Source organism: Tubulanus polymorphus, chromosome 5, assembly GCF_964204645.1.
Source record: "Tubulanus polymorphus chromosome 5, tnTubPoly1.2, whole genome shotgun sequence".
In the NCBI taxonomy this organism is placed as follows: Eukaryota; Metazoa; Nemertea; class Palaeonemertea; order Tubulaniformes; family Tubulanidae; genus Tubulanus; species Tubulanus polymorphus.
In genome coordinates this window covers 13,510,086-13,798,443 of record NC_134029.1, presented here as the reverse complement: position 1 = coordinate 13,798,443, position 288,358 = coordinate 13,510,086, and the positions used below count along the sequence as shown (strand labels likewise).

The 288,358-nt window shown below is 32.6% G+C and overlaps 4 protein-coding genes and 5 pseudogenes across 4 annotated transcripts; 5 read left to right on the top strand and 4 right to left on the bottom strand.

The window, feature by feature from the left end:
• Positions 1-61,856: 61,856 nt before the first annotated feature.
• Positions 61,857-62,315, top strand: LOC141906257 (uncharacterized). The gene has a single exon (XM_074795502.1). It carries the CDS (start codon positions 61,857-61,859, stop codon positions 62,313-62,315), a length of 459 nt encoding a protein of 152 aa, XP_074651603.1.
• A 30,258-nt stretch (positions 62,316-92,573) lies between these two features.
• LOC141906011 (uncharacterized) lies at positions 92,574-95,606 on the top strand. Its single transcript, XM_074795151.1, has 2 exons — positions 92,574-92,607; positions 93,436-95,606. Exon 2 carries the CDS (start codon positions 93,438-93,440, stop codon positions 95,541-95,543), a length of 2,106 nt encoding a protein of 701 aa, XP_074651252.1. The 5' UTR covers positions 92,574-92,607; positions 93,436-93,437; the 3' UTR covers positions 95,544-95,606.
• A 1,444-nt stretch (positions 95,607-97,050) lies between these two features.
• LOC141904981 (ATP-dependent DNA helicase Q5-like) lies at positions 97,051-205,430 on the top strand. The gene is made up of 13 exons (XM_074793648.1): positions 97,051-97,285; positions 100,731-101,383; positions 125,514-125,731; positions 127,354-127,516; positions 141,835-141,917; positions 142,002-142,232; positions 147,826-147,955; positions 173,326-173,427; positions 173,507-174,405; positions 178,479-178,572; positions 178,649-178,819; positions 205,084-205,156; positions 205,232-205,430. Exons 1-13 carry the CDS (start codon positions 97,174-97,176, stop codon positions 205,318-205,320), a joined length of 3,018 nt encoding a protein of 1,005 aa, XP_074649749.1. The 5' UTR covers positions 97,051-97,173; the 3' UTR covers positions 205,321-205,430.
• On the bottom strand, positions 101,957-102,497 carry LOC141905238 (uncharacterized; annotated as a pseudogene).
• LOC141905237 (uncharacterized) lies at positions 103,254-104,727 on the bottom strand (annotated as a pseudogene).
• LOC141904982 (uncharacterized) lies at positions 133,240-135,736 on the top strand. Its single transcript, XM_074793649.1, has 3 exons — positions 133,240-135,191; positions 135,305-135,509; positions 135,611-135,736. The coding sequence occupies exons 1-2, from the start codon at positions 134,843-134,845 to the stop codon at positions 135,394-135,396; spliced, it is 441 nt and encodes a 146-aa protein (XP_074649750.1). The 5' UTR covers positions 133,240-134,842; the 3' UTR covers positions 135,397-135,509; positions 135,611-135,736.
• LOC141905236 (uncharacterized) lies at positions 138,363-139,106 on the top strand (annotated as a pseudogene).
• LOC141905234 (uncharacterized) lies at positions 139,244-140,870 on the bottom strand (annotated as a pseudogene).
• Positions 205,431-227,359: 21,929 nt separating the features above from the next.
• LOC141906256 (uncharacterized) lies at positions 227,360-232,641 on the bottom strand (annotated as a pseudogene).
• Between the last annotated feature and the right edge of the window lie 55,717 nt (positions 232,642-288,358).

Here is a 288,358-nt window from a genome sequence, read left to right as displayed (position 1 = left end):
CACACACACACACTGCAAATCGGGCCCTAGTAGGAGGGCATGTTTTTAAGCTACCAATGAAAGTCAAATTGGTATAAAACCACCTGAAGAGACGATGTATCACTTCAGTTAGTCGATGTTTCCCTTCATGAAAATGACTTTTCCTTTCAGAGCGATTTTTTGGGCCTGTCCCCGTAATCCCTTTGGGTCTTTAACCCTTTCACACCTAAAATTTTGTACTACAAAAAAAATATTAAATTTCCGTTAAATCATCATCAAGCTAACCATAACAGACCCGGTAGCTATAGAAATGAAAAGATTACATATTTTATTGCAGTTTACAAAATTACTCGGCCAATTTAAAAGGAAAGATGGTATCATTATCTTAGCCTTAGGGGCCGTGCATAAAGTACGTACGCTTGACTTCCGGGTATTTTTAACCCCCCCTCCCCCCTTGTACGCTCATTGTACGTTTTTTTATAACCCCCCCCCCTTGCGTACATACTTTTAGGGGTAACCCCCCCCCCCCCAGTAAAACAGAATTTTCAGGAATAATGGTTTAAAGAAGGCAAAATCCACTCTGATTCAACAGAGTTCCCGCTGACGTTGATCAACGATCTTCCATGGCGACGAAATGAAAGACTGAAAGTGGGGAATTCCCGAGATCCAAATAAAATATATTGAATGCAACAAACCCAGGGAGACCGGTTTCGCAATTAAGGCAGTGTTTGCTGTACATTAAAGGAAGACAGGTTACCCACAGACATAGATGTTTATATTAAAATAATGATCACAATAAAAATAAACTATCAACATTGGTACTCTTTATTAAAAAAAGAGTACCAATGTTGAAACAATAGTGGATGTTTAAATGAGCAATTAGCGACAGCTACGGCTTATGATCGAACCCCAAACAGTCCAATGTGAAAAAATAATCCAACAAACTTCAAGTAATATATTCATTTTATTTTCACTAGACACACTTAAGATCGTCGGCAAACGGGGATATTTGTGAAATTCACATTATGTTTAGTGCACAAAGTACGTACTATTAATATTAACCCTCCCCCTTGGAAAGTATGTACGTTTTTAGCTGACCCCTCCCCTCCCCCTGTACGCTTTTGTACGGATTTTAAGAACCTCCCACCCCCCTACGGACGTACGTACTTTATGCACGGCCCCTTAGAGATCCTTAGACCAACGAAATGATTATTGATGAACTAGTTAATTTTGGGCTTGGGTAATCTAAATAAAATGCCGCTGACACATAATGCAAGATTGCTGAGAATTCACAAATTGTTAGTACAGGCTAAATTTGTCACGTAAGAAAAATCATATCGTGACGTTGGCATACAATGGTGCGCGCCGATTGGCCGTTCCATCACGCAAATGCTTTAAAGATGCGGCCGGAACTGCATCCGAAAATCTGCATCCCAATTGTATCTCATTTTGGAGGTGTGTCATGCAGATATATGTAGCCTATATACTTTAGTGTTACCCCTTCATCCTGATGCTGTTTCATTGTTTGAGGCCATATTTTATACGGAAATATTATTTTGCAATTAAATGGAGTGATAATTATTTAGATCGTAACTTTTCTGCTTTCTTTTTCTTCTATTTCGTTTTTCATTGGTCATCGTTAGTAGTCAAAGCTTGCTCAATTCGAATCGGTCTATCCCAGCTTGAAGCCAAAATAGATGCTGGTTCAGTCGGATTAATTAGTTTTTTCACCCGCTTTAAGAAAATTTGACTATATCGAACGTGCAGGTATCTGGATCCAGGAAATCTGGGTAGCCGCTCTATTTTTGTGACGGTACCGAATTGGCTGCAACGTGATTCCATTGCAGTTTTGATTCATTCATCGCTGATTTTTTAATACAATCTGGAACAATTCTAGAGGCCAAATGCTCGCAGTACTAACAGTGCTCACAGTTGATACTTTTTTTGATTCAAGAGGACCACAGACTTGTCAGTTTAAAACCAGTAACCATGGCTAGAGTATAAACATATAATGATTAAACATTATTTTTTTCCAACAAATTTACAAAATTTTACTGTGTGCAATGGAGAAATGCAACAATTATTGTGAGTACATTATTGCCTTCTTTCATTTTTCGTTAAATTCTAACATCTGGATAAGTGCAAAAAGTGCAAATATTGAAGTAATGCTCTCTAATAATATGATTTGTTGATAGGATCATGTATCCGTAGTCGCGATAGCTTTAAATTAGATGAAAGTAGCAGAAATCCCTTGAAATAAGTGCAATATCATCAATATCAATATAATATCGATATCATCGAGCCAGATTCATCTTACGAAGTATCCTACCAGGCCTTCGTTATGCGACCGGTTGACAATTTCGTTATACAAATATGTCGATAATAAGTCGACGCTTTCATAACAAATATATACTCCACACTAATCTGATACAGTATTAGTGGGTCATGTTTTTATACGAAACTGATCCATAGGACCATTACACACACACACACACATACACACACAGTCCGTCGAATATTGGGTTTTCAATGTGTTATAGCCCATTGCATGCCATTCCACATGATAGATAGAACGACCATTTGAGACCTGGGACTCAAGCACCAGCAGAGAATTCGGGGGCACGACAGTCCTTATTGGGTCTTGTATAAAACTTAAATAGCATACCGGTATATCGGGTACCCGGTATATGATTTCGAGACCAACAGAACGGTGTGTTTCCTTTGTAATAGTCATCTCCATACACCCCCGATACACCACCAGCCTCGCACCCTCCGATACACTACCGGCCTCGCAAACCGCCGACGCTTTTCAAAAATACCGAACGCGAACGCCTAGCTACTCGATCAGGGACGTGCCACCTGCGACCGTAAAGCGACATGCCGCACCAATAATTGAATAACCCAAGACGCCATAGTAAATGTTATTCTGCATTTAAGGGGGGAGTATCAAATTAGTCCGTATTGCAAACAGCAGCATTTTGTTCTGAGGCACAAATACGGTGACATTTAAAGCAGTTGGGATTTTCTGTGTACGGGCCACATGCAACAAAAACAAGTTTGAGTTTGGTCATATATGAGCTGTCCAATTTAAGTTGTTGTAAGCATAGCCCTTTGACAGTGAAATGCCACAATAATAACCAATGAGATAGTCTTAGCTAAAGGATTGCTTAATAGATGTCGAATAAACACTATAATCCGTGTATACTGTAGATAAATGAAGAAATCCCACACTTCAAATTTAAAATTATACGATCAAATTTATTACTGTGAAACCACAGCCATCATCAGGTGGAATGACCAGAAAAACGAGTGTTTACGGTAGGCGGCCGCACTGAACCAGGCAGGTTTTTTTCATGAAAGTTGCCCAGTAAACGGATTTAAACAAATCTAAATCTTCGATCCAATTGAACCATTTGTTTTCGATTTTGATGAAGTTTTGACTCAATAGTATCAATCGTATACCCGGTACCTAAGATGACATTTTCATTACCAGGCGGATCTAGGAAATTTGGAAGAAAAGAAAATGTATTTTAAAAAAAATTAGCTCATGGCCTCTAGAAAATTGGTCAAAGTGGTCAAAATTAGCTCTTATGGCCTCTAAAATTCATCTAAGATGTGAATATTTAATCACGAATCCCCGATGTCCGCTGTGTATCCTGATATTACTGTACGGTACATAATTTTATATATATTCATATGGTAGACTTTACTTACCTATTGGGACCTATATGGTTTCATACTAAAAATTATATATTCCATAGATTTAACAGACTTATTGGGTGCCTCAAACTGCGGAAACATTATGTAAGGTCATCACCTATGAGTCCCAAGTTTGAACTGCTTATTCAAATTAGTAAATTAAAGTAATTAGAAAAGTGGGGTTTCAGGCCAGAGGGCGTGAGGGCGAGACACACCACTCATCACCACAAGTAATTTTTTTCCCTAATAAATGGGGGAGAATGAACACCAACTAGAAAACAATAATGTCAATAAAAATCAATATTATTGTCAATATTGTAAAAAATACATCGATAAACCTTACATGGAAAATGTTAGAAATTATATTGATTCACTAGAAATAAAAGATACAATTGAAATTTTAGAAATATTACGTAGTAAAATTGTGACACACATAAACAGTGAGTGCGCGTAACAACAGCTGTGTGTGGATAGATCGTTACAGTGAGTCTCTACTGAGAACGGTTATTAATGTGTGTGCTATTACTGTAGTACAGTGATTGCGTGTCAACTGTACCCGGATAAATAGATGCTGTGAGGCTTGGGTGAGAACGGTTAATAGCGTGCTTGTTATATAGGGGGAAGTAATCCCCACTCATCACCACAAGTAATTTGTTTTCCTTATAAATGGGAGATAGAAAAGCATTCTTAGCAACAATAAATAACAGAATAAAACCAGCAAAAAAACAATTTGAAATAAAAAAGTTAGTTGATGTTACAAAAGAAATTGAACATAAAATATTGAAATTAGAAAAGATAAAAACTAAATATGGAGAGAAAGTATCAGCTAATTTAAGCTACTGTAATGTTAGTACATCGCGAGAATTTAAAGTATTTTTACCTGATAAATGGGTTTCATTGAGTACAGAGGAATTAAAAGATTTAGAAGGATTTAAAATAATCTATCATGGAAAAAATGAAGATGGCCATCATGATTTAGAAATTGTTGATTAAATTTTAAAAAAAATAAATTAATAAAAATAATGAATATCTAGAATTCGAAATGACTTATCTGGACAATTTAATTGCTCCACATAGATAGACAAAAGTAGTGAGATATTCAATTATTTTTTTTTCATACTCATCACCACAAGTAATTTTTCCCCCTAATAAATGGAACCAGAACAACCACAAACTATCAATATTACAAATAACACTGTTGTTATAAACATATACTACAAGAAGTGTTCTAAATGTGAATTAGATAAATCATTTACAGAATTTAGTAAGCGTAAGATTAGCAAAGATGGTTTTCAAAATTGCTGTAAAACTTGTTTTAAACTATATACCAAACAATATCGAGAAGATAATAGAGAATCTTATAATGATTATATGACAAAATATATGAGAGAAAGATATCAAACAGATCTTAATTTTAGATTGAAACAATGTTTACGGTCTAGATTAACACAATTATTCAACAAAGAAACACATTCAGAAACATTAACTAATTTGTTGGGTTGTTCAGATGAATTTCTCAAATCATGGATAATATATCAATTCGACGATAAAATGAATATAGATAATTATGGTGAATACTTTCATATTGATCATGTGTTGCCGATTTCTAAATTTGATATGAATGATGAATATGATAAGAAGCTAATCTGGAACTGGAGAAATTTAAGACCTTTAGAAAAGAAAGAAAATATAATTAAATCTAACAAACTAGATATGAAATTATATTTAGATCAACTGGAAAAAACAAAAAAATTTATTGAATTATGGAACAATAATCCAAATAATGAACGATACGTTGAGGAATTTGATATCAAGGATCCGAAATGACTTATCTGGATAATTTAATTGCCCCACAGTGAGATATTTAATTATTTTTTTGTTTTTTTTTCTAAAATATTAATCCATTTTTTTTATTATAAATTTTGGAATTTCAGAAGTACTTTCATTTTTGATAGCAGTTGGTTCAGAATTACTAATATCATGAATTTTATTTGATTTCTTATACCAATTACACCCAATCAAAATGAATACAATTACAAATCCAACTGTAAAATATAGATATTTATCAAATATTCTACTATCAGAAGGAGTAGAAATAACAATATTTTCACCATTTTTATTAACATTTTTATTACTTATTTTTTCTTTTCCAGCTTTTTTATATTCTTGTGATTTAATTCCTAATTGTCGAGACCATTCAATTTGTTTCTGAGTTCTCGGTTTTTTCTTCACAGGTAATTCCTTCACTTCTTTCACCTCGCTCATTTATTATAGAAATATTTTTACTTTCAATATTTGAAAATGTTATAACTCCAGTTGATAATAATGTCATAAATCCACCTAATTGAAATGATAAATATCCAATCCATTTATTTAATTCAGTCATAACTAAATAATCATTTTTTAAATCAGAATATAATCTATTTTCATCTTCAATTGGTAGTATATAATTACATAATTTACTATAACCTTTTACTACATTTTCTGATATCGCGTCATTAATTCTAGCTGTTCTCGCGGATTCATAAATCTTAAATAATCTAATAATTTCATCTGATTTCATTGTATCTAATTCATTATAAGTTAAATTTTTACCGACAAAATTTTTACATTTTCCAGATGCTATTAATATTTCTAATTGATGTTTACAATAAAGATAATATTCATAATTATTATTTGTTGTAACATTATTTAAAGCACCATCATCTGGAGTTAATTTTGTTTCTGTTATTCCTAAATCATCTAAAATTTTTTCAATTGGAACATCACCATTTTTAGATTTTATTTTCTTTTCACCTCCCATTTATATAACAAACAAATTAGTTGTGTTGTTGCAACTAGAATTCAACTAGAATGTAACTAGAATTCAACTAGATTAACAAGCTAGTTGAAATATTGTTGTTTTTGTTTATTTCTAGTTACATTCTAGTTGATTTTTGTTTCAACTACTAACAACTAGAATTCAACTAGATTAACAAGCTAGTTGAAATATTGTTAAATCTAGTTGATTTTTGTTTCAACTACTAACAACTAGAATTCAACTAGAATGTAACTAGAATTCAATTAGATTAACAAGCTAGTTGAATTTAAATAAATTCATATTTAAATGGGTGTTGTAATCTAAATAGTAATTTTGATCTTTTAATATTTTTCAACTTATCCATATATTCATTATGTAAATCATGTGGAATAATATCATTTTCCTCAAGTGCATTTTTCATCGATTTTCTATCTTTATTGTAGAATAAAACTAGAAATCTAATGTTTTCTCTAAAGTCTTTAACAATTGAATTATATTTTTGATTTAAAACCCAAGTTGTTATCCCAAAATGTCTACCAGAGAAAGCTAAATAACATAACTCACTTTCTCTAACTTTTGAATCATGTAGATTAGCACAATCATCTATGATAAATAATGTATTTGATCCTTTATAAATATCAATTGCTATTTTTATACAATTATCTAAATTTTCTTTTACTGTTTTAGGATCTAATATAATAAATTTATTATTCCTAGTAATATTTCTATCATAAGTTTGATTAAATTCATAGGTTGGGCAAAATAATACTATATTATCAAAATAGTTTTCATAAACAGTTTCTAATAAATTTAATATAAAATAAGTTTTTCCACAATTTGTTACGCCAGAAATTAACATATTATGAGGCTCAAATATAAATAATTCCTTATTCATTTATATATTTTTAATTTTACTTGATAATATCCATTCATTGAATTTATCTGGCCATCCAACCCATTTTACTAAAGAATATTTTTTTCTTTTAACAGTTTTTGTTTTTAGTACTTTTTCAATTTTATATTCTTGTTCTAGATTTTCAGTAGTTAAACTTAATTCTTCTTCGTAAAAGTAACCATCAACTTCTTCACCATCTAAATCTTCTAATTTATAGACATATGGTTTTGTTGTTATTACCTTTTTTATTTTATATATTTCTCTAGTAAAATTTCGATCGTATCCTTTGTCAAATATCTTTTTATACTTAGAAATTCTAACATTTTGACCAACTTTAAATTTAGGTTCACCAAAATCATCTACAAGAAATGCTCCATATAAATTATTCCAAACAATTTCAGCATTTTCAGGTTTTCTAGCATCAATAGGTTTCATTCCAATAGAAGAATGATAAGAATTATTATATCCTTCTATCAATTTTGGTAAAACATCAATCCATTTAAAAGTATTATTTGCTGTAAAATATTTCCACATTCTTGTTCTTAATGTTCTATTAAATCGTTCAACAACTGCTGCTTTTTTATCCGATTTTGTTGAAAAATATTTAATATTATGAAAATCTAAAAGTCCATGAACTAATGAATTATCAAATTCTTTTCCATCATCAAATTGAATTTTTTCTCGTTTTAGTTTACCACCTGAAAGAAATTTTCTTAAAACATTTGATGTTTGTACAGCATCTTTTCTATAAAGTGGGAAGCTCCATACATAACGACTAAAAATATCAATTATATTCAATAACCACCAATAATCATCATTATCTTTCTTAACATTTTTCATATCAATTAAATCTCCTTGCCACTGTTGATCTACATAACTTACCATAGTTTTACGAGTTTTATATTTTCTAACAATTTTTTTATGTGTTGTATATGTTGGTTGTTCTAACATAAATTCATTTATATCTTTATATTTAACTAAATTTTGTGGGATTATCTTATCTAATTTATCTTGTTTTACTTGACGCCATATATGTTTGGTAGAAGAATAAGCAACCGAACTCTCAGGGTTGTAATATAAATTTCTTAAATATTGTTCTTTAGTATTAGGAGATTTTTTACCACCCATTTATATACGCTTAATTTTAACTTTATATTTCTAATATTGAATACTATCTAATTGTGAATTTACAATATTTAATTGCGCATCAGATATAATATAAATGTGCATTTTAAAATTTTTGATTCCTTTATTCTTTTTCATGAATAATTGTATTCCATCTTTAGTGTTCTGTAGTTTTTTTCCAGAACCATGTAATGAATTATCTTCTGTTGTTCTAAAATCTACCCATAATGCAAATTTATTACCGGTATAATAATCAATTTGATTAATGTTACAATTTTCAAATGATTTTACTTTTTCATTCATAAAATGTTTTTTAATTTCTACCCATTGATCAATCATTCTCATTCCTTGACAAAATATTTTATTTGCTATTCCTTCGATAGTTATTTCTACTTTTGTTATTTCAGGATTATAATAATTGTCAACATTTATTGCACCATTAGTATACGTTCCAATAGTAAAAAATATTAATATACCTTTAATAGATCTTCTTGGGAAGTTAATATTCTCATTTATTATTTCATCATTTGCATTAATAGTTACAGTTTTAAATTTATCAATATAATCATATAATAATGAAAATCCTTGATTGTATTGAGTTTGAATTGTTCTAGCAATATTTTCATCAGTTACTGTATCATATTCTAAACATATATTCGATAATTTATAATTCATATCTTTATTAACGCTAGATATTACAATTTCATTTACAGGAGCAAATGTTATCTCAAATATAATATCTTCTTGAATTGCGTATTTATATAAAGGTGCATTATTATTTATCAATTCAAAGTCTAATGGAATTTTATATTTGCTTCCATATATACTTTTTATCAATTTATCTACATCATTAGTTAATATTGCGCTATTAGCTTCTGATCTTAATTTATTTTGGTTTTCTGATTGAATACCCTGAAATATCATATTATTTCTATTTTCTTTTGTTAACCATAAATCTTTATAATGCATAAATAAATTATAATCATCTAATGAGAAAACTGTTTCCGGACCAATCTTTATTGTTAACTTTTTAATCAAATATCTTCCAACATTATCAACGACATAATTATTATTATTACCAGATACTTTTATATCAGCTGATAAATAAATACTGTTTGGAACATAAAAAGTATTTTGTGTTAATCTCGGAATTCTAACATATAAAGTTTCATCGGGATTAATATTTGAAGGGTTATGAGTAATTATATGATGTGATCTTTCTGCTTTAATAGCATTAGATATTCTAGAAATCTTAGAAGGACTTATATAACTCCCACTCATTTATTAAACAAAAAAATTAATCATTTATTTTTTATCATGGTTTACTTGATATTTTTTTGATATCATATTCACTAACCCAAAAATAATAGCACTTACAACTGTGATTAAAAATAAAATAATATATTCAGCAGCAAAGTTAATAATGTTTCCTGCAGATTTTAAAACAAAACCAACAATTGAAGCAATAACTCCTGGTAGTGCTGCAGCAGATTTTTTAGATAGTTCCCATAAATATTTTGCTAATTTCTTTAAACCATCTTTAACTTTATCTTGTATAGAATTATTTTCCGGAGGTTTATCTGGTTTATTGGGAGTAGGAGTAGATTTCAAAGCATTTGATATTGCTAAACCAATTGTTGTAAATAACATAGTTACAGCTGTTAGAATTGAAAGAATTGTTATTCCTTCTAATTTAAATAATAATCTTATTCTATCTTTTAATTATATTTCAGAATTTGGTTTAATCAACAAATCTTTAAAAATAACTTTTAATCTATTAATATTATAATCATATGATTTTAATAATAATTTAATTTCTTCTTTCTGAAATTCTATGTTATATTCTAAATCATCTTTTTCTTTTTCTAAACGTAATTCTTTTTGCCTATATTCTATTTCATCAATTACTTGATGATCTAAATCAGACTTTAGTTGTTCTATTTCTTTATTTTTATCAGTTAATTCTTTTTCTAAAGTTCTAATTTTAAAATCTCTTATACTTTTATTATGTGCAATTTTATCAGATGCAAGTCTTATACTAATAATTTCTCTAATTGCTTTATCAGAAAATATATCTAAATCTTCTAATTCTTGATCTGTTGCATCAAGTAATCCATTCGGTAAAAGTTTTTCAATTGGAACTTTATTTGATCTATGTTTACTATTTTTGGAAGTTATATTCTGTTCAGAAGTTGTTTCTGTTTCTGATTTCTTTTTGATTATTTCAAATAATTCATTAATTCTTTGTTTAAATACATCTATATTATCATCTATTTCTTTTTGTGTAACATCAGTTATTTCATTACTATTACTTATTATTTTAATTCTATCTGGTTTTAATTTTTCTAAAGTTGATTCTGATAATATTTTATTTTTATTATTTTTATAAGTGATATCAATATAATAATCACCTTTCAAACGATAATAACATTTACCATTATCTAAAAATTTTAATTGATCTGCTAAAAGTCCAACGTCTTCATCATTTATGTTAAAATTAGATTTTTCAATTAAATCTTCTAATTTAGGTATTTTGTTTAAATTATCTAAATCTTGTTTTACTAAATCTGGGTCTAAATTTTCAGGATTTAATTGTGATTCAGCATTTTTAATATAATCAGGCATATTTAAATTATTGTTTTATACTGGTTCATTACCATCATTAAAACTTGTTTCAACAAAATCAGGTGGTTGTTCATCAGTTATGTTAGGTTCATCAAAAGGATCCATTCCAATATCTTCTCCACCTTCTACATCCATTTATATAATAAAAAAATTAAAATTTGAAATATAATATTCCTCCTATAACAATTCCTATACAAGTTATAGCTAATTTAGTATTTTCATGGAATTTATTATCATCATTTAGTTTAATTACATCATGTTGAATATCACCGTGTGGGTGCCATATGACACCATTATCAGTTCTAATATTTTCTGATGTATTATAATCTTTTATTTTAGAATCATTATTTAATTTAATATTCTTAGTTTTAGTTTCAGTTGATTGAATGTGTTTTTTATTTTTTTCACCTTCCATTAATTTTGGAGCAGTAATAATCTTTTTATTTATATCATTTAACCCAAATGAATTATTTATTGTTGCAGTTTTAATTAGATTATTATAACCAATTATGTTTCCCATCTTTAATACTAAATCATTAGAAATAATTAATAGATTAGGGCCTATACAATAATTAAGTCTTACATGAGATTTATCTAAATAATTTTGATATCTTATAATGTTTTCTGGAATCGATCTATTTTTATCATTATGAATTGAATCTTCAAATAAAACTTTAAACTGTTTCTGCGCATCAAATGAAGTGTTATCATTTCCAATTATTGGGGATCTTGTTTCAACTTGAGCGCCTAAAATACATATCAAATAAATTCTAATAGATTGATTTATTCTTTGTATACCTGATTTTGTAAAACCTTCACCATTTTCTAAAATGAAATTAACCCAACCATTATTATTATCAATTTTATAATTATGATAAGCTGAAATTCTATGAATATAATCAATTCTTTTTATTTCAAACTCTTCACCAACACCTTGCAATTTACCATGCGCTCTGAAATCGGAATTAATATTTATATTAAATTCATTACATATTTTATAAAACTTGGATATATTAATATTATTATCCAATTCTTTAAAATATTTAGACCCGGGTAAAGGACATTCTAATTCATTTAATATTATTCTGATTTGAAAATATGTGTGAAATCTAAATATTGTGTGAATTAATTTTAAATCAGAATACTTCAAATTTTTATCTAAGTTATTTAAATGATCATTCCAACTTATTCCACATCCTGTTGTTGCACAATAAACAGCAAAATTTAATTGGTTCTGCCAATACTTCATATTAGATTTTACTTTATATTTATGATATTCATCTCGAGTAAAAGTAACTTCATATGTATTAAATATATTTTCCATTTTAGAAATAAAAAACTGTGATTCATTAACATAAATTTCTAAATTAGTTAATGAATTTAAAACTATATTTTTATATGTAATATTTTTCTTAAAATCTATTGCCGGAATATTATATTTAATTGATTTATTATATTGGAAAGCTTTTGGAAACCCCATTTATATAACTAAAAAATTAATAATTTATTAATTCTTTTAATAATTTATCTTGTTCTTCAACCGTTATATGACCATTTAAACTTATTATATAATCTAGTGTGTTCTTTAATTTATTTATTTCTTTTATATTAGTTTTGATTTTTTCTTTATTACTTTTTATATTTAATTTTGAACTTATACCAGTTAAAACACTTGAACTTAATCCTAATACACCAATTGATATAGCTAAAGGTGTTAATGGACTGAATATTGCTAGAAATGTTATTACAGAACTAATTGTAACCGAACCACTGATAATCAAATAATATATAATTTTACTTTTTAAATATTTTTTCTTTTTTATCTTTAAGTCACTTTCGAATTCTAATATTTGTTTTTCTAAATATGTTTTTAATTTAGTTTTATTTATATCATGAGGAATAATATCAATACTATCAACTTTATCTTCCATTTATTTAGAATAAAAATTACTAATTAGTAAACTTATAAGCAACAAATATAACAATAACTGTTCCACCTAAAATCCAAATTATTTCATATTTCTGTTGTTCTTTACTTGGGGTATAATAATCTGATAATTTAGGTTTGTATAGATGTAATTTTTCTTTATTGGTTACTGCGTTATATAAACTCATTGCATCATCAACTGATTGAAAATCTCTGTGTGAAATCTTCTGATCATATAATTCTTTATTGATGTAATCCATATAGTTTTGTCTTTTTTCTCTATATTCTTCTGCTGCTTTATTGTATTTCTCTAACGCTAAATTATGTCTTCTTTGTTCTCCTAATGAACTATTTTTATCAATATGTTTAAATAAATATCCACCACCAGTAAATGCTAAAGCGTTAACTATTGCTGATCCTATAATAGTTATAATTGCAGAAGCCATTTATTTAGCAAAAAAATTATGCATTTATATGGGAGGAATATATTTTTGTTTTTCCAAATAATCAATAGTTAAATTAGATAAAGTAACTGCTAATGTTAATTTCAAAATATCATTTATATCAAATCTATCAACATTAACACTTCCCATTTTGAATACTTTTTTTAATACCATTGAATAACCAACAGTTCCAACTGATAGTAATGCGCCATTATATAATCCAGTTATTATCCACTTATTATCACTCATTTATTTATCAAAAAAATTACTATCATCAAAATATTTATTTAACTTAGTGATGATTAATTCAACATTTATTTTATTACTAGTTTCATTTGTATATATTTCAATTATTATTTTCTTAATATCATCGATTATAAAATCTTCATCTAATTCATAAAATCTTAAAGATTCTCTAATTAAATTAGTAATCTTTTCTACATTTAAAGTTTCTTTATCTATTGTTGTTTCATACTCAAATGTTGTTTCATTAGAAAATACAACATTTTTGATATGTGTTATTACATCATTAATGTTAAATTTCATTTCTTTACCATGTTTAAAATCAAATCCAAAACATATACTCGGTCCAACAGTTATATTCATTTATATAATGAAAAAATTACTCTCTACATCTTATAACTAATTCATATATCACAGGAAAGTTATTTAAATCAATTAAGTATCCATTATGATTTCTAATTTCTAATCTAAAATTATTAAAATGAGGAATGCAAGGTTTAAAATCACATTCAGCTAAATTATAATTTATTTGCGTTCCAAATTGTTTAACATTCTTCAATGGTAAAATGTTTAATATACTAGAATTACATGTTGTATCTTTAGTTGCTTCGAATGTTTTTGTAGGATCGATTAAATTGCAATAAATATAAAAGTGTGTAAAAGGTATTATATTTGAGTTACCGTGTTTGTTTCCACCAAATTGATTTGGAGTAATTCCTAATAGTTTAGCTATAGGTTTTTTTGCTGTGTAAGTATGTCTTCTTGTCATCAATGGATTAGATTTATCAAGTTTAATAAGTTCATCATCAAGCTTTATTTTAATTTATTAGAGCTCTCACTTTTTATGAATTTAATATTAAATTTAGAATTACCATTACCTAATCTAATCCGAGCTTTTCTATTAATTTCTTGCTCTAATGTTTCTAAATCATATAATCCTGGTGTAAGCATAAGTTGAATCCATTTTTTTTCAAGTTTATCAAAAATAAGAAGGCTTCTATGTTCATCAGTTTTATCCGATATATTATAAAAAGAATTACATAAACTTATATTTACTAATTTTAAATCTACACAATTCTTAAATTCTCTATCTAATTGTACTAATAAATTATGAGATTTATAATTTATAAGTTTTCTAGAATCAACAAATATTCTGTATTCTTTTAATTCTACCATTATTTATAACATAAAAAAATTACACTCATCACCACAAGTAATTTTTTCCCCTAATAAATGGACGAGAAGATAGCATGTGAAATTTGTGGTGAACTTCTAAGAAAAAGTAATAAGGCTCGACATATGAAAAAACATGATGAAAATTATAAACCCCCTAAAATAAACTGCCCAAAATGTAATCAATTATTCTCAAGAAATTATGTTAAAAAACATTCAGAGAAGTGTAGAATTAATGGCGCAATGGCTAATGTTGATAGTAATTCTGCTGAAGTTGAACCTGAAGTTATTTGGAAAAGACCTTTCTTATTTTATAACAAGAATAATGTAAAGAATAATTTCTGTGAGCCTTGTCAAGTAAAATATAGCCCTGACAATATAGAAGATTGGGAGAATCATCAATTTAGTAAAGCACATATAGATAAAATTTCTAATAAATTTGAAACTGAATTCAATGAAAGAAAAAATAATTTATTAGAAAAAATAAAATATGAGAAAACGTTACCAGATAATGAAGAAACAGTTGAAAAGTTAGAAAAACAATATAATGAATTAACAAGAAAAACATATTATTGTAAATATTGTAAATTGATTATTACAACAAGTAATTCAAATCTACATAATAGAACAATAAAACATAAAGAAAACGTAAGAAAATACCAAGAGCTTAATGAAGATCTATTACCAATAAATTATAAACAAAAATGCCCACAATGTATTTATGCGACCTTAAGACAAGAAGGTACTGTGTTATTTTGTGTTGATTGTGGATGGCAAAAGAATTTATGGGATGAAGAAAAAACTAGAAATTTTCTTATAGATCCAAAATTAAATTATCTTGATGAAATTTTTAAAATATTTTCTATAGAAGATCATACACCAGAATATATGCAATGGCTTGAAAAAATGAAAATAATAGAAAATAAAAATGGCGAAATAACTAAAAAAGATATTATAAAAACAATTATTCCACCAACATGTAACACAAAACAAAAGAAAATGTATTTATATTTATTATCAAACGATTATTATGAAAAACCTAAATTAACAGAAGAAGATATGGAAAATATAAAAAAAATATTTAAACAAATATTAATGTATCATTTGGAAAATAGAATAACAGATTCAATAAATTATGAATTTTTTTTAAATAAGATTGTAAATTATTTAAACCTAGATATTATAATTCCATTTGATGAATTAACAAACAAAAAGAAACAAAGAGAGCGAGATGAAATGTGGAACAAGATAGAACTTTATTTAAATGAGAAAAATGGAATGGAAGAAGAACCTGAAAATGAAGAAGCTAATAATGATTTCGAGTTTGATGATATTGATTTTATGTTTTAATGGCCATAAGGTAATGTTTTTATACCATCATCTAAAATATGCCTTTTATCATCAAATGGATTTAAACTAGTTTTTTCAACTTCATTAATGTACATCTCATGATCTTCTGATCTTAAACAATTCATTTTGTGTTTCATTACAATTGATTTATATAAACACTTTATATAATCTTGAAATTCTATATGTTTATCAACCACATGTTTTGTTATTCCTTTTAACTTTTTAGCTTCATGATCTTTTGTTCTATAACTATACATTTTACTTCTTATCCCAACAAATTCAATCATTTCATCACCTCCTAATTCATCTTTAAACTTACCAGGAATCTTTTTATTATCATTACTAAACAATTCATGATCTTTAGGGTAATTACTAAAATCAAAATAATGTTTCAATGTTTTTAAGTCTTTTGTTATGTTATCAGTTTTTATCTTTAATATGTACGCATCAGTATCAAAATATAAGATTTCTATATGTTTTTCTCCAAAATGAGGTTGTAATACATTGTAATAGAATTCATACATCAATAGCTTTGAAATTTCTAAAACAGTCGAACCAATAAATATTGGTTTATTAAATTTCATTGACGTTCTTTTTAATTTTACCGCGGTCAAATAATCCTCAAATCTTTTATTTCCTAGATGTCTAGGACTTGATTGTAAATGCCTTAATCTTTCATAATTATTCACTAATTCAATATCATTTCTATTTCTAATATTTTCGCATGTTTTTCCATAAAATGCATTGTTCATTAACTTAAAAAAATCCTTCTCAAAATCATTTTTTGATATTGTTCTCTGTTGAGTATTGAAATCTATATATTTTTCTAACCACTTCGATTGATTAAATTCAATATATCTATGTACTTTCTTTAATTTCATTCCTTGTTTTAGATAAAATTTTAACATTCTATAATGAACAATATAATTGTATTTATTATTTTGAGTAAGTATTAATTTTTCTGTAAAAACATGATCTTTCGGTTTTATTTTCTTCTGGTATTCACTTAAATAACTATCATCTACAGTTAAATGTTCTGGGCAATAAGGTAAGTTTCTTGTTTTAAACTTTATATTTTCAGGATATTCTAAATCAACTACAAAGAAATAACCAATTGGTGCTTCATCTTTTAAACTCGCAATTGCGCTTTCCCAATCAGTTTTATCATCATTTTCAACTTCTGTTAATATAAAATTTTTATATGGTTGAGGTTGCATCATTGCCCAACCATATAAATTATTGGCGTCAATATATAATAATTTATATTCATCATTTGCTTTAAAATACCTATCTCCCATAACACCACTAATTCCACCTCTAATTGATTTTTCAAATAATAAAACTATATCTGGTTCTTTTAATAAATCTAATTCTACATTTGTATATTTTAAACCACATTGCCAGGTTAAACCAGGACTAGAGTAGCAATAACAAGGATCAACATTAAAATGGTTTAGATTAACTTCTCTAAACTTTTCAAATATGTCATCTTAAAATGGTTCCAAATATTTAATGTTCTATCAAAAACTTCGTCTTTCACATACTCCTCTTTTAATTTATCATAAAATTGATCTTTTAATAATTCTGTTACATTAAAATCATCATGTGTTTTATAAAATGAATAAGGAATTGCAACCTTTATATCTCAATAATTTAAAATCTTGGTCATTTGGATAATAATATCGAGTTATAATAAAATCATTATCAACTAAACTTTTTGATAAATTATCTAATGAACTTGCTAGAAATCTATAAGAATCTAAAAATCTAATGCAACCAAATTGAAATGAAATATAATTTTCAGATGTTTTAGCTAATAGTTTAAAATCATATTTTCTTACATTTGCTTCGTTCATAGCATTATATTCTTCTATTTCTTGATTAATTGCGCCCAATTTTCCCGATAATTGTTTTATAAATAGATGGGTATCATATCCTGATAAATTATGAAATAATATTGGTACGAAATTTACTTTTTTAGCTTGTAAATTGCAATCTTCATGAGCAGCTCCACGATATTTTGAATTCAAATGATCATGATCTCTAACTCTTTTATCAAATGAATAAAAACGTTTTTCACAATAACAACAATGAGTTGCATAATTAAAATCAATTTCATCTTCTTTTGTCATAACTATTCTTTTATTTTTGTTTAATAATTTTGCAAAATCACTTTCTAATTCAATAATTTTATCACAAAAATAATTAACTACATTTTCACCTATAAAAGAAATATATTGACTTTCATATAATTCGGGATAATTTGATTTTATATAAATTCCATAAGCAGCAGCTCTTTGATGAACTTTTTTAATTGTATTTATAATTGGTGGGTCTTGTATTATGTCTTCATTTAAATCATTTCCTTTATCCATTGATTTTAATAATTGCTTTTTGTTATATATTTCTTTTCTATCTTGATCAGTTAATTCTTTATTCAACGATTCAAAATCCCCATAAATTACAAATGGAACAATATTTTTAAATTTATGATTAGTAAATTTCAATTTATAATCTTTTTCTGTTGGCATTATTAATTTACAAAAATCTTTATTATCACATAATTCTTTATGTTTTAGTAATGTATTCTCAGTCATAAATTTAGATAAACATTTTCTACATAGATAAATTTTACGATGATGATCACTTTCTGTTGTTCTAAAGAATAAATCAATTTGTTTTAACCACATATAATGTTCATTTTCATCTTTTTTGTAATATAACAAATCTATAGCATTTTCATCATCATAATATTCTGTTAAATATAAAGCTTCCAATGTATAATCTTTAATATTTTCACCTTTTGTCTTTGGTAATTGCATTAATTTGAATACATTTATTTTTAAATTATTAACTTTTTCTATTTTAGGAATCATTTTTATAGTTACTGGATATTGATCAATTTTATATAATGTTTCATATTTCCGGTAATCTGTTATTCTATAAACATGTTCTTCTGTTGGATGTAAGCAACTAATAATTGACCATAGAAAACATTTATTATCTTCATTTTGAATATTTATTACTGCTTTTGTTGTAAATGGTAATTTGATATAAGATGATGCTTTAATATCCTTTTCTGTTGTAAAGTTTGAATCATTTTTAAACATTTTATTACTTTTTGATGTTTTATTCCTTTTTGTATTATAAACATTTAAATCTAAATATATAATTTCATTCAATGTTAAGCCAGAACCCTCAAAATATCTTTCTTCAATATGACGTTTAAATTCATTTAATATTTTTTCTAACTTCTCTTTTATTTGTGTTTTTGAAATTATTTCTTCAGAGTGTGTTTGAATATTATAATCCATTTTTTCTTCTGACTTTATAAAACTTACTTTCCCAGAGATACTAATTTTTGGATATTCAACATCTGTTATCAAATCTAGTATTTTTTCTATTATTTCATTAAATTTATTATAATCTTCTATTGTTGTACCTTTAAAAAATCTAAATATAATAGCTGCAGGACCAATTTTACTATGTAATGTTTCTAAGATTTCAATTGTATCTTTTATTTCTAGTGAATCAATATAATTTCTAACATTTTCCATGTAAGGTTTATTTGAAATGGATTTTGTTTTTGAAGTTGATTCTTTTACTTGTTGAGGTTTATTATCAAAATATTCTAATCCTAAAACATTATTACTCAAATTTTTATAATGTTTTTGTGATTCGAGATGTCTATTATAATTCCTTTTTACTATAAATTCATTACAAACTTCACATTTTATTTCATCCACATTCATATTTTCTAATCTTTCTTTTCTTTCATTGGAATTTTCTGGAGTTTCAAAATCTATTACATTTTTTATATGATTTGCAGTTTTTTCATGTCGTGTTTTATGAGATGTATCGATGTATTTTTTACAATATTGACAATAATATTGATTTTTATTGACATTATTGTTTTCTAGTTGGAACTCACTCTCTCCCATTTATTAGGGAAAAAAATTACTTGTGGTGATGAGTGGGGTGTCTCGCCCTCACGCCCTCTGGCCTGAAACCCCACTTTTCTAATTACTAATTAATCATTATTTCGAGTCAAAGTTTAATTGTAGTGACGACCCAGAAGTGGTTCTAATCTCTTAAGAATTACAGTGATGGAGCTGTCGTCATAATGACGATCACCTAATCGGATTTTACAATCTTAAAATTTCGTCTTGTACGTTTTCTGTATCGCAGGTGATCAAGTCTTAGGATCAACTTCATTGTAACAAATGATTTCAAATATCAGGAGCCCAATGCGTTAGATTCAATTAAATGGTATCGTGCTGATTGGATGAAAGTGGGGGTAAATCATTGTATTGTGATCTTATTCTTTTTGAATTGGTCATTGGTGGTCAATGGTCAATTCATGAATCTTCAATGGCGAATCTTTTCTAGTTTCACACCAAACGCGGTATATCGTTCTCATGTTCGTGAAATTGTAATTCGTCAGTAGTGGTCAGTGTTGGTCAGCTTATAAATTTGCAATGATGAATATTTGTAAACAAACATGGCTTGAGAAATTTCCGATATTCGAAGTCTGAATCGTTCAGACTGAGGGATCATATCTCTATGGTCAGTTTCTGACCATCACGGTGTCAGCTTTGTGGTCGATAGCTTATATGAAACATTTGTAGATAACCAACGAAGGGGCCCAAAAGCACAAGCCAATTTCCAGTGATGTGATCCAAAAAATGCCCTACTGAAAAAAGCAGTCTCTCAATTGGACGAAACCAAATCGCACAGGAAAATTAATTTAGAAATTGTCGACTAGTAGCCACAGGCACTGGTTTTTTCTACGTAGTCTCTCATTTCATATCATAAGATTTCCCCCGTTTCAAACTGTTGAGTTTATGAGATGGTATTAAACAGACATATTGGGGCCCTCAGTAATAACTAATATATTTCTTTTGATATTTGTACCTATCTGTTGGGTCCATCAAACAGTTGGTTTTCTGTAGTATTTTGGTTTTATCGCCCGCGACAATTCATTATTACGGTTTTATCGCCCGCGACAATTCATTATTTTCTCCAAAATGAGGTTGTAATACATTATAATAGAATTCATACATTAGTAATTTTGATATTTCTAAAACTGATGCTCCAACATAAATTGGTTTATTAAATTTCATAGATGTTCTTCTCATTTTAACTGCAGCTAAATTTTCATCAAATATTCTGTTGCCAATAAATTTAGGATATGTTTGTAAATGCCTTATCCTTTTGCCATTACTTACTAACTCAATATCATTTCTATTTGTAATATTTTCACAAGTCTTACCATAGAATGCATTGTTCATTAACTTGAAGAAATCTTTCTCAAAATCAGTTTTAGCTTCAGTTCTCTGTTTGGTGTTAAAATCTATATATTTTTCTAACCACTTAGATTGACTGAATGAAATATATCTATGTACTTTTTTTAGGATCATTCCTTGATTCAAATAAAACTTTAACATTCTATAATGTACTACATAATTATATTTATCTTCCTGAGTTACCATTAACTTTTCTGTATGAATATGATTATCGGGTTTAATTCTTTTTTGATAATTTGATAATTCTTCATGAGTTACAGTTTTATGTTCTGGACAGTATGCTAGATTTCTAGATTTAAATTTAATATATTCAGGATATTCTAAATCTACAACAAAGAAGTAACCAGTATCAGAATCATCTGCAATATCTAGGATTCTTTTCTTTCACTCAAATTTATCATTATTTTCATGTTGTAAAACTTCACTTATTTCAAATACTCCATAAGGTTGTGGTTCCATCATTGCCCAACCATACAAATTATTTGCATCTATATATAATAACTTATATCCAGGGTTATCATTTACATTGAAATATCTATCGCCTAATACACCTGAAACTCCTCCTCTTATAGATTTTTCAAATAATAATAATTGATCTATTTTTGTTAACAAATCCATTTTTATATCTGTAAATTTTAATCCACAATCCCATGTTAAACCTGGACTAGAATAACAATGACAAGGATCAATATTGATTTTAAATATAAATCTACTAATTGCCCATGATTTTTCATTCCAAAATGATTCCAAATATTCAATGTTCTAATATATACTTCATCTTTAACATATTCATTTTTTAATTCATCATAAAATTGTTCTTTTAATAATTCAGTTATGTTAAAATCATTGTGATTTTTATAGAAAGAATATGGAATTGCTCCTTTATATCTCATTAATTGGAAATCATCATTATTTGGAAAGTGTTGTTTTAATATTTTTAATTCATCATCAACTAATGATTTTGATAAGTTATCTAATGAACTATTTAAAAATCTATATGAATCTATAAACCTTAGGCAACCAAATTGGAATGATATATAATTCTCAGATGTTTTAGCTAACATTTTAAATTTATAAGTTGGTATTTTATCTTTTGATCTATTTGAATTTAATCTTTCTATTTCATTATTAATTTCTTCTATTTTATGGCATAACTGTTTGATAAATAAATGTGCATCACCTCCTGATAGATTATGAAATATAACTGGCACAAAGTTAATTTTCTTAGCTTGTAAGTTACAATTCTCATGTGCAGCGCCTCTAAACTTTCCATTCAAATGATCATGGTCTCTTACTTATAATTAAATATGTTTTCACAATAATAACATTTACCTGCAAACACAAATTCTTCTTTATCTTCTTCTGTCATAATTATTTCTTTATTTTTATTCAACAATTTATTAAATTTTATTTCATATTCAATTAATAAGGCACAAAAATGATTAATAACATTTTAATTTCGATAATGATAATATTCACTTTTGATTAGTTCTGGATAACTGGATAATCAGATTTAATATATAACCCGAAAGCTGCAGCACTTTGATGAATATTTTTAATTGTATTTGTTATTAGAGGATCTGAATAATCAATAACATCATTTTCATTCTTTGTTGAGTGACTCGAAATCTCCATATATTACAAATGGAACTTTATTCTTGTAATCATATTTTTTGAATTCTAAAATCTTATCTTTTTCATTTGGTAAAACTTTTTTACAATAATCATGATTTTCACATAATTGTTTATGATTCAATACTGCACTTTCATTACTGAAACATTTTACGAGTATAATCATTTTCTGATTTGAAAAATAAATCAATTCTTTTAATCCACGTATAATGTTTCTCGTAATATAATATATCTATAACATCATTTGAATCATAATCTTTTTGATAAGTATAGAGGTTCTAATGTATAATGTTTTATATTGTTACCTTTTGTTTTTGGTAATTTGACTAAATCAAACACATTTATCTTTATATAATTATCTCTTTCTATTTTCGGGATATTTTTAATTCTAACTGGATAATTATCTATCTTATGATTATTTTCAAATTGTTTATAATGTGTTAATCTATAAATATGTTGATTATAATCTTCAACTGGATGTAAGCAACTTATAATTGTCCATAGAAAACATTTATCATCTTCATTTTGTACATTTATAACAGCATTAGTTTTAAATGGTAATTTGATATAACTTGATCCATTTATATTATCATCTTTATAATATGATAAATTATTTTCATCTATTGGTTTTGATTTAGTTAACTTATTATATTTTGTATTGTATACATGTAAAGTCATAAGTATAATTTCATCAAATATTAAACCTGATCCTTCAAAATATTTCTCTTCTATTTTAGTTCTTACTTCATTATAATATTTATCTAATTTTTCATCTATATGTTGTTTTGAAATAATATGTTGTGAATGAGAATTTATATTATATATTGATTTATCTTCAGATTTAAAAAATTTAACTTTAGAAGATGTACTAATTTTAGGATATTCTACGTCAGTAATTATTCTTATAATATTTTTCATATTTTCTAAATGTTTTTTTTATTTTCTTCTAAATCTTATTTCATATTCAATTAATAAGTCACAAAAATGATTGATAACATTTTCATTTCTGTAATGATAATATTCACTTTCAATTAGTTCTGGATAATCAGATTTAATATATAACCCGAAAGCTGCAGCTGATTGATGAATCTTTTTAATAGTATTTGTTTTTGGTGGTTCATCTGAAAAATCATTTTCATTAGAATTTAATTTCTTTCTTTTATAATATATTTCTTTTCTATCTTGATCAGTTAAATCTTTATTTTATGATTCAAAATCTCCATATATTACAAATGGAACTTTATTTTTGTAATCATATTTTTTGAATTCTAATATTTTATCTTTTTCATTTGGTAAAACTAATTTACAATAATCATGATTATCACATAATTGTTTATGATTTAATAATGTACTTTCATCACTGAATCTATGTAAACATTTTCTACATAGATATATTTTATTATGGTGATCACTTTCTGTTCTAAAGAATAAATCTATTTGTTTAATCCACATATAATGATTCTCAAAATATAATATATCTATAACACCATTTGAATCATAATCTTTTGATAGGTATAAAGGTTCTAATGTATAATGTTTTATATTGTTACCTTTTGTATTTGGCAATTTGATTAAATCAAATACATTTATTCTTAAATTATTATCTCTTTCTATTTTTGGGATATTTTTAATTCTAACAGGATAATTATATATCTTATAATTATTTTCAAATGGTTTATAATGAGTTAATCTACAAATATTATATATGGATGCAGGATGTAAACAACTAATTATTCGCCATAGAAAACATTCATCATCTTCATTTTGTACATTTATAACAGCATTAGTTTTAAATGGTAGTTTAACATAACTCGATGCTTCAATATCTGGTTCTTTATAATATGATACATTATTTTCATCAATTGGTTTTGATTTAGTTAACATATTATATTTTGTGTTATAAACATGTAAAGCCATAAATATTATTTCATCAAATATTAAACCTGATCCTTCAAAATATTTCTCTTCTATTTTAGTTTTTACTTCATTATAACATTTATCTAATTTATCATCCATATGTTGTTTTGAAATAATATGTTGTGAATGAGAATTTATATTATATTTTGGTTTATCTTCAGATTTTATAAACTTTACTTTAGAAGATATACTAATTTTAGGGTATTCAACATCAGTAATTATTTTTATTATATCTTTCATATTTTCTAAATGTTTTTTATTTTCTTCTAATGTTTTTCCTTTATGAAATTTAAACTCAATAGCTGCTGGACCAATATCACTTTTAAATGCTTCGGTTATTTCTATATCCTTTTTATTATCTAATGAATTGATATAATTTCTTACATCTTCCATGTATGGTCTTTTATTGTTTAATTTATTTCTTATTCTTTTAATTGTCTTATGTTTCTTATCGTTATCTTCATCAAAATAATCCTCACCTAAAATATCATTATTCTTATTTCTAATATGACTTTTAGATTTTAAATGTTCATGATAATATCTTTTATCACTGAATGATTGATTACATGTATCACATGTGTATGTTTCTTTTTCATTCTTTAATTCATCTTATTTAGTTTCTAATATATCATCTTCATATTCTAGTTTCAATTTATTCTCTAAATGTGTTTTAGTTTTATTGTGTCTTGCTTTTTGGGATTTATCTATATTGATATTACATGTTGAACAGTAGTACTTATTTGCTTCCATTTTAATACTAATTTTTTTTTTAATTGATATTAGAAGTTCAATGATTTAAATATGAATTATTTCAATCACACTTTACTAATACTTTTTATGTTTAAAAATCTAACCCATACAAATATAAATATTGAAATATGTTTAGAATATATCTATATATCTATTCTATAAGAGCTCGTACTCTCGTACTCTGATCTGAAAGCCTACTTTTCTAATTACTTATATATGTTATTCATTTATATTTTATTCATGTAAATGAATATTTTAAGAGTAATAGGGATAATAGGCTTTCATATTAAAGGTTGAGAGGTTGAGAAATTTTCCAAATGTTAAAATAATAATAATTCCTACTTGAATTAGGAGTGTACGCGACTAATTCAAGTAGAAATTATTGTTATTTTCACATTTGGAAAATTTCTCGACCTTTCGACCTTTGGTATGAAAGCCTATTATCCCTATTACCTGTTCCCATTCAAAAGTGAATTTCAAAGATGGATATTGGGAGTTGATGAAGTCGATAAAAGAGGTAAGATCAAAATTATCAGAAACTAAGCTTAGCATGTCATCTACATATCTAATCCAAAAGTTAGGTTTAGAGCCAGCGTTTTTAGGGAGAATTTCGGATTCAAAGTGTTCAAGGAAAAGATTAGCCAAAATCGGGGATAATGGGTTACCCATAGCGAAACCGAAAATTTGTTCATAGAATTTGTCTTGGAATTGGAAATATAAATTGGTAGTACAGAGTTCCAAAAGTTCAAGTAAACATTCTACAGGAATTGGGAGATCAAGATTGGAGTCCGGGAGTTTTCTTCTTAAGAAATTGAGAGTTGGTTCCAATGGTATATTAATGAATAAGGAAACAGCGTCAATATAAATTTTTGTCCATTAGGTTTGAGATTTATGAGTTTGTCTAAAAGATCCATATTGTGCCGAATGTGAGAATCAGAAAATGTACCCAAAGCCGGGGAGAGTACTTTAGCCAGATATTTGGAGAGCCGATATGATGGAGAATTGATATTAGAAATGATCGGTCTTAACGGTGAATTGGGTTTATGAATTTTTGGAAGACCATAAGCATTAGGAAGATTTGGAAGCCAAGAGTTAAATTTGGAGATGAAGTCCGAATGGTCAGGAGTAATAGGGGAATGTGGCTTTCATACCAAAGGTCGAAAGGTCGAGCTCGTAAAAAATGAAAATAACAATAATTTCCAGTTGAATTAGTCGCGCACACTCCTAATTCAACTAGAAATTATTGTTATTTTCATTTTTTACTCACTCACCCTTTCAACCTTTGATATGAAAGCCACATTCCCCTATTACTCTTAAAATATTCATTTACATGGATAAAATATATATGAACAACATATAAAAGTAATTAGAAAAGTGGGGTTTCAAGCCAGAGGTCGGAGGTCGAGCTCTAATAGATAGATAAATAGATATATTTTAAACATATTTCAATATTCATATTTGTATGAGTTAGATTTTTAAACATTAAAAGTGTTAGTAAAGTGTGATTGAAATAATTCATATATATTCATTCATATATATACACACATGAATAACATATAAATGAATAACTTCTAAAATCAATTAGGTAAAAAAAATATGTATAATAAATGGAATCAGAACAACCACAAACTATCAATATTACAAATAACACTGGTGTTATAAACATATACTACAAGAAGTGTTCTAAATGTGAATTAGATAAATTAGCTATAACAGAATTTAATAAGCGTAAGATTAGCAAAGATGGTTTTCAATATTGCTGTAAAACTCGTATTAAACTATATGCCAAACAATACCGAAGAAGATAATAGAGAAGCTTATAATGATTATATGACAGAATATATGAGAGAAAGATATCAAACAGATTTTAATTTTAAAGTGAAACAATGCTTAAGATCTAGATTAACACAATTATTCAACGAAGAAACACATTCAGAAACACTATCTAATTTGTTGGGTTGTACAAATGAATTTCTCAAATCATGGATAATATATCAATTCGACGATAAAATGAATATAGATAATTATGGTGAATACTTTCATATTGATCATGTGTTGCCGATTTCTAAATTTGACATGAGTGATGATTATAATAAGAAGCTAATATGGAGCTGGAGAAATTTAAGGCCTTTAGAAAAGAAGGAAAACATAATTAAATCTAATAAACTAGATTTACAGTTATATTTAGATCAACTGGTTAAAGCAAAGACATTTGTTGAATTATGGAATAGTGATCTAAATAATGAAAAATACGTTGCATCTTAAGCGTTTATAATAATAACTCAGTACATACACACAGGATACATTCTCTCTCGTGATTAGAAGGAATTCACTTTTCAAGGTGAGTTTTAGCAAAATTGCCCTATCCTCGACCTACAGAGTTTTCAGGGGATAGGCATCCCTTTATTGAAAGGCGCCACGGGACGCTTTTCCCCAGTCATTTCTACTTACACCCCCGGCGACCCACGTCAACCGGGATCTCCTTCAATGATTGGTAGAAATCACATTATATTAAAGGCGCCTAATGTAATTTCTACCAATCTCGAAATTCGAAACCGAAGGAGAAACCCGAAGAGTGGACGAAGGTGCATTTTCAAAATGCCTCTGCTGGCCAGAGCTTCTCCAGCGGTGGAATGAATTGCCTTATATACTTAGCTAAAACACCGAAGTAAATATAAACGGTGTTTACGTTATTTGAAATTATAAATTATTCCGAACGAAAAGAATATAGGAATGAAAACTGATAAATGAATTATGGATTTTTAACTTAATTATGATCTAATCTTGTATCAAATTAATCAAATTTAATCAATTATCCATGTTAATTGAATATTAAATTCAAATTCCAGTTCAAATTTTCATTTCAGTATCTATCTCACTCAGTGCTGCCATCTTTCAACGTAATAATTAGAAACGACTGTAAAAATTAAAGCAAAGAATTTTGAATAATGAATAATTAGAAACGGTTGTAAAACAATAATTAAACTAACTATTCTAATATTTCTAATTATTAACTAGATTTGATATCAAGGATCCGAAATGACTTATCTGGACAGTTATAGTTACCGCTCCCATAGATAGACAATAGTAGTGAGATATTAAATCCTAATATTAAATAAAAAATATTAAAAAAACAATAACTTTAACTAGCTAGTGAATTCTATTATATTTTTCAAAAATCTATTATTTCTTTTCAAAAAGGGAATACTTTATATCACAAATAAAAAATACTAAAAAAACAATAACTAATACTAAAATTCTTTAACTGAACTAAGCTAGTATTAACCCAAAGAGATACTCATATCATTTGAAGAATACTTATAATATTTTTTTCGCTTTTTTCTCTAATATAAATGTCAAAGAAATCTAGTAAGAATAGTATTGATATTGAAAAAACATTAGATGATTATGGCATTAGTGATAATAAGGATATTCCGACCAAAATTGAAAATAATATTCAAGTTAATAACAATATTGATTATGAATACTACTTATATTGTAAACACCATCTTGAATTACTAATTGCTGGCGGGAAATCTAAGGAGTTTTTAACTAAGACCATTACTTTTCAAGAACTAGACTCTATGAAACCAGATAAAGTAATAAAATATTTTAAGATTTATGAAGAAGCTAGATTAGCTAGAATAAATGATTCTATTTCCGATGGTATTATCAAATGTTACTCTAAGTTATGTAACCAGTAAATACCAATTGATGATGAAAATAAATTATATAATGATTTGAAAAATGACTACTTAGTTATGACTCTAATTACAAAAATGGGTTGGTTACGCATCATTTCAATTAGGATCGGTTATGACATTAATTTCTACTGGAGTCATAACATTTACGAACATCAAACCTATGGAATATAAATCAGGTAAGAACGAAACAGATGTACTACAAGCAAACAGCGAAACAGAAAATGAATCAGAACAAAAATTAACTAAAATAAATGAGTGATGGCGTTAAGAAAAAGGTTAGATCTGAAAAACAAATTAAATGGGCAAGAGAATAGGTAAAAGATCTGCAGAATTAAAAAAAGCTAAGAAAAAGAAATTAACTGATATAAATGAATCACAGAAATATCTGATATTGATTCAAATAACAATCCATCTAATTCTTATAATGCTGGAAGAAATAATTACTTATATATTACAATTGGGTTAATCACAATTATTATATTATCCGGTGTAATATATAAATCAAAATTCAAATCTGATGATAAAGATGATTCCAATGATAAACCTATTATACCAGAAAATAAGTCAAATCATAAAGTCATTGAAACTAAATCTAAATTATTATTAATGGATTAAAATAAGATGAAAGAAGAACAATATTTAAGAGAGTTATATTATAACCCAGAAAGTGAAGTATCATATTCTAACGTTTCAGAATTATGGGGTAAAATTAAATCTGATAAAGAAAATGGTAATATAAAATATAGTGAATTAAGATCATGGTTATAAAATCAACCAACATATCAAATCCACAAGAAAATGGATAAAACTTATTTAACAAGAAAAGTTATGGTTTCATATATCGATCAACAATGGCAAGCAGATTTAATTGACATGAAGAACTTCGAAGAATACAACAAAGGATATTTCTGGATACTGAATGTTATAGACATATTCAGTAGATACGCATGGTCAATTCCAATCAAAAATGAAACTGGAATAGAAGTGACAAATGCTTTTAAGAATATATTTAAAGAAGCTATTCCAGGTAAGATACAATTTGATGAAGGTAAGGAATTCTATAACAAACATTTTTAAAAACTATTATCTGTTAACGATGTAGAGTATTTTTCAACACATTCAGATAAAAAAGCATATATTATAGAAAGATTTAATAAAACATTGAAAACTAGAATGTGGAAATACTTTACTGCTAATGAAACATATATCGATGTGTTAGATGATTTAGTGAGAGGTTATAATAATTCTAAACATAGTTCTATAAATATGAAACCTATACAAGCTAGAAAAGAAAATAATTCAGAAATAGTTTGGAATAATTTATATGGCGCGTTTGTAACACATGATTTTGGAGAACCCAAATTTTAAAATTGGACAACACGTTAGAATATCTAAATATAGAAAAACCTTTTATAAAGGTTATACCCCTAATTTTACTGAAGAAATATTTAAGATTAAAAAGATAATATTAACTAAACCATTTGTTTATAAATTAGATCTAAAAGATGAAGAAATATTAGGTTATTTCTATGAACAAGAATTATCACTTGTACCAAACCCAGATGAAATAGAATACAAAATAGAAAAAGTATTAAAAACAAAAACTCTTAAAGGAAAAAAGTATTCTTTGGTGAAATATAAAGGGTACGATGATAAATTTAAATGAATGGATTTTATCTAGTAAAATTAAAAGAATAAATGAATAAAGATTTATTTATATTTGAACCGCATAATATGTTAGTTACTGGGGTAACATACTGTGGTAAAACACATTTCATATTAAACTTGTTAGAAACTATTTATAAGAATCATTTTGATAATATAATATTATTCTGCCCCACTTATGAAATGAATAAAACATATAATAGAGATATAGTTAAGATAAAAAAGTTTATTATATTAGATCCTAAAACAGTATAAGAAAATTTAGATAATTGTTTAAAAATAGCATTAGATATTTATAAAGGATCAAATACATTATTCATTATAGATGATGGCGCAAATTTACATGATTCAAAAGTTAGAGAAAGTGAGTTATGTTATCTAGCTTTCTCTGGAAGACATTTTGGGATAACAACATGGGTTTTAAATCAAAAATATAATTCAATTGTTAAAGACTTTAGGGAGAAAATCTATGCAACAATCATTGGAAGAAAATCAAATTATACCTACTGATTTACATGATGAATATATGAATAAATTAAAGAATAATAAAGGTTCAAAATTATTACTGAGGCTTCAATTTCCCTATGAATATAAATTTATAAAATAAAATCCTAATTTGGAATATTATAGAAACTAATTTATATTTCTATATACTAGACGTACATAAGAATCCAAGATTCTTGCTAAGAAAGTAAGAAAGTAAGAATTCTTGGATTCTTACTCGTACGTCTAGTACATAGATATATAAATTATTAAATGAATTATATAAAAATGAATAAATTATATGTTTTCTCTTAATAAAAATAAAAATAGATTATATTATAACTATTTCTATACTTAGATTAATAATTTTATGTTTTTAATTTTTATGAAAACTATTATATATATATATCTATGTACTAGACGTACGAGTAAGAAAGTAAGATTTCTTGGATTCTTGGATTCTTACCAAGATTCTTACGTACGTCTAGTACATAGATATAAAAATAGTTTTATAATAATTATTCTAATTTTGTTTCTAATACATTTATAAAATCATCTCTGTTTATATCCAATTCATCAAAAGTCTTAGGTAGCTTTTTCTCATCAGTATTCATCAAAATCATCATTATCAAAATCAAATTGATATCCAAAATGTTTTATTAGAACTTAAATCTATTTTTCTAAAATATAATAAAAAATAAATGTGGTCAGGATTATCTTCTGCATAAGCTAATAATTTATCAAATAACAACTTATAGAATATATAATATTGGTTAGTTTTAGGATTAAAATATTTGATTTATTTCTCTGGGTTATTTAACAATGGTATCATACCCATTATTTTATAAACATTTATTAGATGTAATTCTGATTTATAATGAGTATTTTCATCAACAGGTTCAATTTTTTTATTACAATATTGGCACATTTTATTTCTTTCTATTTCTTCTAATTTCTTTTCATGTTCTTCTAACTTCCTTTCATTTTCGATATGCGCTTGAGATTTTTTTATGTTTGGACAAATTACTTTTAGAAATATCTAAATCACAAATGTTACAATGTTTTTTAGAATCATCAATTGTTTCATTATCATTAGTTTCAATTATATCAACATTATCTGTTATATTATCTATGGTATCATTCGTTTCAATTGTATTAACATTATCTATGATATTATCTATTGTATTATTACCAGATATATTATTATCATTATTATTCTTTTCTTTTTCTATATGTTTCTTTGATTTCTTATGTGATGCCCAATTTTTATATGATATATATTTCTTACATACATCACAATATTTTTGATTATAATTATCTTTTTTTGATTCAATATTATATGTAGAGGGTATATTATAAGATGTAGATGCTGTTACATCTTTTATTTTAGTTTTAATATTATTACTATATTCTATTTTAGTTTCAATATTATCTTCTATTTTATATTCAATATCATTCTTATCTTCTATTTTAGGTTCAATATTATTTTCTTTTTTTGTTTCAATATTCTTATCTATTTTACTTATTCTATATTTGAATTGATTAAATTATTCTCCAAAATACTTACTATATTCATCATAAGGTAATATATAATATAAATCTGATATCATTTCACTTGGAGTTTGTATTTCATATATTCCACCTTCCATTTAATATAAGATTTTTTATTAAAGTTAAAATTTTAATATTTCATAACACTTAAAACATAATACTATCTAATTGTGAATTTACAATATTTAATTGCGCGTCGGATATAATATAAATGCACATTTTGAAATTGTTGCCTCCTTTTTTCTTTTTCATGAATAATTGTATTCCATCTTTAGTATTTTGTAGTTTTTTCCCAGAACCATGTAATGAATTATCCTCTGTTGTTCTAAAATCTAACCATAATGCATATTTATTACCGGTATAATAATCAATTTGATTAATATTACAATTTTCAAATGATTTTACTTTTTCATTCATAAAATGTTTTCTAATTTCTGGCCATTGATCTATCATTCTCATTCCTTGACGAAATATTTTATTTGCTATGCCTTCAATTGTTATTTCTACTTTTGATATTTCTGGATTATAATAATTATCAACATTTATTGCACCATTAGTATATGTTGCAATAGTAAAAAATATTAATATACCTTTAATAGATCTTCTTGGGAAGTTAATATTCTCATTAATTATTTCATCATTTGCATTAATAGTTACAGTTTTAAATTTTTCAATATAATCATATAATAATGAAAATTCTTGGTTGTATTGAGTTTGAATTATGCTAGCAATATTTTCATCAGTTACTGTATCATATTCCAAACATATATTCGATAATTCATAACCCATATCTTTATTAACGCTAGATAATACAATTTCATTAACAGGAGCAAATGTAATTTCGAATATAAAATCTTCTTGAATTGCGTATTTATACAAAGGCGCATTATTATTTATCAATTCAAAGTCTAATGGAATTTTATATTTGCTTCCATAAATCTTTTTTATCAAATTATCTGTAGCATTAGTTACTACTGCATTATTAGCTTCAGATCTTAATTTATTTTGGTTTTCTGATTGGATGCCTTGAAATATCATATCATTTCTATTTTCTTTTGTTAACCATAAATCTTTATAATGCATAAATAAATTATAATTATCTAATGAGAAAACTGTTTCTGGTCCAATCTTTACAGCTAATTTTTTAACAAATATCTCCCCACATTATCAACAACATAATTATTATTATTACCAATTACTTTTATATCAGCTGATAAATAAATACTATTTGGAACATAAAAAGTATTTTGTGTTAATCTAGGGATTCTAACATATAAAGTTTCATCGGGATTAATATTAGAAGGGTTATGAGTAATTATATGATGTGATCTTTCTGCTTTAATAGCATTAGATATTCTAGAATTCTTCGAAGGACTTATATAACTCCCACTCATTTATTTAACAAAAAAATTAATTATTTATTTTTTATCATATTCACTAACGCAAAAATAATTGCACTTCACAACTGTAATTGAAAATAAAATAATATGTTAAGCAGCAAAGTTAAGAATATTCCCAGCAGATTTCAATATAAAACCAACAATTGATGCAATAACTCGGGGTAATGCTGCAGCAGATTTTTTAAATAGTTCCAATAAATATTTTGCTAATTTCTTTAAACCATCCTTAACTTTATCTTGTATAGAATTATTATCATTCGGGGGTTAATCCGGTTTATTAGGATTTGGTGTAGATTTTAATGAATTTGATATTGCTAAACCTATTGTTGTGAATACCATAGTTACAGCTATTAGAATTGAAAGAATTGTTATTCATTCTAATTTGAATAATAATCTTATTCTATCTTTTAATGATACTTAGAATTTGGTTTTATTAGATATCTTTTTAAAACATCTTTTAACCTTTTAGAATTATAACCATATTGTTTTAATAATATATCTCTTTCTTCTTTCTGTAATTCTAAATTATATTTTAAATTATCAATTTTTTTTTCTAAATATGCATTTCTTTTTTTAACTTCAATTTCTTCAATGATTTTATTATCTCTATCTAATTTTAATTGTTCTGATTCTTTTCTTGATTTAAATAATTCATCTTCTAAAGTTCTAACTTTAGAAAATCTCATCCTTATATCAGTAATTTTATCAGTTTCATGTAATATACCAGGGAAGTGTGATGATCTCATCACACTTCCCTGAATATACTAATAATTTCTCTACGTGTTTGTTTGGGTAATATTTTTAATTCTTCATCAGTTAAATCAATAATTCCTTTTTCTAATAAAAGTTGCAATTGATTTGTTCCAGTTTCAGTACCAGGTGTATCTAAAGTATTATTTATCTGTTCTTCTGCCGCATTAACTGAATATATTGAGTCCAATAAATGTTTTACTTCTTGATGTTGACTTAAATCAATATCAATCGGTTGAGTGTCTCTTCTCGATGTTTCTGGTGTTGAAGATCTTAATCTATTCCCATACTCTTCATCATTTTCTGGGTCAAAATCAGTAGGATTTGGATTTGGATTTTTAAATGGTGAATATTTTTTTATATCAATATTAGGAATTCGTTCTTCTTCATTTATTCTATTGAGCGCATTCCATATAATTCTGAGAAATTCTGTACCACCTTTTGAATGTTCAATTGTAGATAATGCTAACATTCCAGGTTCAAACATATTTTCTTGTCCCATTTTAGATAATTGAATTGACACAATTTTGTTATTTAAATTAACATTATAATGCCATGAATCATTTATAAATTCTAAATTATTCGTGAAATATGGGTCATCTTTTAAAATTTGCGACACAACATTTTCTGAATCATCTATTACAACTTTCGGTAATAATTCGTTAACAATTGTATCTGTTACTCTAAATTTCATTTTATATAATTCCATTAATATTCTGCCAATATTTCATATTAGATTTTACTTTATATATATGATATTCATCTCGAGTAAAAGTAACTTCATATGTATTAAATATATTTTCCATTTTAGAAATAAAAACTGTGATTCAGTAACATAAATTTCTAAATTAGTTAATGAATTCAAACTACATTTTTATATGTAATATTTTTGTTAAAATCTATCGCAGTAATAATATATTTAATTGATTTATTATATTGGAAAGCTTTGGAAACCCCATTTATATAATAAAAAAATTAATAATTTATTAATTATTTTAATAATTTATCTTGTTCTTCAACTGTAATATTACCATTTAAACTTATTATATAATCTAATGTATTTTTTTTATTTATTAATTTCTTTTATATTAGTTTAAATTTTTTCTTTATTACTTTTTATATTTAATTTTGAACTTAACCAGTGAATACACTTGAACTTAATCCTTGAAAATTATTACAGAACTAATTGTAACCGAACCCCTGATAATAAGATAATATATAATTTTACTTTTGAAATATGTTTTCTTTTTTATCTTTAAGTCACTTTCAAATTCTAATATTTGTTTTTCTAAATATATTTTTAATTTAGTTTTATTTATATCATGAGGAATAATATTAACACCATCAACTTTATCATCCATTTATTTAGCAAAAAATTACTAATTAGTAAATAAATTTATAAGCAACAAATATAACAATAACTGTTCCCCCTTAAATCCAAATTATTTCATATTTCTTCTGTTCATTACTTGGGGTATAATAATTTGATATTGTAGGTTTATGTAGATATAATTTTTCTTTATTGGTTACCGCGTTATATAAACTCATTGCATCATTAACTGATTGAAAATCTCTATGTGAAATCTTCTGATTATATAATTCCTTGTTAATATAATCCATATAGTTTTGTCTTTTTTCTCTGTATTCTTCTGCAGCTTTATTATATTTTTCTAATGCTAAGTTATGTCTTTTTTGTTCTGTTAATGAACCATTTTTATCAATATGTTTAAATAAATAACCACCACCAGTAAATGCTAAAGCGTTAACAATTGCTGATCCTAAAATAGTTATAATTGCAGAAGCCATTTATTTAGCAAAAAAAATTATGCATTTATATGGGAGGAATATATTTTTGTTTTTCCAAATAATCAATAGTTAAATTAGATAAAGTAACTGCTAACGTTAATTTTAAAATATCATTTATATCAAATCTATCAACATTAAATTAACACTTCCCATTTTAAATACTTTTTTAATACCATTGTATAACCAACAGTTCCAACTGATAATAATGCTCCATTATATAAACCAGTTATTATCCACTTATTATCACTCATTTATTTATAAAAAAATTACTATCTTCGAAATATTTAGTTATCTTATTTATGATTATTTCAACATTTATAGTATTATTTGGTTCATTTTCATATATTTCAGTTATTATTCTTTTAATATCATCAATTATAAAATCTTCATCTAATTCATAAAATCTTAAAGACTCGGTAATCTTTTCTACATTTAAAGTTTCTTTATCTATTGTTTTTTCATACTCAAATGTTGTTTCATTAGAAAATGCAATATTTTTAATATGTGTTATTACATCATTAATGTTAAATTTCATTTCTTTCTCATGTTTAAAATCAAATCCAAAACATATACTCGATCCAACAGTTATATTCATTTATATGGTGAAAAAATTACTCTTTACATCTTATAATTAATTCATAAATTACAGGAAAGTTATTCAAATCAATTGAATAACCATTATGATTTCTAATTTCTAATTTAAAATTGTTAAATCGTGAAATACAAGGTAAAAAATCACATTCTGTTAAATTATAATTTATTTGCGTTCCAAATTGTTTAACATTTTGTAATGGTATAATATTCAATATGCTAGAATTACAAGTTATATCTTTAGTTGCTTCGAAATTTTTTGTAGCATCAATTAAATTGGAATAAATATAAAAATGTGTGTAAGGTATTAAGTTTGGCGTAGCATCAATATTTGTAAAAGACCTGTCTGGAGGAATTCCTAACAGTTTAGCTAAAGGTTTTTTACCATAAATTTATGTTTTTCACTATTAGACAACCTTATCTTTATTCTATCAGAATTCTCACTTTTTAAAAATCTAATACTAAACCCGGAATTACTACCTAATTTGTGCAAGGCTTTTCTATTAATTTCTTGTGCTAATGTATCTAAATTATATAACCCTGGTTTTAAATATATATAGGACCATTCATTTTTACCTTTATCAAAAATTAAAAAGGCTCTATGTGCAATAGTTTTATTCGATACATTGTAAAAAGAATTGAATAAACTTATATTAACTAATTTTAAATCTACACAATTTTTATATTCCCTATCTAATCGAACTAGTAAATTATGAGATTTATAATTTGTAAGTTTTCTAGAATCAACAAATATTCTGTATTCTTTTAATTCTACCATTTATTTTACATATTTTATTCAAAATCTATTTCACGGTGCCCTTTCTCATTCTTACCCTTATATATGAAATAGAAATCACCTGAACATAATTCTTCTAAATCGTCACTTGATAATCTATGAAATCTATCTGGTAAATATGTTCTGAATTTATATGTATTTCCTTTTAATCCTTCATATTCTAAGTGTATCACTAATTTATCTCCATATTTGTTAGTAACTGTAACAATATCTGTAATTAGATATTTCTTATGGATTGTTAATTCTTTTAACTTCTTAAACTTATAATCTACTGATTTGACATTTGAAGTATTTTTTATTCTATCTAGAAATAATTTGTTGTTCTCGCTGTTTGCTTGTTTACTCTCCATTTTAATGACATATTTTTATTAAAATTGATTAACACGTTAGAATCCTTTTCATAATCTCATTTTCATTTGTTTCTTCTCTTTTAAATTTTAGATATTCATCTAAATTACAACCATAAGCAACTGTATGAATTCCATCATCTAAAATATATCTTTTATCATCAAATGGATTCAAACTTATCTTCTCTATTTCTTCAATAAACATTTCATGATCTTCAGATCTTAAACATCTCATCTTATGTTTTCTAACTTCTTCATTGAATATACAATTGATGTAATCTTTGAAATGAATATTCTTTTCTACTACACTTTTAGTAATTCCTTTTAACTTTTTAGCTTCATGTTCTTTAGTTTTATATGAATACATTTTAGATCTAATACCAATGAATTCAATCATTTCTTCACCGCCTAATTCATCCTTAAACTTCCCGGGAAGCTTTTTATTATCATTGCTAAACAATTCATGATTTTTAGGATAGTTACTGAAATCAAAAGGATGTTTTAATGTTTTTAAATCATCAGTTATGTTATTAGTTTTTATCTTTAATATGTAACTGTCAGTATCAAAGTATAGAATTTCTATATGCTTTTCTCCAAAATGAGGTTGTAATACATTTAATAGAATTCATACATCAATAGCTTTGATATTTCTAAAACTGAAGCTCCAACATAAATTGGTTCATTAAATTTCATAGATGTTCTTCTAATTTAATTGCAGCTAAATTTTCATCAAATATTCTGTTACCTAAGAACTTAGGATATGATTGTAAATGCCTTATCCTTTTACCATTACTAACTAACTCAATATCATTTCTATTTCTAATATTTTCACAAGTCTTACCATAGAATGCATTATTCATTAACTTGAAGAAATCTTTCTCAAAATCAGTTTTAGCTTCAGTTCTCTGTTTGGTGTTAAAATCTATATATTTTTCTAACCATTTAGATTGACTGAATGAAATATATCTATGTACTTTTTTTAGAACCATTCCTTGTTTTAGATAAAACTTCAACATTCTATAATGTACTACATAATCATATTTATCTTCTTGAGTTACCATTAACTTTTCTGTATGAATATGATTTTCGGGTTTAATTCTTTTTTGATAATTTGATAATTCTTTATGCGTTACAGTTTTATGTTCTGGGCAGTATGCTAGATTTCTAGATTTAAATTTTTTTTTGGTTTTGTTGCCCGCGACAATTCATTATTTTGGTTTTGTCGCCCGAGACAATTCATTATTTTGGTTTTGTCGCACGAGACAATTCATTATTTTGGTTTTATTGCCCGCAACAATTCATTATTTTGGTTTTGTCGCCCGCGACAATTCATTATTTTGGTTTTGTCGCACGTGACAATTCAATATTTTGTTTTTTTCGCCCGAGACAATTCATTATTTTGGTTTTATCGCCCACGACAATTCATTACTTTGATTTTATCGCCAGCGACAATTCATTATTTTGGTTTTATATTTTGTTTTTGTCGCCCGCGACAATTTTTGTTTTTGTTTTGTCGCCCGCTACAATTCAATATTTTGGTTTTGTCGCCCGAGACAATTCATTATTTTGGTTTTATCGCCTGCGACAATTCATTATTTTGGTTTTGTCGCCCGCGACAATTCATTATTTTGGTTTTATATTTCGTTTTTGTCGCACGCGACAATTCAATATTTTGGTTTTGTCGCCCGAGACAATTCATTATTTTGGTTTTATCGCCTGCGACAATTCATTATTTTGGTTTTATCGCCCGCGATAATTCATTATTTTAGTTTTGTCGCCCGAGACAATTCATTATTTTGGTTTTTTCGCCCGCCAAAATTCATTATTACGGTTTTATCGCCCGCGACAATTCATTATTTTGGTTTTGTCGACCGCGACAATTCATTATTTTGGTTTTGTCGCCCGACAATTTTTTTTTGGTTTTGTCGCCCGCAACAATTCATTAGTTTGGTTTTGTGGCCCGCGACAATTCAATATTTTGGTTTTGTCGCCCGCGACAATTCAATATTTTGGTTTTATCGCCCACGACAATTCATTACTTTGGTTTTATCTCCAGCGACAATTCATTATTTTGGTTTTGTCGCCCGCGACAATTTTTTTGTGGTTTTGTTGCCTGCCACAATTCATTATTTTGGTTTAATCGCCCGCGACAATTCAATATTTTGGTTTTATCGCCCGCGATAATTCATTATTTTGGTTTTATCGCCCGCGACAATTCTTCTTTTTGGTTTTGTCGCCCGCGACAATTTTTTTTTTGGTTTTGTTGCCTGCCACAATTCTTTATTTTGGTTTAATCGCCCGCGCACAATTCAATATTTTGGTTTTATCGCCAGCGACAATTCATTATTTTAGTTTTATAGCCCGCGACAATTCATTATTTTGGTTTTGTCGCCCGCGACAATCCACCATTTTGATTTTGTCCCCTGGACAATTCACCATTTTGGTTTTGTCGCCCGCGACAATTCATTATTTTGGTTTTGTTGCCCCGACAATTCTTTTTTTGGTTTTGTCGCCCGCGACAATTCATTAGTTTGGTTTTGTCTCCCGCGACAATTCAATATTTCGGTTTTGTCGCCCCGACAATTCTTTTTTTGGTTTTGTCGCCCGCGACAATTCATTAGTTTGGTTTTGTCTCCCGCGACAATTCAATATTTCGGTTTTATCGCCCGCGACAATTCATTACTTTGGTTTTATCTCCAGCGACAATTCATTATTTTGGTTTTGTCGCCCGCGACAATTCATTATTTTGGTTTTATATTTTGTTTTTGTCGCCCGCGACAATTCATTATTTTGGTTTTATATGTTGTTTTTGTCGCCCGCGACAATTCATTATTTTGGTTTTATATTTTGTTTTTGTCGCCCGCGACAATTCATTATTTTGGTTTTACATTTTGTTTTTGTCGCCCGCGACAATTTTTTTTTGGTTTTGTCGCCCGCGACAATTCAATATTTTGGTTTTGTCGCCCGCGACAATTCATTATTTTGGTTTTATCGCCCGCGACAATTCATTATTTTGGTTTTATCGCCCGCGACAATTCAATATTTTGGTTTTATCGCCCGCGATAATTCATTATTTTGGTTTTGTCGCCCGCGACAATTCATAGTTTGGTTTTATCGCCCGCGACAATTCATTAGTTTGGTTTTGTCGCCCGCGACAATTCAATATTTTGGTTTTATCGCCCGCGATAATTCATTTTTTTGGTTTTATCGCCCGCGACAATTATTTATTTTGGTTTCGTCGCCCGAGACAATTCTTTATTTTGGTTTTGTCGCCCGAGACAATTCATTATTTTGGTTTTATCGCCAGCGACAATTCATTATTTTGGTTTTTTAGCCCGTGACAATTCATTATTTTGGTTTTGTCGCCCACGACAATCCACCATTTTGATTTTGTCCCCTGGACAATTCACCATTTTGGTTTTGTCGCCCGCGACAATTCATTATTTTGGTTTTGTCGCCCCGACAATTCTTTTTTTGGTTTTGTCGTCCGCGACAATTCACTAGTTTGGTTTTGTCTCCCGCGACAATTCAATATTTTGGTTTTATCGCCCGCGACAATTCATTACTTTGGTTTTATCTCCAGCGACAATTCATTATTTTGGTTTTGTCGCACGAGACAATTCAATATTTTGTTTTTGTCGCCCGAGACAATTCGTTATTTTGGTTTTATCGCCCGCGACAATTCATAGTTTGGTTTTATCGCCCGCGACAATTCATTACTTTGGTTCTGTCGCCCGCGACAATTCAATATTTTGGTTTTATCACCCGCGACAATTCAATATTTTTGTTTTATCGCCCGCAACAATTCATAGTTTGGTTTTATCACCCGCGACAATTCATTAGTTTGGTTTTGTCGCCCGCGACAATTCTTTTTCAGTCCACTTGGGACTTTAGTCCCAGCGGGCTATTGCGTTCACTTTTCGTCCGTCCGTCCGTCCGTCCATAGACGGAATCCAGTTATTTCGGGAAGTTTTGAAGACGCTTCAAGGTAATGTCTTGATATTTGGTTTGTACATGTATCTACCCTAGACACATCGTCAGCCCAAAAACTGGCCCTGTCAGATTCAAGATGGTCGACTGGCAGCCATTGTTGTTTGCCATAATCAGCACTTTTTGAACATTTTCGAAGTTTTCGTGGGAAATTTTGAAGACGCTTTGATCAATTACCTTGATCTTTCGTTTATATTTGAATCTACCAAAGGCCCATCAGCATAAGAAAATTGGGTCGATCTGACTCAAGATGGCCGTCCTATGACCTTTTTAGTGCCCAAAAATGTCAATTTTGGCCAGAATTCTAGGTCCTGTAGCTTCCTACTGGTTTGACATTTCTCATTGCAATTGCTGTTGGGTATTCTTTAGAGAGGGATGTTTTATACCTGGGACAGGTATTTTGATCAGCCAATTATGACGCAATTGGAGGCCATTAAATTGATACCTAAGCATATTGTGTTACTATATTCAATTGGAAAGTTGTAGCCCATAACGTGTTCTATGATTTTGGTGAGATTCAAGGTCATTGGTTTTTGTATGTGGCCATCAGGGGGCGTTGAATAATACAATAACTTAGTATCGCTATATTATATTTGTACCAAGGCATATTTTGTTACCATGATCAATTGCAAAGTTGTAGTTCATGACATCGTCTATGATTGTAGTGAGTTTTTAAGGACATTAGTTATTCCATATAGTCACCAGGGGGCGATGAATAGTAGAAAAGCTTAGTTTTTCCTTATTAGATTGGTACCTAGGCATAGTTTGTTACCATGATCCATTGCAAAGTTGTAGTTCATGACATCGTCTATGATTGTGGTAAGTTTTTAAGGACATTAGTTATTCCATATAGTCACCAGGGGGCGCTGAATAGTAGAATGGCTTAGTATTTCCTTATTAGATTGGTACCTAGGCATATTTTGTTACTATGATCAATTGCAAAGTTGTATTTCATGACATGTACTACGATTGTGGTGAGTTTTAAGGTCATTGGGTTTTGCATATGGTCACCAGGGGGCGTTGAATAGTAGAATAACTTAGTATTTCTATATTAAATTGGTAACGAGGCATATTTTGTTATCACAATCAATTACAAAATCATAGCTGCTCACATGTTCTATGATTGTGGTGGGTTTCAAGGTCATTGGTTTTTGTATATGGTCACTAGAGGGCGTTATGTATTGAAATTGTTAGATTGTTGAGCATTTGAAACCACTTCCCAAGTGAGCATGGTGTCCCTGGACCCCTAGTTTGGTTTTGTCGCCCGCGACAATTCATTATTTTGGTTTTGTCGCACGCAACAATTCAATATTTTGTTTTTGCCGTCCGCGACAATTCATTATTTTGGTTTTATCGCCCGCGACAATTCAATATTTTGGTTTTAACGCCCGCGACAATTCATTATTGTGGTTTTATCGCCCGCGACAATTCATTATTTTGGTTTTATCGCCCACGACAATTCATTATTTTTGTTTTGTCACCCGTGACAATTCAATATTTTGGTTTTGTCACCCGCGACAATTCATAATTTTGGTTTTGTCGCCCGTGGTTTTGTCGGAACATTAAGTTTTTTGGTCGAACAGTGTGTAAAGGTCGTTTTGGAAATTTACTCGGTCTGGTATATTTTGGATTACTGTGTATGTCATTTGTCAGGACATTAAACAGAAGACGACTTAGGATACTACCTTGCGTGACTCCACTAGTTAGACCGTCTCATTCCAAGATGAGGCGTTACGTTGATTTCGGTTACAAGTTTCCGTTCAGAGATAACTGCTGAGCCATTTGGGCGACCTATCATTGATACTGTTTCCTAATAGCCTGTTTAGTAAAGGCTGATGTTGAGCCTTATCAAATGCTTTGTTGAAATCCACCGTTGAACAGGATTCTAAGACTGTGCAGAAAACCCGTTATCGCTGCTTTGCAGCTATATTTTATCTTTATAATTAAATATCTTTTCACAATAATAACATTTACCTGTAAACACAAATTCTTCTTTATCTTCTTCTGTCATAATTATTTCTTTATTTATATTCAATAATTTACTAAATCTTATTTCATATTCAATTAATAAGTCACAAAAATGATTGATTACATTTTCATTTCTATAATGATAATATTCACTTTCAATTAGTTCAGGATAATCAGATTTTTTATATAACCCGAAAGCAGCAGCTGATTGATGAATTTTTTAAATTGTATTTGTTTTTGGTGGTTCATCTGAAAAATCATTTTCATTAGAATTTAATTTCTTTCTTTTATAATATATTTCTTTTCTATCTTGATCAGTTAATTCTTTATTTAATGATTCAAAATCTCCATATATAACAAATGGTACTTTATTTTTGTAATCATAATTTTTGAATTCTAATATTTTATCCTTTTCATTTGGTAAAACTAATTTACAATAATCATGATTATCACATAATTGTTTATGATTTAATAATGTACTTTCATTACTGAATCTATGTAAACATTTTCTACATAGATAAATTTTACGATGATGATCACTTTCTGTTCGAAAGAATAAATCGATTTGTGTAATCCACATATAATGATTTTCATAATATAATATATCTATAACATCATTTGAATCATAATCTTTTGATAGGTATAAAGGTTCTAATGTAAAATGTTTTATATTGTTGCCTTTTGTTTTTGGTAATTTTATTAAATCAAATACATTTATTCTTAAATTATTATCTCTTTCTATTTTTTGGATGTTTTTAATTCTAACTGGATACTTATCTATCTTATAATTATTTTCAAATTGTTTATAATTTGTTAATCTAAAACTATGTGTAATATATTCTGTTTGATGTAAGCAACTTATAATTGTCCATAGAAAACATTTATCATCAAAATTTTGTACATTTATAACAGCATTAGTTTTAAATGGTAGTCTAATATAACTCGATGCTTCAATATCTGGTTCTTTGTAATATGTACATTATTTTCATCTATTGGTTTTGATTTAGTTAACTTATTATATTTTGTGTTATACACATGTAAAGTCATAAATATTATTTCATCAAATATTAAACCAGATCCTTCAAAATATTTCTCTTCTATTTTAGTTTTTACTTCATTATAACATAATAATTCAAATTTATCATCTATATGTTGTTTAGATATAATATGTTGTGAATGAGAATTTATATTATATATTGGTTTATCCTCAGATTTTATAAACTTTACTTTAACTGATATACTAATTTTAGGGTATTCAACATCAGTGATTATTTTCATAATATTTTTCATATTTTCTAAATGTTTTTTATTTTCTTCTAATGTTTTTCCTTTATAAGATTTAAACTCAATAGCTGCTGGACCAATATCACCTTTAAATGCTTCGGTTATCTCTATATCTTTTTTATTATCTAATGAATTAATATAATTTCTTACATCTTCCATGTATGGTCTTTTATTGTTTAATTTATTTCTTATTCTTTTAATTGTCTTATGTTTCTTATCGTTATCATTATCAAAATAATCTTCACCTAAAATATCATTATTCTTATTTGTAATATGACTTAAGATTTTAAATGTTCTTTATAATATCTTTTATCACTGAATGATTGATTACATGTATCACATTTATATATTTCTTTTTCATTCTTTAATTCATCTAATTTAGATTCTAATATATCATCTTCATATTCTAGTTTTAATTTATTCTCTAAATGTGTTTTAGTTTTATCGTGTCTTGATTTTTGGGATTTATCTATATTGATTTTACATGTTGAACAGTAGTACTTATTTGTTTCCATTTTAATACTAAATTTTTTTTTTAAATTGATTTTACACATTTTATTCATTTATATGTTATTCATGTATATATATATATATATATATATATATATATATATATATATATATATATATATATATATATATATATATATATATATATATATATATATATATATATATATATATGAATTATTTCAATCACACTTTACTAACACTTTTAATGTTTAGAAATCTAACTTATACAAATATAAATGTTGAAATATGTTTAAAATATATCTATTTACCTATCTATAAGAGCTCGACCTCCGACCTCTGGCTTGAAACCCCACTTTTCTAATTACTTTTATATGTTATTCATATATATTTTATCCATATAAATGAATATTTTAAGAGTAATAGGGGAATGTGGCTTTCATATCAAAGGTTGAAAGGGTGAGTGAGTAAAAAATGAAAATAACAATAATTTCTAGTTGAATTAGGAGTGTGCGCGACTAATTCAACTGGAAATTATTGTTATTTTCATTTTTTTACGAGCTCGACCTTTCGACCTTTGGTATGAAAGCCACATTCCCCTATTACTGTCAGGAAATTTCTTAGAGATGTTTTTTAAACCTAAATTAAAAGCTGATTGCATCTTTTTCAAAGGGTTGTTTTTGATGGATTTGTAGAAATTGGAATCATCGAGAATAGCAAACAATTTAGAATTGCAATTGATCAAATCTTGAATAACAATTTTGCCGCCTTTATCAGCCTTGGAGATGCGGATGGTTTTGATGAATTTAAGTTCCTGGAGAGCAATCGAAAATCTCCGAGGAAAGAACTGATTAGATTGACCTTGAAGGGTATTCCAAATGGTGTCCAAATTCATGAATATAAAATTGTAATGAAAACTAGCCGGAGGAGATCTTTCCATACGTTCAACGAAATCCAGAATGTGTTGGTTTATATGCGGGAGAGAGAAATTTAATCCTAAACCGAGAACTTGAATTTGTGTTTTGGTTAATTTAGCCGAAGATAGATTGACAACATTATCAGTAGCGCAAAATTTGGTCCAAGGGCTGTTGTCGATTAATTTAATCAGAATGGAAGAGAAATGCGAATTTTTCTTTAGACGATGTACCACGCAAAGATTCTTGATGCCTGAATGAAGAGAGTGCCAAAGGAAACCATCAGGTATATGGTGTCTGAGAAAACGTTCTGCTTGTCGCATTTTATAGAAATTGGAGTTGGTAGTTTCTTTTGCTTCCAAAATGCAATGTCTTAGATGAGATGCTGCTTCATTGGAAAATGGTTGATCTGATTTGAATTCATTCAACCAATTCAGAGATTTAGGAATAACCTGTTATTGGAGACATTTTTGAAGAAATATGACGTTTTCTTTGGATTTGTGAGCTTTATAAGCAGCAGATTCGTATTTTCGAAAAGCAAAGATCAAATGAGGAAAGGTTATGAATAAGAATTTCAAAGCCAAATTAAAATCCAAGGGTAACATAATAGAACGATGACCACACTCAAACGTGGTGAACGGATAATAAGATAAAATCCCACTATTTACAGATTAAAAGAATTAAAAACCAGAACTTATTTATTAAATCTAAAATATTTAAAAGACACGAAATTTATATCTTTCGACGCTGTTTCCCTGTTCACTAATATACCATTGGAACCAACTTTCAATTTCTTAACAAGAAAACTCCCGGACTCCAATCTTGATCTCCCAATTCCTGTAGAATGTTTACTTGAACTTTTGGAACTCTGTACTACCAATTTATATTTCCAATTCCAAGACAAATTCTATGAACAAATTTTCGGTTTCGCTATGGGTAACCCATTATCCCCGATTTTGGCTAATCTTTTCCTTGAACACTTTGAATCCGAAATTCTCCCTAAGTACGCTGGCTCTAAACCTAACTTTTGGATTAGATATGTAGATGACATTCTATGCTTAGTTTCTGATAATTTTGATCTTACCTCTTTTATCGACTTCATCAACTCCCAATATCCATCTTTGAAATTCACTTTTGAATGGGACCAAAATGACCAAATTCCGTTTTTAGATGTTCTAATTCACAATAAATTTTCTCATTTGATTTTCTCAATCTACCGTAAACCTATTAATGCCGAGGCATACCTTCACTTCTTTTCGTTTACTGCCAAATCAATCAAAATCGGTCTCGCTCAAGGCCTCTTTCTCCGTGCACTGCGGATCTGCGATGAAACCTTCCTTTCGGCTGAATTTGACCATATATCCAACTCTCTTAGAAAATTGGCTTACCCTGATCACATTTTGAAAATCGCTATTTCTAAGGCTAAACGTACCTTCTTCAATTCTAAACCTCCAGAAAATAAAAAAACACATTTCCGAGTTCATTGTAGTTCCGTATGTACCTGTTTTGGAAAAGTTTCGTCACTCTCTCCCTTTATTGGATAAACAAATCATTTTCACGTATGAAAACAAAATTAGTAAGACTTTGGTTAAAAACAATCAATCTAAACCTTTGGACTGCGGAGTTTACAAAATTCCTTGTTTTGGCTGCGATAAAATTTATTTTGGAGAAACTGGTCGTGATTTAAAAACTCGAATTTCGGAACACAAAAAGGATATAATAAATCAAAAAGTGGCTAGTGGCGTAGCCAATCACGTTTGGAACACTGGTCATCGTTTTAATTTTGATAAAGCCGAAATTATTTATACTTCCAGCAATTACACTAAACGCCACATAGTTGAGTCTGCCCTAATTACTCGTCACTCAGATATTAGTACCAATTTAAATAATGGCTTTTCTCTGCATAATTCCCTTCTTTCTAAGTATATTACTTCATGCCTTGCCAAACACTAATTATTTACTCACTCACCAATTTACTCAATTAACCTGTCCTCCTCTGTATATATACCCCTGTTTTTAGTCTATTTCTCACACCTGACGATGATCTCTAGGGTGAGATCGAAACGTCGTGTCTTTTAAATATTTGAGATTTAATAAATAAATTCTGGTTTTTAATTCTTTTAATCTGTAAATAGTGGGATTTTATCTTATTATCCGTTCACCACGTTTGAGTGTGGTCATCGTTCAACTATTGATTATTTGGAAAAACAAAAATATATTCCTCCTATTAACGCGTAATTTCTTAATAAATAAATGGCATCTGCAATTATAACTATTATAGGATCGGCAATTGTTAACGCTTTGGCATTTACTGGTGGTGGATATTTATTTAAATATATTGATAAAAATAGTTCGTTAGGAGAACAAAGATGACATAATTTAGCGTTAGAGAAATATAATAAAGCTGCAGAAGAATATAGAGATCAATAAAGAATTATATAATCAGAAAATTACACATAGAGATTTTCAATCAGTCGATGAAGCTATGAGTTTATATAAAGCAGTAACAAATAAAGAAAAATTACATCTATATAAACCTAAATTATCAGATTATTATACACCAAGTAATGAACAGAAGAGATATGAAATAATTTGGATTTTAGGTGGAACAGTTATTGTATTATTTGTTGCTTATAAATTTACTAATAAGTAATTTCTTTTCTAAATAAATGGTTGATAAAGTTGATTATATTGATATTATTCCTCATGATATAAATAAAACTAAATTAAAATTATATTTGGAAAACCAAATATTAGAATTTGAAAGTGACTTAAAGATAGAAAAGAAAAAATATTTAAAATATAAAATGATATGTTATTTTATTATTAGTGGTTCAGTTACAATTAGTTCTGTAATTACATTTCTAGCATTATTCTCACCATTAACACCTTTAGCTATCTCAATTGGAGCTTTAGGATTAAGTTCAAGTGTTTTAACTGGCATAAGTTCAAAATTAAATATAAAAAGTAATAAAGAAAAGAAAAATCTAATATAAAAGAAATTGATAAATTAAAAAATACATTAGATTATATAATGAGTTTAAATGATAATATAACACTTGTAGAACAAGATAAATGAAGTTTTAAATTCATTAATCAATTTAGATATTTGTGTTACTGAAACTAATAATTTTAATGTTAAGATGGAAAATATATTTCATGTATATTTGATTGATTTTAGAAAATTGAAAGATGAAAAAAAATGGTTATTAAAATCTGATATGAAGTATTCGCAGAACCAATTAAATTTTGCTGTTTATTGTGCTACAACGGGATGTGGAATAAGTTGGAATGATCATTTGAATAATTCTAAATATAAATCAATTCAAAGTTTATTTAGATTCCATACTTATTTTCAAATAAGATTAATATTAAATGAATTAGAGACTCCTTTGCTAGGATCTAAATATTTTAAAGAATTAGATAATAATATTGATTTATCAAAGTTTTATAAAATTTGTAATGAATTTAATATAGATATAGATCATTCTGATTTTGGAACAAAAATTGGAACAATAAGATCACTTCCTTGCCCTGAAAATGTTGCAGCATATTGTACACTTCCCATACCATCTAATACTTTTTATAATATCTATAATAATAAATTAGGTTATGGTAAAATAGAAACTAAGGATTTAGAAACATGAAATTTCAATAAATTACCGAAATTCTATGATAATTTAAAACAAGCAAACAGTAATGGTTGGGTTTATTTCATTTTAGAAAATAGCGAAGGATTTAGTAAAGCTGGTATACAAAGAATAAATCAATCAATTAGAACTTATCTAATTTGCATACTAGGCGCGCAAGTTGAAACAAGATCCCCAATAATTAGAAACTTAAATACATCATTTGATACACACAAAAAAAATTAAAGTTTTATTTGAAGATTCCATTCATAATGATAAAAATAGATCGATTCCAGAAAACATAGTTAGGTATCAAAATTATTTAGATAAATCTCATGTTAGATTAAATCATTGTATAGGACCCAAATTATTAATCACTTCTGATGATTTAATATTAAAGATGGGCAATATAATTGGTTATAATAATTTAATTAAGACTGCAACAATGAAAAATTCATTTGGATTAAATGACATAAATAAAAAGATTATTACTGCTCCAAAACTAATGGAAGGTGAAAAAATTAAAAAACATATTCAATCAACTAAAACTAAAACTAAGAATATCAAATTAAATAATGATTCTAAAATAAAAGATTACAATACATCAGAAAATATAAAAACTGATATTATTCAACATGAAATAATTAAAACTAATAATGGTAATAAATCACATGCAAATACTAAATTAGCCTACTAAATTAACTTTTATAGGAATTGTAATAGGAGGAATATTATATTTTAAATTTTAATTTTTATAGGATATAAATGGAAGTAGAAAGTGGAGAAGCTTATGAAATGGGAGAAATGGGGAATAATAATGAAGGATTTATACCTGATGAACCACAACCCGATTTTTATGAAACTAATATGGATAATGATGATGGATCAGCATATAATTCTAATTTAGCAGATAGTGGTTCTAAAGCCCCTTCAACAGACGAGTTTGATGGAAGAACTAAAACTAAATCGAGAATAAATCCTGAAAATGAAAATTCAGATTTAGTAAAACAAAATTTAGAATATAATGAATACATTTATCATTTCAAACCTATATTTGAAAGATCTGGATATAATATAAATGATAGAGGTGCTAGATATTTAGTAAGAGAATTAAAATCTTTAGATGGTGAATATTATTATCATTTGAAAGATAATTATTATATTGATATCTCTTATAAAAAACAAAACGAAATATTAGCAGAATCAACATTGAGTAATTTAGAACCATCTAGAATTAAAAGAATAAGTAATAGTAATAAAATAGAAAAAGTTACACAAGAAGAAATAAATCAAAAATAAAAGTATATTTAAACAAAGAATTAATGACTTATTTGAAACAATCAATAATAATTTAGAAACAGAAACAACTTCTGGTAAACTTAAATCAAATAAAGCTCCAATTGAAGAACTTTTACCAAATGGATTACTTGATGCAACAAATCAAGAATTAGAAGATTTAAATATATTTTCTGATGAAGCGATTAGAGAAATTATTAGTAAAAGACTTGCATCTGATAAAATTGCGCATGATACAAGTATAAGAGATTTTAAAATTAGAACTTTAGAAAAAAGATAGAACTGATAAAATTAGATAAGAAATAGAACAATTAAAATAAGATAGAGATAAAAAAGTTGTTGAAGAAATTGAATTTAAAAAAAGAAATGCATATTTAGAAAAAGAAAAAGATGATTTAGAATATAACATAGAATTACAGAAAGAAGAAATTAAATTATTTAAAAAAAATCATATGATTATAATATTAATAGATTAAAAGTAATTTTTAAAGATTTGTTGATAAAACCAAATTCTGAAATATCATTAAAAGATAGAATAAAATTATTATTTAAGTTAGAAGGTATAACAATTCTTTCAATTCTAACAGCTGTAACTAAGTTATTTACAACAATATATGATAAAAGATATTATAAAGAACATTTAAAATCTAAAAGTCATATTAGAAATAAGAATAATGGAAATTTAAGACTTTTAGAAAAGAAGGAAAACATAATTAAATCTAATAAACTAGATTTACAGTTATATTTAGGTCAACTGGTTAAAGCAAAGACATTTGTTGAATTATGGAATAGTATTTCACAGAATCAACCACATTCTGAGCTTTTAATCAGTGGTTAGAAAACCGGCAACTCTATTTTGGCCTTGTATGTATATAATACATAGCTTTTGCTTACACTAGAACACCTGTTACATTTCATGTAAAGAACTATTTCATTAAGCCTATTAATTCACAGCTGTCGTCATGCGTTTCCATGACGACCGCCAGACATAATGAGTCATAATAAGCCGCAGACACATTAGATCATTCTGGAAGGCGCGCCCGAACTGAATAGATGGTGCATATAGGACGTATAGGATATTCTCTCTCGAAACGCGATTAGGAGTTTATAGTTTAAAAGTTTATAGTTTATAGTTCTAAATCTAAATGTAAGTACCGTTTTTTGTAGTTATTATGAAGTAGGGAAAGGGGGGCTACTAAATATGAAACCTTTAAATATATTTAAGTGTATTTAGTATATCTTTTAGATAGTTAGAGTTACCACTAATATCTTTTAGATTAATAAAATGTCATACACATCAAGAAGCGATAGAGAAACTCAAGATACTCTTTCTGAGGAATCGACAGCAATGGATATCGAACCAATATAAATTGGCGTAGAAGCACAAGAATCACAAAAGATCGACGAAGAAACTATATAAGAATTTCAAAAACATTAAGACTATTCCAAAAATTCCAATGATTAAGTTTAACATTTGTTGATGTAGTTAAATATTTACCGGTAAGTGAAAAAATGTTTGTAATTATAGATTTTATATTTAATGTTTTTGAAAAAACATTAAATGATTTGGGCATTAGTGATAATAAAGATATTCCGACCAAAATTGAAAATAATATTAATTGTAATATTGATTATGAATACTACTTATATTGTAAGCACCATCTAGAATTATTAATTGCTAGTGGTAAATGTAAAGAGTTTTTAACTAAGATCATTACTTTTCAAGAATTAGACTCTATGAAGCCAGATAAAGTAATAAAATATTCTAAGATTTATGAAAAGGCAAGATTAGCTAGAATAAATGATTCTATTTCAGATGGTATTATAAAATGTTATTCAAAATTATGTAACCGGTTAATGTCAATTGATGATGAAAATAAATTATATAATGATTTGAAAAATGACTACTTAGTTATGACAGAATTACAAAAATGGGTTGGATACGCTTCATTTCAATTAGGTGGAATAATGACATTAATTTCTACTGGCGTCATAACATTTTCGAATATCAAGCCTATAGAATATAAATCAGGTAAGAACGAAACAGATGGCGCCGTACGGCAACCAAACGGTGAAACAGAAAATGAATCAGAACAAAAATTAACTAAAATAAATGAGTGATAGCGTTAAGAAAAGCCTAGATCCGAGAAACAAATTAAATGGGCAAGAGAATTAGGTAAAAGATCTGCAGAATTAAAAAAGCTAAGAAAAAGAAATTAACTGATATAAATGAGTCACAGACTTTATCTAAAATTGATTCAAATAATAATCCATCTAATGCTTCTAATGCTGGAAGTAATAATAAATTATATATTAAAATTGGATTAGTAACAGTTATTATATTCTCTAGTGTAATATATAAATCAAAATTCAAATCTGATGATAAAGATGATTCCAATGATAATAAACCTATCATACCAGAAAATAAATTAAATCATAAAGTCATTGAAACTAAATCTAAATTATTATTAATGGATTAAAATAAGATGAAAAAAGAACAATATTTAAGAGAGTTATATTACAACCCAGAGAGTGAAGTACCATATTCTAGCGTTACAGAATTATGGGATAGAATTAAATCTAATAAAGAAAATAGTGATATAAAATATAGTGAATTAAAATTATGGTTACAAAATCAACCAACATGTCAAATCCACAAGAAAATGGATAAAAATTATTTAACAAGAAAAGTTATGGTTTCATATATCGATCAACAATGGCAAGCAGATTTAATTGATATGAAGAACTTATAAGAATACAATAAAGGATATTTTTGGATATTAAATGTTATAGACATATTCGGTAGATACGCATGGTCAATTCCAATCAAAAATAAAACTGGTATAGAAGTAACAAATGCTTTTAAATCAATATTTAAAGAAGCTATTCCAGATAAGATACAATTTGATGAAGGTAAGGAATTTCATAACAAACATTTTAAAAAACTATTATCTGATAACGAAGTAGAATATTTTTCAACACACTCAGATAAAAGAGCATCTATTATAGAAAGATTTAATAAAACATTGAAACCTAGAATGTGGAAATATTTTACTGCTAATGAAACATATTAAAATTATCGATATCTTAGATGATTTAGTGAAAGGTTATAATAATTCTAAACATAGTTCTATAAATATGAAACCTATACAAGCTAGAAAAGAAGATAATTCAGAAATAGTTTGGAATAATTTATATGGTGAATTTGTTACATATGATTTTGGTGAACCTAAATTTAAGATAGGACAACATGTAAGAATATCTAAATATAGAAAAAACTTTTTATAAAGGTTATACTCCAAATTTTACAGAAGAAATATTCGAGATTAAAAAGATAATATTAACTAAACCATTTGTTTATAAATTAGAAGATATAAAAGATGAAGAAATATTAGGTTATTTCTATGAACAAGAATTATCACTAGTACCAAATCCAGATGAAATAGAATACAAAATAGAAAAAGTATTGAAAACAAAAACTCTTAAAGGAAAAAAGTATTCTTTGGTGAAATATAAAGGTTATGATGATAAATTTAATGAATGGATTTTATCTAGTAAAATTAAAAGAATAAATGAATAAAGATTTATTTATATTTGAACCGCTTAATATGATAGTTACTGGAGTAACCAACTGTGGTAAAACACATTTCATATTAGACTTGTTAGAAACTATTTATAAGAATCATTTTGATAATATAATATTATTTTGTTCTACTTATGAAATGAATAAAACGTATATAGTTAAGATAAAAAAGTTTATTATATTAGATCCTAAAACAGTAAAAGAAAATCTAGATAATTATATAAAAATAGCAATTGATAATTATAAAGGATTAAATACATTATTCATTATAGATGATTGTGCTAATTTACATGATGCAAAAGTGAGCTCTATTACATTAGTAATATGTGAAGCTGTATTCATATGATTATTCCAATTTGATTGACTGTTTGAAAATTCACTTTTACAGTAGCCACAATAATTTCTATTTTCACTAATATTTAATATTATTTCATTATTTGATGTAGAAGGTAAAACGTTATTTGATGTAGAAGGTAAAACATTATTATCAATTTCATTACTTAAATTATCAGCAACTTCACTTTTATTATTATCGATTTCTATTAGTTTAGTTTTATAATTTTTGAAAATAGGATCAAATATCAAAGATATATTACAAGGTATTACATAATATAAACCATCATTATTTTCATGTGTATCGATGTATGGAATATGTTTATATACTTTACCTGCGTCCATTTATTATATAAATTTTTATTAAAATTAAAATTCTAATACATAACACTATTTAATTGAGAATTCATAATATTTAATTATGCGTCAGATAAAATATAAATGTGCATTTTGAAATTTTTGATTCCTTTTTTCTTTTTCACGAATAATTGTATTCCATCTTTTGTATTTTGTAGTTTTTTTCCAGAACCATGTAATGAATTATCCTCTGTTGTTCTAAAATCTAACCATAGTGCATATTTATTACCGGTATAATAATCAATTTGACTAATATTACAATTTTCAGATGATTTTACTTTTTCATTCATAAAATGTTTTCTAATTTCTGGCCATTGATCTATCATTCTTATTCCTTGACAAAATATTTTATTTGCTATTCCTTCGATAGTTAATTCTACTTTTGTTATTTCAGGATTATAATACTTATCAACCTGTATTGCGCCATAAGAATATGTTGCAATGGTAAAAAATATTAATATACCTTTAATAGATCTTCTTGGGAGTTAATATTCTCATTAATTATTTCATCACTTGCATTAATAGTTACAGTTTTAAATTTATCAATATAATCATATAATAATGAAAATCCTTGATTGTATTGAGTTTGAATTGTGTTAGCAATATTTTCATTAGTTACTGTATCATATTCTAAACATATATTCCATAATTTATAACCCATATCTTTAACAACGCTAGATAATACACTTTCATTTACAGGAGCAAATGTTATCTCGAATATAACATCTTCTTGAATTGCGTATTTATATAAAGCTGCATAATTATTTATCAATTCAAAGTCTAATGGAATTTTATATTTGCTTCCATATATCACCTCTGCCGTCGGTTAGAATCCGTGGCGCATTGGAATAGCGTTGTCTTGTCAGGCGCAAGGTCGCGGGTTCGAGGATAACTATATCCGTATTTTCCGTAAGGAAAATCTCCGTTTTTATAAGTTGAAAGTCATTTGATGCAATCATAATATTTCATTACTAACATAAATTAAAACCCAAAGCGCCTATAAGTCGTTAAAACCTACTACTAAATAAGTCGCTTTAATATTTTCGCCAACTATGCGCCGCCTATCGTAATAAACGGTTGTTGTTTGCGAGTACGAGTGCGTTTCCGTTTTTGAGACAATGAAAAAAGGGTGGCTCCGAGAACACCCAACTTTGCAGCGCCACGCTCTCTTCTAAAATAGATCTTTCACTTCGGTACTCATATCAGTACGCTAAGAATATAGTTCCTTCCGTTTCCAATTGGTGGTCATCATCTTCTACGATATTTAACATCACGTCATAATTATTCTGTCTTCTTACACCTGATATCTTCTTTCATCCTTTATCATCCCAACTAGAGTTTTTCAATCGTCAGAGTACCAACTACGCAAGCGATGCCGGATCTCCTCTCGCAATACTTCTTTGTATTCCTACTCTCATTAATAATCTTAATCTAATTACATTTATACCATCGACCTTCCTAATAACTTTTAATCTATTAATATTATAATCAAATGATTTTAATAATAATTTAATTTCTTCTTTCTGTACTTCTAAATTATCTTTTAAATTATCAATTTCTTTTCCTAAACGTAATTCTTTTTGTCTATATTCTATTTCATCAATTACTTGTCGTTCTAAATCAGACTTTAATTGTTCTATTTCTTTAATTTTATCAGTTCTATCTTTTTCTAAAGTTCTAATTTTAAAATCTCTTATACTTTTATCATGCGGAATTTTATCAGATGCAAGTCTTATACTAATGATTTCTCTAATTGCCTTATCAGAAAATATATCTAATTCTTCTAATTCTTGATCTGTTGCATCAATTAATCCATTTGGTAAAAGTTTTTCAATTGGAACTTTATTTGATTTAAGTTTACCAGAAGTTGTTTCTGGTTCTAAATTATTATTGATTGTTTCAAATAATTCATTAATTCTTTGTTTAAATCCTCTTTTATTTTGATTTATTTCTTCTTGTGTTACATCTCCTAGTTAATTACTATTATAACTTATTCTTTTAATTCTAGATGATTCTAAATTACTCAAAGGTGATTCTGCTAGTATTTTGTTTTCACGTTTATAAGTGATATTAATATAATAATCATCTTTCAAATGATAATAATATTCACCATTATCTTACACCTCTATCATTGATATTATATCTAGAATTTTCAAATACAGGTTGTAATTTATAAATAATTTCATTATATTCTAAATCTTGTCTTACTAAATCTGAATTTTCATTTTCAGGATCTATTCTCGATCTAATTCTTCTTTCATATTCATCTGTTGATGGGGCTTTAGAACCACTCTCTGCTAAATTAGAATTACGCGCTGATGAATTATCATCATCAATATCAGTTTCATTTAAATTGGGTTGTGGTTCATCAGGTATAAATCCTTCATTATTATTTCCCATGTCTTTCATTTCATAAGCTTCTCCACCTTCTGTCATTTGCATAATAAAAAAATTAAAATTTAAAATATAATATTCCTCCGATTAAAATTCCTATACAAGTTATAGCTAATTTAGCATTTTCATGGGATTTATTATCATTATCAGTTTTAATTATTTCATGTTGAATATCGTGCTGTACGGCACCATTATCAGTTTTAATATCACCGTGTGAAGTATTGTAATCTTTTATTTTAGAATCATTATTTAATTTACTATTCTTCGTTTTAGTTTCTGTTGATTGAATATGTTTTTTATTTTCTCACCTTCCATTAATCTTGGAGCAGCAAAAATCTTTTTATTTATATCATTTAATCCAAATGAATTATTTATTGTTGCAGTTTTAATTAGATTATTATAACCAATTATGTTTCCCATCTTTAATACTAAATCATTAGAAATAATCAATAGATTAGGGCCTATACAATAATTTAATCTAATATGTGATTTATCCAAATAATTTTGATATCTTACAATGTTTTCTGGAATCGATCTATTTTTATCATTATGAATGGAATCTTCAAATAATACTTTGAATTGTTTCTGCGCATCGAATGAAGTGTTATCATTTCAACTATTGGTGATCTTGTTTCAACTTGCGCACCTAAAATACAAATTAAATAAGTTATACTTGATTGATTTATTCTTTGTATACCTGATTTTGTAAAACCTTCACTATTTTCTAAAATAAAATTAATCCAACCATTATTATTATCAATTCTATAATTATGATAAGCACAAATTCTATGCATATAATCAATTCTTTTTATTTCATACCAATACCTTGCAATTTACCATGCGCTCTAAAATCGGATTTAATATTTATATTAAATTCATTACATATTTTATAAAACCTAGATAGATTAATCTTATTATCCAATTCTTTAAAATATTTAGATCCGGGTAAAGGACATTCTAATTCATTTAATATTATTCTGATTTGAAAATATGTGTGAAATCTAAATATTGTGTGAATTAATTTTAAGTCAGAATAATTCAAATTTTCATCTAAGTTATTTAAATGATCATTCCAACTTATACCACAACCAGTTGTTGCACAATAAACAGCAAAATTTAATTGATTCTGCCAATATTTCATATTAGATTTTACTTTATATATATGATATTCATCTCAAGTAAAAGTAACTCCATATGTATTAAATATATTTTCCATTTTAGAAATAAAAAACTGTGATTCAGTAACATAAATTTCTAAATTAGGTAATGAATTTAAAACGAAATTTTTATATGTAATATTTTTTTAAAATCTATTGCAGGAATATTATATTTAATTGATTTATTATATTGGAAAGCTTTTGGAAACCCCATCTATATAATAAAAAAATTAATAATTTATTAATTCTTATTAATTCTTAATTCATCTTGTTCTTCAACTGTTATATTGCCATTTAAACTTATTATATAATCTAGTTTATTCTTCAATTTATTAATTTCTTTTATATTAGTTTTAATTTTTTCTTTATTACTTTTTATATTTAATTTTGAACTTATACCAGTTAAAACACTTGTACCTTATCCTAGCACGTCAATTGATATAGCTAAAGGTGTTAATGGACTGAATATTGCTAGAAATGTTATTTCAGAACTAATTGTAACCGAACCACTGATAATAAAATAATATATAATTTTACTTTTAAAATATTTTTTCTTTTTTATCTTTAAGTCACTTTCAAATTTTAATATTTGTTTTTCTAAATATATTTTTAATTTAGTTTTGTTTATATCATGAGGAATAATATCAATATTATCAACTTTATCATCCATTTATTTAGCAAAAAGAAATTACTAATTAGTAAATTTATAAGCAACAAATAATACAATAACTGTTCCACCTAAAATCCATATTATTTCATATTTCTGTTGTTCTTTACTTGGGGTATAATAATCTGATAATTTAGGTTTATACAGATGTAATTTTTCTTTATTGGTTACCGCGTTATATAAACTCATTGCATCATCAACTGATTGAAAATCTCTATGTGAAATCTTCTGATCATATAATTCCTTGTTAATATAATCCATATAGTTTTGTCTTTTTTGTCTAATAGTTTACTAAATTTGATTTCATACTCAATTAATAAGTCACAAAAATGATTGATAACATTTTCATTTCTATAATGATAATATTCACTTTTAATTAGTTCTGGGATTCTAGCGTGTCAATCAATTTTAATAAAAATATGAATTATAAATGGAGAGTAAACAACCACACAGTGAGAACAACAAATCATTTCTAGATAGAATATAAGATACTTCAAATGTCAAATCAGTAGAATATAAGTCCAGATGAAGGATTTGCGTACACCAAAAGAAAGGTTTTATCAAAGATAACTCGGATTTCTCACTCCATTTATCTTACGGTCTAAGATAATCATGCAAGAGATGTGGGTGGACGGTGTAGAATGGGACGAAGAGCTGAATCCAGATCTTGAGAAGAAGATAAAGAAATGGTTTGCAGAACTAGACGATCTGCACAAGATAAGAATACCTAGGTGCATACGAGTCGCATCGGAGGCAACACCAACTACACGCATTTGTAGACGCATCACAAGATGTTAACGGTGCAGTTGTATACGTGGTGTGCACGTACAAGGGTGCAGACGAAGTTTCAAGCCGAATGATCGCAGCTAAGTCTAGAGTCGCTCCTTTAATGTCTGGTAGCATACCAAGACTTGAAATGATGGGAGCTATTCTAGGATTGCGTCTGGTTGAAAGAATTGCTGAGGTATACGAGATGAATATGAAAGAAGTCATCTTCTGGTCAGATAGTTTGAATGTGTTATGGTGGATTAGAAACCGAAGTAGAACTCTGAAGACGTTTATAGCACACAGAGTCGGTGAAATTCAAAGTAAGACCAGACCAACACAATGGAGATACGTACCTACGAAAGCTAATCCTGCCGATTTAGCATCGAAGGGTATGACCGCAGATGAACTGGCGGATGAAAATAGTATATGGTGGACTGGTCCAAGATTTCTCGTGAAGAATGAAGACGAGTGGTCAGTGAATCGAGTCGAGACAAGCCAGGTAGCCAAACAAGAACTGAAGCAAGAATTCATCTCCAGGGAGACATAATTCACGATGCTTATCAAACTTAAAGAAACTGACGAAGATTGGCGTTTGAATCCAGAACGATATTCACAATGGAATCGTCTATTGCGCGTTCATGCGTGGGTACACAGATTCATCGACAATTGTAGAGTACCGAAAACTGAGAGGAGTGAAGGCGAGCTGTCTGCAGATGAGTTACTAAACATCGAAGAATAGATAATTCGAGGATATCAGATCGAAGGATTCAAAGAAGAATACTCCAGTAATAGGGAAAGTAGGCTTTCAGATCAGAGTACGAGAGTACGAGACACCACTCATCACCACAAGTAATTTTTTTTCCTTATAAATGGGAGAGAGTGAGTACCAGACAGAAAACAATAATGTTAATAAAAATCAATATTATTGCCCATATTGTAAAAAATACATCGATAAATCTAATAAATCTAAATATGAAAAATCTTCAAATCATATAAAAAATGTTATAGATTTTGAAACTCCAGAAAATTCCAATGTGAAAGAAAAGAACGATTAGAAAATATGAATGTGGATGAAATAAAATGTGAAGTTTGTAAGGAAAAGATTATTTTGATGATAAACCTCAACAAGTAAAAAAACCAACTTCAAAAACTAAATCCTTTTCAAATAAACCTTACATGGAAAATGTTAGAAATTATATTGATTCACTAGAAATAAAAGATACAATTGAAATATTAGAAAGATTACGTAGTAAAATTGGTCCTGCAGCTATTATATTTAGATTTTTTAAAGGTACAACAATAGAAGATTATAGTAAATTTAATGAAATAATAGAAAAAATACTAGATTTGATAACAGATGTTGAATATCCAAAAATTAGTATCTCTGGGAAAAGTAAGTTTTTTAAAGTCAGAAGATAAAATGGATTATAATATTCAAACACTTTCTGAAGAAATAATTTCAAAAATACAAATAAAAGAGAAGTTAGAAAAAATATTTAATGAATTTAAACGTCATATTGAAGAAAGATATTTTGAGGGTTCTGGCTTAACATTGAATGAAATTATATACTTAGATTTAAATGTTTATAATACAAAAAGAAATAAAACATCAAAAAGTAATAAAATGTTTAAAAATGATTCAAACTTTACAACAGAAAAGGATATTAAAGCATCATCTTATATTAAATTACCATTTACAACAAAAGCAGTAATAAATATTCAAAATGAAGATAATAAATGTTTTCAATGGTCAATTATTAGTTGCTTACATCCAACACTGGAAAATGTTTGTAGAATAACATATTACCGGAAATATGAAACATTATATAAAATTGATCAATATCCAGTAACTATAAAAATGATACCCAAAATAGAAAAAGTTAATAATTTAAAAATAAATGTATTTGAATTAATGCAATTACCAAATACAAAAGGTGAAAATATTAAAGATTATACATTGGAAGCTTTATATTTAACAGAATATTATGATGATGAAACAAATTGATTTATTCTTTAGAACAGAAAGTGATCACCATAATAAAATTTATTTATGTAGAAAATGTTTATCTAAATTTATGACTGAGAATACATTATTAAAACATAAAGAATTATGTGATAATAAAGATTTTTGTAAATTAATAATGCCAACGGAAAAAGATTATAAATTGAAATTTACTAATCAAAAATTTAAGAATATTGTTCCATTTGTAATTTATGGGGATTTTGAATCGTTGAATAAAGAATTAACCGATCAAGATAGAAAAGAAATATATAACAAAAAGCAATTATTAAAATCAATGGATAAAGGAAATGAATTAAATGAAGACACAACACAAGACCCATCCATTATAAATACAATTAAAAAAGTTCACCAAAGAGCTGCTGCTTATGGAATTTACATCAAATCAAATTATCCTGAATTATATGAAAGTGTAGTTAATGATTTTTGTGACAAAATGATTGAATTAGAAAGTGATTTTGCAAAATTATTTAACAAAAATAAAAGAATAGTTATGACAAAAGAAGATGAAATTGATTTTAATTATGCAACTCATTGTTGTTATTGTGAAAAACGTTTTTATTCATTTGATAAAAAAGTTAGAGATCACGATCATTTAAATTCAAAATATCGTGGAGCTGCTCATGAAGATTGCAATTTACAAGCTAAGAAAGTTAATTTCGTACCAATATTATTTCATAATTTATCAGGCTATGATACCCATCTATTATTTATAAAACAATTATCGGGAAAATTGGGCGCAATTAATCAAGAAATAGAAGAATATAATGCTATGAATGGTGTAAATGTAAGAAAATATGATTTTAAACTATTAGCTAAAACATCTGAAAATTTTATTTCATTTCAATTTGGTTGCATTAGATTTTTAGATTCTTATAGATTTCTAGCAAGTTCATTAGATAATTTATCAAAAAGTTTAGTTGATAATGATTTTATAATAACTCGATATTATTATCCAAATGAACAAGATTTTAAATTATTGAGATATAAAGGTGCAATTCCTTATTCATTTTATAAAACACACAATGATTTTAATGTAACAGAATTATTAAAAGATCAATTTTATGATCAATTAAAAGAGGAGTATGTGAAAGACGAAGTGTTTAATAGAACATTAAATATTTGGAACCATTTTAAGATCAAAAATCATGGTGAATTAGTTGATTTATATTTAAAATCAGATGTTATGATATTGGCTGACATATTTGAAAAATTTAGAGAGGTAAATTTGAATCATTTTAATGTTGATCCTTGTTATTGCTACTCTAGTCCTGGTTTAACCTGGCAATGTGGTTTAAAATACACAAATGTAGAATTAGATTTATTAAAAGAACCAGACATGGTTTTATTATTTGAAAAATCAATTAGAGGTGGAATTAGTGGTGTTATGGGAGATAGGTATTTTAAAGCAAATGATGAATATAAATTATTATATATTGACGCCAATAATTTATATGGTTGGGCAATGATGCAACCTCAACCATATAAAAATTTTATATTAACAGAAGTTGAAAATGGTGATAAAACTGATATGGAAAGCGAAATTGCGAGTTTAAAAGATGAAGCACCAATTGGTTATTTCTTTGTAGTTGATTTAGAATATCCTGAAAATATAAAGTTTAAAACAAGAAACTTACCTTATTGCCCAGAACATTTAACTGTAGATGATAGTTATTTAAGTAAATACCAGAAGAAAATAAAACCGAAAGATCATGTTTTTACAGAAAAATTAATACTTACTCAAAATAATAAATATAATTATATTGTTCATTATAGAGTGTTAAAATTTTATCTAAAACAAGGAATGAAATTAAAGAAAGTACATAGATATATTGAATTTAATCAATCGAAGTGGTTAGAAAAATATATAGATTTCAATACTCAACAGAGAACCATATCAAAAACAGATTTTGAAAAAGATTTATTCAAATTAATGAATAATAGTTTTTATGGTAAAACATGTGAAAATATTAGAAATAGAAATGATATTGAATTAGTAAATAATTCTGAACGATTAAGACATTTACAATCAAGTCCTAGACATTTAGGAAATAAAAGATTTGAAGATTATTTAACAGCAGTTAAATTAAAAAGAACGTCAATGAAATTTAATAAACCTATATTCATTGGTTCAACTGTTTTAGAAGTATCAAAATTATTAATGTATGATTTTTATTATAATGTTTTACAACCACTTTTTGGGGAAAAGCATATTGAAATATCATATTTTGATTCTGTAACAGCTGACACCCTAATATTATTAAAATGTAACGATAAAATATTGATAAGAAGAATTTCAGAAATAATTCCAAAACAAAATGAATGTTATATTTCATATGGTGAAAAAGAATTAATACAAATAAATGAATTAATGGATGTTTGGACAAGAAATGGATGGAAAAAATTAAAGAATATTATTAGACTTAAAACAAATAAGAAAATCTATAGAGTTAGAACTAAATTAGGGTTTGTAGATGTTACAGAAAATCATAGTTTGATTAAACGAAATGGTTATGAAATAAAACCAACTGATATAAAAATTGGAGATGAATAATTACATAAAAGATTTTTCCAAAGAATGAATCATATGTCATTTGATGAAATTATTGATAATATTTATAATATAGAACCTGAAACATTAGAAGAAAAAGAATATTTTATCAAAGGATTTGTCATGGGTGATGGTTCAGCAGGTGTGTATAAATATGTTTGGGGTAATAGATAATGTTGGTATTTATGCAATCAAGATTTGAAATTATTAGAAAGAATTAAGAAATTCTGTGAAGAAGTTTATTCTCATAAAACATTTAAAATCATAGATGTTATGAAATCATCAGCAGTTTATAGAATACTTGTAAATAATCCTAAAGATTTTGCTATAAAATATAATGATGAATTCTATATTCATGCAATAGTGAAAAGTGATACTTCAACAAAAGAAAAGATAGTACCAGATTATGTATTAAATGCAAAAAATAATTTAAGAAAGTGGTTCTTCATTGGATTCTATGCCGCAGATGGCACTAAAAAATTTACAAAGGATAAAAAGATAACCTTTGCATAGAAAGGAAAAGTTGCTATATCAGGATTAAATATATTATGCAGTTCATTAGAATTTAATATGAATATAGAATTAATTAAATCTAAACCAAATTGTTTTAATTTAAGGCATGTAGAAAAAGAATTAACAGAAGAAGTTAAAGATTTATTTGAAATATATAACCCATCAGATTATGTTTATGATTTATCAACTGAAGATGGTACATTTAACTGTGGATTTCCATTAATTGCCAAAAATACTGACAGTTACATACTAAAAATCAAGTCAAATGACAAAACAAAAGACTTAAAAACATTAAAACATCATTTTGATTTTAGCAATTATCCCAAAGATCATGAACTATTTAGCAATGATAATAAAAAGATTCCTGGTAAATTTAAAGATGAATTAGGGGGTGATGAAATGATTGAATTTGTTGGGATAAGAAGTAAAATGTATAGTTACAGAACAAAAGATCATGAAGCTAAAAAGTTAAAAGGAATAACAAAACATGTGGTTGATAAACATATAGAATTTCAAGATTATATAAAGTGTTTATATAACTCAATTGTAATGAAACATAAAATGAATTGTTTAAGATCAGAAAATCACGAGATGTACAATAATGAAGTTGAAAAAACTAGTTTGAATCCATTTGATGATAAAAGGCATATTTTAGATGATGGTATAAAAACATTACCTTATGGCCATTAAAACAGAAAATCAATATCATCATACTCGAAATCACTTTTGGCTTCTTCATTTTCATTTAATTGTTCTTGTATAATTTGTTTAGGTTCTTCCATTTCATTTTTCTCATTTAAATCACGTGTTATATTGTGCCACATTTCATCTCGCTCTCTTTGTTTCTTTTTGTTTGTTAATTCATCAAAATTATATGGAATTATAATATCGATGTTTAAATAATTTACAATCTTATTTAAAAAGAATTCATAATTAATTGAATCTGTTATTCTATTTTCCAAATGATACATAATATTTGATAATATTTTGATAATATTTGTTTGAATGTTTTTTTTATATTTTCCATATCTTTTTCTGTTAATTTAGGTTTTTCATAATAATCATTAAATAATAAATATAAATACATTTTCTTTTGTTTTGTGTTAAATGTTGATGGAATAATTGTTTTTATAATATCTTTTTTAGTTATTTCACCATTTTTATTTTCTATCATTTTCATTTTTTCAAGCCATTGCATATATTCTGGTGTATGATCTTCTATAGAAAATATTTTAAAAATTTCATCTAGATAATTTAATTTTGGTTCTATGAGAAAATCTCTAGTTTTTTCATCACCCCATAAATTCTTTTGCCATCCACATTCATTACAAAATAACACAGTACCTTCTTGTCTTAAGGTCGCATAATTACATTGTGGGCATTTTTGTTTATAATTTATTGGTAATAGATCTTCATTAAGCTCCTTGTATTTTCTTACGTTTTCTTTATGTTTTATTGTTCTATTATGTAGATTTGAATTACTTGTTGTAATAATCAATTTACAATATTTACAATAATATGTTTTTCTTGTTAATTCATTATATTGTTTTTCTAACTTTTCAACTGTTTCTTTATTATCTGGTAACGTTTTCTCATATTTTATTTTTTCTAATAAATTATTTTTTCTTTCATTGAATTCAGTTTCAAATTTATTAGAAATTTTATCTATATGTACTTTACGAAATTGATGATTCTCCAATCTTCTATATTTTCAGGGCTATATTTTATTCGACAAGGCTCACAGAAATGATCTTTTATATTATCCTTATCATAGAATAAAAAAGGTCTTTTCCAAATAATTTCAGGTTCAACTTCAACAGAATTACTATTACTTTCGTTACTATCAACATTAACCGTTGTGTCATTAATTCTACACTTCTCTGAATTTTTTTAAACATAATTTCTTGAGAATAATTTATTACATTTTGGACAGTTTAGTTTAGGGGGTTTATAATTTTCATCATGTTTTTTCATATGTCTAGCCATATTAGTTATATTCATTTATATAATGAAAAAATTACTCTCTACATCTTATAACTAATTCATAAATTACAGGAAAGTTATTCAAATCAATTAAATATCCATTGTGATTTCTTATTTCTAATTTAAAATTATTAAATTGAGGAATGCAAGGTTTAAAATCACATTCTGTTAAATTATCATTTATTTGAGTTCCAAATTGTTTAAAATTTTTTAGCGGTAAAATATTTAGTATACTAGAACTACAAATTGTTTCTTTAGTTGCTTCGAAAGTTTTTGTAGGCTCGATTAAATTGCAATAAATATAAAAGTGTGTAAAAGGTATTATATTTGAATTACCATCTATGTTTCCTGTAACAGTATCTGGTGCAATTCCTAGCAATTTAGCTAATGGTTTTTTTACCATAAATGCATGTTGACTTTCATCATATACCTTTATTTTAATTTTATTTGTGCTATCACTTTTTATAAATCTAATTAAAAATTTATCATCTCTTCTAATTTTCAACCGTGCTCTTCGATTAATTTCTTGAGCTAATGTTTCTAAATTATATAATCCTGGTTTTAAAATTATATGAAACCATTTATCTACATTTCCACTATGAATTAAAAAAGTATTATCTTCAATAGTTTTATCCGTTATATCATAAAAAGAATTACATAAACTTATATTAACTAATTTTAAATCTACACAATTCTTAAATTCTCTATCTAATTGAACTAGTAAATTATGAGATTTAATTATTCTTTTAATTCCGCAATTTATTTTACATATTTTCTTATTCGAAATCTATTTCATGGTGCCCCTTTTCATTCTTACCTTTGTATACGAAATAGAAATCACCAGAACATAATTCTTCTAGATCTTCACTTGATAATCTATGAAATCTATCCGGTAAATATATTCTGAATTTATATGTATTTCCTTTTAATCCTTCATATTCTAAGTGTATAACTAATTTATCTCCATATTTGTTAGTAACTCTATCAATATTTGTAATTAGATATTTCTTATGGATTATTAATTCTTTTAACTTCTTAAATTCATAATCTACTGATTTGACATTTGAAGTATCTTTTATTCTATCTAGAAATAATTTGTTATTCTCACTGTGTGCTTGTTTACTCTCCATTTTAATAACATATTTTTATTAAAATTTGATTAACACGTTAGAATTCTTTTCATTATCTCGTTCTCTTTTGTTTCTTCTCTTTTAAATTTTAAGTATTCATCTAAATTACAACCATAAGCAACTGTATGAATTACATCATCCAGAATATATCTTTTATCATCAAATGGGTTTAGACTTATCTTTTCAATTTCTTCAATAAACATTTCATGATCTACAGATCTTAAACATCTCATCTTATGTTTTCTAACTTCTTCATTGAATATACAATTGATGTAATCTTTGAAATGAATATTCTTTTCTACTACACTTTTGGTTATTCCTTTTAACTTTTTAGCTTCATGTTCTTAAGTTTTATATGAATACATTTTAGATCTAAAACCAATTAATTAAATCATTTCTTTACCACCTAATTCATCTTTGAATTTACCGGGAACTTTTTTATTATCATTGCTAAACAATTCATGATCTTTAGGATAGTTACTAAAATCAAAACGATGTTTTAATGTTTTTAAATCATCAGTTATGTTATCAGTTTTTATCTTTAATATGTAACTGTCAGTATCAAAATATAATATTTCTATATGTTTTTCTCCAAAAAATGGTTGTAATACATTATAATAGAATTCATACATTAGTAATTTTGATAATTCTAAAACTGAAGCGCCAACATAGATTGGTTTATTAAATTTCATTGATGTTCTTCTCATTTTAACTGCGGCTAAATTTTCATCAAATATTCTGTTACCAATGAACTTAGGATATGATTGTAAATGTCTAATTCTTTTACCATTATTAACTAACTCAATATCATTTCTATTTCTAATATTTTCACAAGTTTTTCCATAGAATGCATTATTCATTAACTTGAAGAAATCTTTTTCGAAATCAGTTTTAGCTTTAGTTCTCTGTTTGGTGTTAAAATCTATATATTTTTCTAACCACTTAGATTGACTAAATGCAATATATCTATGTACTTTTTTTAGAATCATTCCTTGATTCAAATAAAACTTTAACATTCTATAATGTACTACATAATTATATTTATCTTCTTGAGTTACCATTAACTTTTCTGTATGAATATGATTTTCGGGTTTAATTCTTTTTTGGTAATTTGATAATTCTTCATGTGTTACAGTTTTATGTTCGGGGCAGTATGCTAGATTTCTAGATTTAAATTTTTTATCTTCAGGATATTCTAAATCTAAAATAATTTACTTAATCTTATTTCATATTCAATTAATAAGTCACAAAAATGATTGATAACATTTTCATTTCTATAATGATAATATTCACTTTCAATTAGTTCTGGATAATCAGATTTTATATATAACCCGAAAGCAGCAGCTGATTGATGAATCTTTTTAATAGTATTTGTTTTTGGTCGTTCTTCAGAATAATCATTTTCATTAGAATTTAATTTCTTTCTCTTATAATATATTTCTTTTCTATCTTGATCAGTTAGTTCTTTATTTAATGATTCAAAATCTCCATATATTACAAATGGTACTTATTTTTGTAATCATATTTTTTGAATTCTAATATTTTATCCATTTCATTTGGTAAAACTAATTTACAATAATCATGATTTTCACATAGTTGTTTATGATTTAATAATGTACTTTCATAACTGAATCTATGTAAACATTTTCTACATAGATATATTTTATTATGGTGATCACTTTCTGTTCTAAAGAATAAATCTATTTGTTTAATCCACATATAATGATTCTCATAATATAATATATCTTTAACATCGTTTGAATCATAATCTTTTGATAGGTATAAAGGTTCTAATGTATAATGTTTTATGTTGTTACCTTTTGTATTTGGTAATTTGATTAAATCAAATACATTTATTCTTAAATTATTATCTCTTTCTATCTTTGGGATGTTTTTAATTATAACAGGATACTTATCTATCTTATAATTATTTTCAAATGGTTTATAATGAGTTAATCTACAAATATTATAAGTTGCAGGATGTAAACAACTAATTATTGCCCATAGAAAACATTTATCATCTTCATTTTGTACATTTATAACAGCATTAGTTTTAAATGGTAGTTTAACATAACTCGATGCTTCAATATCTGGTTCTTTATAATATGATACATTATTTTCATCAATTGGTTTTGATTTAGTTAACTTATTATATTTTGTGTTATAAACATGTAAAGTCATAAATATTATTTCATCAAATATTAAACCAGATCCTTCAAAATATTTCTCTTCTATTTTAGTTTTTACTTCATTATAACATTTATCTAATATATCATCTATATGTTGTTTATATATAATATGTTGTGAATGAGAATTTATATTATATATTGGTTTATCTTCAGATTTTATGAATTTAACTTTAACTGATATACTAATTTTAGGATATTCAACATCAGTTATTATTTTTATTATTTCTTTCATATTTTCTAAATGTTTTTTAGTTTCTTCTAATGTTTTTCCTTTATGAAATTTAAACTCGATAGCTGCTGGGCCAATATCACTTTTAAATGCTTCGGTTATCTCTATATCTTTTTTATTATCCAATAAATTAATATATTTTCTTACATCTTCCATGTATGGTCTTTTATTGTTTAATTTATTTTTCATGCTTTTAATTGTCTTCTGTTTCTTATCATTATCTTTATCAAAATAATCTTCACCTAAAATATCATTATTCTTATTTCTAATATGACTTTTTAGTGTTACACTAGTGAACCAGGTTCGAATTGTAAGTTTCATGCCGATTGCGCGGCGGTTTGTTTATGTTGGTACTATAGAGCCTCGTATACAACGATTACATGTACTATAGAACCCTGACAATTAGTATCCATTGATAGCATGTGATTGATAACAAAAATGAAGCATCTCATGATCTGTAACATATAATTATACGTTTTAAGATATGCGAAACCATAATTCTATTTGACGGTAGGCACTAAGGATATAGGGTATAGCAAGGTTTTTATTAGCATTATTATTAGCACGAAGATATTAAAGAAATCAACCAGTTATGGATTTCAGTTAAAGGTATTTTAAGTATGATTAGTTGTGGGGTATTCATTTATTATGTACGCATTGTTGGGTGGGAGGGTATCTTATTAAATTGCATGCAATTGTAAACAAAAGGGGATGGGGTGAAATAGTGTTGCGTATTGTATGCACCTTAATGTATTTTAAAATGTAATTCTGCTCAGGGTGTAACATATGAGCGTGTGGATGTGGGCTAGGGGGGTTGGTCCGCGAAATGTTGGTGGAGTACGTGCGCCGCATGGTCGGTAGTAAACTTACATACAAATAGGTACTAGGAAAGGAGGTGGGTCTAAGTTTTTGCGTACGTTATAAATGGATAGTCCCTTGGTAAAAAGTCTCTGCCCAGGCCGGTTGTGCTCCATAATCTGTGCAAACCTGAGTAAATACTGTTTGTGATTGTCAAAGTCAGCATTAGCCCACGTCAAACTGTATTGTTTTTCTTTAAAAAAAATTACGCGAGAAGTTCATTTTTTATTGTCAGGTTTGTTTTTAAGGACATTGAATCTTTTTGTCAAAGAGCTGATGCCCTTTGGAGGAGTGGTTGGCCTCATTTTCCGATACGCTGAATCGTCTGTCATACTGGACAACTGAATTTTTTAGGTGTCTTTTAACTTCCACGTTCTGGACAGCGGACAGCTGTTGACAGCGTTTGGTGCACGTATGCATCCTCACTTGCCAAGGTTTGATGGCCACCCGCTGGAGCTCACGCCAACACAAACCTGTGCTGCAAACCCTTTACTGGTCTACTACATCGCCCACGATTTTTCGTGCGGACAGGTTCCCACTCAGTATACATATCAGATGCGTGGTATTTATAGAGCAAACGTTGTGCCAGGAAAAACGCATCGGATTGGCTAGAATATAGACTGGTAGGCGCTGAGCGGGAACCTTTCCACCCGAGAAATCGTGGGCGATGTAATAAGAACAATAGAGGGTTTGCGGCAAGGGTATGTGATGGCGTGAACTTCCGCGGGCGGCAATTAAAACCTGCCAAGCGAGGATGCCACGTTTGGTGCAAATGTCTTCATTTTAGTCGTACAAATGTAGATAGTTGTAGTTCCCATTGCGTGGGCTTGACTAACGAAGATCTATCCACGTCAGTTTATTCGCCAAAATAAGGTGTGGTGACAATTTTAAGGTGAATCGATGAGTGCATAAGTGATACACAGCAGAAAACGGACACCCAGTGTCACGTACAGCGATAAACAACTTGACCCCAGACACCCAATCTTAAAACTGGCTTCAATTTTCGCAAAATGAATTGGAGCGCGATGTCAGAGTGGAACGTTTTTAAGGGCCATACATTCTTTTAGACAGGACCAACCACTTTACCCTCTACTACCATCCCCGTACACCACAGTAATTCATAATGAAACACTCAGACACTCCATTGGTTTCATAGGTCTTTGAAATGGTTACATAACTAATTCCCCAAGGTTGAATTAGACTAAAACTATGCACTACTAAACGAAAACTTCTCGATACGTTCATAGAGAAATAATAAAATGATAAAAAGATGACGATATGGTTAGTATATCAATGCGGGTGGGGGGATTTTAATTCTTATTAAAAAAACACATTTATCTTCGAGCTATGATGCGGGAGGATGGACATTATTTTCATCTAATTTTCCGATGATTTTTCCGATGCGGGCGGGATTTCAAAATCATGAGAAAAAAATGCATTTTTGGCCTAATAGAAATCGCACATTTATAGATGAAAAGTTCGTTTTATTCGTCGTAAATACGTACATTTGTCGGCATAGTCGTAACTGGAGCTTCCCCGAAGTGGTTGCGAGAAGAATTCCATGTTTGAAGTAAGTTTTGTAAAAGTGCATAGGTCTTCGTTTTAGTTTTGCGTGTGTGGGTGTTACTAAAACTATGCACTACTAAAACGAAGACCTATGCACCCAGTTCAATTTTGGTTAATGGCGAATAATTAATCAGTCACAATAACGCGTACTCCTACAACAGTGGACGGGATCCGATCAACCCGGATAACCGTTCGATTCTAAGATGTTTTTTGAAAAATTTTGGACAACTTTATAAAATACATGATATCCTACTCGGATATCACTCGAGTCAGTCATACCATTACGGTCCCGAGATGAGATCCGGCTCGAGCGGAGTGTAGAATATTAATAGAAGAATAGAATCCTAAACATTTATTTGTGAAAATGATGTATAAGCCACGACAACGCAGCGAATCGAATATAATAGAAATCGCACATTTTTAGAGGAAAACTTCGTTTCATTGTTCGTAAATACGTACATTTGTCGGCATAGTCGTAACTGGAGCTTCTACGAAGTGGTTGCGTGAATAATCCCATGTTTGAAGTAAGTTTTGTAAAAGTGCATAGGTCTTCGTTTTAGTCATGCATTGCCCATACGTCAACTTTTAACAATGGGAATTCGCGAAAATTCGCATGCGTTGGGCATCGCATGCGAATCGCGCGTGCAGTGTGAACAGGGCTGATAGCTATGTCAGTTGACGGCCATCAGCGGGCGGAGCGATCCCCACACCGTGGCCTCAAAACTGTATGCAGTCCGTGATGGGTAGACCTACTAAGTATAACCGTCGACTCGATTGTGACAATTGGGAATTTTGAGGTGTGGGTGTGACTAGGCTACTGTCTGGGTTCCAGACCAGAGAATTATGAAAAATAATTTGAACAGAGACGCGTTAAGGGCCATTCTCACGCATGAATCAAGAAAATATAGGTGTTTAAAAGGTGTTTTTTTTTTTGGGGGGGGGGGGGGTGGCTAGCAACCTCGTACACCCCCCTGTACCCGCCCCTGGTTGGGTTAATAAGATTATTATTTCAGTATAATCTCCAGGGCCCAGTTCCACAGTTGTGAGTTAGAGTTAGTTAACTCAGAGTTAAAATCAGTTTGTTTTCAATGTTTTAACTCCAAAGTCAAATTTAACTCACAACTGTGAGACTGGATCCAGATGTTTTCAGGATACAGTGTTAAAGCTACGACTTCTTAAAAAGGGAAAAATGATGAGAATTTTTCATCAACTTTCGATTTATAAAATTATGCAAATCAAAGTAATATCAAAACCCATAAGCTATTATAGTCAAAATATTGTGATCAATTCAAATTATTTCGCAGTATTTGGAGTTACTTTTAAGGGTCAATGTATTATATAGATATATTGAATATATGTACAGTTCATATCAACCAGTTTCTTTTAAACTGCATTGTTGTCTTTCAGAGGGTGGTGCATGTGAAGCTGCAAATAAAAAGAAAGAAGAAATGCCTGAGGGGGCTGTCCGTTTATTAAGTAAACTTCACAAAAAGTATAGCAGCAAAATGAATGACAAGAAAACTCCAAAAAACATGTGTGGGGATTAATAGCTTCGGATATGCAGAAACTAAATTATAAAATATTGTTACACATGGATTCAACTCAAAATGAAGTGGAACAATATTCTAACGCCGTACAAGAATTGCGTAAAACACAACGGAAAGACAGGAGTTGATCCTAAATACTGCGAGTACTATGATGATCTTGATGAATATATTGGGTGTCGGCCATTCGTAAGACCAAGTGTAGTTCTGTCGTCATCGTTGTCGTCGTCTTCCAATATTCATAAGTCCCAGACTCATGAAGAGGTTGATGTGCTGCCTACGCCTGATAATGATGAGTCCACCGACGAGTCTTCATCTGCAACTCCGCCAGTTGTAGAAACACAAAAACGCAAAAGGCTGACGAAGCGAAATACCGTACCGGAATATTGGAGGTATTGGAAGCCCACGAGTCAAAAAAGCAAGAAGACACTACCAAAATTTTGGAGTTGACGAACAAGGAGCACGAGGAGGTAATAGCATTGGAGCATAGACGATTAGCGATGGAACAGTCAAAAATTGATATTTTTAAACAAATTCTTGACAAGTTTTAGGATGTTGCTCAATTTAGATACAGAAAATCTTTGAATATCAAATCAAGGGCTTGGAGCAAGAAAGTGCTTAGTGCATTGATATGGTCAAAATTTAGTTATACCCATCACAGGATCCATTTACGGGTATATAGGTTGCTTCATATGATAAATCTGGCCTGTTCCAATGTTAGACTCCGGAAATATGTTGGAAAAACTTTCATGATTCATTAATAGCCCCTTTTTGCACCAAGCCCTTGAACTATCTACTACCCTCAATAATAACCAAATTTTCATAAAATTACAGTAAATTCTACCTAATTTGGATTGGTCTCAGTAGTCAGAAGTAAATCACAGGTCCCGTTTTTTGGTTTTAAATAGTAGACCTTGAGTTTACTGTAAGTCAATTCTCGAGCTGTCAATGTCCGCAGCTGTATGATTGAGTTCATCGTTAATTCTTGTAGTTGCTGACAATCGAGAAATTTATTTTATAAGCTATATTTTTCTTGTTTATCTTTTAACAAAACAATTTAGCAATTTATCATCTCTCAAAGACTTAAAAAGATGAATGTCTCTTAATGTAATTTTATCACTGTAATTTTTAAGCTTTTGTTTTTAATTGGTGTTTTAATAGGAAGTTTATTACCGTTATTAAAGCTTTTATACATTTAGATATAGAGTTGTTGACTTATTGACTGTAGCAGTGTGCAACTTATGTATATGGCATAGATAAAACCTTCCACCGGTATAAGTAGTAAGGAACTATGGCTAGTGCATTCGGACTCATCCACAAACTTGATAGTTGGTGACTTGAAAGGTCGTTGTCGGCGTACTCATGTGTTTAAGTGAACTTCGTTACAGATGTTTTACTTAAACTTTATAAGAAGTGGTTTCAATAGAATTGCCAATTTGGGACCAGAGAAATTTCTACAATTTGGACGATACTGACTGAGGAAATCTGAGTTATAGAGCAAAGTTTATTTGAAAACAAGAAGGAAAAAATGGGACTGATGATTTTTCTCCGACATGAGCGACTATACGACTTACACCGATCTGACTTATGCGCGTTTACTATACTCGTCACCAATGCAATTTTCATTAACTTTTGGACAGCAAGTTACCATGATGAACTGTGGTCTAGTCCTAATCAATAGAGAAGTACAGATAGAGAACAATTCTTTTTCTTCTGACAATTATAGACGGACACTTTATTGAAGTTTTCAAATCAATGGTTTTATCAGATCATTGTTCACAAATATATATACTGGCTGGTCTAATGGGTGCTGAACTTGTCAATCATAGCCAACATCTGAAAATTTCCACTTTCTTTGAACTATATATGTACATTTATTTGATGAGCATTTTCTTCATAGACAAAATAAAAAGATGGAACTACGTACACGTAGTTGGTAGTACCGGTACTGGACAAGTTTGATTTATAAAACTTTTAGACAAACATGCATAAACTTTTAAACAAACATGCATGAAGATAATTTAGCCAGAGGAGGGTGAAAACTGTATAAACATTTGGAATTTACAAAGAAAGTAGCAAGCTGATGACATTACGCTTTTGTTCACCATTAGGTTGAGGATAATCTCCAAAATATTCGTTTTCATCGCCAGCCACTTCTTCACCTAAACCATCACGCAGATATTCGTCAAGTGATGTCTCGTGCTGTAGACAGATGTTTTGTAAAACAAAACAGCTGGTTAAAAAGTTAATTAGCCGATTATGGTCATGCATGTCAATATATTTCAATCGTCTGAACCGCCCCTTCAGAATACCGAAAGCATGCTCGATGCCTATTCGCGTCGAACTATGTTTGAAATTGTAATTTCTCTGATTGTTTGACAAATTACCGAAATCTTTATAAGGTACTAAAACATGCTCTTCGAGGGCATAAGCCGAGTCAGCTACAAGGTGAGAATTATCTGGGAATAATTTCCGTCGAACTGCGACATCCTCTGAATCTATGTATAGAGGTGAGTTTTGAAAAACTCTGGAATCGTGTGCTGAACCAGGCCACCCCGAATGAACAGATGTGAAAAAGCCTTCATGGTCACACACAGCCATCACATTGATACTGTGAAATTTTTTCCTGTTAATATAGTTCTCTGGATATTCTTTCGGTGCTTTTATCGGAATGTGGGTGCCATCTAACGCTCCTATAACACCCGGAAAACCTTGCAATTCTTTGAACCCTTCAATGATTTCACGCTGTCTGTCCCCAGATGACCATCTAATAACTTTGGGTAGCACATGATTCACCAATATCTTTGACATCTGACCTAAAAAGAAATAAAAATAATGATTAACATCCATTTGCCTATTATGTAATGTCACGACACACACAGCCCCAACAAAAATTAACTGTACCGTACCGGTAAAAACTCAGCCACTTACCAACAATTTTGAAAACAGTAGCTTCACACACACCAAACACAACTCCTATACGTATCAATGGAAGTTGGCATGAAGCATAATATAGAAATATCAGTACCGGTAACTGTTTTTCAGCGCTTATTTCGACATAATTCATATACAACTCGTCGATAAATGGTTGAATATATTCCATCATTACAGCAAACGTTGTCTTCTCACAGCGGAACCTTCGTCTGAATTCTTCTTCGTTATATTGTTCAACAGTTTTTTCAACATAATCATTTATCCGCGTTTTTTTATAGATACTTTTTGTATGTTTCATTACTTCTGTTTCAAGAAATATACTGGAACTCGTAGGGCATAACAGATTATTTCTGACGGCTTTAATCTTCCCATTTTTATTTTGGTCTGGGTATTTGTCAGTTTTCAGCAGCTCATTGATAATAAGAAGCGCTGAACTCTTTTTCTTGTTGTCCATGGAGGCAGCCATGTTACCGTACTACCTAATCGTAATAACTAAACTGCTCATTTGTGGACAAAAGCTAATCAAATCAAAATTGCACCTAATCGCACTAGCTTATCAAAACCTAATCTATTCAGCTCACAAAAACGCCTATAGGCTAATGAACCGTTTAGGTTTCATTATGAGTTTTCCGGTTTGCTCGGCTACCCGTACTGGCGGGGTAGTCTAGAGAGGCCAATGAAAACTCCGGTTTGCTGAACCACCCCTCTTTGCGGGGATGCGGTATGATGTTTGATCTGACAGTTTCAAGTGGTTAATGGCTGTTTCAAGTGCTTACAACGATGCTTATTACTTTCGTGGTACATGGTGTATTAAAAAAAGATTTCATAATAATACGCTCACCGCGTGGGCTTCGTAGAAAGACCACTACCTGTGACCTTTCCAAATTTTAATAGTCCTGTCCGATTTGGTTTCATCCAATTGAGAGACTGCCTTTTCCAGTTAGGGCATTTTTGGATCACGTCACTCCAGGAAATGACTTAACGCTTTTGGGCCCCTTCGTCGGTTCCACATGTAACGCGTTCTCAAATGTTTTGATACTTTCTCAGTTTGTATCAAAAATATTGCCGATATTTGGTCCTTAAGTCCTAAAAAATGATAAATTTACAGTGTAAAATCGTACAAACGTGTCATCTATACCACAAAACACTTTATTTCCTGACCAATTTATGATGTTATGTGTGGGCCATAGACCTCAATATCTGCCTGTGATCTCAACTTTCAATTAAGATTACGTGAGCTACTCGTGCCCAAAACGCGGCAGGCGCACAATAGAAAGTTACGCGCATGGTACTTTTATTGTCGCCGACATAGAGGACCGATATTTTGCTAATTGGATTCGGGAGGTTTAAACCTCCCAAGGTCAATTTACTAAAATTGTGACCTTCAGGGAGATTCTACGAAAGGCCGATCGTTATCAATTTTGGTTGAACTTGATACCATAATGCTCACTGGTTTTAATGTCAAACCATGTAGTCCATATTTGGTAAGTTGTAAATTACGTAAAACCGAAAGAAAAACCCATTATTGGATCCTAATTACACGAATTACTTGAAATATCTAATAAATGAAATGTATACACAATACCAATAAGAACAACCTGATTTGATTCTGTTCGGAATTTATTCCTATATTTTCGTCATAAAAATCGGAGGCAGTATTTCTCATTGATTTTTTCAACAGCGTCATTTCAGCCATGGACTGTGAAAATACGTTACTGATTCCATGGTTAAGCTCGTTTTCGAGTAAAATATTGCATGTGATTAATTTCTCGTTGTGGTTTTGTCAAAGCTATATTTTCACAGTCCGATCAGTGATACAAATAGCTAGTCAGTTACCAACGGTATAGCCAATAATCTACAGAACCACCCGAATAGCGAAAATTAGCAAATTGAACCAGTGATACCAGTTTTTGTCATGATTTTATCGAACATGTCATTCAATAATCGATGTGATCGGGTAAAAACTCGCCCCGTAAAGGTCCCTTTCAGTAAAAATCCCCTAGTTAAATATACCCCAAGGTAAAGGCTCCCGGTAAAAAACCCGAATAAAGATTTTCCAGTGTCTAGTTGGATGTTCTTTTCTTGTTCCTCTGTATACCTCTATACCTTCTCTATCAGATAGAAATGTTGTTAACTGCAACTATCCGTTAATCAAACTGTTGAATTATTTTTGATAATCGGGAGTGATGAAAATTAGGAATGAAAATTAACGGTTTAGCTACTTATATTTAGTTTAAAATCATGTGTTCTGCTTTAACAAATGCACTTTTTTATCTAAAAATATTATCTGACCCGAGTGCCTCAATCAAGGCTACATCAACAGTCCATCTCACTGATTACTTTATCACAAATAATCACCAGCCATTGAAATGTTTAATCCTCATACAATACAATACAATTATCTCAAATCTAAATTTCATGAGATAAATGCCCCTAGATTTCATAGGTTTTATTCCAACTGTTGGCACAGTCATATCAAAACTGGACTATTCATATCAATAGACGTTAAACTGGACTGTTAATATATGAAAAGTCTTTAAGACCATATCATATATCTGAAGTGCGCTATGTTTTGCCTTGCAGTAATAATTTGATTTGTCACATGATTACTCCATTTCTTCATATAATTTCCAAATAAACGAATACATTTCCATTGTTATGTTAAATGACATCAGCAAAAGCAAATAGACACAAACTACTACACTACTGTGTTTAGGATGGTTTAAGAGATTGGACGCCGATTGATACGAAAAGTAGATTTCATGCAATCATTTTCTTTCTTTAAAATCGTTGCGAATTAACGCGCGAACAGTGTTCGACTCTGGACTAACGGTTAATGGAATTTTATCGGGTTAGTCTTTCTATAGCCGACTAGCTATTGAATACCAGTGATTAAGCCATAAGTAAATAAAGAAGTTACTTGGGATGTTTAATCAATTGATGACAATGTACAAGTAAAACCAGGCCTATGAGACACCCGTAATGTAAAATGATATCATGCAAGATATCCATATAAGCGTATTTTAGTCCTGATTTGAATGAATGTACCCACGTTTTAGGCAATGAATCGAGACTTGGTTTTATCCCATAGCGTCATCGCTAGTACATGCTTGAGATGAGATTGTTGGTTTATATTTTGAACTCTGTAAAGAAGTTTTGTTATTATTTCATTTTATTTGTTACAATTTATTATGTCTAAAAAAACTCAACTCATAGATTCTAGATTTAATTGCACTTCTGTTAACTAAAGATGATAGTAATGATGTATAGATGTATAATATGATGACCGAACGTTTGATGAGGAATAACTACTGTGGTTAGATACAATTCTCATTCTTAGGATACGAATCGGTTGATTGAATTCGGTCATTTAAACTACTGGCTAATTTACAGTGGTCACTATTGAAACGATTAATTGAAGTGCCCTTGAAATCAAGATAGATTCCTGTTGCGTAAATTAACTAATTTTTAAGCGACCACCTTCTATTGTCGGTATTCGGTTAGCTCTTGGTTAGCCAGAAGTTTTACCATACATACTCGGACTAGATGATTGAATTAAATCTTAGAATCAAAATATTGTCACTGGAGTAAATATATATTCCTTATTACACTTTCAGCAGTGATCATATTTTACATGTAAATTGAAGGTATTACTGTCATCTAAAGTTAATAAGGTATTAGAATCGCAAAATTTAAGTTGTTCAAAACCAACATGAAAATGAGAAGTAAATACACAATATCCGTGTATGGTGAATAACGAGGCAAATCCCACAATGAATTCAGCAAAAAATCTTCTACGAGCAATGTTTCGGCTAATGCTATTAGCCATCATCAGGCCCCCGTCAACATGAAAATATTGATACGTAAATCGAATCCATATCATAAGCATACTATACCACAAGTTAACAAGAGTTATTTAGTTCGAATTAAAAGATAGTATGAATAAAATTATGAAAAGATAGTATGAATAAAAAGTTCATTAATTTCATTTATTCTATGAATTTATTTAAAGATTTATTTCAACAAAAGAGATCAATGCACAGTTAAATATATTGCAGTTGTATTGTGGATGAATATGTTTGAATAAATATCGTGCTTTCAAATGTTCTTGAAAAATCGCCAAGTGAGGATTTTACCTAGGGGATTTTTACCTACAACCATCTAAAATGCCCCAGGCCCTAAATCCAGTAGGTTTATGGCGAAAGGTTAAGATTAGGAATGTATTAGCAATATAATTTTTTGAAACAGTATTTGGTCTCCCGATGATTTGATTTGCAGGTCAGACTTATTGTTGACCAAAGTTCTTAAAGTGAATTGCTTTAAAGTAATAAATATCAATGAAACAATATCATAAATTTTGAAGTGAGTTATTTTGTAATAATCCAATTTAAGTGCACTCCGATGCATGCTAAATTCTTATAAATTCATTTATAAATTTAATTTATACATTTTCCCTCCTCACTTATTCATTCTATATTAGTTTTACTAATGAACATAACAGTGGCTTGTGCCTAATGTCAATAAGCAGCGATTGTGTGCCGCCTCTCTGTGTTAATCTATCACGAAAGATTTAACTCGATTAGAGCCGCTGAAAACGTATTTCTTTGCAGCCTAGAGTTTATGCATACATGTTCTAAATCAAGACAATATGCTCTATATCAGAGCCTATACTAAAGCATGCACTCATAATTCGTTTAAGAGTCCGAGGCTTAATTGTGAGAGTTGTTATACAATGAGTAATTAAATGGTGGGATTACAATGGGAGAGATCATTTCATCAGCCACATCGTTGCCCCAGGGAGTTAGTTATATTCGTTATAGCCAAAATACCTTGACCATGGACTCTAAAACGCTTTAATGTCTAAATCGTTTTAGAGTCCATGACTTGACAGAATATAGAAATTTGCCCAGAAAAAGTTATGCATATTCCAACAAAAAAGAATCAATAAAGACTTATATTTTGAATTTAAATGAAGAGACAAGTAGTACTTTAAAGGTTAACTATTTATTTCGACGCACGAGCTTTCGCTTCTAATGTATAGAAGCTTCAATGAGTGAATTATTAGAATTGGTACATTTAGTAAATTCCGGAAACAAAACCTAGTCTTAAGAACTACCATTAACCAAGTTTCAAAGAATTTTGTTCCCTTATGATATTGAATGGTGTGAAATTGAAGTGTCCCTAATGATATATCTTTATGTAAGTTCAACTAACTTACCCAGTTAGTGATGATAGTTGAATAATTAACAAAATAATAGTTGGAATATCGTTTAGGACAAATTAGGATTTTACCGGGTAAGTTTTTTCCTAATAGGCTACCTTTTTGAAGAGCATGCATCCTGAGATACGTATACAAAAATTCGTTTGATGCTAAATGCAGAGTTTTCACGGTAGAACATATTTGGACATCAATTAATCACGTGAAGGGTAGAAATGACAATTTGTCACTGCTGAGCTTATTTCCCTTCACTCAACTTTTTTTAAAGTTTTTTCAATATTCTCTAATCCGACATTATATACGCTGCGTACTAACTGTACACAATTTCGGGTTTGGGTTGTTTTTGAAAAAAAAACAGATTCCCAGCAAATTGTAATTTTTGGGTTCTTGAAAACGGTCAATATGTTATAGCAGGTTAATGTAAAACCGCATAGAATAGCTACAATGAACAACATGTATCCAGGAAAATTTATATTTCAGAACACGATCGATTTCACTGAATTTAGCCTCATCATGTAGGATAAAATGAACTTCTGTTGATATTGCGATTGTGCTGTCGTTAGCTGTCCCATAGCTTATTCGACTCGCTATCGAAAGTAACAAAACAATGGTCACATGTGTCAATGAACTTATCGCTATTCGAAGTAATGTGCGTATTGAAAAATTTCTCAAGCACTTCGAATTTCCGATTGCTTAAACGCCAAATTTGCATTCGAAATATTAAGCCGATCTATTCTAATTCATACCTGGTCGTGTTATAAGCAATTCAAGCGTTTAGTTTGTACTTTAAAATAAAATGAAATAGATTGATTGATGAAATACAAATCAAGTCAAACAAACTCAACTAACTGACTACTACTGAGTTATTTGTATTCGATGAAAGAACATATTCTAGTTAGTTGAAAGAACATATTCTAGTTCATTGGCTCGAACCTTGATTATTGTCTAAGTTGTACTATAACTAACATGCCAATGGATGTGTACATGCGCCTCTCTGATTGGCTAGAATCCTTGCATTCGATGGCGGCATCAGTGAACTAACGGGGAAATTAGAATTGTATGTTTGACCACGGATTCTTTGTTTTTGAGTCCATGGTTTTGGATCTGGTTTTATCGTGAGTTTGATTAACGTACATTGTAGAGAACAATGGTGGGGATTCGAATAACGTGCATCCTTTATTCAGAAAGAGTATCATTACGTATATACATATAGAAATTATTACAATAACTTTAATCAGAATTATCTCATCACGCAGAACCAGTGAAATAGCCGTTGTAAAGCCGCAAAGTAAATTGAATGAATGAGTAGGTGCTCACGCATTTGTTTCCATTTCATAAGAATCAATTCCAAACAGATGAATCAGATTCGAATTTTTGCTTCTTCGTTATGCGAAGTTTTTTTTATATCAGAGACTCTTATACGATTTAGGTTTTAGAGTCCATGGTTATATGAATATCTTATGATTTCTCAACTTTCATCAAATACTTAGGAATGCCATTGAACGTTTGGGTAAAAAGTTATGCTAAATTTGATTACCATCGGCTTTTTAGATAATCTCCACGAAGGTCACAATTTTAGTGATTTGACCTTGGGAGGTTTAAACCTCCCGAATCCAATTTGCGAAATATCGGTCCTCTTTGTCGGCGGTAATGAAAGAATAAATAGAGCGAAGTTTCTATTGTGCGCCGACCGCATTTTGTTCACGAATAGCTTACGTAATAAATTGAAAGTTGAGATCATAGGCGGATATAGCGCTCTATGGCCCACGTTCAATTCATAAACTGGTCCGCAAATAAAGTGTTTAGAAGTATAATTGACACGTTTGTACGATTTTGCGCTGTAAATTTATCATTTTTCAGGACTCAAGGACCAGAAATTGGCAATATTTTTGATACAAACTGAGAAAGTATCAAAACATTTGGGAACGTGTTATGTTTCATTTGAGCTATAGACCACAATGGTGACACCATGATGGTCAGTAACTGACCAATTGAGATATCCCCGAGTCTGAACACTTGACTTCAAATTTTGGAAATTTATCATGTAATGTTTGTTTTCAAACTACTAAGGAATCGTCATTGCAAATTCATCACTGACCATCACTGACCACCAATGACCAATTCAAACTTCTCGAATATGAAAACGATATACCGCGTTATGGTGTCAAACTAGAAAGGATTCGCCATTGAAAATTAATAAATTGACCATCACTGACCACCACTGACCAATTGAAACTTCTTGAAAGAACGATATACCGGTACCGCATTAGATGTGAAACTAGAAAGGATTCGCCATTGAAAATTAATAAAATGACCATCACTGACCACCACTGACCAATTGAAACTTCTTGAAAGAACGATATACCGGTACCGCATTTGATGTGAAACTAGAAAGGATTCGCCATTGAAAATTCATAAATTGACCATCACTGACCACCACTGACCAATTGAAACTTCTTGAAAGAACGATATACCGGTACCGCATTTGATGTGAAACTAGAAAGGATTCGCCATTGAAAATTAATAAATTGACCGTCACTGACCACCACTGACCAATTGCAACTTCTTGAAAGAACGATATACCGGTACCGCATTTGGTGTGAAACTAGAAAGGATTCGCCATTAAAATTCATAAATTGACCATCACTGACCACCACTGCCCAAGTGAAACTTCTCAAATATCGTGGTCGAATTCGAAAGTGCTTGTCGTCGTATTGCTATTTCTAGAAACCAGCAGAATGTTTTGCTACTGTTTTTGAATGGCGTTGACATGATGGAAATTTATTACCCTTAAATGGGTTACACATCTGGATCACAGCACCTCACTTGCCGCGGTGCGTTATTTTCACTGCATAGTAATGCTAATACATAAACTTTTTTACTACTTAACTCGAATCATCTGAACAGTACTGCGTTTGAAAACTCAACGAATAGAAAATGTTTGCGGGAAGCGCCTACAAATAAGTTATAATAAGATTAATTAATCGATGCATGAAAAACAATTAAATCACAAGGTGACTAACACCCGTCTTTCAACCAATCTGCGCGATACCAATTAATTAAATCATTAAACGCATTTGGGTTCCTAATATTTTAAATCATGTGATACAATAGTTGTTCTTTAGACTTGGCCACTTTCATTTCAGAAAACCGCGTACTAGACCAGTGATCACCGAGGCATTAACCATTCCTTCAAGTTATGAAAATTCGATGGTAACGCGGATTCTTCGCCTCTAAAAACTGTTTCGTTAATAGTTTTCTTTATATGAAAAGTGTTCATGAATTGAAATTTGGAGTGATATCAGTCACAGCTGTAACCCTTTTTCATTGTCAGTTCTTTTTTGGAATTCAAGTAGATTAGTGAAAATATCAATGATGAAGTTCACTTATTATATCAAGTACCGTTTTTACTGTCGCATGCGAGTCGAAACAAAAAGATCTATCCAACTATACATATCTTCGGGTATAAACTGTGATATCCTTCAGTATGTTATGAATATCTTTGAAAATTTGTGTTCTAGTATAATACCCGAAGGTTTAACTATCGGACACATAAAAGATTCGCCATAATCAAAGTTTTTAAGAAAATCTTTCTTCGAGAAAGAAAGATCTTTAAAAGAACGATTGGCGTCAAACTAATCCATAATGGACTGTTGTGAATTTATTGAATAATCCACCTGAGAAATTTAAAGATTTCGAAGCGAAATTTATTCATATAAATCAAAAATGCATGAATAACTTGACGTTATTTGCGGGTCTCATGAAACACTTTCGTGCGCTCTTTTTAAATCTAAAATAGCATAAATACATGCGTGTTTCGTTATAAACAAGGTTAAATTCCAAACGCACATGAAATATGGAGCCTGTATCACACGATATACACATCTTGAATTTTCTCTAACTACGTAGGCCCTTTCCAAATGGGAATTGTTCAGTTTTTTAACGGCCGACATTCAGAGGCACCTAAAAAACCGGTTGTATAGCACTTGAGATTTTCAGTGTAGGGCACATCTCAAATCGACTCGGCTCGCGGTCGGTGGTTTAATGGGAACACATCTGGTTGTTACTAGTTTAACAGTTGACGAATTCAGAAAACTTTTTTCAAATGTCTATGATAACTTTTTAAACATGGTATTCTTCTTAGTTACATTTCGCTGATTCCATAGATATTTTTTCATGAAAATTGCTCCAGTTATAACGGATTTAAACATACATGTAAAATGATTATTTTCAAAATATTCTATTTTCTCCGATTTTGAAGAAATTCTGACACAATATCATCTCCACTCGACACATGATTTTACTTCGGCGCCTTTGAAGGGAGTGTCACTTGTTGTTGAGTTCATATTTAGTCAAACAAGAAGATATGCCTGATTCCTTTTTAGAATTTAGATTTCGACGGATATCATCAAATTACTAGAAAGGGACAGCAGCTTTCGGTCATCCGCAAAAAAATACCTAAAATGCTCTCCTAGGGTTATGGAAAAACATGTCACGAAACATACGGAAAATCCTTTGTTTGGTAGACTGAAATTATTGAACTCTTAAATAGCAACATTCAGAGAAACAAAAACATAAGAATATATTCTCGCCCACCCTTTAAAAAAACAACGTGATTTCAATTGAAGATGACACGTAGCCTCATATCAAATGATATGAACGCAACAGAGCCTATTCATTCTCTTTACGAGGATGGGTCTCCACATTCATAGGATACGATACGAGATTCGTGTGTACGAATGATGAGTACAACTGATAAAGCGCCAATTTCACTGATTCTTGCACATAAAGGTGTTTTAGAGTAATCTAGTTAACAGGTGTGTTTTAGGAGTATTTCGAATTTAAATTCAAATCGGGGTTCATGACGAACATTGAGCATTCTAGAGGCGTTTTTACGAGCATCCGATTTTTGCGATCGATTTCGTGAACGATTTGCTTCGATCGTACGATCGAATCGAACGTTCGTAAAAATGACGATGGATTTGGCTAATCACATGACATAAATATGGCGACGTTGAGGAAAAAAATGTATGGTTTTGAACTACCCGGTGCCGCCATCTTGGAAATCAAATCGCCAAATCGCTCGCCGAGCGAGTTGGTCGATTTCAAAAATCGATCGGAAAATCGTGTTCGTAAAAACGCCGATCGTGAAATCGATCGCAAAAATCGGTGCTCGTAAATGCGTTCCTACGATCGATCGCAAAAATCGGATGCTCGTAAAAACGCCTTAGGGCTGGAGCAAGAAACGTGTGGGATCGTCCGCCAATGGTATCGCCAAAGAAATAATAAGGAGCCAGTCCGTGGTGGCTATTGAAAGCAACGACCGCATGTGAATGCATCGATTGAATGACATCTCAAAAATCAGATTTTATAAAATTGAACATGATATATGGATAGGTTATTCCATATATACTGGTAAAAATGATGCCCAATATGTGATATAAATGTTCAATTAAAAAGTAGAAACCGAATCCATAATTCAGACTGGTATTGTTATAACATCAAACACTCAAATTTAACCCTTTGTTAGATTGGTAGCCAGTGTAGATGAGCAAGAATAGTGGTCCCTAATTTTAATGTGGACTGTTCAACAAGTTGGAGTTTGTGTAGAGATGAATGAGTTTAAAATGGAGTGGAATTTAGATAATACTGTTTGAATGTCTATTACTCAATCTTTTTATTGATCATAAAAAATTGTGGTAAAATATTTGACTCTAGGGTTGGTTTTAGATTGTATCTCTCCACGCCAGAGGTAATCACGGATATTGGACTACACAAAATTCCTTGTGTACAGCTCAACTTTTTAAATCCCTGGAAAAGCTCGCCACGGATATATCTCAGTAATGATTAATTTTCCCACAAATTCTCCCCTTCGAAAAACCTAAACAACCAATGTAAGTTTGCCAATGCACTATTGTTACCTTTTCTAGCTATTTGCACTAGTTGTTTGTCGCAAATAGATTGCATCCTCTATTACAGGAGTAAAGGATACAGCTCTGGGACCCGTTTCTCAAAAGATAGTTTAAATTAACCATCATCCAATATGATACATGACTAAATACACTGAAAAAGATCAACTATGTACACATTTCAAATTTCAAACCATGTTTTATCATTAGAAAATTACGACACAACGTTCGATCTCTCACTAGAGATAATCTTTTTGAATTTGTACACTGAGTTTTCGTATCGTATTATCGTATTTTCAATTCTCTGCTTTTGAGTCAACAAGTACAAAGTTATTTTAGCAATGAAAATTTAATTGTCATTATAAATGTAAACTATCCACTGGTAAACTTACTAACTTTTGGCAACTGACCTTAGATCGTGGAATGGTCTCAGGTGGCCTGCTGATCCACTCTTTATTTATACTACTAAAGAAATATACAGTATAAGACCTAAAAAGTATATGAACTTATTATTTATCTTTATATCGCGATAATTCGTGTACGTATGATTGAAAAACGATATTCTATCGAATCTCATGGTACTTATGATTATTGTGTATAGAATCAATAAGTAGCAACCATCCACGGATACGAAGCGGCCTAAGTTTACATCCTACCAAAATTATCCTCGAAACTCTCAGCATTATTTCAAGGGTCGGTCTTAGAAAATATATGAAGGACGTGTTCACAGGTTAACGAGGCCAAAAATCTTCCCCAAAATTTCAAATTTTTACAAGCAAAGATAATATACTTCATGCTTTTGGTGCAGAAAAAAATACATGTCCACAAAATGCAAATTGTGTTTTCAAAGTAAACGATTGAGTGTGGAATTGTTTCGAATTCAAGGTTTTCCCATTAACACTCCGGTATTTTTCAATAAGATAAGTCAAACTATTGTTGTGATGGCCAGTTGAATACTTCATCATTATATTGAAAGATATGTTATACTTAATGCATCTTTTCTTAGGCCTTACAGCTTTCTCTATTGGTTAGCGTTGTGATCACTCAAAATTAACCATAAGTTTAAATTCTCACTGATCTACTACATCTCTATAACAAAAATATATTTCATATCAGGCAATTAGCTTTTATCTGTGGTCAGTGGACAGCAGCTACGAAACATTTCAAACTACTACATTATCATTCCATCTATTCATGTATAGGCCTATATAATATGATATGATATCTTCTTTGTTCAGTTTAAAAGTCTTGATCGTAAAAGTTTGACAAGTCTCGCATGTTGGTACCGATACGCACGTTCACGCGAGTGAAATGTGCACGTTACAGGCTCTGCGCACGTTACGATTACAAATGGAAACGTTGTTCGTTCAAAACCCTACGTAAAAATCTTATGCATTTTAGCGGAATTTCAAAGTTAGCTCGCTACCTACAACAAAAATCGGACAAGACTTTTTCAAGCGACAAATTTAAATGTAAGAGCTAGTAGTACTAACGAAGGATTCACTAAACATATAAATTACTTATGGGGGTTCTGGTTAGCACTGGTAACTGGTCTGTGCTGGTCAAGCATTGGTCAGTTAAACAATTTTTAGATTAATGCCCACATCATATCTAGTTATTTGACACCAAACAACTTATTGTTTGCAAACAAATAATTTACTATATGGTCAGTACTGGTCATGCATTGGTCAGTTAAAAGACCATGGTCCACGCCACATTTGATACCAAACATGATTGGATTGTGTCGTTTCGAAAATTTATCTGTTGGGCAATTTGTGGTCAGCCCTGGTTCGTTAGGTTCTTATTTTGCGGGCATTTTATCTCGAACCACCGAAAGACCGAATCACTAATTAATTCACCAGATCGTTAATTGCTGAAAATGAAGATTAGTGTTTAACTAATAGTCCTTGTCTGAACAAAATGTCTCTGGTATGGGTCCTATGGAATCATGTCCTTAACTGTACACCGTAAGGTAACGTGGGGTGATTTGGCCACCATAATCAATAAAAAATTAAGAAGGCACGACCCAAAAAATCAAACTGTGCTTATTATTTTCTTTGTGATATAGTTTTATTGTCATGATCGTACTGTATTATAAATTGATAATTGTCAAGAAGTCACATGACCAGTCATGTGACTTGAAGATATTCAAAATGGCGGACTGCAAACTCACGCTGTGAAGTCAAGGAATTAAGGTAGGAAAAACTTGTAATCATGAGCACTGGAACTGAATTGTTATGTGTCATTATAATTAGTTAGTTAGTGACGTATAATTTAGAAATTGAATCTTCTGCAAGGTATTTTATACTTTGATGTAATCAAGAAATTACTTGTTTTGGGGTGACTTGGCCACGGTGGCCATGTCACCCCACGCTTGTACCTATATAACAAGTGGTCTATGTATAAACTCTTGGATAATAACTGATGTGCTAAACCTTATAAGCTGATAAGGTGCAATCATCGGTAGGTCTACTGGGATCTAGCCTACTGTATACTATCACAAATTTGTTTTTGTAGTACAATACCTGGTAACAGGTAAACAGGTAACCCCCCCCCCCAAATTTGATTTCACAGCAAAATTCAATAAAAATACTTCTATATTCTTATGTTGAAAAACTTGAATAGTTTTCAAAAATTTCACATTTTCCATGGCGTTTTTCACAATATTCACCTTGGATAATCTGTGACTTTTACCAAGCTACGTGCATAGAAATGACATTATTCTGTGACTTTTAGCTACCAACATGCATAAAAATCACATTATCGTAGTTTTGATAATTTCTATAAAGAAATCTAGTTTGTAATGGTGAAATATCTACGTACCCTAAGTAGTATTGTAAAAACTATTATCTGTTTTTACAATACTACTATTTAGGTTTTATACTTAAGTTTGATAGAAAACTGATCTGGGGGGGGGGGATTTTTCCCATGTCGGATTTTTACCGGGGGGATATTTACCGGTGGGATTATTACCTACATTCAAAATACCTTATTATCTAAGTATTTTTCGTCTTTATTTTCAGGGATGCCACGAGATTATGTTAAAAAAGTTGGTGGGCGCCCATACAATTGCTATGATGCTGGTGATATGCAGGCGGCCATTCAAGCCTGCGAAGATGGTCTCTCAAAAAAGAAAGCAGCAGAATTATTCCATGTTAGTCGTACTTCTTTACGTAGACATCTGGAGGCATACAGACGTGGCGAAGAAATAAAAAAACCAGGAGGACAGACAGTTCTCACAGCGGAAGAAGAGGAGTTGGTTGTTCATTCGTTGCAAATCCTCAGCGATTGGGGCTTTGGTTTAGATCGCAATGATATAAGATTGATCGTGAGAGATTTTATAAGAGGCCTAGGAAGAAAAAACCAATTTAAAGGCGATCTACCAGGGTTGGATTGGATGAGACTATTTGAAGAGCGCCATAAGTCTAAAATATCGCGTCGGATTGCACAGAATTTCCCTCTCAATCGTGCCGAAGCATGTTCTCAGAAAATAGTGGATGATTTCTTTATGAAATTAGAAAAACTGTTAGATGAAAACCAGCTGCTGCATAGTCCAGGTCATATCTTCAATATGGATGAAACAGGCTTTCAAACTGACATTGGCTCGAAAAAAGTCCTATGTCGACGAGGTGATAAAAACCCACACGTAACGGTTGGTTCTAGTACCAAAACTATGTACACAGTTGTTGAATGTTGTTCTGCTGATGGTAATTTTCTAGCACCTTATGTTGTCTACAAAGCAAAGAACTTGTATGAGTCTTGGTGCACTGGTGGGCCTGAGCGAGCGAGATATAACGTATCAGACTCTGGATGGATGGAAACTCCTCAATTTTCTGAATGGTTTAAGAAAGTTTTTCTAGAAGAGACCAAAACCATACCTGGAAAAAAGTTACTGTTATATGATGGACACAATTCTCACATCAATTTGGATGTGCTGAACCTGGCTATGCAGAATGATGTGATCATCTTTTGCATACCAGCGCACACTAGTAGTATTCTTCAACCACTTGATGTAGGGGTATATAAGGCGCTAAAACAAAGTTGGCGGAAGGTTCTAAATGAACACTACGTATCAACTAGGTTTAAATCTGTAGATAAAGCTACATTCCCTTCCCTCCTGAATAAAGTCCACCAATCTAGTTGTATGTCGCGAATGAATGCAATCAACGCATTTGAGAAATGTGGAATATACCCGCTTGATAAAACCAAGATAGGCGATGAACTACTCAAGACATCTTGCGCTTTGCCTGAAACTCCCACTGAAACTGTAACTAACGACAACGAGATAACCAGAACTGATGCCTCAAGATCCCGTGAGAATATATCCGTTCAACCGAGAGACCTTCTACGCTCGAGTACACAATTCAGAGAAGGCCCAAGTACAATCACTGTAACTGCTGAAGTCCATAGTAAGCCACCTGGTAGCAACGTCATCACCCCTCGTCCGGAAAGATCGCAAAACTCTGATGTCCTCAGTCCAAAATCTAGTCTTGAGAAGGCATTGCTTGATCATTTCAAGTATTCTGCTCCTGAGCCTCCGAAGAAGAGAAAAAGACTAGACAGGAAATTTGCTGAATGTCTCACAGTAAATGACGTTGTTGAGCGGCTCGAACAGGAAGAACAAAAGAAAGAACAGAAGAGAGCTAAAAAAAAGAAACCAAACTCAAAAATAAGAAAAAAAGTGAACGGAAACAAGGAAAATGTGTCTGATTCTGAAGATGGTAATGAAGAAGAACCGGAAATTGATGATGATAGTGATGACGACATCGGTCAACTGGAAAATGATAGCGATATGATTGGCCAAATGGAGAACATGATAGCTAGAGAGTATGAAATTGGAAAATTTGTTATTGCAGTCTATAATCAAAAGTGGTATGTCACGACAGTGTTGAAATCAAGTCCAGCAATTTCTCCAACTGTATTCTTAAAGTATAAACGATGGCATGGGGTGAATAGGTTCTCGTCACCACCTAAGGATGATATTCTGGAAACCTGTAAGGAAGATATTCTCTGTTCCATCTCTGAGTCAGATATCATCAATGTTGGTTCACGATTTGTAGGTGTGACATCAGAAAAGCTGGCCCTCATAGAGAAATGTTTTTCGAAATGGTGTGATGAGTATGGTGAATAATATTGTTCTACGTACTTGTGTTTTATCGTTATATAGCAATTAGTTGCCGTTATTCATGTTTTGTTGATCGTTAGAATTTTACTAAAATTTGATTGTTTAGTGTTCTTGAATAAGATTGTCTATGAATAGATTTGAATAAATTCTGGCATAACACACAACTGTACTTATGTGAAAAGTTGATAATGCATGTATATAGCATAGATTTATGAGGTATTCTGTCAGATATAAAAAAATATAGCAAGGTTCTGTTTGAAAGATTACATTCCATCAGCCTTCATTACTTTTATTCAAGAGAGAGTCATTTTCAGTTCAGACTATGGTTTTTATAGAGCATGGGATTTAACCCTGTAACGTCAGAGTTATCAAGGTTTCCTGAAGTTATTATGCTAGAATGAAAACACCACAAACATTACACCCTATTTGTAGCGTTTTTATTCTAGCATACCGTTGTATTATATCGGAAAACAGGATTTTCTGCATGTGACTGTCTAATCAAGGGATCCAGAAACAGACCCATTTACTACCCAAGCCTACTAGTCATTAACAACAATGAATTTAGTCGCAGCATGATCTTGTTCAGTATAATGGTCAGTGGTCCACAAGTAACCTATGATTGCAGAAGTAATTGCGGAACACTTCTACTAAGCTTATAGGAGATCTCTGCAATCGCAAAACCATCCTTTTTATCTTTTGACCAAGGTACCGGTGGGTAAAAACATTTTACACCGGTCAGAATAAAACTTCTCCTGAGGGTAGGGCCATGGGTTGTCATATACATGTATTATAGCTAATATGACCAATTCACCCCATGCACTGACCAAGTCACCCATGTTGTATGGGGTGACTTGGTCACACAATAATTCCCGTTTACTCCTGATTATACAAATCATCCATAGCACTTTGGCTAACTAATGACAGGTACAAGATAACCTATGGTCCATACTATCAAACATAATAATTGGGGGAATGATTATGCAATCAAGTGATTAAGAATATCTGATTTTAAAGACATATGGCCAAGTCACCCCACGTTACCTTACTGTATCTTTGTACTGTATCTTTTTATGTTCACTACTACCGTAATTGACTACGATGTTTTCAAGTGGTCTTAAGTACCGCTAATAGCCGAAAGTCGTTGATTTATGTGAAATTTACATACAGCGCCACCCGTTGATAGTAAAACTAACCCGAGCAATACGGGTGTTAAATAGATACGCTAGCAAACCGGCATTCTCATAATGTACGACTGAACAAAGACGATGAGGAAATTTATGCGGTCAGCTGACTCTTGAACCCCAACTTTTCGTTCTGTCGCATTTGTTCACTCTACGGCAAACCGGTTTATGACGGAATAAACCGATGTAAACCGGTTTATACAAACCGATTTCAAACAAATGCCCATCCAGTCTCTACAATCGGCTTCGGTAGGTTCTGGTCGGTTTTTAGTAGGGACGAAGAGCGGCAACCAGTCTAACCAGTTCAATTCAAACTTTATTGGTAACACACACGGCAAATCGTAACACCAGCCTCCATAGACTACAGCAATAAGCCACTTATAAGTGCTCGTTCGTAGTCTGGGTTGGTTTGTTACCCTGCGAACATTGCCCTGTTAGTGTTACATAATACTGCTATGGATGACGAACCCTTGCACAGGAAAGCTCTTCAAATTCTACAGGATGTGTTCGGTCACAGAGAATATAAAAGTGATCTGCAACGCGAGGCAGTATGCGCAGTTGCAAGGGGTCAGTAAGACGCTTAGGGCAGGCCATATATGAATAGGCAGGTGATATTTTGCCACTGGCTCAGGGGCCTGACACAAAAAGTTTTTGACCCAAGTATCCTACTATTCCTAGGTACTATTTATAAAAAGTCAAGGCCCAAGCACAGGGGTTTAGCGATGGGCTTGGATTGGACTCTATTTCCGGGTTTGTTTGATAATCTCGCGGGAATGGCGCTAAATATGAACTGGGAATAAATTCAAAATTTCACGGAAATACCTCGTGTTTATCTTGTTGGTTTAACTGCAGTTTGGGTCACCTTTCCACTGTGTGGCGCTAGTGTTATTAAAGAATAGTGTTATGGTTAATCTATAGTCTAGTACCTAGCCGTTGTTCCTGAAACAACGTCTAGGGCGAAAGTGCTCATATAAGGTTAATATTGACGATCGTAGTAGCTTTTGACGATCGTAGTAGCTCAAAACTTTTGACTAGTCGCCTAGTGAGGGGGCGCGTTCCCCTAGGTTGCCTACAGGCCTGTATAGACTAAGTTTTGGCGTGACAGTTGATGATTTGCGCATTTGATGAAATAAGTATTGATTTTCACTTTTCAAAGGTGATGATTAGTCTTTGATTTTGACCAAGGCCTGACAACTATGAATCCTGACTTATAAAAAATAAATTATGATCAAATATATAATTCATAGACAAAAAATGCATTTGAATGTAAGTTATTCTCAAATATTTTTCGTATCATAGTTTCCATCTTAGATGCTTCAGGTTCGCATTCAGTCAAATAAGAAGCGTAAAGTCACGTGACTGTCCCAACTTTCTGGCTGGCATGACTTGAAGGTGTTTCATCCCTTGTGATTTTATATAGTAAAGCGTGGCGACCGTCTGATAATGATCCTTAACGACCAATTTTTTATTGGAACTTTATAGCGGATAAATAAACAATATAAACACAAGGTATTTCCGTGATATTTTGAATCTATTCGCAGTTCATATTTAGCGCCATTCCCGCAAGATTATCAACAACCCAGAAATAGAATCCAAGACCATCGCCAAACCCCTGTTGGCCCAATGGAGCCAATTCTTTGTCAGATCGAGCTTTGGGCACTAATTGAATGCAATTTCGTACCCCCTTCCCAAAATTTTTATTTTTGCAGCGGATATTTATTTTATCGTTCAGGTTGAGTATTTATTTCCGCTATTTTACCGTAAATCGTTGCTGATTTACGCTGCACATGTGCACAGAGGTGGGCGACATAGAAAATTCAAGGAAAGTTTGGAGAAAATAGAGCGGATAGAGCGAGACTCAAACCCAGCCCAGTAAATTTCTAGTGCAGTGTCATACCACTAGACCACCAAGCTTGCTGAAAACCAACCGACTATAGTACCTCACTTTACCCTTATCCTATCCCTAGGAGTATAACATATTTATTTATTCCTTATCGATTTTAACACTTAAAATCATATTATATCAGTAATAAATGCCTGCTGGAGTCATATTTTACATATTCTGTCGGATATTTTTGTAGAAAAATTTAAGATTGGAAGACTTTTAACTTTACCGTGATGAGATTGTCGATCAATCAAATTCAATGAAATTTTATTGCTAACCGAGATTATGTATTTCAAGTCAAAATTTTTTAGCCCACTTGGGACGTTAGTCCCAGCGGGCTATTGCGTTCACTTTTCGTCCGTCCGTCCGTCCGTAGACGGAATCCAGTTATTTTGGGAAGTATTGAACACGCTTCAAGGTAATGTCTTGATATTTGGATTATACATGTATCTACCCTAGACACATCTTCAGCCCAAAAACTGGCCCTCTCACAATCAAGATGGCCGACTGGCAGCCATTGTTGTTCGTCAAAATCGGCACTTTTTACACTTTTTGAACTTTTTGAGGCAAATTTTGAAGACACTTAAATCAATGACCTTGATCTTTCGTATATATTTGAATCCCCCAAGGGCCCATCACCATAAGAAAAATTGGATCGATCGGACTCAAGAGTGTCTTTCCTGTTATGTCACTACTGTTACATCACTGCTGTCAGTGTGTGTCTACTGTTGTGATAGAAAGCTGTCGTGAGCATTTTATATGAAGCTTCCTTGTTTTTACATTGATTAAACAGAAGTTGCAGACATTCATAGTCTATATAAAATGCACCGGCATGTACTTTACCTCCCATGTGCGGTGGACTTAATTAAAGATAATTTAATTTAACATGAATAAAATTGGGAACATTTAGAAAATTAACTTTATTAGCCCACTTGGGACGTTAGTCCCAGTGGGCTATTGCGTTCACTTTTCATCTGTTCGTCCATCGGTCCGTAGACGGAATCCAGTTATTTTGCGAAGTTTTGAAAATGCTTCAATGTAATGTCTTGATATTTGGGTTACACAAATCTCCCATATCCACTTTTTAGCCCACTTGGGACTTCAGTCCCAGCGGGCTATTGCGTTCACTTTTCGTCCGTCCATAGACGGAATCCAGTTATTTTGGGAAGTTTTGAAGACGCTTCAAGGTAATGTCTTGATATTTGGTTTATACATGTATCTACCCTAGGCACATCTTCAGCTCAAAAACTGGCCTTTTCAGAATCAAGATGGCCGACTGGCAGCCATTGTTGTTCGCCAAAATCAGCACTTTTTACACATATCTGAACTTTTTGAGGGAAATTTTGAAGACGCTTTGATCAATTACCTTTAACAGTAGAATAGTAGAATAACATAGTATTTCCATATTTAATTGGTGACAAGGCATATTTTGTTATCACAATCAATTAAAAAATCGTAGCTGCTGACATGTTCTATGATTGTGGTGATTTTCAAGGTCATTGGTTTTTGTATTTGGTCACCAGGGGGCGTTAAATTTTGAAATTGTTAGATTGTTGAGCATTTAAACCAATTCCCAAGTGGCCATGGTGTCCCTGGACCCCTAGTTTACGGTTCCTGTAGCTTCTGCGGCCTTACATGGGAAGAGGTTGCTATGACTCACTATTCAGCCCTTTGATTGGTGATATCATATGAATTCTTTGAAAAAGATATATACAATATGAAATTTAACTTGGAACTTAAGAATTAAAAAGACTCCATAAGCATGCCCTAACTTCAAACAAAGCTTCAGTTTTCAAGGTAAAACTACTTGGCCCATGGGCAAGTTATTCCCTCTAACCTCACGATACCAGAGGAAATGGTACAGAACTCGAAGGACATATCACTAATTTTAGAACTTAATTTGTATTTCTCAGTAGAACTTACCCTTTCTTATGGTGGGAGTGCCACCCCCTACCCTGCTTAGTTGCACCTTTGTGGCTTTATTTGAAGTCTCTATCTTAGCAAAAAGAGCAAATCAAATCATTAAATTCTCGGCATTAAAAAGGTAATCATTTAGTTCATTTTGTCACGTAGGGTGCAGATTTCGCCATTCATTCAAAATTAACTTCTTCTTTTATTTTTCCTTAGGGCAACTGGACGTATTCATATCAATGCCTACTGGAGCGGGAAAATCACTGTGTTATCAGCTACCAGCTATGCTCAACATGGGTGTTACAATAGTCATCAGTCCATTGATAGCTTTAATACAAGATCAGTTGGATCACTTGGATAGATACAAAATTCCAGCAGATACATTAAACTCAAAAATCAGTAGTAAACACAGGCTGCGAATATCTGACGATTTAACCAGTAAACGACCTTGCATACGCTTGCTCTATATAACTCCTGAACAAGCTCAGACCAGTACATTCCAAAACATAGCTGCAATCTTGAATAACCGTAAGCTATTGAAATATTTCATCGTGGATGAGGCTCATTGTGTATCTCAATGGGGACATGACTTCAGACCGGATTATCTTAAACTAGGCTCTGTCCATAAAAGGTTTCCGAATGTTCCATGGGTCGCTTTAACTGCAACAGCATCTCCACATGTGATTGAGGATATTGAAGAATCATTGCAGTTACGAAAACCCATCGCTCGATTCAAGACTCCGTGTTTTCGGAATAATCTTTTCTATGATATCAGGTTCAAGGAGTTGTTAGATGAACCATATGAAGACTTGAAAGAATTTAGTTTATTTGCTCTTGGTGTTCGAAAAGGCAAAACAGTGGAGAACTGGGTAAGTTGATTGTTAGCTCCGCTTTGACCGAAGGTCAGCAGAGCTGATGGGAATGTAGGTAAAAATCCCCCCGTTAAATATCCCCCCGGTAAAAATCCCCCCTAGGTAAAAAATCCCCCATATCCACTTTTTAGCCCACTTGGGACTTCAGTCCCAGCGGGCTATTGCGTTCACTTTTCAGTCGTCCATAGACGGAATCCAGTTATTTTGGGAAGTTTTGAAGACGCTTCAAGGTAATGTCTTGATATTTGGTTCATACATGTATCTAACCTAGACACATCTTCAGCCAAAAACTGGCCCTGTCAGAATCAAGATGGCCGACTGGCAGCCATTGTTGTTCGGCAAAATCAGCACTTTTTACACATTTTTGAACTTTTTGAGGGAAATTTTGAAGACGCTTCGATCAATTACCTTGATCTTTCGGATATATGTGAATCCCCCCAGGGCCCATCAACATACAAATGGTTTCATCTTTTTGTCCGATTTAATCCAATATAAAGCTATCGCGCTATCAGTAGCATACGTTATGCTGATGCCCGGGTACGCGGCACATGAGGTGACTGAACGCTTCGTTTACGAGTCCTCGCCAGCACTAACACGACGTTTGCTGGAGATCGACTGACTGTCGGACTTTATGTCCCAGTCGAGACATAGTACATTGGGTATTTCGGATTTCGCATTCAAATTATCCGATTTAAAACAATCATTTAACTTCGTAGAGTTGCTCAACCATTGTCGTAACAGGAACGAATCCTTGTTGCAAAATACTACGATTCATTGTAATAATTTAGCGCATCTATTTCTCAATCCGTTCCCGTGACTAGATTGTCTACGTACAATTTCTCTGATATGTCATGCGCGACAGGCGTGTCATGCTTGGACAGATGTTTTTTGAAGTGATAGCTTACGCGAATGGGCTTGAAACGTTGCCAAATATCATGGTGTTACAATGATACGGTACGAGCTCCTGCAATGGGTCGTTGTTTTTAAACCACATAAACCTGCGGTCAGATTCTGCTATCTTCACTGACAAAAAAGCTTGTGCTATGTCTGCCGATAACGCAACCTGTTTAACTCGAAATTGTTGCAACAGTTTCACGAGATCTGTTATCATGTTAGGGCCATCATATAAACAATCCTTTAGAGATGGCGACCCGCTGCTGGCATCGAAAACTATCCTAACAGGGGTTGTCTCACTTTCTTTGAAAATGGGAAAGTGCGGAATGAAATAGTAATCTTCTTCTGACAGGGCAATTTTCCCTTCAGGAATTTCAGAAACGCATTTTTTCTCGATATTTTCATGCATTACCTCTACATATTTATCTACAAGGTCTAATTTACGTAGGCCTAATCTAGCTATTACTTGTTTGATTCCAGACATTTTGATTTGATTTGATTGACAAGCCGGCGAATTATTCTTAAATTCCGGATGGTCCGGCCGCCAGGGTAGCGGAACGTGGTACTGGCCATCTATAAACTGAATTTTATCGATGTATTCCTTTTTGAATACTTCTTCGAAATCAACGCTATTTTCATTTTGAATAAACCACGAATTGACAATACGTTCTAGTTTTTCATCATCATAAAATGAACTTATTTCAATTTTTCACTTACGTTTTCGCTGTCCTCTAGACTCGCTGCCGTGTGCGCGGAATCTCGGATTCTATCCACGGGACCCGACAGAAAGTAGCCGATACTGCTCTCTTGCGCAGAGGGACCCGCGCCGTGTATAACGGTATCTCTTAAAAACGCATATGCAACTGCAACCTGAGTAAATCGATCGTAAGATCATTATCTTTGAGATTGTCCGCCAGTCTCAGCTCCATTATGTGCTGATGGTTGAGACATTTGCCTCTGCGCTTGATGGGTTTTACGATTTATCGGTCACTAGGGCATCGATGGATGTGGTTCCATCATTCGTGACAATGCGGACACTGACCACGTAATCCATTTTCGTAACATGCCCGCCAAATCCATTGACGAATAAGGGGCATGTGTATTTTGGTTTCAACTGCAAAGCTTCCACTACTTCACTACGAATATAAGAACGCATACTTCCACGGTCGACCATAACTTTGCTGATTTTTTGACACCGTTGTTTTCTATCGTGATCTGCCCTGTCTCCAGTAGGACAGTTTTCGCACTCGAATTATAATTAACTACCGTGGAAACGTTTTCGCTTAATGTCGGGGTTTGTTCGACCCCTCGGAATCATCGCGCAGGCGCTACTCGTAGAGCTCTCTCGTTTTTCGTCTCGAGCTGGTAAGCTGTCGATAAGACAGGTGTGATGCCTATCTTTACACTTATAACAAAATGGACGTTTGTTGCAATCGATGGTTATTTCGCAAACAGTTGTAACATAAACGTTTCGCAAGCCCTGCAGCCAACTTCTCCGCTGGTTGCATCATACATTTCACGAATTTGTGGGCTCCCCCACACAGCAGGCATTTCACGTAATTTGTATTACCTGAGGCAACGAATGACTACAGTAATCGCGCATTTATCTCCGACCTGCTCGCCGAGATTTTCTAACTGATCCACGAATGCTTTTAGAAACAATTTCAAATCGAATTGGTCGTTCTGACCGCTGTTGCCCATTTTTTCGCGCACGATCTCGGGCAATTTTCTCCCCATTAACAGCACAATAAAAGGTGCACACGCATCTATATCCACTCCGAGATGTTTAAGCGATCTTAAGTCTCCGTTTAATTGATTGTAGAAGGAACTTAAGCTAGCGTAGTTGTTCGCTGGTGGATCAGCATCGTAGATGTTGCAGACGTGGGCTCTAGCGATTTTCTGGGGTTGCCCAAAACGATCGTTCAAATTCTCGACTGACGTTTCTAAGTTTTCAGCGGATGCATGCAGTCTGTTGACGGCTTCGGCTGCTGAACCGTGTAACTGGCCGGTTATATAATTGAACTTGGTGATTTTGGAGTACTTTGTTTCAAGAACCTCAGCGGTGATGGTATCCCAAAAGGCGGTCCATTTCGTGAACGTGCCATCAAAGGTAGGCAGTCGCAATTTCGGCAGCAATGTGGTCTGTTGCGATAATTCGCAATGAATTTTTGCACTACCAACAACTTTGTTCTGTCGCTTCTGCGTCTCTCTGCTGCAGTTCTCATCTGAGCGTCGAGTTCGTCTCCTATTAATTCTTCTTCTAATCTATCGTTGAATTCTAGAATCTTCTCGAAGGCCTCTTTCAACTTGTGAAGGGTTGCTTCGGTTTTTGTGATTTCAGTATCACTTGGACCTCCTGGTCCATTCACTATCCCTTCGATACCATTGAAGGCGACGTTGAAATCGCTGCGGGCATTCTTCCTGCGTCTCAGCATGCTTTCAGCCATTGCAATCTACTATCTGTTGCGCTTCTTAATTGCATCTACTCCATTGACACTATGTTGTGTTTTACTTGGGCTAATGGACATCCTGGGCACGGCACCAATGTCGAAATCGTCAAGAGGACCAGGACGGAGCTACATAAAGCCCAGAGACAACTTACCTCTGTGGCTGCATTCATATAACTGATTTTATAACTCTAGTGATAATACAACTTGCCGAGGCGCACATCTGGGTTGAGTTACAGGTTACAGTACGGCCGTGAGAATGCTTATGTTGAGGGGGTAAATTATCTGTTGTACGTACAATGATATGTCCTCTGTAAAACATCAGAATTTTATATATACGTAATAAATGAATGGTCCTTCTGACAAAAAGATGTGTTGTGTGAAAACAATTTTGTTTAAATTAGAGTTAAAATGAAAACAATTCTGTTCGATCGAACAATGTAACATTTGCTGAAACGTAAAACTTTTTACAATATACTTGTTTGAACGAAAACAATTTGTTGTGTGAAAACAATTTCGTCAAACGAAAGTTAAAATGAAAACACTTCTGTGCGATTGAACAATATAACTTTTGTTGAAATGAAAAACTTTTTACCATATACTTGTTTGAATGAAAAACTTAATGTTCTGACAAGAAAATTTAGTTCGTAAGAAAATGGCAACTGGAGAACCATATGAGTTACCTACTTAAACCATACATCAATACAAGTGTATTGTAATGGGCTACTGATCACAAATGCAACCACGATTCTATCACCAACGGTTAAGGAACTAGGAGCAAAAATTGTTGTTTGCACTGTCCCTCATGGCAGTTGTATGAACTAATCAGGGAGGCATATTACACGGATGTGTACTTAAGTATGATTTTCCTAGTGAACAGACTGCATTACATGCGAAAAACCGATGCTAAAATTAGTATTTCCGTCGAGTATTTTCTAAATTTGGATTGATCGCCAATGGTCTTTCTATACGACCCGGCCCTGCGGTATTGCATTTAGCCACCGGCAAAATCCGTCATCTTTTTTCTTGGCGTTCTAGCAGTAGAACGCGTTGGATTTTTTCGCCGTAAAAATCTGGGAATTAGGATATTAGGGAGTTTTCACTCTCATAACGGTGAGTCCGTTCGGTTTGGGGGTTATCCCTGGTTTCTATTTTTCCATAAGAATTTTATTTACAAATATAATTTGATTGAATTGAATTGAATTTATTATTGTGACAGAATAATTATGCTGCCCCCTCCTAAGGGTCAACATCGTGGCGGGGAGGGATGCGGGCATTTGTTTGGCGCCTGGGACAATCACGATTCGTGTGCGTCGTGCAGGCGCAAATCCGGTCAAATATGTGCAAGGAGCAATCCTTGCAAGATTTGCGAGGTGTGGACCTTTGGCTTTGGGCCGGTAAGGCTCTTAAACTAAGAGATCGTCGTCGAGTTAATAGCAGGGATTCGTTGGTTTCGGCCGACGTGACAACCGACGTCTCTATTTCTATTTCCAATCGTATAGCGGAGCGGTCGCCAGTCGTTCTGGTACGATCGGCTTCCCAACTCTGTTCACCGGGGAGGAACGCTGGTTCACCGGCACCGGTCTCCGGTCATTCACCGGTTCAGCCGGGTCGGCCAGTTCAGACTACATGTTCTGAACCGAGCGCGCGCCGCGGTAGTCGGGAACAGCCTGCACCGGTTCGGTCGGTACCGGTCCGGGTCGGGCATCGGTCCGGTCCAGACGTCATCCGGTTCAAAACATCCGGTTCAAAACATCCGGTTCTTTCATCGTCTGATTCTGATCGTCGCTCCGGGGATAGAGCTCGCTCTCCCACTAGATCTAGACGCCGTGAGCGTAATAAACGAGCAAGATCTCGCAGATCAAGGTTTGATCGCGAGAAAGACTACGATCGTTATGTAGGAAGTTTCGCCGTCGGTCTTCTCATCGTTCGTCGACGTCGGTTAGCGATGAAGACGATTCTTCTAGTAGGTCTCGATCCCGTTCGAGGGACCGTCACCGAAGTCGGCATGATCGTCGGGATACTGGAAAATTCCTGAGGATTTCCATGTATTTGAAGAGAAAATTTTAAACTTGTTATCATCGTCGCAACAAGTCGCTGCAACCTCTACAACAGGTAAGCCTATTCCTGATTGTCCGGTTAGAAGTTCGCCAGCCCACTCAGTTCTTCGGAATTCTGACTCGGAATTCCTGGATGCTGCGGTAGGGTCTGATTTCAATGAGGATCCGGTCCCAGAAGCGGCAATTCCTTCTGGGGTCGTTCTTGTCGCGAGCAATTGTGTGTTGTCCCAGACGATGGGGGCTTCCCTGGCTCGCAATGTATCTCCGTCCCATTCAGTTTTATCCGAACCAGCGGGGGACATGCCATGTAGAGCGATGATAAGTGAGTTCTTTGTCAAGGCCGGGGCAACTCGCGCTAAGCCCACAGCAGCTCCTCTGGTCGGTGAGTCAATGGAAGCTTATCGCCCTCCGGACTCTGATCTTAACGTTTTACGGGAATGTCGGCCTGGAACATTTTCATTTCCCCCTCCAGAACGGGGGTATGAAATCTGGGAAATATTTAAGTTCAACCGATCCACCTATAGGCGCATTTCGCTCGGCGTATTACGCAACTCCAGGTGCTGTGGATCACAGTCATAACTGCCTGGATGCTGATTATACTTTGATCAGCCCGGATACCGTTACATCACAGTCGGGTATTCGTTTGCCTAAGTCCTGTTTGGTGGCATTGACGTCAATCCTGGACAATCTTATCAGGGTTGGTTCGTTTCAGGATATGGCACTTAAGGTGTTGACGGGTGAGTTTCGCGAGACTCACGCCGCCGTTCATGCGGGCTCCGACCCAGAGTCAGTTGCCCCAAAACCGGAGGGAATGGACCGGATTATCCAATCCTTGGCTCGGTCTGTTTCGCATGTCAAGCCTCGTCCAGTCGTAACAGTTCCGGTTCGTATCGCGGCAAGGGGAAGGCCCCAAACAGGGGGCTCTTCCTTTCGGAAAAACTCGAAATGAATTCTTGGGACCAGTGGGAGGTTGTCTGCAGCAGGCAGCAACCCACTGGTCCGACCTTTTCGGAGACGGTTGGCCCTCCCGGGTCGTCTCTCGTGGCTACCGTCTCCGTTTCCTAAGGCGACCGCGCCTGACGAGGTCACCTTCCGACATGCGGCCAAACCCAGGTCAGGAGGCCTTAATCTCTCCGGCTCTCAAGGAATTGGCCGAGAAGGGAGCAATAGAACCAGTTTGCAACGAAACTTCTCCCGGCTGGTTTTCTCAAATATTCATGGTACCAAAGGCCACAGGGGGTCAACGGACGGTGATAGATCTGTCATCCCTCAATCGGCACCTAGACATTCCAAGGTTCCGTATGACCAAACCCAAGGACGTGATTCAAGGGCTCCGTCCGGGTCAATGGGCGGCTTCATTGAACCTGAAAGATGCTTACTTTCAGGTTCCAATTCACCCAAAATCCGGCGATTTCTCAGGATAAAGTGGAAAGGCCGCCAGTTCCAATTCAGGTCTCTTCCATTTGGCCTCAGTGCGGCCCCGTGGGTTTTCACCAAGTTGGTCAAGTCAGTTCAGAAGGTACTTCAGTCAAAGGGTGTTGGACTGTTCGTTTACCTCGACGACTGGTTAATAGTCGCGAATTCGGCTCAGGAATGTCGGGAGGCAATGACCTCAGTCTTGGACTTAGTCCATCAGCTAGGGTTCCGCGTAAACAGGGAAAAATCTCAGTTGACGCCGGCCCAACAGTTCACTTATTTCGACATGGACTTCGATATCCGAATCGGCAAAGTCTTTCCGTCTATGGCTCGAGTAGCCAAACTTCAAGAAGCTGTAGCGGGAGTGTCCACAACCCCGAGAACAGCTCGTTACTGGTCACGGCTTCTAGGCTCCATCAGCTCCATGGGTCTGGTGGTGCCCTTAGGCCGCCTCAGAAGCAGGCGCTTGCAACAATATTGGAAGGTCTTCTGGTCTCGGTCGAAGGGCAACTGGGAGACCTTGATTCCGGTACCTCCAACCGATCTAAGTCTGGATCTTCAGTGGTGGGCGGCAACTACGAATCTTCGGCGCGGGGTGTCACTAGCCCCGTTAGAGGTTCCAGTTTGTGTATTCACGGATGCCAGTCACCAAGGATGGGGGCACATCTGGAGAACCGAGTCAAAGCCTGGAGATGGTCTCGCTATGAGGCCATCAACCACATAAATTTCCTAGAAATGCTGGCCGTGTGAAGGCCCTGAAGTTCTTTCACAGGAGAGTGGAGGGCCACCACGTTTGGTTTGCCACAGACAATTCAACAGTGAGGGCTTACCTTCAGAACCAAGGGGGCACTCACTCAGAAACCCTCACAGGTCTGTCGGCCAAAATTCTTCTTTGGTGCCAGACAAAGGGCGTGTCCCTGATTGTGGCACATTTAGCAGGGAAAAGGAACGTGATGGCCGATGCTCTGTCTCGTCGAGGTCAGGCTATTGCGACAGAATGGGTTCTCCACCAAGAAGTAGCCGATCGGGTTTGGGGCATGTTTGGCAATCCGCTGCTGGATCTGTTTGCCACCCGGTTCAATCGGAGGTGTCCTCTGTTTGTGTCCCCGTTTCCAGACGCGGAAGCATGGGGGGTCGATGCCTTCCCTCTGGACTGGTCGGGGATGCATGCGTATGCGTTCCCGCCCACACCAGTCCTGCCGCGCTTACTGGATCAAATAGAGAGATAGTCAATTGCAATATAGTTCTGGTAGCACCATGTTGGCCGGCTCAGAAATGGTTCCTACCACTTCTCAACCTACTGTGCGACAACCCCAGGATTCTTCCGAATTTCCCATCGCTTCTGTCTCAGGGGAACTTTCGTCTCAGGGGAACTTTCGGCATCATCCAAACAGCCAGTGGTTAAATCTGCTCGCCTGGCCATTGTCCAGTGATCCTTGTCAGCTTCAGGCTTTTCAGAACAGGCTGCCTCCTTTATCGCAGGATCTAAGCGGCCATCAACAAGTACCATTTACGATGCCAAATGGAGTCATTTTGCGGATTGGTGTGCTGCAGGGGAAATTGATCCATGCTCACCCTCTGTAGCTCAATTGGCAGATTTTTTACTGCACCTATTTGTAATAAAAGGGTTGCAGGTCATAACTATTAAAGGTTACCGCTCCGCGATTTCTCATACATTGCGTGCTTCTGGATGGCAAAATGTAGCAGGGGATCATCGGATATATCAGCTTGTTGCAGGGTTTTTCATTTCCCGGCCTCGGATACCTAGGATAGTTCCACCATGGGATCTGTCTGTAATTTTGAAGAAGTTAATGGAGGCTCCATTTGAACCTCTTTAGGCAGCGTCATTTGCGAATTTGTAAAAAAAGACTGTATTTTTGCTGTTCTTGGCTTGCTCGGTCCGTCGCTCTGAGATTCATGCGCTTTCAGTCCGACAAGGTCATATTGTCTTTGGGCCAGCGAAGGAATTTGTTTCGCTGCGGCCTGCTTTGGAATTTTTGGCAAAGAACCAACGACCAGGCTCGGTTGGGCGTCAATGGCGAATTGAAGCCCTAAAACATCGAGTGTCCTGTGCGGGCGTTGTGTTTCTATTAAGATCGCTCTGCTTCACGGAGGGGTTCACGGGAGCGGTTATTTATTCCGCTGCTGGATCACCTAAAGGGTGATATTTCACGGGACACAGTGACCCGATGGGTCTCTTCACTGATCAAGGACATTTTATTGAAGGAGAATCTTTCCTCGGAGGGAGTGGTTTCTCATCAAGTTAGGTCTATGGCTACTTCCTGCGCAGCCTTTTCTGGTGCTCCGTTGGAGGAAGTCTGTCGGGCCGCCTTTTGGAATTCTCCATCGACATTCACGTCATTTTATTTACGGGATGTTACAGGCCAGTTAGGCTCATTAGCTTCACTTGGTCCTGTTGTTATGGCTCAAGGTGTCCGTTCTTTCGGATCGGACCCTTTAGTGTAGAGTATTTATGTTGCATTATCAGGATCACAGGGGGTGTATCCTTGTACATAGTTTGGGCTCATATCTGCATGTAGTAATTTCGCAAAATTCCGGGGGGGGGGGGGGGCCCGAGCTGGAAGGACTCACTGTTACCAACCGGTCTTCCCTGTGCTACAGTGCTCCATTCCGTGCTTGGGTAAGTGCTCTCTTACTCCCTCTTACCTTGCGTTTGAGCGGTGGTTTTTCTATCTACCTTTCCCACCATCCTTGTGCTAGGCTAGTCTAGCAAAAACCATAGGGTACAGTACTCGACGGAAATATTACAATTTTTGGAACTAGAATTTGTATTTCCGAGTAGTACTTACCCTTTCCTATGGTGGGAATCCTGCCCGCCTGCCCCGCATAGCTGTTTTTTTATTGGTCTGCTATGACGTAAAAAGCCGGTGGCTAAATGCAATACCGCAGGGCCGGGTCGTATAGAAAAACCATTGGCGATCAATCGAAATTTAGAAAATATTGGCAAAAACCATAGGAAAGGGTCAGTACTACTCGGAAATACAAATTTTAGTTCCAAAAATTGTAATTTTTAGGCCAGCCTTAGGCTTAGCCTATTACTATACAAATGGAGCGAATTTAAATGACATGGTTTCCAGAGCAAAGGCTCTTTTACTGTGCAACTGAGCAAAAATATTGGTTTTGAAAAGCCAATCAGAAAGCAAAGACTCCTCTATGATTGGCTTAGCCACAGAAATCAGCAGGTGTTCACGTGAACCCGTGGTATCGTCTACTGTTTTACTTCCTGGTTTTATTTTAAGATCTAAAATTGTATTTCAAGATCAATTTCTGTGAAAGCTTTAGTTGATTTGGTTTTTGGGAGGAATACTTTTAATAGCACTACAGAAAATATCATTGACCATTGTGCTAAGTACGGGAAAAATGGCTTTTTCTTCTATCGGATAGATGACCTTGATATGCTCATTAGCCATGTGCTCAAACTACAAATTCAATCAAAACCAATTCAATTTTACTTTATTGAACGAATAAAAACATCAAATCCAATTCAATTTTGTTTCATTGAGCAAATTTCAGAAAATTCAATTCTATTCCGCATTAAAATCAATAAGACCAAGAGAAAAGATTTATCTGAGGTATTTTTTCCTGCCAGATCCAGTCGCTGCCTGTGCTACTTTTGTATTCTACGATTATATTGTGTAAATTATTAGGTATTGACTATTGAGCTGGGAGTGTATTTTGACAAATTTTGACAAAAAGCTGACAGGCTGGCCATAGTGCCGCTTGGGGCTCTTATTTAAAATTTACACCCCCTAGTGGTGAGTATAGGAACTTATTATGGAGGGGTCTGAAACACTGATCGAACAATGTACTTGTTCGAACAAAAAACGTAATTTTCTGACAAGAAAATTTTGCTTGAATAAAAACATTCTGTTCGATGGAACAGTATACTTTTTGTTTGAATAAAAAACTTTTTGTTCGGGACCATTCATTTATTACGTACGCGCTTGGGGTGGGGGTTATGTCTGCTGCGTTAAAGTCTGTACGGTGACGTGGTCAAATTATTTGTTGTACGTACGCTGATATGTCATCTGTAAAAAATCAGAATTTTATGCGTACGTTATACGTTATAAATGAATGGTCCCTTTAACAAAAAAAATTGTTGTGCCAAAACAATTTTGTCAAAGGAAAGTTAAAAAGAAAACAACTCTGTTCAATCGAACAATGTAACTTCTCTTGAAACGAAAAACTGTTAATAATGTACGAGTTTGAACGAAAAACTTAATGTTCCAACAAGAGAATTTTGTTCGAATGACAATGATTCTTTTCGATCGAACAATATACTTTCAGACTAAATAAATGATTTCGAACGAAAACAGTTGTGTTCGAATAATTTTTTTCAAATTGGTTTGATCAAACAAAGTACTCTTGGTTCGAACGAAATAAATTTTTGTTGCAATAAAAAAAAAAAATTTGAACGAAGGTGTTTGAACGTACAAAGGCGTTTTTACAAGCATCCGATTAATGCGATTGATTTTGTGAACGATTTGCTCCGATTGTGCGATTGAATCAAACGTTCGTAAAAATGACGATGGTTTAGGCTAATCACGTGACCTAAACATGGCGACGATGAGAAAAAGATTGTATCTTTATCAACTACCTGGTGCGGCCATCTTGGAAATCAAGTCACCTAATCGCTCGCCGAGCGAGTTGGTCGATTTCAAAAATCGATCAGAAAATCATGTTCGTAAAACGCTGTTGGTGAAATCAATCGCAAAAATCAGTGCTCTTAAAATGCATTTCTACGATCGATCGCAACCATCAGATGCTCGTAAAAATGCCTCAAAGATCCTTTCATTCGGGGCACCCTAGTAACTAAGTCATCAGGAATTAACAAAATACCAGAGTCATAAATGATGAAAAACTCAAATGAAAAGTGAAAGCTGTCTGCTCAGACAAAATTTATTTTAAAAAAATCTTCATTTTTGCCAATAAAATATCGTTGATAATTGTGATTGATCACTGCAAGTCAGAACAAGTGAATCACTAATACCATTCTAATAAATCTGATCCCTCCTTAACAGGAAACTTAGCTTAACCTAGTAGGCCTATGTATATGCGTAGGCCTAGCATCCGTACAGAATGGGCTGAGGCCTATTGAATAACAAAAACAATTGTGTTCAAATCGCACATACGTGAAAATGACGATGGTTTAGGCTAATCACATGACCTAAACATGGCGACGATGAGAAAAAGATTGTATCTTATTCAACTACCCGGTTCGGCCATCTTGGAAATGGTATCACCAAATTGCTCGCCAATCGAATTGGTCGATTTCAATAATCGATCGGAAAATCGTGTTAGTAAAAACGCCAATCGTGAAATCAATCGGAAAAATTGGTGTTCGTTTCTATGATCGATCGCAAAAATCAGATGCCCGTGAAAACGCCTCAAAGATCCTTTCATTCGTGGCTCCGTAGTAACTAAGTCATCAGGAATTGATAAAATACCAGTTTCATAAATGGTGAAAAACTCAAATGAAATGTCTGGTTTAAAAAGTCGTCTGCTCAGGCGAAATTTTTAAAAGATCTTCATTTTTGCCAATAAAATATCGTTGATAATTGTGATTGATCATTGCAAGTCAGAACCAGTGAATCACTAATACCATTCTAATAAATCTGATTCCTCCTTTACCAGGAACTTAGCTTAACCTAGTATGCCTATGTATATACGTAGGCCTAGCATCCAGACAGTATGGGCTTTTGCCTATTGAATTTCAACCCTCCTAAACATCGCATTCCTATTGCACCTCATTCGACAGGGAGTATTCAATTCATAAAATCAATTTCATTTTCGGATTATAAGACAGAAATCTTTTGTACATCGCAGCAATGTTGCTGGATTTTTCAATCCATGAGTCTGTAAATAAGCAGTACAATTATGATGTGTTTGTTTGAGACAGTAAAGCTCAGTAGGCCTGAAGGTCGCGTACAACTCGATGAATACTTCAAGCGACCTAGAAACGATATATATCCCCCGTGATAAGGAGTAATTGTTAGAATTACTGTTTGAAGACCGCCGCTGACTGTGAAGTCTTGTGGTAATAAATTTGTTGTTTTATACTTGAATTGTTAATCGAAGTGACGAGCAGCCTGCCGAGTGGCGTCCCTGAGTGGTGTCCGATTCCCGTACCTGACGGTAGATACCGGTAACCAGTCTAACTCAACGGGACTCCAATGACAACTAATCGTTCCACATAGGGCCATTTTTTGGTTTTTACCCCCAGGGGATGCCCTAGGGGTTGGTGGCCATATTTTTATATATACACTATCACCTGGATAAATCATTAAATCTTTCGATGTCGTCAGCGATGCGGTTCACCGAGAATTGATGTGAAATTGGTTATCTTAGAACTATGTTGGTGACAATATTCGCCGATGTCAATCGGGTCACTTAACCACTGATTGGTTAGTCGATAAGGCTATTCGAAGCATGTAAGCCAATCACCCACATGTAGGACGTTACTATTTTGCTGAGCTTCCAGGAATTTCAATGTCACTGCACGTGTTTTGAATGATTAGATGCACTGACATACATACTGACTGTGTTAGTAACTAGGCGCTTAGTGCATACATATATGAATATATACATTACGCAGCTACAGCATTAGGCCACAAGTAATTGATACCTTGTTTCTTATCTTCCGCACGGGTAGGTCTGACGATCCCGATTTGCCGCATAGCAAAAACACAAATTTTATGAATAAAAATTTCATCAAAACATGGTTTTTTGGTTATTTTTTCTTGTTTTTTGTTGTCTGTTTCGCAAACATCCCGTTGTTAGATGTTTAATTACCTCGTAAATCAGTTTTGGTAAAGACATGACTGAATATCAGTCATCTCCGCGATTATTTGTTTATGTGGAGCACGTGTGAATAACAATGTTTCATGGAATATTATTGGCTGGTTAATCAATGAGAGTGACGTATCGCGTACTCTGCGCCAATCATAGAACTGCTTGCATGTGTGCGACATCTGTCAGGTAATCATGGGCGGGTCGGTTGAAGTGGTCCAGCTGGCTGTCAAAATTATCGACAGATATGGATCTATTTTTGTTCCTTGGGCAGTAGCAGAGGTGATTTTGATCGACAAATTCACATTAACGTTTAAAGAATTGTATCATAAATTAATAACCACCCACTTATTGCCTCCCGGAGCCATTAAGAAGGCTCTTCCCGTGTCGCTTCCGAACGTCGAAACTACTAGCCTCGACATGAACGTGTACGTCTGTAAAGGCAACTCCGTCGGCGAAGAAGCTGCGGGGATGCCTACTAGATTTGAGTCACTAGAGTAAGAGTACAATACAATGCAATATTGGTAATGTACAGAGTTGCCACTTCTCCGGATTTCTCCGGAATTCCGGATTTAAAAAAGATCCAATTTCATTTCCGGATTTTCGGGAGAAGTCAAATAACCACAAAAGAAAACATCGCGAAAAAAATAAAATCAATTCGGGATTCGACCCTAAACATCAAAACGTAACGGCTCCGTAGAGGGTTCGAAAAAGCCGTATTGTGCTGCCACGTAGTGGCAACAACCCTGCAGTACACGATTAAACCAAGATGACGCGACGATCGAAATCGACTGACGCTTCGTTTGTTTTTGGCTCTGGTTTATGTATGAGGTGTATTTGACGGAACCAATCGCTATTTGAAAAAATGATCTATACACATTGTTGTTATTGACATATCTTGGAAAAGGTGTGTGAGTGTATAACCTTTGAGAAAATGCTTACTGAAAGTTTGAAGCGACAGATTTTCATTGGATTGTAATTGACAGACGGGAAAATTGATACACACTTCCGGTTATGAAAGTGAGGCCTATAACGCGTATTGCGCCAGAACGCATCTCCTGGCGTTCTAATTTCAAAAAATTTTCTGGGGGAGGGCCCCCAGACCTCCCGACTTATTTTCCAGATTTTTAGCTTCACATAAATGGCAACTCTGAATGTATATAGTGCTATACCAATGCAGATTAAGTACTTGTGTAACAATATTGTCAATTCAGGATTTTTGTGTTTTTTTTGTCACTTGTGTTGTGTTTTTTGCATACCCACCTAGGTTTGAAATTATCACAGGATAAGAAACAAGGTATCAATTACTTGTGGCCTTATAAAGTTTCATACATTTACAAGCGTCAAGTTATCATGGCAAACAAATGTTTTACAGCTGAGCAAGTCAGAGATCTCGTTTTTGATTGCGGCAATCATAATGATAATGTAGATGAAAGTGATAATGAAAGTGAAAACACCTTTCAGACCGATTTTGAAAGCGATGAAGCAAGTCAAAGTGACGATGAACCACCACCAGCGCTTCCTTCAGACTCTGGAAGCGAAACCGACCGAGCCATACCTGCTCCAGCTGTCACTGCTACAGCTAGGGGTTGGAGTCGATTTCGAGGCCATGGAGGTCATCAACAAGCCCCTCAGCCCACTCGTCACTGGGTAGATGTGCACCATCGGGACCCTGGACCCCAAAAACTCCAATTTACGCTGCCAAATCCACCAGGACCAATGAATATTCAGGGTTTAGTTAATGATGATAGTCGGCCGATTGATCTCTTCCACCTGCTGTTCATTCAAGAAATGGAGGTATCGTTTTAGAAATCAATAGGTATGCAGATGAGAAAATAAGATCTACTCAACTGAAACAACATTCCCGCCTGAAGCATTGGAAGCCCACTGATGAAGAAGAATTTGAATGATTTTTGGGCGTGGTACTCAAGATTGGGATTATTCGTCTCCCGTCTGTTCAACAGTACTGGGGAACAAGATGGTCAGAAAATATTCCATTCTTCTGGGATGCTTTAAGCTGTAACCGTTTTCATGGGCTTGCAAGCCCATATTGCTATCACACAGATTGATAACTTGCTTGGAGAGTCGATAACTTTCGTTAGAAACTTTCTTGGGCTCTGATATTTACACACATTTAATGCAGTGATAAAATCTAGGTTCCTTTCGTATAATTGGCTATATCGGTTGTCGTTTTCATTGTTTTATGATTTTGTTTAATCGTTTTTGTTATTTCAGCAGCGCATTCCAACCTTGGTTGAGCGTGCGTGATCAGTCTTGAAATTGGTATTCATGCGCGGCATAGTACTGCCGACAATTCAATTCATTCTTTATTGACAAATAAAATTTCACAATAAAACATTTACTTTCACGTTTTTAAAAATTCTTTTTATTTCCTTTTACTTTCATTGGGTGCTTGCGTTAGCGACCATTTGAAAAATCTCTGTATGGACATTCATATTTTTCAGTTAAAATATCTAAAACTTAAAAACCGCTTTGCTGTAAAATAAATTCTGAATTGAATTGAAGACTGGTTCCCTGTCTCCAAAGAGCCAGGGGGGGTAGTCTATGGTGGCAATAAACTTTATCGGATGATCGTAGTGGGTTGTCATTTGAAGGAAAGGCAACTTATTCTTGCTTAATGTCTTAATTATTTTAAAAAGAAAAATCGTGGCTCCTATCTATTTTCGTGTTCGCTTCTCTTCACCTGAAGTCACTCGAGTTAGTCACGTAAATGTTTCTATGCAAAATCATTTCAACACAATCCGATAAGTAATCTAGCAATTATCAACATGATAGATTCCGTTAAGACACTACAATATTCAAATAACAACTATCCAAAAGCTTGCACTAACATGGTCCACGTCCACAATAAAACCATTCCGATTCCCAGTCCCCATGTGTGTAACATTTCATGTAGTGATGAAAGACAACACCGATCTCTTAGCTCGTTCTTTAAAAAGTAATCAGTTCAAAGTTCGATTAATTCTACAACAGAAGTACAAAACCACCAAGCAAGCTTTCAGTACAATCATGTCAGCAAGCCCATTTTTAGAATTTCTTTCCTGTTTGATATTATATGATACCATGTTACACGCTTGTCATTCTGATCCTCGAGACAAGTCTGCTCATGGATGAGCTCACAAGATAACACCGCTACAGGAGCAACTGACCGAAACTCTTCTAGTCTGCATTCGAACAGAAATCAATGGATGAATCCATTATTGGGTTCAAAGGAAGGATATCGTTCAAAAATGTACTGTCAGGCAAAACCTACCAAGTGGGGACTAATTGCAAAAACCGCTGCTTGTCCACACTGGATACTTAGGATAGGATTGGATTGTAAATTTCTATAGCGCCTTGTAAATAGCAGGGCTATTATCCAAGGCGCTCTCCAGACGAAGATGGTGACTTGAACAGAAATGTCTTGAGCTGTGCTTTGAATGCTGGCAGAGAGTCAATATCACGGAGAGGTTGCGGAAGGGAGTTCCACACTGTAGGTGCAAATGTCTCAAATGCGCGTCCGCCGAATGACTTAAGACGACATGATCTGACTATCAAAAGGTTCTGCGACCCGGAACGAAGTGTTCGGACTGGTCTGTAAACTGGCTGGAGAGGTAAGAGGGTGCCAAGTTATGGAGGCACTTAAAAACCAGCAAAGCAACTTTAAATAAGATCCGTTTGCGTATTGGTAGCCAATGAAGTGAACGGAGAATCGGAGAGATGCGATCACGTGACTTAGTGAGTGTAATAATCCTAGCAGCTCTATTTTGCACAAGTTGGAGTCTATGAAGAAGATAATCACTGATATACAAGCAGCTATTGCAATAGTCTAATCGCTACAGAACTAAAGACTGCGTTAACATTTTTGCTGAGTTCTGCGTGAGGAAGCGACGAGCAGAACCAATAATCCTAAGATGAAACGAGGCGGAACGAGCCACACTTTTGACTTGGCTGTCCATGGAGAGGAAAGAATCAAACATAACACCTAAGTTTCTCACCGGTACTTTCTGCACTGGGATAAAGGCGCCGCCGACATTCAGAGGTGGTATGTGAATTAACAAACTCTGCTTAGTTCCAACGAGAAGGGCCTCGAACTTATCCGGATTACACATGCGTTTATTTTCAAAGAGCCATGAATGAACCCTGTTCAAGGTGTCCTGGAGTTCTTTAAGCTGCTGGGATAGATCCGCATCAAATTTGCAAGACAAGGCAACATACGTTTGTTTGTCATCTGCAAAGCCATGTCGCTTTACAATATCCCTAGTAAACAGATGCATAAGCGGCAATACATAGACTAGGAACAGAAGGGGGCCAAGGACCGAGCCCTGGGGTACACCACAGTCTAGCACCTTTGGGTTTGATCGACAACCATCAATAACCACCGCTTGTGTGCGCTCACTCAAATAGGATCGAAACCAACTAAGTGCACTACCGGATATTCCAAGAAGACTCTCCATGCGAGTGAGGAGAATGTCATGATCCACAGTGTCGAAAGCAACACTTAAGTCGAGGAGCACAAGTAGAGTCCACCATACACCTGAGATCATTCTGAACCCTGAGTATTGCAGTTTCGGTGCTATGGTTACGCTTATAGGCTGACTGTAGGGGGTCGTGCAAGTTGTTCACCTCCATGTATCTAGATAAGCTAGCAGCCACCACTCGCTCAATAACTTTAGACAGAGACGTAAGATTGCTTACTGGACGATAGTTTTTAAAGACATCAGCATCCAATGTTGGCTTTTTGAGAATGGGTGTAATCAGATCCGGTTTTAATGACTTTGGAACAGAGCCATCAGACAGTGAGCGGTTGATTATAGAGGTAAACACTGTTACAATTGAAGGTATGACATCCGGATATTTAATTAGCCACGTAGACAGTATGTCCAAACCACATGACTTTGATGGTGAAGAAACTATGATTTTGCGTACTTCACTTTCGGAAGCTTCATCAAGTGTATTAAGGTGGCAGGATGATAGTGGATCATCTCTAGCTGGGCGCATTTGATCAAAACGATTCTGAATGTCTTTGACTTTGCCAATTAAGAAGTCGGAAAATTCATCAGTTAGTTTGGCCTTATCGGCAGTATGCGTTGGCAGTCTACAAGTACGGTCCTTTACAAGAATTTCATTGAACACGCGTTGCATGGCTTTTGTGTCTGAACCAGCATCAGTTATTCTATTGTTCAGGTAGTCACGCTTAGCCTTGGCAATAAGTATGTTGTAGTGGTTGCGCACGCTATGAAACATTTGAAAATGTACCGTAAGTTGAGTATCCTTCCACCTCCGTTCGGCTGCCCTTTTAGTGGAACGAGCATGACGCAGTTCATCGTTGAACCATGGATAAGAAGGCTCAACATTGATGACCATCTTCTTGAGCGGGGCATGGGTGTCAAGTATGTTTTCAAGGGCTGTGTGATAATAGTGGCACACTTCAGACAACCCTATGCCTTCAGCAGGTGGTGCTAATGAAGCAATGTCCATACCTAGAGATAAGGATACTACTTGCTCAATGCTATCCTCTACTGCGGACATGATAAGAACTTACCGTATTTCCCGGTGTATAAGTCGTGTTTTTGAGACCTAAAATCATGTCCAAAAAACGTAGGTCGACATATGCATCGAATACACTTTCAATATCATTTAAACTGCCGATGTTTAAGAGTTCAAGGTAGCCATGATGAAATGGAATATTGATTTATGTTAGGCTGCACTCGCATACCAATTAGAATTTAGAATGAAATAGTAAAATAGTTTCTTATAGTTTGGAAATGGTTCAAAATAAACTGATATTAAAAATCAAATGAGAAAGAAAAGCGGCCGCGTTTATAATTGTAAAGCACTTTATATAGCTGCGCTGCTGTGGCAGCGTGCCAATAATTAATACACAGCAGTCTAATACTAGACTACAGGCGCGCGGCATTCAATGTATATATAATACATTCAACACATGGATACAATCAATACGCACTCATCCGGTAATTTACTATCAGAAACAACAGATCCCAATGATTACAAACAGTGGTAAAGACTCTCAACTTCTATGAGAATGACCGTAGCAATGTTTTCAAAAAGTGACATATGTAAAGACATGAAGACGGGACTCAGCTTATACACCGACTATAGCCTAAGTACAACTTGCAATATGTAATCGAAGTTTTGAAACCATTTGTAGGGCGGGGACAACACGTTTACTGTGATGGATTATATAGCTCAATTCCTCTCACTGGAAACCTTTATGACAAGAGATTTCATTACACCGGAACGAAAATTCTAAATCAAGCTGAAATCAAATATCCAACGGTAGTGCCTGTCGGTGATGTCGTTTCTTATCGGAGTGACGATACGTTGCTACTGAATTAGAGAGATAAGCATGCTGTCCCCATGATTTCGTCATATGGAAAGGGACCTGAGATTGAAGAGATATATGTTCGACGCAATCCAACCAAAAAAGTAAAAAGGCCTAGTGTCGTTGTGGATTACAATAATCATATGTCGGGTGTTGACAAACACGATCAGCTCAACAATTATTATGAATCCATGTGTAAGCCCGTTAAGTAGTGGTGAAAGGTCTTCTTTTGGCTCTTAAAAAGTTGCGACACGAATTTGTGCTTTCTTTACAAACTGCACAGAGGATTACATGAATACACTCTGATGCAATTTTGCAGGGAATTAGTTTAGAATCTAGTGCGAATGGGCGACCGTGAACCCCCAATGAAGTGTGGACGTCCGAGTTATGGTCGGCCTGAACAATGATTAGATGGGTCTTTCCACCAGCAAGAGCAAACTGCTGACAGAAAAACACATGACTGCAAAATGTCCTCTGATCGAGCAGCACGGCGACTTGAAACTTCGTACTACTGCAGTACGTGTCCCGATAATCCACCGTTACATCCCAGAAATGCTTCAATTTGTATCACAAATACATTTCAATAATGTAATTTTTATTTGTAGCAGTTTGATTAATAAAATTTATCAGAATTATATTTTTTTTTCATTTTCATCAATTTTCAATTTGCAGCGCCCCGGTGTCTAAAAACCAAATGTACTCAAGAGGGATGTCACTGTTCTCTGAGATAATCAATCACATCATGAGCTGAAAAGGAATTCAATAGTAGGCAGAACAAACTGAGGAAATGGATGGCAGTTATTGATCAGATCTTTTTTAATATATATACAATGTTTTAAGAAGTTTTACATAGTGAATATATACTGCAAAATTTTTCTGCTTTGAGGGGTGTACTTGACCCCCCAAGACCCCAAATTGTAATTTTGAAAATAATCTGGTAGCTGAGGTCATAAGCTCCAAGAAAATTATAACTTTTATTAATTATGCTATTTTAATTAGACCGACTGCAATAATAAGGCTTTGAAAAAAATACCACAAAATTGTCTAAAACAGTGAAACTAATTCATCACAGCTGAATACCATTAATCAATAACATATTCAACACGGAAAAAGTTAAAATGTCATCAGAAAATGTATCCATTGTGACTTGCTTTCTAGAGAGACAAGGCCCTAGGAACAAAATATTTTTTTTCTTAATATGGTTGCATGGTGAATGATCAAGGCTATAATATATAGGCCTATGATATATCTTATTTAGTCACATGATTGAAGAAAGGGCACTTAATATTAAACTGTATTAGCAAAAACCCCATGAACCACGTTCCCTTGGAATTGACTGCTGCACATTCGTCGGGGGACACTCTTCCAGGTGATTAAACGAAATTATTGGTAAAATCGCCTAGTGTTTCAGGGTCAAGCTGTTTTGAGAGGCAGTTTCATTTCAAGAAACAGGGCACCTTTTTCACAGTTAAAGCAGGCACATTCCCTATTGCCTAAAGGACAGATCTTAGATATTGCTTTTCATTTTCCAAAAACACAAACATAAAATTGACCAAAATCTTTTCATACCGACTTTAAAGGGTACAATTTTGGGTGGTTAAGCACACAGTTTTCTGCCAGCAAATGGCTTTATACAACACGTATCTGGTCCTACCCATAAGAAAGGTTATACAATTGACCTTGTTTTATCTCGTTCAATAGATATGTCATCAAAGATGTTCAAGTGTTTAAGTCAATGATATCAGATCATCATTCTATATTTGTGGATTCCCGATTTAGATATTTTGCGAAACAAGCCAGAACTTATGAGACTCCTACTTCAAGAAACCATTGCAGTGTTAATCCAGCTGATTTTTGTTCAACGCTCGTGGAGTCAGTCAATGCAGTGCACTGCCGAAGTGTTAACAATTTGGTTAATTCTTATAATGATTATGCATCGGCGTTACAGGACAAGGAAGATCAAAGCTTAATAAGAATGCAAAGAAATTACCAGCTGGGAACTCTGCTGAAATTAGTGAAATGTTTAGTGATTTCTTTAATGATAAAGTAATGACAATTCGAAATGATTTGGATTCAAATATAGTTAAACCAATTTTCCACATGGAACCATATGACCCACCTAAGCTGTTTGATTGCTAATAAGACCTGTCAGCTGCTTTTGACACTATAGATCATTCTGTGTTATTAAATCGCCTTCGGGCAGATTTTGGTTTTAATGACAATATTTTGAAACTTTTATCATCCTATCTTACTGGCAGAACACAAACTGTTACAAAATGGTTCCAAATCGTCTAGCTAGCCATTACTTTGTGGTGTGCCCCAAGTTCAGTCCTGGGGCCTATACTTTTTAAATTGTATAACCAATTGGTAAAATTATAAGGTCGTTTAATCATCCTTACCATATCTTTGCTGATGACGACCAATTGTACAAAGTTGCTAATCCCAACAACATTGCGAGCAAGTGTATGAAGCTCTGTCTGTACCCAGTAATTCAACCAGAGTCCTCTCTAACTGGATGCATGTGAACAAATTCCAGGCTAATGGTGATAAAACCGACTTTGCTCTAGTGGCGTTCCCTCAGGCACTCAAGAAATTACCGAGTGATATCGTTTTGAAAATTGATGATGAGATTATTCTGCCTAGTAAAGTAATTAATAATCTAGGGGTATTGTTTGACCAGAACGTGTCAATGTCAGATCATATTGTGCCGCAAAGCAAATCATCTTCTTTATTGTATTAGTAAAATTCGCCACCTTCTGGATCACCAATCATGTAAAAATGCTGTTAACTCTCTAGTTGTTTCCAGGTTAGATTACGCAAACTCACTGTTGGCTGGTACTGCATCTCATATTGCTCATACCAGTATCTGAATAATGCAGCTCGTTTAATCGTTAGGGCTAGAAAATATGACCATATTACTCCTATTTTACGCGATTTGCATGGCTGCCCATCTCAGAAAGAGTTAATTTTAAAGTGTTATTACTTGTATATAAATGTCTTAATGGTATTGCTCCAGTGTATTCCAGTGATAACTCGTAGCATTCTTTTAACTTTGTATGTTCCTAGTCGACCACTTAGATCTAACAATGATCCATCGATTTTAGTCAAACATAATAACAGCTGTGTTACTGGATGTAATGCTTTTACTTTCATGGCACCAAATTTATGGAATGTTTTACCACAGGAAATTTGTGAAAGTCCAACTGTGTCATGTTTCAAATCACGATTAAAAACTTTTTATTTTAGAAAACTGTGCAATTAGTGTTTTAATCTGCTTCTGTCTTATCTTTTGATGATGTGAAGTGCAATGATTATACTTTATAGAAATGCGCTTTATAAGTAAATAAATTATTATTATTATTATTATTTGTCGGCACTTGAAGATCACCTCGGCGATTCAGTCGGCTGACCAGTTTATCCAAAGATTCTCCGGGATTCGAACTGTGTGATGATGCTAATTGCCGCATTTGTCATTATAAATTTGTTCCCATGGCTAAGGGGATTTCATGTGCAAAAAAGTTGGTCCGGTTGCAGCGATTGGTCTGGTGCCTTGCATGACACTGAGTCTCCCTGTTGGAAAACCGGTAACTATTCATAGTGAAAGTGAAGAAATTCTATAGTTTGGGAATGTTCCGCGATTCAGTGTTTCTGTCATATGACAACGCCGTAAATAGTGAAATTACCCTTGGTACCTATGCATACGTCATGTATATCAGTACCACTTGGAAATTTTTAACAGCCATCAATTGAAAGTTATAGATCCTGGCATTTTCTATGATTATGGTATTAGGTGCATAAGTAGAATTTATAGATTGTCAAGCACTTTGTTAAACTAAGTGGGTACAGTGGAATATTCAAGACAATTGAATGACCATGGATTATATTAATATGGCATATGATGAACACCTATACTGATAACATTCAGTCTACTTGCAAACTATGGAGTGTTCACTGTTAAATATAGAGAGGTGTTCACTAAATGGAGGTTCTGTTTACTTGAAAATGAGTAGGAAAAATTTGGTTCCTGCCTGAAGTGTTCACTAAAGGAGGTGTTTACTAAGAGAGGTTTTACTGTATGTTGTTTACATAATTGTTGTGTTTGGAAGACGGCTTTTTTGTGATGTAACATGTATTTTTAACCTTATATAAAAAAGGATGATTATGGTTGTGGTATTGTCTACTGTCGGAAGCGTGAAGCATGCTCAGAACTTGCAAGTCGATTGTCTCGTAAAGGAATTCCAGCAAAAGCATATCATGCTGGTTTGAGTGACTCAATTCGAACTGATGTTCAACGGGACTGGATGGATGGAAAAATTCCAGTGATTGTTGCTACTATAAGTTTTGGTATGGGAATTGATAAAGCTAATGTAAGGTAAGATGATGAAAGATTGCATTTTATGTTCATTTGTTGACAAATTTAGATGCTGTATTTGCTGGCGTATGAGTTGAGGTAAGTTTTCAATTGAAAAATTTGTGCATCGTCTATACTCTGCATTCCCAATCAACCCTTTTCTTCATGCGCTTAAAAACAACATTTCGAAAATTTGGATCTACACTGTATTTCTCTCATTTCCAAACTATGATAAAATATTCTTTGCGATTCCTTATTCATAATTTGCACATGAGTGAAGTCCAATGTATGGTTAGCTTATTGAAATCTAAAGGCTGGCTTATTTGTCTACAAGTCTCCCGATTTCTGCCGACACAACTGGGTTTATTGCCTACGAGACGCCGACAATTGTTGCTGGTATCTTTTCGTCATTAACCAGCTTGTAACAGCAACCCGACACCTACAGACTCATCGGCAAAAAATATGTCAAAAGATAAATATTGACCACACTGCCGAATATAGGCCTACATAGTACTAATTTTGACCGCTAGTTTGCATCATTAGTATCATGTCACAGACTTTCAAATTCAAGTAGTATCTCACGCAAACCAAACCTTCAGCACGGCAGATGATGGACTGAATATCTAGAAACGAAATTGGTAAAATGATGGTGTCTATATGATGTCGCTAGCAGATTGTATTAAAAAAAGAATAGAAAAATTAAGATCTTAAAGAAATAGCTTTTCAAATGGAAATTTATTTTCAAATAATTCAAGGTAATTTGAACTTATTCCCCAAATGCTTATCATATGACTATCTGAGCCGTTGCAGTTTCCAGTAATCGTATTTGACATTAGCAGGGGAGAAACTGGGCAGATCTCGTAAACTGCTAGACAGCCTCAGTTGCTGTGAATCGGAATGGAAATAAGCTGGGCTGCGATCCCGGCTGCTCTCACTTGTGTCGGTAGGCGTCGCATCTGTTGACATAAGCCAATCTTAAATTTTATTAATTTCTAAGTGTACCTGGCATAATGCGGGATGAAAATCTTCCGCTAAGGGGTCCATTTTTATCAATCTTGAGATTGATGTAAATTTGTTGAGAAAATGATGGGGGGGTAGGGTCTTGGGGAAAAGATAAGAGTTTAGATCGTAGCACGCTTAATGTACTGACCATATAAGCGTCTTATAAAACCGAAGCTACGATCTCTGAAATCTTTTTTACATAATTTGCGAAACATCGATCGGCCAATTGTCTAGACCCACTGTCTATGCACATTCAACAAATCATTAATATATACACATGTATTGCTTATATTAAGAGTCTGCGGTCGCGCGCTTCAGATCATTCAACAAAGCATAGCCTATGTACTTAATGAAATTAGTTATTGCATTAATTTAGGCACTCTGTGTTTGTCTTGAGTGATAGAAAATGGGCTTCATATGTGCCAAAATTCTCTTGAGGAGGGACTTTGCACCACCCGTACTCACAACTGTTAGCCTGATAATTTTACTTCTAATATTTCCATGTTGTTCAAACACCTATGTTTTCATCCCCAGTATAAGTCGACCTTTTTTTTCTGAATATGGTTTTTTCTCAACTCATATGCTGGCAAATATGGCAAATAGTTTGACGATATGGAATTGTTTTTGATACTGATTTGTAGGTTTGTGGCTCATTGGAATATGCCTCAAGCAATGGCAGGGTATTATCAGGAATCGGGTCGTGCGGGACGAGACGGTCAACGAGCATATTGTCGACTATATTTCTCGAGAGAAGATCGTGACACTGTAGCATTCTTATTGAAAAAGGAAGCAACAAAACCTAATGTAAGAGCTATATGTTACATTTTATAATTCTGTAATTAGGGTTTTCTGACTTTCGATGAAAACCCTCTTGTAATTCTGCTGATTATTATTATTATTATTTATTTTCCGCCTCTTTTCGTCAAATAAAATCCATCTTCATTCAGATTCGGCAACTGACAGGTTCTAAAAGAAACGTATAAATTGATAGCGTAATAACGGTCTCTCTGAACCAGCGGATTGTCTAATTGCACTGTCTATCCTATTTGAAACTTAAAATTAGTTACTAGGTAACTGTAAATAAAGAATTAAATTGAACCTGAATACACATGTACCGATAATTCGTCCAAAAGAGGAATGCTCCGAGAATATCAGGTCCGAGTCCAAGACTTCACGAGTCTGGCGTTCACGAGTCCGACAGGTTTACGAGCATTTGTTTGTTGTTACCTCTTTTATATTGTTGTATTCTTGTTATACCGGTTATTTTATTTAGGAATATTGCTGATCTGTTCATGTAACCAAAGGCGTCAATAAATAATTTTTGAACGGATAACTTACCGACGAAGAGAGCACTGATGAAAAACCCATCATCATCACTGGTATGCGCGTCTACTTGATACATGCAAACAGATTCCTTCATCTTCCATCAGGAGGTTAATTTGCGGATTAACAAACCTTGGCAAAGTGGTTAAGGCGCTGGCACTTGCTGCACTTCTTCCCATATGCGGGACAGACTCGCTTCTTCTTCTTGCAAGGTTTCAGCGCCCTTGCACTATCATCACGGCGGTTATTTTTGGACTGTTGAAAGCAACCTTTCTGCCATCAAAGTTTACAACAGGGTCTTTTCCAGTCATCATTTTAATCTGTGCTGTGCTTGCTTTGTACTACAAACATCAAGTGCTTTCTACCATGTGAAGTCTGAATCACGGAGTAATCGTTCCTTAATGCGCTTATCAGATACTCCAAAAATCAACTTGTCTCTCAGCATTTTATCTGAAGTACTTGCTTCGGAAGCACGACAAACATCAAGTGCTTTCTGCAATGTGAAGTCTGAATCATGGAGTAATCGTTCCTTAACGTGCTTATCAGCTACTCCAAAAACCAACTTGTCTCTCAGCATTTTATCTGATGATGCTCCAAACTCACAGGTGGATGCGTGTGTGCGCATATCAGTGACCCATTGATCTAAGCTTTCGCCATCAATCTGATCGCAAGACCAGAATTTGAACCTCTCGAAAATTTCATTTTTCAAAGGATGGGTGAACTCATCAAACTTTTTAATGATTACCTGGTAATATTCTTTGTACTCATCCGCCGCAAGCGTGAATGATTGATAGATCTCCTGAGCTTCATGCCCTGCTGCATGTAGTAAAAGGGCGCACTGCGTCTTGGCAATCTTTTTGGACTGCTCTGCAGCCTCGTGATGAATCTTAAATTGTGCGGACCACAAGCTCATTAAAAATAGAAAAAAATCGCAAGCTCGAATTTATTTTTATTTTTAGCATTGGATGACGTCATGCCAATGCTAGTAAAATGGATTGAAAATAGTAGTACGAAAAAATAGCGCCAACTCTTCTCATTTTCATAGTAACTTCAAATTGTCACTCCGTTCACGTAAAACATTAGAAACAGCTGAAAATTACTAAAAAAAATGTTTCGATTATTCCCCACAACATAGCGTCGCCAGATTTCTGATTTAATGGTCCAAAAAGTTATTCGATCGCATTTTTCTCGTTCATTATCTGGTTGATGAGAGCGGGTTAAACAATCGCGTAACGATATGTCCGCATTGACATTGGCAGTAAAGAATGGGGAACAGCCTCTTCTGAATAGAAAAACATAAAATTATGTACCTCCGGTTTATAAATATCACAGTGTTTGGATATCACTGTTATTCCAACTATCAGTATCCGTGGGATTATTTGGGATTAATTCTCAGCATCAGAATACGTACTTCTAGAGCAGTGGAACGGCAGCCTACTCGTGACTGAAACCCATATGTGATCGTGCGGGAACACCTTTACTAAAGTTAAAACCATTTCATGATGACACGAAACATCAAACGGTAAACGGTAGGCTACCACCATGATACGATATCACCAATAAAGATTTTATTCAATTTTACCAGAGTTGTTTATTGGAGGAAAATATCATTGTTAAGTACGCCGAGAACAACCATGTTGTATCATCAATCAGTTGACCGACATTGTAAAATTCGATTCAGCTTTATTCTAATATAAGTTTTCACTTTAGGACGCCCTACCCGCCTGCTGCGCACTCATAAGGCGGTACCACCCTCTTAAGCACTCGGCAGAGATTCGCTTTGTAATGCGCGCAGGGAAAAACTACCTTTATTATCTTTTCCATGCGTTAAACAACAGTGATTGAATTTACGCGTTGTTTGTCGTAAATTGCAATATTGCGATGGTTATTTGCCGCTGCTGTAGTTTTTTGGAATTGAATCGAGCGGCCTCGGTAGCTCAGTGGGATAAGGCGTGATGCTGTTGAATCCACTATTAATGCTGAGTGACAAGTGGGTTCGAGTCCTGCTGGCTGCAAACAGTGTGGGGGCAACACTTCAAAGGCCCTACCGTCGTGAGGTTAAATGAACAATCCAATAGGAATAGTCTTGGGAAACCAAGATCCAAACGACGTACATGAAGCCAAACAAACAAAAAGACAAACAAACAATCATCAGCCGGCCTCAGTGACACCAACGCCGGCATCGCTCTCTGCGACGTTTTGCATGCGTACATGCATCAGAGCTTGGAGCTCTAAGATCAGAGGGTCTTGCAATTGCATTCAGAAAAATCGTTCTGTTTTTGCTTTCATTATTCAGTGGGGCCTAACAGTTCATGCGTAAAAATGGGTTTTTGTATCCAAATATTGATTGATATAAATATCTTGGCTGGGACATGATGGAAAACATCAGAATAAACTAGTTTTGTCTTTTTAACAGAATCGCATTAATGAGGTTTAACAGTCCAAATAGCCTAGGCTAAATCGTTCGGCAGAAAATAAATTCATTTTCAGGAATAAAATGGTACTAGACAAATAGAACTTTAAGTCTGTGGTCCTCCCAATCAACATCGTCATAGAAGATTTGCCGGCAGATGTAAAATATTATAACCACTTAATACCGCAGTATAATCTTCCAATGCTTCAAGGCCCATGGGCCTCTTGTTTACTCACTCAACCTTTCAACCTGTAATCTAAAACAACTATTATCTAATTACTCAAATAATTCCATATATATGAATATCATATAAATGAAAATCTTAGCGAACAAAAGTGTGAGTAAAGTGTTAGCAAAATAATTTAGATTTATGTCAAATATTATCGCATTTAGTGCCTGTTTTACTTACCGTCGCATATTGCATTGCAACACTGATTTGTATCTACTACGATGTGTATGTATTTTATCGATCAGTTGTATAGACACGCGCGCGCGGCAACAGTAGTAATGTATATAGGCCTACTACTGTTGCCACGCGTGCCTAACGCCTTCGATGATTTTTAGTGAGCATTTATCAGCGCATATTTACTGCAATAATTCAGGGCTCGACCCGTAATGCATGAGATGCTGATTGTCATCTAATGAGGATATAGCCATTACCTTCCAAAATATAATAGTCGTTCATGGGTTCAAGATCACTCTTAAGTGCTCGGAAAACGCTTTTAATTTCAAAAATTTTCTTTGAGGATGGCACCAAACCCCCCAAATTGATTTGCGCCTACGGCACTCGCAAGTGCTAACGGCTGCGCCATCATCTGGTTTGGGTTTGTAACTCGAAAAAGTACTGCAGAGGTTGAAGGTCGGCGTTCTAATCTCTGAATGTATCCGTCATTACCACTATGCATTCAAGCAACTACTCCGATGGACATGGATCTTTTCCAGCTATTTCTGACACCATGTAACAAACAAAAGACTATTCTTCAGTCAACCATTATGTTTATTGTCTAGATTTATTCGGCCAGATGGCAGCATGGTACAGAGTATACATTATGCCAGTCTATTCTCTAAACTAATTTTCTGCCCAGGCAATATATTGTGTATTGAGTAGAGTATTAACTCTTTACATGCCACAGGCGACTAGTCGGCAATATATTGTGTATTGAGTAGAGTATTAACTCTTTACATGCCACAGGCGACTAGTCGACATACTTGTGTACTGCTGGTGGCAACTAGTCAATAGACCAACCTATCTCACATTTAAAGTTAGTTTTTATGACACAAGCGACTTGCAACGCATTGAACAATAGTTCTTAACGCACGGTTACTGCCGAGAATCCAAACCTGAAAGTAATTTCACATTATCTTTTTTTTTAAAAAGAATTTTGACTTCAAAAACGTACTGTATCTCATTTGATATTTTGATGAATATTCAAACATTAAGACTAATAAGAAGCATAATAAAGGTTTTAACAATGGATATAGTAATCAATGGTGTCTTTATATGAATATCGACAATGTAACACGAAATTGTGAGTATTCTGACTTTCTAGGGGTCTTATTGGGCTGGACCCCCTATAATGACCCAACCCATTGGACCTCCCCCCAGTGGACCCCCGCTTTCAAATATTTGAAATCTGTCAGCACTATTCCATGCCCTATATACAATAGTTAAGAAGTTATGAGGATTTATTGAGTTAATTTCATTCGAATGCAAATCACCTGGCACACAGGACTTAATATTGAAGCTGCGGTAGGTTAAGGGTTAAAGTTAAGGCAGTGTTGTACATGAAATAATAAGGGTTGGTTTGTTCGTAGTTATATTCCTGAAGTTTTCAGAAAACATTCTGGGTTGGCAGGTCTGCTCATCATTAGAGAATAAAAATGTTTTTGATTTCACATTTCCGTTTATCTAACGATGAGACCATATAAAATAAATGGCTTGATTCGCATCAGCACCCACTCTGAATTTAGCGGCTGCCTGGAGTTTTTAGGCCAGCCGTAGGCTGAGCCAATTACTATACAAATGGAGCAAATTTGAATGACATGGTTTCCAGAGCAAAGGCTCTTTTACTGTACAACTGAGCATATATTCATGCAAATCATTCATTAAAGCATTATCCATTCTCCAAACTCTACGTAGCTGAATTTTGAAAGAGGGTCTCGTTAAAATTTATATGAGCTTTTTCGCGAATTTATGATCGCAAAAATATTGGTTTTGAAAAGCCAATCAGAAAGCAAAGACTCCTCTATGATTGGCTTAGCCGCAGAAATCAGCAGGTGTTCACGTGAACCCGTGGTATTGTCTACCGTTTTACTTCCGGGTTTTATTTTAAGATTTAAAATTATATTTCAAGATCAATTTCTGTGAAAGCTTTAGTTGATATGGTTTTTGGGAGGAATATTTTTATTAGCACTACAGAAAATATCATCGTGCAAAGTCTGGGAAAAATAGCTTTTTCTAAAATTGGATAGATGACATTGATATGCTAATTAGCCATGTGCTCAAACTACAAATTCAATCAAATTTTATTCCGCAAAAAATATGAAATTCAATTGAATTTTACTTTATTGAACAAATAAAAGCATCTAATCCAATTCAATTTTTTTTTGAGCAAATTTCAGAAAATTCAATTCTATTCCAGATTAAAATCAATAAGACTAAGGGAAAAGATTTATCTGAGGTATTTGTTCCTGCCAGATCTAGTCGCTGTCTGTGCCACTTTTGTATTCTACGATTGTATTGTGTAAATTATTAGGTATTGATTCTGAGCTGGGAGTGTATTTTGACAAATTTGGCCCACAGAATGCATCATCATTTGCCATTTTATGAAAAGCTGACAGGCTGGCCATAGTGCCGCTTGGGGCTCTTGTTTGTTTTGCGTTCACTTTTCGTTTGGCGTCCGTCTGTCCAGTCCGTCCAATCATAGACCAATTCCAGTTATTTTGGGAAGTTTTTGAGACGCTTCAATTTGATATCTTGATATTTGGGTTAAACTTGTATCTACCCTAGACACATCTTCAGCCCAAAAACTGGCCCCGTCAGAATCAAGATGGCCAACTGGTAGCCATTGTTGTTCGCCAAAATCAGCACTTTTTACGCATTTTTAAACTTCTTGAGGGAAATTTTGAAGACATTTTGATCAATTCACTTGATTTTTGTATATATTTGAATACCCCAAGTCCCCATAAGCATAAGAGAAATTGGGTCGATCGATTTTAGTGCCCAAAAATGTCAACTTTGGCCCAAATTCTGAGTCCTGTAGCTTTCTACTGGTTTGCCATTTCTCATTATAATTTGTCATGGGTATTCTTTGGAAAGGGATCTTTTATACTTGAGACAGGTATTTTTGATCAGCCAATTATGGCGCGATTGGTGGCCATCTTGGTGTCATCAGTATTCAGTCGTAGGTTGGAAAAAGTTTTTCCACATTATATTGATATTGTTACCACAATCAATTGAAAAGTTCTAGCTCATAACAAGTTCTATGATTTAGTGAGTTTCAAGGTCATTGGTTTTTTATATTGCCACCAGGGGCGTTGAATAAAAGAATAACTTAGTATTTGGGTCATTCCATGTAATATGGACCAAAATTTCTGACATTGGTCCCATCAATGTCTTCGAATCTCATGAAAATTGCTCTAAGAGCAAAGTTTTCAGAGGTATATACAATAATTCCAAATTTTAGCTCAATCGCTTCAAAACTTTTGGAAATGGGCATGGTGTCCATGGACCTGTAGTTTAAAATTGAATATAAAACTACCGCCTTGGAGAAAAAATCACTCTAACAGTATTTTATATGCATCATCTATACTATAAAGGGGGAACAGTTGTTTTTTGTTACCAGTTTATGAGAAATCTATTCGTTGTTCAGCCATGAAACTTGGCATGTGTATAGAGGGATGGTTTTTGGCGGTAAAGATATACAATCTTATTTGGGTCCAGGGTCTAATTTCACCCGAATTGAGATCCTCAAAATCCCTGTTAGTTGCGGCAGTTGCCAGCAGATGGCCTGTACATGTGCGTGTGTACTGTGTTATCTGTTACTGCAGTGTTGTGAGGGGTACTGTTTGACCCAGGAATAGAGGGGTATGTCGAGAGAGGGTTAGACAATCGCCAGGCTTCTGGGAGGAAATGCCCTGCTTAAGGGGCATGTTGAGAAAGGGATTCCAGGGAGGGAGGATAAATTGCTTGTCTGTGGATGTATCTAATCTTTATGACAAGATTTAAGCTGTTTGTTTGGCCCGATAATTCTATAAATTGACACATATATTCCGTACTTGGTGCAGCTTGGTTTATATTTGATTCAGATATTTTTAAGTGCAATTTTGGTTATGAAATAATCAAGTTACTCGTTAGTTCAAGGTGCTGTAGTGCGTTGCTGCGGCCACGCTCAATGTGGAACCCGCTGAATATTTTCCCCACCAGGGCGGCGCTACGAGCGGTAGCACCGCCGACTAACCCGGAAGTGGGTCTCATTCATTGTAAACAACAAATGATCGGGAGACAGAAGGCGCTTTTATTTGTTATATTGGGTACAATGCTGCATTGTTCTGTGCCAGGGTGCACTAATCAAGGTGGACACAAGTTTCCTTTCGGTAACAAGGCTCGTTTAAAGCAGTGGATTTTTGCGATTAAGTGGGAAGATCCGAAAATATGTGGAAAATTGTGGCAGCTTACTAAAAACGCTCGTGTCTGTCAGGATCACTTCGATCAACGCGATTACCCATCAAAGAACTATTACGGTAGCTAAAAATTCTTTGACTATGAAGCATTTTCAATGAAATATCGTTATGTAATTATTCGATCTCATTGGTTTTCTGCAATTAAGGAGTTGACATTTGTTTTTTTATGACAGGTTTAACTCCATCCATGAGAGATTTACTTGAATCTCCTGTGCCCCATGTGTTTGAATGCTGGAAAAAAGAATCCAGAAAATCTTGTTGTTGAAGACCGTGCTTTGAAATGGAAAACTATAAAGGAAAAAAGTGAGAGAAGTGATCTTGAGGCTCACAGTAATGTTGCTAAGGCAGTCGAGATTACCGCAGATGATTTAACTGAAGGTATATTGTCATTCTATGCAACAACGTCATGAAAACCTCTATATCTAAATTTTATGTAACCAGTAAATTTCTGAATATGAGAATCTTATTTTAATCTTCAGTGTCTGCTGAAAATGAATGCGATACTTCTCGGCTTGTAGACATTGGATGCCAAACATCAATCAAGTTGTATTCTGTGCGAGGTGTATCCCAGGAAATACTGCATTATTATACTGGACTCAAGACTCACAATAAATTCTTCATGGTATTGCAGTCACATGCTTCTGCTGCATTTGAATTGACTTATTATTTTGGAAGGCCCTCATCTTTGCCTGTTGAGTATAAGCTATTTTTAACGTTAATAAAATGAGGAGCCATAACCCCCCATGGCCAACTAAGCTACTGGTTTGGCATCAATTAAAAACAAGTGACAAACATATTTGTCACTTGGGTAAATTTTATGGTATGTCAGTGGGAAGAAATAGGGGTCTGCAATGACGTCATCAAAATCCAGATGGCGCTATTGTTTCATAGGGGAGAAATTCCAAAATGGCTTCCTACACTGATTATAAAAATTGGACTGTGAGTAGAATAAAAGAGGAGCTTCTGAGTCGTCACGCTAGCACCAGAGGGAGGAAAGAAGATTTGATAGAAAGGTAATAACATACATTCATTCATAAATAACAATTAAATCCATTGTTCCTTTGTATTCAAGTCCCAAATTGTGAAAGAACCGGTTTACACACTTCACATTCATTGGACACCCATTGAACATACTTAAAGCATGTAACCAACCTACCTACCCTATTGTTCAATGAGCATGGTCCATTTAGTTTGAATATTTGCTAAAGGGTGCAGCACTATACGGTATATTGTTCCTGTCAAGAAACTATGTCAAACCATGAAGGATGAAAATTTAACACATAGCCATAAAACATGAATAAAAGGTGTTTCAAAATAGATCTAAAATTAGAAAAATCCATTGAACCCTTGCAATTTCTAGCCACCAATCCACAATTTTTAATCATTTTAATATCTTTTCCAGACTTTTGGCCTATGACAGAAGCTCTAGACTTACCACGGAGGAAACATGATGCAAACTTGGAGGACCCAAGACCAGTAAAATACAGGAATGTTGATGGTTATAAGGAAAGAGTGCGGTCACTGGTGTTAAATTACTATAGTTTAACAAATAAAGATCTCCCAATAAGATATATGTATGTATTGTATATATTGTATATGTATATATTGACATACTACATAGTTGAAAGAACGGTTAAGGTAACTAAATAGGTGACATTTAATATAATCACATGTAAAATGTAGCCGATGCATTCTCACCTGTCAGGAGTTCAAACTCATCCCTGTATTGATTTTTCATGTAGAACACCTATACTGGATTGAGTCTGAACTCCTGATAAGTGAGGATGATAATCAATAATGAATATACAGTACGTTTTTATTAAAAAACCTGCAACATTGAGGATAGAGATCCAATGGGCCAAAATATCGAAACGAAATCATGCTATGACTATAATTGAGTTTAATGTCATGTATCTTATTTTCATTTCAGATCGCAAAAGAAGAAGCACCAGTCATTGAAAAGAATACAAGGGGACTGTAAATTGTGGCATATTGAAAGGCAATTTAGGCTGACAGCCTCAAAGTTTGGTGAAATTTGTCATGTGACGGAGAGACGTAACATGGACAAATTGTGTCAGTCAATAGCTGATCCGCAGCCATTAAATACTCCTGCAGTCATTCATGGCAAACAACATGAAAAGAAAGCGATTAAGAGATTTGAAGAAGCGGAGGGTTTAAAAGTGTTGGAATCTGGGTTGTTCATCTGTGTTAAAAAACCCTACCTAGCGGCAACACCAGATGGACTAATCAATGACGATTCTCTTGTTGAAGCGAAATGTTCATGTTCGAAAAGACGATGAAATTTTCCCAAATAATAAATTTCCATACCTCCAACTGAACGATGATGAATCAATGTCTTTGAGGACAAATCATAACTATAATTATCAGATTCAGGGTCAACTGCATATAACTGGCCGTGATGTTTGCTACTTCATAGTGTATACGTTCAAAGATTTGCATGTTGAAAAAATCACATACAATAAATCATTTTGTGAAATGAAGCTACTTCCAAAGTTAGAGGAATTCTACGAAAATATATATGAAAAGTATTTGGCTAAACATTTATTGTTAAGTATTGTAATACACAATTTTACATTTGTATAATATAATACATTTAGTTTTAGATGAATTTAACATTGATTTTAGTCAATTTGATTTGATATAGTGCTCATTATTTGGTCAACAATGGATGGTCTGAAGTTGACCAGAACTCAGCAAATATAGATAATGAAGGAACCCATTTGTGTTTTATATGGACCCAGAGGCCTTTCTAAGATCTTATACGTTTTTGCTAAACCAATGACTCGCTCCACATGGATTCTCTTTGGTGTCTCTCGAAACTGGAAGATTGTTGGCACAGCATTCTCTTTCAAATTGTTCCTTTCAGCTGTAAATAAAATAGATTGAGATACTAGAGCATACAATACAAGCTAGTCACTCTTTTCTGTCAGTGTGAGTCTATTACTGCACAATTTTTTACATTATTTCATTGTCAACCACCTACAGTTATGCATAAAATATGATTTTGTCTACATTGTAGTTTAAGTTTTACTTACCTAATAATCCTGGGGTCCTGTAGGAATTGGCTGTGATGTGCTTAGAACAAACCCCTGTCCACTTTCCTGGCTCCCATACCTTTTTGGTCTTTGAATTGAGTCTTTTGATGGCTATTCTCCATTTGAGTCTTAATGTCCTTAGGAAATTTGTGAACATTGGTCTTCGAATTACACAATGGGACAGCACAATATAAAGGCATTTTCGGCTTTTATTCAGCGTTATTTTCACAGAATGTCTATGGTATTCCCTAACCAGGAAGTAAAAACAATGCCCTCTAGTACAGTGCTGCCGCCCTGGTGGACAAAATTTTGCAGAGTCCTATTGAATGATGGCCTTGTGGAGAACTTGTTTGGTTTTTCTGCCCATCAGATTTCAAAAAAAAATTTCTAAAAACAAGATTAATACTTGATGGAGCGGAATGTCCGATTAAGAAACCCAATCAAGCAGTTGCCCAACAAGCCACTTTCTCTACATACAAAAATCGTAACACTGTCAAAACAGTAGTTGGGGGGACACCTGGTGCATTAATATCATTTGTATCTACAGCTTTCGGTGGATCCACAAGTGACCGACAAGTTATGGAAAGGTCTTACTTAGCTGAAAAATGTGATCGTGGAGATGAAATAATGGTAGACAAAGTTTTCAGTGTAGATGATATTTTCATTCCGTTCGAGGTTTCAATAAACATCCCCACTTTTTTTCAAAAAGAGGAACCGTATGTCTGTCACAACTGTCACAAAGGACAGAAAAATTGCAAGTAAGCGTGTCCATATTGAACGATTGATTGGACTTGGGAAAACCTATAAAATTCTGACAGAGCCAATGAATCACATAGAGTCATCACTTGCTCCTCAGATAATAAGAGTTGTTTTTACGTTGTGTAATTTTAGGAAGTGCACCGTTCCTCGCGATGCCTAAAATTTCAGGGTATATCAAATGCGCCATGTTCAAGACATTGAAGAATATGTTTTTTATGAAAGATTTTTAATAAACATAAAACATTTGTAATAAATATGAATTTGTGAAATCTTATTTCTGGTCTTACATCATCAAACTCATCTTTGCAGTGGATTAACCCAGACCATTTGAACTAGAAGTTGCGTATTCTGAATCAAATGAGTTGTAAAGGGTGCAAAATTAGCAGAAAACTGACTCTAAAAATTATGGAAAATCATTGAAATCAATTTGTATACAGTATTATTTCCATTAATTTACTGAGACTATGAAAAGTATTTTGAATAGTTGAAGAATAAATATTTCCAGTAGCGCAGGAAAGAAATGAAACTCATAAAATTGATTCAAGCTTGATATCATCTGGGCAATAAACACTTGGTCTTTCTCAATCTTAATAACCACGAAGTCCTTCAGAGTAAATACACAAAAGTTACATAGTTCACGATCAGAACAGAGAAATTGACCCTGCACTTGATAGTAATAATCATTCTTTTCATTCCGAGCCATTTCCAGCCTCGGATAAATATGGTACAGTTTCAGGAGTTATATTTGGTTCGAAGAATGAGAACCTACGCTATCGTCAAGTTGCCGTCATGAAGTCACATGACAGGATCGGAAGATTTTTTTTCCAGATCTTTTCCAGTCTTAAGAATATTATAATGATAAATATATCTAAATAAATACTAAATAATATCATTGTTTGAGAGGATGCGTAATGAACGCCGATTTAGCGGTTAAAACAAATCATTTCATCTACTCGCGCATAAATACACCATCAATGCTGCGCCTGTTGTAAGCGTTAGTACCCATACGTACAGCCTTACACACGACACCAGCCTCCACTTCAAAAGTTATGAACAAAATATTAGAAACATTTTGGATCAAATTTACACCAAATAAACCTTCAAAGCAAGGTATTTAACATCGGATATTGTGCCGAAAATTCCAGATTGATACACAGCATAGTTTTTCAAGTAAGCGCATTTTTAGTGTAAACCAATTATGTTGATTGACAGGCAGGCTCAGCTGCGTGCCTCATTTTGTCGATGACGTCAGATTTAAACAGTAACATTACCACGTGCGCAATGCAAACCGCAAACAAATTGAATTTTTTTAGGCAAACTAATGGAATAATAATCATCAATCTCTCAATATTCCTATCATCAATAACTCTATCTGGTGAAGCACCCAACCAAGGATAATTTTTTGCCACAAAAAGTCCACATTCCCTAGATGTTCCATGTATCTTCTCAAAATGTTCAACAGCAACTTTTTCATATTTCTGACCATGAGTTGTGGCTTTACTTTTAAATTCGATAGGATATATAACGGATGAAACCAGTTTTTCTAAATTTCTATCTGTCGCCTTGCAAATTGCTCCGAACATAGATGATGTCAAACAACATGCCCTTGTTTCCTGCCAATCTCGGCAAGATGCTTGTCCACGAGTTTTCTCTTCCATTTCGATCCTTTCATTCTCATTTATTGTATGTAACTAATAAGATTGGAGTGCAGTAATTCAATGCAACTGAGAAGAAGCAAGAACAATGTACCTAATAACATTCACAATATCCGTAATAGATTGAATTAAATCAATTAAATTGGATCTGTTTATTTACTTGACAATTAACTTGGACCTTAAAGGCTTCTTCCGAATGATCTGCCATAATCATGATCAACATTTATTGCATACGGGTTAGCAGGTTTAAACAGTTGTAAAACCGGCATCACATCACCATTGTTTTGGGCCTAAAATTTAAAATGGTGTACAGTCAATCTCGGTTTTTCCGTCTGCGGTTAAACCGTATAAGTGCTTTTTCCGTATCAATAAATTGGTCCCGTTTTTCAGTAACGTTATTCCCTTTAAAATACTGTTTCAATTCGTACTCCATAATCCGTATTTTCACTTATTCCGTAGACAAAGGCGCGGTCCCGTTGTCCAATTTATATGTAAATCCTTATGTGTAATCCGTATCAGCTGTTGGGAACAAACACTTGAAGTGAAAAAAGTATAAACATCTTCGAACCCGAATCCATTTTTACTGAACAGCTGAAAATCATGCGAGTATCGGCTGCAGCCAAGCGCGTTTATTTCCGGGTTTACTTCCGGGTTTAGCTCGGTCTAACCGCTCGCAGCGCCGCGATGTGGCCGAGTTCTGCGGGTTCCTCATACACTCACTCTGTGTGTAACACAGAACATGTACATAGGGATATCCATCATACAGCACACACACGCTGATCAAGTCAAATGCCTCGCGATATTCAGCGCCAATGCTGAGAGACTATGTAGTTCTCTGGACACAACTACGCAGTTAACTATAGTTTGTAGATCTTGTTGAATTCATATAAGGCGGGATCATCCTTCAGTTTCAGACGGTTGCAAATCTTTAGCGTCAAAACCAGCGTATAATATTTGGTCAGCTTAGATTTCAGCCCCGATTCTCACTCATTGACCTCGACTTAACTGAGTGCAGGAGCTTCAATCACAGTGGCAAGAAATATTGACAACAAAGTTTTATAACATATTCCACTGAAATAATGTCAGCACACCAGGTATATCTGGTTTGAATCCCCAACAATGAATCTTATTTTCAAAATTTCTTGGATTTCTGTCAGTTAAAATGTAAAGGGTGAAGCCCAGCACAAAGCAGTTATTACTTAGCAATTATTTCAATGTTCCTTACCATTTCAGAAGCAGGTTGGTGGCTCATCTTTGAGGAATAAAGCAGCCAGAAAAGGTTTCGAGGCTATGCTTAATTTTTGCCATGAACCTAAGTGAGATATAGATTTGTTGTTTTGGAAATTAGATTTTTGAATTAATTATCATTGCTAGATAATCATTTATCTATCTGCTTTCAGATGTCGTCATGGCGCCTTTGCTGAATACTTCGGTGATCCCTGTCCGGTGTGTAACAAAAACTGTGATGTGTGTAAAACTCCATCAACTGTTAAGAATGATCTGGACCATCTCCAACGAGGTGTTTATGCAAATAATAACCCAAAACGTAATCAAGGAAAAACAATGATGGTTGTTGATGAGGATAAAGGACGTGCAGAAATGTATGGTAAAGGAAAGAAGGGTGCCAAAAAGTAAGATCCCAGAGTGACAGCTTATCAGCTTATGTGGGTTTCGGTGAAACATGGGGTAGCATTCTGAGGTACCTTCCTATGTATTAACTTAGAGTCTTTCGATATCAGATATTCACACCGATAAACGTGGACATTTTTACCTTCATGACTCCTTCATGACGTAGTCATGAAGGTTATAAGATGGTAGTGAGTCGATGACGTCATTTTCATGTCGCCACTTATAACTTGTTGGTGGGAGTTCAGAGGAAGATTTGTCAAACGAATAAATACTTTAATCTTAATGCAGAGTGAAATTTCCCTTTTTTAAATATTTCCATAAATTATTGGAAAATGTCGAAAGTAAGACCGTGGGAAATTTTTTATCGTTGAGTGGGCAAATCACGGCGGCAGAGTGCACCTGTGATAAGGCGGAGATAGTTCCATGTGAAGGCAAAGCTTTTAAATGATTAGAGGTAGTTTATCAACTTTTTTCAACTATAGGGTTGCTAATTACTCGTCACTCAGATATTAGTACCAATTTAAATAATGGCTTTTCCCCGCATAATTCTCTTCTTTCTAAGTATATTTATTACTTCATGCCTTGCCAAACACTAATTATTTACTCACTCACCAATTTACTCAATTAACCTGTCCTCTTCTGTATATATACCCCTGTTTTTAGTATATATCTCACACCTGACGATGATCTCTAGGGTGAGATCGAAACGTCGTGTCTTTTATATATTTTAGTTTTAATAAATAAATTCTGGTTTTTAAATTCTTATAATCTGTAAATAGTGGGATTTTATCTTATTATAGTGTTGCTATTTTCCTAATCAAATTGCTAGATTTCGTTCGTTTCTCATAAGTCAACACTTTTAATTCAAGTTTGATTTTGATGTGTGTAGAGATACATCGTGACTAGCGTATTGAATGGCAGCGCCATGTTTAAGCTGCACGTCGTTCGTTAAACAGTGGAATTATAGGGTGGAATTATCTCGATTGTATCCATACAAAGTTTATTAAAGGTTAGTGACAACAAATGGTCCATTACAGTCGCTCTAATTTATGTGTAATTTTTATTTTTGCCTGCCAAAAATGTACTGGTACGTTCAATATCTCCCATCACATGCCTGCCAATCTGTGCTGTCTCGGTTGACTTGTTTCTTAATGTTAACGATAGATGGCGAATTCATCGTACAACACCAGTTAGTTTAATGCCTTTTACTACTAAAACAAACTATCATCAGTCGTTCTATGCAGTGTGTTAGTGATGTCATCTATTGAAATGGGGGCTGAACACGCATGAATAGGCATATTTTATGCGAAATACCCCCTCTGCATTGGTGATTGCTGCAGATTTTATCACTTCTAGATGAAATGCCGCTTATTTTACACGACAAAGCAAGACCAGATGAACAAAATAAAACAAATTTGATGATGATATCTCTTTTAGTTTTTGTTTTATGAATCTGAAAAACACAGAAATCCTGGCAAGGCGCAACTTTTTCTGAAAAATAGGCCTGGCAGGCAAAGAGTTAACGCCAAAAACGGCAAACCGTGGTCTGTTTCGTGTTATTGTTGGCCTACGTGACTGACCTTGCTTGAGCGTTTTCTGCCGGCACGCCGCTTCAAAGTTATGAATAAAGTATTATATAACTGATTGTTAATGACATACAACAAATAAACCTTTAAAGAAAGGTACCTAGTGTCTGACATTCTACTGAAAAATTCTGGATTGATTTACCGCATTGTTTTTTCATAGTGAGCATTTTAGTATATGAATCAATTAAGATGATTGACAGACGCGGGTGCAGTTGTATCAGCTGTTGAAGACATTCGATGTAAACAATGATTTTAACCACTGCGCGATGAAAACAGGGACATCAAACTAAGAAGCACTGAATTGTTTATTACATGTGATTTGAATAGGCATCTGTGCTGGTTTTTCAAAAAGTCGAATCTTGCCTGTAATTTGCGATGAATCTTTTTGAAAATTAGCCTTGAAGATTGGGTCTGGCGAGTTGTCCACCCCTATTGTAAACAAATGTCATTGGTGATCAAATATGGCTGCCATTGGGGTGGCCATCTTGAATTTCTTGTTTGCGCAATGCAGCCCGCAATTCTTGATGTATTTCCACAAAATCTGGTGAGAGCGTCGGGTTTTCATGATTCTAGGTGTAAGAATTTTGGTAGGTGAAGTGTCTACCCCTGATAGAAAATTGAATTCAAGTATGGCCACCAGGGTTGCCATCCATCTTGTATTTCTTTTCATCATGATGCCTACACCAATTCTTGATGCATTTTTTCATGTAGTGTGATCTTTGGGGCAGCTAAAATGGGCTTGTCTTTTAATGTAAGGATATATTAACAGAAAATGAACATAGTCGCCACATCGCCTATACCATCTTAACTATTATAAAATTTGTTAGATCGTTACAATGTAAATGTTTCTGTAAATTTTGAATACTGCATCATTCTTCTTCTACTGCGTCATGAAGGTATAAGGCCCGTAAAGGCCGAGCCTATTACTATACAAATGGAGCGAATTTAAATGACATGGTTTCCAGAGCAAAGGCTCTTTGACTGTGCAACTGAGCTTATATTCATACAAATCCTTCATTAAAGCATTATCCATTCTCGAAACTCTATGAAGCTGAATTTTGAAAGAGGGCCTCGTTGAAATTAATATGAGCTTTTTCACGAAGATCTGATCACAAAAATATCTGTTTAAAAAAGCGAATCAGAGAGCAAAGACTCCTCTATGATCAATGGAAGAAGTCCCACTATTCAGATTTTATATGAGATAATTTATTAAAATGAAACAACAACGTTTCAGCTTTTGACAAACAGCCATCATCAGGTGGGATGACCAGAAAACAGAAGTAACGTAGCATACAAACTTACAGGACATAAACAAAAGCGATGTGTCGAATAAATGTAAACAGAACAAGTGACATGTGAAAACAACCAGGTGTACCATAGAAACCACAAAATTCTAAAAACAGTTAGGATGAATACAAATTATGTAACTTAAGTGGAGTAGAAATTGGATGGGGATAGCAGTGTGACACATAGTGACATTAACCAAAATCGAGTAGAGAGTTGATATGTCTGGATAATAATTGATAATGAGGAGAGAAACCAGTATTTAGATTTGTAGATAAGTTGGATTTTTTAAGGGGAACTTTTTTAAACAACGGCAAGCGCAAAAATCTATAAAATCTCAAATACCGGACCTATTTCTTTGGAACCAACTTCAATCTCTAGTAAGACGTTTATGTATAAATAATAAACTAAAAAGATCCACCATTTATTCGAAACAGTCGGATACTCTCATTGACAAAAGTCCTTGGTCGAGTTTCACTAACATCGATAATGTTGTGAACCTTTCATCTACGAATCTGTCAAAATCGCAAATACAAGTGCTCGGATATGGACTTAATTTCGCTTTACCGCACCAGAAACCTCACCTTATAGATTTTTTACAGCAACTTGAATACCAAGATCACAACAGCATCAATTATGGTTTTATTTATATGAACTTAGACTCTATTTCGGACCAACTTAAAACTCTATATAATGATTTTTTCCTGCGCCGGTTTAGATCAGCTCTTAGTGAACTTCGGACAATTAAGACAATCCGCATATCTAAATCCAATAAAGGAGGAAAAATTGTACTAATGGATACCAATTCTTACAATTCTAAAATACAAGATCTGCTAAACAATCAGGAAGTATACAAAAAACTTAAGTCAAACCCGCTTAAAATTATGCAAAACAAATTCAATAAAGGACTTTCGAACATTATCGCCAACTTCAAAGACGACAAAGTTTCTAAAACGCTGGATGACCTTAATATGCTAATTAGCCATGTGCTCGAAATCCAAGTTCAATCAAATTTTATTCTGCAAAAAATATCAAATCCAATTCAATATGGCTTGTTTGAACAAATGAAACATCTAATCCAATTCAATTTTAGTTTATTTTAGAAAATGTAATTCTATTCTGCATTAAAATCAATAAGACCAAGGGAAAGGATTTATCTGAGGTATTTGGTCACTCTGTGCTATGTTTGTATTCTATGATTGTATTGTGCAAATTATTAGGTATTGACTTAAGCTGGGAGTGTATTTTGACCCAATATTTAACTCACAGAATGCATCATCATTTGCCATTTTATGAAAAGCTGACAGGCTGGCCATAGTGCCCCTCGGGGCTGTTGTTATATCGCAAAGCTGTTTTCCAAATTAATATTCCCCCAAAATTTTCTTATTTTCTAATTGTTCTAAACTGTGATTATTTACGTTTTTATCAAAGATTATGATATTCTAACATGAATATTAGTGCAATTTTCATCCAGAAGTCTTCACATGGCTCATGAGACTGGATTGAGTGGGGGACCTTTGCACTGTCGAACGACCCATATGCATAAAATGGGCTGAATATGTCGAGTCCCACATTCGTAAATGGGGGAGAGGAGCTGCTACGATCCTCTGGAAGACATCGGCTTAAAACACAGGTCTTTTACCGGCAGTGCTTTGGCGGTCACAGCAGCTTTCTAAGAACTGCCTGCCTTATTGGCTACCGACATTGTCTTTGTCTATGTGCCGGCAATCAATCAAAACTCAAACGCAGTAGTTGAATTTGATAATATTTATTTTTTCTTGCAACTGACTATTCTAACTCAACTGGTCCAACTGACGATACCAATTGACTGGTTTCTGAAAAAAAAATATGAAACCCAACTTCCGATAGTGATATGACCCAATGATATATTAAGTATGTTCAAGCCCGTCTGAATGACAATATTATTACAATAACATTCAATTCTAACTGGAAAATATCTCAATAATAATACTAACAATGTACTGAATGATAATCAAACTGCAACTAGCCCCTAAATGATAAGCTAAATACATACATGTGTTATTAAACGCCACTACGCTTAACCAATCCGAATTCCATAGCTAGAAATTGAGTCCGAATTAGCGCAGTGAAAATGCTCAACAAATACGTAAAAATTTTATGGAATTAAACTTAAAACATATCATACCTTTCAAATTGAGTTTCAGTGCAACCCCATGACTTCTTTGCGGTCACTGCACAAGCGAACAAATAAATTTATGGATTTAACCTTGTTAAATGAGATCCGCTTAGGCTAGCATAGACTTTAAGTTTAATAATGATAATGACACTGGAGATAATTTAAATTATACAAACCCTAGGAACAGCATTCAAAACTGCTGTGGTTATGATAGTTAAAACCACAGTATATTAGTCCTCTGGCTTATTTTATTTATGCATTTCAATTTTTTCTTGCATTGACCAGCTGTTTAATTCCTTTAGCACTCAAGCTGACCATATCTGCCATCTCTAGCCTAAACATTAGGCATTTTGTATGGAATTCAAATTTCATGTATAAATTCCCATTTTCTGAGTACGCAAGAAGCGTTGTTACATGGTAACACGAATTATTGGCAGTAGTATTTGCTTTTCAAATATTATTATTTGCCCACTAATGTTGAAGTGAGATGTGTATACAAACCGCGCTTATATTTTATTTTTACCTAAATTTTCCTGAACAATAATGTGCATAGCTTTATAATTCTAGTGAATGGGATCCATCATCTGAGTCTGATGGTGAAGGAGATTATCACCGCGAATATGACCAATGGCAAAAGGAAAAAGATGAACGTAGCAAAATGATCAAGAGCGAGTTTAGAAAACGTAAAAAAAAGCACGTAAGTGTTAGGGATGCAAAACCTTCATCCCACTTGTGAGCATGGTTCCCACAGTACAGGGAAATTGGGAAATACCTGGGAATTTTGAAATAATAATTCCCGGTTTGGAAATATTTGAGAGTTTGAAAAATTTTCCTCAAATCAGGGAAATAGTTGGGAATTCATTACATTTCACGTATTGCATTTGCCAAGGACAACTTTCTTCAGCGATTTCCCTTGAAAATCACCTTAATCAGCCAATCAAGGTAATGAAACATTACCTTACTTGAAATCTAGATTCATTTTGTCTCTGGGCTCCAGCATTTGGAGCAAGTGTTCCGATGAATGGCAGTGACTGATTCTGAGCCGTTGCCCTTATCGGCATCGGCAGGTGTCGGGGGCCATGCATGACTGTAGGATGGATTTTTCTCCTTGTTGGTTGGTTGCTGCCCGCCTCCAGCCAGGCAGTCCAGGCCAGTAGGGAACTGACCTGTTGCAGTTCGTTTGTCCCTTTGGTTGCAAGGAGATTAAGGAATCTTATCCATGACAGATGTACTGTAATCCTTCGCCTAGCAAGGCAAGCAAAGAAACTAAATACACCTAAATACAATTGTAACTCCCAAAAACGTTCGCTATTATAAATATATGTTACTCATTAGAAATGAGATTTGTACTGTTTTTGCTGCTATGGATTTTTAAAATAACATCAAATCCAATTCAATTTTATGCTACATTCAAATCAATAAATCAAAAGGAAAGGATTGATCTGAGGCATTCGTTCCTGCCGTCTGTGCTACTTGTAAAAACACAATTGTTCTGTGTTAATTAGTCAACAGTTTTGACAAACCCACAGATTGCATCATTAATGATAAGTGAATAGAGGTTCTTGTTTAGACCCAAATGTGTTCTAGATTATCTATTAATTATGAAATGGCTGCATCTATATAGATATTAATCAAAATGTGTTATTTCAAAGCCCAAAACAAAGTTCTTTAAAAAGCGCATTTTTAGCTCTTAAGGAATGAGAGAGCTATTTTGTCGAGATCGGTTGTGTATGTTGCATGTCTTGTGAAACACACGCTAGTTTCTATGGAGAAAAAAATTATTCTGGGATTTTGGTTAAAGGCCGAGGAGTATGGATGCTAGTTAGCCGGGTGGTAAACACTTGAGATCGGCCTTCCCACTTACTACAGTTTCTTGTTTATAATGTTTAGAGTGAATGAGGTTGGCTCACAACAGAAAAGCAGGTCACACACAGTTAAATTTTACAAATTCATAAAAGTTTTCATATCAAGTTCTAAACTAATTTTGAATAATCTAGTCATAGTGGGAATGAAAATCATGTTTCTCATGATCTTTTTTTGTAGAGATAGGGCCAAGATTAAAGATTTTAGAGACATTTCAGATTTTTTTGAAAATCATTAATTTTTATCCGATTTCGATGCAATTTGGACACAACTTTGATGGTAGATAGCTAAACAAGTGCACGAAATTTCAGACTGATCCATTGACCATAGAAAAAGTTTTGATGTTGCCAAATTTTGGTACTATGAATGAGGCTATGTTTTGTTTATGTATACTGATGACTATGGGTATCAAATTACTGTTACTGTGCTCTGTGAGCTACACTAATTCACTGGATAACTCCTCCCTCTATGTCATTCAAAGATTCAAATTTTGAAGGAAATCCAACTAAAAAGCTTAATTTCTCGTAGAGGAGGGCCTAAAACACATTTTTTACTGCAGAAATGAATAGATTACACATTAATACACATGTCTGACAAAAAGGAGGGTCCAAATCGGATAACTGACAGAGATAATAGGAGATTTCCAGTTTCAACCGTTGGAGCTCTCCACTGCTCTATTGCTTCATGGGTACTGCCATCTTTGACATTGATTGGGCTTTTATACTGCTCCTCGGCTTTTAAAAGCTTTTATCATCGTATCACACGGAATGGTAATCGATCGCAATCATTTAAGAAATATTTCCATTACAAGTTCATCAAAGTTATTGAAATCTATTCATTTAGGATTTCGATTAATATACTTATGACTACATCATTTAGTGTGACCAGGCACCTTGTAAACGTTGTGTCTGTAGATGGGTTAAATCATCGTTATGACTTGATTTAGCCATATCTAACTCTGAATGGATTTCACAAATTTTCTACCAATAAGCCAAAGCCCTTTATCGAAGAGTTTAATTCACTCGATTTGTCAATTAGTTTGTCTAATTTGACGTTACACTAGCACAATACCTGCAGGCCAATGTGTGAGGGTGCTGTGTACTATCATCAGGCGATTACTAATACATACAACCATTGTATTATGTATACACAGATACCCGGCTCTACCAGTGACACGTGTATATACAACATATTGAGGTGATGAGTGATGAAACAAAGTAACAATTATTTAGCACAGATAATTCAAAACACTCATCATTAAGGGCCTACCTGTCAGTGAATTGTTTATATCGGTTTTACCCGGCAATGAAGTGTTGTCCAAATTTCTATCCTCACATGTGCTCGTGCACTGATACATCGGTAGGTAGTTCATACAAACTGCACAGTTAGTGGTTTAAACTGATTGGGAGAGGATCGGTAGATTATTTTCTCTGCCCGATTCGTCGCTAGACTGGATTTTATTTCTTGAAATCACTGCGAGTGAGAGATTTTCATGATGAAAAACACCAGTATGCGACCATCGTGTACTCTGGGGGAATACCTCGAGTGAGTTAGTACATGTAGTAAGCTAGAGACAGCAGTGCTGTATACACACGGCCAGATAGCGGCTGCATCCCACCTCGTATAAACACAGGCCTACTCAGATTGACTGATGAAAAATTAACCGTTCAGCACGCGGTATTAGAAAAAAAGATATAATGTGATACGCAAGGTTTTCGTGATAGTTAGAAAAACGTGTCCGTTACTCTTTATTGGGGGAAAAATTTTACAAGCGTGTATCCGTGCAAAGACGAACATATCAGGCGTGAAGCCCGAAGGGGGAAGTTTTGAGGATTTTTGGAGCCATTTTAAGCGCATTCTTATATTATTATGTGGTATGTGGTCTTTGCTGTAATTAAAACTACCACTCAGTAGTATGTGCCTGTCACATGAACATCTGAAATGAATATAGACGATTTATAATGGGTGACTAAAGTTGACATAAGCATTAAACTGACATGTGAGAGAGTGCCAAACTTAACTTAATGTGTGGACTATACCATTATGGAAAGTAGGGTGTGTAGGATGTCTGGCCGATAAAACTATGCTTTGTAGGTAAGGTAGATCACACATTTTACTATTGGAAAGGATCGTTAGATTGAAATAAACTAAAATTAGAACACTATAATGTCTTTAGAGAACAAATAATCAGTTTATTTTCACAATTCCTCGAATCATGCAGGATTTAGGGGAAAATAGGACCACTTTGCCTGGGGAAAAATGTCCATTTAACGGTTAAAAAATCAGCCTCACGGGAACCGTGAAAATGTGAATTTGTTTTCACTAATAAAACTGATATCTCCTAATGCATCCACTCACTACTATTTAGTCAATTCCAAACACTGTCACATGGACCTTATGGTCTTCTTGTTTTATAATCCCTTCGAATACTTAAGACTGGTAAATTCGTTAATCACATAGGTTTGATGAATATCAAGTCAAAGCATCTCCAAGCCATCATTGGCTTTGTGCAGCATGAGGTTATATATGGGGTATATTAACAAATTAAAACCCACAGTTAGATCTGTAAAACAGCTTATTTTCCTGACTTTTCCTGTTTCAAATGGCCGTCCTTTTTATTCCCCTGAAATCTGAAACCGGTAGCTTCTAATGGTTTGCTATTGTTCATTGAAATTTGTGATGTGCATTCTATGGAAAGGAATATTTAATATATCAAAGAGGTATTTTCAATAAGCCAATCTTTGTACCAGCCAATGACACAATCAAATTCGTTAGTAAGAAAAACAGGATCTGAATTGAAAAACACAAATCTGGATCTGTGGTACTTAGTGATAGAAAGATTGCAAGCAAAAGGGATCATATTGAATGGATTATTGGTCTAGCTAAGACCTTCAAGATTTTAACTGAACCAATGAACAACACTGAGTCTTCACACGCTTCTAAAATCATCAAAATCTATTTCATCCTATGTAATTTTAGAACTTGCATTGTACCTACAGATGCATGAAGTCTGGATTTCTAGTGATTTTCAAGATATGGATTTCCTCAAATAAGACATGATATGTAGAATGTATATAGATGATTTATTGATATGAAATATTTTGTAAATTGCTTTTCAAACCAAATATTTTGGCTGTGAAAAAAACACGGCTAAAGTTATAATCAAAGTAGTTTTTGTACATGAATTTATTAATTATCAAATCTTTGAAATGGTTCTTAAAGAATAGGACAAGCTTATTTCTCATTTTAATGAAAGGTTCATCTCTTTTAATTTTATTACACTTAAGATCCTTAGTGTAAACAATAAAAATACACGACTTGGAATTGGTGCACATGAGTTGTCCCTGAATCTGATAATAGTAGTCGTGTGTATGTTTTAGCAATAATCCACAATCTGTCATCTCTAGATAAGGGACGGATACGTCGGATATAACATCACTTCTGCTTGTATAGGGGCATTTAACCTCGACCACAGTATCATCGTCTATAACGGCATCTGGTGAAGCAGCTAGATAGGGTAAATCCTTGTAAACATGAAGTCCTGATTTTTTTGTTTTCTGGCGAGTAATTTTCTTGTATTTTTCAATCGCAACACTCGCGTATTTCCTTCCATGAATAATTGCCCTACAACTAAGTTCTTTTTTGGATGTCAGAGATTTTGCCAATGCATCCAAATCTGTGCGCACTGCTTTGCATATCATTCCAAAGTTTGATGAAGTAATTGTACATTCCGTCTTCCAAATGGTTGACTTTGCCTGATCCTTTATCCTAGTTTCAACTTCTTTAATTTCATCATCAGTTATGGAAGTAAGCTGAAATAGATCACGAATATATCATAATCAGTTATCAAATGATAATTATCATTTTTTGGAATCCATTGGGTCATTGAAAATTTTAACTGTTTTATTCTCCAAATATTTTTGAGTATCTTGAAGTGACATGTAATCATGATCGAGAATTTGAGCGAGGGGATTTGCAGGCAGAAAAAGCTGAAGAGCTGGAAAAGACGCCGTGATCTGCAAAAAGATCATGTGACATATATCAGCATATTGACTGTGCATGTGTCATGTTTTTGAAAATCTTGATGCTTACCTGATGATTAATACAAACAATTCTGAGCCTATCCATTTTGCCTGATAACTTGCGATATTTCATTCGTCTAGAATCAAAATCCAAAGATTCCTGATGACAGAGATGTTGAGATGTTGTAGTGCTTGGCACTTATTGGGCTCATGTTGAAGGCTTTCGCTCGATGAAATGTTTGGAGAGTCTCATCCTCCCCCGGCAGGGATTCGAACCTGATGGCATTGTAATTGCCACGGCACGAAACCCTGCCATAATCGACCGTGTGCGCAGATACATGCGCAGTTCAGATGATGTGATTTTTAGCCAATCAGAAATCCCGTTTTATTTTAGCCCGGGTTTTCCCATTTATAGTTCTTCCTGGAAATTTGCCTCAACGATTATACAACGAGCAATCTGATTGGTGCCGCCAGTTTTCGTTCGGAAAGCTGCGCATGTATCTGCGCACACAGTCGATTATGGCAGGGTTTCGTGCCGTGGCAATTTCGATGCCATCAGGTTCGAGTCCCTGCAGAGGGAGGATGGGAGAGTCTAAAATACATGTAGCACAATAGTAAAGAGTTGATGACTTATCGTTCAAGATATAGGAATGCTATCTGGCTATTATGTTAAAGCCCAGATATCTACATAAAATCAAGACCAGTGTTATCTGTGCTGTTTCTTTACTGTTAAAAGTCTCACCTGAGTACATGTCTGTTCAGTGATTATTGCGCCGCTACGTCTGAATTTCGATAAACCAAAATATAACGTGGCCACATGTTTCAATGGCCTTGGCCAGCCCCACACTCACACTGTGCTTCGAGTAGTACTCCTGTTTGATCCACCAACACATCAATGTTGCACATAGACTGCCCAGATTGACGAAGTGAAGAAGGCCTTTTCATCTTTACGACATAATCTTATGAACCGAAATGAATCTGAATATATGCAAGGTTGAACCAATTATGTATCGAAGACACTTAGCAGGGATGAAAATCTTCCGACCATAGACGGATTTCCGACCATTTCTTCCATTTTCTTCATTCCTGAGATCAGTGTAAATCGCTTTAATCGCCTCAATCACGCGTGTCACATCTGAGTGCTCCGTAGTTAGGAGTGCTCCTCAAGACGGTTTTCGGCGGTAGTTAGCACAACTGTGGAGTCGGAGAAACTAGTTAGTTAGTTAGTGATTTTTTTTCCCCGTAAACTTTTTTCGACATTTTCAATATGGGCCATTTTCATCCCTGAATTAGGGTCAAATACTCCCTATATTATAATAAAAAGTATAACAAAAAGCCTACATAACTATAACTATACATGTATCTATCTTTGAATAAAACCCATGGAAAGATACCTTTGATCATAAAATTCTTGAGTCTTTGCATCTAGATTCTTTTGGTAGATTGCAAAAAAGTCATGCAATCTTGATTCCTTTATGTCCGCGAAATCCTGTCTCATTTCACCGTGCAAGTCCTTGTAGTCACTGTATTGTGGGAGCACCATTTGATATTCTGGTTCAACTTCATTGGTAATAGTGACAGCAGTCTGCTGATAAAACTCAAATCTGAAAAGTACTCAAAAGCTCAAAAAATAGATTTAACCCTCAGGCCTAATATGTACCTTCCTGTGCTTTGCGTCCTCGAAAAAAGTCCAAACAGCCTAGCCTCTCCTTAGGCCCTATATTGCATCAGCAAATTTTCTACTTCCAAGAAAATTCCAAGAAAGCTATGATAGGCCAATTTTTAGGCCCTATATTGCATCAGCAAATTTTCTACTTCCAAGAAAATTCCAAGAAAGCTATGATAGGCCAATTTTTAGCATTGGTTGACGTCTATGACGTCACGTCAATGCTAGTAAAATGGATTGAAAATAGTAGTACGGAAAAATAGCGCCGATTCTTCTCATTTTCATAGTAACTTCAAATTGTCTCCGTTCACGTAAAACATTAGAAACAGCTGAAAATTACTAAAAAAAATGTTTCAATTATTCCCCACAACATAGCGTCGCCAGATTTCTGATTTAATGGTCCAAAAAGTTATTAGATCGCCTTTTTCTCGTTCTTTATCTGGTTGATGAGAGCGGGTTAAACAATCGCGTAACGATATGTCCGCATTGACATTGGCAGTCAAGAATGGGGAACAGCCTCTTTTGAATAGAAAAACATAAAATTATGTACCTCCGGTTTATAAATATCACAGTGTTTGGATATCACTGTTATTCCAACTATCAGTATCCATGGGATTATTTGGGATTAATTCTCAGCGTCAGAATATGTATTTCTAGAGCAGTGGAACGGCAGCCTACTCGTGACTGAAACCCGTATGTGATCGTGTGGGAACACCTTTACTAAAGTTAAAACCATTTCATGATGACACGAAACATCAAACGGTAAACGGTAGGCTACCACCATGATAGGATATCACCAATAAAGATAGATCATTTTATACAATTTTACCAGAGTTGTTTATTGGAGGAAAATATCATTGTTAAGTACGTGGAGAACAACCATGTTGTATCATCAATCAGTTGACTGACATTGTAAAATTCGATTCGGCTATATTCTAATATAAGTTTTCACTTTAGGACACCCTACCCGCCTGCTGCGCACTCATAAGGCGGTAGCGCCCTCTTACGCACTCGGCAGAGATTCACTTTGTAATGCACGCCGGGAAAAAATACCTTTTATTATCTTTTCCATGCATTAAACAACAGTGATTGAATTTACGCGTTGTTTGTCGTAAATTGCAATATTGCGATGGTTATTTGCCGCTGCTGTAGTTTTTTGGAATTTAATCGAGCGGCCTCGGTAGCTCAGTGGGATAAGGCGTGATGCTGTTGAATCCAATATCAATGCTGAGTGACAAGTGGGTTCGAGTCCTGCTGGCTGCGAACAGTGTGCGGGCAACACTTCAAAGGCCCTACCGTCGTGAGGTTAAATGAACAATCCAATAGGAATAGTCTTGGGAAACCAAGATCCAAACGACGTACATAAAGCCAAACAAACAAAAAGACAAACAAACAATCATCAGGCGGCCTCACTGAAACCAACGCCGGCATCGCTCTCTGCGACGTTTTGCATGCGTACATGCATCAGAGCTTGGAGCTCTAAGATCAGAGGATCTTGCAATTGCATTCAGAAAAATCGTTCTGTTTTTGTTTTCATTACTCAGTGGGGCCTAACAGTTCATGCGTAAAAATGGGTTTTTGTATCCAAATCTTGATTGATATAAATATCAATGACGGAAAATATCAGAATAAACTAGTTTCGTCTTTTTAACAGAATCGCATTAATGAGGTTTAACAGTACAAATAGCCTAGGCTAAATCGTTCCGCTGAAAACAAATTCATTTTCAGGAATAAAATCGTACTAGACAAATAGACCTTTAAGTCTGTGGTCCTCCCAATCAACATCGTCATAAAAGATTTGCCGGCAGATGTAAAACATTATAACCACTTAATACCACAGTTTAATCTACCAATGCTTCAAGGCCCATGGGCCTCTTGTTTTAATGTACAGTTAATGTACAGTAGCTCTCCTCGCGATATTTGATGTTCTGAGACTAAAAAAGGGGCGAAAAATCGGGCCAGGATTCCTAATACAGGCGAGGGGAGCCAAGCACACGCATGGAAACTTATTGCACTTCAAAAGTCAGGAATCGCGGCTCTTACCTTTGAATCAAATCCTTTATTCGGCCTGACACTACTCCCCATACTTCCTTAAAGCTCTCTGAGCTCTTTAATTCCCATTTGATCCGTATTCGGCATGCTTTGATAATGAACGAATGAGCAGAATAAACATCTATCGTTATAAACGAGTTGCTAATCAGCGCCTCAAGTGGCTTAGTTCCACCGGTACCTGTACCTGATTCCGAGTGAGGAGCTGCCTTCTATGAAGTAAGCTACAAGTCTCATAATTCATGGCAATAACCTTTTTGGGCACAAAAAAGGTCACAGGACAACCATCTTGATTCTGATTGACCAAATTTTTCTCATGCTGATGGGCCGTGTGGGATACAAACATAGGTGAAAGATCAATATAATTGATAGAGGTGTCTTCAAAATTTCCCTTGAAAACTTCAAAAATTTGAATAAGTGCTGATTATGGCAAACAAAAATGAAGATGAAGACGTGTCTAGGGTAGGTACACATTTAAACAAAATATCGAGTCTTCAAAACTTCCCAAAATAATTTGATTTCCTCAATGGAAAGATGAATTTGAACACAATAACCCGCTGGGACTTAAGTCCCAAGTTGGCTGAAAAAAGGTCACAAGGTGGCCATCTTGTTTCTGATGGACCAAATTTTCCTTGTGATCCTAGGCTGTCAGGAGATACATGTTCACAGTAAACCTCAAGACAATCCTAAGACATTTGTTCAAAGCGTCTGATTTTGCGGAACAATAATGGCTGCAAGTAGGCCATCTAGATTCCGATGAACTGCAAATGGTGTGGGTAGAAACATACTTAGTTACTAAGATCATCAAAGCGTGTCGAAAAATTCCCAAGAAGGCTAACAAAGTTTTATCTGATTTGAAATAATGAAAATCTAACAGATTAATAGAATTGTCAAAGATGGATCAATAATTAAGTCCAATCATTATCCAACAGTTGATAGTTTTAAACGATTGACAAAAAAGCACTTTGTTGTTTGGCATTTACATCAAATATTCTGGCTTGCATTTGAGAATGGTGATACAGATGCTTTCCAAGTCTTAATTGATGAAACTCGTTTCAAGTTCACATCACTGAATATACAAGGAAAATTAAATTTCTTTGCCGAGACAAATGTTAATCTAAGATTATTCTAGAGTTTAGCCTTTTAGAGCATTTCGATTATATGAATGTGACCTCTTCAGAATTTTTGGAAATTAATACTGCCCTTAACTGTTTTGGTGCCCTTGTCTGAATCTTTTGAGGTACCCCTTCGGGTTTTTGGCAGTTTGGACATGCCATTTGCCACATAACATTGTAAATTTAATTCAGTATCTAAACTAGCAAGAATGACGATACCAATGGCAGTGTTCGTAGTGGGTCTTCCAAGTCGGTATTTATTTGTGTATTTAAGAAAAAAATCATAGCCGGTATTTGTTTTGATTTCTAGGAGAAAAAAAAGTCTGTATATATATGTTTGTATTTTTTTGACATTTTGTGGATGAATGTATTCTGTTAGAGGTACTAACCCCCCCCCATCTGTGAGTAAAAATTGGAACTAAATTCAAGCAGATGGTTCTATAGTACATTGACACACCATCGGCGTAGTGACTCACCACACCAGTAATTGTAGTAAATGCATTTATTTGGGACATGAAAATACGTCATGCATGGCGAGAGAAGGTCATTATTTGCGACGTAAATGTACGTCAGTAATGGTAAAGAAGAGGCTGACGTATTACAAAATGGTTCGTAAATACTTGTATGAGGAGAAGACGGATGGCTACAGACTTTAGTGAAAGAATTTAACTGTAAGAACGTTGCATCCACAATGGCGGACAATGAAAGACAAATTCAAATTTGATATTTTATTGCTACCGGGAATATAACTTCTGTGAATTTTGATTGATAAACAGCTCTTAATCATTTCTCTGATGAAATAAGGTATCAAGAAGTATCAGTATGAGTAAAATAATGACTTTCAGGGTGATCGTTAGTCAAAACTGGCCAAACATTTGTTGATTAGTAATTGCATGTACTGTAAAGTGGCGCCAACTTTAACTAGCAGCCACTGTTGGGCCAATGACGCACTGATTACTAATATTTGTTTTCCCACTTAATGGTCGGGGTCATTAATTTCTATGATACAATAATCAAATTCAACAATTAATTTGCCCTAAGCGTTTTTAACACAAAATTCTGTCAAAAATTTTACATTGGCAAAATATTGGCAAATATGCTGATTATGTAAAATTTAGCAGTGATGGCAGTATTTTCCTTCTGCTATGAGTTGGCAATTGGCTCTTTTCTATGCTTTTTAGTCCGTCCGTCCGCTCCAACGAATGCATGTTAAGTGGTATTCTATTCCTAGAATAGACAGTTAGGTGGTAATTTTTTCTTAGGTGGTATACCGCTTAGTAAGATTGCCATGGACACATCAGCCAGCTCAAAATTTTTTTTTTTAAATTTCATACCGCCTAGCAAAGTCCAATGTCATGGACTTGATAGACTTAAGACTCTCTTGGACTATGTATGGTACTGTGCTGCCCTCGTGAGGCTGTAAGCTACATTAATATTATCACTTCCTGTGTGAGTCATCAGTTTTCAGCGGCCATTTTGAATCCACCATGTGCTGAATTTTGGAGCTATTGGAAAAGGTATCAGTAGTATTATCTTAATCAGTACAGTATCAATTATTCAGTTCAGACACCTAGTGGGAAGGTGATTAGATTCATTACATTGCTTTTAGAAGTAAGTACTGACAGTTGCCCGTTTTAGAGTTCAAATCAATTTAATTCAATTAAGATTTTGTTCAGTTCAATTACCATCAATCATTTACATTGGAACCTCATAACAACAAACTCGGTTTACAACGATTCATCAGATAAAACAAATAAAGAACCAAATTTTGTTCCAAGTAAGACAATGTGATTAATTTCATACTGGATATAACAAACTATCGAACATATTTTCTTGCTCCGTGAGGTTGGCTGTAACAAGGTTCCACTGTATTAAATTTCAAAGACTGAGATGTTCTTTTATCCTTGTTTCATAACTAACATTAAGAGATATTCTCTGTTTTTGTGGTGATAAGCATTATCAACAAAAAAACTCCTAAAGCCACACGGCAATTGAGAAAAATAGAGTTTTGCAAGCGTTTCTGTGCTCCCTACTAGAATGCCGGTCAACAAAAATATAGGACCTATTCTCTCTAAAAAACTATTTGAGTCGATTCGATCTCTGTAGGCCATAGTTGTCTAGTACTCACTACGCCAATTTATTGACAGGCATTTTTCAACGAGGTAACTGGCACGTGCAAAATAATTTTCAAGCCAGCCAACTCCTAAATATCTCCAGGAACTTTCTTAGATTGTAACTCATTTATAAATAAACTGAATTAATTGTTTCTAAAAGTATATCCCCATCTGCCCTTAAGTTGAGCACATACAAAATTAAATTCTAAAGACCTCAGGTCTTTTTCGTCAGCCGTGTGGCCTTCACTTGGTACTTTTGGTGCTCATCTGACCCGGTATATGTCAATTATTCTATAGGCCTATGTTATTGAATGGTAATCTAATTTTGTTACTCCTACGTATCTTAACCGAACCAGTGGACCTGTTAGGTTAATAAACGGCAAAACAGTGTTAGTTGATAAACATTAAAATCTAGCAGCTAGCGCAACAAGCCAGCCAATCAGCGATCACATTACAAATTATGCTTGTAAAGCACATTTGTATCTTAAGATAAAACCACAAATAACTAGACTACATTACAACTGTACTATATCTTCCTAAGTACACAACTGGTTTAGTTTTGTACTTGAATTGAACTAATCAGCTTCTGATCAGCTTTATTTCTAACTATTATGTCTCTAATAATTCTCAAAAATTTCTTATCACTCAAACGCCCATTTTAAGAATTCTAAGCTTGTTTCTGTTTTTATGATCTATTTCATTGAACATCAATAATTTTATTATATCCCTTTCCAGGAGCAGATATGGAAAGGATATTTGGATTCGCCTGTCTCAAAGGTGTACCAAAAATGTTGCATGGCCTGTGCAGATTATAGACAGGAATAAGTTTTTGGTATATAGCAGAAGTGATCACTCGGAGTAAGTTCATGTTATTGTTATCTTTTACTGATTCAATTTTTTAATGTTTTGAGTTATATCACCTTAAAAAGGCCTCTAAGTTCTCCAGTAAATGTACATTGAAAGTTTGAATTTGAAGTTGAAATAATTTAAATGGTCAAGTATTTTGAAATTGATTAATCAATAATGTGAAATTATCAAACAGATTTGTTGTCAAAGCCCTGACTACAGCCGGAGTCAGATCAGAAGAATCAGAACAAATAGTTAAAACTAGTTTAAGTATGCTAATTGCTTGTTGCAGTTGTAGAGTTTCTAAATGCTCGGTTATCAAACGCTGAGTCATATTTGATTATTGTTCATCTACTGTATTCATTTTTTCTTCATTATTTATTTACTGACTTAAGTCATGACATTTTGGATAGAGACTTACTTTGGTAGATTTGCCACAGAAAATGATCCTAAAATGCATGAGACTACCATTTTGTCATATCTTGGTAGGTGGTATATGCATTGGACACATTGGATACTGGACGTGTATTCCAATCTACCACCTTGTCATTTGTTGTTAGGTTGTACATACATTGATTACATTGAATACTGACCATTAGTCCAATCTACCACCTTGTCAATTCGGTTCAACTCCAGGATAGGTCAATATACTTCCATCGTGGTGGGTTTTCTTTAATGAAGTGAGTGGTTCGGTTCCTGTTCGTCGACCGATTCTACCCGTCGACCGATTCTACTCGTCGACAATGTCTACAACCCTGATTGTCAACCGATTCGACTCGTCGACAATGTCTACAACCCTGATTGTTGACCGATTCTACACGGTGACAATGTCTACAACCCTGATTGTCGACCGATTCTACTCGTCACAGTCCAATCTACCACCTTGTCAATTCTTGGTAGGTGGTACATACATTGGACACATTGAATACTAATCATTTAGTCCAATCTACCACCTTGTCATTTCTTGGTAGGTGGTACATACATTGGACTTATTGAATACTAATCATTTAGTCCAATCTACCACCTTGTCAATTCTTGGTAGGTTGTACATACATTGGTTTTATTGAATACTCAATATTTAGTCCAATCTACGACCTTTTCATATCTTGGTAGATGGCAAATTCATTGGACATATTGAATACTGAACGTTTATTACAATCTACCACCTTGTCATTCCTTGCTAGGTAGTACCTGCATTGGAAACATTGAATACTAAGCATGCACACTAAGCAATTTACCACCTTGTCATTTCTTGGTTAGGTGGTATACGCATTGGACACATTGAATACTGAACGTTTAGTCCAATCTACCACCTTGTCATTTCTTGGTAGGTTGTATACGCATTAGACACATTGAATACTGAACGTTTAGTCCAATCTACCACCTTGTCATTTCTTGGTAGGTGGTACATACATTGGTTTCAATGAATGTATGTACCACCTACCAAGAAATGACAAGGTGGTAGATTGGACTAAACGTTCAGTATTCAATGTGTCCAATGCATATACCACCTACCAAGAAATGACAAGGTGGTAGATTGGACTAAATGATTAGTATTCAATGTGTCCAATGTATGTACCACCTACCAAGAATTGACGGTTCAACTCCAGAATAGGTCAATATAGTTCCATCGTGGTGGGTTTTGTCATTGCCAACGAGTAGAATTGGTCGACAATCAGGGTTGTAGACATTGTCGACGAGTAGAATCGGTCGACACTCAGGGTTGTAGACATTGTCGACGAGTAGAATCGGTCGATATTTAGGATTGTAGACATTGTCGACGTGTAAAATCCGTCAACGATTAGAATCAGTCCTATATAGTCCAGGCGGATTAATTTCAAACACCAGTCCGATGTGATTAGATTCTGCACGGATCCACTTTTACGTGTTCTGGAGTTGAGCCGCATTTAGTCCAATCTACCACCTTGTCATTTCTTGGTAGGTGGTAAATACATTGGATTCATTGAATACTTATCATTAAGTCCAATCTGCCACTTTGTCATTTCTTGGTAGGTTGTAAATGCATTCTAATTTGAATGATTGGATTCTGAACTTTTGTTGGTAGGAATATTGGAGAAGCGAAAGCTTTTCTCATTGAAAAAAGCTTATGAGGATGACTTAGAGTGGGTCAAAGAAAATCGTCTGAGAAATGAAGAAACGGAAGCTGGGGAGGTTGTTGGAACATCAGCTCACAAGGAGGAAGTTGCTGATACATCAGATTATGCTGAGGAGGTTATCGAAACATCAGATTGTACTGAAGAGGTTACCAATACATCAGATCATTCTAAGGAGGTTAACGATACATCAGATCGCAGTAGAGAGGTTACCGAAACATCAGATCACACTGAAGAGGTGAATCAACGCGTGTATGGCTGTAGACGGAATCCAGTTATTTTGGGAAGTTTTGAAGACGCAAGTTCATTGGATATTATATATGGCCATGAGGGGGCATTGAATAATACAATATCTTAGTATTTCTATATTACATTTGTAGCAATACATATTTCGTTACCACAATCAATTGCAAAGTTATAGCTCATGACATCGTCTATGATTATGGTGAGTTTTAAGGAAATACGTTATTCTATATGGTCACTAGGGGGCGTTGAATAGTAGAATAACTTAGTATTTCAATATTAAATTGGTAACGAGGCATATTTTGTTACCACAATCAATAACAAAATCATAGCTGCTGACATGTTTTATGATTGTGGTGAGTTTCAAGGTCATTGGTTTTTGTATATGGTCACTAGGGGGCGTTGAATTTGAAATTGTTAGATGATTGAGCATTTGAAACCACTTCCCAAGTGGGCATGGTGTTCCTGGACCCCTAGTTTAGCCTACTTGGCACCGAAATAGAGACGAACTCTCGTAAAAAGATGTTATTCAATGAGGACTCCATGCCACCAGCTATCCCGCTGGATGGCGAGCGTATCAGTGTGACAACCCTGTCAAAATCTATTTCATTTTCAATGAACTTTCTTTTTAGATTTTTAGCCTCCCTCATCAGAAATTAAGCTAATCACTCCTCTTGATAAACTCAGATGATCTTCAGGTTCATGTAGCAGGTGGATTTTACCAATCATCATTCAAAGAATTTGAGAAATAATGTATAGATTTTAATTAAATCTGAGAAGAAATCCGGGAGTATTGTCTGAATGCACACTAGTGAGCCTGGTGGGTCCTTGCCACAAGTGGAATCCTCGATTGCCACAGTCGAACGTAGAGTCCTCATTGAATTCCAATGGCGAGAATGGCCCTGATATGGACTAAGGATAGGGATAACCTGTGTATGAAGGCATTTATTAATACAGATAGTGAAAATTCTTTTGATTCAGTAGGTCTAGGTGGTACTTGTGTTCTAGATACACGTAGGAATAGGATTTTATTTGAAGTAAATAATACAAAAATTGTTTCTCAATCGTTGCATAGACCGATTCTGAAGAAGTGGAGAACACAAACATCAGACATCATCATTTGTGCAGTCTGAGGTGCCAAGGGGTCACCCAGATTAAGCATTACCCCACCAGTACGATATTGTTCATGGTCAACTTCTATATATCTGTACCATATTTCTATGAAATATTTTGTTCGAAAAAATTTCTGAAGTCATCATATAGAAAAGAAGTGTTGTTATCTATTTCTGTGCTATCAATCACATGAGTGAGACTATGTATAGCATGCACACTCAGCGACAGCACTCTCATACATTGTATATTGTGCCTACTCTGATATTGATTTTTAAACAAGGGAGGCGTTGTTTATCAAATTAGAAAAGCTATCCTTAAACTTGCAATTTTTTCAAAATGTCTTTTGTTAACCCATCGTGTTTTGGTCATTGCCATGTAATCTTTTGCTATTTAACCCTTTCAGTGCTGACTAATTAATACCCTATAGTGCTGGAGATAATTTGAAAATTCCAAAAAATTCCACCCTAGTGTGCTGAACAACGGGAATACCACTATAGTGCGTCTACACTGCAATGCGGTGTATCGTTAGTTACTAGTATTTCACTATGTTTGACACTTGCTGCCATTTTTCAATAGAGATAATTACAAATTACTAATTACATCAATACACCGCAGTGCGGTGTACTAGCAAAATCCATCACTGATTTATACACCGCACTGCGGTGTAGACGCACTGAAAGGGTTAAGCGCCACTATTGACCTGTTTCTGTAAACATATATAATAACATACTGTAGTTTTGCATTATTTGTGGCATATCATGTTGAAAGCAAAAAGTCTAAGCATTTTGGGTTAACATGTACCCTTCTCAAAAGTAGTCACCTCATGGTGTATAACAACAGTACATTATGATATAACGTTAGACTTATTGCTTTCAACATGATACATGAAAAATGAAACTGAACATCTATGAATTTTTAGCCCACTCAGGACTTGAGTCCCAGCAGGCTATTGCATTCACTTTTTGTAGGTTGTCCGTCTGTCATAGCATCCGTCCGCTTGACTGCAGATAGAATCAAATTTTTGATTGGTTTCATCATTAGACAAACCCATCTATGGCATCGTCGTCATGACAGTGTGTGTGTGTGTGTGTCTGCCTGTCTGTCTGGATGTTTCTTTATGACAAGATTTAAGCTGTTTTTTGTGGACCGATAATTCTGTCAATTGACACATATATAATGTACTTGGTCTAGATGGTGTAACTTGGTTTATATTTAATTCTGATGTTTATATGTGCTCAAATTTGGTTGAAATATAATCGACGGTACTCCTTAGTTCAAGCCGCTGTAGCGCATTGCTACGGCGACTCTCAATACACTTGCTGTGTGTGTAACACAACACGTACATAGAGATATTGATTGTATAGCGCGCGCGATAATCAGCGCTAATGCCGAGTGACTCGGGAGTGCTCCGGACACATCTACACAGTGAATTCTAAATTATAGAACTGGTGGAATTCGGATAAGGCCGGATCATCCTTTGCAGTTTCAGACGGTCACTACTCTTTGCCATAAAAAATAGCCAGCTGAGATTTTAGCCTGGTTGCTATCACTCATTAACCTCGACTTTTATGAGTACGGGAGCTTCAATCACAGTCGCAAGAAATATTGACGACAAAGTCGAAGTTTTATTACATGTTCCACAAAACAAACGAGGCATTCTGATGAATATAGTTCATTTTGTTTAAAAAAACTTATCATTTTAACACCGACATGATGTCAGCGCAGCACCTGGTATTAGCGCACACCCACCAGCGTTTCGCCGCAGTGATAACAACACCACACGCAGTATATGGAGATCCGTAGTCTGAGCAACGCTGAAAACTATTAAGTAATTTAAGATGGTATAAGGTGTCATTTATTGAACTCATTTTTATGTCTTTACATTTGCAATCATGTTTGGAGCCCGATTATCTGTATTTAGTTTGCAACACTGATGATTTTGATATTGTTTATACTTACTGCACGACACAAGTCGATATAATTGTCAGCAATATCGCATTAACCGTTTATGTATCAATATTACACGTTGTAATACATAACGTTTCCCATGGAGCAGTGTTTTTACCGCGTACAGAGACATGTATCAACAGACCCACATTTAAATTGTGGAATGTTCTTGCGAAGACGTGGTGTCACATTTAAAAACGTTTTTTTGGCCTAAATTGCTTTTCTATTAAAAGATACCATATCATGAAACTATTGAAAGCCACATTCAGTATATGAACTTGATTTCAACAGTTACCGGTCGGCTTGGTTTAATATGTGCTGCCCTGAAATTTGAAAAACTTATATAGAAGCTTCTGATTTAGTTACTGTCCCGAATCGAGTTTATGCTAAAGTTTTAGTTGTTTTATGGCATTGTCTCATGTGATCAAAAATTGTCAAGTGCCCATAATTAATCTTGCGTAACTGTCGTTCTTCCACTGGTGTAAATTGTTTTCCTGTTCCACTTGGTCAATCGTTGGACTAGCTATAGGCCCTCAGGGTACAGCTAGTAGTTGGTCTTAAGGTTCAGTCTTTGAACAGCTTCAAAACACTTGAATCGTGGATGTGAAGCTTGTACCCCATGTACTGCATGGCCAATTTAATTGGCCTACGTCGGTTCATGGCGATTGTGCCAAGAGCAGACTGTATCCGGTGGTTATGGTAAGAATGTATACTGACGTATTGCCTTAAGAAAGTCTATCCCAGTAGTTATGACCGCGGTGCATCAAAGAGTTGTTACACCAACATATTGGGATCCCTGTGGTTTCTATCGCTCAGCCTTATGAGTAATTGGAGTCAAGCGACTACGGTACTGCATTCGAGAGTGAATAATATACCATCAACTGGCCATTCATTAAAATTCCAATTTTTATAATTTTACAAAATCCTTTCTTGAATTTTTAGTTTAATTTTGGGAATAATCATGTCACGTGGCAAATTCAATCTGATTGATTTTGTGCATCTATAAACTCTTCAGAGTGTGAGCATATATAATCTGGAATTATCTCATGAGTCGAGTGCTGTTGTTTTGCTTGAAACACCGTCTAAATATAATCTTTCAACTTGGAAATTGCTTTTGACACCTCAAATAATGTTAACACTGACTTCAGCATCCAGCGAAAATATTCACTCTTGAATGCAACAAGACTTCAAAGCTGAATTTCCATTGCTTATTACTTCATTTTCTTGGATTAAGTGTGGAAAAGTTTTGCTCTTTATTCACTCTTGCCTGTTAGCAGCGAAGAAGCGATGCTCAGTGTGAGTTTGAACACTTAAAGCTGTCAGTATCAATTAAATTGTTGTTGATACTGGCTCTTTGAGAGTGAAATGCCGCAGTCATAACCACTGGGATAGACTTTAGTATGCATTAAACATGCACCGCATCATAAAGTTCCATTCACTTTTGAAGTTCAAAGTCAATACTGAAACCCATCATAGAAAGTTTCTTTCTGGGTTTGGGAAGTATTAAGTCTTTTCGTGCGGATGGTGTGCTAAGCACGCTACGCCCAGACAGTTCAAGTGGGTGGGGGTTGTAGTTAACACACAAAATCAAGCGCTGCACTCCTTATTGCTGGCTGCCTTTAGCAACACTACACACATGCTAGGAATAATAATAGCGATTGAGTCGCTTAGTATCAGCCGCGTGGTGATGATGTATGTACACGTGCTCTATCAAGTTCAGTATATGTCAAGTATCAGGCTTTTACAATAACAACTAACTAATATAGCTGCAAAGCAGCGATGACGGGTTTTCTGCAAAGCCATTCAGGATGATGGGAATTGTAGTAAATTGAAATACCGATACATAGAACAAAATGCATTGACAGATTCGAACCTAATATGCAACCATTGTGTAAATGTCAAATGTGATTCAGCTTTGAAACCGATCATATGCGGACGTACAATCAACAATTATGAATTTATTCGACCAGGCATTTATTTTGGCATTCGAACGTCATGATCCTGTAATATCACCACGCTTAAAATGGATCTGTCCTATTAAGAACTCATCTTAAGCACCTGCTGAGTAAATAGATCGAGTAAATTTGCAGATAAGAACGTATTATGATTTGGAATAGATTTAAGAAGTTAATCTTTTTATTGAAATATATGAATAAATACATATATTGTAGTGTATTTCCAATCAATAAATTATGAATTGATTTGGTCTGGGTCTCGACCGATGTTGATTTCGGCCCTTATGTTTTACAAATTCCATACTGATAAACAATTTATGTCTGCAACATGTGTGTAAATATCAAACCTATTCCACTAGTTGCGTGTGTTTCTTAATAAACGGGAGAGTCACTCTTGATCTTAGTCATTAGAAAAATAATGTACATTTAGTTATAGAAATTCATTACCTTTTTGAAAATTCTATAATAATATTTGTTCTGTCCTAATTTTTGTTACTGCATGAACCAATGATATGCTTCGTAAATATGATGTAAAATAAATTTGAATATGAATTAAATTTGAATACGAGGATCAAGCATAACTTGTGTTTTTTCCACTTGTCTTACTAGTCTCTCCTTAACAGTTCCAGAGTTTCAATTACAATCAAATCCAAATTGGCTAAAAAGTAGATAGGACTAAATGAAATGAACTGTTAGTCACTGCAAACCTATTCCAGTGTTATGCCGATCGTGTTGAATCACTTTAATTGAGCTGAAAGAATCAGATCTTCTATGGTGCAACATCGGTCGAAGAGTGATATCTTGGTGTTGACTGTCCCTGACCATTTAACTTCATGTGTTTGACATTGGAATCAGGATCATACCCATGTGAACTGCAAAATATTCATACTACATGAAAACCTACAGTATATACAGTAATCAAACTTTCACCAATTTTTTTATATTTGAATGAACGTTAGGCTTATTTCAGTATTCTAACGCAGGAAATAAAAAGCCCAATCAATAGGCCCTATTCCCATTGGTACAATTGTATAATGCGTACAGCTGTACGGTACATTTATCAGTCAAGGAGAAATCGGTATACTTAACCTACGTACAGCAAAATGTACAGGCCTACATCATGATTTCTGTTATACAAGCCGTGACCACATGAATGTTTGGATCTAGGCATGAATATAAATGTCAGCAGGTCAGACAAGGCCTTAGCAAAATTTAATCGCAGGGATCAAATCAATTAGCCTTTCTGCGTGTGAATACTTCACTGTATTGTTTGAACAATATCGAGTGAATAGCGCATAGACTGATTTAGACTTTGGGATAGTCCTGATCAAATCCTATCCATGTGATAACGGTACCAGTTATAGTAACATCAGTGTAGGGCCGACGAGAGGGAAAAAGTTGTGTTTGTAGTACGAAGGCATGAAAAAAATTCCAGCAGTAGTCTAGTGATTTACCCACTGAGCCACAGAACATAACTGCAGGGTGGATGAAAGTTCATTTACAAATAGCCTCACCTAACCCAAAACCTATTCTTTCATGCATGCGCGTATGTAGATTATAGGAACTCAAGTACTGCGTTTGGAACTCCCGTACGATAAACCTGTGGAGATCACCGTACAGTCACGTACGCATAACAACTCTGTACGTAAAATGGTATTGGCTACTATATAATAGGCCTATAGACAAATAAATACCGGTAGGTATTTATTTGTCTATAGGCCTATTATATAGTAGCCAATTTTAACTTCTATATAAACTATCTTAACTTCCACTCTTCACAACTGAACCAACTGACCTACCAGTATATTTCAGTCCCAATACGCACCAACCAGCACAGGCCTGACACTGTTTGTCAAATGTGTGTTTCGTGGTAGGCTATCGTAATCACCTGATACTTGTCTGTCATTTGTCGAACGTAATTCTAGTAGCCACCCGCGACTCAACGACCTTGAATAAACTTGATCAATTCAAAATCTATTTATTGACACTTATTGTTACATGAACAGATCAGTAATATACTTAAATAAAATAACCAGAATAACGAGAAATAAAAAATTTTAAAGAGGTAACAGATAAATGCCCGTAAACCTGTTGGACACGCAAACACCAGACTCGCAAACTCTTGGACTTGGACCCGCTTGGCATTGAATTCATAAATTGACTTTGAAATTGATTGTGGAGAAGAGAGGGAATAATTCAATAGCTCTTCCTCAAAAAGTAGAGAGAAATCTCGGAAAGAAAATACAACATGGCTACTAAGGGAACTGGGCCAAATCTCCGATGTCAACGGCTCGACAGTGGCTTTATAACGTGGATCTATCAAAATTCCTATGCAGTATCTGGAGATTCGAGTGAGCTGAAGGATATCATACGAATTGTATCGGCAAAAGCGGTAAGGTAAGGAAGCCTTTACACTTTTAACAAAGACTGTGTGGAAAAGGGAAAAAAAATAATAGTTATCACGCGAATCTCAATAGGGTTTTCTGTGAAGAAACAAAACCCTAATAACTTCCAGATAGCAACCGCAGATAGTAATGATTGACATCGCAGTTGTTTTGAAATTGAAAGCAATGTCATCTTCCCCCAGTTACTGGTAGTCTGGTTTCAGTAACACAAACAGGATCATACATTTCAGGGGCAGTCTGACCTTGAGATTTTGACCCTCATTGTGACCCCAGGGGCCCAAAACATGAATCTATGACCAGGAACTGCGTGTTTAATAAAATGGGCATCCAAGATCAGTTAATGTCTGCTTTATATTATCGCATGGCCAATTACTGAAAAAAACAGCCTATTCTTGTACGATCGAACCCAGTGTGACCCCTCTTCGTTACCCCCATCACACCCCTGAGGAAAAAATTTTTTTTCAAGTATAGATTTCTAGATAGAGTTAGACTGAAATAGAAAATATATAGTCTTATAATGTTTCATTAAGCTGAAAGCCCTCAGAAATGCTCAATCATGAGATTTAAATAATGGCTAAAATTAATCTTCTACATGTTCTATGATTGTGGTGGGTTTCAAGGACATTGTTGTGATGTTGAGTGTCCCAAGAATTACCGACCAGTGTCTAATCTGCATTTCATATCAATAGTGATGGAGCGAGTAGTAGCTTATCAGCTTAATCAACATCTTCAAAATAATGGTTTACATGAGGTTTACCAGTCGGCTTATAAGTCAGGTTGTAGTACAGAGACTGCTCTTGTACGTGTTCAGAATGATATTTTGATGTCAATTGAACAGGGTATGGTTGTTGGGCTGGTTATGCTCGATTTGAGCGCCTTTGACACTATTGACCATGATCCTCGTGTTAAACACCGAATTGGTCTGTTAGGTACTTGCTACCAATGGTTAGAATCTTACATTACTGATCGCTATCAAACTGTTTGTATAGGTGACTCTAAGTCTGAACCATTTTACTCAAATTTGGTGTACCGCAGGGGTCTGTTTTAGGTCCCCTGCTGTACACCATTTACGTTCTTCCTATTGGCGATATCATAAGGAAATTCAATTTAGATTTTCATTTTTATGCAGATGATTCACAGTTGTATATCAGGATAAAACCAAAAGTTAACGAATTGGTGTCCAAAAATACACTCCAACTTTGCTATACTGAACTTAAACATTGGATGGATTTAAACTTTCTTCAGGCAAACGGTGACAAAACTGAGTTCTCCCTAATTGGCTCTCCATCACAGCTTACTAAGCTTCGCACATTGATCTCAATCTTGATGATGCTATAATTACTTCATCTCACTCCTTACGTAATCTCGGCGTCATTTTTGATCAGAACATGTCCATGGTAAAACATGTAAACCACTTTTGCTCTGTAGCTTTCTATCACCTTAGAAACATTAGTAAGATCAGACAGTTTTTGAATCAAGGAATTACTGAACGCCTTATTCACGCTTTCGTGACAACTCGCCTTGACTATTGCAACTCTTTACTCTTTGGCCTCCCTGACAACATTACATAGATAAATTACAACGAGTTCAAAATTCTACTGCCCGGATCCTGACTCGAAACTCAAAATTTTGTCACATAACACCAATTCTATACGATCTGCATTGGCTTCCAATCAAATACCGCATCCAATTTAAGATCTTGATTCTTACTTATAAATCCTTGAATGGTCAGGCCCCACAATATTTGAAATCATTAGTGCAATACAAGGCATCCTCTAGAGTGTTAAGATCAAACAGTCAATCACTTCTAGTCATCCTTCGTGTCAATCTAGTCTCTGCGGGTCACAGGCCCTTTTCTTACTCCGCCCCACTACTTTGGAACTCCTTACCAGATGCGATTAAATCTAGTCCTTCTACTGATGTTTTTAAATTGCAACTTAAAACCCATTTGTTCACTAAAGCTTTTAACTAATGATGTAAATTGTTTTTTTTATCTTTGTGTTTAAATTGTGTTTTTATATTGTAAAGCCAATGAGCATATTTTATATGGATTTTAGGCTCAATAAATTATTATTATTATTATTGTTTATTCCATGTGGTCATCAGGGAGCATTGAATAGTAGTATTTCCATATTATATTGGTACTTTTTTGGGCATATTTTGTTATCACGATTGCGAAATTGTAGCTTGTGACATGTTCTATGATTGTAGTGAATTTCAAGGTCATTGGTTCTTGTATATGGTCACCAGTGAGCGTTGAATGTTGAAATTGTTAGATTGTTGAGCATATGAAACTACTTCCCCAGTGCGCATGGTATGCCTGGACCCCTAGTTTATTTTCAATTATTTAAACTCTCCACCAAGGATTCATCACCATTGTGCTTGTGTTTATCAACCTCTTACACATCGTCAATCAACCCAAACTAATTTATAAATAAAGGGCCTCGGCTTAATTGGTGAAGCTTTAAGAAATCCATGTATTTCCAGCTCAAAAACTGCCAGCCCCTAATTGGCCCGAATATAGGGTAGATCAGATCTCTAATCAAAGATCAGATGATGCAAGATATCAAGTTTAGATATGAACTTGTGTTGTATTATGTGCTATTATGTTACAGAGTGATCATGTGAGTAACCTTGACAGTGAGAATGAAGTTCCACCTGATGACTGTCCTCTCAAACTAGCAGCTAGTAAGAATATTCCTGGATTATCATTTCGGGTGTGTACCTTATCTGAAGAATTAGTCACTGAGGAAAGAAATTCATTTTAATCTTGGGAGTATTTAATGTCTTTTGTAGCAACGAGTTTGTTATTTGCAAATGATTGAACGCGAGCTGAAAAACAATTTCACGGCCTATCATGGCGCCAACACTGCTCGCATGGAGTCTGTGGATTATGAGCCGCATTGTTGTGGAATTGAACTTGAGTATGAAATATTCAGATCGAATTGTATACTGGCTTTATATCGGAATAACATTGTCAAGAAGGTGGCTGAGATAAAGAAATTTACTGCATCATGTGAATTGCATAACTCACTCGTGCAAAGACCAGTTCAAGAGTCAATATTCAGTACTAAAACGGATAGGGCCATAGTTTTGACTGCTGAAAAATTGTCACCTTCATTGGATAAACATTCCGAAAATTCTCCTTACGTGGTTGGAACTAACAATGAAATAAATAAATCGTGCAGACAAAATGGATCACCAGAAGCTGAGATCAGCAGTTGGAGTCATTCAGCTTCATCGACTTCCCTTGATATTTCTCAGGGCATAAATGATACTGAGTGTTTGATGGCTCCGCAACCTTCAGCACTTAATGTTATTGATACTGCATGTAGTGTTGGTGATAGTTTCACTGAACGAATTTTAACTGATAATCATACAACAAAACATTTCTCGCAAACAGTTTCAAAACTTCAGTATTTTTTCGATTCTGGTGGAAACTCCATGGCAGTGGCAAATTCAGATCTATCTGATAATGCGGCAAGTAGAAGTCGTTCCCCGGCATCTCATTCACTTTCGGATTTTACTTTGCCATCAACAATGCATAAAGATGGCACACTGATTCCACCACAGATGGACCGGTCAAAACGTTTAGAAGAATTAGAGAAAGAAGTGCAACAGACAAACTACAAATATGAGGTTCAACAGAGAATAATCCCTAAGATAACATATTTCTTTGAAAAGATGGCTGGAGTGTAAGTAGTTGCTCACATACTAATAGCACCAAAAATAACACATGTATGAATAATCTGAATTTCTCTTCAATTTGATAATACAGCTGTCACTGTGTTTTCTGACCCACCACTCTAAGGGATTGATGCACTTTTGATATCAAATCTCTGTCCCATCCTGAACCAATTAAAACCCCATAGTTTGGCTGATATAAAATTTACGTCACTTAACAAATGTGACATCAGTGATTTTTGTTGACGTAGCTGTTTTTCTCTTCGCTAAAGTATGACATAGTGATCCTTGTATTATTGTTTTTGTCAAGATGAAATCTTGTTATTAATCTGATGTAAAATAATACTTGCCACGCAGGAATAACCAATTATGAGTAGGTTACAAAATATAAATGATAGGGTGTCATAAGAAGTAGAAAGAATAAGAGGCAGAGAAATGCAGGAGGGAAATGAAAGCTGAAAACACATGGTATTGGGATAGGTGTAAACAGTCGCTATTTCCGCAGGTTGATTTTGATGAGTGAATGATGAAATTGGTGTTAGTGTTTAAGTCGAGCAAAGTTTGGCTACCAAAAAGGAGATAAAAAAGGAGATAACATTTTTCAGTTAACTTTAAGGAATTGAAATTATGAATAGGGGTAGCTACCATGTCTAAATGGTTCCTAATAGATAGGAGGGGAAGTTGGCTGCTTTATACACTGCAGAAAAAAATACTGTTGTTTGTTTTTGCGTTGAAGTTCAACCTTAATCTATCTATTTCCTCCTTCATACTTCGTTTTTCCCTGTTTTTAATTTGCATTGAACTAAGTCTGTTATTTCCAGTGACCCTGAAACTAACCTTGGTTTAAAAGTAGTCAGTTCAGAAAGATTTTTGATGTCTGGTGTATTGAATTCCACATCAAGTATAAAACATACCCATTTTCAAAAGACTGCTCGGAACTTACGCAACCGAGCAATTGTTCTGCTCGGTATACTGCTCAGGCATTCTGCTCGGGTTAATTGTATAGCGCTGCGCAAAGCAAGCTGCTCGGTAATCACTGCTCGAATTCTGCTCAGTTCTAATCATAAGGAGATCCGCGCAAATAGGAGCTGCTCAGAACTCTGCTCAGTTTCAATATGAACAAAAAGTCAGTATATGTTTTTATTTTTAGCCCACTTGGGACTTAAGTCCCAGCGGGCTATTGCATTCACTTTTCGTTTCGTCCGTATGTCCGTCAGCAGACGGAATCCAGTTATTTTGGGAAGTTTTGAAGACGCTTCAATGTAATGTCTTGATATTTTGGTTACACATGTATCTACCCTAGACACATCTTCAGCCCAAAAACTGGCCCTGTCAGAATCAAGATTGCCGACTGGCAGCCATTGTTGTTTGCCAAAATCAGCACTTTTTATACATTTTTGAGGTAAATTTTGAAGACCCTTTGATCAATAACCTTGATCTTTCGAATATATTTGAATCCCCCCAGGGCCCATAAGCATAACAAAAATTGGGTCGATGGGACTCAAGATGGCCATCCTATGACCTTTTTAGTCCCCAAAAATGTCAATTTTGGCCCGATTTCTGAGTCCTGTAGCTTCCTACTGGTTTGCCATTTCTCATTGCAATTGCTGATGGGTATTCTTTGGAAAGGGATGTCTTATACCTGAGATAGGTATTTGAAAGGCTGAATCCAAGAACATGTCTATCGCACTTATGAGCCAAAACGTCTACTTTTACTTAGTAGCTTCTTGAGAACAATAAGCAATTAACGATATCAGCTACTTTTCCAGTAGTATACATTTCAAAACAGTGACTCTGAAATAGTATTCCTTTCAATTCGGTTGGTTTTCTATAGTAGCTGTTTCGAAGAGTCTACTATTGAAAAGTGACCATTTTGAAACATCTGGTTTCGATAGTGCACACTAGCAGTAGAGATGACTGTAAAACCACCCGCCTGTTAACAGTGACTTTTTGATAGTAACTCCTACCATAGCAGCTACTCTCAAAACACATCGTTTCTAAAAGTCAACTATTGAAAAGTGACCATTTTGAGATCGCTTGCCAGATTCCCTGTTATGAATACACGGTAGCAACATATGCTTCAAATTTGCAGTGATACGTGACAATATAAATATACAGAAAACTCTACTCACGCTATAGTTTGGGGTATAGTTCCATTAAGAGTGACTCAGTTAAGATCCGAAGATATTGTAGATACTCTTTGAGGATGTGAAATGTAATGAGCGATTCCCAACTCTAACCAATAAAAGTCGAGATTGGAATTAAATTTGTTTACAAATTGTCAATAGTTATGTAGTTTTAAGATAAATCGAAATTTCCTTCTTTTCATGAATTCAATTTGAACAAATGCAGCTATTTTCAAGTATAGGTCTGCATTTATTTTTGATTTAAATTCTTAGATTAAAAGCACAATCATGAATTCAGGCTAACCTCTCATTATTGAAATGGTGATTTATTTTCAACGGGGGCTTGGATGTCTTTGCATCTTAAATTAAGATGTGCATTTCGGAGTGTTCGAATTTCCCTGAATTCTAATTTCGCAAAATCATTGATTTTTTTTAAACAAAATGAAAGGCTGAATCCAAGAACATGTCTATCGCACTTTTGAGCCCAAACGTCTACTTCTACTTAGTAGCCACTTGAGAACAATAAGCAATTAACAATATCGGCTACTTTTCCAGTAGTATACATTTCAAAACAGTCACTCTGAAATAGTATTCCTTTCAATTCGGTTGGTTTTCTATAGTGGCTGTTTCGAAGAGTCTACTATTGAAAAGTGACCATTTTGAAACATCTGGTTTCGATAGCGCACACTAGCAGTGGAAGTGACTTCAAAATGGTCACTTTTCAATAGTAGACTCTTCGAAACAGCCACTAAAGAAAACCAACATAATTGAAAGGAATACTATTTCAGAGTGACTGTTTTGAAATGTATACTACTGGAAAAGTAGCCGATATCGTTAATTGCTTATTGTTCTCAAGTGGCTACTAAGTAAAAGTAGGCTCAAAAGTGCGATAGACATGTTCTTAGATTCAGCCTGTCAAATATGCTTTATTCATGTGGATTTTAAAAATTCTAAGAGAGCCCATATTTGATCGAATTTAATAGAAGAAACTTTGTTTGGTATTCAAGATTTCATTTGGATTACGGTAACAGCCTGTGGTGATCATCCCTGGGGTCATGAATGAAGAAATCCCGTAATAGAATTTTAAATATGATAAAATTAGTTAAGGAGAAACCGCAACGTTTTGACTGTTGACTAACAGCCATCATCAGGTGGAATGTAGGCATTCCTAGTGAGAAGGGCTTTTAGTCAGATGGCTGTCAGTCAGCAGCCGAAACGTTGTGGTTCAACTTTAATAAGTTTCATGATACAAAATTCTATTGTGGAATTTCTTCATTTATCTACAGTTAACACGGTTTAGAGTATTTTATTCGACTTCTTCGGGTCCTGTAGCCGTTTAGATCGAAAATTATTTTGTTTGTCGCTATGAGAGGGATTCCCTGTATATCTGCACCTTAAAGGGGTACCCTTGTTGGTTCTGGCCCGCATTCGCTTCTAAATTCAAGTATTGGTAACGTTGGTTTACGATAATTTGAGAAAAAGAGTTTAGTTGGAGAAAACTGATGATTATCTTATAATTCAGCGATTCATTGGTTCATCGATTCGTAAAAATAAAATAAAGTCTCATAGAGATATTGCGGTACTAAGTTTATTACTATTAAGAGAGGTAATTACTTTTGGTTCATGGTCTTTAGGTGGTTAGTGCAGTTAGTTCATTCGTTCATCAATCACTGTCCAGTTAGCCAGTGTAATTGACCTGCTGACCGATAGCTGCTGCTGAGTTTTTGATAACCTATATAAACAATTTACTCAACAAAGTAGGAAAGTATGTGAAACTGAAATTACAGCCTATCACATTTCTTTCTTTTCTTAAGCCAAACGAAGTTTTCTCTATCACATGAAATTGCTGATTTCAAAATTACGTGAACATCTCAACACTCAACTCTTATACGCTAATTCTTTGATCTTTCATAATAGTTGGTAATTTGATCTCTATGAATTTATTGATATGGTTTTAGATCCGAAACACAGCTGGAAGAGCCAGTTCTTACTTTTTCCGATGACAATTTGATTCCTGACACTAGTGCAAGTCCTCTAAAAGATGAAGACCTGGTAAGCCTCGCAATGGTTATTGGTTATTATATTGCCTTAATGATTTGCAGAAATTGTTTCAATGTTTTTCTAACAGAAATCAGTAGGACCACCAAAGAAGAAACAAAAATTAGACTCAGACAACGATGTGAAGGCTAAAAAGAAAGATCGATATCTGGAACCTCGTCCAAATGGTCACAAATTCATTGCAGATCATGTTGTGAAATACCTCACTCCATATTATAAGGAAAAGAAATTTTCTTCCAAGGTAATGACTGCTGCCGGAATATCATCAGCGTTTTTGAGCAAATTTCTTACGAATCTATTATTGCATAAGATTTAGGTGTTTTAAGTAACTTAAATCAAAAATAAACTTCTTGGAAAGTTTTGAAATTCTTTGATGTAGTCAATGAATACATTTTGTTTTGATTATATTAATACATAAGAAGATTTGCACAATGATATAGATTATACATCACATAAAGTTTGTAAGGTGAATTAGATCAGTATGGTAGATGAAGATACCCAGAGAAATAACTAAGAAGAACAAAGATTGTAATCGTCCAATGTAGATGGCATGAAGATCTGGTTATAGTATAGAAATTGTTCTTAAGGCTTCTACCTAGACAACTCCATACTGTAAAAGCGTTTGGTTTGTTGGTTTCCAAATACAGTCACAGTTGGTCTTTTGCAACTAAATAACACTATGTTAAAACAATTCTGGGGTTGGAAATTTTTTGGGAGAGGAAACATGGAGGCAAGATATTGTTTCAATTTTCAATCCGATACAGTTTTCTGTTTTTCATTTTTCTGCAAAAAAGTTTTGTAGAAGAGAGTCACAGAAAAAAATTAGGCTGACATCGAAAAAGTGCTGTGAGAAAAATTTTTGTCTTTTGGTTTTTAACTTCGAGCGAGCGCGAAAGTTGTTCATGACAGCCCGGAGGTTAAAATAGTCAATGGCACGCCCTATCTGCGATTAACCGTTTTGGCTCGAAAATGGGACCCCAGATTTTTTTTATGAGATTTTTGCTCCTAGCTCCCTAACCGTTGGAGATAGAATCAAGGTTGCAGTGTGTGATCAGTAGCCCTTTACAAGACGATTGTATTGATGTGTGATATAACTGTGAAACTCATACGGTTCTCAAGTAGCGCCACCTACAACATCCTGGATAACACATTTTCATCTATGTTGAACATATCGTATAAATGGATTTCTATAAAAATACACATACTAATTGTTACTAAATACAACGAATCCCCCGGATAATTAGTTCCGTACTTTTAACCACTAGGGGGCCTAAATTTTGAAAACTCATTTCAGCAATCGTTTTTCTGTCTGTTTATTATGAAAATCACAAAACTTGGTATTAGTACATTGACATGTGTGAAATATGCCAACCTGCAAAATTAGTTCATACAACTGCCACCAGGGGACCGTGAAAACAACGATTTTTGCCCCTAGCTGCTCTACCATTGGCTATAGAATCGTGGTTGCAATGTATTGTTAGTAGCCTTTTACAAGACACTTGTAGAACAGTTTGGCAGTCCTTATTCAAGTTTCTTGTGCGAATCGTGGGGCGGCTTCTACGAACTGTCTTAAGAACTGGTCTGGCGGTAGGGCAGTGAGTTGTCCTTCCGCCACACTCTGTACATGAGTAGTACTACTCGCATGGTTCGTTCTGTGAAGAATGTCTTAATCCATTGATGAATCTAGCCACAGATACTGTACTTTTCGAGCTTAAACAGTATCCCTGGTGGGGCACAGTATCAAACGCTTTACTAATTAAGTCCAAGACCACGGCATCTACTAGTTTTCGAGAGTTGTGATGCTTGAAGAAGTCGTGTGCCATTGTGATAAGCTGGGTTTCGCACGAATATCTTGCCTTAATGCCGTGGTTAAGTGGTGATAGGTTGTTGTGGTAATTAAAGTGACACAGCATATGTCAGCATACTAACTGTCTTAAGAACTGGTCTGGCGGTAGGGCAGTGAGTTGTCCTTCCGCCACACTCTGTACATGAGTAGTACTACTCGCATGGTTCGTTCTGTGAGGAATGTCTTAATCCATTGATGAATCTAGCCACAGATACCGTACTTTTCAAGCTTAAACAGTATCCCTGGTGGGGCACAGTATCAAACGCTTTACTAATTAAGTCCAAGACCACGGCATCTACTAGTTTTCGAAAGTTGTGATGCTTGAAGAAGTCGTGTGCCATTGTGATAAGCTGGGTTTCGCACGAATATCCTGCCTTAATGCCGTGGTTAAGTGGTGATAGGTTGTTGTGGTAATTAAAGTGACACAGCATATGTCAGCATACTATGTGCTCTAGTAGTTTGCAGCGAACTGATGTTAATGATATTGGGCGGTATTTCTCCGGTGGGTGGCGGTCCCAAAGACACATGTGACATTGGCTTAACGCCAGGCGTCTGGCAGTTTACCGGTATCCAAAGAACGCTGGTAGATTTGTGTGAGAATTGGTCCGATACTTGTAGCATGAGTTATGTCCTCCAGGCCTTGCATTCCCACTCCAGAATGTTTTTATGGATTCCATTGCATGTGATTCCTTCCATTGTGGTTGGCTCAACTAGAAGCTTCACTGAAAACGGAGAGAGTTCCTTGATGCGCCTAAACAGTATGCTCGACTCCCACGAAAATGTAACTTTTATCCTAGTCGGACATGAAGTCTAGTGTTAAAACATCGACCACTGTTTTCCTCTTATTTTCCTCCCATTGAATGTTTTGTCATGGCTTTTTGCCGCCATTCCAACTTCTGAAAAGTAATAGTTAAAGACACTCAGTATATAAGACATTTCTGCTTACATAATGCAGTGAATTAAAGATCTGTAATTGCTGGGCTGATAAGCGCAGAACTTTCCAGGGGATACAATGATATTGTGTGATGGAAAACAAGTTTGAAAAACGTTATTATTGAACTGGAATCAGACTATTGTGCCGTGGTAGTGCAAACCATGGACCTTTAAGACAATTTTTTAGAATTGGTTGACGTCTATGACGTCATGCCAATGCTGGCAAAATGGATCGAAAATAGAAGTTACGAAAAATAGCGCCGACTCTAGTCTTCTCATGTTCATAGTAATTTCAAATTGTCACTCCATTCACGTAAAACATTAGAAACACTCAAAATAATATTGTAATTATTCCCCACAACATAGCGTCGCCAGATTTCTGATTTGATGGTCCAAAAAGTTATTCTATCGCATTTTTCTCATTAGTTATCTGGTAGATGGGAGCGGGTAAAACAATCGCGTGGTGATATGTACGCATTGACATTGGCAGCAGAGAATGGGGAACGGCCTCTTTTGAATGGGAAAACATAAATTATGTACCTCCGATTTACAAATATTATAGTGTTTGAGTATTACTGTTATTCCGACTATAAGAAGCCATGGGATTAATTCTCAGCGTCAGAATACGTATTTCTAGAGCAGTGGAACGGCAGGCCTACTCATGACTGAAACCTGTATAGGTAAGTTATGTGATCGTGCGGGAATGCCGTGACTAAAGTTAAAACCATTTCATGATGACATGAAACATCAAACGGTTTAACGGGAACTGCAGTCAAAAAATTATGATTGGCCATTCATTTCTTCTCTTGTTGTTTAGCATAATGCTAGTTGTAATTTCCAATTCTTCCTAACTTTTATACAACGATTTTAATACTGTTATCAGCAGAATTTAGGGCAGATGAGAGCCGCCATATATGAATTCAAAAGTGAGGCATGTAAACATTGATGACGTATCCCGGCCCATCACACACTCCAGTGTGTACACAAATAGATCGAAACTCATCGAAGATCTCAGTTGAAAATTGCGATTAAAATACTCCTGCTGGGCTGCCAGTGGGGTCTTTACTTTTATTTATCCACTCACTGTGTGAAACATATCCAAATAATTGCTGATGTGGCATTATGCTGCACTTTAGAACTATTATTGGTGAAAACACTTTGAATAGCAGCAGTAACACATATTGCAGTGGGCCGAAATACGTCACAGCCGAGAGAAAAGAGTCTGCTACGTAGAGAAAATGGCGGCAGCCAGGCACTCTACAAAACGTTCTTTTTTGGATAAAGTATTAGATGAAATGTTTTTCTGCTGTTTTGAAAATGTATTTATAAAGGTTTCTAACACATATCGAAACAAAAAATTTTTCACTGCAGTTCCACTTAAACTCGAATGGTAGGCTACCACCATGATGCGATATAACCAATAAAGATAGATCATTTTATTCAATTTTACCAGAGTTGTTTATTGTAGGAAAATATCATTGTTAAGCAAGCCGAGAACATCGATGTTGTGTCATCAAACAGTTGACTGACGGTTTATTGTAAAATTCCATCGGTTCGCCGGCATTGCTCTCTTCTGTGCGACTTTTTGCATGTGTACGTTTGACCGGTTGATCTACGCATGCATCAGAGGATCTTGCAATTGCATTCCGAAAAATCGTTCTACTTTTGTTGTCATTATTCAGTAGGGCCTAACAGTTCATGCGAAAAATGGGTTTTTGTATCAAAATCTTGATTGATATATATATCTTGGCTGGGACATGATGGAAAACATCAGAATATACTAGTTTCGTCTTTTAAACAGAATCGCATTAATGAGGTTTAACAATACAAATAGCCGAGGCTAAATCGTTCAGCAGAAAAAACATTTATTTTCAGCATGAATAAAGATCGTACAGTAGACAAATTGACCTTTAAGTCTGTGGTCCTCCCAATCAACATCGACATAGAGCATTTGCCGGCAGATATAAAACATAATGACCACTTAATACCTTTCCACTGTATAATCTACCAATGCTTTAAGGCCCATGGGCCTCTTGTTGGTTTTTAGAGACCATGGACAAACCGATACATGTAATCACCATTCACACAAATTAACTTTATGTAGATCTCGATAAGAATATATTTTTCTATGTAACATCGCGTAATTCATTTGAAAAGGGAGATTAATCAAAGATGCCCAGAATAATATCTAACTAGAAAATTGTGAAAGAAAAGTCGATGTGAAAGAAAAAATTCATGGCTACTCTTTTTTGTATTTTGTATTTCGAATTGACATAAGAACGTGGATTTTGAAATAAATCATCGCAGATTGATTTGAACATTCATAGTCATAGATTCACAAAACACGTAACTTAAAAGTATTCCTCAAACTCTGATATAAATGTATATCAAGAACAAAATTTATTTTGTTACCAGAACAACGGGGTTGAGGTTTAATGTCTGATTCCAAATCTGAATACGATGACGATCCGTCCATTTTTTCCTCGTACAGAGCAAAAAGCTAATAGTTCAAATTCCTCGTAGCAACCGAATGACTTCGCTGAGAGAATGAGTGACCAACAGTCTACTCCTCCATATTTGTTCCTATAGCACAGAGGCTAGTAAACGCCCGCGGCTGTCATGCTGTTGAAAGCTCGTTGAGACCACAGGGAGTCCGTGGCTTTGAACACAAAATGTAGGCCATTGATTTTAAAATAAACCTTCCGGCTGACTCATGAATGCTGTTGCATCTCTGGTCATACTTTATACATCTCATGTTTGAAAAACAGAAATAGTTCGCTGAAGGTTCTTAAAAAACAGAAATAGTTCGCTGAAGGTTCTCACGTACTGTATGTTTATTTCGAACGCAAGTGATAGGATACCGTCATTGGTTTGGAGATGTCATTTTAGTAAATTTGAATGCAATGAAGTTTTCCAAAAATTGTATTTCATTTTAAATAAAAAAGAGCACGTTTCAGGAAAAACGGGAACTGGGGCCCTTTTCTGGCAACAAAGACATCATGTGTGCAATGTAAAAAATTCAAATAGGTTTTTTGTAGCCAGACGGGTATCTGACTTTAATTAATCCTCTGATAACTTCATGGTGGGAGTTCAGAGGAAGATTTGTCAAACGAATAAATACTTTAATCTTATTAATGCAAAGTGTGAATTTTCGCTTTTTAAAATATTTCCCTAAATTATTAGAAAATGCCGGTAGCAAGATGGTGGGGAAGTTTTTATCGTTGAATGGGCGAATCACAGCAGAGTGCACCTGTGATAAGGTGGAAATAGTTCCATGTGAAGGCAAAGCTTTTAAATGGTTGGACAATCGAGGGTGGTTTATCAACTTTTTTCAACTATTAGTGCTGCTATTTTCCCAATCAAATTGCTAGATTTCGATCGTTTCTCATAAGTCAACACTTGTAATTCAAGTGTGATTTTGATGTGTGTAGAGATACATCGTGACTAGCGTATTGAATGGCGGCGCCATGTTTAAGCTGTGTGTTGATCGTTGAATAGTGGAATTATAGGGTGGAATTGTTTTGATTGTATCCATACGAAGTTTATTAACAGTTAGTGTCAACAAATGGTCCATCACAGTCCCTCTAATTTATGTGGAGAGAAGCTCTCAACCGGCAAAACCGGTCTGTTATCGTTGGCCTATGTGACTGACCTTGCTTGAGCGTTCGCTGCCGGCACGCCGCTTATGAATAAAGTATTATATAACTGATTGTTAATGGCATACAAAAAATAAACGTTTAAAGAAAGGTACCTAGTGTCTGACATTCAAATGAAAAATTCCGGATTGATTCACCGCATAGTGCTTTCATAGTGAGCATTTTACTATAGGCCTATGAATCAATTAAGATGATTGACAGACGTGGGTGCGGTTGTATCAGCTGTTGAAGACGTTTGATGTAAACAATAATTTTAACCACGTGCGCGATGAAAACAGGGACATCAAACTAAGAAGCACTGAATTTTTTAATTACATGTTGGTTTGAATAGGCATCTGTACTGGTTTTTCAAAAAGTCGAATCTTAATTAACTCCTATTGCATAAGCTTAACCCAGACCCTCAGGAATTGAATTGAATTCAACACAGTAATTCGCCTGTAATTTGCAATAAATATTTTTGAAAATGAGCTTGAAGATTGGGTCTTGGCTGCCATTGGGTGGCCATCTTAAATTTCTTGTTTGTACGATGCAGTCCGCAATTCTTGATAGATTTTCCACAAAATTTGGTGTGAGGATCAGGGTAGGTAAGCTATCCATGGCTTTTTGTATGTGGAGGTTATCGGCTTTCAAATATGGCCGCCAGGTCAGCCATCTTGAATTTCTAGCAGGGAACAGCCTTCAATTCTTGATGCATTTTCATGAAACTAGGTGTAATAATTTTGGTAGGTTATTTATTTATTGTGTCCACGCACAAATCTAAATGGAGCCCTTCCATTGCTGGGCACACAGCTTGGCGGTGGTGTTGTAGGCTGCCAGGTCTCGTCTAGAGCAGGGTTCTTCTAGGAGCGGACACTCGAGGAGGTGTTGCATAGTCTGGGGTTGGCCACAGTCACATGGATTGCTGTTCGGCGACAGGCCCCACTTAAACATCAGATCTCTACATCTGCCGACTCTTGCTCGCAGGCGGTTCAGACATGTCCATTCAGGACGGCATGACTCTGCCCCTGGAGGGAGGTTCTCCTGGATGGGCAGGCCCATTACGGTTTCTTCGGGGAGTCTATTGGCTCTGTCTGTCCACATCTCTAACCGTTCCTCGCTGGTACAAGCAGTGGCAGGCTCTATTTCGTGGAGGAAACTCTTCCTGGACTTCAGGCGTCTTCCAGCTGGCTTGTGGTTATACAGTGGATGACGTCTGTCTGTGACTTGTCGTTGCCGTTCGCACTTACTAGTTGCCGCTCTCCTGATATCTGGTGGTGCCATGCCTGACAGGATGTAGAGGCTGTTGGTGTTTGTTGGCTTCATGCAACCGGTGATCATTCGACACGAAGTGTTCAGCACTGTTAATTGGTGGAGGATATTGTTCCGTGTGCTGACCTTCGCTCTTGTCTTCTCAATATGTTTCTTGAAGGAAAGAGTCCTGTCTAAGGTGAATCCTAAGTACACCGGGAAGTGATGGTGCTCCAGATCTACTCCAGACCATTTAACTTTGAGTTTCCGATCAGCTTCATAGTTCCTGAGGTGGAAATCACTGACCTGGGTTTTTGTCTGGTTTGCGTTTAGATCATTTTCTTCATAGTATGGCGTGAGACTATCGAGTGCATTTGTCAGTGTCTCCTCAACTTCTTCAAAGGTGTTTTCCTGGGCCCCAATGGCTAGGTCGTCTGCAAATATGAAACGAGGTGTCTGTTCAGGAGTTGGCTGGTCATTTGTGTAGATATTGAAGAGCAACGGCGAGAGCACACTTCCTTGTGGCAGGCCATTTTTTATCCGTCTCCATCTACTTTTCTTCTTGTTTAGCTCGACATAGAACATTCTGTTTTCCAGCATACTTTCAATGAGCTCTGTAAGGCGGATGTTTTTGGTTATTGAGAGCACCTTGCTCAAGAGTCGTCTGTGGTTAACAGTGTCATATGCGGCAGTTAGGTCGACCAACACTACTCCCGTCACCATGCCTTTCTCAAAACCGTCTTCGATGTACTGGGCTAGATTGAGTACTTGGCTAGTTGTTGACTTTCCTGAGCGGAAACCTGCTTGCTCTGGGATGAGGTCATCATCAAGCTCTGGTGCCAATCTGTTGAGAATCAGGCATTCGAACAACTTCGTAGAGATGGCTAAGTAGTGAGATAGGTCTGTAGCTTTTGGGTTCTGAGGCATCCTTTCCTGTTTTCAGCAGGGCAACAACATGTGCTTTCTTCCAAGACTTGGGCAGTTTCTGTGTTCTGAGGCAGTAGTTGTAAAGATTGAGTAGCCAAGCTCTTGCTTTGGGTCCTAGTTGCTTGACCCGTTCGGTGGCAATATTGTCGAGACCCATAGCTTTTCCTGGTTTGAGGCTGGATATTCCTTTCTCAAGTTCCGCTGTGGTGAAAGGTACAGTGAATCCAGGGTCTTCATTTCTTAGAGTGTGTCTGTCCAGCTTTGGAGGTCTATGAATCTTCTTACTTTTAGCATTCAGGAGGAGTTGGTGGGCCACTTGGTTAGCAGTTACATTGGGTTGCTGTGGTGCTGGTTTTGGGTCTCCCCGAAGCTACTGTATGAATGACCATGCCTTCCTGCTGTTTCTCGCCAGATCTGTTGACTCAACCAGAGCGGACCAGCTATTTTGTCTGTCCTTGGAGACGGCTTCCATCACTCTCTGGCCAGCGTCTCGAGTTTCATCTGAGAACGGGTTGGCTTCAAACATGCTGACGTAGCTGTTGTAGAGTTCTGAAGTATCGTCGGACAGCCCTGATATATACTGGATTCTGCAGCCTCTCGGGATATTTTTCTTTCCGGCTGTCTGCAGAAGTGTAATAAACTTGTCATAGTTTGTTGCATTTGGTTCTATTTGGTTCACCTGTTTTTCAACATCGGTTGCGAAACCCTTTTTTTGAAACCCTTACCAATTTTGGTAGGTGAAATGTCTACTACTTATTGAACTACTTATATGAAAATTTAGTTCAAGTATGGCCACCAGGGTTGTCATCCATCTTGGATTTCTTTTCAGCACGAAGCCTACACCAATTCTTGATGCATTTTTTTATGTAGTGTGACTTTTGGGGCAGCAAAAATGAGCTCTTTTCATGTAAGGATATGTTAACAGAAAATGAACATTATCGCCACATAGCCATTTCTGAGTTTAAGATCCTTTTACTATCGAACTCAATCCCCCCCCCCCCCCCCCCGATGATTTCTGAAATCATTTATGCATACGTAACATTTTAAACAACAGGCTTACAGAAGAGAGATACTAAAACACATGTCGCCAATTGGTATCAAAAGTTGAAAATTGCGAAACAATAAGCACCAATCTGAAACCGAAAATATCCAGATTGCTGTCATAACGGATACTGTAGCTCTGCGTTTTATCGAATTCAATGCGGTTTGATCCGTGAATATAAACGCAATACGCCTCCGGATCGTACATATACCCATGCGACGGATTCATCATAAACGCAATGAGGAATACGTTTAAATATACCTAAAATGGATACGATTCCACGTGTCAGTGTGGAATACATGCAATGCGGATTCAATAATCCGGTCATCTCATATCGGTTCCTGAACTTCGCTGAAAAAGTTGAAACGGTGTAATGCTGAAAAGAAATGCTGAAATTTCAGGAAATTTCCGTAAAACGCTGAAATTTAGGGAATTTCCGAAAAACACTGAAATCGTGCTAGGAACCGACAATAGACGTTTTGAAATATTTTCCGGGCCGGGACAGCTGCCGACTCCTGAACCTTTGCTTTAGTCTCTACCTAATTTTTGGTTATAGAGACTTGCATAAACAGTATGCGTAGAGTATGAAAACCTATCAAAACCCTATCTCAACCGTTCAAGCCAACTTTAAACAGTATGCTGAATATTTCAAGAATGTGGTTTACTTCTACAAGACGTAAAAATCTTATTTCAAATGTATTTAAAATATGATTATGAGAGCCACTTTTCTTTTGTCAACACGTCACGCATGACTATGGGCGACTGTGGTATTCTCTGTTGGAGACTGGGGGTAAGTTGAATTTGATAGCTAGTTATAATGAAGATGCGGCTTTCGGATAAATGGGATCTTACTTAATTTCTTTTTAATTCATCGTGCGCATGGAATGGATTTAATAATTGTGAATAATTTAGTTGCTATAATCATCAGGTTTTTTTAAAGAAATGACATACCATCTGTTAGAAAAATGTATCAATTCTTATTTTGAGACTATTTTTAGATGTATAAAAGGAGGAATCATAGAGCGAGTTGATTTCCTTAGATGGACATACAGCTACAGAGAAAAGACTTCTTGTAGCAGTGATTATATTTCATGCAATCAGATGCCACCAGTGAACTTCAACTGTGAAATTTGCAGCAGGATAGCTAAATGATACAATTTTAAAAAGTAAAATAAAATAAATGCTATTTCAGTAATAACTTGATTCAACCAGAGAAAAAAACAGCTGATGTACAGTAGTACCCCGCTTTACTTGGGTTTCCTGGGACCAAATTTGTAGTCTTTAAATGCTAAGCGATAAACCCAGGTAACCAAGTGGATTTCAATAGAATGCGAAGCAATGGAACCAGAATTTAAGCCCAAGCTAAGGGAATCGGTGGCTTTAACCTTGATTCGGATAAAATGTAGAACTGATTTCTTTTGTGTACTCTTGCAGAATATATAATGTATATCTAAAGCTGTAAATTGATTAAAGGGTTTAGAAATCCAGTTAATTCACAATGTCCAGTGCCTAGCCTTCATCTACACTAAAGCCAAGCCTGTGTATGCGAAAATTATTGCTTGTTCGACTCTCATAGGCCAGACAAATCCAGGCATGAAAGCAGATGGTAGTCTCAAGCAAGTTGAGAAAGTAAACCAAGCTTTGACCTCTATTCGGGGACAACCCTTTAAGGCTCCTCCTTGTAGAAAATGTAGAAATTGAGGTTGAACTCATAAAAAATGAAAAATAATTCTCGCACGCTCGAATTTATTTTTCATTTTATATGAGTTTCACTCCTAATTCAAATAGAAATTGTTATTATTTTCGTATTTTTCATTTTTACTCACTCGCCCTTTCAACCTTTAACCTGAAAGCCCATTACCCCTATTATTCTTAAAATATTCATATATATAAACATGATTTACATGAATAACATATATAAGTAATTAGGAAATGGCGTTTTCAGATCAGAGGTCGGAGGTTGAGCTCTTATAGATAGATAAATAGATATATTTTAAACATATTTCAATATTTATATTTGTATGATTTAGATTTTTAAACATTAAAAGTGTGAGTAAAGTGTGAGTGAAATAATTCATATATATATATACATGAATAACATATAAATGAATAAAATATAAATGAATAAAATGTATCAAATCAATTTAAAAAAAAAATTTAGTATTAAAATGGAAACAAATAAGTACTACTGTTCAACATGTAAAATCAATATAGATAAATCCCAAAAATCAAGACACAATAAAACTAAAACACATTTAGAGAATAAATTGAAATTAGAATATGAAGGTGATATATTAGAAACTAAATTAGATGAATTAAAGAATGAAAAAGAAACATATAAATGTGATACGTGTAATCAATCATTCAGTGATAAAAGATATTATAATGAACATTTTAAATCTAAAAGTCATATTAGAAATAAGAATAATGATATTTAAGGTGAAGATTATTTTGATAATGATAACGATAAGAAACATAAGACAATTAAAAGAATAAGAAATAAATTAAACAATAAAAGACCATACATGGAAGATGTAAGAAATTATATTAATTCATTAGATAATAAAAAAGATATAGAAATAACCGAAGCATTTAAAAGTGATATTGGTCCAGCAGCTATTGAGTTTAAATTTCATAAAGGAAAAACATTAGAAGAAAATAAAAAACATTTAGAAAATATGAAAAATATTATAAAAATAACATATGTTGAATACCCTAAAATAAGTATATCTTCTAAAGTTAAATTTATAAAATCTGAAGATAAACCAATATATAATATAAATTCTCATTCACAACATATTATATCTGAACAACATATAGATGATAAATTAGATAAATGTTATAATGAAATAAAAACTAAAATAGAAGAGAAATATTTTGAAGGATCAGGTTTAATATTTGATGAAATAATATTTATGACTTTACATGTTTATAACACAAAATATAATAAGTTAACTAAATCAAAACCAATAGATGAAAATAATGTATCATATTATAAAGAACCAGATATTGAAGCATCGAGTTATATTAAACTACCATTTAAAACTAATGCTGTAATAAATGTACAAAATTTTGATGATAAATGTTTTCTATGGTCAATTATAAGTTGCTTACACCCAGTTGAAGATTATAAAGAACATAGTTTTAGATTAACACATTATAAACCATTTGAAAATAATTATAAGATATATAATTATCCTGTTAGAATTAAAAATATCCCAAAAATAGAAAGAGATAATAATTTAAGAATAAATGTATTTGATTTAATCAAATTGCCAAATACAAACTAAAAGTGTAGTAGAAAAGAATATTCATTTCAAAGATTATATCAATTGTATATTCAATGAAGAAGTTAGAAAACATAAGTTGAAATGTTTAAGATCAGAAGATCACGAAATGTTTATTGAAGGAATAGAAAAGATAAGTCTAAACCCATTTGATGATAAAAGATATATTTTAGATGATGGAATTCATACAGTTGCATATGGTTGCAATTTAGATGAAAACTTAAAATTTAAAAGAGAAGAAACAAAAGAAAATGAGATTATGAAAAGGATTCTAACGTGTTAATCAATTTTAATACAAATATGTATTATAAATGGAGAGTAAACAAGCAAACAGTGAGTACAACAAATTATTTCTAGATAGAATAGAAAATACTTCAAATGTCAAATCAGTAGATTATAAGTTTAAGAAGTTAAAAGAATTAACAATCCATAAGAAACATCTAATTACAGATGTTGTTACAGTTACTAACAAATATGGAGATAAATTAGTTATACACTTAGAATATGAAGGATTAAACGGAAATACATATAAATTCAGAACATATTTACCTGATAGATTTCATAGATTATCAAGTGAAGATTTAGAAGAATTATGTTCAGGCGATTTCTATTTCGTAATTACAAAGGTAAGAATGGAAAAGGCCACCATGAAATAGATTTCGAATAAGAAAATATGTAAAATAAATGGTAGAATTAAAAGAATATAGAATACATGTTGATTCTAGAAAACTTACAAATTATAAATCTCATAATTAACTAGTAGAATTAGATAGAGAATTTAAGAATTGTGTTGATTTAAAATTAGTAAATGTAAGTTTATGTAATTCTTTTTATGATGTATCGAGTAAAACTATTGATCATAATATTTTTTTAATTCATTTTAGAAATATAAATAAATGGTTTCATCTCATTTTAAAACCAGGATTATATAATTTAGAAACACTAGCTCAAGAAATTAATAGAAGAGCACGGTTGAAAATTAGAAGTAAAGATAAATTTTTAATTAGATTTATAAAAAGTGATAGCACAAATAAAATTAAAATAAAGTTACATGATGAAAGTAAACCTTCATTTATGGTGAGAAAACCATTAGCTAAATTGCTAGGAATTGCACCAGATATTGTTACAGGAAACGTAGATGGTAATTCAAATATAATGCCTTTTTTCACACTTCTAAATTAGAAATAAGAAATCATGATGGTTATTTAATTGATTTAAGTAACTTTCCTATAATTTATGAATTAATTATAAGATGTAAAGAGTAATTTTTTCACTATATAAATGAATATAACTGTTGGATCGAGTATATGTTTTGGATTTGATTTTAAACATGAGAAAGAAATGAAATTGAACATAAATGATGTAATAACACATATTGAAAATATTGCATTTTCTAATGAAACAACATTTGAGTATGAAAAAACAATAGATAAAGAAACTTTTAATGTAGAAAAGATTACCGAGTCTTTAAGATTTTATGAATTAGATGAAGATTTTATAATTGATGATATTAAAAGAATGATAACTGAAATATATGAAAATGAACCTAATAATACTATAAATGTTGAAATAATCATAAATAAGATAACTAAATATTTTGAAGATAGTAATTTTTTTATAAATAAATGAGTGATAATAAGTGGATAATAACTGGTTTATATAATGGAGCATTTTTATCAGTTGGAACTGTTGGTTATACAATGGAATTAAAAAAAGTATTTAAGATGGGAAGTGTTAATGTTGATAGATTTGATATAAATGATATTTTAAAATTAACGTTAGCAGTTACTTTAAAGAGTCTTCTAATTTAACTATTGATTATTTGGAAAAGCAAAAATATATTCCTCCCATATACATGCATAATTTTTCTTTGCTAAATAAATGGCTTCTGCAATTATAACTATTTTAGGATCAGCAATTGTTAACGCTTTAGCATTTACTGGTGGTGGTTATTTATTTAAACATATTGATGAAAATGGTTCATTAACAGAACAAAAAAGACATAACTTAGCATTAGAAAAATATAATAAAGCTGCAGAAGAATACAGAGAAAAAAGACAAAACTATATGGATTATATTAACAAGGAATTATATAATCAGATTTCACATAGAGATTTTCAATCAGTTGATGATGCAATGAGTTTATATAACGCAGTAACCAATAAAGAAAAATTACATCTACATAAACCTACAATATCAGATTATTATACCCCAAGTAATGAACAGAAGAAATATGAAATAATTTGGATTTTAGGGGGAACAGTTATTGTTATATTTGTTGCTTATAAATTTACTAATTAGTAATTTTTTGCTAAATAAATGGATGATAAAGTTGATGGTGTTAATATTATTTCTCATGATATAAATAAAACTAAATTAAAAACATATTTAGAAAAACAAATATTAGAAATTGAAAGTGACTTAAAGATAAAAAAGAAAAGTATTTAAAAAGTAAACTTCTTAACAATTAGTTCTGTAATAACATTTCTAGCAATATTCAGTCCATTAACACCTTTAGCTATATCAATTGGCGTGTTAGGATTATCATCAAGTGTATTAACCGGTATAAGTTCAAAATTAAATATACAAGTAATAAAGAAAAAATTAAAACTAATATAAAAGAAATTAATAAATTGAAGAATACACTAGATTATATAATAAGTTTAAATGGTAATATTACAGTTGAAGAACAAGATAAATTATTAAAAGAATTAATAAGTAATTAATTTTTTTATTATATAAATGGGGTTTCCAAAAGCTTTCCAATATAATAAATCAATTAAATATAATATTCCTGCAATAGATTTTAACAAAAATATTACATATAAAAATTTAGTTTTAAATTCATTAACTAATTTAGAAATTTATATTACTGAATCACAGTTTTTTATTTCTAAAATTGAAAATATATTTAATACATATGAAGTTACTTTTACTCGAGATGAATATCATATATATAAAGTAAAATCTAATATGAAATATTGGCAGAATCAATTAAATTTTGCTGTTTATTGTGCAACAACTGGCTGTGGTATAAGTTGGAATGATCATTTAAATAACTTAGATAAAAATTTGAATTATTCTGATTTAAAATTAATTCACACAATATTTAGATTTCACACATATTTTCAAATCAGAATAATATTAAATGAATTAGAATGTCCTTTGCCCGGATCTAAATATTTTAAGGAATTGGATAATAATATTAATCTATCTTAAGTTTTATAAAATATGTAATGAATTTAATATAAATATTAATTCCGATTTTAGAGCGCATGGTAAATTGCAAGGTATTGGTGAACAGTATGAAATAAAAAGATTTGATTATATGCATAGAATTGGAGCTTATCATAATTATAAAATTGATAATAATAATGGTTGGATTAATTTTATTTTAAGAAAATAGTGAAGGTTTTACAAAATCGGGCATACAAAGAATAAGTCAATCAATTAGAACTTATTTGATATGTATTTTAGGTGCGCAAGTTGAAACAAGATCACCAATAGTTGGAAATGATAGTACTTCATTTGATGCGCAGAAACAATTCAAAGAATTATTTGAAGATTCCATTCATAATGATAAAAATAGATCGATTCCAGAAAACATTGTAAGATACCAAAATTACTTAGATAAATCACATATAAGATTAAATTATTGTATAGGTCCTAATCTATTAATTATTTCTAATGATTTAGTATTAAAGATGGGAGATATAATTGGTTATAATAATCTAATTAAAACTGCAACAATAAATAATTCATTTGGATTAAATGATATAAATAAAAAGATAATTACTGCTCCAAAATTAATGGAAGGTGAAAAAAATAAAAAACATATTCAATCAACAGAAACTAAAACTTAAGAATATTAAATTGGATAATGATTCTAAAATAAAAGATTACAATACATCAGAAAATATTAAAACTGATAATAGTCAACATGAAATAATTAAACTAAATGATGATAATAAATCCCATGAAAATGCTAAATTAGCTTTAACTTGTATAGGAATTGTAATCGTAGGAATATTATATTTTAAATTTTAATTTTTTTATTATGTAAATGGATGTAGAAGGTGTAGAAGATATTCCAATGGATACTTTTGGTGACAGCCCGGTATAAGTGATGAACCACAACCTGATTTTAATGAAACCAATATCGATAATGATGATGAATCAGCATATAATACTAATTTAGGTGAAGATGATTCTAGTGTGCCTATATTATATGATTATGATGAATTTAAAGATGATACTGTAACAAGTGGAAAATTAATAGATTATTTAAGAACCCGCGATGAGATAATAATTAAAACTAGACCAGAAAGAAAAGATTTAATTAATAGATAAGAAAGAACAGAAAACCCTGTATTGAAAAAAGAATTATTATAGATAAAACATAGTGTAACAAATACAGTTATTGAAGAATTATTACCAAAAAATGTAACGTATAACATTGAACCAGAAGATATTTCAGAACAAATTAGAAAAGATGTTCCATTTTTCATGAATAATTTAGAATTTAAAAATGATTCATGGTTTTATAAAATTGAATTAAATAACGAAACTGTATCAATTCAATTATCTAAAATGGGACAAGAAGATCTGTACCATCCTGAAATGCGAGCAAGATCTACAATTGAAGGTTCAAAAGGCGGTAGAGAATTTCTCAGAATTATATGGTATGCACTCGACAGAATTAATGAAGAAGAACCAATTCCTAATATTGATATTAACAAATATTCACCATTTAAAAATCCAAATCCAAATTCTACTGATGTTGATCCAGAAATGGAAGAGTATGGAGATCGATTAGATAAATTAAGATCTTCAACACCAGAAACATCGAGAAGAGATATTCAACAAATTGATAATGATTCAAGTCAATTACAATTAGGAAAACATTTAGATAACTTACTGGATACAAAGAATTCATTTGAAGAAGATATGATTAGTGTTTTAGATACACCCGGTGCTGAAACTGGAATAAATCGAATACAATCTTTACAAGAAAAAGGATTACTTGATTTAACTGATGATGAATTAGAAGCATTTCCTGAACAAGCACGTAGAGAAATTAAAGGTATGCAAGAATCAGCTGGTGAAATTGCTAATATTAAAATGAGATTTTCTAAAATAACCATGTTAGAAAAAGAATAAACTAATGCAAATGAAGAATTAAAACAATTAGAATTAATTAGAGATCTTCAAGTAATTGATGAAGCTGATTATGAAAGCAGAAAGTTAGCTTTAGAAAAAGAAATAGATGATTTAAAATACAACAAAGAATTTCAGGAAAAAGAGATATATTATTAAAATCATATGATCTTAATCATATTAAAAAATTAAAAGTTATTTTTAAAGATTTAATAATAAAACCAGATACTAAAATATCATTGAAAGACAGAATAAGATTATTATTTAAACTAGAAGGAATAACAATTCTTTCAATTCTAACAGCTGTAACTATGGTATTTACAACAATTGGTTTAGCAATATCAAATTCATTGAAATCTACTCCTACTCCCAATAAACCGGATAAACCCCCAAATGATAATAATTCTATACAAGATAAAGTTAAGGATGGTTTAAAAAAATTAGCAAAATATTTATGGGAACTATCTAAAAAATCTGCTGCAGCATAACCCGGAGTTATTGCATCAATTGTTGGTTTTATATTGAAATCTGCTGGAAACATTATTAACTTTGCTGATGAACATATTATTTTATTTTTAATTACAGTTGTAAGTGCAATTATTTTTGGGTTAGTGAATATGATAAAAAATAAATGATTAATTTTTTTGTTAAATAAATGAGTGGGAGTTATATAAGTCCTAAGAATTCTAGAATATCTAATGCTATTAAAGCAGAAAGATCTCATCATATAATTACTCATAATCCTTCTAATATTAATCCTGATGAAACTTTATATGTTAGAATCCCTCGAAATACTCCCACAAAATACTTTTTATGTCCCAAATAGTATTTATTTATCAGCTGATATAAAAGTAACTGGTCATGATAACAATTATGTTGTTGATAATGTTGGAAGATATTTGATTAAACAATTAGCTGTAAAGATTGGACCAGAAACAGTTTTCTCATTAGATAATTATAATTTATTTATGTATTATAAAGATTTATGGTTAACAAAAGAAAATAGAAATAATATGATATTTCAAGGCATCCAATCAGAAAACCAAAATAGATTAAGATCTGAAGCCAATAATGCAGTAGTAACTAATGCTGTAGATAATTTGATAAAAAAGATTTATGGAAGCAAATATAAAATTCCATTAGATTTTGAATTGATAAATAATAATGCGCCTTTGTATAAATATGCAATTCAAGAAGATATTATATTCGAAATAACATTTGCTCCTGTTAATGAAATTGTATTGTCTAGCGTTAATAAAGATATGGGTTATGAAATATCGAATATATGTTTGGAATATGATACAGTAACTGATGAAAATAATGCTAGCATAATTCAAACTCAATACAACCAAGGATTTTCATTATTATATGATTATATTGAACAATTTAAAACTGTAACTATTAATGCAAATGGTGAAATAATTAATGAGAATATTAACTCCCCAAGAAGATCTATTAAAGGTATATTAACATTTTTTACCATTGCAACATATACTAATGGTGCAATAAAAGTTGATAATTATTATAATCCTGAAATATCAAAAGTAGATATAACTATCGAAGGAATAGCAAATAAAATATTTCGTCAAGGAATGAGAATGATAGATCAATGGCCATCAATTAGAAAACATTTTATGAATGAAAACGTAAAATCATTTGAAAATTGTAATATTAATCAAATTGATTAAAATGATACCAGATATATATTATATATTACCTTATGATGAATACAGTAAGTATTTTGGAGAATACTTTAATCAATTTAAATATAGAATAAGTAAAATAGATAAGAATATCGAAACAAAAAAAGAAAATAATATTGAACCTAAAATAGAAGATAAGAATGATATTGAATATAAAATAGAAGATAATATTGAAACTAAAATAGAAGATAGTAATAATGTTTTACCTTCTACATCAAATAATGTTATGCCTTCTACACCCAAAAATGAAATAATATTAAAATATAAGGATAACAAAAATTATTGTGGTTATTGTAATGGTGAATTTTCAAACGCCCCATCAAATTGGAATAATCATATGAATAGAGCTTCACATATTACTAGTGTTATAAAACATGTCGGTTTAAAAGAATTTATAGAACATCCATTTAAATATGTTACAAAGTTTGTTTCAAATAAAAACGTAGATGGTAAAACATTATATAAAGATTCATTTATGGAATTTTTATCAGAGGAGCCTGAACTCAGTAAAGATGAATTAGATTTATCTGGTGCTAAAAAAATATTAGCACCAATCGATGTAAATGTAATATTAAGGTTATACACCAAGAAAGAGAAAGATGATAATGAAAATATAGTTACAGATAAACATAATTACCAACAATTGTTCGAGTTTGACGACGAAATAGAGTCTTATAATGAAAGTGATTAAGATATCTAATACATAGGTATATGAATAGTTATTTTATAAATTTATATTCATAGGGAAATTGAAGCCTCAGTAATAATTTTGAACCTTTATTATTCTTTAATTTATTCATATATTCATCATGTAATTCAGTAGGTATAATTTGATTTTCTTCCAATGATTGTTGCATAGATTTTCTATCTTTATTGTAGAATAAAACCAGAAATCTTATATTCTCCCTAAAGTCTTTAACAATTTAATTATATTTTTGATTTAAAACCCATGTTGTTATCCCGAAATGTCTCCCAGAGAAAGCTAGATAACATAACTCACTTTCTCTCACTTTTGAATCATGTAAATTAGCGTAATCATCTATAATGAATAATGTATTTGATCCTTTATAAATATCAATTGCTATTTTAATACAATTATCTAAATTTTCTTTTACTGTTTTAGGATCTAATATAATAAACTTTTTTATCTTAACTATATCTCTATTATATGTTTTATTCATTTCATAAGTAGGACAGAATGATATTATATTATCAAAATGATTCTTATGAATAGTTTCTAACAAATCTAATATGAAATGTGTTTTACCACAGTTTGTTACCCCAGTTATTAACATATTATGCGGTTCAAATATAAATAAATCTTTATTCATTTATTCTTTTAAATTTACTAGATAAAATCCATTCATTAAATTTATCATCGTATCCTTTATATTTCACCAAAGAACACTTTTTTCCTTTGAGAGTTTTTGTTTTCAATACTTTTTCTATTTTGTATTCTATTTCATCTGGATTTGGTACAAGTGATAATTCTTGTTCATAGAAATAACCTAATATTTCTTCATCTTTTATATCTTCTAATTTATAAACAAAAGGTTTAGTTAATATTATCTTTTTAATCTTGAATATTTCTTCAGTAAAATTAGGGGTATAACCTTTATAAAATGTTTTTCTATATTTAGATATTCTTACGTGTTGTCCAATTTTAAATTTAGGTTCACCGAAATCATGTGTAACAAACGCGCCATATAAATTATTCCAAACTATTTCTGAATTATCTTCTTTTCTAGCTTGTATAGGTTTCATATTTATAGAACTATGTTTAGAATTATTATAACCTTTCACCAAATCATCTAACACATCGATATAGTTATATGTTTCATTAGCAGTAAAATATTTCCACATTCTAGTTTTCAATGTTTTATTAAATCTTTCTATAATAGATGCTTTTTTATCTGAATGTGTTGAAAAATAATCTACATCGTTATCAGATAATAGTTTTTAAAAATGTTTATTATAGAATTCTTTACCTTCATCAAATTGTATCTTATCTGGAATAGCTTCTTTAAATATTGATTTAAAAGCATTTGTCACTTCTATACCAGTTTTATTTTTGATTGGAATTGACCATGCGTATCTACTGAATATATCTATAACATTTAATATCCAGAAATATCCTTTGTTGTATTCTTCTAAGTTCTTCACGTCAATTAAATCTGCTTGCCATTGTTGATCAATATATGAAACCATAACCTTTTTGTTAAATAAGTTTTATCCATTTTCTTGTGGATTTGATATGTTGGTTGATTTTGTAACCATGATTTTAATTCACTATATTTTATATTACCATTTTCTTTATCAGATTTAATTTTATCCCATAATTCTGAAACGCTAGAATATGATACTTCACTTTCTGGGTTATAATATAACTCTCTTAAATATTGTTCTTTTTTCATCTTATTTTAATTCATTAATAATAATTTAGATTTAGTTTCAATGGCTTTATGATTTGACTTATTTTCTGGTATAATAGGTTTATCATCATTGGAATCATCTTTATCATCAGATTTGAATTTTGATTTATATATTACACCGGATAATATAATAATTGTGATTAACCCAATTGTAATATATAAGTAATTATTTCTTCCACTATTAGAAGAATAAGATGGATTGTTATTTGAATCAATATCAGATAATTTCTGTGACTCATTTATATCAGTTAATTTCTTTTTCTTAGCTTTTTTTAATTCTGCAGATCTTTTACCTAATTCCCTTGCCCTTTTAATTTGTTTCTCGGATCTAGGCTTCTTCTTGGCATCATCACTCATTTATTTTAGTTAATTTTTGTTCTGATTCATTTTCTGTTTCGCCGTTTGGTTGTAGTACATCTGTTTCGTTCTTACCTGATTTATATTCCATAGGCTTGATGTTCGAAAATGTTATGACACCAGTAGAAATTAATGTCATAACCGATCCTAATTGAAATGAAGCATAACCAACCCATTTTTGTAATTCAGTCATAACTAAATAGTCATTTTTCAAATCACTATATAATTTATTTTCATCATCAATTGGTATTAACCGGTTACATAACTTAGAATAACATTTGACAATACCATCTGAAATAGAATCATTTATTTGGGCTAATCTAGCTTCTTCATTAATCTTAAAATATTTTATTACTTTATCTGGTTTCATAGCATCCAGTTCTTGAAAAGTACTAGTCTTAGTTAAAAACTCTTTAGATTTCCCGCCAGCAATTAGTAATTCAAGATGGTGTTTACAATATAAGTAGTATTCATAATCAATATTGTTACTACCTTGAATATTATTTTCAATTTTGGTTGGAATATCCTTATTATCACTAATACCTAAATCATCTAATGTTTTTTCAATACCGGCATTATTCTTACTCGATTTCTTTGACATTTATATTAGAGAAATTTAATAAGAAAAATATTATAATATTTTAATACTAGCTAGTTAAGTTATTGATACTAAATTGACTAGGTTAGTTAAAGTTATTGTTTTTTTATTTGAATCTATTCAAAATATAAACTATTCTCTTTTGAAAAGAATTGCAAAAGAAAATATTAAAAATATAATAGAATTGACTAGCTTGTTGAAGTTATTGTTTTTTTGATATTTTTTATTTAAATTAGGATTTAGATTATCTCACTACTATTGTTTATCTATAGGAGCAGTAATTATAACTGTCCAGATAAGTCATTTCGGATTCTCGATAATAAATCCTCAAACTGAAAATAAATTCAAAGAAACGACTGGTGGAATCACTATTTCATAAACACACATATATTTTATTCTACGATCATTATCGATTTCCACATTCCAAGCCGATTCTCAGAGGCCCGGTAAGGTATGCGTGAATGCAGGAATCAATAAAGTATAATAGAACATGTCACTGTGTGTGACATTAACAATAGCTGAATGACGCAATTGAAATTCCGGTAAACGTAATGCATTGAAAGCCTATACAATACGGCTAAACTGCTACAGTTTCATGAGTTGAAATATCCATAATTTCTGATTCCACATCCTCCTATCTTCACTTTCTTGGTTTAAATAGCAATGGTATTCTTGTTACGCTTAGCATTTTGTTACCTAAAAGATAAATATCTAGCGTAGAATAAAACTAACTTGAAGTTGTAGTTTTCAAATATAGATTAATACACTTAAACTTGTTTAACGTTTCCCGGCGTCTTAATAACAACAAAAACAGTACTTACCTTTATAACTATAAACTCCTAATTGTGTTTCTAGAGAAAAATCTTATACGTTCTATATATTCCGTCTGTTCAGTTCGGATTTTGTAATGCGACTGCGCTCAATATACCCGGGCACTGTCTCTCTAAGCAACAGATGTTCCTTTGTTCTTTTATGATTAATCCTTTTCTACTGAAATAGCACATTCGATCAATATTCAAATGAGGTACACCCTATTCAACTGAATATAACCTGCGACAGATGCAAAGAGCTAATACAATTACATATAGGCAGTTTGACATAGATATATTATCCATGATTTGAGAAATTCATCTGAACAACCCAATAAATTAGATAGTGTTTCTGAATGTGTTTCTTTGTTGAATAATTGTGTTAATCTAGATCTTAAACATTGTTTCAATGTAAAATTAAGATCTGTTTTATATATTTCTGTCATATAATCATTATAATGTTCTCTATTATCTTCTCGATATTGTTTAGTATATAGTTTAAAACAAGTTTTACAGCAATATTGAAAACCATCTTTGCTAATCTTACGCTTACTAAATTCTGTTATAGCTAATTTATCTAATTCACATTTAGAATACTTCTTGTAGTATATATTTATAACACCAGTGTTATTTGTAATATTGATAGTTTGTGGTTGTTCTGATTCCATTTATTGTACATATTTTTTTTACTAAATTGATATTAGAAGTTATTCATTTATATGTTATTCATGTGTATGTATATGAACTATTTCACTCACACTTCACTCACACTTTTAATGTTTAAAAATCTAACTCATACAAATATAAATATTGAAATATGTTTAAAATATATCTATTTATCTATCTATACGAGCTCGACCTCCGACCTCTGATCTGAAAACGCCATTTCCTAATTACTTTTATATGTTATTCATGTAAATTATGTTTATATATATGAATATTTTAAGAGTAATAGGGGTAATGGGCTTTCAGGTTTAAGGTTGAAAGGGCGAGTGAGTAAAAATGAAAAATACGAAAATAATAACAATTTCTATTTGAATTAGGAGTGAAACTCATATAAAATGAAAAATAGATTCGAGCGTGCGAGAATTATTTTTCATTTTTTATGAGTTTCGCTACTAATTCAAATTGAAATTGTTATTATTTTCGTATTTTTCATTTTTACTCACTCGACCTTTCGACCTTTGGCTTGAAAGCCCATTACCCCTATTACTCATGATGGTAGTTTTTGGAACTGATGTAGTTTTGATGAACTAATTTTTGGCTAGTAAGTATCATGTTACAGTGTGTCCTGAACAATTATTGTTCCCTCCTGATTCAATTGAAGATTCCGGCTCTTGTCAAGGAAATGAGGTCCTCCATCAATCGATCAAAAGTTGAGCCAGACCAGTATTCCAAAATCTTCTATATCCTACAATATAGTAAAAAATAAGGAATCCGAGAGTTTAGTTCATATATAGGCGCGTAAATTCAGGGGAAATCCTGCCTATGGCATAGGCCAGCATCTTAGCGACGCATTCAAGTGGTTTTTGCCCCATATAAGCCTACCCAACCTAAATTTTGAAATAAATCTTCAAAGGAGGGGTATCCCAGTAAAGATATGCCAGTACATCCAAGCCGAATGCCCCACCGTGTTTGGTACCCATACTCCGAGTTAAACAGGTCCAGGAAATTCCTTTTTTCATCATCATTCTGCCTCGATCTCAGGACCTATGGATTTCATACTTTTAACCGAAATTCGTTACCTATCCCATTTGCAGAAATTATGGCAACATTTGTGGAGGACCTCTTCTTCACTCTAGCTACAATTTTTGGGGTCCGGTCCTACGTAGCTTCGAGCTACTAACCTATTATTTGTGGTCTGATGTCAGTTAAAAATGTTGAAAAGGAGCCGAAGACGACGACCTTGTAGGCATATCTCTCTAACCCGAAAATTCGGTAAAGACTAAAGCACGGCTTAGGACTCGGCAGCAGACACCAGACCCGGAAAAATTTTCAAAACGTGTATCGTCGGTTTTTAGCACGATTTCTGCATTATTAGAGAATTCCCTGAAATTTCAGCGTTTTCTTTTCAGTGTTTCAGCTTTTTCAGCGAAGTTCAGGATCAGCATCTCATATCTGTATGCGGTTACAATTTGGATACTTTGTCCAGATAACCGCAAGCGAATTTTAGATGGATATGCGGTCCTTCTTCGTATCCGATTTGCGATAATATTAATTTTTCTCGCAGTGATCAGCGGCCGTCTTATTGTTGTCAGGGACCAGTTTCACAAAAAAGTTAAGTCCAATTATTGGTGTCATTGCTATTGGCTACAAACTTCTTTGCCCATGGGCAATTTATTAAAGGACCTTGGAGCCTGGGTGGAATCGTTGATTTCGAACCCCAGGTATCACAACAAGTCCCTGTCGTGCAACTGACCCTGGTGTGAAACATGAGACCAACCTCATCTTCACTAGGGAATGTCATATAAATGAAGCAGTGGTACTATATTATGCTTTTTCAATATCTTCATTTGATGACTCAATTGTAGGATGTGTTCAAAGATGTTGCGCGAGATTTGTCTCACAGAATTGAATTGGACAAAGACGTTGATGTAACTACTGGTATGTATTAATTGTCATTTGCATTGTTCCGCTGATATTGTAAAATGAAATTCTCTTGAATTTTTATGATTGCAGCAAAACTTAAAGTGAAGACATTCATCAAGAAGCTGATGATGAAAAACTTTATCATAACAGATGCCAAAAAAATTGATTTAAGTATATGATTGTACTGATAAGATAATACACATTCATGCATTGTCTGTTAACTGTATAGTCAAGTCACTGTTCGATTTATTTTGACTATCTAAAATAGAAAAGTAATTGTTGAAATAGTTTAAATACATATATAGTTTCTGTCAAATCTCTTGTTTAGCCATCCCTTTTACTAGCAAATCTTTTATTTATAACACAAACGTAGCACAATAGCTTACAATATTCAAAATGATCACTGACATACGACGAAATAGTGAAATAGGAATGTGAAAACCAATGATGCTTGACAAACATCGAATACGTAACACCCCCTTCTTAAAGAAATGATCATAAAGAAGTAAATATGAGTCCCACAATCACAAGTTCGAAAGAGATTTTAAAACATCAAAACATTAAAGAATTTATTAAAACCTCGAATTTTCGGTTTTATCCTAAAAGCAATTCTCGAGAGTGACTAAAATTATGACATTTCACAGTATATATACAAGCAAGAACGACACACACTATTCCACATGAAAACTAGGTAATATTAACCAGAGAGGAAATGTATAGGGACAAAAGTTTATTATGGGGGGAGAAACTGAGGTTACCATTGACACAGGAATTATGAATGGGAATTTATTAAAGCCAACTCAACTATGTGACGTCGGGTAATACTGTGAGACGGAAAAATTATACAAGAATTATTAAAATCAAATTGATGACCATAGGTATCCCAAACATGGGTAGCCACAGCACTTTGGGGTTTTTGATTAATTATATCTTTGTTATGCTCTTTAATACGAATGCTGAGGGAGCGAACAGTTTCACCTATATGAAATTTATCACAATTTAAGCAAGGGATTTTATAAACACCGGCATGGGTATTGGACAGAGTATTATTTTTGTATAAATGACTAGAGATTTTGTTATTATACTTGAATGATCTCAGTGTTAAGTGCATTGAGAGTGGGTTTCAATTTGTCTAAACACGGGACATAAGGGACAACAATGCGAGACTTATGTTGAATAGAGTTAAAGTCAACACGGATAAAATTATGTTTAAGGAATCTTTTAGCTTTACGAAGCGCAAGGTCTAAGACGCAATCTGGATAAGCTAATTTGTTAAGACAATTGCGTACATATATACAATTTCAGATTCATTAAATTCAGGGTCACAAATTCTAAGCGCCCGTAGAAACAACCCTTGGGCTACAGACAACTTGATATTAAAACTAGCGAAGGAAAAGAAATGCAAATATGAATTAGAGTGGGTGGGTTTCCGATAAACGGGGACGATCAAAACAATTGTGTATAAGAACATCCAGGAAAGGAATCACATTATTGGATTCCCAATGTGCACTTAAGGCTACGGTCACGTGAATTTAAGAACTCTGAAAATAAGGGAAGGTTAAATTTTTCAGTAACCAAGCAAAGAACATGGTCAACATAATGAAACCAAGCTTTGGGAGGGATATCTGTATACAAAGGCAAAATTTCAGTTTCAACATGTTCCAAAAATAAGTTAGCTAAGATAGGAAAGAGGGGATTCCCCATACCAAATCCAAAAATCTGTTGAAAGAAATACCCTGAAATACATATTTTTGGAACACAGTTCAGGTATATCAATGAGACATTCAACAGAAATGGGAAATTCGAGTCGGAGGCCCGGAAGTTTGCGTCGAATGAAATCAAAAGTAGCCTCTAAAGGGATATTAGTAAACAGTGAAACAACATCAAATGAGATGAATTTGTCACAGTTAGGAATGATGGACCGTAATCTGTCTAGAGTTATGTTTAATCTGAGAGTTAGAAAAATGACCTAATACAGAGGATAACATTTTAGCTAGCGATTTCGAGAGAAAATACGAGGGTCATCCACAATTAGAAATAATGGGGCGTAAGGGTACACCAGATTTATGAATTTTAGGTACACAATAAGCGTATGGAAGGGAGGGGAGACGACAATAAAAACGGCGAATATAAGCTTTAAAATCACTGTTTTTCAGCTAAAAGTCCAAGGTTATGATTAAAATTACTTTGCCAACACTTAAAAGGATCTTTTTAAGAGGCTTATTGTCAATACCTTTTCTCCAGAAAGAAGTGACTAGCAGTACGACTCGGTGTTGACATTAAAGTAGTTGTTTCTCAAAGTGACTCTCATCTACCCTTTACATATCAATATATATAGTGAAATATCACATGATGTGTACTGAGCATGACGTACAGATGTAATGCAGTTTAATACAGTAGAATACACGTTACTGCTGAACAAGTTACTGCTCTAGTGAGCAGTATTCTATAGTTGTTATAAATGTATGTATAACCATTCCAATACTTATAAACTAAAGGATCGGAAAGAATAGTGTACATTTTTATGCCCCGGCTTAGTTTTGAGGACGCATATAGATTTACCCCTGTCTGTATACGCCGCTGCGCAAGTGGCGTTAACAGTCTAGAGGCCGTAATTGTTGACCGATTGTTTTCAAATTTGGTTCATAAGTAGGATACCACTTGGGCCAGAACCCTATTTAAAATTGGTTCGATTCGATTTAAATTATGGCCACCAGGGGGCAGACATGAAAAACGACGTTAACAGCCTAGAGGCCGCAATTGATGACCGATTGTTTTAAAACTTGGTACACAAGTAGGATATGACTTGGGCCAGAACCCTAAAAAAAATTGGGTCTATTCGATTTAAATTATGGCCACCAGGGGGCGACATGAAAAACGACGTTAACAGCCTAGAGGCCGCAATTGTTGACCGATTGTTTTATAACTTGGTACACAAGTAGGATATCACTTGGGGTAGAACTATCTTTAGAAATGGGTCGATTCGATTTAAATTATGGCCACCAGGGGGCCGACATGAAAAACGACGTTAACAGCCTAGAGGCTGCAATTTTTTACCTATTGTCTTCAAATTTGGTACAGAAGCAGGATATCACTTGGGCCAGAACCCTATGTAAGATTAGGTCGATTCGATTCAAATTATGGCCACCAGGGGGCTGACATGAATAGCGACATTAACAGCCTAGAGGCCGCAATTGGTGATCAATTCATTTCAAACTTGGAACACAAGTTGGATATTACCTGGGCCAGAACCCTATCTAAAATTGGGGCGATTCGATCCAAATAATGGCCACTAGGGGGCCGACATAAAAAATAATGTTAACAGTCTAGAGGCCTTAATTGTTGACCGTTTTTTTATGCCCCTGGCTCAACTTAAGTTGAGAGGGGGCATATAGATTTACCTCTGTCTGAATATGTCGCCGCCGCTGAAAGTGACGTTAACTGCCTAGAGGCCGCAATTGTTGACCGATTGTTTTCAAACTTGGTACACGAGTAGTATATCACTTGGGCGAGAACCCTATTTGAAATTGGGTTGATTCGATTCAAATTTTGGCCACCAGGGGGCTGGCATGAAAAACAACGTTAGCAGTCTAGAGGCCGCAATTGTCGGCCGATTCATTTCAAACCTAGTACACAAGTAGGATAACACTTGGGCCAGAACCCTATTTAAAATTGGGTTGATTCGATTCAAATTCTGGCAACCAGAGGGCCGACATGAAAAACAACGTTAACAGGCTAAAAGCCGCAATTGCTGACCCACTCATTTTAAATTTGGTACAAAAGTAGGATAACACTTGGGCCAAAAGCCTTATAAAATTGGGTTGATTCGATTCAAATTATGGCCACCAGGGTGCGAACATGAACAACGATGTTCACAGCCTAGAGGCTGCAATTGGTGACCGATCAAACTTGGTACACAAGTAGGGTATCACGTCGCCCCGAATCCAATCTAAAATTGTGTCAATTTGATCTGAATAATGCCCACCAGGGGGCCAACACGAAAAACTACATTAATAGCCTAGAGGCAGGAATTGTTGACCGATTAACTTCAAACTTGGTACACAAGTAGGATATCCCTTGTGCAGAACCCTATTTAAAATCGGGTCGATTCGATTCAAATTATTACTAGAGGCTGCAATTGTTGACCAATTAAAATTATGGCCATCAGGGGAAAACAGCCTAGAGGCTGCAACTGTGGATGAATTATTTACACTTTGTACACATGTTCTCTAATATCATTCTTATAGAAATAATTGTGGCCATGATATTTCTAACGCATTTACCATAAACCCTGTAACTTCACGTGGCGGTGGATTTCAGGCCGGGGGCATTCGAGGCTTTGCGTCATTCTAGTTTTATCATAGTCCACAACATCCATGATGACAATCTTGCCGCCTTTGTCCGCTTTAGAGATACGAAGGTATTTCAAAGATCTGAGTTCACGTAAGGCTAAACTATAGCGACGAGGTAGCTTAAAAACATAGTGATTTTAAAGCTTACATTCGCCGTTTTTATTGTCGTCTCGCCTCCCTTCCATACGCTTATGGTTTACCTAAAATTCATAAATCTGGTGTACCCTTACGTCCCATTATTTCTAATTGTGGATGACCCTCGTATTTTCTCTCGAAATCGCTAGCTAAAATGTTATCCCCTGTATTAGGTCGTTTTTCTAATTCTCATATTAAAAGTAATTAGAATATAGCGTTTTCAGGCCAGAGGTCGAGAGGTCGGCACATCACTCATCACCACAAGTAATTTTTCCCCCTGATAAATGGGAGACAGTGAGTTCCAGAGAGAAAAAAATGATGTTAATAAAAATCAATATTATTGTACATATTGTAAAAAATTCATCGATAAATCTAAAAAATCTCGACATGAAAAAACTGCAAATCATTAAAAAAAAATGTTATAGATTTTGAGACACCAGAAAATTCAAATGAAGGAAAACAACGATTAAATGATATGAAAAAAATACGAAATAGAATGTGAAGTTTGTAATGAATTTATAGTAAAAAAGAATTATAAAAGACATCTCGAATCTCAAAAACACAAACAAAATTTAAATAAAAATATTTTAGGAACAGAATATTTTGATGATAAACCTCAGCAAGTAAAAAAACCGGCTTCAAAAAATAAATATATTTCAAATACACCTTAATTGGAAAATGTTAGAAATTATATCGATTCGCTAGAAATAAAAGATACAATTGAAATTTTAGAAACATTACGTAGTAAAATTGGTCCTGCAGCTATTACATTTAGATTTTTTAAAGGATCAATTGGGATCAATTTTAAAGGATCAAAAGGATCAACAATAGAAGATTATAGCAAATATATGGAAATAATGGAAAAAATAATGGACTTCGTTACAAATATTGAATATCCAAAAATTAGTATATCTGGAAAAGTATGTTTTATAAAATCGGAAGAAAAAATGGAGTACAATATTCAAACACATTCTGAAGAGATAATTTCAAAAACACAAATAAAAAAGAAGTTAGAAAAATATTTAATGAATTTAAACGTCATATTGAAGAAAGATATTTTGAGGGTTCTGGTTTAACATTGAATGAAATTATATTTTTAGATTTAAATATTTATAATACAAATAGGAATAAAGCATCAAAAAGTAATGCAATGTTTAAAAATGATTCAAACTACAACAGAAAAGGATATTCAAGCATCATCTTATATTAAATTACCATTTACAACAAAAGCAGTTATAAATGTTTAAAATGAAGATATGTATGTTTTCTATGGTCAATTGTTAGTTGTTTACATCCAACAGAAGAACATGTTTATAGAATAACAGACTACCGGAAATATGAAACATTATATAAAATTGATCAATACCCAGTAACTATAAAAATGATTCCTAAAATAGAAAAAGTTAATTATTTAAAAATAAATGTATTCGAATTAATCCAATTACCAGAGACAACAGGTGAAACTATTAAAGATTATACATTAGAAGCTTTATATTTAACAGAATATTATGATGATGAAAATGTTATAGATTTATTATATTACGAAGAAGATGAAAATGAACCTTATATTTGGTTAAAACAAATAGATTTATTCTTTAGAACAGAAAGTGATTTTAACAGTCATAAAATATATGTATGTAGAAAATGTTTGTCTAAATTTAGAACTGAAAAATGCATCATTAAAACATAAAGAATTATGTGATAATAAAGATTTTTGCAAATTAATAATGCCAACAGAAAAACATTATAAATTGAAATTTACTAATCATAAATTTGAAAATATAGTGTCATTTGTAATTTATGGGGATTTTGAATCGTTGAATAAAGAATTAACTGATCAAGATAGAAAAGAAATATATAACAAAAAGCAATTATTAAAATCAATGGACAACGGAAATGAATTAAATGAAGACATAATACAAGACCCACCAATCATAAATACAATTAGAAAAGTTCTTCAAAGAGCTGCTGCTTATGGAATATATATAAAATCAAATTATCCTAAATTATATGAAAGTCAATATATTTCTTTTAGAGGTGAAGATGTAGTAAATAAATTTTGTAATAAAATAATTGAATTAGAAAGTGATTTTGCACAATTATTAAATAAAAATAAAAGAATAATTATGACCAAAGAAGATGAAATTGATTTTAATTATGCAACTCATCGTTGTTACTCTGCAAAACGTTTTTATTCATTTGATAAAAAAGTTAAAGATCACGATCATTAAATTCAAATTATCGTGGAGCTGCTCATGAAGATTGTAATTTACAAAGTTAAAAAAGTAAATTTCGTACCAATATTATTTAATAATTTATGATATGATGCTCATCTATTTATAAAACAATTATCAGGAAAATTAGGCGCAATTAATCAAGAAATAGAAGAATATAATGCTATAAATGATTTAGATGTAAGAAAATATGATTTTAAACTATTAGCTAAGACATCTGAAAATTACATTTCATTTCAATTTGGTTGTTTGGGATTTTTAGATTCTTATAGATTTTTAAGACGTTCATTAGATAATTTAGCAAAAAGTTTAGTTAATAATGATTTTGTAATAACTCGGCATTAGTATCCAAATGAACAAGTTTTTAAATTATTGAGCTTTAAAGGTGCAATTCCTTATTCATTTTATAAAACACACAATTATTAAAAGAACAATTTTATGATCAATTAAAAGAGGAGTACGTGAAAGATGGAGTTTTTGATAAAACATTAAATATTTGGAATCATTTTTTAAGAAAAAAAATCATGGTGAATTAGTAGGATATTGGTTGACATATTTGAAAAATTTAGAGAAGTTAATTTAAATCATTTTAATGTTGATCCTTGTTATTGTTATTCAAGTCCTGGTTTAACCTGGCAATGTGGTTTAAAATATACAAATGTAGAATTAGATTTATTAAAAGAACCAGACATGGTTTTATTATTTGAAAAATCAATTAGAGGTGGAATTAGTGGTGTTATGGGAGATAGATATTTTAAAGCAAATGATGAATACAAATTATTGTACATCGATGCTAATAATTTATATGGTTGGGCAATGATGCAACCTCAACCATATAAAAATTTTGTATTAACAAAAGTTGAAAATGATGATAAAACTAATTGGGAAAGCGCAATAATGAGTTTAGAAGATGGTGCTCCAATTGGTTATTTCTTTGTAGTTGATTTGGAATATCCTGCTGAAAGTATAAAGTTTAAAACAAGAAACTTACCTTATTGCCCAGAACATTTAGGTACTAATTTGTTGATTATTTCTGATGATTTAATATTAAAAATGGGAAATATAATTGGTTATAATAATTTGATTAAAACTGCAACAATAAATAATTCATTTGGATTATATGATGTAAATAAAAAATTATCACTGCTCCAAAATTAATGGAAAGTGAAAAATTAAAAAAAGATATTTAATCAACAGAAACTAAAACAAAGAATATTAAATTAAATAATGATTCTAAAATAAAAGATTACAATAAATCAGAAGATATAAAAACTGATAATATTCATCATGAAATAATTCAAACTAATAGTGATAATAAATCTCATGAAAATACTAAATTAGCTATAACTTGTGTAGGAATTGTAATAGGAGGAATATAATATTTTAAGTTTTAATTTTTTTATCATATAAATGGAACGTGGACAAAATTGTGATTTGGGTACTTTCGATGAATCCGGTATAACTGATCACCACAACCTGATAAAATTATATTTGAAAAATCTGGATATAATATAAATGATAGAGCTGCTAGACTTTTAGTGAGAGAATTATAATCTTTAGATGGTGAATATTATTATCATTTGAAAAATGATTATTATATTGATATCTATTATAAAAATCAAAATAAAATATTAGCAGCATCAACTTTGAGAAAATTAGACCTATCTAGAATTAAAAGAAAAAGAAATAGTAATGAAATAGAAAATGTTACCGACACGAATCGAATAAAGTTCCAATTGAAAAACTTTTACCAAAGGAATTACTTGATGCAACAGATCAAGAATTGAAAGAATTAGATATATTTTCTGATAAAGCAATTAGAGAAATTATTAGTATAAGAAATGACGCTGATCAAATTGTGCAAAATAAAGATATAAGAGGTTTTAAAATTACAACTTTAGAAGATGAATTATTTAATTCAAGAAAAGAATTAGAACAATTTAAGTTAGATAGAGATAATAAAGTTACTGAAGAAATTGAATTTAAAAAAAGAAATGCATATTTAGAAAAAGAAATTGATGATTCAAAATATGATTTAGAATTACAGAAAGCAAAAAATAAATTATTATTAAAATCATATGATTATTGTATTAATAGATTAAAAGTTATTATTAATGAGTTAATAATAAAACCAGATTCTGAAAGATATCATTGAAAGATAGAATGAAATTATTATTTAAACTAGAAGGTATAACAATTCTTTCAATTCTAACAGCTGTAACTATGGTATTTACAACAATATTTGTATGTTCCAAATAGTATTTATTTATCAGCTGATATAAAACTGGTCATGGTAATAATTATGTCTAGATAATGTTGGAAGATACTTAATTTAAAAATTAACTATAAAAATTGGACCAGAAGCAGTTTTTTCATTAGATGATTATAATTTTTTTACGCATTATAAAGATTTATGGTTAACAAAAGAAAATAGAAATAATATGATATTGCAAGGCATCCAATCAGAAAACCAAAATAAATTAAGATCTGAAGCTAATAATGCAGTAGAAACTAATGACGTAGATAATTTAATAGAAAAGATTTATGGAAGCAAATATAAAATTCCATTAGACTTTGAATTGATAAAAAAATAATACACCTTTATATAAATATGCAATACAAGAAGATATTATATTCGAAATAACATTTGCTCCTGTTAATGAAATCGTATTATCTAGCGTTGTTAAAGATATGGGTTATAAATAATCAAATATATGTTTAGAATATGACACAGTAACTGATGAAAATATTGCTAACACAATTCAAACTAAATACAATCAAAGATTTAAATTATTATATGATTATATTGATAAATTGTAATTAAAACTGTAACTATTAATGCAAATGATGAAATAATTAATGAGAATATTAACTTCCCAAGAAGATCTATTAAAGGTATATTAATATTTTTTACCATTGCAACATATTCTAATGGTGCAATAAAAGTTGATAATAATTACAATCCTGAAATATCAAAAGTAGAAATAACTATCGAACGTATGAAAATAAATTATTTTGCTAGGGAATGAGAATGATAGATCAATGGGCAGAAATTAAAAAACATTTTATGAATGAAAAAATAAAGTGATCTTAAGATTGTAATGTTAATCAAATTGATTATTATACCGGCAGTAAATATGCATTATGGTTAGATTTTAGAAAAACTGAAGATAACTTGTTACATGGTTCTGGGAAAAAAATTACAAAATACAAAAGATGGAATACAATTATTCATGAAAAAGAAAAAAGGAGGTTTAAATTATAAAATACATATTTATATTTTATCTGACGGGTGTCACTAAACCTAAGACCCCCTAAACCTAAGACCTAAGACCCGTTAGGTCTTATGTTTAGGGGGTCTTAGGTTTAGTGACACTTATATATGATATACTAAACCTAAGACCCATAAACCTAAGACCCCCAAATATCTCGTCCAAAGTACACAAATAACGAATTAGGGCCAGGTCTTATGTTTATGGGTCTTAGGTTTAGTGACACCTATATATAATATACTAAACCTAAGACCCATAAACCTAAGACCCCCAAATATCTCGTCTCTGATAAATGACCCAAATTTAAATAGGCCATCGATGGATCATTAACTAATATCTATATATTAGAACCATTTTGAATAGTCTAAAGTACACAAATAATGATTTAGAGTCGGGTCTTAGGTTTATGGGTCTTAGGTTTAGTGACACCTATATATAATATACTAAACCTAAGACCCATAAACCTAAGACCCCCAAATATCTCGTCTCTGATAAATGAACCAAATTTAAATAGGCCATCGATGGAACATTTTAACAAATATCTATATATTAGAACCATTTTGAATAGTCTAACGTACACAAATAATGATTTAGAGTCGGGTCTTAGGTTTATGGGTCTTAGGTTTAGTGACACCTATATATAATATACTAAACCTAAGACCTATAAACCTAAGACCCTCAAATACGTCTCTGATAAATAAACCAAATTTAAATGGGCCATCGATGGATCATTTTAACTAATATCTATATATTAGAACCATTTTGAATAGTCTAAAGTACACAAATAATGATTTAGAGTCGGGTCTTAGGTTAATGGGTCTTAGGTTTAGTGACACCTATATATAATATACTAAACCTAAGACCCATAATCCTAAGACCCCCAAATATCTCGTCTCTGATAAAGATGCCTTTAATATATCTATACCTAAAGAATAGAGTGATCATGCGTTAAATACATGATAGATCGTTACGGCTAGAGAGTTCAAACTACATCGGCTGCTGCCGTATGGGCTTAATTTTCTTGATTCATAAGAAAATGTGTGGAGAAAATCTTTGTGAAAAGAGACAACTGTAGTAATCGGAAGGAAAATGTGAAAATCCGAGAGTTTATCAAGCGATTGTCCTCGGAAAAATAGAATGCAAAATGCATAATAATAGTCAACTTTTAAGCGCTGCAGAAATGGGAAACAAGTTGTCGAGTTCTTTAGTTTAAGTATGGTCAATAATATCTCTAAATTGGACTGTTAGTTTTTTTTTTCATTCTGCATAAAAAAGAATTTGCCATGATGACAACAGGCCTACACATGGCTGTGCTATTAAGATAATTTCGTAATGGCTTAAAACAGGTGTACGATACAAATAGATCATAAATCACGAAAAAAACCATCAGGTCCCGCTAAACGTCCGTAAATCGCAGATGTCGAATGACCTATTTATTTTAGTTGTTCTCCAACTTAGTGTCAGCGGAACTCGCCTCTTACTTCATGTTATGCCCATACCACAAATTAATGTAATAGCCATTGAAGGTAATTATGCAACATCAACTGTGTCATTTTAGTAGCTACGGTTATTATGGAATGGTCAACAATCACACGTGCTACAAACTGACGATAATGGGCCTAAGAAACCATATCACGTATACGTACTCGAGGCCGAAATCATTTCCTAGTACAGCGCACTGTAGGTTATCGATTCCGTCGCCGTATGAAAAAACCATCAGTTAGAAAATAATTTTTTGATTGTAGGTATTCGTTGTGCTGTTGATATTTGTATTCGCCTGTTGATACAATAAATTCAAACAGAAACATTCACTGGTAGAGTACCAGTAACGAGACCGGGCTGCGTTTTTTTAGCGGTGAGTTATTTGCCATTTCATAACACTATTCAGGTGATTGTAAGTAGGTATGAATTGTCGTTTTCATGGTGATGAACTCCACGGTGGAAAAGTACATGTACATAACGCTGCATTTATTTTATCATGCCGCAAGCATATAAATTAATAGACGATAGAAAAAAACTGCGGACTGCGGAAAAATGGAGAGATTCGTTGCAAATTAACTTTTTTACATTAACCTTTTAACTATGGCCTGGTGTTGATTCAACTAGTTTCACTACTTTTTTCTTGTGTCCAGGGCTATTCTCTTTTTGACGAGTAATTTTGATTGAGCTCAGTACGTATAGCGGTTACAAAACCATTTAATCAGTGGTAACTGTACGATGTTCGAACTTCGCTGAATCACTCAATCGCTGAACTTGACAAAACAATCAGGTTTTAAAAAGATGATACTCATTTTGTGAAATCGTCATACAATAAACAATATACACACCTATATCGGAACTATACATATTGGCCGACGGTTGCGCTATTCCAAATTCACAGTAAGAACTCGGGAATACAAGAAATTATTCAGTCGTTATTTTTACCCTGTCAAATGATCTTGGATAATCATTTTTATGTAATTACTCTCCATTTATTTTCTTTGTTTCAAAATTAGGATGCTATGGACCAAGTAGCCGACGAATGGAATTCCCATACAATCCGAAAAATGTCTAGAAATCATATTATATCAGGAGTCCCCGCGCAACTTTATAAGTACCCTGAGCTGTTTGGTGGCGTGGATATGCTACGGGGACCGTTGACGCGAGCTGAAACAGATGCGTGTGCTGAAGATTGTATAGAAAAGGACGATGTCACATGCAAAGATCCAGCCATACTAGATGCTGTGATGGAAATCATGCAGGATCACAATTATCGCATTCCCAGCGATGCATATGATGCTGTAGAACTGTACAGCTTTTTGAGGCAGGAAATTAGGAGGATGCTTGTTTAAGTTCAACTTTCTAATCGTCAACTTTGTGATGTGTTGATTTTCACAATCAAAAATAAGTGGCCGATTTTATATTACTGTCTTAAATGTGCATGTATATAGGGTGTCTGGTTTCAATAGAAACAATACAGTCCTCAGTTTCAGACAGGGTTCATTGTACCAATTTTAGAGTCATACAATCAGGTTAGTCTGTATGAATGTCTGTATCAAATTTCTAAAAGCGCAAATTTCAGCCCACAATATAAGCAAAAAACAATTAATTGAATGAACCAAACTTTTTATTTAATCATGCATAGAACTGATTTGTTCAGAAAAGATCTCTACAAAACTAAAAAACGGGTCCAAAGTAGCCACTGATGATTATGAAAGTATTGATACAAAAATATAATCTATAATCATGCATACTGTTCTATAATTTCTACACTGTCAACAGATATTCTATTGAATTAACTAAACAAATGATAAGAAAGAATTAAATTTGAAAGCTGGCTTTTTCAAATTATTGTCATGAAAACAAAAATATTGCTATTAAAATACTGATTCACAACCCATCTTAAAAAACTATAATATATAAACATGCATACGCTTTTAAAATTTCAACAATGTTTATAGATATTTAATGTATAAACAAAACAAATGATAAAAAAGAATTAAATTTGAAAGCTGGCTTTTTCAAATTATTGTCATGAAAACAAAAATATTGCTATTAAAATACTGATTCACAACCCATCTTAAAAAAACTATATTATATAAACATGCATACGCTTTTAAAATTTCAACAATGTTTATAGATATTTAATGTATAAACTAAACAAATGATAAAAAATTAATGAATTTGAAAGCGGGCTAAAAATTAAGATTGCAGGCTAGGTAGCGACTATTAATTTCGGGTCAGCCTCTGAACTCAGAGTAATTAAGAACAAAATGAAATGCATACGGTACATAACTATGCAGTACATGATTGTGCAGTAATTGTTATGTTTTCATTTGTCCGTAAAAGACAGACAACTAAGAATCGCAGCAAGCATGTTTTGCTGAAATTCGTCGTCTTCGCTAAGAACAGGTAAATGCAAAATATTGGCGCAGGTATTTGCGATAGGGTAGTTTCTTGTCTACTCATCACTTCCATCCGATGGATGTCGAAACCGTATACACACTGGTGGATCAAATCCAAGAGGTGGGGGGCGTGCCAACCCTGTAGTGGATATAAGAAGGTCTTCCAGGAAACCACGTTCTGAAAAAGAAATATATGTACATGTATGTGTTTGAAACAATGCCTTAACTACTTACAAGTAATGCCAATGGATATAGATAATCAGATAAATAATGATAAGGGGAATTTGACTATGCGTACCTCCCAGATGCTCGACAAAATCATACCAATATGCTAGTGTATCAGACTCGGCCCTCCTTTTATTTGAACCTTCCGGGCTTAATTCTGGTGTCTGGAACATATCTAGTATCTGATTGGCATCAAGGCTATGAATGGGTTCCAGAAAAACCTCTCGCATGAGATCTCGGTTTTCTTGTACCGCCATTAAAAACCCCAAGGTTTCCAAACCACTTTTGAACCTAAAAAACAGAGAATATCATTACTGCAAGTGATTTCTCAAATCTCAGTTTAATTACAGTAGTTCATTTGCGGATTCATTTCAGATTTTTAACATTTTACATCTTATTAAACTCTCCATGCATTGAAAGTACAACATTTGACTGATAATTCTTTACAGTGAATTTTACTCAATGGAAAGGAGGATGGAAAAGACTTACTGTTCAATAGCAGAGTTAGTCCTTTGAAAAATGTACCAGTGTGCAACATTGCTTGCGCTTTGTACAGCTTCTTCTAGGCTGTTTATAGGAAGACATCCTACTAGTGCTAGAATGTCAATGGCATCATCTACTGCATGACGCAGAGATTCTTTGTCTGTTGCGTTAGCAAGCTACAAAATAGAAACATACCATCTTAAACTAATTTGTGAAAAGGAATTGGTTGGAATTCGCCAGCGACTCGTAAGCCAATGGCCACCACTATCGGGGCTTGAAAAACAATTCATTCAGTTTTGACACCCAAAGTAGTTTAGTCAACAGATTTTAGCCTAACCCTAGTCAACAGATTCACTGCAAAATCACTGCTTTGAACAGATATCAACATCTTGCACGAAAAATAAAAGAGAAATCATTTTTTTGACCTAAAATATCAATGTAAAAACCTACCGCTTTCATTTTTGCTCTGACATCTGTGTCCGGTACATCGTCAATTTTAATCTTTGCATATCCTCCACTCACATGTTCATACATCTGTGGGTGGAGGAACTGGGGCAACGGCCCTCCATGTACCACAGAGTAAGCAACGAGTTTACCAGCAATTATATAGCGTTCCTTACCAAGAGCTACAAAGATATTAACATTGATAGGAAACGACTTGTATATCACAAATAATTTAGCATATATAACACTAACTATTGGAATCGAGATTGAAGCCACTGGCAAAAGTAATTTGTTTCTGGACAAATATATATTCTTACCTTTTGCATCAAGCTCTAAAAACTTCTTATTTTCTGAGCCCGTAAACAGATTGCTCCTTGATAACTGTATCAGGGCAAGCCGGAGAAACTCTCTGGAAAGACCACCCGTGTCTATTCCTTGCTCTCCATGGAATTTTACACTCAGTAAATTATTAGCACAGAATGATTCACGGGAGAATCCTCTGTATGCCCCATCGAGCACCTTCTCTCGTGTCACGTTAATCACATTTTTTTGCCGTCTTGGTCAATTGGTGAAGAAAGTCCTCGGAGAACTTCTTCGATACTTGTTGGAATTTGATTTCTGAATAATATCGTAGGTGTGCCAGCTTGGACAAACCTATGAAAAATGAATAACGACTGAGAAATATAACGCAACTAGGGATGCACTTGTTGAAATGCTTGAAAATCTGACAAGTTTAATATATTCAACGCCCCCTGGTAAACAAATTCAGAAATCGATGATCGATCATCTCAGTGATGTCATGAGCTACTTATGTACAGTGAAACCTCGTTACAGCAAACTTCAGGAGACCAGAAAATATGTTCGTTATAACGAGGTTCCACTGTACAATTGATTGTGGTGCCAAAATATGCATACCCTGGTAGGTACTAACTTGAAAAGTCAAATTGTATATAATTTCATTTTCAATCATAATGAAACTTGTCAAACAAGTTCTGATTTCGGTAAACAACAATGGCGAGCATGGCTTAACCGAATATGAAGACAATTCATTGAAGCATTTTCAAAACTTCCCAGATGGACGAAAAGTGAACGCAATAGCACTGGGACCTGAGTCCAAGTGGGCTAAAAAGAGGCAACATTTCATATTTGAGAATTTAACAGTACCTTGTTTAAAAATGAATAAGCCTGAGGTTGTTAAGCCCAGCAGAAAAACTATTTTACAAGGTGATGATTCATTCAGCGGCGGATCCAGGTCAGACGTACTCTGATCCTGCCTAGAACGCGTCTCCGTGCATCTAATTTAAAAATATTTTCTGGGCGAGGACCCTCAGACCCCCCTTCCTAATTTGTGCAACCCCTCCCCGAAATCCTGGATCCGCGGCTGTTAGCCTTGTCCTAGTCGGAAACATACCTATATGAAGGTTGCTGGTCGGTTTCAGAATTGCCTTGAATGGTTGAATTCGAAAGATATCCTCTACTAGAACTTTGAGGCACAGCAGCAATACAAGGATCCACAACTGTGACAGGCGTTGGTATACAGTGGGTATGAAATGGTATTAATTCCTCGTCACTTTCTGGTGCCATTGGAGATATTTGAAGGGTTGGATAAGGAATATATTCTCTACTGGAACTTTGAGTGGATGAAGCTGGAATAGTGCAAGAGAGTGAACTGACAAACGAAGATACTTGAGGTGATGCAGGAGAATTCAGAACTTCAGGCATTGACTGAGTGAATGAAGTGAACGTTGAGAATTTTTCATTGTTGTTTGCTCGAGCCGTTGACGAAATTGACTTTTTAATTTTTTTGTTGCTTAGGCACCCTTGGTCGCGAATCTGATCGTTTCTGGGTTTATGCTGCAAGAATAACATTAAAAAAATTTTCTTGTCAGATTTTCTTCCTGTCTAGGGGTTGAGGGCTTGGGAAATGCACTATCCATAGAAGTTTACATGGATATGGATGATGGGCCAACACTTCTTTATTACCCAACCACCCTCTGGTGACTACAAACATTCCCCATGATGTCTCAGAAAGAAAAAGAAAATTCAGATTTCCCTAAAATAAAGTTATAACAGACAAAATGTGAAAGGCACAAGTTTACCTGAATTGTAGGCAAATCTTCTTTAAGTGTTGTCAATTCGTTTCCAGAAGGACCGCCATTATTTGCAGAACCATTGGAGGGAACGCTTCCATTTACAGGGTTGGTATTGCTCGATGATGGTAAAACATAAGGAAAAGCTGTTATGGTACATTCCTTTGATAAACCAAAATCTTTTAGAGGAAACCCATCCAGATTGCTGTACAGAGATTCTACATGTCCATCGATAACAAGTAAAAAGTCATTCTGAGCGATAAGCTGACGTACACAATCAATTAGCATCTGTAAAATAAATATCAATACTATAAAAGCTTGATAGGTCGGGTGTAGACTGTGGGGTTATAACGAATCTGCCACTATATTGAATCTCATACAGATAGGGCTTACAGGAATCTGTACCATATTGGGGGTAAGAAAAAGTGTGTTAGGTGAATTCAGAGTTATATGAGGGATGGATAACCAGTTTTGGCATAAAGTTTTTCACATAAAGCAATAGTACAGGTGATAATTTCATCCTACATGTACAACGTATTAACTAGGGGTCCAGGGACACCACGCCCACTTGGGAAGTGGTTTAAAATGCTCAACAAACAGAAAGTTTCAATATTCAACGCCCCCTGGTGAACATATTAAGAAAGCAATGACCTTTAAACTCACCACAATAAAAGAACATGTTACGAGCTACAATTTTGCAATTCATTGTGGTTACAAAATATGCCTGGATACCAATACAATATGAATATAGTGAGTTATTTGGCTATTCAACGCCCCCTGGTGACCATATACAACAACTGATGACCTGGAAACTCTTCACAATCATAGAAAATGTCACAACCTACACCTTTGCAATTGATTGCGGTTACAAAATATCCATAGGTACCAATATAAATAGGCAAATTGTATATAATTCAATATTCAATTCCCCCAGGTGGTGAGAACAAAAACCTAAGTAACCCCAATTCCACGAGAGGAGATCAATACTAATAATTTGATAAAACAATTTTGATCGGGTCAAACGCTTGCACATTTGTTGAATGTAGGCCTTACCTTTATGTCATCTGTTTCCGAGAACTTCTCTTTCTTTTTTTCAGAACCATAGATGATTGTTACTTCAAAAACATCATTTAACTAAAAAGAATAGAAAACTATTCTAATTTAAAAAATATATCTAAATTAATAAAAAATTACTCTACAGTTTGATTAACATGTATAACTTTAATGTATAAACATAATCCTGCAGGCATGTTGACCTTTGCTGGCTGTGTATTGAACCTTGGTTTTTTAACCTAAAATTTTTTAACGCTGATACACCATACGGGAAATCAAATGAAAAACCACTTGTCGAAGCATCTTCGAAATTTCCCTTGAAAACTTCAAAAATGTGTAAAAAGTGCTGATTTTGGCTAACAACAAACAATGGCAGCCGGTCAGCTATCTTAAATCTGACCGCGCCAGTTTTTGGGATGAAGATATGTCTAGGGTAGATACATAAACCAAATACGGTATCAAAAATATCCATAGAGCCGTCTTCAAAACTTCCCAAAATAACTGGATTCCATCTACGGATGGACGGACCGATGGATGGACAGACGAACGTAAAGTGAACACAATACTCCGCTGGAACTTAAGCCTCGAGTAGGCTAAAAAATGAAATTTAAACCTACCTGTAAAATTGCTTTCCTAGTACTTCCTAGGTAGAAGCGCAATCGATTCAGTTTTGTTTCCGTGTAAAACTCAGCAATTGTTTTATTATAGTCAAATTGCTTATTTTCTTTGAAATCGAGCAGAGTGAAGATGAACTCTTCACATCCTCCCAATAAAGATCTATCATTGGGGAAAAAAAGTTCTATCCCCTTTCTGATTAGACCCCCAACTGCGAAGTCGCGCGGTAATTTGAGTACTCGAGTACCACCACCATTAGGTGTTCTAATCTGCTTATACAAGCTCTCTTCACATTCTCTGTTCAGCCAACCGAGTTCTATTGTTCTTTCACTTTGGACTTTTTGGCGTAGAGAAGAAGCAGGTCTAGTACCGGTGCCTACAGCACAGCGCAATCGATCAATGAGATTCTTAGACCTTTTTGTTGCCCGAAAATCATCGGTCCTTTGGCAGAATGACAAAACTGCCAGGCGATCACCAAATTTTGGAAGATATACCTTGAGCTGATCAGAACTCAGCCCAGGAATAACACTACCATCAATCTGCAAAAGAAAATGAACACAAATCTCTTTTATTCGCATATGTTCCTTTAGCACAACTCATCTGGACAATAGCAACAATAATCTCAATCAGCTTGCTCCTGAACCACACGGGCCCAACTAGGATTATTAATCAGTAAAACCAAGGATTATTAATCAGTAAAAAGTTTTCAAAACACATCTATTTTTGACAAATTGAATAAGAACACTGTGAACCAGTTCAAGGCCAGGGTTAATCATCATGGATCTAATTCTAAATGTTGAACAAAACTTATTACTCTACCTTATCATCACATAGTTTTTGAATAGATGATTCATCTACATTTCTTTCCCTCATGAAGGTAATCAAATCATCCATCTGAAAACATCCACAAAAATATGAGACTAATTGGTATACCTAATTGCCGGTAATCCCAAAAACAGAAATGGGGTACCGGCACCGCTTCTGTGACAATGGAGGATTACACGTATGGCAGGTGAGGTATCACTATGATCCTCAAAAACTTTTTTGGAATATAAATTTATGCCTAAACACAGTCGTCAGTCGGGCTGAAATAGACGCTCAGTGACAAAACCTCGAGGTCCTCGTCCCTCAAAATAAAGGAACGAAAATTAGCCTTATATGTGCACTTACGCCCTAGACGTTGTTTGGGTAACAACAGGTACTAGACCAGTCCAGACATAGTTCTATCTAGCAGTACCAAAACTGAATCCAGACTCGACTGTGCTGTGACTCACAGAGACTAGTCGAGAGGCCACCTGATGTCCTATCAGTCTCATTGTAAAGTTTTAATAGACCATTCCATGTGGGCCAGGTGGGAATCGGGGAATGGGATGACAGTGTCAGTGAAGTCTATCAATCCAACATATAATTTTAGGCCTAACTTTACATGTATTAACACAATACAATACTACCGTACCGCCGGTATATTGATGAAAATTGGTAACCCTCATACGTATTCTCCACATGACCTTGACCAACTTAAAACATCCTAGACCAATTCAATTCAATCTTATTAGATTGCCGGTCTCTAGACTGAGATCAAATGTCACCGAACGTCGACAGTCTCGCGATGCCATTAGGTTCGAATCCGTGCCAAGGGCGTAGGGAAGGTGCCCCAGGCGTTTATTAATTAAGATCCCCGTATACGTACACATACCCTCTCGTTTCCTAGTTTTCCGCACTTACAAAAATTCTGAATGAAGCGATGCCGTCCGAACGTACCGTGCGCGCCGCGCTATTACCAAGTTAGGCAGCCTGAGACTGGTAGGATGTAGTTGACTACTGCCTTACAACTGGTCCAGCCTCTTCTCTCTGACGAACTTATCGTACGTTTCCGATCAACGGAGTATCGCCCGCGTGTGCGCGGTTCGTACGTAGGCTAGTCGCTACAACTCGAATTTTGATTTAAAATAACTCGAATTTCGACTTATTATGTCGAAATTCGACTTATTAAGTCGAAATTCGACTTATTATGTCGAAATTCGACTTATTATGTCGAAATTCGACTTATTATGTCGAAATTCGACTTAATAAGTCGAAATTGTGAAAAAAATTTCTCGTATGTCACCTAGGGGCTTCCGTAACCTGGAAATTTGTGTCTGAATTAGACATAATGCCATCATCACAAGCATGATTTAGTCAGCTTACATTGCCTGGCAAGCATGATTCCTATGAAACATTTAAACGGGACATGGACATCGCCCTTAATTTTGGATCAATTGGATTTGGTGTTCTGTAGAAATTAATCGAAAAATGTATTTGCTTGATTGTACTGTACTTTTATTTACTACCCTGATGACAATAATTGGATAAATGTATCCGCTACATTGAATATTACTTTTATATGCTACCTTTTTGACAATCAATTGTATGTTTACATGTGACAATTGTGTACCTCGAGAATTTTAGCATTTACATATCACTATATCATTATACAACCAATACTACTTGATAATCGTTTATTTCACTTTTCACTTTTTCCATTGAAACACATTTTTGGAAAACTCATGAAATGTTGAGGAGACGAAGCTTGGGCATGACGTACTACTTGTATAATAATTGAATTACATGCAGATGCATCCTCGCTTGCCAGAGTTCATTTCCTACCTCCGAAGATCACACAGACACAAACCCTGGCTGCAGACCCTTCATTCATTGATACAAGTTCTTGGGCAGTGTAGATCAATGGATGAAGGGTTTGTGTTGGCATGAGCTTCAGGGGGGGGGGGGGTTATCAAATTCTGGCGAGTAAATAGGGTGATACAGATGAAGATCTAACAAAATATTTGGGCTTTTCCATTCTTTGAATCTTAAAGAATTGCCACAAGGAGACTAAATGTTACTGTCAAAATCTTTGATGTTGAATTTTAATCCATACCATTAGGATTGTAATTTTAAGTACATAAAGCCGGATTGGCAATATGCGGATAATTGCTTAGGGATCATTCATTTATTACGTACGCATTAAATTTGAATTTTTCAACCCCTCTCCCCCTCTGTACGCAAAATCGGCCATTTTTTTCGTATACGTTTAGCATTACAGTGCGCAATTGCACTGACCCCTACCCCCTCCCCTAATGCGTACTTAATAAATGTATGTTTCCTTATATTGGATGAATATTGATGGTCCTGATTTTCCCCTCCCAAAATAACTATTAATGAATCACCATTCGTGAAGTATGTGTATATTACAAAATTTGTAGTCACGCATCTTCTCTAAGCGTGTTATTGGTCCCCATCAGTATATTACAGACATACATGTATAGATCAATTCCATGATAATTATCCTCGGCCAAAGGATCTATAAATCCTAGCATATTTCCAATTTCTTCATATACTATTTCTGGAATGTGGAAATTATTGTTTGACGTAGCTTCATAATCATATATTTCTTATGTTGGAATATCTGATACATTGATACCTTCCTCTTCCCATGGTCCCCTTACCCAAACTTGATACGGCGATGCCCCGTGCAATGTACGCATAGGATGATTATTATAGTTTGATCTGAAAAGTCTAAACTTCTATTAATCCTCGGTAGAAACACAAAATGGAGAGCATAGAGATGAAGTTCATCATCAGCAATCAACATATGCTGCTCCAATGAATAAAAAATTCTACGATAATATTCTGTGACTTGATGCCGAACATCTAGCCATAATCTTTCAATGCGCTGATTATGAACACTTCTCCCGGTTATAGCACTGCCACGATTTTGACCAACATAAATCCAACATAAATATTATAACCTGACCATTTTCTACACCCATATCTGTTCTGATTCTTGATGGCACCCCACACAAGTTCACAGCATGTGTGAAAAAATCAAAAACAGTAGATGCTCTGTTATTGTCTTTACAATTGACATAAATTATATATCGACTAAAGCCGTCTATACACCCATGTATAACAAAGCGCCATCTGATAAGTTTGTGGTTTCCATCTAAATGCCTGAAAAAAAGAAATTGTTTACATTCAACCTAAACATCTAGGATTTCTAATGGGGATGAGCAAAGAATAACTAATAAGATAAATCATTTCATGTGTTGAAAAAAGTTGACGGACAGACGACGATGGATAATCACCCTAACCCATCAGCTCCGCTAAATATCAATAGCCAACACCCCCTGGTGTAAAACCTAAGTTATTCAGCTTTTTAAAACTTCGTGACCATAAAAACCAATGACCTTGAAACTCCTCACAATCATAGAACCTGTCAGTCACTAGCTACAATTTTGCAATTGATTGTGGTTACAAAATGTATTTTGTAAATTCTATATAATTCAATATTCAACTCCCCCTGGGTAATCCTAATTCCACGTGAGGTGATGACAGTGATACACTTTATCAAATACCAAGACTTAGTGTTAAAACCTGTCAATACTTTTTACAAATGTTTAAGTAAGGCCCTTCAAAGTCGATACCTTGCTTCTCATCAAATAGCGTCTTCAAAACTTCCCAAAATAATTGGATTCCGGATGGACGGACTGACGAAAAGTAAACAATACAGCCCGCTTAAGTTCCAAGTGGGCTAAAAAAACTAACCGCATTATGGAATCCCGCACACGCAATACTTGAATTTTGATATTACGGGCAGCAAAGCCACCTCTAACCATAGTTTCACCAGCGTTTGGGTTGAAATGTAAGATATCTTCAACTACACTATCCACCTCTGCATCACTCATATCTGTATACCGTTGTCGACCAATTGGCAAGTCATTGTTTAACCGCCACCTGAAAGATGTGAACATGATTCATCATTCCTAAAATGGCTACATTCCTTGCCAGGATGTATCTATGTAACGTTCTACTCGCTCTATGCATTTTACCTAGTGTGTATGTACATGTGCTTGTAATAATTGATGTAACAAGTTCTTCGTAAAAGACACGTGATATCTAGAATATATACATGTATATATGTAATGTATAGTTCGTGTTTTCTGGACGATCATTGGAGTTATACTGACGAATCCTCTACTTTTACGAATGTCTCCTCTCCTCTTACGATGAGAAAAGTTACCACACACAGCATCACACCTAGGGTTATTGGCCACTCAACCCGAACATGATACGCGGTAACCAGCGCGCGCTTACTCCAGACCTGAAATCGCCCTATCTCATTCTATAAGGGACTCAAGCCTTGTCACTCATCCCTCCTGCCAGCGTGACAGTATGTCCAACGCCACAGGATACAAAGCCGACGAACGCTGCATCGTACCTCGAAGGACCTCGGGGCCTTATCCGATGATCCTCTACTGCCGAGTCCGCAACACACCTGCTCAATCACAATTCAGGGGTACTCGCACATATAAGCCACAAACAACCAAAATCAACCTAAATGACCACATGTTTAAAGGAAAATGAATCGATGTACACTTTATTTTCATTAGAAATACACTGTACGTGATAACGGGCTAATCGACTATAACTGTTCTCTGACGTATTCTTCCACTACCGGCGACGCAGCTCTATCTACGTTGACACTCTACTGTCGCTCCCATCAGCTCGGCGCGGGCGTATCAGTGAGAAAGAAGGAAATAACTCTTTTATATATACACGGACTTAATTATCCCACACCGAAACTTTCGCGAAGTACGCGACTCAAGGTTCGTCATACAAAACGTCACGGGAACATAAATTTATTACACACTATTAAACGAGGTCGTCTCCCTCCACAAAATATAACTTATACGCGTGTACATGACAACACCCGGGACTTTACACCATCACACTAGCGCTTCTCTACACCAATTCAATTCAAACCAAACTTTATTGTCGGCCCGCAACCCCGAACATCATCTGTATACGAACGACCAGACATACTGCTAGGCCTACTACTACACGCGGGTATACGCACTAACGTCCGAGCGATACGACTAACTCGCCTCGGGTCCCGAGACATTAACATTGCATGTATAACTTTTATTTATCCACTTATTCCCGTATCATAGGGCGTTGAACATTAAAATACGACTTCCTAGGGACACACATCCCCTCGGAAAAATGTTGGGGACTTGTTTTACTATATACACGAAGGTACGGACGACTCAACTATGACGCATACGTATTACAGGCCCTTCAACTAATAACGCGCCCATACGGCGCCACAACCCCGCAGGGCGAACACCCAACGAAACTCAACCACTTATATCTTGCTGCAACTACTCTTCTACTTAACCCCTCAACGGTCGAGAGAAGACTGTCTCGAGTCGGCGAATCGCGCGCCTTTTATGGCGAGATTGCCGACCCCGGAGTGTCGCGCCACGCTTTTTGTTGATTTCGCGCCGCATAAATGACTGTGCTCTGTTCGAACTTTCAAACGGCTCTAAAATCTTCGTTTCTTCACCGATTCCTTTCAAGTAAACATTTCCCGAAAGCTTCTTTCTGAGGTTAATAGATAAAATAATAGAAACCGGCAGAAAAATTCTTTCCTTTGAACGCGAAGGGAGGGAAGGGCGCGTAGAAGCCCGTCTCGGCAACTGGCGCGCGCTTCGAACCCGGATAAAACGCTCACAGCTAATTTCCACTCCGGATTTCTTCATAAACGTTCTCATGCACTTCAGAACTATAAAATATTCACGACTACCTATTCGGGAAATATCAGGTGACTCTAATTTGATTACAAAGGGAAAACGACGATTATCCGGAGCGTGACGAGGGATGACCCGGAAGTGATTGACAGGGTGACGTCACATTCATAAACAACTCGCACGTGGCATCCGGTCCGGGGTGCTTGATACTAAACGATACTAAACTCAACCAATCAACCCCCTCCAAATCCGACCCGAGGCATCAGGGGAATGGGTAAGAATGCCACAAATCGCATTATCAACTAACTCGATTTTTCTCATGACTCCGAAAAGAAAGGCAACTCAGAATACGCCCGCGAGGCTCACAGTACAACTAAATACCGTCACAACCTGACGTAATACTGACTCCTTGAATGTTGTTACATCTACAAACCTATAAAGAGTCCTAGTGGAAACAACAATTTCTGCAGCAATTTCATGTAGAGACCTGAATCTACTATCATTACAGAGCTGAGATAGTTTGTCAACATCATAGCTGATTCTAGGGCGCCCTGAAAAAAAATAATTGCTTTAATTATTCAAATGTTAACCTAACTTTAATAGCTAGTTTGAGGATATCTTTGAACCATATACCCGGTATGCAAATTGAAATGAAAATTAGGGTATTACCAGGCGCGTTGGAAGTAGATTTTGATTGCTGTGGCCAATTGCCGATTTTTGACAGGTTCTTATACCGGTGTTGTCATATCGCGGAAAGACGGAATCGCGGAATTTTCCAAAAACGCGGAATTTCTTCATTTTTACTATAAATAGTAGACGGGTTTTCCCACGGGGATACCCACTGTCGGACAGGGCACCGGACCCAGGTTTTCAACACCGGGAATTAGTATTTGATAATTTATTATATCGCCAGTCAACAACTTAACGATACTGTTCCAAAATAATGTAGAACCTAGGCAATACGTGCTTTGCGAATTCAGTGATACAGAGTGTCGCTGCATTAACTGAAGGAATACAAATCGATGGTACGTAAACGTAGGATTTGTGATGACACCAAGGGGCATTCTCCAGGACTCAGTTCCGAGTTAAGATTTGACTCTGGTCTCTGGATTTAAAACATTGGAAATGAATTGATTCTAAGTAACTCAGAGTTAACTCACAACTGTGGAACTGGATCGATGTCAGACGAAAATAAATAGACATTATGTATATTTCATTCTGGCTTAGGATTGTTCATGCGTGTTGTGTGTCTACATTGTTGTTTTAAGGGAATGTGGTTTATCTTTAAGAATTAAATGATATGAAAGATTATAAAATGGTTTCGTTTTTTTAATGTTTACTTTGTGGCTGCTATAACATATGTTCCTATGCTGATTATTTGGATCAAAAGAATCTTATTGGTACCGGTACTGGACGAATTTGACGAAGGAATTTGAACCGGTACTTGTTTGGTCGTAGGATTTCATGTTTGCAACCATCTACAACTACGGTCCGACACCGCGAACGTGCTCAATATTTATCTGATAATATTCGTTTCTGAAGTTCTCAAAAAGTCGATGAACTTCGATAACCGAAGTTTGCCTAGTAGAAATAGACATTAGGTGCCTGGTCTCTTTCACCCCACTTGATTCTGACTTCTTCTACAGGTGGCAGCCAGTCAACGGTATCGTAATATAATAATTCCATATAAATTGCCTGCAAATAATGGGACTCGAACCTAACTCGTTGCATCGATCGGTCCGGTGCCCTGTCCGACAGTGGGTATCCCCGTGGGAAAACCCGTTTTCTATTTAAAGTAAAAATGAAGAAATTCCGCGTTTTTGGAAAATTCCGCGATTCCGTCTTTCCGCGATATGACAACACCGTTCTAATACTGCGGTGAATGTGAAAAAATATGGTATTCAAAGAAAAAAAACGTCATTCAGTAAATTATCATCGTGATTTAAGCTATGCCGCTGCACTTCCAACACAACTGATTACTACTACGTTTATCAAATGTACAAATCCTACTTACCAACAAGACCACTATGTTCATGTTCAATGTTTATATAACCAAGACAAACATTTACTCTCAAATAATGTTCATCAGTGACAGTAGAGAGAACAGTGGAAGCAGCAAGTAAATTTTGCAAAAGTGTATTCATGATCTCCACAGGCCTTCGTTCCCAATTTTCGTCAGTTCGTAGGAGCAGTACAAGAATAAGATTTTTGTGTGATCAGAAAGCCGTCTCAACAAAATTTCTGCCACATTGAGAATAAATTCTTCAGAACTTGCACAAATATTGTGAGCTCGTTCAATTAAGCTGGGAATATTTCGTATAGCTGAATATATATCAAACACCTCTGATGCATTCATGAGCTAAAAAATAGGAACTTAAGTCATCATTACAATGATCTAGACCAATACAAGTTGTTCCTAGCATTACCACGCTGAACTAGTTTGTGTAGTTGTTGTTGATCAACTGTGACGAACATTAGTTTAACTCATCAGTTTGTTCATGGGCGAATTTTCTACGGGGGGTCGAGTACGTAATATTTAACTAAGTATAAAAGTCGCCGAAGAGCGGAGCGGAAATTTCTGCAAAATTATGTCTGATGCATTCTGATGCAATCCACTAGGCATATTACCAACGAATACGTCAAGAACAACGGGACCTAACCATCCACAAATATTTATGATTCCGTCTAATATTTGCCCCGCACCCGAGCGGGATCTGCCCTTCAGACAGAAATATTTCAGGCGTTGATTGTGACTGGTGATGACACATCGACGATCGTTAAGTGCTGCAACCGCATTATCGAGGTCAATTCCCTATGCGACGATCGTTTGGGAATTTCTACAAAGGGGGTTGTTCGCACCTCTGGTGCCGCCCATGTATTGGGCTATATAAGAATAGCCACTCGCCAGTCTTAACAAGTTGACCAAGGGTTAACAGTCAGTCAGACTATTAGTTTAAGACCGTCCGGTAGTATAGGACGACTGACTGTTAACCCTTGGTCAACGTGTTAAGACTGGTGAGTGGCTAAGCCGTAGTATACTAGACTATAGGCCTATTAAATAGTGACTAAAATCAGAAGATCGTCTAGTACCGAGTGATGGAAAGACAAAATCTGCTCTGCTGACAATTATGTATGTTGTTGCTCTGTGCCCTGTGATGTGGCAACTGAAGAGGCCTGCGCCTAAACTATATAGCCTTCGAGGAGAGATAAACATACGTCACGTCCGTAGGCCTACATAGTCTTTAACTACAAAAACTTCAAGAAGATAATAAAACCGGCAGCAGTGAATAGCTCTTTGTGAGGGGTCGATGACCTTGAGCGAAAAAGAATAATGGTTACCCGAAAGCCTTCTGCGACCTTGACCAATTTAGACTGGTTCCGTCATAACATTAGTCCGATCCGCCACACTGCTTCGTCATCATTTTCTGGTTCTCAGTCTGAACTCTAAATTTAATAGATGAGGGCGCATGGATCGACCATATGTTTTTAGAAAATACAGTCATATATTTATAAATAGTTATCGAGGTATGAAGTAGATGGCGCATATGTATATGTCTAAAATACACACGACATATAATATCTTTAGAAACGTGTGTATAATATATGTATATGTTTGAAATGTAAATGTCTTAAAAAAGATATGTATATGTCTTCAATTCATTTAGATATGTTTTAAATTGATATGAAAATGCCATAGAAAATATACGTAAATGTATAAGAATATCATATAATTTTTGTCTAAAAACATATGTTTATGTCTTAAAAAGATATGTATATGTCTAAAATTCATTTAGATATGTTTTAAATTGATATGAAAATGCCATAGAAAATATGTATATATGTATAAAAACATCATATAATTTTGTCTTGAATTTCATTCCATACTAAACCTTTTGTTTATAAATTAGAAGATTTAAAAGATGAAGAAATATTAGGTTATTTCTATGAACAAGAATTAGCACTTGTACCAAATCCAGATGATATAGAATACAAAATAGAAAAAGTATTGAAAACAAAAACTCTAAAAGGAAAAAAGTATTCTTTGGTGAAATATAAAGGGTATGATGATAAATTTAATGAATGGGGTTTATCTAATAAAATTAAAAGAATAAATGAATAAAGATTTATTTATATTTGAACCACATAATATGTAAGTTACTGGTGTAACCAACTGTGGTAAAACGCATTTCATATTAGATTTGTTAGAAACTATTTATAAGAATCATTTTGATAATATAATATTATTCTGCCCCACTTATGAAATGATTAAAACATATAATAGAGATATAGTTAAGATAAAAAGTTTATTATATTAAATCCTAAAAAAGTGAAAGAAAATTTAGATAATTGTATAAAAACAGCAATTGATAATTATAAAGGATCAAATACATTATTCATTATAGATGATTGTGCTAATTTACATGATTCAAAAATTAGAGAAAGTGAGTTATGCTATCTAGCTTTCTCTGGGAGACATTTTGGGATAACAACATGGGTTTTAAATCAAAAATATAATTAAATTGTTAAAGACTTTAGAGAAAACATTAGATTTTTAGTATTATTCTATAATAAAGATAGAAAATCAATGCAGCAATCTCTGGAAGAAAATCAAATTATACCTACTAACTTACATGATGAATATATGAATAAATTAAAAAGTAATAAAGGTTCAAAATTATTACTGAGGCTTCAATTTCCCTATGAATATAAATTTATAAAATAAGGCATTTAAAGCAATTATGTATTAGATACGTATTAGATACGTATTAGATACATAAATGCTTAAAACCCCCTTTTTGAAATATATATTATTTATTTTAATTTTTCAACTAATATATTTTTATTTTTTCTACTAAGTTTGAAAATAATAGAGGTTATATAAATTAATACATTTTAGATACCTAAATACTTAAAAACCCTTTTTTATTAACTATTATTTTATACCATTTTCAACTATTATTTTATGTGAATGTGAGATGTGACATCATTTTCATCATCATCCTCCAATTCATCATCAGACTCTAACAATCTATTAAACCTTTCTACCGGATCATCATAAGTTTCTTCATTATAATCCTTTTTCAACCTATCTACCGCATCATCAATAGTTACTACTTCATGTTTTGTCCAATCTGTATCTAAATAATCTTCATTATCTGTAACTATATCCTCTTTCTAAGTGTTTGGCCTTAATATTTTTTTTACAATGTTTGATCCTAATATTTTATTAGCATCAGTTAAATCTAATTCATGTTTACTGTGTTCAGGTTCCTTATATAAAGATTCACCTAATAAATCTTTATATAAATCTTTACCATTTACTTTTTTATTTGAAATAAACTTTGCTACATATCTAAATGGGTGTTCTATAAATTCTCTTAAACCAACGCGTTTTATAACATTAGTAATATGTACAAATGTATTCATATGATTAATCCAATTTGATGGGCTGTTTTAAAATTCACCTTTACAATAAACACAATAATTTCTATTTTCCCTATAATCTAATATTATTTCATTATTATATTTAGTAGGTAAAACATTATCAGATGTAGAAGGTAAAAAATTATTATCAATTTCATTACTTAAATCATCAACAACTTCACTTTTATTATTATTGATTTCTATTAGTTTAGTTTTATCTTTTTTGAAAATAGGATCAGATATCAAAGCTATATTACAAGGTATTACATAATATATGCCATCATTATTTTCATGTTTATCAATGTATGGAATATGTTTATATACTTTACCTGCCTCCATTTATTATATAAATTATTATTAAAACTAAAATTTTAATACATAACACTATTAAATTGAGAATTAACAATATTTAATTGCGCGTCAGATATAATATAAATATGCATTTTGAAATTTAAGCTCCCTTTTTTCTTTTTCATGAATAATTGTATTCCATCTTTAGTGTTCTGTAATTTCTTCCCAGAACCATGTAATGAATTATCCTCTGTTGTTCTAAAATATAACCATAATGCGTATCTATTACCGGTATAATAATCAATTTGATTAATATTACAATTTTCAGATGATTTATTTTTTTCATTCATAAAATCTTTTCTAATTTCTGGCCACTGATCTATCATTCTCATTCCTTGGCAAAATATTTTATTTGCTATACCTTCGATAGTTATTTCTACTTTTGTTATTTCAGGATTATAATACTTCAACTTGTATTGCGCCATTAGAATATGTTGCAATTGTTAAAAAATATTAATATACCTTTAATAGATTTTCTTGGGAAGTTAATATTCTCATTAATTATTTCATCATGTGCATTAATAGTTACAGTTTTAAATTTATCAATATAATCATATGATAATGAAAATCCTTGATTGTATTGAGTTTGAATTATGCTTGAAATATTTTCATCAGTGACTGTGTCATATTCTAAACAAACATTCGATAATTTATAACCCATATCTTTAACAACGCTAGATAATACAATTTCATTAACAGGAGCAAATGTTATTTCGAATATAATATCTTCTTGTATAGCATATTTATATAAAGGCGCATTATTATTTATCAATTCAAAGTCTAATGGAATTTTATATTTACTGCCATAAATCTTTTTTATCAAATTATCTGCGGTACGAGTTACTATTGCGTCATTAGCTCCTGATCTTAATTTATTATGGTTTTCTGATTGGATACCTTGAAATATCATATTATTTCTATTTTCTTTTGTTAACCATAAATCTTTATAATGCATAAATAAATTATAATCATCTAATGAGAAAACTGTTTCTGGTCCAATCTTTATAGTTAATTTTTTAATCAAATATCTTCCAACATTATCAACAACATAATTATTATTATTACCAGTTACATTTATATCAGCTGATAAATAAATACTATTTGGAACATTAAAAGTATTTTGTGTTAACCTCGGAATTCTAACATAAGAAGTTTCTTCGGGGTTGATATTAGAAGGATTAAGAGTAATTATATGATGAGATCTTTCTGCTTTAATAGCATTAGATATTCTTGGATTCTTAGAAGGATTTATGTAACTCCCACTCATTTATTAAACAAAAAAATTAATTATTTATTTTTTATCATATTCACTAAACCAAAAATAACTGCACTTTCAACTGTAATTAAAAATAAAATAATATGTTCAGCAGCAAAGTTAAGAATATTTCCTGCAGATTTCAATATAAAACCAACAATTGATGCTATAACTCCGGGTAAAGCTGCTGCAGATTTTTTAGATAGTTCCCATAGATATTTTGCTAATTTTTTTAATTCATCTTTCTCTTTATCTTGTAATGAATTATTATCATTTGGGGGTTTATCCGGTTTATTAGGATTTGGTATAGATTTCAGTGAATTTGATATGGCTAAACCAATTGTTGTAAATATCATAGTTACCGCTGTTAGAATTGAAAGAATTGTTTTACCTTCTAACTTAAATAATAATCTTATTCTATCTTTTAATGATATTTCAGAATTTGGTTTTATCAACAAATCTTTGAAAATAACTTTTAATCTATTAATATTATAATCATATGATTTTAAGAATAATTTAATTTCTTCTTTCTGAAATTCTATGTTTTATTCTAAATCATCTTTTTCATTTCTAAATATGCATTTCTTTTTTAAAAATCAATTTCTTCAATAACTATATTATCTCTATCTAATTTCAATTGTTCTATTTCTTTTATTTTATCAGTTCTATCTTTTTCTAAAGTTCTAATTTTAAAATAAATATTCGCTGTTTTAAATATGAATTATTTCAATCGTTAATTACTCACACTTTTTATGTTTAAAAATAAGAATCTAACGCATATAAATATAAATATTTAATGTTTTAAATGTGAATTATTTTACTCGTTACTACTCGTTACTTTTTATGTTAAGAATTATATTTTATCATTCGAAATCTCTATTTGATCTTATTTTCTAGATTATTCTGTTAGAATTTTACTCTCACTTTTAAAACATGAATATTTTAAGAGTAATAGGGATAATAGGGTTCATATCAAAGGTTGAAGGGGCGAGTGAGTAAAAAATTAAAATAAATTCGAGCTTGCGAGGATTTATTTATAATCTAAGTTTAAGATAATAATAATCTAAGATTTTTACTCATAATCTAAGAAAATGCTTCTTCATTGGATTTGAATCCAATATTTTAATGTTTTTGTGAATGTTTCTTTTATATTTTCCATATCTTCTTTTGTGAATTTAGGTTTTTTATAATAATCGTTTAATAATAGATATAAATACATTTTCTTTTCTTTTGTGTTACATGTTGACGGAATGATTGTTTTTATTATATCTTTCTTAGTTATTTCACCACTTTTATTTTCTATTATTTTCATTTTTTCAAGCCATTGCTTATATTCCGGTGTATGATCTTCCATAGAAAATATTTTAAATATTTCATCTAGATATTTTAATTTTGGTTCTATAAGAAAATCTCTAGTTTTTTCATCACCCCATAAATTTCTTTGCCATCCACATTCATTACAAAATATCACAGAATCTTCTTGTCTTAAGTACTCATAGATACATTGTGGCATTTTTTTCTATCATATCTTGGTAATAGATCTACATTAATTTCTTGGTATTTTCTTACGTTTTCTTTATGTTTTATTAGGTAGATTTGAATTAATTGTTGTAATAATCAATGTACAATATTTACAATAACATGTTTTTCTTATTAATTCATTAAATGGTTTTTCTTACTTTTCAAGTGTTTTTTTATTATCTCGTAACGTTTTCTTATATTTTATTTTTTTCTAATATATTAATTTTTCTTTCATTAAATTCTGTTTCAAATTTATTAGAATTTTTTTCTAAATGTGCTTTTTTAAATTGATGATTCTCCCAATCTTCTATATTTTCAGGGCTAGATTTCATTCGACAATGCTCACAAAAATGATTCTTTATATTATTCTTGTCATAAAATAAAAAAGGTCTTTTCCAAATCATTTCAGGTTCAGTTTCAACAGAATTATTATTACTTTCGTAACTATCAACATTAACCATTAAGTTATTAATTTTAAATTTCTCTGAATGTTTTTTAACATAATTTCTTGAGAATAATTTAATACAATTTGGGCAGTTTATTTTGGAGGGTTTATAATTTTTATCATGTTTTTTCATACGTCGAGCCATATTACTTTTTCTATGAAGTTCACCACAAATTTCACATTCTAACTTCTCGTCCATTTATTTAGGGAAAATTTTATAGAAATTAATTTTTAGTGGTTCGAAGTAATTTTTTGCGTTAGAAATAATGGTTGAATTAAAAGAATATAGAATATTTGTTGATTCTAGAAAACTTATAAATTCCAAATCACATAATTTACTAGTACAATTAGATAGAGAATTTAAGAATTAATGTTGATTTCAATTTAGTAAATATTAGTTTATGTAACTCATACAATATATCGGATAAAACTATTGAACATAGAGGTATTGCAATTTATATTAGAAATAAAAGTAAATGGTTTCATCTAGTTCTTAAACCAGGATTATGTAATTTAGAATCATTAGCGCAAAAAATTAATAAAATAGCTCGTTTAGAAATAGGCCCATCAAGTAAGTTTGAAATTAAATTTGTTAAAATTGATAGTTCTGATAAAATAAGAATAAAATTAGCTAATGAACAAAATAAATTTATGGTAAACAAACCAATGGCTAAAATGTTAGGAATTAAAACAAATATTGTTACTGCAAGCGTAGAAGGTAGGTCAAACTTAATACCTTACACACAATTCTATATTTATTGTAATTTAATTGATCCTATAAAAACATTTGAAGCAACTAAAGATACAATTTGTAATTCTAGTATATTAAATATTTTACCATTAAAAAATGTTAAACAGTTTGGAACGCATGAAACAATGAATTATAATTTAGCTGAATGTGATTTCAAGCCTTGTATTCCACGATTTAATAATTTTAAATTAGAATTAAGAAATCATAATTTTTACTTAAATGATTTAAATAATTTTCCTGTAATTTATGAATTAGTTATAAGATGTAAACAGTAATAATTTTTTATATATATATATAAATATGAATATAACAGAAGACCGAGTATATGTTTTGGATTTGATTTTAAACGTGAGAAAGAAATGAAATGTAACATTAATGATGTTATAACTCATTTTTAAATGTTATTGTTAAAATATGCATTTTTCAATGAAACAACATTTGATTATGAAACAACAATAGATAAAGGAATTTATGATGTAGAAAAGATTACTGATTTAATTAGAAATTCTTCAAGATGTTATGAAGTAGATGAAGATTTTATTATTGATGATATCAGAAAAATAATAACTGAAGTATATGAAAATGAAACTAATAATATTATAAATGTTGAAATAATTATAGATAAGATAACTAAATATTTTGAAGATAGTAATTTTTTTCTAAATAAATGGCGGATCAGAAGTGGATGATAACTGGTTAATATAATGGAGCATTACTATCAGTTGGAACTGTTGGTTATACAATGATATAAAAAAGTATTTAAAATGGGAAGTATTAATGTTGATAAATTCTATATCAATGATATTTTAAAATTAACGTTAGCAGTTACTCTATCTAATTTAACAATTGATTATTTGGAAAAAACAAAAATATATTCCTCTTATTAATGCGTAATTATTTTATTAAATAAAATGCATCTGAAGTTATAACCATTATAGGATCGGCAATTGTTAACGCTTTAGCATTTACAGGTGGTGGTTATTTATTTAAACATATTCATAAAAATGGTTCATTATCAGAACAAAAAAGACATTACTTAGCATTAGAGAAATATAATAAAGCTGCAGAAGAATATAGAGAAAAGAGACATAATTATATGGATTATATTAATAAAGAATTATATAACCAAAATATTTCTCATAGAGATTTTAAGCCAGTTGATGATGCTATGAGTTTATGTAACGCAGTAACAAATCGTGAAAAATTACATCTATATAAACCGAAATTATCAGATTATTATACCCCAAGTAAAGAACAACTACAATATGAAATAATTTGGATTTTAGGTGGAACAATTATTTTTATATTTGTAGCATATAAATTTACTAATTTTTCATAATATAAATGGAAGATGGTGTTAATATTATTCCTCATGATATAAATAAAACTAAATTAAAAATATATTTAGAAAAACAAATATTAGAATTTGAAAATGATTTAAAAATTAAAAAGAAAAAATATTTTATAATATATAAAATATATATTTTATTATTAGTGGTTCAGTTACAATTAGTTCGGTGATAACATTTTTAGCAATATTCAGTCCATTAACACCTTTAGCTATATCAATTGGCGTTTTAGGTTTAAGTTCAAGTGTATTAACCGGAATAACTTCAAAATTAAATATAAAAAGTAATAAAGAAAAATTAAATCTTATATAAATGAAGTTAATAAATTGAAAAATACACAAGCTTATATTATTAGTTTAAATGGTAATATAACAATTGAAAAACAAGATAAATTATTAAAAGAATTAATAAATTATTAATTTTTTTTATTATATAAATGGGGTTTCCAAAAGCTTTCCAATATAATAAATCAATTAAATATAATATGCCAGCAATTTATTTTTACAAAAATATTTCATATAAAAATTTACTTTTAAATTCATTAATTAATTGAGATATTTAATATTACTGAAACTAATAATTTGATTGTTAAAATGGAAAATATATTTAATGTATATACAATTAATTTTGAAAATTTAAATGAGGCAAAACAATGGTTATTAAAATCTTATATGAAGTATTGGCAGGACCAATTAAATTTTGCAGTTTATTGCGCAACAAGGGTGTGGTATAAGTTGGAATGATCATTTAAATAAACCAAGTTTACCATTAATACTATCACTTTTTAGACTTCTTAAATTAATATTAATTTTTCTAAGTTTTATAAAATATGTAATGAATTTAATAATAATTCAAAATAATGATTTTAGAGCAAAAAATTGGTACAATGGGTGGATTAGGAATTTTATATACTAAAGAATTTGGTAAAATAATAACAAATTCAGATGTAAGAACACTAAATTGGAATGAATTACCAAAATATTATAATAATACACAACAACAAAATAATAATGGTTGGGAAAATTTTAGAAGATAGTAAAGGATTTACCAAGTCTGGAATACAAAGAATAAATCATCCATTAGAATATATTTGATTTGTATATTAGGATCACAGGTTGAAACAAGATCACCAATAGGAAATGATAATACTTAATTTGATGCACAGAAACAATTTAAAGTTTTATTTGAAGATTCTATTCATTATGGTAAAAATAATTATCGATTCCAGAAAATATAGTAAGATGTCAAAATTATTTAGATGAATCACATATTAGGTTTTATTATTGTATAGGCCCTAGATAATAATTATTTCTGATGATTAAATATTACAAAAGGGGAAATATAATTGGTTACAATAATTTAATTAAAAGTGCAACAATAAATAATAAGTTTGGATTAAATGATATAAGTAAAAGAATTATTTCTGCTTCAAAACTAAGGTGAAGGTGGAAGGTGATTACAATACATCAGAAAATATAAAAACTGATAATATCCAGCATGATATAATTAAAACTAATAATGATAATAAATCACATGAAAATACTAAATTAGCTATAACTTGTATAGGAATTGTAATAGGAGGAATATTATATTTCAAATTTTAATTTTTTTATTATATTAATCGAAGGTGTAGAAGATTATGATATGGGTACTTTCGATGAATCTCGAATTACCGATGAACCACAACCCAAATTTAGTGAAACAAGTTTTAGTAACGATAATGAAACAGCATATAATTCTAATTCAGCAAGACCTGATACTAATGAATATGGTAATAAAGCACGTTCAAGATTGGATATTGAAAATGAAAATCCAGATTTAATAAAAAAGAATTAGAATATGAAGAATTAATTGAAAAGTTTAAACCAATATTAAAAAATCCTGGGCTCAATATAACTGATAAAGGTATGAATTATCTAGTAAAAGATTTGAAAGAACCAAATGGAGATTTTTATTGGCATTTGAAAGATGACTATTATTTTAAGTTATCTTCTAATAAAAGTTATGATAAAATAATAACAAATCCTAAAATAGAATTACCTAGAATTAATAAAATCAATTATGATGTTATAACTTATATTACAGAACAAGAGGTAATTCTAAATAAAAGAGAATTTAATCGAAGAAATGATGAATTTAAAAAGATAATCAATAATAATTCAGAAACAGAAACAACTTCTGAACAGAATATAACTTCCAAAACTAGTAAACTTTAATCAACCGAAGTTCAAACTGAAAAAAAAACTTTTACAAAATGGGTTACTTGATGCAAAAGATCAAGAATAGAAGATTTAAATATATTTTCTGATGAAGAAATTAGATATATTAAAGGTGTAAAACTTCCATCTGATAAAATTGCATACGATAGAATGATAAGAAATCAAAAATTAAATCTTTAGAAGATAAATTATCTAAAGCAAATGAAGAATTAGAACAATTAAAGTTAGATAGAAATAATAAAAATATTGAAGAAAATGAATTTAAAAAAAGAAATGCATATTTAGAAAAAGAAATTGATAATGTAAAAAATAATTTAGAAGTACAGGAAAAAGAAAAAAAATGAATTAATGAAAAAATATGCTAATAATATTAATAGATTAAAAGTTATTTTTAAAAATTCGTTGATAAAACCAGATTCTGAAATATCATTGCAAGAAAGAATAGAATTATTATTTAAACTAGAAGATATACCAATTCTTTCAATTCTAACAGCTGTAACTATGGTTTTTACAACAATAGGTTTAGCAATATCGAATTCTTTAAAATCTACACCAAGTCCTAAACCACCAAATGATAATAATTCTATACAAAATAAAGTTAAAGATGGTTTGAAAAAATTAGTAAAATATTTATGGGAACTATCTAAAAAATCTGCTGCAGCTTAACCTGGAATTATTGCGTTAATTGTTAAATTTGTTTTAAAGTCTGCTGAAAATCACATTAGTTTTGCTGCTGAACATATTATTTTATTTTTAATTACAGTTGTTTTTTTTGAATTAGTGAATATGATGAAAAATAAATAAGTAATTGTTTTTTTAAATAAATGAGTGGGAGTTATATAAATCATTCTAAGAATTCTTGAATATCTAATGCAATTAAAGCAGAAAGATCTCATCATACTCATAATCCATCTAATATAAATCCTGATGAAACTTTATATGTTAGAATTCCTCAAGTTACACAAAATAATTTTTATGTTCCAAATAGTATTTATTTATCAGCTGATATAAAAGTAACTGGTAATAATAATAATTATGTCGAGATAATGTAGATAATGTTGGAAGATATTTAATTAAAAAATAATTATAAAGATTGGACCAGAATCAGTTTTTTCATTAGATGATTATAATTTATTTACGCATTATAAAGATTTATGGTTAACAAAAGAAAATAGAAATATGATATTTCAAGGCATCCAATCAGAAAACCAAAATAAATTAAGATCTGAAGCGCATAATGCAGTAGTAACTAATGACGTAGATAATTTAATAAAAAAAGGTTTATGGATGCAAATATCTAATTCCATTAGACTTTGAATTGATAAATAATAATGCACCTTTATATAAATATGCAATTCAAGAAAATACTATATTCGAAGTAACATTTGCTCCTGTTAATGAAATTGTATTATCTAGCGTTGTTAAAGATATGGGTTAAATATAAATAATCAAATAAATGTTTAGAGTATGACACAGTAACTGATGAAAATATTGCTAACACAATTCAAACTCAATGTAATCAAGGATTTTCATTATTATATGATTATATTGATAAAATTAAAACTGTAACTATTAATGCAAATGATGAAATAATTAATGAGAATATTAACTTCCCAAGAAGATCTATTAAAGGTATATTAATATTTTTTACCATTGCAACATATTCTAATGGTGCACTAAAAGTAGATAATTATTATAATCCTGAAATATCAAAAATATAAATAACAATTGAAGGTATAGCAAATAAAATATTTTGTCAGGGAATGAGAATGATAAATCAATGGGTAGATATTAAAAAAACATTTTTTAAATGAAAAAATAAAATCATCTGAAGATTGTAATATTAATCAAATTGATTATTATATCGGAAATAAATATGCATTATGGTTAGATTTTAGAACAAGTGAAGATAACTTATTACATGGTTCTGGGAGAAAAAAAATTTCAAAATACAAAAGATGGAATACAATTATTCTTGAAAAAGAAAAAAAGGAGGTTTAAATCATAAAATGCATATTTATATTTTATCTGACGCGCAATTAAATATTATAAATTCTCAATTAATATATTCAATATTAGGAAAATAAAGTTAAAATTAAAGTTATATAAATGGGGGATAAAAAAACTCATAATACTAAAGAACAATATTTAAGATATTTATATTATAACCCTGAGAGTTCGGTTGCTTATTCTTTTGCAAAATATATATCGCGCCAATGGATATTATCAAGTAAAATTAAATATGTATGAATAAATAAGGAATTATTGATATTTGAACCTCATAATATGTTAATTTCTGGTGTAACAAATTGTGGAAAAACTTATTAAATATTCAATTTATTAGAAACTGTTTATAAAAACTATTTTGATAATATAGTATTATTCTGCCCAACGTATGAATTTAATCAAACTTATGATAGAAATATTATAAATTTATTGTATTAGATCCTAAAACAGTTAAAGAAAATTTAGATAATTGTATTAAAATAGCAATTGATATTTATAAAGGAACAAAAACATTATTCATTATACATGATTGTGCTAATTTACATGATTCAAAAGTTAGAGAAAGTGAATTATGTTATTTAGCTTTTTCTGGTAGACATTTTGGAAATATAACGTGGGTTTTAAATCAAAAATACAATTCAATTGTTAAAGATTTTAGAGAAAACATTAGATTTTTAGTATTATTCTACAATAAAGATAGGAAATCAATGAAAAATGCACTTGAGGAAAATGATATTATTTCACATGATTTAGATATTGAATATATGGATAAATTGAAAAATAATAAAAGATCAAAATTACTATTTCGATTACAACTCCCAGTTAAATATGAATTTATTTAATTTCAACTAGCTTGTTAATCTCGTTTATTTTAAGTTAAATTCTAGTTGAATTCTAGTTGCAACAACACAAGTAATTTTTAGGCCAGCCGTAGGCTGAGCCTATTACTATACAAATAGAGCGAATTTAAATGACATGGTTTCCAGAGCAAAGGCTCTTTGAATGTGCAACTGGGCATATATTCATACAGATCATTCATTAAAGCATTATCAATTTTCCAAACTCTACGTAGCTGAATTTTGAAAGAGGGCCTCGTTGAAATTTATATGGGCTTTTTCGCGAATATCTGATCGCAAAAATATTGGTTTTGAAAAGCCAATCAGAAAGCAAAGACTCCTCTATGATTGGCTTAGAAATCAGCAGGTGTTCACGTGAACCCGCGGTATCGTCTACCGTTTTACTTCCGGGTTTTATCTTAAGATCTAAAATTGTATTTCAAGATCGATTTCTGTGAAAGCTTTTAGTTAATTTGGTTTTTGGGAGGAATATCTTTATTAGCACTACAGAAAATATCATTGACCATTGTACAAAGTCCGGGAAAAATTGCTTTTTTTCAAATCGGATAGATGACCTTGATATGCAAATTAGCCAAGTGCTCAAACTACAAATTCAATCAAATTTTATTCTGCACAAAAATGTCAAATCCAATTCAATTTTACTTTATTGAACGAATAAAAACATCAAATCCAATTCAATTTTGTTTTATTGAGCAAATTTCTGAAAATTCAATTTTATTCCGCATTAAAATCAATAAGACCAAGGGAAAAGATTTATCTGAGGTATTTTTTCCTGCCAGATCCAGTCGCTGTCTGTGCTAATTTTGTATTCTACGATTGTATGGTGTAAATTATTAGATATTGACTCTGAGCTGGGAGTGTATTTTGGCATATTTTACCCATAGAATGCATCATCAGTTGCCATTTTATGAAAATCTGACAGGCTGGCCATAGTGCCCCTTGGGGCTCTTGTTTTGTTATAAAAATTGGAGGTGAAAAGAAAATAAAATCTAAAAATAGTGATGTTCCAATCGAAAAAACTTTGGATGATTTAGCTAAATTAACAGAAACAAAATTAACACCAGATAATAATGGTGCTTTAAATGATATTACTACAAATAATAATTATGAATATTATCTTTATTGCAAACATCACTTAGAAATAACAATAGCATCCGGAAAATGTAAAAGTTTCATTAGTAAAAATTTAACTTATGATGAATTAGATACAATGAATTCAGACGAAATTATTTAAGATTTATGAAACTGCGAGAATAGCTAGAATTAATGATGCGATATCAGAAAATGTAGTATAAATGGTTATAGTAAATTATGTAATTATATGCTACCAATTGAAGATGAAAATAGATTATATTCCGATTTAAAAAATGATTATTTAGTTATGACTGAATTAAATAAATGGATTGGATATTTATCATTTCAATTAGGTGGATTTATGACATTATTATCAACTAAAGTGATAACATTTTCAAATATTGAAAGTAAAAATTTCTCTTTTTCTATAATAAATGAGCGAAGTGGAAGAATTGAAGGAATTAACTGCGAAGAAAAAACCGAGAACACAAAAACAAATTGAATGGTTTCGGCAATTAGGAATTAAATCAAAAGAATTCAAAAAAGCATGCAAAGAAAAAATAAATAATGAAAATGTTAATAATAATGGTGAAAATATTGTTATTTCTACTCCTTCTAATAATAGAATAGTTGATAAGTATTTATGTTTTACAACTGGATTTGTAATTTTATTCATTTTGATTGGATGTAGTTGGTATAAAAAATCAAATAAAATTTGTGTTGTTAATAATTCTGAAACTACTACTATTAAAAATTAAAATACTTGTGAAATTCCAAAATTCACAATAAAAAATGGATTCATATTCTAGAAAAAAAGCAAAAAAATAATTTTATTTTTAATTAGTTGAATATCTCACTACTTTTGTCTATCTACGCGTAGCAATTAAATTGTCCATATAAGTCATTTCGGATTCTAGTTATTCATTATTTTTATTTTTTTCATTATTTTATTTTCATTAATTTATTTTTTTATTTTTTTTGACGCCTTATAACACGTTACCATTATGAAACCTAAACAATTTTAACCATTCAGCGTCATTTTTCAAACGACAACCGTTAATCGATGTGCAAAACGTCACAAGTATATGTGTACACATACAAGCTATTTTGACAAAATATTATTGACAACTATGTAGAATGGCTTCCTGTGATTATATAATGACCTCTATTTGAACGTCAAAATGTTATATTGCATAGCATATCATGAGAAGACGTATTGTTATAGTAAAGGATGTATGATTATATCAGAAGTGGCAGGCATATATAGAAATGATAAGTAAATCGGATTATTCGGTTAAATGGCGGATGTATACACGATTTGGAAGTCTGATATAAAGTCAGACCCTTACATGGGGATGCTGGTGGAATGACGAAGCTATCTACGATCTATGTGGGCCGACGTGAATTTCATCGGCGGCTACAAGCGGTCAATATAGATACGTGTAAACATATAATTTCAATATTCAAATGTTTTAGAAAATATTTTCGATATTAGGGGTATGCAGGTTTCATGAGATTAGCAATTTATTATAGCATAGCTGTCATATACGGCTCCACATCCACTGATGGCATGTGTATTAGGTGACTTCAATTCGATTCTTTATTGATCCTTAATACAATGGAATTCCGGGATAAAATTCCCAAATTCAATAAAGTTACACATTTTAGAATAAGGAAATACAAGACACATGGGTAATTCATACAGATTAACATGAATAAGTAATTCAAATGACAATGTCTACTTCGACCCAGACTCAAGACTAGGATATCGAGTGACAACCAAACCGGGCCCCGTGGACCGGGCCGGCTGGCTACACGATACGCTCGAAGTCATGATGAAGCAGACCTCAGAAGAGCTCTTTCTTCAACCATGAAGTTGCAATGAAGTTGCAAGCCAGCTTTGCGGCAAAAGTGAATCATAGTCGGCCACAAGTTGACAATTTTTTTTTTATTAGACCAGTCGAAGACCTGTATCATCTACCCAATCGCCAAAACTCATAACTCCCCAAATTTCTTAAAACTTCGATTTCAAATTTGCAATTTTACATTAGCTTATCCCAGAAATTCTACATTTTTTTTCGCAGGCGTCAATTAATTTATTAAAATTAATTTTCTAGTTTCATTTATTTTTGTTTTTTTATTAAGTCAACAATTTCTAAATCATGATGACCGTCTTCATTTTTTTCCATGATAGATTATTTTAAATCCTTCTAAATCTTTTAATTCCTCATTACTCAATGAAACCCATTTATCAGGTAAAAATACTTTAAATTCTCGCGTTGTACTAACGTAACAGTAACTTAAATTTGCTGATATTTTATCTCCATATTTAGTTCTTATCTTTTCTAATTTTAATATTTTATGTTCAATTTCTTTTGTAACATCGACTAACTTTTTTATTTCAAATTGTTTTTTTGCTGGTTTTATTCTGTTATTTATTGTCGCTAAGAATGCTTTTCTATCTCCCATTTATCAGGGGGGAAAATTACTTGTGGTGATGAGTGATGTGTCGTCCTCTTGTCCTCTGGCCTGAAAACGTCATTTTCCAATTATTCGAAGCTTATTGTCCCCCGCGCGACGTAGGCCGCGAGCTGGGGACTTGGTATCCACCTCCGTCCGTCCGTCCGTCTGGCCGTCCGTCCGCATGAGCTTGTGAACGCGATTCAAGAAGAACCGTAGATTGCAGGACTATGACATAACACAGTATAATTACCCCTAGGGAGAGGATGAGCCCTATTGATTTTGGGGTCCAAGGACCAAAGGTCAACGTCACTATTGGTCATTCATGTAAAACCTTGTGAACGTCATTCAAGAAGAACCGTTGATAGCAGGACCATGATATTACGTAGTATGATTACCCCTAGGGAAAGGATGTGCCCTATTGATTGTGGGGTCCAAGGATCAAAGGTCAAGGTCACTACAGGTCATTCATGTAAAACCTTGTGAACGTGATTCAAAAAGAACCGTCTATAGCAGGACGATGTTATTACGTAGTATGATTACCCCTAGGGAGAGGATGTGCCCTATTGATTTTGGGGTCCACGGATCAAAGGTCAAGGTCACTACAGGTCATTTATGTGAAACCTTGTGAACGTCATTCAAGAAGAACCGTTGATAGCAGGACCATGATATTACGTAGTATGATTACCCCTAGGGAAAGGATGTGCCCTATTGATTCTGGGCTCCAAGGATCAAAGGTCAAGGTCACTTCAGGTCATTGATGTAAAACCCTGTGTCGTGAATGTGATTCAGAAAGAACTGTTGATAGCAATATAATGATGTTACATCGCATGATTACCCCTAGGGAGAGGATGTGCCCTATTAATTCTGGGGTCCAAGGATCAAAGGTCAAGGTCACTACAGGTCATTCATTTAAAACCTTGTGAACGTGATTCAAGAAGAACCGTCGATAGCAGGACCATGATATTACGTAGTATCATTACCCCTAGGGAGATGATGTGCCCTATTGATTTTGGGGTCCAAGGACCAAAGGTCAGGGTCACTACAAGTCATTCATGTGAAACCTTGTGAACGTCATTCAAGAAGAACCGTTGATAGCAGGACCATGATATTACGTATTATGATTACCTTATGGAGAGGATGTGCCCTATTGATTCTGGGCTCCAAGGATCAATGGTCAAGGTCACTTCAGGTCATTGATGTAAAACCCTGTGTCGTGAATGTGATTCAGAAAGAACTGTTGATAGCAATATAATGATGTTACGTCGCATGATTACCCCTAGGGAGAGGATGTGCCCATCCCAACTCATTCTTAAATAACCATTCATAACAGGAAAATGATATTTCATAGTATGGTTATCCCTGGATTCACTCATCATTTTTCTATTCCAAAGATCAGTGACTTCAGGGGTCATTCATTCCCTAGTTGCTATCGCGGGGGACATAAATACGTAGTATCGAATTGCCTTGTTAAAGGTTAGTGTCAACAAATGGTCCATTTCAGTCCCTCTAATTTATGTGGAGAGACGCTCTTAACCGGCAAAACCGTGGTCTGTTTCGTGTTATCATTGGCCTACGTGACTGACCTTGCTTGAGCGTTGAGCGCCGCTTCAAAGTTATGAATAAAGTACTGTATAACTGAATGTAAATGACATACAACAAATAAAATTTAAAGAAAGGTACCTAGTGTCTGACATTCTACTGAAAAATTTCGGATTGATCCACCGCATAGTTTTTTCATAGTGAGCATTTTAGTATATGAATCAATTAAGATGATTGACAGACGCGGGTGTGGTCGTATCAGCTGTTGAAGATGTTCGATGTAAACTATAATTTTAACCACGTGCGCGATATAAACAGGGACATCAAACTAAGAAGCACTGAATTGTTTAATTACACGTGATTTGAATAGGCATCTGTGCTGGTTTTTCAAAAAGTTGAATTCTAATTGACATCCTAATACATAGGCCTAAATCAGGACCTCTGGAATTGAATTGAATTCGACACAGTAATTCGCCGGTAATTTGCGATGAATCTTTTTGAAAATTAGCATGAAGATTGGGTCTGGCGAGATGTCCACCCCTATTGTAAAAAAATGTCAATGGTGATCAAATATGGCTGCCATTGGGTGGCCATCTTGAATTTTTTGTTTTCACGACGCAACGATGATAAGAAAAAATTCCTGGAAAGTTTAAAGATGAATTAGGGGGTGATGAAATGATTGAATTTGTTGGGATAAGAAGTAAAATGTATAGTTATAGAACAAAAGATCATGAAGCTAAAACGTTAAAAGGAATAACAAAGCATGTGGTTGATAAACATATAGAATTTCAAGATTATATAGTTATATATTATTCAAGTGTTTATATAACTAAATAGTAATGAAACATAAAATTAATTGTTAAAGATCAGAAGATCACGAGATGTACATTAATGAAGTTAAACAAACTAGCTCAAATCCATTCGACGATAAAAGATATATTCTGGATGATGGAATAAAAACATTACCTTATGGTTATTAAAATGTATCAATATCATTATACTCAAAATCACTATTGGCTTCTCTATTTTCATCTAATTGTTTTTCTATAATTTCTTTAGGTTCTTAGGTTTCTATAGGTTCTTCCATTTCATTTTTCTCATTTAAATAAAATTCAATTTTATTCCACATTTCATCTCGCTCTTTTCGTTTCTTTTTATTTGTTATTTCATCAAATGGAATTTTAATATCGATGCTTAAAAAATTTACAATCTTATTTAAAAAGTTCAAATTCATAATTAATTGAATCTGTTATTTTATTATCCGCACAATATTTTAATATTGTCATGAATGTTTCTTTTATATTTTTCATATCTTCTTTTGTTAATTTATGTTTTTTGTAATGATCGTTAAATAATAAATATAAATACATTTTCTTATATTTCGTGTTAAATGTTGATGGAATAATTGTTTTTATTATACCTTTCTTAGTTATTTCACCATTCTTATTTTCTATCATTTTCATTTTTTCAAGCCATCGCATATATTCTGGTGTATGATCTTTTATAGAAAATATTTTAATAGTTTCATCTAGATATTTTAATTTTGGTTCTTTAAGAAAATCTCTAGTGCTTTCATCACCCCATAAATTTCTTTGCCATCCACATTCATTACAAAATATCATAGAATCTTCTCGTTTTAAATACTCGTAAATACATTGTGGGTACTTTTTTCTATCATATCTTGGCAATAGTTGTTCATTAAGTCCTTAGTATTTACTTACGTTTTCTTTATGTTTTATTGTTTTATTATGTAGATTCGAATTACTTGTTGTAATAATCAGTGTACAATATTTACAATAATATGTTTTTCTTACTAATTCATTATAATATTTTTCTAACTTTTCAAGTGTTTTTTTTAATTATCTGGTAACGTTTTCTCATATTTTATATTTTCTAATATATTAATTATTCTTTCATTGAATTCTGTTTCAAATGATTAGAAATTTTATTTAAATGTTCTTCATTAAATTGATGATTCTCCCAATCTTCTATATTTTCAGGACAAAATTTTATTCGACAATGCTCACATAAATTATTCTTTACATTATTCTTGTCATAAAATAAAAAAGGTCTTTTCCAAATAGGTTCAACTTACACAGAATTATTATTACTTTCGTTACTACCAACATTAATTATTAAGTCATTAATTTTACATTTCTCTGAATGTTTTTTAAAATAATACGTTTTCTGTGTATTCACCACAAATTTCACATTGTATCTTCTCGTCCAATGGAAAAATGTTATTAAAATTATTTTTGTGGGGTTCGAGGTAATTTTTTTGTGTAATAATTAATGGATAAATTAAAAGAATATAGTATATATGTTGATTCTAGAAAACTTACAAATAATAAATCTCATAATGTACTAGTACAATTAGATAGAGAATTTAAGAATTGTGTAGATTTAAAATTAGTAAATATAAGTTCATGTAATTCTTTTTATAATATTTCAAATAAAACTATTGAAGATAATTCTTTTTAAATTTGTATTAGAAATAAAAACCAATGGGTTACTTTATATCTAAGACCAGGATTATATAATTTAGTATCATTAGAGCAGAAAATTAATAGAAGAGCACGGTTGAAGATTAGAAGTGATGATAAATTTTTAATTAGATTTATGAAAAGTGATAGGACTAATAGAATAGAAATAAAGTTTGATGATGAAAATGAACATTCTTTCATTATAAAATAACCAAAAGCTAAATTGTTAGGAATTAAACCAGATATTGTAACGGGAAATGTTACGGATTCCACGGCGAAACAATCAGCAAAAAAGCGCGACGTTGAATTACGGTTAATTTTACGTTTTTTACTTTATTTTTCAACCGTGTCGAAAATGGCGGCGATACAACGACAATGACGCCCTCTATCCGGCGTACTAATTACAGAAATATAACAAACTAGATCAAGAGTCTGTAACATCCCAGGGGATATCTCTCACCAGGGATGGTGATAATTAATTACAACACAATTTGTCGATATCAATTAAATTCGAGAATTTTCAACTCAACAGTCTATGAAGTATGTAACGTTTTCATACACATTAAAGGCTCCGAACTTATTAATCAAATCGTTCGTTTTTCTTCATAAGTAAGATCAGCTTAGTAACGGGACGCTTTAACACTTGTTTATCAGGTAATTTCACACTAACGATTCTGACGAGATTGTCCTGTCCTGGGGACACTTCCATCACCTCAGCCAACTTCCATTGGCCGCGCTTAGCGTTTTCATTGATGGCAAGAACAACGTCTCCCACGGTTAGGTTTTCAGCAGCTGTCGACTATTTAAGGCGCGGCGACAGTTTATGTATATTGGTCATCCAATGTTTCCAAAACCCATCAACGAGAGAGTTACACAACTCGCGACGCTTGCGAGTATTCCCGATATAGTCTTTACAGGGTATCTGCGGGCACGGTAAATCTGCTTGTCCTATAAGAAAATGATTCGGCGTAAGCGGCGGATCTTCGAGCGAGGTAGACGACAGCACAGTAAGCGGACGGCTATTGAGTAATCCAGAAATTTGAGTGAAAATCGTTTCCCACTCAATAAATGACAGTTTATCGGCACGAACCATATGACGCATGGACTTTTTAACCTCCTGGACCATTCTTTCAACGATTCCTTGATGGTGGGGTCCTCCCGGAGGTCCAAACTTCCATTCCGTATTAAACTTAACGCAGTCTGCCCTGATCGAGGCGAAGTTGCAAGTCTCTGATCACGTTATCAGCCCCACGGAAACAAGTCGCGTTATCACTGATCATGAGACTCGGGGCGCCACGAATACTAACAAATCGTTCGAGGGCCTGTATGAAGGCTGAAGTGGTCAAATCTTGAACGCACGTAACATGCACTGCGCGAGTAACAGCACATGCAAAGACCGCGCAATATCCCTTCGACACAGTATTTCGGTTGACCTTAACGTTAACAGGTCCTAGATAGTCAACCGCGGTAGTATAGAACGGTGGTCAGCCCTCTGTTGATGTATCGGCTTTCCCTTGTATCGTCTGCATACAGTACATTCTCGGACAACTCGACGGCACAGACCGGTGTCACCCACTATCTTATACTTCTTCCTTACTTCAAACGCGGTACGAAGGTATCCACAATGTAATGCATAACGATGACGTTCACGGACAATAAGTAAGCCAATGTAACTATGTTTCGGAATCAAGTACGGATGTCTGAGCTCATAAGACAACGGCGCATTCCGCAAGCGACCACCACGTGGTGGACGTTCGCTCAGATTTGTCAGTAACTCTTTTAACCAGAGACGTTTAGGCAAATCTTTCAATGCGAGGATGCGCGCTGTAACCATTATAAGTCTCGTCCAACTTGAAAACCTAGTTGGGTCAACAATCGGCTCGTCAGTCGACAAAGTTGCCGCAAGGACCTTTGTGTTTCTAACATGAAATTTCTTCCGTTCTAAATCCTCTTTGTCTGCTCATATGTTGTCAGGGGTAACAGGCCAAGTACAAGGGGGTCTTTCCGACATAATGGTCCGTCGACGAAAGACGGAATCGCGGAATTTTCCAAAAACGCGGAATTTCTTCATTTTTACTTTAAATAGTAAACGGGTTTTCCCACGGGGATACCCACTGTCGGACAGGGCACCGGACTGATCGATGCAACGACTTAGGTTCGAATCCCATTATTTTCAGGCAATTTTATATGGAATTATTATATTACGATACCGTTGACTGGCTGCCACCTGTAGAAGAAGTCAGAATCAAGTGAGGTGAAAGAGACCAGGCACCTAATGTCTATTTCTACTAGGCAAACTTCGATTATCGAAGTTCATCGACTTTTTGAGAACTTCAGGAACGAATATTATCAGATAAATATTGAGCACGTTCGCGGTGTCGGACCGTAGTTGTAGATGGTTGCAAACATGAAATCCTACGACCAAACAAGTACCGGTTCAAATTCCTTTGAAATTATTACAATTTTACGGCCGTCCAGTACCGGTACCAATAAGATTCTTTTGATCCAAATAATCAGCATAGGAACATATATGTTATAGCAGTCACAAAGTAAACATTAAAAAAAACGAAACCATTTTATAATCTTTCATATCATTTAATTCTAAAAGATAAACCACATTCTTCGCTTATAACAACAATGTAGACACACAACACGCATGAACAATCCTAAGCCAGAATGAAATATACATAATGTCTATTTATTTTCGTCTGACATCGATCCAGTTCCACAGTTGTGAGTTAACTCTGAGTTACTTAGAATCAATTCATTTCCAATGTTTTAAATCCAGAGACCAGAGTCAAATCTTAACTCGGAAGTGAGTCCTTGAGAATGGCTCATGGTGTCATCACAAATCCTACGTTTACGCACCATCGATTTGTATTCCTTCAGTTAATGAAGCGATACTCTGTATCACTGAATTCGCAAAGCGCGTATTGCCTAGGTTCTCCATTATTTGGAACAGTATCGTTAAGTTGTTGACTGGCGATATAATAAATTATCAAATACTAATTCCCGGTGTTGAAAACCTGGGTCCGGTGCCCTGTCCGACAGTGGGTATCCCCGTGGGAAAACCCGTTTACTATTTATAGTAAAAATGAAGAAATTCCGCGTTTTTGGAAAATTCCGCGATTCCGTCTTTCCGCGATATGACAACACCGATCTTTTAGCTGCGTAATCGTAATTATTCGGTAGACCATCCGGCGATTTCATCCAAGGTAGACTGATTTGGTAGGTACCGTCTTTTAACTTAGTAATACTTTGACGCATGCACTCACTGGCCATCTTGCCAGATTCGTTAGCTTTGCATTTACATTATTTTGGCTCAATACCCATACGTTCGATACCCAGGAAGTCTTCTAGGTCACTGTTAACAGACACTTGAACAGCGTTTACGGTAACAGTTGTGTGAAGTTCATCTCTGCAGCGACCGCCCTGTACATACCAGCCAAGAATAGACCGTGAGGCGACTGGATCATCTTCTTAAGGACCAACAATGTGCTCGTGAGGAACTAGTAAGTCACTGTTTTCGACTCCTAGGAGAACGTCGATGGTTTCAAAGGAAGGTTCGATTACTTCAATATCAGAAAGATGAGGGTAAGGTTGAATTTGAGTGTTAGTAATGACTGGAAGGTCTCCACATGGCTTCTTCATTTCGGTGAATCGGACGAGAGAAGGTACCATCTAAGCTTTGGAGCACACACTCCGCTACACGAAGCCGACGGGTAGTAACATTCCCTCCAACAGTGGTGAGATCGAAGTTTTGCATTTGATCATCGTTTGATTTTGGCAGGATTCCTTCTCGTATGAGTGACACTTGGCTTCCCGTGTCTAGGAGAACTCGAACGAGAGTTTTCTTTCTTCCGCAGCAAACATACGCCATGACGGTAGGTAATGCAGCTATTATGCGAGTCTCGTCTGATGTGGCCGGAGATGCACCACAGATCTGATAAGAATTCTTCTCTTTTGGTTTAAATTCACCAGCTGAAACGTCAAGTTTTTTGTTGATCCAAGTATATTGTTGTGAACCTTTTTCGAAATGTCGATAACCATCAGTTTCGTAAACCCGAGGGCAAATTGAAGCATAGTGGGTGTCAACTCCACACGTAGGTATTTGACAGGGTTGTCACGACGAGCAGATTATCTGGAATACAAAGTCATTGAAGTGTACTCGCCATGAACCATGCCATGAACCATGAAGTACTGACGTCTCTCGACCAATCATAGAAATGCAATACTCCGATCGTTTTCCTGTAATCTTTGAACACAATAAATGTTAGACGGTACCAAACCTTGTAACTGTAGACACTGCCTTGTTGTCTCTTGAGTTCGTCGCTGGTTTCGTTCGCTGTATGTATTCGTTGGATTCGGATTGGGTCGTATGTCTCGTCGCTGTTTGCTGTTCGCTGTTCGTCCTTGTAGTTCACAGTCACTACAAGGGTGATATAAACTGGTAGTCTTCATAACTGTATGGAAGTTTCCCTGCTACACAGTTGTTGTGTCGACAACGTTGACAAATATTATTTGCCTTCGAGATGTCGAGTTTCTCCCCTTGCGTGAGAGTTCGGAATTTATGACAGGCCTTTATTGAAGTGGTTGGAGCTTCGCGGGTGTAAGGGACACTTTAAAGGAAACTGGTCTCTACTTTCTTTGTGTACAGTGTGAATTTCTCTTTTATGATTGTCTGGATTTCTCCAGCTACCACCAGGGGACATCGTCGAGTATTTCGATGATTTATGAAATTTAGGGACCCTTGAGTGACTTTCTGTAGAGTTGACAGTCAAGCTTTGAGCTTTCTGCAATAAGATGAGATGAGAGTTCAACCAATCTACCAACCCCGAAATCGACTCTTGTGCTTCATAGTCACGGATGTGTTTCAGATAAGCGATTCTGTGCTATTCAGGTAGCTTACGTCGGACTTGGGCCAGAATCACTTTGCTATTGAGTCCTCCCTCAACATCAAGGGACCCGATTTGGGTCGAGAAGTTCTGAAGACGTTCGACAAATTTCTCCATGTTCCGCAAATTCACTCTCCCTCTAATTTCATAGGACTCCAAATTCTCGATGTCAGATATCAACGTCTCAATGTAACACGTCTCGTCGTCAAATGCCTAATCTAAGATCTCCCATGCCTTGGTTGAGTTTACACAGACTTTAACTTTGTTTTTTTCTTTAGACCTCTCCATGGACTCTATGAGATGATAGAAAATCTCCGTTTCATCTAAATGTTGGGAGAAGTGAAGAAACTGTTTCTTAAATCTTCTGTAATCTCGTTTGTCTCCGGAGAATGTAGGGAACCTCAGTTTGGGCATTCGAGTCATTAAAGTTGGTTCGCTATGGGGGTTGGGCGTTGTCAATCTTTGAGCAAGAGGCGGTTTAGGAATAGGTCTGCTTTTCACCTTGGCGTATTAACTCAAACATAGTCGGTAGGATTTTGTCCCTGACCTCATCGTAGTACGTTTCATTTTCATTGCCTATCGTTTGTTCGGCCTTTTCGATAGCATCGTCTGCATTTCAGATTTGTCTGATTTTCTCTGCGTGCGATTTAAATTCAGTGTGCAGAATGCCGTCACCGTTATCTAAAAGAGCTCTTCCATCTTTTACGAGACAAGAAACCTTACGTTTGGCGGTAGAACGAGCCGTCTTTGTATCGGCAAAAGAGTCCGGCAAGTACGTAGTAGTACTAGTAACAGCACTCGCACTCGGATTATCGTTAGACGTCGACATAGTTACGCGATCGATAAATTACGGAATATGTTTACTCACTGACATTCGGTTGAAAAAGCTGTTACGGATTCCACGGCGAAACAATCAACAAAAAAGCGCGACGTTGAATTACGATTAATTTTACGTTTTTTACTTTATTTTTCAACCGTGTCAAAAATGGCGGCGATACGACACCCTCTCTCCGGCGTACTAATTACAGAAATATAACAAACTAGATCAAGAGTCTGTAACAGGAAACGTAGAAGGTAGATCAAATATAATGCCTTTTACACAATTTTATATTTATTGCAAATTAATTGACCAAACGAAAACATTCGAGGAAACTAAACATATAACTTGTAATTCTAGTATATTAAATATTTTACCATTAAAAAATGTTAAAAAATTCGATACACAAATAAATTATAATTTAGCTGAATGTGATTTTATACCTTGTATTTCACGATTTAATAATTTAAATTAGAACTTAGAAATCATAATGGATACTTAATTGATTTAAATAATTTTTCTGTAATTTATGAATTAGTTATAAGATGTAAAGTGTAATCTTTTTTATATATAAATATGAATATAACAGAAGGACCGAGTATATGTTTTGGATTTGATTTTAAACGTGAGACAAAAATGAAATTTGGTATTAATGATGTCATAACTCATATCAAAAATATTGCATTTTTTAATGCAATGACATTTGATTATGAAACAACAATAAATAAAGAAACTCATAATGTAGAAAGGATAACTGAGTTAATTAGAAAATCTTTAAGATTTTACGAATTAGATGAAGATTTTATCATTGATGATATAAAAAAAATTACTAAAATATATGAAAATGAAACTAACAATATCATAGATATCGAAATAACAATAACAAAAATAAAAAAACATTTTGAAGATGGTAATTTTTTTTCTTAATAAATGGCGGATCAGAAGTGGATAATAATAATAATAATAATAATATCAATGTTGATAGATTTGATATCAATGATATTTTAAAATTAACATTAGCAGTTACTTTATCTAATTTAACAATTGATTATTGAGAAAAACAAAAATATATTCCTCCTATTGAAGTTTAATTTTTTTTGTTATATAAATGGCATCTGCAATTATAACTATTATAGGATCGGCAATTGTTAACGCTTTAGCATTTACTTGTGGTGGATATTTATTTAAGGATATTGATAAAAATGGCTCATTATCAGAACAAAAAAGACATAACTTAGCGTTAGAAAAATATAATAAAGCAGCTGAAGAATATAGAGAAAAGAGACAAAATTGTATGGATTATATTAATTATGAAAATATTATATTATGAATTATATAATCAAAATATTTTACATCGAGATTTTAAATCAGTCGGTGATGCAATGAGTTTATATAACGCAGTAACAAATAAAGAAAAGAAATACATCTATATAAACCTACAATATCGGATTATTATACCCCAAGTAATGAACAGAAGAAATATGAAATAATATGGATTTTAGGTGGAACAGTTATTGTTATATTTATAGCATACAAATTTACTAATTAGTAATTTTTTCATAATATAAATGGAAGATAACATTGATGGTGTTGATGTTATTCCTCAATATTTGAATAAAACAAAATAAAAATTTATTTAGAAAAACAAATATAAGAATTCGAAAAATTAAAAATTAAAAAGAAAACATTTTTAACAAGTAAAATTATATATTATTTTATTATTAGTGGTTCAGTTACATTTAGTTCGGTGATAACATTTTTAGCAATATTCAGTCCATTAACACCTTTAGCTATATCAATTGGCGTTTTAGGTTTAAGTTCAAATGTTTTAACCGCAATAAGTTCAAAATTAAATATAAAAAGTAATCAAGAAAAAATAAAATCTAATATAAAAGAAATTAATAAATTGAACAATACACTCGATTATATTATTAGTTTAAATGGTAATATAACAATTGAAGAACAAGATAAATTATTAAAAGAATTAATAAATTATTAATTTTTTTATTATATAAATGGTAGATAGTTTTCCAAAAGCTGTTCAATATAATAAATCAATTAAATATAATATTCCAGCAATAGATTTTAATATTATATATTACAAACAAAAATGAAGTTTTAAATTCATTAATTAATTTAGATATTTATGTTACTGAAACTTATAATTTTAATGTAAAGATGGAAAATATATTTCATGTATACTTAATTTATTTTAAAAAGTTGAATGAAGAAAAATAATGGTTATTAAAATCGAATATGATGTATTGGCAGAACCAATAATATAATCTAATAATAACAATATCTATAATAATAAATTAGGTTACGGCAAAATGGAAAACATGGATTTAAGAACATTAAATTTCAATAAATTACCGAAATTTCATGATAATTTCAAAACAAGAAAACAATAATGGTTGGATTTATTTAATTTAAAAAAAAGTGAAGGATTTACAAAATCAGGTATACAGAGAATAAATCAATCTATAAGAATATATTTGATTTGTATATTAGGATCACAAATTGAAACAAGATTCCCAATAATTGGAAATTTGAATACACCATTTGATACACAAAAACCATTCAAAGTATTATTTCAAAGTTCTATTCATAATGATAAAATAGATCGATCCCAGACAATATAGTAAGATATCAAAATTATTTAGATAAATCTCATGTAAGATTAAATTACTGTATAGGTCCTAATTTATTAATTATTTCTGATGATTTAATATTAAAAATGGGAAATATAATTGGTGATAATAACCTAATTAAAACTGCAGCAATAAATAAAAAGTTTGGATAAAATGATATAAATAAACTAATTATCACTGCTTCAAAACTAATGGAAGGTGAAAAAATTAAAAAAGAATAGACACTCAACTGAAACTAAAACTAAGAATATTAAATAAAATAATGATTCTAAAATCAAAGATAACAATACATCGGAAGATATAAAAACTAATAATATTCAACATTGAATAATTAAAAGTAATAGTGATAATAAATCACATGAAAATACTAAATTAGCTATAACTTGTATAGGAATTGTAATACGAGGAATATTATATTTAAAATTTAAATTTTTGTATTATATAAATGGAAGTAGATGGTGGAGAAGATTATTAAATGGGTACTTTTGATGAACCCAGTTTAACCGATGAACAACAACCTGAAACGAGTTTAGTAACGATAATGAAGCAGCATATAATTCTAATTTAGCAAGACCTGATACTAATGAATACGTTAATAAAGCACGTTCAAGATAAAATAATATCAAAACCAACTTTAATTAAATCAGAACAATCTAGAATTAAGAAAATCAATAATGATGTTATTTATAACTGAATTTACAGAACAAGAGATAACTCTAAATAAAAGATAATTTAATCGAAGAAATGATGATTCTTTGATGATAATTAATGAAAATTTAGAACCAGAAACAATTTGTAAAGAAGTTGATAATTCCAAAACCAGTAAGCTTAAATCAAGAAGAGTTCAAACTGAAAAACTTTTATCACTTTAGCGCTTCGACCGTACTTGATCAGAGCTATGGCGTCATGAAGATGACGGCGCAAATGGACAGTAGAATAGATTTCGAATGCCCTCACCCACTGCTCGATCGAATAAATGGCTGTAAGCCTGGGTGTCGCTATCGATACGTGAGGCGTTTCCCGACCGGGCGCGGGCAGCACGTACATTACGTCGATTAGATTGCTTGAAATTGCGTCATTAAGCTGTTGTTAATGACACACAGTGACAGATGTTGTATTGTATTTTATTGATTCCTGCATTCCACGCATACCTTACCGCTCCTCTCAGGAGCGGCTTGGAATGTGGAAATCGATAATGATTGTAGAATAAAATATACGTGTGTTTATGAAATAGTATTTCCACCAGTCGTTTCTTTGAATTTATTTTCAGTTTTAGGATTTATTATCAAGAATCCGAAATGACTTATCTGCACAGTTATAATTACTGCTCCTATAGATAAACAATAGTAGTGAGATAATCTAAATCCTAATTTAAATAAAAAGTATTTAAAAAACAATAACTTCAACTAGCTAGTGAATTCTATTATATCTTTAATACTTTCTTTTCAAAAGAGAATACTTTATATTTTGACTAGATTCAAATAGAAATTCTTTAGATTCAAATAGCTAGTATCAGTAGTCAATACTAGAGTTCTTTAACTTTAACTATCTAGTATCAGAATACTTATAATATTTTTCTTATTAAATTTCTCTAATATAAATGTCAAAGAAATCGAGTAAGAATAGTATTGATATTGAAAAAACATTAGATGATTTGGGCATAAGTGATAATAAAGATACAGTTGTTTCTAATTCTATTCAAGTTAATAACAATATTGATTATGAATACTATTTATATTGTAAGCATCATCTTCAATTAGTAATTGCTGGCGGGAAATCTAAGGATTTCTTGGGAAGAATTTTAACTTATCAAGAACTAGATGCTATGAAACCCGATAAAGTAATAAAATATTTTAAGATTTATGAAGAGGCAAGATTAGCCCGAATAAATGATTCTATTTCAGATGGTATTGTCAAATGTTATTCTAAGTTATGTAACCAGTTAATACCAATTAATGATGAAAATAAATTACATAGTGATTTGAAAAATGACTATTTAGCTATGACTGAATTACAAAAATGGGTTGGTTATGCTTCATTCCAATTAGGATCGGTTATGACATTAATTTCTACCGGCGTCATAACATTTTCGAACATCAAGCCTATGGAATATAAATCAGGTAAGAACGAAACAGATGTACTACAACCAAACCGTGAAACAGAAAATGAATCAGAACAAAAATTAACTAAAATAAATGAGTGATAGCGTTAAGAAAAAGGCTAGATCTGAAAAACAAATTAAATGGGCAAGAGAATTAGGTAAAAGATCTTCAGAATTAAAAAAAGCTAAGAAAAAGAAATTAACTGATATAAATGAATCACCTGATATTGATTCAAATAATAATCCATCTAATTCTTCTAATGCTGGAAGTAATTATAAATTATATATTACAATTGGATTAGTAACAGTTATTATATTATCCGGTGTAATATATAAATCAAAATTCAAATCTGATGATAAAGATGATTCCAATGACAATAAACCTATCATACCAGAAAATAAGTCAAATCATAAAGTCATTGAAACTAAATCTAAATTATTATTAATGGATTAAAATAAGATGAAAAAAGAACAATATTTAAGAGATTTATATTATAACCCAGAAAGTGAAGTATCATATTCTAACGTTTCAGAATTATGGAATAAAATTAAATCCGATAATGAAAATGGTAATGGTGCCGTATGGCACCCACACGGTGATATAAAATATAGTGAGTTAAAATCATGGTTACAAAATCAACCAACATATCAAATTCTCAAGAAAATGAATAAAACTTATTTAACAAGAAAAGTTATGGTTTCATATGTCGATCAACAATGGCAAGCAGATTTAATTGACATGAAGAACTTAGAAGAATACAACAAAGGATATTTCTGGATATTGAATGTTATAGACATATTCAGTAGATACGCATGGTCAATTCCAATCAAAAATAAAACTGGAATAGAAGTAACAAATGCTTTTAAATCTATATTTAAAGAAGCTATTCCAGATAAGATACAATTTGATGAAGGTAAGGAATTCTATAACAAACATTTCAAAAAACTATTATCTGATAACGATGTAGATTATTTTTCAACACACTCAGATAAAAAAGCATCTATTATAGAAAGATTTAATAAAACATTGAAAACTAGAATGTGGAAATATTTTACTGCTAATGAAACGTATAAATATATCGATGTGTTAGATGATTTAGTGAAAGGTTATAATAATTCTAAACATAGTTCTATAAATATGGAACCTATACAAGCTAGAAAAGAAGATAATTCAGAAATAGTTTGGAATAATTTATATGGAGCATTTGTTACACATGATTTCGGAGAACCTAAATTTAAAATAAGACAACACGTAAGAATATCTAAATATAGAAAAACATTTTATAAAGGTTATACTCCAAATTTTACTGAAGAAATATTCAAGATTAAAAAGATAATATTAACTAAACCTTTTGTTTATAAATGAGAAGATCTAAAAGATGAAGAAATATTAGGTTATTTCTATGAACAAGAATTATCACTTGTACCAAATCAAGATGATATAGAATACAAAATAGAAAAAGTATTGAAAACAAAAACTCTAAAAGGAAAAAAGTATTCTTTGGTGAAATATAAAGGGTATGATGATAAATTTAATGAATGGGGTTTATCTAGTAAAATTAAAAGAATAAATGAATAAAGATTTATTTATATTTGAACCACATAATATGTTAGTTACTGGTGTAACCAACTGTGGTAAAACACATTTCATATTAGATTTGTTAGAAACTATTTATAAGAATCATTTTGATAATATAATATTATTCTGCCCCACTTATGAAATGAATAAAACATATAATAGAGATATAGTTAAGATAAAAAGTTTATTATATTAAATCCTAAAGCAGTGAAAGAAAATTTAGATAATTGTATAAAAACAGCAATTGATAATTATAAAGGATCAAATACATTATTCATTATAGATGATTGTGCTAATTTACATGATTCAAAAATTAGAGAAAGTGAGTTATGCTATCTAGCTTTCTCTGGGAGACATTTTGGGATAACAACATGGGTTTTAAATCAAAAATATAATTCAATTGTTAAAGACTTTAGAGAAAACATTAGATTTTTAGTATTATTCTATAATAAAGATAGAAAATCAATGCAGCAATCTCTGGAAGAAAATCAAATTATACCTACTGACTTACATGATGAATATATGAATAAATTAAAAAGTAATAAATGTTCAAAATTATTACTGAGGCTTCAATTTCCCATGAATATAAATTTATAAAATAAGGCATTTAAAGCAATTATGTATTAGATACGTGTTAGATACGTATTAGATACATAAATGCTTAAAACCCCCTTTTTGAAATATATATCATTTATTTTAATTTTTCAACTAATATATTTTTATTTTTTCTACTAAGTTTGAAAATAGTAGAGGTTATATAAATTAATACATATTAGATACCTAAATACTTAAAACCCCTTTTTTATTAACTATTATTTTATACCATTTTCAACTATTATTTTATGTGAATGTGAGATGTGACATCATTTTCATCATCATCCTCCAATTCATCATCAGACTCTAACAATCTATTAAACCTTTCTACCGGATCATCATAAGTTTCTTCATTATAATCCTTTTTCAACCTATCTACCGCATCATCAATAGTTACTACTTCATGTTTTGTCCAATCTGTATCTAAATAATCTTCATTATCTGTAACTATATCCTCTTTCTTAGTGTTTGGCCTTAATATTTTTTTTACAATGTTTGATCCTAATATTTTATTAGCATCAGTTAAATCTAATTCATGTTTACTGTGTTCAGGTTCCTTATATAAAGATTCACCTAATAAATCTTTATATAAATCTTTACCATTTACTTTTTTATTTGAAATAAACTTTGCTACATATCTAAATGGGTGTTCTATAAATTCTCTTAAACCAACGCGTTTTATAACATTAGTAATATGTACAATGTATTCATATGATTAATCCAATTTGATGGGCTGTTTTAAAATTCACCTTTACAATAACCACAATAATTTCTATTTTCAATATAATCTAATATTATTTCATTATTATATTTAGTAGGTAAAACATTATCAGATGTAGAAGGTAAAAAATTATTATCAATTTCATTACTTAAATTATCAACAACTTCACTTTTATTATTATTGATTTCTATTAGTTTAGTTTTATCTTTTTTGAAAATAGGATCAGATATCAAAGCTATATTACAAGGTATTACATAATATAAGCCATCATTATTTTCATGTTTATCAATGTATGGAATATGTTTATATACTTTACCTGCCTCCATTTATTATATAAATTATTATTAAAACTAAAATTTTAATACATAACACTATTAAATTGAGAATTAACAATATTTAATTGCGCGTCAGATATAATATAAATATGCATTTTGAAATTTAAGCTCCCTTTTTTCTTTTTCATGAATAATTGTATTCCATCTTTAGTGTTCTGTAATTTCTTCCCAGAACCATGTAATGAATTATCCTCTGTTGTTCTAAAATATAACCATAATGCGTATCTATTACCGGTATAATAATCAATTTGATTAATATTACAATTTTCAGATGATTTATTTTTTTCATTCATAAAATCTTTTCTAATTTCTGGCCACTGATCTATCATTCTCATTCCTTGGCAAAATATTTTATTTGCTATACCTTCGATAGTTATTTCTACTTTTGTTATTTCAGGATTATAATACTTCAACCTGTATTGCGCCATTAGAATATGTTGCAATTGTTAAAAAATATTAATATACCTTTAATAGATTTTCTTGGGAAGTTAATATTCTCATTAATTATTTCATCATGTGCATTAATAGTTACAGTTTTAAATTTATCAATATAATCATATGATAATGAAAATCCTTGATTGTATTGAGTTTGAATTATGCTTGAAATATTTTCATCAGTGACTGTGTCATATTCTAAACATACATTCGATAATTTATAACCCATATCTTTAACAACGCTAGATAATACAATTTCATTAACAGGAGCAAATGTTATTTCGAATATAATATCTTCTTGTATAGCATATTTATATAAAGGCGCATTATTATTTATCAATTCAAAGTCTAATGGAATTTTATATTTACTGCCATAAATCTTTTTTATCAAATTATCTGCGGTACGAGTTACTATTGTGTCATTAGCTCCTGATCTTAATTTATTATGGTTTTCTGATTGGATACCTTGAAATATCATATTATTTCTATTTTCTTTTGTTAACCATAAATCTTTATAATGCATAAATAAATTATAATCATCTAATGAGAAAACTGTTTCTGGTCCAATCTTTATAGTTAATTTTTTAATCAAATATCTTCCAACATTATCAACAACATAATTATTATTATTACCAGTTACATTTATATCAGCTGATAAATAAATACTATTTGGAACATTAAAAGTATTTTGTGTTAACCTCGGAATTCTAACATATAAAGTTTCTTCAGGGTTGATATTAGAAGGATTATGAGTAATTATATGATGAGATCTTTCTGCTTTAATAGCATTAGATATTCTTGGATTCTTAGAAGGATTTATGTAACTCCCACTCATTTATTAAACAAAAAAATTAATTATTTATTTTTTATCATATTCACTTAACCAAAAATAATTGCACTTTCAACTGTAATTAAAAATAAAATAATATGTTCAGCAGCAAAGTTAAGAATATTTCCTGCAGATTTCAATATAAAACCAACAATTGATGCTATAACTCCGGGTAAAGCTGCTGCAGATTTTTTAGATAGTTCCCATAGATATTTTGCTAATTTTTTAAATCCATCTTTCTCTTTATCTTGTAATGAATTATTATCATTTGGGGGTTTATCCGGTTTATTAGGATTTGGTATGGATTTCAGTGAATTTGATATGGCTAAACCAATTGTTGTAAATATCATAGTTACCGCTGTTAGAATTGAAAGAATTGTTTTACCTTCTAACTTAAATAATAATCTTATTCTATCTTTTAATGATATTTCAGAATTTGGTTTTATCAACAAATCTTTGAAAATAACTTTTAATCTATTAATATTATAATCATATGATTTTAAGAATAATTTAATTTCTTCTTTCTGAAATTCTATGTTTTATTCTAAATCATCTTTTTCATTTCTAAATATGCATTTCTTTTTTAAAAATCAATTTCTTCAATAACTTAATTATCTCTATCTAATTTCAATTGTTCTATTTCTTTTTTTTTATCAGTTCTATCTTTTTCTAAAGTTCTAATTTTAAAATAAATATTCGCTGTTTTAAATATGAATTATTTCAATCGTTAATTACTCACACTTTTTATGTTTAAAAATAAGAATCTAACGCATATAAATATAAATATTTAATGTTTTAAATGTGAATTATTTTACTCGTTACTACTCGTTACTTTTTATGTTAAAAATTATATTTTATCATTCGAAATCTCTATTTGATCTTATTTTCTAGATTATTCTGTTACAATTTTACTCTCACTTTTAAAACATGAATATTTTAAGAGTAATAGGGATAATAGGGGTTCATATCAAAGGTTGAAGGGGCGAGTGAGTAAAAAATTAAAATAAATTCGAGCTTGCGAGGATTTATTTATAATCTAAGTTTAAGATAATAATAATCTAAGATTTTTACTTATAATCTAAGAAAATGCTTCTTCATTGGATTTGAATCCAATATTTTAATGTTTTTGTGAATGTTTCTTTTATATTTTCCATATCTTCTTTTGTGAATTAAGGTTTTTTATAATAATCGTTTAATAATAAATATAAATACATTTTCTTTTCTTTTGTGTTACATGTTGACGGAATGATTGTTTTTATTATATCTTTCTTAGTTATTTCACCACTTTTATTTTCTATTATTTTCATTTTTTCAAGCCATTGCTTATATTCCGGTGTATGATCTTCCATAGAAAATATTTTAAATATTTCATCTAGATATTTTAATTTTGGTTCTATAAGAAAATCTCTAGTTTTTTCATCACCCCATAAATTTCTTTGCCATCCACATTCTTTACAAAATATCACAGAATCTTCTTGTCTTAAGTCCTCATAGATACATTGTGGCATTTTTTTCTATCATATCTTGGTAATAGATCTACATTAATTTCTTGGTATTTTCTTACGTTTTCTTTATGTTTTATTAGGTAGATTTGAATTAATTGTTGTAATAATCAATGTACAATATTTACAATAATATGTTTTTCTTATTAATTCATTAAATGGTTTTTCTTACTTTTCAAGTGTTTTTTTATTATCTCGTAACGTTTTCTTATATTTTATTTTTTTCTAATATATTAATTTTTCTTTCATTAAATTCTGTTTCAAATTTATTAGAATTTTTTTCTAAATGTGCTTTTTTAAATTGATGATTCTCCCAATCTTCTATATTTTCAGGGCTAGATTTCATTCGACAATGCTCACAAAAATGATTCTTTATATTATTCTTGTCATAAAATAAAAAAGGTCTTTTCCAAATCATTTCAGGTTCAGTTTCAACAGAATTATTATTACTTTCGTAACTATCAACATTAACCATTAAGTTATTAATTTTAAATTTCTCTGAATGTTTTTTAACATAATTTCTTGAGAATAATTTAATACAATTTGGGCAGTTTATTTTGGAGGGTTTATAATTTTTATCATGTTTTTTCATACGTCGAGCCATATTACTTTTTCTATGAAGTTCACCACAAATTTCACATTCTAACTTCTCGTCCATTTATTTAGGGAAAATTTTATAGAAATTAATTTTTAGTGGTTCGAAGTAATTTTTTGCGTTAGAAATAATGGTTGAATTAAAAGAATATAGAATATTTGTTGATTCTAGAAAACTTATAAATTCCAAATCACATAATTTACTAGTACAATTAGATAGAGAATTTAAGAATTAATGTTGATTTCAATTTAGTAAATATTAGTTTATGTAACTCATACAATATATCGGATAAAACTATTGAACATAGAGGTATTGCAATTTATATTAGAAATAAAAGTAAATGGTTTCATCTAGTTCTTAAACCAGGATTATATAATTTAGAATCATTAGCGCAAGAAATTAATAAAATAGCTCGTTTAAAAATAGGCCCATCAAGTAAGTTTGAAATTAAATTTGTTAAAATTGATAGTTCTGATAAAATAAGAATAAAATTAGCTAATGAACAAAATAAATATATGGTAAACAAACCAATGGCTAAAATGTTAGGAATTAAAACAAATATTGTTACTGCAAGCGTAGAAGGTAGGTCAAACTTAATACCTTACACACAATTCTATATTTATTGTAATTTAATTGATCCTATAAAAACATTTGAAGCAACTAAAGATACAATTTGTAATTCTAGTATATTAAATATTTTACCATTAAAAAATGTTTGGAAACAGTTTGGAACGCATGAAACAATGAATTATAATTTAGCTGAATGTGATTTCAAGCCTTGTATTCCACGATTTAATAATTTTAAATTAGAATTAAGAAATCATAATTTTTACTTTTAAATGATTTAAATAATTTTCCTGTAATTTAAGAATTAGTTATAAGATGTAAACAGTAATAATTTTATATATATATATATATATATATAAATATGAATATAACAGAAGACCGAGTATATGTTTGGGATTTGATTTTAAACGTGAGAAAGAAATGAAATGTAACATTAATGATGTTATAACTCATATCAAAAATATTGCATTTTTCAATGAAACAACATTTTATTATGAAACAACAATAGATAAAGGAATTTATGATGTAGAAAAGATTACTGATTTAATTAGAAATTCTTCAAGATTTTATGAAGTAGATGAAGATTTTATTATTGATGATATCAGAAAAATAATAACTGAAATATATGAAAATGAAACTAATAATATTATAAATGTTGAAATAATTATAGATAAGATAACTAAATATTTTGAAGATTAATTTTTTTCTAAATAAATGGCGGATTAGAAGTGGATGATAACTGGTTAATATAATGGAGCATTACTATCAGTTGGAACTGTTGGTTATACAATGATATAAAAAAGTATTTAAAATGGGAAGTATTAATGTTGATAAATTCGATATCAATGATATTTTAAAATTAACGTTAGCAGTTACTCTATCTAATTTAACAATTGATTATTTGGAAAAAACAAAAATATATTCCTCTTATTAATGCGTAATTCTTTTATTAAATAAATTGCATCTGAAGTTATAACCATTATAGGATCGGCAATTGTTAACGCTTTAGCATTTCCAGGTGGTGGTTATTTATTTAAACATATTCATAAAAATGGTTCATTATCAGAACAAAAAAGACATTTCTTAGCATTAGAGAAATATAATAAAGCTGCAGAAGAATATAGAGAAAAGAGACATAATTATATGGATTATATTAATAAAGAATTATATAACCAAAATATTTCTCATAGAGATTTTAAGTCAGTTGATGATGCTATGAGTTTATATAACGCAGTAACAAATCGTGAAAAATTACATCTATATAAACCGAAATTATCAGATTATTATACCCCAAGTAAAGAACAACTACAATATGAAATAATTTGGATTTTAGGTGGAACAATTATTTTTATATTTGTAGCATATAAATTTACTAATTTTTCATAATATAAATGGAAGATGGTGTTAATATTATTCCTCATGATATAAATAAAACTAAATTAAAAATATATTTAGAAAAACAAATATTAGAATTTGAAAATGATTTAAAAATTAAAAAGAAAAAATATTTTATAATATATAAAATATATATTTTATTATTAGTGGTTCAGTTACAATTAGTTCGGTGATAACATTTTTAGCAATATTCAGTCCATTAACACCTTTAGCTATATCAATTGGCGTTTTAGGTTTAAGTTCAAGTGTATTAACCGGAATAAGTTCAAAATTAAATATAAAAAGTAATAAAGAAAAAATTAAATCTTATATAAAAGAAATTAATAAATTGAAAAATACACAAGATTATATTATTAGTTTAAATGGTAATATAACAATTGAAAAACAAAATAAATTATTAAAAGAATTAATAAATTATTAATTCTTTTTATTATATAAATGGGGTTTCCAAAAGCTTTCCAATATAATAAATCAATTAAATATAATATGCCAGCAATTTATTTTTATAAAAATATTTCATATAAAAATTTAGTTTTAAATTCATTAATTAATTGAGATATTTAATGTTACTGAAACTAATAATTTGATTGTTAAAATGGAAAATATATTTAATGTATATACAATTAATTTTGAAAATTTAAATGAGGCAAAACAATGGTTATTAAAATCTTACATGAAGTATTGGCAGGACCAATTTAATTTTGCAGTTTATTGCGCAACAAGGGTGTGGTATAAGTTGGAATGATCATTTAAATAAACCAAGTTTACCATTAATACTATCACTTTTTAGACTTCTTAAATTAATATTAATTTTTCTAAGTTTTATAAAATATGTAATGAATTTAATAATAATTCAAAATAATGATTTTAGAGCAAAAAATTGGTACAATGGGTGGATTAGGAATTTTATATACTAAAGAATTTGGTAAAATAATAACAAATTCAGATGTAAGAACACTAAATTGGAATGAATTACCAAAATATTATAATAATACACAACAACAAAATAATAATGGTTGGGAAAATTTTAGAAGATAGTAAAGGATTTACCAAGTCTGGAATACAAAGAATAAATCATCCATTAGAATATATTTGATTTGTATATTAGGATCACAGGTTGAAACAAGATCACCAATAGGAAATGATAATACTTAATTTGATGCACAGAAACAATTTAAAGTTTTATTTGAAGATTCTATTCATTATGGTAAAAATAATTATCGATTCCAGAAAATATAGTAAGATGTCAAAATTATTTAGATGAATCACATATTAGATTTAATTGTATAGGCCCTAGATAATAATTATTTCTGATGATTAAATATTACAAAAGGGGAAATATTATTGGTTACAATAATTTAATTAAAAGTGCAACAATAAATAATAAGTTTGGATTAAATGATATAAGTAAAAGAATTATTTCTGCTTCAAAACTAAGGTGAAGGTGGAAGGTGATTACAATACATCAGAAAATATAAAAACTGATAATATCCAGCATGATATAATTAAAACTAATAATGATAATAAATCACATGAAAATACTAAATTAGCTATAACTTGTATAGGAATTGTAATAGGTGGAATATTATATTTCAAATTTTAATTTTTTTATTATATTAATCGAAGGTGTAGAAGATTATGATATGGGTACTTTCGATGAATCTCGAATAACCGATGAACCACAACCCAAATTTAGTGAAACAAGTTTTAGTAACGATAATGAAACAGCATATAATTCTAATTCAGCAAGACCTGATACTAATGAATATGGTAGTAAAGCAGGTTCAAGATTGGATATTGAAAATGAAAATCCAGATTTAATAAAAAAGAATTAGAATATGAAGAATTAATTGAAAAGTTTAAACCAATATTAAAAAATTCTGGGCTCAATATAACTGATAAAGGTATGAATTATCTAGTAAAAGATTTGAAAGAACCAAATGGAGATTTTTATTGGCATTTGAAAGATGACTATTATTTTAAGTTATCTTCTAATAAAAGTTATGATAAAATAATAACAAATCCTAAAATAGAATTACCTAGAATTAATAAAATCAATTATGATGTTATAACTTATATTACAGAACAAGAGGTAATTCTAAATAAAAGAGAATTTAATCGAAGAAATGATGAATTTAAAAAGATAATCAATAGTAATTCAGAAACAGAAACAACTTCTGAACAGAATATAACTTCCAAAACTAGTAAACTTTAATCAACCGAAGTTCAAACTGAAAAAAAACTTTTACAAAATGGGTTACTTGATGCAAAAGATCAAGAATAGAAGATTTAAATATATTTTCTGATGAAGAAATTAGATATATTAAAGGTGTAAAACTTCCATCTGATAAAATTGCATACGATAGAATGATAAGAAATCAAAAATTAAATCTTTAGAAGATAAATTATCTAAAGCAAATGAAGAATTAGAACAATTAAAGTTAGATAGAAATAATAAAAATATTGAAGAAAATGAATTTAAAAAAAGAAATGCATATTTAGAAAAAGAAATTGATAATGTAAAAAATAATTTAGAAGTACAGGAAAAAGAAAAAAAATGAATTAATGAAAAAATATGCTAATAATATTAATAGATTAAAAGTTATTTTTAAAAATTCGTTGATAAAACCAGATTCTGAAATATCATTGCAAGAAAGAATAGAATTATTATTTAAACTAGAAGGTATAACAATTCTTTCAATTCTAACAGCTGTAACTATGGTTTTTACAACAATAGGTTTAGCAATATCGAATTCTTTAAAATCTACACCAAGTCCTAAACCACCAAATGATAATAATTCTATACAAGATAAAGTTAAAGATGGTTTGAAAAAATTAGTAAAATATTTATGGGAACTATCTAAAAAATCTGCTGCAGCTTAACCTGGAATTATTGCGTTAATTGTTAAATTTGTTTTAAAGTCTGCTGGAAATCACATTAGTTTTGCTGCTGAACATATTATTTTATTTTTAATTACAGTTGTTATTTTTGAATAAGTGAATATGATGAAAAATAAACAAGTAATTGTTTTTTTAAATAAATGAGTGGGAGTTATATAAATCATTCTAAGAATTCTTGAATATCTAATGCAATTAAAGCAGAAAGATCCCAGCATACTCATAATCCATCTAATATAAATCCTGATGAAACTTTATATGTTAGAATTCCTCAATTTACACAAAATACTTTTTATGTTCCAAATAGTATTTATTTATCAGCTGATATAAAAGTAACTGGTAATAATAATAATTATGTCGAGATAATGTAGATAATGTTGGAAGATATTTAATTAAAAAATAATTATAAAGATTGGACCAGAATCAGTTTTTTCATTAGATGATTATAATTTATTTACGCATTATAAAGATTTATGGTTAACAAAAGATAATAGAAATATGATATTTCAAGGCATCCAATCAGAAAACCAAAATAAATTAAGATCTGAAGCGCATAATGCAGTAGTAACTAATGACGTAGATAATTTAATAAAAAAGGTTTATGGATGCAAATATTTAATTCCATTAGACTTTGAATTGATAAATAATAATGCACCTTTATATAAATATGCAATTCAAGAAAATACTATATTCGAAGTAACATTTGCTCCTGTTAATGAAATTGTATTATCTAGCGTTGTTAAAGATATGGGTTATATATAAATAATCAAATAAATGTTTAGAATATGACACAGTAACTGATGAAAATATTGCTAACACAATTCAAACTCAATGTAATCAAGGATTTTCATTATTATATGATTATATTGATAAAATTAAAACTGTAACTATTAATGCAAATGATGAAATAATTAATGAGAATATTAACTTCCCAAGAAGATCTATTAAAGGTATATTAATATTTTTTACCATTGCAACATATTCTAATGGTGCACTAAAAGTAGATAATTATTATAATCCTGAAATATCAAAAATATAAATAACAATTGAAGGTATAGCAAATACAATTTTTTGTCAGGGAATGAGAATGATAAATCAATGGGTAGATATTAAAAAAACATTTTATAAATGAAAAATCATCTGAAGATTGTAATATTAATCAAATTGATTATTATATCGGCAATAAATATGCATTATGGTTAGATTTTAGAACAAGTGAAGATAACTCATTACATGGTTCTGGGAGAAAAAAATTTCAAAATACAAAAGATGGAATGCAATTATTCTTGAAAAAGAAAAAAGGAGGTTTAAATCATAAAATGCATATTTATGTTTTATCTGACGCGCAATTAAATATTATAAATTCTCAATTAGATAGTATTCAATATTAGGAAAATAAAGTTAAAATTAAAGTTATATAAATGGGGGATAAAAAAACTCATAATACTAAAGAACAATATTTAAGATATTTATATTATAACCCTGAGAGTTCGGTTGCTTATTCTTTTGCAAAATATATATCGCGCCAATGGATATTATCAAGTAAAATTAAATATATATGAATAAATAAGTAATTATTGATATTTGAACCTCATAATATGTTAATTTCTGGTGTAACAAATTGTGGAAAAACTTATTAAATATTCAATTTATTAGAAACTGTTTATAAAAACTATTTTGATAATATAGTATTATTCTGCCCAACGTATGAATTTAATCAAACTTATGATAGAAATATTATAAATTTATTGTATTAGATCCTAAAACAGTTAAAGAAAATTTAGATAATTGTATAAAAATAGCAATTGATATTTATAAAGGAACAAAAACATTATTCATTATACATGATTGTGCTAATTTACATGATTCAAAAGTTAGAGAAAGTGAATTATGTTATTTAGCTTTTTCTGGTAGACATTTTGGGATAACAACGTGGGTTTTAAATCAAAAATACAATTCAATTGTTAAAGATTTTAGAGAAAACATTAGATTTTTAGTATTATTCTACAATAAAGATAGGAAATCAATGAAAAATGCGCTTGAGGAAAATGATATTATTTCACATGATTTAGATATTGAATATATGGATAAATTGAAAAATAATAAAAGATCAAAATTACTATTTCGATTACAACTCCCAGTTAAATATGAATTTATTTAATTTCAACTAGCTTGTTAATCTCGTTTATTTTAAGTTAAATTCTAGTTGAATTCTAGTTGCAACAACACAAGTAATTTTTAGGCCAGCCGTAGGCTGAGCCTATTACTATACAAATAGAGCGAATTTAAATGACATGGTTTCCAGAGCAAAGGCTCTTTGAATGTGCAACTGGGCATATATTCATACAGATCATTCATTAAAGCATTATCAATTTTCCAAACTCTACGTAGCTGAATTTTGAAAGAGGGCCTCGTTAAAATTTATATGGGCTTTTTCGCGAATATCTGATCGCAAAAATATTGGTTTTGAAAAGCCAATCAGAAAGCAAAGACTCCTCTATGATTGGCTTAGAAATCAGCAGGTGTTCACGTGAACCCGCGGTATCGTCTACCGTTTTACTTCCGGGTTTTATCTTAAGATCTAAAATTGTATTTCAAGATCGATTTCTGTGAAAGCTTTTAGATAATTTGGTTTTTGGGAGGAATATCTTTATTAGCACTACAGAAAATATCATTGACCATTGTACAAAGTCCGGGAAAAATTGCTTTTTCTCAAATCGGATAGATGACCTTGATATGCAAATTAGCCAAGTGCTCAAACTACAAATTCAAATTCAAATTCAAATTTAAAATCAAATTTTATTCTGCACAAAAATATCAAATCCAATTCAATTTTACTTTATTAAAGAAATAAAAACATCAAATCCAATTCAATTTTGTTTTATTGAATATTCAATTTTATTCCGCATTAAAATCAATAAGACCAAGGGAAAAGATTTATCTGAGGTATTTTTTCCTGCCAGATCCAGTCGCTGTCTGTGCTACTTTTGTATTCTACGATTGTATGGTGTAAATTATTAGATATTGACTCTGAGCTGGGAGTGTATTTTGGCAAATTTTACCCACAGAATGCATCATCAGTTGCCATTTTATGAAAATCTGACAGGCTGGCCATAGTGCCCCTTGGGGCTCTTGTTTTTTTATAAAAATTGGAGGTGAAAAGAAAATGAAATCTAAAAATAGTGATGTTCCAATCGAAAAAACTTTGGATGATTTAGCTATAACAGAAACAAAATTAACAGAAACAAAATTAACACCAGATAATATTGGTGCTTTAAATGATATTACTACAAATAATAATTATGAATATTATCTTTATTGCAAACATCACTTAGAAATAATAATAGCATCCGGAAAATGTAAAAGTTTCATTAGTAAAAATTTAACTTATAATGAATTAGATACAATGAAATCAGACGAAATTATTTAAGATTTATGAAACTGCGAGAATAGCTAGAATTAATGATGCGATATCAGAAAATGTATTATAAATGGTTATAGTAAATTATGTAATTATATGCTACCAATTGAAGATGAAAATAGATTATATTCCGATTTAAAAAATGATTATTTAGTTATGACTGAATTAAATAAATGGATTGGATATTTATCATTTCATTAATTTATTTTTTTGACGCCTTATAAAACGTTACCATTATGAAACCTAAACAATTTTAACCATTCAGCGTCATTTTTCAAACGACAACCGTAAATCGATGTGCAAAACGTCACAAGTATATGTGTACACATACAAGCTATTTTGGCAAAATATTATTGACAACGACGTAGAATGGCTTCCTGTGATTATATAATGACCTCTATTTGAACGTCAAAATGTTATATTGCATAGCATATCATGAGAAGACGTATTGTTATAGTAAAGGATGTATGATTATATCAGAAGCGGCAGGCATATATAGAAATGATAAGTAAATCGGATTATTCGGTTAAATGGCGGATGTATACACGATTTGGAAGTCTGATATAAAAGTCAGACCCTTACATGGGGATGCTGGTGGAATGACGAAGCTATCTACGATCTATGTTGGGCCGGCGTGAATTTCATCGGCGGCTACAAGCGGTCAATATAGATACGTGTAAACATATAATTTCAATATTCAAATGTTTTAGAAAATATTTTCGATATTAGGGGTATGCAGGTTTCATGAGATTAGCAATTTATTATAGCATAGCTGTCATATACGGCTCCACATCCACTGATGGCATGTGTATTAGGTGACTTCAATTCGATTCTTTATTGATCCTTAATACAATGGAATTCCGGGATAAAATTCCCAAATTCAATAAAGTTACACATTTTAGAATAAGGAAATACAAGACACATGGGTAATTCATACAGATTAACATGAATAAGTAATTCAAATGACAATGTCTACTTCGACCCAGACTCAAGACTAGGATATCGAGTGACAACCAAACCGGGCCCCGTGGACCGGGCCGGCTGGCTACACGATACGCTCGAAGTCATGATGAAGCAGACCTCAGAAGAGCTCTTTCTTCAAGCATGAAGTTGCAATGAAGTTGCAAGCCAGCTTTGCGGCAAAAGTGAATCGAAGTCGGCCACAAGTTGACAATTTTTTTTTTTTGATTAGACCAGTCGAAGACCTGTATCATCTACCCAATCGCCAAAACTCATAACTCCCCAAATTTCTTAAAACTTCGATTTCAAATTTGCAATTTTACATTAGCTTATCCCAGAAATTCTACATTTTTTTCGCAGGCGTCAATTAATTTATTAAAATTAATTTTCTAGTTTAATTTATTTTTGTTTTTTTATTAAGTCAACAATTTCTAAATCATGATGACCGTCTTCATTTTTTTCCATGATAGATTATTTTAAATCCTTCTAAATCTTTTAATTCCTCATTACTCAATGAAACCCATTTATCAGGTAAAAATATTTTAAATTCTCGCGTTGTACTAACGTAACAGTAACTTAAATTTGCTGATATTTTATCTCCATATTTAGTTCTTATCTTTTCTAATTTTAATATTTTATGTTCAATTTCTTTTGTAACATCGACTAACTTTTTTATTTCAAATTGTTTTTTTGCTGGTTTTATTCTGTTATTTATTGTCGCTAAGAATGCTTTTCTATCTCCCATTTATCAGGGGGGAAAATTACTTGTGGTGATGAGTGATGTGTCGTCCTCTTGTCCTCTGGCCTGAAAACGTCATTTTCCAATTATTCGAAGCTTATTGTCCCCCGCGCGACGTAGGCCGCGAGCTGGGGACTTGGTATCCACCGGTCTGGCCGTCCGTCCGCATGAGCTTGTGAACGCGATTCAAGAAGAACCGTAGATTGCAGGACTATGATATAACACAGTATAATTACCCCTAGGGAGAGGATGAGCCCTATTGATTTTGGGGTCCAAGGACCAAAGGTCAACGTCACTATTGGTCATTCATGTAAAACCTTGTGAACGTCATTCAAGAAGAACCGTTGTTAGCAGGACCATGATATTACGTAGTATGATTACCCCTAGGGAGAGGATGTGCCCTATTGATTTTGGGGTCCAAGGACCAAAGGTCAAGGTCACTACAGGTCATTCATGTAAAACCTTGTGAACGTGATTCAAGAAGAACCGTCTATAGCAGGACGATGTTATTACGTAGTATGATTACCCCTAGGGAGAGGATGTGCCCTATTGATTTTGGGGTCCAAGGATCAAAGGTCAAGGTCACTACAGGTCATTTATGTGAAACCTTGTGAACGTCATTCAAGAAGAACCGTTGATAGCAGGACCATGATATTACGTAGTATGATTACCCCTAGGGAAAGGATGTGCCCTATTGATTCTGGGGTCCAAGGATCAAAGGTCAAGGTCACTACAGGTCATTCATGTAAAACCTTGTGAACGTGATTCAAGAAGAACCGTCGATAGCAGGACCATGATATTACGTAGTATCATTACCCCTAGTGAGATGCTGTGCACTATTGATTTTGGGGTCCAAGGACCAAAGGTCAGGGTCACTACAAGTCATTCATGTGAAACCTTGTGAACGTCATTCAAGAAGAACCGTTGATAGCAGGACCATGATATTACGTATTATGATTACCTTATGGAGAGGATGTGCCCTATTGATTCTGGGCTCCAAGGATCAAAGGTCAAGGTCACTTCAGGTCATTGATGTGAAACCCTGTGTCGTGAATGTGATTCAGAAAGAACTGTTGATAGCAATATAATGATGTTACATCGCATGATTACCCCTAGGGAGAGGATGTGCCCAATTGATTTTGGGGAAAAAGGGCAAGGTCACTAGATATCATTCATATGAAACCTTGTAAACACGATTCAAGAAAAACCATTGATAACAGAACAATGCTATTTCATAGTATGATTACCCCTGGGGAGAGGATGTGCATTAGTGATTTTGGAGTTCTAGGGTCAAAGGTCAAGGTTGGTAGACGTCTTTTGCCTAAAACCGTGTAAACTCATTCTTAAATAACCATTCATAACAGGAAAATGATATTTCATAGTATGGTTATCCCTGGATACACTCATCATTTTTCTATTCCAAAGATCAGTGACTTCAGGGGTCATTCATTCCCTAGTGGCTATCGCGGGGGACATAGATACGTAGTACGAATTGCCTTGTTAAAGGTTAGTGTCAACAAATGGTCCATTACAGTCCCTCTAATTTATGTGGAGAGACGCTCTTAACCGGCAAAACCGTGGTCTGTTTCGTGTTATCATTGGCCTACGTGACTGACCTTGCTTGAGCGTTGAGCGCCGCTTCAAAGTTATGAATAAAGTACTGTATAACTGAATGTTAATGACATACAACAAATAAAATTTAAAGAAAGGTACCTAGTGTCTGACATTCTACTGAAAAATTTCGGATTGATCCACCGCATAGTTTTTTTCATAGTGAGCATTTTAGTATATGAATCAATTAAGATGATTGACAGACGCGGGTGTGGTCGTATCAGCTGTTGAAGATGTTCGATGTAAACTATAATTTTAACCACGTGCGCGATATAAACAGGGACACCAAACTAAGAAGCACTGAATTGTTTAATTACACGTGATTTGAATAGGCATCTGTGCTGGTTTTTCAAAAAGTTGAATTTTAATTGACATCCTAATACATAGGCCTAAATCAGGACCACTGGAATTGAATTGAATTCGACACAGTAATTCGCCGGTAATTTGCGATGAATCTTTTTGAAAATTAGCATGAAGATTGGGTCTGGCGAGATGTCCACCCCTATTGTAAAAAAATGTCAATGGTGATCAAATATGGCTGCCATTGGGTGGCCATCTTTAATTTCTTGTTTGCACGATGCAACCCACAATTCTTGATGGATTTCCACAAAATTTGGTGTGAGGATCACGGTCAAGCTGTCCATGCCTTTTATATATGGAGGTCATCGGCCTTCAAATATGGCCGCCAAGGTCAGCTATCTTGAATTTCTAGCATGAAACGGCCTGCAATTCTTGGTGCATTTTCAGGATACTAGGTGTAAGAATTTTGGTAGGTGAAATGTCTACCCTTATTGAAAATGGAGTTCAAGTATGGCCACCAGGGTTGCCATCCATCTTGGATTTCTTTTCAGCACGATGCCTACACCAATTCTTGATGCATTTTTTCATGTAGTGTGATCTTTGGTGCAGCTAAAATGGGCTTGTCTTTTCATGTAAGGATATATTAACAGAAAATGAAGATTATCGCCACATAGCCTGTACCTCTTAACTATTTTAAAACTTGTTAGATCGTTACAATGTAAATCATTCTGTAAAACTTTGAATACTGAATCATTCTTCTTCTGCTGCGTCATGAAGGAAAGGCCCGCATCTCTGGTTCATTTGTATACCTTTTTTACACAATGTTGTCTTACTATAATTCATTTATGATTTCCTCTCTTTTTGGGGTCCATGAGTAGGAATCGAAGACCATAAATAACTGCAATGCATCAAATTCATTCTTAATATGATAAGAATAACTCATAACTATATTCAAATTAGGAAAACTCATAATTATTTCATACATTGTCTATTCATATCTATATATTCATTCAAAAGAATAAAATGTACACGATAGGCTACGTATTTTGACTAATTGGTGCACGGATTCTCTGAAATTCTGCCAAAAACTTCATGACAAAGATAGGTATGCGTTTCCATTCATAATTTGAGAAAATACATTTTTAGGGTTTTCTGACTTTCGTCGAAAACCCTCTTGTGATTCTGTTGATTATTATCATTATTTACATATTTTCCACTTTATTCATCACATATAATTCATCTTCTCTCGGATTCGTCAACTAACAGCTACTAAACGGAATGTGGAATTCTGATAGAAATATTACGTTTCCACTCTGCACTCGGATTCTATGTATGTAAACTGTACATCTGTACTGTATGTAAACTGTACTGTATTTTAAACTTAAAATTGCTTACTGTCAGGCTACACTCCACGATAGGCGATCGGCAATCGGCATTCCCGCACAACCGAGAAAAAAACGTATCTGGACTAGCAATTGATTCACGAAAAAACGTATTCGGACTAAATACGGAATGCCAGTTATTAAGAATGGTACGTACGCACGCATGCGACTGTGAAAAGCACTGGATACATGCATTTCAATAGCTTCAGTTCGTTGTTTTGTTCGCAGATATAAATATTACAAATATTCAAGAGGTTTTATCTATTTATTGTACGCATTTTTATATTGAATTGAATTGGTCCGGTCCATTAGGCCATTGATGTTCCGCTTATGTTCCGCATTTGCGGTCTTACTAATTAGCGTCAGAAAATGTCAGCGACGTGTCACCTTGTCGTCGCCTATATTAACAGGCCTAAAGTCAGTGGAAAAAAACCTACCCACTGCACCGATAAAGACTGATTGCAGCAGCAGCAGTGATAGTAAGTTATGGTGCCCTTCGTGATTTTGTTTTTATGATAGTTATTGGACGTCAAGTTCATTGATTTGAAATAAAGTTTCCACTTCGTGACTCGCTGGACCAACTTGTCACTCATTGGTCTTCTTCCCTCCTGCATAGTTAACGCTATTAGTTCGGATTGGTTATTTCATGGAGATGCCATTCTGAGTCTGTCGATTCCCAACACCGCCTTAACTGCTTTTGAACGCCTACCCCACCCGGAATTCTGTTCTCACTCATATTAGACTATCAAAATACACGTAGATTCAAATACGATAGCCAAATTATGCTGTCATTGTTACATTTCTTCGCTAACTTGAGCACTGTTCCCTAACTTAAAGCATGCTCGCTTGCAGGGGTTTAATCGCCTCCTGCCGAAGCTCACACCAAAACAAACCCTGCCGCAGACCATATTGCTGTATTACTCCGGTCTAAGATTTCCTGACTGGACAGGATGCCACTATAGCCAATATCTGGTGAATCGGATGTTTAGTATTGATAGAGCGAACCTGCCAGCGAAAAACAACGCATCTGATGTGATTCGCTAAACAAGATGGACTTTATATTTCGTATGGTGAAAAAGAATTAATACAAATAAATGGATTAATGGATGTTTGGACAAGAAATGGATGGAAAAAATTAAAGAATATTATATCATTTATAAGAAAATCTATAGAGTTAGAACTAAACTAGGGTTTGTAGATGTTACTGAAGATTATAGTTTAAACAGACGAAATGGTGATGAAATAAAACCAACTAATATAAAAATTGGAGATGAAAGATTTTTTCCAAGAATGAATCATATGTCATTTGATGAAATGATTCATAATACTATAACATAGAACCAGAAACATTAGAAGACAAAGAAAATTTTGTCAAAGGATTTTTTATGGGAGATGGTTCAGCAGGTGTTTATAAATATGTTAATTGTACAAAATATTGTAGGTATTTATGTAGTCAAGATTTGAAATTATTAGAAAGAAATCAAGAATACTGTGAAGAAGTTTATTCGCACAAAGTTTTTAAAATCATAGATATTATGAAATCATCAGTAGTTTATAGAATATATGTAAATAATCCTAAAGATTTAGCAATTAAATATAATGATGAATTCTATATTCACGCAATAGTTCAATAGTAATACTTCAACAAAAGAAAAGGTAGTCCCAGATTATGTATTAAATGCAAAATATAATTTAAGAAAATGGTTCTTCATTGGATTCTACGCAGCAGATGGTTTAAAAGAATATACAAAAACAAAAACTATTTCATTTGCTCAAAAAGTTAAAGTTGCTATATCAGGATTGTATCTATTATGTAATTCATTAGGTTTAAATATGAATATTGGATTAATTAAATCTAAACCGAATATATTTAAATTAAGGCATGTTGAAAAAGAATTAACTGAGGAAGTTAGAGATTCATTTGAAATATATAACCCAACAGATGATGTTTACGATTTAACTACTGAAGATGGTACATTTAATTGTGGATTTCCTTTAATTTGCTTAAATATGGATGCTTACATACTAAAAATCAAGACAAATAACATAACAAAAGACTTAAAAACATTAAAACATCATTTTGACTTTAGCAATTATCCAAAAGATCATGAATTATTTAGCGATGATAATAAAAAATTCCTGGAAAGTTTAAAGATGAATTAGGGGGTGATGAAATGATTGAATTTGTTGGGATAAGAAGTAAAATGTATAGTTATAGAACAAAAGATCATGAAGCTAAAACGTTAAAAGGAATAACAAAGCATGTGGTTGATAAACATATAGAATTTCAAGATTATATAAAGTGTTTATATAACTCAATAGTAATGAAACATAAAATTAATTGTTAAAGATCAGAAGATCACGAGATGTACATTAATGAAGTTAAACAAACTAGCTCAAATCCATTCGACGATAAAAGGTATATTCTGGATGATGGAATAAAAACATTACCTTATGGTTATTAAAATGTATCAATATCATTATACTCAAAATCACTATTGGCTTCTCTATTTTCATCTAATTGTTTTTCTATAATTTCTTTAGGTTCTTAGGTTTCTATATGTTCTTCCATTTCATTTTTCTCATTTAAATAAAATCCAATATTATTCCACATTTCATCTCGCTCTTTTCGTTTCTTTTTATTTGTTATTTCATCAAATGGAATTTTAATATCGATGCTTAAAAAATTTACAATCTTATTTAAAAAGAATTCATAATTAATTGAATCTGTTATTTTATTATCCGCACAATATTTTAATATTTTTATGAATGTTTCTTTTATATTTTTCATATCTTCTTTTGTTAATTTAGGTTTTTTGTAATGATCGTTAAATAATAAATATAAATACATTTTCTTTTGTTTTGTGTTAAATGTTGATGGAATAATTGTTTTTATTATACCTATCTTAGTTATTTCACCATTCTTATTTTCTATCATTTTCATTTTTTCAAGCCATCGCATATATTCTGGTGTATGATCTTTTATAGAAAATATTTTAATTGTTTCATCTAGATATTTTAATTTTTCTATAAGAAAATCTCTAGTGCTTTCATCACCCCATAAATTTCTTTGCCATCCACATTCATTACAAAATATCATAGAATCTTCTTGTTTTAAATACTCGTAAATACATTGTGGGTACTTTTTTTCTATCATATCTTGGCAATAGTTGTTCATTAAGTCCTTAGTATTTACTTACGTTTTCTTTATGTTTTATTGTTTTATTATGTAGATTTGAATTACTTGTTGTAATAATCAGTGTACAATATTTACAATAATATGTTTTTCTTACTAATTCATTATAATATTTTTCTAACTTTTCAAGTGTTTTTTTTAATTATCTGGTAACGTTTTCTCATATTTTATTTTTTCTAATATATTAATTTTTCTTTCATTGAATTCTGTTTCAAATGATTAGAAATTTTATTTAAATGTTCTTCATTAAATTGATGATTCTCCCAATCTTCTGTATTTTCAGGACAAAATCTTATTCGACAATGCTCACATAAATTATTCTTTACATTATTCTTGTCATAAAATAAAAAAGGTCTTTTCCAAATAGGTTCAACTTCAACAGAATTATTATTACTTTCGTTACTACCAACATTAATTATTAAGTCTTTAATTTTACATTTCTCTGAATGTTTTTTAAAATAATTTCTAGAGAATGTTTTATTACAATTTGGACAGTTTTATTTTAGGGGGTTTATAATTTTCATCATGTTTTTTCATATGTCGAGCCATATTACGTTTTCTGTGTATTCACCACAAATTTCACATTGTATCTTCTCGTCC

What these genes read in the sequence shown, in the direction of transcription:
- LOC141906257 (XM_074795502.1), top strand. Translation starts at nt 61,857, where the DNA reads ATGATCGCAGCTAAGTCTAGAGTCGCTCCTTTAATGTCTGGTAGCATA.
- LOC141906011 (XM_074795151.1), top strand. Translation starts at nt 93,438, where the DNA reads ATGCCACGAGATTATGTTAAAAAAGTTGGTGGGCGCCCATACAATTGC.
- LOC141904981 (XM_074793648.1), top strand. Translation starts at nt 97,174, where the DNA reads ATGGATGACGAACCCTTGCACAGGAAAGCTCTTCAAATTCTACAGGAT. An exon ending in GGAAAGAAGGGTGCCAAAAA is followed by an intron (nt 142,233 to 147,825) that starts GTAAGATCCCAG and finishes TTATAATTCTAG; the next exon opens with TGAATGGGATCCATCATCTG. An exon ending in AAAAGAAATTTTCTTCCAAG is followed by an intron (nt 178,820 to 205,083) that starts GTAATGACTGCT and finishes ACTCAATTGTAG; the next exon opens with GATGTGTTCAAAGATGTTGC.
- LOC141904982 (XM_074793649.1), top strand. Translation starts at nt 134,843, where the DNA reads ATGTGGAACCCGCTGAATATTTTCCCCACCAGGGCGGCGCTACGAGCG. An exon ending in CCCATCAAAGAACTATTACG is followed by an intron (nt 135,192 to 135,304) that starts GTAGCTAAAAAT and finishes TTTTTATGACAG; the next exon opens with GTTTAACTCCATCCATGAGA.